Source organism: Doryrhamphus excisus, linkage group LG16 (assembly GCF_037039965.1).
Source record: "Doryrhamphus excisus strain RoL-2023G ecotype Guam linkage group LG16, RoL_Dexc_Guam_v1.1, whole genome shotgun sequence".
In the NCBI taxonomy this organism is placed as follows: domain Eukaryota; kingdom Metazoa; phylum Chordata; class Actinopteri; order Syngnathiformes; family Syngnathidae; genus Doryrhamphus; species Doryrhamphus excisus.
Window position 1 is genome coordinate 12501135 of NC_136372.1, and position 270635 is coordinate 12771769.

Below are 270635 nucleotides of genomic sequence, written 5' to 3' on the forward strand. Positions count from 1 at the left end.
CCACCTCAAGCTGAAACCAGCTCAGGTCCACCTCAAGCCGAAACCATCTTGGGTCCACCTCAAGCCAAAACCAACTCGGGTCCACCTCAAGCTGAAACCAACTCGGGTCCGAAACCAACTCGGGTCCACCTCAGGCCGAAACCAACTCGGGTCCGAAACCAACTCGGGTGCACCTCAAGTCGAAACCAAGTCAGTTCCACATCAAGTCGAAACCAACTCAGGTCCACCTCAAGCCGAAACGAACTCGGGTCCACCTCAAGCTGAAACCATCTCGGGTCCACATCAAGCCGAAACCAACTCAGGTCCACCTCAAGCGAAACCAGCTCAGGTCCACCTCAAGACGAAACCAGCTCGGGTCCACCTCAAGCCATAACCATCTCGGGTCCACATCAAGCCGAAACCATCTCGGGTCCACCTCAAGCCAAAACCAGCTTGGGTCCACCTCAAGCTGAAACCAATTTGGGTCCACCTCAAGCCGAAACCAACTCGGTTCCACCTCAAGCCGAAACCAGCTCGGGTCCACATCAAGCTGAAACCAGCTCAGGTCCACCTCAAGCCAAAACCAAGTCGGGTCCACCTCAAGCCAAAAACAGCTCGGGTCAACCTCAAGCCAAAAACAGCTCGGGTCCACCTCAAGCCAAAAACAGCTCGGGTCCACCTCAAGCCGAAACCATCTCGGGTCCACATCAAGCCGAAACCAGCTCAGGTCCACCTCAAGCTGAAACCAACTTGGGTCCACCTCTGAATGGCTGAAGAAACACCAAATGAAGACTTTAGAGGGGCATGGTCAAAGTCCTGACCTGAATCCTTTTGAGATGCTGTGGCTGAATGACAACAAGAGACTCATTGCAAGTTATCACAAATGCTTGATTGCAGTTGTTGCTGCTAAAGGAGGCCCAACCAGTTATTAGGTTTAGGGGGCAATTACTTGTACGGTAGGTATGATGGAAAATAACCTATAAGCTGGATCATGTTAGTACTGATGTAAATAAAGTTATGGCCTATGACTGCCTTGACCTTGTTGACGTGTTTATGAAAGGTTCTATGCTTCTAAGTTCTATTTCACAGACTGTACCCAAGCCAACAGAGTTCAACGTGTGGACATTTATGTTGACATTTCCCATTTAGTGGTTTTACCAAGAAGTATTGACTTAAGAGCACAAAGACCCTTCTTTCATGACTGCAGTCCATCATTCCTGGGTGATAGACAGACAGCAAAGGCACATATTGGCGTGATGCAGCTGTTTGCCGTTTGCGTTCGCAAGGTGTTTGCACAACCTATCTGCAGCTGCAGCAGCATGGTGCCACTGTTCTTCTCTTATTGGAGTCCAAGCCAAACATCCAACTATGAAGGACTTAGAACAGGGGTCTCAAACTTGCGGCCCGCAGGCCAAATGTGGCCCGCGAGATGCTAGTTTGAGGCCCCCACCTTGATACCAAAGTTTAATGTTGAAATGACAGCTTAAAGCTGTGTGCACACTGGACACAATTAACATGATTTTGCCCCGCCCATACTGTTACCCTACCCTGTTACCCTACCCTGTTGCTTTGGATTAGCAATGAAGCTAAAGGCTTATGACACTGGGTACAAATAAATGCAGGAAATTGAATAAAAAACAGAAAATACACGTCAAGATAAAGCATCTCATCAAACATGTTGTTAAAGTTACGACGCTGCTCCCAGATGGAACAGAGTATGATGCTAACTTGCTAATTGGGTAAAATGATTAAGTTTCATTAATGTTCATGTTAAAGGTTAAATAACTGTTAATACTGTACATTTGAATCTGAAAAAAATTATTTCTCTACCAACTGTATGTGGTTTCTTACGTTTTTCTTATTTGCTGTTTTATTATTATTTTACTTATTTATTACTGATTGATTGATTTATTGTCTTTATTCTTAATTTGTTTATTTTTTTAATCTTATTTTGTGTATAGAAAAATAAAAATTAAGATATTTGAGAACAGTGGAATGTTTTATCAGATATTTTGGTGTGGAAAACCGGAACCAAAGTACTGAAAAAGTGTAGGGTATAGCAGAAGCAAAAGCATTGAAGATAGTTTTTTATTAATTTTTTTTCCAGTTTTTAATAAATGCGTTTTTTTTTGAAAACCTGATGCGGCCCGGCTTCACCCAGAACCTAGCTCCGGTGGCCCCCAGGTAAATTGAGTTTGAGACCCGTGACTTAGAACAACCAAACCATCAAACATCCATTATGTTTTTTTTTTTGCATGTTCAAGCAGGGCTGTCACATTTGTAACAGTTCAATGCCGTAGTGGGGAAATAAATGAACTAAATCCACCCAAACATCACATCTTGAAAGAAACATGATATGATTACAGTGTGTGTTGCAAAGATTGTATAAACACTGAAGAAGTGGCGAGAGAATTCATCCAAATATTGATAGTGTCCATACTTGAGTGATGATTTTTCAGTTCTCAGCCATTTTTTTGTCATGTTGTTCATATTATTACATGTACTACAGTTAGAAAGTCCACAATTTTTACTGATGCCAAACTTGTTTTCTGGCAGTCCTTGAACGCACCATGGTTGTGTACTGTGACTTTAATTCCGTGTGTTCTTCCACCAGCTTTCGCATTTTGTTCAGTGGTCCTTGAACACACCAGAGTTGCTGATTAAGTGAACAACTCGGCCTGAATAAACTGAATTGTGCGTTTTGCTTTCAACTTGTTAGCGTCTGTTGCTAGTGAACGATGCCAACTGAAGTTCTGATACCACCTTTATTGCAAATGTTGATCCGAAATCGAGGGAGAACATCAACATCAAGCGAGTATGAGGGTTTGGAGTGTCAACAATAGAACTGTTTATCGGCGTATCAATTACTTGTGCACATTTGCCATTCGCTTGTGACCCCGGATATAACCCCTGTGAAAAGCGGGCATCTACTGTTTTATTGATATGATATTGTGGTAAACAAATATCATTTTTGCTGCGAAATCATTCATTAGTGGTGAGTATATATCAATTGTGAGGGCTTAAACCTGGATTGTGAACAATGGCAATTGAAGAGAGATGGGAAGGGTTCTGGAGCTTTATTACAAATACTGATCCAAAATCGGGCCAGTACCATTCAGTACTGGTAATCTACACACAAACACAATAATCCCGAATAAAAATCCCTTATAACCCGTAACCCAGATGAAGCAGAAACTCAACTCTGAACACTCAATGTCACTTCCTGTCTGCCATTCTGCTCCGTTATTGAATACATAGGGGTGTTATTTCATATCTAGAGGGCTCAAATAATATTAAAAAACATATTCATAAGGTTGTAAAATGGTTGATTGTGCTCTAGCTACAAAAATGTCAAAATAAGGAGTACTGTGTGTTTGCGGAAATTCGCTTCTCACGGTCGGATCTGGAACTAATTAAACAAGGGATCACTGTGATCTAGGGTTGTCATTGCAACTACAATATAACTTTGTCTTTATTATAACTCTGTGTATAATTACATAATGATTACTTTCAAGTTTAAGTCACTGAACTCCACTGGATGAGTTGCCACGCCTCTTCAGAGCACTTGTGAACTGCTTGCACGGGTCAGTGGGAGGGATGAATGTCCAAGCAAAACAACATGGACAAGCAATTACGGGGGGGGGGGGGGGGGGGGGGGGGGGGGGGGGGGTGGCACGGTTATTTACATTAACTCAACCACCCGTCAAAGGTGTTTTGACGGGAATGAATCATTTTACTAGATGCAATAAATCAATAAAGCCCTGGAGATTTACATGCTTTTAGATGTTTAAGCAGGGCAGGGATGGATCCTATCGCTGAGAAGTAATCAGCTTCCATCATTGACAAGAAACTAATTGCTTTTATGGTAGGTTCCGGGTCAATAAGAATTAAAAAAAAGGTTTGTTTGTCTTTTCAATATGCTCTTCATGAGTAAAAGCCCTTTTCAAAAGATGCCTTAAAAACAGAAATCCATATGCTTTGTGATTGCAGTGCATTGCATGACCGTGTCCCCTTACGTCTAATGACATTTTCATGTCTTTCAACTAATTTAATAGACAACAATCCATTGCATTAGAAGGTAATTTAAGCATTTTGTGTTTGTTTTTTTTATCTGTATTTTTAAACAGGGGTTTTCGAACTCTATAAAATTTGGCGCAGAACAAATTTTGGTCATATGTGGGAGGTGGACATCGATGAAAATTCACATATTTAGATATTATTAATAAACCTATAGATTCAGCCTAATAGCTTTTCCTTGACACACAGACTCAGCACACAGCATAGTCAGAGTTGCACAACACTTACATACCACTCATGGGAAAATACTGGGAAAAGCAAACAGAAGTGAAATCCATTAGTGGAGTGTTGCATCATCACCTCTTTTTGCCTCTGTGCAAAAAAAATTGTAAAAAACGTATAAATACGGTACTGGGATTGGACGTTCGGGATTACGTATATAGATCTTTGGTATTGAATGAATTAACATGGTTTCTCAGTGCAGTGGAATACAATGCATTCATTGCCACTTCATTTGTTTAGATCTCGAAAGCGTTTGTCCTGGTTTTGTAGCTCAGAATCAGGATGTTTACCTCATGATTGGCACGAATATCACTAGTTATCATAAATTTATGACCTTTTTACCTCGTAATTATGACCTTTTATCTCATAAATTCAACTTTTATGTCAGATATAGAAATATGATCTCAGGGAAGAACTACATTTGAAACACTTATATGCTAGGACTACGTTAAAAAGCCATAGCATTTCAGTATGTGGAATCAAACTATGGAATGGATTGAGTAAGACCCTCAAACAATGCACAACGATGAGCCAATTCAAGAAACAATACAAGCAGTTGATGTTTGCTAAATACAAGGATGAAGAGTCTTGAACCAGTCATGATGTGCTATATATATCACTATATTGACACTTACTATGGTACACATTATGTCATTGGATGGCCATATCACCTCGTGTTTCGGTATATGATAAAAAAAATGTAACTTAAATTATATTAGGAAAGCAGGAAGTGAACAAATGTAACAGTTACTGATTGTAAAAGTACCAGATGGAGGGGTAGGATTTAATAAGCTTTACTTCTTCCTACTCCTTTTGGACATGTGGAACTGTGAACTGATTATGTGATGCATTCAATTGTAATCTGATGCATGTTCAAATGAAATAAAACCATTACCATTAATATGATTTACGGTTGCATTCCCTCCAAACAACATATTGATTGTAACCACACAGGATGCTCTTAAACATTCATAGCAAACCTAAAAGTGAATTGTCGAATGGCGACCTCTGTTGGAGAGTATAAGGAATGACAAGACATAGGACACCTTCTTAACCCCTTGAGGACCCCAGTCTGTGTGGTGATGTCCACATTGCCAGAAACCAAATGATGCCACGGCACAACTTGGTCCAGGCTCCAAAGGTATCCAGTAAGACCAATCATCATGCAAAAGTTCACACATTCAAGGTGGAGAAATAACTTTGTCTTTGATGCAGACTTAGTGGCGGAGCTAAGTCATGGTCAGGGGTGGCTGTGGCCAACCTTGTTCACTCTCCGGCCGCCCCCACAGCTGGGGGACAATTTTGACAAACGAGGCTCTGTGGTGCAAAACATGAATTAGTTCAGCCTAACCACCGTTTCACTGCAGCACACAACTTTCCGTCGCCAATAAAATCAGATTTTAGGTTTTCCGTGATTCCAGTTCCGGTTAAATTTGACTTCAAGGCCTATGTAGCATGGGTAGCCACTTCCATATTATGCCCTGCGTGGGTTTGGCCGCCATGATGGGGAACAAGAACCATTGAATACATGTCCTCGGAACACTTCTCAGCTATTAATTGTTCTAATAGACGCAACTAGCAGCATGATGGCTACAACTCAAGTATATCAGAGTCATCTCAACCTTGGCCACTCCAATGAAAAATGTCCGTCCGTCTCCGCCATTGTTTTTCTCAGTAGCATCGCACACCTCTAGTACAAAGACGAGTGTGTTCAGGAATAAGTAAGGCAACAATTCCGATTCTGAAACGGAAGTCACATTTATTGTTTTGTTCTGGAGTTGTTTCACCTAAAACTCTGTATACAGTACATTTTTTTCTCTCACACATCTCTATTCTTCCATTGACACCATCATTTCTTTTGTCTCACACACACACACACACACAACAGTCACCTTTTTTTTATCATTGATCCCAGGACGCCACATTTAAACGGAAAATAAAGTTTTCCTCACATTGCAACCACCTGACCAGCATCACCGTTTCCACCCGGAGAGACTAAGAAATAAAACATGTTCTAAGATTCACTTTGCATGACTGCAAGTACAGAAAATGCACAGAATAAAAACACATCAGAATCAAAAGGAATTAAGATCACTTCTTTTTTCAACTACCTTGCTAATAGAACTGCTAATAGCTCTACTAGCTTCTTAAGTACATGGAGTTATATGGTATGTATCTATATTCCATACATGGAGAGGACCAAACAGTCATGTTTGAACACGGGGGGGCAACACTTGAACTTTAACTTTATTGCTTCACCGACACGCTGAAGCAACTCAGAAAAAACGGCATCCCGCTTTCCGCGCTTTGGACTGCGAACCGACAGCCCTCCATCGCCCCCGTCTTGGAATGAAGTTTGGTTTCTGTTCGTGGTTTAACAGGAACCATCTCCCGTTGGAGTCCTAGGAAGTCACATTTCCCCCAAAAGCAGTCCAATGCCCCGTGACACTGCAGGGCTTGGTTCGTCCGTGATGGGGTCCAATGTAAACAGCTTTTACTGTACATAGGCGAGACGAGGGACTAAAAAAAGTGACTCTTTGGCACACCCTAACTTTATGACAAACGCATACAATCAGGAGGCCATATTTTGAAGTCACAAAGACGTCCTATCAAGCGGTTTGTACTTCTTTTTTTTTTTTTCTTTGAAAACAAAAGACCACCTGTGCGTTCTAATAAGCTCCGATATAAAAGCAGCATCAAAACTAGTTTTTCCCGTCCCTAAAAGACAGCAATGCTGAAATATGAGTGTAATATTCTGGGTTATATATATAAAAAAAATTATATGAAAGTATTAGACACAGCTCTCACTGGGAGTAAAACCACAATAATAAACAGGAGCTATAAAGGCAGAATGACTTTGATCTCCTTAGACCAGTGCTTCTCAAATAGTGTTGGAGGGGGGGTACTGTCGAGACTCTCCATTATGTTGCATTTTCCTGGTCTCAGTTTCAAGTTAAGTCTGTACAGTATAGGCAAATTAATAAATATTATCACTTCCAATCCTGGGGGGGGTGTTTGTGTTGTTTTTGCGGGGTGGGGGGGTGACAGAAAATAATTGAGAAGCACTGCCTTAGACGGTGCAGGTGTCCCTTATGTTGTACAGCATACCTGTCAACATTTGCATGTTAAAGTAAATATTATTTTCATGGGAAAAATAAATGGAATTTCTACCAATTTGTATCACATTGATTATTTTCTAAGTGAATTCTTGAATTTTAAAAACTGAAAATACAGGAAACTATCAAAAAGTGGGATGAAATCCAATAGGGTTGACAGGTATGGTATACAGCATACATACTACGTCACCTTTCATGAATGATCTAGCTTATTAACACATTCAGGTGCAAAGTAAATAAATAATAATTTGGGTTACAGATATATATATATATATATATTTTTTAAAGGCAGGAATATGATGGCAACACGTGAATTTAGTGTTAAATTAAAAAATCCATCCCACATATCTAAAATAAGGGAGGTTAAGAAGCATCTTTAGCAGAGAAGCAGTGAAACATCAGTGGTGTATTCATAACACGGGGCATATTTTTGATTGTAGAAATGTATGCATATAAAAACAAAAAGTATCAATAGGTGCTGTATGCTACATTCAAGCAAAATTCATATTTGGGGTCAATTTGACGTGGAGTTCATTTCCCTTTTTGTGATGTGCTTCCACTTCTTGCTCCTTTACAACAAGGTAGAGTTGTCCCAATTTCACCCAATCCAATCATTTTAGTAAGTGCTCAGTGTCGATGTCAAAACAAAAAGTGCCAAGTTAGTTTTAACACTCTGTGTTAAAATATGTTTAAAGTGGCTTGAGACTTAGAAGTCTTATATTTCGGGGTCAGGACATTGGGTCATTGAACTAGTTCTGCCAGCATTCTCTTACGGGAGGGGTGTCCAAAGATTCTAACAATGTAATGAATGCACTATTAATGATATGTAGTGTAGTGTTACATAATACACACGTTTTGTCACAAATAAGATGCGGATGTTTTGTTCAGATAGCTTAGCATATATGATAGATCCACTGGGATAACCAGTTAATAGTGAAAAACAGGCGGCCAGAATAAATGTACAATGGAACCTTGGTTAGCGTCCATGTTTTTCTGTTACAGGTTGAGCGGTTGACTCAAAAAAATAATGACAACATGACTTAAAGCTAGCGCTTTCGTAGCCATTGCCGTAACATTGGCGTCTCAAAGTCACAGCACGCAAATATGGTGAGTTCAAGGACCGCAGAACATAGAAAAGCATCATTAGTGAAGTGTAGACATTCATTCATTCATTCATTTTCTAACGCATATCCTCACAAGGTTCGCTGGAGCCTATCCCAGCTGTCTTCGGGCAAGAGGCGGGGTACACCCTGGGCTGGTCGCCAGCCAATCACAGGGCACATATAGACAAACAACCATTCACACTCACATTCATACCTATGGACAATTTGGAGATCGCAACTGGACTGTTCGGATTGTCTTAGCATTGTTCATGCTCAAAAACTATATGTAGATTGAGAGCTTGGTGCAAGATGCAATCTATGTATCCTCTAAAAGGAGAAGACTGGAATGAGACAGACAGGAATGGTTTGGCTCTTCAGTGTTGTCAAATGAGGATTTTTTAGGATAGAATGGATGGAATTGCCTTGTCAGATGTAATGATGGTTATGAACTCACCTGAAACTAAGGTGGCTGTGCTTTGTTTATTTGTTAGAGGCTAACTCGGATGAGAGGCGAAATCCTGGACAGTCCCGTTGCGATCGATTCAATGTTCTGAGAAGTGAATGAGATGTGAGTATTTCCTGAAAATTATAATTTTTTGCACTAAAATTCCAAGAATTTGCAGGGGCGTGAAGGGCGAATCTACATTGAATTGATTTAAGCACCATTAATGCACAAAATGTCATTTTTCCCTATGCAGTTATGCAGTTCGGACACCCGTCTTATAGAGAAATGCTGCTAGAAATGGTTCAGATGTTCCTGCCGGCATACAACAGGAGACAAAAGAGGGGAAAGGGTGACATTTAAACCCTTAAGCCACCCAGGTGGCGGGGGTACAGCAATGGTCCTTGTCAACTCCTGGACATTCAGCATAAACAAGGCATAAGAATAGCTCATCTCTCCATGAAATATCGGCTGTAATCACCCTTAAACCAGGAGAGCTTGGTTCCCACGGTAACAGGACTTAGTAACAGTCTAAAAAGTAGCTTCAAAAAGGTGCATGGGGCTCAGAAGGCTCTTCGGCCTTCATTAAGTGTTGAAGAGGAGCATTGCCCTCAAAAAAACAAACAAAAATCAAAGTAAAAGAAAATGAAAAGGAACCATGATAGTTACTGATGAGCTTACACCACCTGGGCAGGAAGTGGAATGGGGGCCGGGGTGGGCTTGACTATCTCCCGAGCAAGTTCCGCCGCGGGAGCGAGGGAGTGGTTGTTCGGAGCTGTGGAGGCGGTGACGGTGGATGTGCTGGGGGCGGAGCATGGGGCAGAGGCGTGGTGGATCTCGTCAGATTGATCAGACACTGCTTTGGGTTCAGCAGGGTTGTTGTAGTTCATCTTGCGGATGTGTTGCTGGAGGTGTCGGATCCAGTCTTCCTGCACTGAAAGTGGACCGTGGAACTCCACCTCGCAGAACCTAAGTAGAAGATATTTTGTAACTTGGGAAATAACTTTGGTGACACAAATTAGGGAGTAGGGTTGTCCGATCTGGATCACAGTACCATTTATTTAATTGTTACATAAGGCTAAAAATAGCCAATTACCTAAAAATGTCATCCAATACTTCTCTACAAGAGAGGAGAAATTTATGACTTTAATTTATGAAATTTATGACTTTTTTACCTCATAATTATGACCTTTTATCTCATAAATTCAACGTTTATGTCATAAATATAGAAATATGATCTCAGGGAAGAACTAAATCTGAAACACTTATATGCTAGGACTACGTTAAAAAGCCATAGCATTTCAGTATGTGGAATCAAACTATGGAATGGATTGAGTAAGACCCTCAAACAATGCACAACGATGAGCCAATTCAAGAAACAATACAAGCAGTTGATGTTTGCTAAATACAAGGATGAAGAGTCTTGAACCAGTCATGATGTGCTATATATATCACTATATTGACACTTACTATGGTACACATTATGTCATTGGATGGCCATATCATCTCGTACTTCGGTATGTGACAAAAATAAAACAAATTAAAAATAAAAATAAAAAAACAAAAACAAACTTAAAACTATATTAGGAAAGCAGGAAGTGAACAAATGTAACAGTTATTGATTGTAAAAGTACCAGACAGAGGGGTAGGATTTAATAAGCTTTGCTTCTTCCTACTCCTTTTGGACATGTGGAACTGTGAACTGATTATGTGATGCATTCAATTGTAATTTGATGCATGTTCAAATGAAATTAAACCATTACCATTACATTGTTTTAACAAATTTAGACCTTTTTGACTGATATTTCAAGGCACACAGAATATTGTCTTCTATGGCTATTTAAACATGGAACCTACCAAAAGAAAGATTAGACTCTGATCCAGGGGTGGGCAAATATTTTGACTCGTTTTGAGTAAAAAAAAAAATTCTTATGCTTAGAATTTTTCCTTGAATTATTTTTGTAATTTTATCTGATGTTCTCATGTTTTTCAGGAGCACTTTAAACATCAGACCACATCAAACTATGCAATTTAATTTTACAGGGTTTTTTTTGTTGTTTTTTTTTTTTTACAAAATAAGACATCCGACTTGCAAGTCATGTTGCCAGTTTGTATGTTTAAAAGTTGAAATACTTAGAAATCAACTGGCAAGCCGAATTCAAACGCTTGGTGGGCCGCATGTGGCCCCCGGGCCGTAGTTTGCCCACCCCTGCTCTGGTCTTTCATCACAAAAAAAAAAATAAATTCCGTTCTTTAGTAATCAGCAGTAGAACATAGCTAAGTTTCAGGAAAATATCAGTTCCCGACTAAAAAAAAGGGAGAAAAACTGCTTTTTGTGAAAAGATTCATCACTTTCACTTTGACACGTTATTTTTTAAATTAGTGAAAACTCAAATATCTAAACAACTACAACACGATATAAATACAAAAAAAATGGTTATTCCATTCCCAATCCGGGTTGTGGTGGCAGCAGTCTCAGTAGTTTTACATCAAAATAACAATTTATTTGCAAATATAACACCATAAACTCTTTACAATTTTCCCATTTGGAGCTAAAGTGTGTTTGCGAATGCCCTTTGCCACCTTGTGGTCGTTTTTATGGCTTAAAACTGCTCGAAAAGTGACATTTGAAGTGGCATTGAAAGAGTTAAAAGGCAAAAATCCTCAAATAATTCAATGCTCTTGAAAAACTATTGGTATTGGGAATACTGTCCCTGCATTTACTTGGTATTGTATGGATAACATTTGCTGTACCCCCCTCCCCTAGTGTCCAAGCACCCCAGGAATCTTTCCCCATGCAAATAAGGGCTTTCTTGCACTCACCGGCACTTTAGGGTGTAGAACTTGCCCACCAGCCTGACTAGTGGGTAGGTGGGTGGCTTTGGCACTAAAGCAGGGACGGTGCTTGTGCGGGGGGGCTTCGGAGGGCCGCTGTCCCTCTCTGTTCCCTCGGAGCAAGACGGGTGCTTCAAGGGGCGACGCTCAAAACCTTCAAAAGTGAGAATGCACCAGAGTCACATTCCTTCCATTCAACTCGGCTGGTCACAGTTTCTAATCTTGTCCTGATCTAATCTTACTATGACTGTTGGTCAGAAAATATTGAAAGACAAATGTAGCATTCTTGCCACTAGGCGTCAGTAATGTTCCATTATTGAGACATGACAATAGGTTATCGTCACACTGCATGGAGTCAGCCATAGAAAGTTCTCCTCCAATTCAGTGTGGAAGTGGTCCCTTTTTAGTTTCTCTGTCCGACCCACTCTGTTTCAATTTCTTTCTCGTGTTTTAGAATACAGAAAATAAATTGGAAGCTAACTAGTTAGCTCGCCAGCTTGCTAATTTTTAAAGCCATGGCCGTCTTGTGTCCCTGCAGTGATTCCGTAGCCTCCACATGACAGTTGAGCAATGTATTGCAAATAATAACAACAATAGTAGGAATGTAAAGGTGACTATAGGGGTGTTATTTCATGTCTACAGGGCTCTAATTGTATTTTCTATGCTCTAAATATGAAAATATTCCATTAATATTGAATCCTATTTCACGGAAATTCACTTATCTCGATCTTACCACTTTAAAATGACGTATTTTTCGTATTTTCAACTGTATGCTACTAAAAAGGACAGTTTTTTCTGTAGGTTTTTTTTCCTTTTTCATCTTGTAATAATTCACTTTTACGCTTTACAATTTTCCAAAAATTACACATTCATTTTTAATTATTTTTCACAATGACTTAAAAATAAAATGTCTTTAACATTTCAACTTTATGCTACCAAAATTATTTTTACTTATTATTTTATTCATGTAAAATTGACTCTCCTTTTCTAATTCTTTTTCTAATTCTAATTCATTTTCACAGTCTTTGTTGGGAAAAAAAAGCCAGCATTATAGCACTTTTAATACTTTTAATACTGACACATACCAGCACAACTTTCCAGAAGAACTGAATTCAGTATTTTAAAACAACACCAGCTTGTACTGATATAAACTATATCCTCCTTGATGTTGTTATAAAATAACACCAACAGAGAGGTGTATTGTAAAAACCTGATATCTACCTGATATATACCTGGCCCTAAGTCCCATACACATTCCAATGTTGGTCCAACATACATACGTATTGTATGCTGAACACAAACCTTCACATACCTCTAGGCAGACGAACATTGAGCTCACTGCGAGCCACCTGTGCTTGAAGTGGGAGGCCGCCACCGGTGAGCCGCGAGGGGCTGAGACTGCTACTGGCGGGTCTGCCGTGAGGGGCCGCGTGGTCGGGGCCTGCTTCCTCTTCTGTCGTTTTAGAAGAACCCTGGCCGAGCTCACGGCTCAGCGGCCGCACCAGGTTCACCGCTAAAGCGGAAGACCACTGGGAGGAGGACGTGGACGTGGAGGAGGAGGAGGCCTTCTGTGGTGAGATGGGGGAACGATGATCTGAATCCGTCGATCCTGGGAGAGGTGAGCTGCTCTTCTGCAACATCAGAGGGAGCAGTAAGTGAACACTGAATACATTGAAATGTACTGGTGCCATCTTTCCTCAATGTAGTGTACAGTTCCGTTACCAAAGACTTGTGTTTGGACTACAAACATGGAGCAGGAGGTGATAGCTGTGTCAGCTATGTAAATAGTGTGCCATCATACCATTCATTCATTCATTTTCTACCGCTTATCCTCACAAGGGTCGCAGGGGGTGCTGGAGGCTATCCCAGCTGTCTTCGGACGAGAGGCGGGGTACACCCTGGACTGGTGGCCAGCCAATCACAGGGCACATATAGACAAACAACCATTCACACTCTCATTCATACCTATGAACAATGTGGGAGGAAACCGGAGTACCCGGAGAAAACTCATGCATGCACGGGGAGAACATGCAAACTCCATACAGAGATGGCCGAGGGTGGAATCGAACTCCAGTTTCTAGCCGTGTGGCCTGCATGCTAACCACTCTTCTGCCATGCAACCCTAGCTTATTGTTCATTCATTCATTATGTTCTACCGCTTATCCTCACGAGGATGGCGGGGGTGCTGGAGCCTATCCCAGTCGTCTTCGGGCGAGAGGCGGGTACACCCTGGGCTGGTCGCCAGCCAACCACAGGGCACATATAGACAAACAACCATTCACACTCACATTGCCTTCATACCATTCATTCATTCATTTTCTACCGCATATCCACATGAGGGTCGCGGGGGTGCTGGAGCCTATCCCAGCTGTCTTCAGCCGAGAGGAGGGGTACACCCTGGACTGGTCGCCAGCCAATCACAGGGCACATATAGACAAACAACCATTCACACTCACATTGCCTTCATACCATTCATTCATTTTCTACCGCTTATCCACATGAGGGTCGCGGGGGTGCTGGAGCCTATCCCAGCTGTCTTGGGGCGAGAGGCGGGGTACACCCTGGACTGGACAAACAACCATTCACACTCACATTGCCTTCATACCAGCCTGATAAAATGTTACCTGAACTCAACAAATGCTAGGAATGCAACAAAGTAAACAAAGGAGCATATCTCGAATTTTCTGTTTTTCCTACTTGGAATGTGTCGGTTTTTTACTAGTAGAAGACAAAACAGTTTGTATGGAATCCTTCATACATTTCGACAATGAGCATGCAAAAAGCGAACTGTAACTGAATGCCTTTTAATAATTATCTGTACATGTTTTACACTGTGTGACTCTTGAGTCTATTTCAAACACAAAGTGTCCCATTCTGTATGTGTGTCACATCACAGTTCAGACAATAGGTGTGACAGTGACGCAAATGCGCCAGAAACTAATTCAGGAGGGAAAGGAGAAAAAAAAAACATTTCTTCAATCAACAGCACACATCATTTATGTGAAGATGAAACATAAGCTGCAAGACACCCTGGTTGCCATGGCAACTGTTAAGTCAATAGCTCACTTGTTCTGGCGTCTGATGTTTGTGGGATGTAAAGACACTGATTCTACATCAAGCCCTTAAAGCGCCATCTGACTTGTTTCCAGGATACGCGATGTCACGATTATCAATTATCGAATCAATTATCGATAAAATGACAGGTGTATCTATGCATGTGTTTCATCTGCTCATCTCTGTGTGTCACACAGCCTTCGTGAGGCGGCATATGCTAACATGACTGAATGGTTTCACAGCCGACATGTATTATTATTTTCTAAATCTACAAATAGAGGTGCCTACTTGGGTCGACAAACATAAACAAAACAGTCTAAGATGTTGAACGCTCACAGACGAGGTCGCTGGCCACATTGTAAAAACATACGTACAGGCAACCATACTTGGCTGCCACCAATAGTCCACAATTCGTACACCAATGTAATGAGTTGGTCGACTAATCAACAAAATAATCTGTGATTAATTGATGAGACGGCTGCACGGCTGACGAGTGGTTAGCGCGCAGACCTCACAGCTAGGAGACCTGAGTTCAATCCCACCCTAGGGTATCTCTGTGTGGAGTTTGCATGTTCTCCCTGTGCATGCGTGCGTTTTCTGCGGTTTCCTCCCACATTCCAAAAACATGCTAGGTTAATTGGCGACTCCAAATTGTCCATAGGTATGAATGTGAGTGTGAATGGTTGTTTGTCTATACTATGTGCCCTGTGATTGGCTGGCGACCAGTCCAGGGTGTACCCCGCCTCTCACTTGAAGACAGCTGGGATAGGCTCCAGCACCCCCGCGACCCTCGTGAGGATAAGCGGTAGAAAATGAATGAATGATTAATCGATGAGAGCTGCCACAATTATTTTGATAGTGGACTAATACTCATTAGACACTACGGAGCAAGTCGTGGCAGCCCTACCATCTAGTGGTTCAAATGTGAATTACATCTCGCATGACAATGGAAAAAATTGTCTCAGAAACGGTGAACAGTGGTTAGCAAGCAGGCCGCTCGGGTTCGATTCCCTACTCTGGCATCTCTGTGTGGAGTTTGTATGTTCTCCCCATGTGTGCGTGGGTTTTCTCCGGGTACTCCGGTTTCCTCCCACATTCCAAAAACATTCATTCATTTTCTACTGCTTTTCCTCACGAGGGTCGCGGGGGTGCTGGAGCCTATCCCAGCTCTCTTTGGGCGAGAGGCCTACATCCTGGACTGGTGGTCAGCCAATCACAGGGCACATATAGACAAACAACCATTCACACTCACATTCATACCTATGGACAATTTGGAGTCGCTAATTAACCTAGCATGTTTTTGGAATGTGGGAGGAAACCCACACATGCACGGGGAGAACATGCAAACTCCACACAGAGATGGCCGAGGGTGGAATTAAACCCTGGTCTCCTAGCTGTGAGGTCTGCGCACTAACCACTTGTCCGCCGTGCAGCCCCATTCCAAAAACACACTGCATACAATTCACCAAGAAACACTGCAAATATGGAGTGAAGTGAAGATGAGCCAGTGCGTTGTCATGTTCTGCATGACAGGTTGTGACAACGAGACTTAAAAGGCACAATTTGGAAATACTGAGCTCTTTGGAGCACATCCTCCCTCGTGTGACGATATCATCATCATCCGCAGGGAAAAAAACCAAAAACACAGATATCATTGATCAGATACCCTTTTATGCCAATATTGGCGTCCCTACTGTCAAACCAGCTTGTTAGAGCTGCAAGCATGTGGTGTCTCTTCAGAGATACAGAGATCAAATTGAGTTTGTTGGTAGTTTAGTGGGTTATGATCTTAGCAGCGTAGCCCCCCCCCCCTTTCCAAAGATAAATGGAATGAAGCTTGTAGATTAAAGCACTTGGCTGGGTAGCGCTAACTCCATGAACAAAAATCAAGCAGACTGCCCGTGCTCACCCTCTTGGAGGTGGGGCGGTTACTGTGAATGTAGCTGCGGTGCATCTCCAACACCTTCTGTGGCCTGCTGCGAATCCATGCGCTCAGCGTCTCAATAGGGGACCCGTTTACGCACCACTCGGTCACCCCGAACTGCCTGAGGTGGGCTCGTGCGTGGCTCGCCAGGGCCTTGCGGTTCTCAAAGTAGAAGCCACACAGCTCACAGCTGGGATCTGAAACATAGGACAGTTATTTTATTTTATTTTTAGAGAATAAAGAGCATCACAATATTATGATATTTATCTCTTACCCTTACGGACGTGCTTGTCAGAGGAGGGTTTTTTTTTCATTGAGAAGTCATGTGGTAGCGGTGAGAAAGTCTTGCGCTGATGCGGCACTGTGTGGGCACTTTCCACAGACTGGGCTTCATCTGACTGTTTGCCGAGTGGGGATATCCTGACAATCTTGGGTGAGGTCGGGGTAGTGGATGGACCCAGGGAGCCTAGACCGTGCTTCTGAAACCTGGACCCTGATGACAGCATACTGAGAGGGGATTTACGAAACTTGGATGACTGACAGACGGGGAGACACAACCCCTCTGAAGTTTTGGTGGTCTTCCCCCACGAGGGACTTTTGGTAGATTCCTTCTTCACGCCCTTGTCGGGCAGAGAGGGGACACTTAAGCCTCTCTTGTGGATGACCTCCCGTAGGGTGTCGATGGGCGAGCCGTTGACAGTCCACTCTGTAATGCCCATCTGGCGGAGGTGGGACCGGGCGTGGCTGGAGAGGCCTTTACGGTTTTCAAAGTACTCTCCGCAGAATTCACAGCGGATATCTCGTGTGGGCTCAACTTCCCGAGACATGGCTAGGGAGGAAGCAGAAAGAAATCAGGTCATAACGCAGCAGCATTTCGGAGGACAACATTAGGACAACGTCCCCCAAAGATTGTCTCACTCCACAGGAAGAGTGGCCATTGCTGTGTTGTTTTGCTACCAGACGGGCGAACAAACGATTTGCATGACACACCTGACACCCCAGGGGAAACACAAAGGGGGCATTCACAAACACACTTTAGTTCCAAATGGGAAAAGTGTAAATAATTTATGGTGTTATATTTGCAAATAAATTGTTATTTTGATGTAAAACTTCCCAACTGAGACTTCTCTGCCCCACAACCCGGATTGGGAATGGAATAACCATTTTTTTGTATTTATGCTGTGGTGTAGTTGTTTATACATTTGAGTTTTCACAAATTAAAAAAATTACATGTCAAAGTGAAAGTGATTTTTAGTTGGGAACTGATATTTTCCTGAAACTTAGCTACGTTCTACTGCTGATTACTAAAGAACGGAATTTTTTTTGTGATGAAAGACCATACTATGGTCTACTACTGCCCGGGGGCCACATGCAGCCCACCAAGCGTTTGAATCCGGCCCGCCAGTTGATTTCTAAGTATTTCAACTTTTAAACATACAAACTGGCAACATGACTTGCAAACTGTAAAATTAAATTCCATAGTTCCATGTGGTCTGATGTTTAAAGTGCTCCTGAAAAAAGGGACATGAGAACATACAGCTGATAGCATAACACTTTTACAGATAAAATTAGACAAATTATTCAAGGAAAATTACAAGCGTACAATATTGTCCTTGCTCACAGTGCAACAAAATTAAAAAACACAGCATAAACACAATTAACATATCAATAACAACATCAAATAAATTAACAATGTAACTTAAAACAGTTATTTCCAAATGCCCGCAAGGTATGCTGGGTAGTAACCAAGAATATGTTAACTAATCCACAAAGTCATACATTGCACAAATAGAAGCAGATCCCCGGTCAGGCATATGTGTGTGTGTGTTAAATATATGTTCTGCCCCCCCGGACAATTTTGTTAACTCAATGCGGCCCACCAGTCAAAAAATTTGCCCACCCCTGCACGAGAGACATAAATAGGGAGACTCCATGATGATTCAATTAAAGCTGAAACGTCTTTAGCAATTCAATGTTTGAGTCTATAAAGCAGTTATTAGAGCCCATCAGGTGAGCCGAGGGAAATTCTTCAATTTCCCTTAATTGATCTGACAATGATTATTTAGTCCAGGTGGAACAATTTAATGTTCTACCACTGGACAGCAGAAGATAGACATAATTAACCTGTTACATTTAATCTCGTACATTTAAAATAAGCGCCTTGGCTCAATAAAGGTTGGGTTACGCAGGTATAGAGGATGAATACAAGCTTAGAAGATCAAACGTAGTTACCCAAGTTGAGGGGGAACCCGCTGTCAGAGCTGCTCCAACCAGAACTGAGAGGATCAGTGGGGAAACTGTGGCGACCACTGCCCACGGCTTCAGGAGCCGTGACCTCCAGCTGCACCGGCTCAGGCTTCAGCTTGAGGATGAGCCCGCCGGAGGACGTCGGCGGTGTGGAGCCCGACTTAGAAGCTGCGGATTGAGGAGAACTAGAGGAGCAGGAGAAGGGTAGGCGGCTGAGGAGGGCCGATGGCGAGGAGGACGTCGAGAGAGGGGAACGGGAGGGTCCGGGAGAAGACGGAGGGGGTGTTTTTAGAGGTTTTAGTGGAAGGGCGCAGGGTAAACCACGTCTTGTGATGAGTTCCCTTAGGGTGTCGATTGGGGAACCGTTGACCGACCACTCGGTGATTCCCATTTGACGTAAGTGGGAACGAGCATGGCTGGACAGTCCTTTACGGTTCTCAAAATACTCCCCACAGAATTCGCAGCCGATTTCCTTTGAAGGCTCTCCTGGTGGTAAGAAAAGCAAACGGTTATCTTGTGTGATGTCGCACAACAGACTGAATCATTCTTCAGGAAATACTCACTTTGAGGCAGGGCCATGATCTCACCACTACTGAGGCGGAAGACCTGCATGGAAGATGATTTGAGACGCTTGGCGGGCGGGCCAAAGGATGAGGAAGAGGTAGCTTTGGAGGTGGACCCGCCTCCGGCTGTTGTCGTCTTAAATAGTACGGATGGAGAAGTGGAAGTCAGGCTCAGCGGAGGCTTCTTTGGGGGGGAGAGAGTGGCCGTGATGTTCTGCGTTTCGGTGGCGAGGTTGAATTCACTGGCTTTGTGCTTGAATTCATCCGTGTCCATGAGCTGGTTCAGGAGCGCGATAGGAGAACCTTTAGATTCGGAGTACTCCACCCCAAAGTGACGCAGGTGAGCCCGTGCATGGCTGGACAAGCCTTTCCGGGTTTCAAACCAGGCACCACATAGCTGACAGACGATGTCTTTGTTGGCGTCCATGTCAAGGGCTGCAAACAGAGATGAAAACAATGAAAGCCAATCAAGAACAAGGTCATGTGATTAAACGTGCAATCAATCAGACACTCACTGAGGTTGAGAGGAGCATCATTCTCCTGCGGGGCCCAGATGGGTTTGGATTGTGGGATCGTCGTGGAGAGGTTAGGGACTGAGCTTTTCATCCCGGCAGCCTTGTGCTCAGTCGAACGTAAGGGAGACGACACGGGCAGTAAAGAGGAAATGGGGGCTTTCCTCACGAGTGGCAACGGGGAGCTGGAATGAGCCAGAATTGGAGAGGCACAAGGAGATGGAGAAGAGGAACAGGAGGGGGGCACCGCTTTTACTGCTTTGGTCAAGATGGAAAGGGATATGGATTTCACGTCTAAGTCTCCTCCCAAGTCCTCACGTTTCTGGGAGTCAAAAAGAGAGGAGCTCCTGGGTGACTGGGGCTCCCGGTGAGGTGAGCTTATTTGGCTGTGTACATTACACTCCTTGGCAGTCTGGCAGGGGGGGTCGATGGGTGCACCGCCGCTTTCTAAAACACAGAGTTCCCTCTGCAGATGGTGAGAGCGGGCGTGGCTGGACATGGCACATCTGGTCTCAAACTGAGCTCCACACAATTCACACTTCAAGTCATGAACTGGAAGAAAGGCCAGAGAAGCTCATTTAGTATCTTCATAGAATGAGAAACAAGTTTGCAAATAAAAATACCAGGATCTTATTATTGTGGCTCGCTTTGGTTCAGGTCGCTATAGTATTTAACATTAAAACATTAAATTTAACATTAATTTTTAACCATGTCACAAAACAATGCAGGTGCATTTTAAAATGGCTTGAGACCAAATAAATCCCCGTCATAATAAATCCGTCCATCCATTTTCTGTACCGCTTATTGTCACCAGGGTCGTCGGTATGCTGGAGCCTATCCCAGCTGTCTTCGGGCAAGAGGCGGGGTACACCCTGGTCTCGTCGCCAGCCAATCACAGGGCACATATAGACAAACAACCATTCACACTCACATTCATACCTATGGACAATTTGGAGTCGCCAATTAACCTAGCATGTTTTTGGAATGTGGGAGGAAACCGGAGTACCCGGAAAAAACCCACTCATGCACAGGGAGAACATGCAAAGTCCACACAAAAATGAGAGAGCAGGAATCAAACCCGGGTCTCCTAGCTGTGTGGCCTCCTATGGCTAACCACACGACCACCATGCAGCCCACAGTCCTATTAATATGTCATCTTTCCCTCTGTAAAAGCGCAGAATTGCCATTTGTGATATTTTGGCTAATGCTGTCATATGATTAAAACATTTAATCAAATTAATCTGTTTTCAGATAATCACGATTAAACACAATTTGTAACCATGTGCGAAATATGGCAATTTTTACTGCATTTTATGAACAAAAAGATAAATGTCAACACAATTTCATATGTAATTAATTATATATCAATTCCATAGTTAATTTAATTTCATATACATTTCATACAATTTCACATATTCATATTTGTATGTATTGACCACATATATATGCATAATAAACATATTATTGTGATTTTCAGAGTGTTCATGAATGCATCTCCCTGTCTCTAGTGACAATAAGGAGGGTCACGATGCTCGCGGACATGCTGGAGCCTATCACAGCTGTCTTCGGGCGAGAGGCGGGGTACACCCTGGACTGGTGGCCAGCCAATCACAGGGCACATATAGACAAACAACCATTCACACTCACATTCATACCTATGGACAATTTGGAGTCGCCAATTAACCTAGCATGTTTTTGGAATGTGGGAGGAAACTGGATTACCTGGAGAAAATTCATGCACACCCGAGCAGGGAATCAAACCCGTGTCTCCTCGCTGTGTGGCCAGCATGCTAACCACGCTACCATGCAGCCCACCGCCATTACACAGAATCATAAATGCGGAATTGGCATTAGTGACATTTTGTCTTGGGCTGTCAAATGATTAAAACATTTAATCAAATTAATCTGTTTTCAAATAATCACGATTAATCAAATTTGCAACTATGTGCGAAATATGGCAATTTTTACCATATTTAATGAACAATTTCATATATAATTGAATATATCAATTCCATACAGTTACATGTATATACTATTGTACTACATATGCATTTGATACAATTTCACAGATTCATATTTGTATGTAATGACCACACATATATGTATAATAAACATATTATTGATATTTTCTGAATGTTCATGAATGCATCGCTCGTCCAAACATAGAAGTGTGGCATGATGCACATGAATTAATTAATTTTCCGATTAATTAAATAAGTTAATAACACACCCATTGTTGACAGCCCTATTTTTTTTAACATGCAAGTCGTACTGTGTGGTCTAAGTATGCAATACATAATCCATACGGACATACACTTTCAGGAAAAACTAAATAATTTCCTCCATAGCGGCACCATTACTTGCAACAGGGGTATTACTGAGGGAAAAAAATGCTGCTTTTGATCTCTTGATACCTTTACAGCACAGCAACGTACCTTCATGTGCCAAGAAAAGAAACAGAGTCCATTAAATGGACCTATGGGGGCCATTTATCTAAATTTTACCTTAAGGAACAAAAATGGTCTCCTGCTGTACTCCCATATGTAACACAGTAAAGTACCATTTATTTCCACAACAAGCATTACCATTCGGGTTGTGGGTAGCAAATACGTCTCTTCCTCACCTTTGGTGTCTGCATCCTCCCCTGGTGAGAGGCTATCCTCCTCCATGCTGTGCAGACGCGTTTTCTTTGGGCTGGAGCTCAGACCATCTTTAGCCAGGTGCTGTTGCTCATCCTCTTCTTCTTCTGTTGCTACGGTAGAAGAAAGTTCATTTGTAGTCCTCATTAATCATATTTCTGTGTGTGAACCTAATAGTTCTTCAGAAAAAAAACATCTTCCAGCAGCAAAAGCAATAAATATACTATACAGTAGCATCACTGGGAGGGTTTCCAGCTTCCTAGCATGCTTTGCGGCAATTGTTTTGTAAAATTGCGTGTTTACAGGTAACATACTTGTTTATTATTCCCTACAGTTACCTGCTACATGTTGTGTTGTCATTGTTCTCTCCACACTAACACCAAAGTTTGTCAGGGAGAGGACCACGAAATATGGTTGTGCAGGCCGTTTTCATGTTTTATGTATCAGGATGGTGTAAAAAAAAACAAAAAAAAAACATATCAATAAGCCTTTACCAGATTTGAAATGGAGGCAATCCAATCTCAGATGAATAACACAAGGCGTATGATACAATGCTATTACTTATTTAACAGCTACTAAGCCAAAACGGAGAGGCGGTGTGTAAAACAACTAAGACTTTCCATAGAAAAATGTATGTAGCAACCAGTTTCTCCACTTTATTTGATTAATTGGTGTCAGCAAGTACGATCAATAATAGCTGTACTATTTTCTGGTGTGCGTTCACAGTTCAAAGCAAGAATTAGCCTTTCGTATCTAAAGCGAGTACTGCATCAGCGGTTATGAGCATAGTACAACACGCATACAAGCGCAAACTATCAATCAATATGGTGGGTGGATCATGATCAAGCTGGATCCATTGCAACTACTGAATCATCCATGAAGTCATCACAATATTAAAGCAATCTGTTGTCTAATGATCAGCGGTTACAACCTGACTGAAACTGGGTCATGTCGGTGTAACATGGAACAGGTGAAGAACCGAGATGTCGCAATAGCTCGGTTAAAGTCTTTTTAAGGCAGGTGGTGGTCTGAAACTCGGTTTGTGTCATTAATCCATTCCAAAAGCTCAGACCAAAACCGGAACCGTATGAAAACGATGTACTGTAAATCCAGTTGATCTGCTTTTATAGTTTTAAATGCGGGAACCAAATGAGCATTAAGCATTTACTGAACACTCTTGTTGGTGAACACAGTGGAGGGAGGGTGGAGGACGATGGAAGAGCCACAAACTTTCAGGAGTAGACTAACTCAAACTAACTCTCAATGCCATTTCTCACCTTTTAATCAACGTTCTGCCACTATCTACTTTTTTTAAACATTTTTACTTAATTTCAAAAACACAGGTTATTACGCAGTGCCCTTGAACGTCTCACCAGCGTAGTGCACAATGCTTACTTGAGGAAGAGGAAGTTTTGTGTACATTCTATTAAAAATTTAAACCACACACACAAAGGGTGTTGAAGGGATTCCCTGGCAGGGCATACTTGCTCACGGTGCAACAAAATAAAAACACAGCATTAACACAATTAACACATCAAATAAATCATAACAACTTAACTAAAAACAGTTATTTCCAAATGCCCGCAAGGTATGCTGGGTAGTAATCAAGAGCACATTAACTAATCCTTGTTACTTCGCTGACAACCTACTTTAAAATGCTTATTCATTCATTCATTCATTCATTCATTCATTCATTTTCTACCGGTTTTCCTCACGAGGGTCGCGGGGTGCTGGAGCCTATCCCAGTTGTCTTGGGGCAAGAGGCGGGGTACACCCTGGACTGGTGGCCAGCCAATCACAGGGCACATATACGTAGACAAACAACCATTCACACTCACATTCATACCTATGGACAATTTGGAGTCGCCAATTAAGCGAGCATGTTTTTGGAATGTGGGAGGAAACTGGATTACCTGGAGAAAATTAATGCACACCCGAGCGGGGAATCAAACCCGGGTCTCCGAGCTGTGTGGCCAGCACGCTAACCACACTAGTACAATGCAGCCCACCGTCGTTATACAGAAATCAGAAATGCGGAATTGGCATTAGTGACATTTTGTCTGGGGCTGTCAAATGATTAAAACACAAATTAATCTGTTTTCAAATAATCACGATTAATCAAATTTGAAACAATGTGAGAAATCTGGCAATTTTTACCGTATTTTATGAACAAAGAGATACATTTCATGTATAATTGAATATATCAATTCCATACAGTTAATTTTATTTCATATACATTTCATACAATTTCACAGATTCATATTTGTATGTAATGACCACACATATACGCATTATAAACATATTGATATTTTCTGAGTGTTCATGAATGCAACGCCTGTCAAAACAGAAAGGTGTGGCTTGACATGATACACATGCATTAATTAATTTTCCGATTAATTAAATAAGTTAATAACACACCCATTGTTAACAGCCCTATTTTTTTTAACATGCAAGTCGTACTGTGTGGTCTAAGTATGCAATACATAATCCATACGGACATACACTTTCAGGAAAAACTAAATAATTTCCTCCATAGCGGCACCATTACTTGCAACAGGGGTATTACTGAGGGAAAAAAAGCGAAATATGGCACTTTTTACCGTATTTTATGAACATAGAGGTACATTTCATATATAATTGAATATATCAATACCATACAGTTAATTTAATTTTTTTTATATTCCTATGAACAATTTGGAGTCGCCAATTAACCTAGCATGTTTTTGGAATGTGGGAGGAAATATTACTTATTAGTTTTACTAATTTACATATTACTTATTACTTACTTATTACTTTAAGTTGTGACACCTTTCAAAACTGTTTATTTATTGTAAAGAGAAGGAAAATAAGGATGATGAAGCATTGAAGATGAGAGTGCAAGGTGCAATAATAACATATGAAAGAAAGAACAATCACGTGACCTGACCTATTCTATGCAAGTTCTGCGATTTATAACAAAGTAATACATTGCACAAATTGAAGCAGATCCCCGGTCAGGCATGATGATGAGGAACAACGTGCCATATTGCGGGACAAAAATGGATGAAAGACACACACAAAAAAAGACATGGAGACAGACAAAGCTTTCGTCTGGTGGGCGGGCCCCTCAGCTCCTCACTGTCATGGAGCGACGATGTGACACCTCGGGGTGCAGACTAACAACATCATGTTCATCATTCGGCCAAAACACGGAAAGCAAAGTCAACCTCTCTCGCTCCACTTTGCATCCTCTCCACCGAGTTCAACTTCGGCGGTGGCCAACGTGCAAGTTGGATCCCGGAGGCTCCGAAGTTAACACATTCCCAACCACAGCGCGGCATCTTAAGACAAAATCAAAGCCAAGTAAAATGGCGAAGATTGGGCAATTTTAGGGAAGACGCTCACATCAAAAACAACAAAGAACGGGGCCACGTCAGCGACAAAGAAGGTCATCTCATATGAGTAAAGACATTCTTCACACGTCACCTGTGCGAAGACGCATGTATTATCTTGACACTTTTTTTTTTAATGCCCCACCATGGCACTCAAGATGCGGCTTGAGTCCAGCACCGTGCATTCGCCGCGGTGGCCACCGAGAGCACGCTGATCCCACACACCGGCAGTTACTCACCGGTCCGCAACCGCAGTGCATCGGACTCCCCCCGGCAGCCGACGGCAGACGGCTTTTCCGCTATTGTTTGGGTCTGCGGGGAGGTGGAAGCAGCCATTTTGCCCCCATATGCACCGCTGAGCTAAGGCGTGACCAATCGAGTGGAGGCGGAGGTTGGGATGAACGCACCGAGTGCCACCACATCAACCGGCAGCAGGAGACTTTCTCGCCGCGCTCACCCCCCCCCCCCTCTCTCTCTCACACACACACACACACAGAGAGAGAAGCAGATGACACTCCCCAGCATTCAAACTGACAGGTGAACTTGAAGCATTCATACTGTGTGTACCACAGCATCATACATCTGTCATCATCCATCCTGCCTTGCTGCAATGCTAAAAACACCATCATCCAATCACTTACCAACTAGGGGTGGAAGAAACTATCGTTTCGGCGATATATCGCGATACTTCGTTCCACGATATTCGATATTAAAAAGTATGATATGGATATTTTTAGGCATTTATTTTTGAGACCAGGGGTCTCAAACTCGCGGCCCACAGGCCAAATGCGGCCCGCGAGACGCTAGTTTGAGGCCCCCACCTTGATACCAAAGTTTATGTTGAAATGACAGCTTAAAACTGTGTGTGCACACTGGACACAATTAACATGATTTTGCCCCGCCCATACTGTTACCCTACCCTGTTACCCCGCCTTGTTTTGCTTTGGATTAGCAATGAAGCTAAAGGCTAATGACGCTGGGTACAAATAAATGCAGGAAATAATTTGGTACAAAACGTAAAATAGCATCTCATCAAACATGTTAAAGTTACGACGCTGCTCCCAGATGGAACTGAGTACGATGCTAACTTGCTAATTGGGTAAAATGATTAAGTTTCATTAATGTTCATGTTAAAGGTTAAATAACTGTTAATACTGTACATTTGAATCTGAAAAAAATTATTTCTCTACCAACTGTATGTGGTTTCTTACGTTTTTCTTATTTGCTGTTTTATTATTATTTTACTTATTTATTACTGATTTATTGTCTTTATTCTTAATTTGTTTTGTTTTTTTTATTTCTGATTTTAATTGAAACCTCCGATCGCTAGGTGGCAGCACTTACGTAGTCAATTAGGCAAGGACGTTGAGTTGAACGAGATTGACGAGTGAAACGTCCAGTTCAACATGGCAGAATACAAGCACATAACAGCGACCCCTGCGGCGTACAAGGCTGAAGTGTGGACACATTTTGGATTTCTACACAAAGTAGGATGTGCAGAAATTGACAACACCCATGCCGTTTGTAAAATGTGTCGTACCCGAATAAAGTATTCGGGAAACACGACAAATCTGCAAGACACCATGAGGGACCTGCTGCTAGCAAGCAATGCAAAGGTCCTTTTGTATACTACAAAAGTAGTACTGTGATATTGAAAGTATTTTGTTTTTCAAATTGATATCACTATTTTGTTAAATAATGGTTATTTCAAGCATCCTAAAAAGACTTTTTATTGATGTTAGTTACTTTGATCCACAAAAATACTGTTCTGATGGTGGATAAGTCAGGGACTGTATACTCTGCATTTTTTCACAGCTTATAGAATGTGAACATTTGAGCAGGATCTTGAGACATAATTTAATTTATTTGTTTTTTATGGTTTTTTTTTTTTTGTAAATTTAAAGCTGGATGTTAAAGCTTTATTTATCCAAATGCTACACTTTTAAGTTTTTACAGAGGAAAGTTTGTGATACATCATAACATACTGTTCTAATTGAATAAAAATGTGTTTAGTAAGAGCATATTGCTGGTGGAATTCAGTTTTTCCAGGAAATAATCTTTAACTACAAGAAAAACAAAAAAAAAATATCACCTTGTTAACAGTATCGTGATACGTATCATATCACCAGATTCTTGCCAATACACACCCCAACTACCAAGACTGTTTTTAGTGGGGGATAAAACCCCTAATATAATATAACCCTGCCATTCAACCACTTGGAGTAGCTAAAACACTGACTTTTTGCCTCCTCAGTAGTCAGAATCTAAGTACTACGACTGACACTGACAAATAGCAGTTTCGATACACTGAAAATAAGGATTTTTGGGGGGTTGACTGATATGTTTGCCTTGAAAATAACTCATTAAAAACACAATAGGGCCATAGCTTGAGTCCTTACTGAATCCTATTTTAAATGTAACAATGGTGCTCCATTTGGAGATCCTTGGTCACACGTGTGTAAACAAACAGCACATGCCTCCGTTTATAACTGCTTTATACTGTACACGGTCTGTGGCAATGTTTACTGTAGCAGACGGTTTAGCAATATGGTATGTGCCAGTATGCTACTGGTGCAATCATTTGTGTGGAGGCACAATCCACATCTCATAGCGTTCCTGACAAAAGTCTACCTATCAACCAGCACCTGTGTGTAAACAATTTCATTGGCTATTTAATGCGTCAGTCGTCATTAAGCTTGGCTGTAACTGACTTGAGCTTGGTAGGGTTTAAATATGATCCAGGCCCGGAAAACCAATCTATCGATGCTGCTTTCACATCATATCAGTATATCCAAACTGCACCACATGTGAGAAAGAACATTGGAATTGGGTGACTTGAACCCTGCACTGTAAATCCAGCTACATTGACACCTTTGGGCTATTTGCAATTTCCACAAGATTTTGTGTCTGTTTTTATTGACCAATTCCAAGATTCCCAACTATGATTCCGTTAACACATAGGGCGCTACTAACAGTACGCCAAACAGACAAAAGCATGCTGACACACTTGGAGTTGGACCATCGTTCCCCATTGAGTCATTCATTGCTAGAGCCTATCCCAGCTGTCTTCATGCGAGAGGCGGGTACTGGACTGATTGCCAGCCAATCACAGGGCACATATAGACAAACAACCATTCACACTCACATTCATACCTATGGACAATTTGGAGTCGCCAATTAACCTAGCATGTTTTTGGAATGTGGGAGGAAACCGGAGTACCCGGAGAAAACCCACGCATGCACGGGGAGAACATGCAATCTCCACACAGACATGGCCGAGGGTGGAATTGAACTCGGGTCTGTGTGGCCTGCGCTAACCACTCGACTGCTGTGCAGCCCACAAAATAAAATACAGAAATAATTAATTAATCATTAAATTAGAGAATTAATCTCAGTTTCATTATGAGTCACCCTCCTGGCTGAGACGCCCAGCCACCTAGCCAAGGGCTGCTTGAAACCAAATCAGACCAAAACACCAACAAACAGCTAACAGGAATTTAACATGGATGGAAGAACATGCAAACCTCATACAGAGATGCCTGAGGGTGGAATTGAACTCGGGTCTCCTAGCTGTGAGGCCTGCACACTAACCACTAGTGCACCGTGCAGCCTCCCCATGGAGTCTTTATTAGTAATTTGTTATTGTTATGTTTCCAACATTTTGGGAACAGTTTCGGAAAGGGTCTACTGCACAAAATCAACGTCCCATGAAGGCATGCTTGGATTGCACAGAACCCTGACCTCAAGCCCATCTAGGGTAGCGATGGTGAGCCAGCAGGGGGTCTGTCTGGTCCAATACACACATGGAGTGTATTTCACACCCTTTTAGATTTACATCTTTGACTTGTATTACACTATCAGGGCTACAAAGAAACCAGATCTTAATCCTGCCGGGTTTGGACAAGGAACAAAAAACAGCCTGGATTTTTGCACCAATCAGAAAGGCATTCACACTCACACACTATTTCCAGCTTCCTTTAACATGCAGAAAGACTTGTGAGGAGAAACATCTACTGTTCCGCAACTAATCCACACAGTAAAACTTACCTTCTGTGACACCATCCTCCTCATTCACAGGTTCAGGTGATGCAGAAGCATTTATGCTCATCTCACTTGTCTCCCTTTCCAGTTTGACTTCAATAATCCCATTCTCCTCATCATCATCATCCTCATCCTCCTCTTCCTGACCGGATATCGGGCTCCGAGGGGGAGCTGTAGGGATTACAAGGTCAGGTCTGCTGGAGAACAGCTTTCTCAGGATGTGGATCGGGGAGATGGTAACGTCCCAGTTGGTGATGCCAAAGTCCCGTAGATGCGCCCGGGCGTGGCTGGACAAGCCGGCGCGGGTGTCAAAGCCGGCGCTACAGAACTCGCAGTGCATCACACTGTATGTGGCTGGATCAAAGTTGGCCACTGCGGAATGTAAAAAAAAAAATAAATAAATATTAATCTGCTCAAAATCTGCATTATTTTGCACATTTACGGCATGAAATGACATCACCGTTGCGATACGGCCTGAAGCCCACTCCATGAACTAAATGTTTGGCTCACTCGGTTGGGATGAGTCCAAACACTTTGCAGTTCCAAAACATTGTACTTGAGAAAAGCAATAATGCAGCAATGATGTTGTGGCATCAGTGCTCATAAGACCAATCATATCGTGCTTGGGGGGCCCACTTCCAAGATTTCCAATACATTCACTTATTATTGGCAGCCTGCCACAATAAAATTTGGACCACCACAGAAGGATTGGGCAATACATTTCCCTGTTGTTCAAAATCATAATCGGATTTTCTGATTTTATTGTCGTTACAACTCGGTCCAGTAGATGAAAACGTAACTCTGTAAAGTCAGAAGCACACATAACACAAAAATAAATTACCACGTATGTATAACAAGTGCCCGCAAAGCATGCTGGGTACTTCAGCGGCAACTCCTCCCAATGCTACAACATAGTGAGATATTAGATGTACAACATTTTAGTCATGAGGTTTAAAAACATCGCACATTTCTTATAACACAAGCCAAAAAAGGTCAGTAAGGATAATTCATAATGCCGCCGACAGAGAACATACTAACTCCTTATTTCTAAAATCAGAAATACTTAAACTTGCTGATATAGTTCATCTTCAAACAGCTAAAATAATGCATAAGGCTAAAAATAACCAATTACCTAAAAATGTCATCTAATACTTCTCTACAAGAGAGGAGAAATATGATATCAGAGAAGAAGTACATTTGAAACACTTATATGCTAGGACTACGTTAAAAAGCCATAGCATTTCAGTATGTGGAATCAAACTATGGAATGGATTGAGCAAGACCCTCAAACAATGCACAACGATGAGCCAATTCAAGAAACAATACAAGCAGTTGATGTTTGCTAAATACAAGGATGAAGAGTCTTGAACCAGTCATGATGTGCTATATACAGTGAAGAAAATAAGTATTTGAACACCCTGCTATTTTGCTATTTCTCCCACTTAGAAATCATGGAGGGGTCTGAAATTTTCATCGTAGGTGCATGTCCACTGTGAGAGAGATAAACTAAAAAGAAAAATCCAGAAATCACAATGCATGATTTTTTAACAATTTATTTGTGTGATACAGCTGCAAATAAGTATTTGAACACCTGTGTATCATCTAGAATTCTGACCCTGAAAGACCTGTTAGTCTGCCCATTAGAAGTCCACCTGCACTCCATGTATCATCCTGAATCAGATGCACCTGTTTGAGGTCGTTAGCTGCATAAAGACACCTGTCCACCCCATACAATCAGTAAGACTTTAACTTGTAACATGGCGAAGACCAAAGAGCTGTCCAAAGACACCAGAGACAAAATTGTACACCTCCACAAGGCTGGAAAGGGCTACGGAGCAATTACCAAGCAGCTTGGTGAAAAAAGGTCCACTGTTGGAGCTATCATTAGAAAATGGAAGAAGCTAAACATGACGGTCAATCTCAATCGGAGTGGAGCCCCATGCAAGATATCACCTCGTGGGGTCTCAATGATTCTAAGAAAGGTGAGGAATCAGCCCAGAACTACACGACAGGACTTGGTCAATGACCTGAAAAGAGCTGGGACCACCGTTTCCAAGGTTACTGTAGGTAATACACTAAGACGTCATGATGTGAAATCATGCATGGCACGAAAGGTTCCCCTGCTTAAACCAGCACATGTCAAGGCCCGTCTTAAGTTTGCATATGACCATTTGGATGATACAGAGGAGTCATGGGAGAAAGTTTTATGGTCAGATGAGACCAAAATAGAACTTTTTGGTCATAATTCCAATAAGCGTGTTTGGAGGAAGAAGAATGAAGAGTACAATCCGAAGAACACCATCCCTACTGTGAAGCATGGGGGTGGTAGCATCATGCTTTGGGGGTGTTTTTCTGCACATGGGACAGGACGAGTGCACTGCATTAAAGAGAGGATGACTGGGGCCGTGTATTGTGAGATTTTGGGGAACAACCTCCTTCCCTCTGTCAGAGCATTGAAGATGGGTCGTGGCTGGGTCTTCCAACACGACAACGACCCGAAGCACACAGCCAGGAAAACCAAGGAGTGGCTCCGTAAGAAGCATATCAAGGTTCTAGCATGGCCCAGCCAGTCTCCAGACCTGAACCCAATCGAAAATCTTTGGAGGGAGCTCAAACTCCGTGTTTCTCAGCGACAGCCCAGAAACCTGACTGATCTAGAGAAGATCTGTGTGGAGGAGTGGGCCAAGATCCCTCCTGCAGTGTGTGCAAACCTGGTGAAAAACTACAGGAAACGTTTGACCTCTGTAATAGCAAACAAAGGCTACTGTACCAAATATTAACATTCATTTTCTCAGGTGTTCAAATACTTATTAGCAGCTGTATCACACAAATAAATTGTTAAAAAATCATGCATTGTGATTTCTGGATTTTTCTTTTTAGTTTATCTCTCTCACAGTGGACATGCACCTACGATGAAAATTTCAGACCCCTCCATGATTTCTAAGTGGGAGAAATAGCAAAATAGCAGGGTGTTCAAATACTTATTTTCTTCACTGTATATCACTATATTGACACTTACTATGGTACACATTATGTCATTGGATGGTCATATCACCTCGTACTTCTGTATGTGACAAAAAATAAAATAAAATAAAATAAAATAAAATAAAATAAAATAAAATAAAATAAAACAAAATAAAATTAAATTAAATTAAACTGTATTAGGAAAGCAGGGAGTGAACAAATGTAACAGTTACTGATTGTAAGTACCAGATGGAGGGGTATGATTTAATAAGCTTTGCTTCTTCCTACTCCTTTTGGGCATGTGGAACTGTGAACTGATTAGGTGATGCACTCAATTGTAATCGGATGCATTTTCAAATGAAATAGAACCATTACTATTACCAAAAAGCTAATTTTTACCCATCGACACACACCAACACTGAGTTTTACATCATGCTAAATTATCCAAATAAGATACAAAGGGTACTATCAGTATTGGATCGATACTAATGTGATACGATTGATATTTTTCAGTTCTTAATTTTGAGACAAAACCAGAAAAAAATTCAGAAAAACCTTCAAAAAGTGTTGGAATAAGTACTGTAAATTAATTGTTATTGGTGGTATACATGGCCTAGAGCAGTGATCCCAAACAGGGGTAAGCATACCCCTAGTGGTAGATGGAGAAATTGCAGGGGGTACATGTAAATATAATATAATACAAGTAAAAATATAATACAAGTAAATATGCAGTTTTATCGCTATACTGCTCACATCCCCTAGTGGGCACTGTGGGGATTGCTGTGACATGCTATATGATCCATTACCGACATACTTATATGTTGTTTTTCTTTTTAAATTTAAATTCCTTCATGTGTTGTTGGTTTCAAAGATACCGGTGCTGCATTGAAGACTGCTGGGATGTACGAAACTTGCATGGACCCGCCCTCAAAGTCTTCAAGGTGAACATAGACAGATGTAAACAGCAAAATGACTGATGAGCGTAATAAGCTGGTATTTGTTTTCTTTGTCTGTCGGCAGTCTAGACAACAAGAAACTTCATGTTGTGTTCAATGGTCTCCTTTGGTACACAGTGAGTCAGGTTTTTCCAACTCTAATTATTTGTTTGACTCAGTTGTTTGTTTGTTTTTTTTATGCCGGATGCCGTTCTATTTATCCTTGCTAGGAACCAGTATTGGAGCGATCCAGTGTCGGGGTGTTGAGGCACTGGGCGGGATCTAAAATGACCACAAGGGAATTTCAATAATGAATTGATTGCTACATATCTGTAATGTATATTTCTTAGCTACCTTTTGAGTGTTAAGCTGCTGTGTGATGAGTTTAGCTTTCTTCGTAAAATGACACAATAAGTCGGACTGTTGTATTGTCCGGAAATTATGCGGGATTGTCCAAGAAGGTGAAGTTATTCCTCTGGAAGAATTTTTTTTTGCCTTTGCCATTGACATTGAATAATAATTTTTGCCAACATTTTGGCTTTTAATGATCATTGTATCCTTGAACATGTCAAAGCATCTTCTCCTATGACATGGATAACTAAGCAGCATAGCGGCGTCAATATTAGACCTCTTCCTAATAAGCCTGTCTCTCCCTCCCTTGCAACGCCCCTTCCAGTTGCAATTGTAAATTAAAAATGAGAGAAGAAGTCTTACCTTTCTTCTTCTTCTTCTGGTAGGAAAACCTCTTCTCAATTGCGTTGACCTCCTCGGGGGATATGAAGTGGCGCACATTGTAGCTGACGCCCACCCGGTTCAGGTGACCCCTCACGTGATTGGCCAGCCCGATGCCGTTATGAAATCGATCGGGGCAGTAGGGGCATTTCCTCTCCACATTCTTCAGGCCCTCCAAGACCTCATCTTCAACGTCATCCAAGATGCCCCCAGCAGACAGGAAACGTCGCATGCGCTCATCGTAAATGCAGTCTTCATCGTCATCCTCGTCACCGCCGTCGCTGTCAATTTCCGCGAAGGCAGAAGTAATCCTGTTGCTCCTCCGCAACACCTTTTGATTGCTTTCTTCCTGCTTGTCGTTCTCCTTCAGACTTTTCCTTGTGGGTGACAATGTGGCGCTCGGCCGCTCTGCACACAAAAATATCATCAGACTTTAATACGACGTGTGGTTACTAGGTGGAATAATAAGCAATAGTGTGAGCTAAACTCTACTACTGGCAGTGCATAAAAGGAAAGTGAAAGTGAAATTGGAAACAAATCCACAGCTGCTAAAATGCCACAAAAGTCATCAAAAATAAAGATGGCATCCTTGAACATGTGAAAGGATCTGCTCTCTTCGGACCTGCACACTTAGCAGGGTGAAGTCCACCTACGTTCTTTTCTTCTACCAGTTCTTAAACAATGCCAAGAGTCTCAAGAAAGGTTTAAGATTTAATATTATACAAGCAATTGCAATGCCAGCACTGGAGAGAAAGGTCAGCCCATCAGCCAAGGCCTAGCAAGGTCCAAGCGGTCTCTAAAGTGACATAGAGTTGCTCTTCCTCCTGTGAGGGCGGTTCCAGTGATCAGGAAACTTCCTGTTAACTGTTTGTTGGTGTTTTGGTCTGATTTGGTTTCAAGCGGTCCTTGGCTAGGTGGCTGGGCATCTCAGCCAGGAGGGTGACTCATAATGAAACTGAGATTAATTCTTTAATTTAATGATGAATTAATTATTTCTGTATTTTATTTTCATGTGTTCTGTGTACAGACTTTTGAACCTCACCCAAAGGTCAGCCCACCAGCCAAGGCCTAGCAAGGTCCAAGCGGTCTCTAAAGTGACATAGAGTTGCTCTTCCTCCTGTGGGGGCGGTTCTAGTGATCAGGAAACTTCCTGTTAACTGTTTGTTGGTGTTTTGGTCTGATTTGGTTTCAAGCAGCCCTTGGCTAGGTGGCTGGGCATCTCAGCCAGGAGGGTGATTGATGATGAAAGTGAGATTAATTCTTTAATTTAATGATTAATTAATTATTTCTGTATTTTATTTTTTGAACCTCACCTGTGTCAGATCCAGCCGTGGTGTGCCATTTCCCTCCGACCCCCTCAGAGTCTAGCTCCGCCATCCTCTCCTCCTGCTCCGCTTCACTCCCCGGAAGGTCCTCTTCATTGAGTCTGGCTCTTCTACTGAACCTCCTGTTTCGGTTACGTCTGAGAACTTCTGTCTCACCATCCTCAGAGCCATGGCGGGCTTTAGCTTGAGATGCGTTGGACGGGGAAGCAGAGTCAGACTCGCAATTGGAATCCAGGACGGAGTTTAAAAGATCATAAGATGAACGGCTGGTCTCGGCATCAACCTGTGTCCTCATGATGGAGTTCTTTTCCGAGTGGAGCCGTTTTCCTTGCGCTCTTACACTCACTTGACTTAAGCCCGGAGAAGATGAAGCCACGCATGATTGGGAATCAGAAGATGAGGACTTCATCATGGATTTTTTCCTCGTATGCGTCTTGGTGTGATTAGCAAGCGCCTGGGAGGTTCTTGTGCTGAAGTTACATTGGGTACAGACAAAGCGGCGGCGGTACAAAACCGCTTGGGGCTGGAATGTGGTTCCAGAAGAACCAGGAGGGTTTTGAGGTGCATTTGATTCAAGAGCAGCTTCATCTCCATCACATGGGGGCTGATACAATGGTGGGAAAGTGCCTGGCACCTTGTCAGGAGTCGCCACCGGACTAAAATGTTCATGCTTAGCATCGAGTATTTCTTTTGTTTTGTCATCTTCATTAAGCTTCTGGATTTCCAACATGATCTTCAAACGAGACTCCTGGTGCCTTTTTTGGTGGTCCTCCAGTGAAACACAAGTGGGCAGGTCCCATCCACACTCACTACATAGAAAACCACCCGCTTCACCCGTTTGGGGGTGCTCGATCATGTGCTCCTTTAGGTGGACCTGCTTTTTAAAGTAAATGCTACATTCCACACAGGTGAAAATGTCATGTTCCAAATTACAGTCTCCATCTCCGATCATGATCGGATTGTCCGCCAATCCCTCCCCAAAGACATCTCCACCTTGACTCGGAGGTGATGTGTGAGGACTCCCGCTTTCCTGCGTACCAGTCTCAGTCAAAGTGTGCGTTAAGGTTCCAAGGCCGGTGAACGGCCTGAGGAGGAGCTTATTCTTTCTGGACCTCTGAATGAGTGTGCAGTGAGGCCACGGTGCAGGAGGGGAACTCTCAGGGTCGGAGTCTCCAGTGAAGGTGTACACATCCTTCTCGTGCTCCTTGATGTCGTTTCCCTTGGGGCTTTTCTCCACCTCCCTTATGTCTGCATCCTCCTCCCTCTGGCAAGCATCCTTTGGTTTTGCTTTGCAGTGGAAGAGCTCGTCTCCCTCAGATATGTTCCAGTCATGGCTGCCTCCTACTGTGATGCGAAACCAGAGGAATTATGAATGAAAAAGCGTCTGTAAAAAAAAAAAGCTGTAAAAAGCATATTTTGCTCTACCTACAGTCTGTTGTCGGGCCAAGCTGAGATGCATTTGGTTCTTCTTTTTTTGTGCTTTCTTTATTCTCATTGCACACCTCTTCAGGGACAGACGGATCACTCTTCTGCTCCGACTGCTTTCCAGCTTCTTTGTCATCTTCACTACCAGCTCTGGAGAGCATCCAATGAGGGAAGAAAAATACATGACATTACACTTACAGCTTGTGAATAAGTGCATATTTCTCATTGAACAAATAACATTTGGAGTCATCATAAGCCAGTTAGCATAGGGAAAGACATGAGATGGGTGGGTGACAAAAACAGGAAAACGAGATGTCGAATCCTTTCTTTGGTGCTGTAGATCTAAATCTAAAAAAGTAATTCCGCAATAAATACAATAAAAAAAATTTTAATATATATAAATAAAATCAAATGTAAAAAAATAAATATATAGGTATTTTTATATATAGGCATTTTATTTTATTTATAAATATATAAATATATAAATATATAAATATATAAATATATAAATATATAAATATATACAGTGAAGAAAATAAGTATTTGAACACCCTGCTATTTTGCTATTTCTCCCACTTAGAAATCATGGAGGGGTCTGAAATTTTCATCGTAGGTGCATGTCCACTGTGAGAGAGATAAACTAAAAAGAAAAATCCAGAAATCACAATGCATGATTTTTTAACAATTTATTTGTGTGATACAGCTGCAAATAAGTATTTGAACACCTGTGTATCATCTAGAATTCTGACCCTGAAAGACCTGTTAGTCTGCCCATTAGAAGTCCACCTGCACTCCATGTATCATCCTGAATCAGATGCACCTGTTTGAGGTCGTTAGCTGCATAAAGACACCTGTCCACCCCATACAATCAGTAAGACTTTAACTTGTAACATGGCGAAGACCAAAGAGCTGTCCAAAGACACCAGAGACAAAATTGTACACCTCCACAAGGCTGGAAAGGGCTACGGAGCAATTACCAAGCAGCTTGGTGAAAAAAGGTCCACTGTTGGAGCTATCATTAGAAAATGGAAGAAGCTAAACATGACGGTCAATCTCAATCGGAGTGGAGCCCCATGCAAGATATCACCTCGTGGGGTCTCAATGATTCTAAGAAAGGTGAGGAATCAGCCCAGAACTACACGACAGGACTTGGTCAATGACCTGAAAAGAGCTGGGACCACCGTTTCCAAGGTTACTGTAGGTAATACACTAAGACGTCATGATGTGAAATCATGCATGGCACGAAAGGTTCCCCTGCTTAAACCAGCACATGTCAAGGCCCGTCTTAAGTTTGCATATGACCATTTGGATGATACAGAGGAGTCATGGGAGAAAGTTTTATGGTCAGATGAGACCAAAATAGAACTTTTTGGTCATAATTCCAATAAGCGTGTTTGGAGGAAGAAGAATGAAGAGTACAATCCGAAGAACACCATCCCTACTGTGAAGCATGGGGGTGGTAGCATCATGCTTTGGGGGTGTTTTTCTGCACATGGGACAGGACGAGTGCACTGCATTAAAGAGAGGATGACTGGGGCCGTGTATTGTGAGATTTTGGGGAACAACCTCCTTCCCTCTGTCAGAGCATTGAAGATGGGTCGTGGCTGGGTCTTCCAACACGACAACGACCCGAAGCACACAGCCAGGAAAACCAAGGAGTGGCTCCGTAAGAAGCATATCAAGGTTCTAGCATGGCCCAGCCAGTCTCCAGACCTGAACCCAATCGAAAATCTTTGGAGGGAGCTCAAACTCCGTGTTTCTCAGCGACAGCCCAGAAACCTGACTGATCTAGAGAAGATCTGTGTGGAGGAGTGGGCCAAGATCCCTCCTGCAGTGTGTGCAAACCTGGTGAAAAACTACAGGAAACGTTTGACCTCTGTAATAGCAAACAAAGGCTACTGTACCAAATATTAACATTCATTTTCTCAGGTGTTCAAATACTTATTTGCAGCTGTATCACACAAATAAATTGTTAAAAAATCATGCATTGTGATTTCTGGATTTTTCTTTTTAGTTTATCTCTCTCACAGTGGGCATGCACCTACGATGAAAATTTCAGACCCCTCCATGATTTCTAAGTGGGAGAAATAGCAAAATAGCAGGGTGTTCAAATACTTATTTTCTTCACTGTAAATATATAAATATATAAATATATAAATATATAAATATATAAATATATAAATATATAAATATATAAATATATAAATATATAAATATATAAATATATAAATATATAAATATATAAATATATAAATATATAAATTTTTTTATAAAATAAAAAGTAAAAAAAATATATATAGGTATTTTTTTACATTTTATTTTATTTGTATATTTAAAAAAATTGAATATGAAAATGTAAGACTCCCCATACGCATACAGGCGGTCCTCATGTTGCAACGTTCCGTGTTGCAGCGTTTCATGTTATGGCTTTTTGTGTTTATGTGTCGTGGTTTTACGTCATTGCATGGTTAGCGGCAAGGACAACGTTTATTATTTCTCCCAAGAATGAGGCAGATTCCAAATTGCGGTGCATAAAATTATCAGAAAGTAGAGAAACGGCGAACACCACTGTCTGCTGGCCTGATCCTTGAACATGTTAAAGGATCTGCTCCTAGGGAATGCACAGTGATAACTAAACAGTCAAGTAATGTCATTGAGTCTTCTTCTTACCAGTGTATTTAAATGTATTACTTGTATTTTATTCTACCTTCATGTGGTGTGTACAGTGTGAGTGACTTAGGTGTTAATTCAGTTATAAATTTCGATTTACACTAAAATTGGACTCACAACACCCTCACACTGGAGAAACAGAACAAGGATCTCTTTGAGAAAACAGAAAAAAACTGAGAAAACAACCACTACACTAAGGCTCTCTGTGACCAAAAATAGAAAAAAGACTAAATACAAAATAGAAAACAGACTAAATATATAAAATGATCTGTTTTTTTTTCCCCAAAATAACTTTGAATTTCACAGTTTTGCTTTGAATAATCTCATAATAGGCAAAATAATCCCAAACAGGGGCGACTGTTGCAGCTGTAAAAATCCACTGTCCACTGGATTGGGTAATGCGAGTGTAAATGTAACTATAGGGTTGTTATTTCATATCTAGAGGGCTCTAATAATGTTAAAATATTTAGTAAGTCAGGTTTACTAGAGCTGTGGTTGAGTGGTTAGTGCGCAGACCTCACAGCTAGGAGACCCGAGTTCAATTCCACCCTCGGCTATCTCTGTGTGGAGTTTGCATGTTCTCCCTATGCGTGGGGTACTCCGGTTTCCTCCCACATTCCAAAAACATGCTAGGTTAATTGGCGACTCCAAATTGTCCATAGGTATGAATGTGAGTGTGAATGGTTGTTTGTCTATATGTGCCCTGTGATTGGCTGGCGACCAGTCCAGGGTCTCTGGGATGGGCTCCGGCACCCCTGCGACCCTCATGAGCGGTAGAAAGTGGTAGAAAATGAATGAAACAGGTTTACTATGCTCTAACTATGAATACAATAAATTTATAAATAAGGAATCCTACTTAATTCGCTGATCACAGTTGGGTCTGGAACCAATTTACCATGAAAAATGGCATATTACTGTACTAGTACTATATTAAGATGGAAACCGTGCATGATTTATAGGATACAAATAGTGAAAGAGAACATTAGTCATTCGTTTAATTCATGGATACATCTTGCATGAAACTGAATTTTCATTTTTAACTTACATTGGTGCATATTTCTATATTTTGGAGGTGTAGCATTTGAGTGTGTGATGAGTTTAATGTTTGAAAAAAACGTGAGTAATGACCTCCTGCAGTTCATGTTGATTTTTTTTTTTTTTTTTTTTAGCTCAAGAGCTGCCTGGTATGGAAAATGATAACTGTGTTGGTAACACCGTCCCAACAGTGGTCTTGATAGCTTTCATACATGCATTGTTATGGTAGAATCCAGGTTAATACGTCCATGTTTTTACTTTGAAGTTATTTTGTACTGAACAGGAAGTCACTGTGTGCATGTTTGTAATACTGTATGATTCCGCTTAGCAATAATAAAGAAGTTTACAATACTACTACACATAAGTTGACCAATTTTTCAGTCGACCATGTATGTTGATGTCAACTTAAGTAGACTTTTTTTGTAAAAAGAAGAACATGGTGTACCAGGACTTTGACATAGACAGGTTGTCAACATGAGGAGGCTCCACTGTTCTTATTTCTTTGATATTTTTTTTGACAAAAAATATATATAAATGTATTTGTCATGTCTTGGTCCATCTTAAGCCCCTTTTACACAGCCAGGATGTTCTGTATAAAATGGGAGGTCCACGTTGTAACATGTGTAAAGCAAATTCAGCCTTCAGTTCCGAGTTCATCCCCGATGCGGCTATTTTGCAGGATCTCTGTGTAAAGGAGGCTTTAGTTTATGCTACAGTACACCACAGTACCGCCTTCCTCACCTGGGTCCAGAGGAAGGAGATCCTGGGCTGTGAGCAGCCAGACCGTGAGGGTTAGAAAAATGCTGCAGCTCCTCCTCTGACATATAACAACAGCACACACAAACCACAGAAATCACTTCACAGCCCAACAGTGAAATTCCACAGTAGAAGCTACATTGTCTCATAAACGCGCTTTACACAGGGACTACTGACTGCAAGCAGACTGAATGACATTTCAAACAAAATCGAGAGACGACAATGATAACACTTCTATTTGCTACGCCTAACTAAATTCAACGGGCTTCAACGACAAGTTTAAGATATGCAAAGCCGTGTGTTACCGTCTTGTGTTTCTTTCTCGGAGTCAGAGTCCCAGCTGAGGGAGGAAGGAAAGGCTGAGGACCTGAATCTCCTCTGTGCACTCCCCTCTGGCTCTGTGCCGTGCTGGGATCCCTCGGTCTGCTCCGGGTCCTGGTCTCCATCGTGGCCCGGTGAGCCTTTGGCAGGCGTCAGGATGTCACTCACATTGGAAGAACATGAGGACTAGCGGCAAGAATAAAAATATAGCATATTTTAAAGCTGGGACTATGCCATTGAACTTTCTTTATATCATTGGTCTCAAACACGCGGCCTGCGGGACGGACACTAGTTTGAGGCCCCCACCTTGATATGAAAGTTTAATGTTAGTGCGGCCCGCGCAAGTTTGATATGGATGCTGTATGGTATCATGTACCCAGAAAAAATTATTAGGTTTGATTAATGTTCATGTTAAAGGTTAAATAACTGTTAATAGTTATCCTCTCTATCCGTGTGGAAGTGGTAAGTTTTTGGATATTTAAGTTTAAAGGAAATAACTTGAAGGCTACCGTTTAGGTCGCTAGCTCTCTAGTTTGCGAGTTAGCATGTGTCTCAAGACCCTGCAGTTGCGCAATATGTTGTAAATAAAAAGAGTATAAATGTGACTATAGTCGTGTTTTGTCATGTCTACAGGGCTCTAATAATGCTTTGTTCATTTTAATCTGAAAAAAATAATTTGTTACCAACTATATGTGTTTTTTTAAGTTTTTATTATTTGCCGTTTTATTATTATTATTATATTTATTTATTTATTACTGATTGATTGATTTTCTTTATTCTTGATTTGTTTATTTATTTTTCATCTTATTTTGACATTTGAGAACAGTGGAATGTTTTATCAAAGCTTATCTTGTAGAAAATTGGAACCAAAGCAAAGTTTTTTTAATTTTTTTGTTTTTAATAAATGCGTTTTTGTTTTTTTTGAAAACCTGATGCGGCCCAGTCTCACCCAGATCCTAGCTCCAATGGCCCCCAAGTAAATTGAGTTTGAGACCCCTGCTTTATATTGAATACAGAGCTGTATGTTGTCACATTCATGATAGTGTTCCATGTAGTTTGCCATTCAAATAGGCTAGTGGCTGTGGCTGGCTTTTTTCCCTCCGTTTTGCCTAGCAACAAATGGCAGGGCAAAAAAAACAAACATCCAGCCCGTTCTGTTGCTCTACAGTAGTGGAGCCTGGGGGCCATTTACATCTGACAGTTCATTTACGATTAGCCTGTGACATATTCTAAAATTAAAATGACAATTTGGCTTACATAATATTCCTATAGTATTTGTATAATCAACAAAACATATCAATTATTGACTATGTCCTATTATTAGTCACCACAAAGTCACAGCTAACTAGTTAGCTTAGTAGCTTGATATATATGATGAGTAGCAGCCGTCTCTGCAGTGATTCCGTAGCCTGTGCCTTTGTGTTGCATAATGTGGCACAAACAAAGAATAATAGCAGTCTAAAGGTGACTATAGGGGTGTTATTTCATGTCTACATGACTCTAAACAGGTTTAAACGGGTTTTCTATGCTCCAACTACAAAAATATTCCGTAGCCTGTGCCTTTGTGTTGCATAATGTGGCACAAACAAATAATAGTAGTAGTCTAAATGTGACTATAGGGGTGTTATTTCATGTCTACAGGACTCTAAACAGGTTTAAAAAGGTTTTTTATGCTCCAAATGTTCCATAGCCTGTGCCTTTGTGTTACATAATGTGGCACAAACAAATAATAATAGCAGTCTAAATGTGACTATAGGGGTGTTATTCCATGTCTACAGGACTAACAGATTTAAACAGATTTTCTATGCTTCAACTACAAAAATATTCCGTAGCCTGTGCCTTTGTGTTGCATAATGTGGCACAAACAAATAATAATAGCAGTCTAAATTTGACTATAGGGGTGTTATTCCATGTCTACAGGACTCTAAACAGATTTATACAGGTTTTCTATGCTCCAACTACAAAAATATTCCGTAGCCTGTGCCTTTGTGTTGCATAATGTGGCACAAACAAATAATAATAGCAGTCTAAATGTGACTATAGGGGTGTTATTCCATGTCTACAGGACTAACAGATTTAAACAGGTTTTCTATGCTCCAACTACAAAAATATTCGGTTTATTAATATTGAATACTACTTTGTTGGAATTCATGTATTAACCACAATAAACAAGGGATGACTGTGTTGTGCAAAAGTCTTGGGACATCACTGAGTTTGCTCTAAGAAGATTCCTTGCGGCCATTATGGAAAAAACTAAAATTTTGAATCCTATGAGACTTTACTTTGAACTGACTATAAGCCCATTATAATGGGACTACCTGTGCAGCTTGTCATTACAACTACAGTACAGTGGATAGCATTGTAATTCTGTGTCTTACCACACCTCATACAATCCACATAAAAGCACATTTTGGCCAATGAGAAGCCTGAAGAAGCCACAGTTGACTTGGCTATGCATGACTATTGTGAGATATAAGCTGTATCCATCTTTTAGGTGAGTATAATGACATTTACCTGTAAGGTGCTGTTAAGGAAAGTCGGGGTGACGGGATTTTGTGCAGAGTTCAAAGGTGGGGGCACATAGCTGGTCCCTGGGGTCAGGGGTCGCCCTTCTGGCTCCATTGTCCCCCAGAGAGCAGTATGGAGTCCCACTTGGTGACCAGCCCGCCTACATGGTGCACTCTTCCACTTCTGTAGAGAACCAAACAAGAAGGCGTCAATGATGTTTGTTCTTTATAACCCTCCCAAGTTTGCATCGGAAGTATTTCAACTGCCGGTGCCATAAAAATCAGACAATGCAAAAGATTGCTGAGTTGCAGAATGTCCACGTTTTAGCTGTCCTCAGTAGATTCGTCCCCCCACCGGCTGCAGCTGCAAGGCCTGTCTTGTCTGACCCATTTTCACAATACGTCTGCTCTTCAATATGAAACAGGGCCGAATGGTTACATAAAGATGTGGCCTTTATTTCCAGGCCCCTGTCCTGTCTGTCCCCTCTTAAAGCAGGAAGAAAACACCCACGTCAAAAGGTGATGCAGCTTGTTAGCCTGCAGTAAGTTAAGTACATAGCTGGCGTTGTCAGGTGAAAGGATGAACCATGCATGCACGGTGCCTTTTTTTAAAAGCACCATCCGCTACTGTTTATTAAATACTCACTGATATCGGCCTGGTTCGCTTATGGAGGGGAAGGCGTCGCAGTCTAAGCGGAGCTAGTCATAGCTGGAGACCGAGCAGGAAGCCTTGACGCCCCGAAGAAGATGCCCGCTGCAAGCCCCTCGGTTGTTCACACGCACAAGTCCGCTCTTTTACCGTCGCTGTCTGGGATCTTTTTAGGTGTTTTGCATGGATCCCTTGCAAGGGGCAAGGCACCGGACTCCATGTTATTGGGTTTGCAGGCACGCCACGGCGGCGTACGTAACGTCAACTGGGAGGTGACGAGAAGTTGGAGTCGCCCTTCAAGCACCAACTTTTCATCCATTTTACTTTTTAGTGTTTGTATATGCACCAAATGCATATTGACTGTTTGCACAACCTTTAAATAATAACAACCGTATTGTAAAAAATGTCTGAATTGTTATTGTGGTTTATTTAATTACGTTTGTGAACACTTCTCGTGTTTAAAGTTGTGCATCCCTGGCTGTGTTGCACTCAAATATGTATACTATGTACACTCCGCACTTAGTTCCCGACGGTGCGAATCTTGACAGTGTAGTGCCGTTCCAAACCTTTTAATGTCGTTGCACACTTACCGGAAATGACGGTGGCAATATTTATTTTCTTCCTCTGCATTTCTAATTTTTATTTTTTTCATTTGCTTCAAGTTTTTTTGTCACCACTTGACCTAGTCCCTCCTCTTCCGATTCGTAGCCAAGATGGCGATGATTGCGAGTGGTTGGTGTCCATCGCTGCACACTCACCGTTTTGGGGGCGTGTTGAGTGCAACATCCGGGTACTGGCGACCTCTGTATTTGCCACTGATGTGGTCAAAATGCTCTGTTAAGTACACAAGTGCGCGAAGTGGAACACAGCCCCTGTTGTAACTAGCGGTGGTTTTGTTCAATAAACCGTTAGGCATATGATTATATAACTAATTCGCTATTTCAAAAAACAGGTTTATCAAGTTTTCAAAGCTGTCTTCCTTTTTTAATGTGTTAATTGCTGGAAGGCAATGCTTTGACCGAGGTATTAGATTGTCCTTTAGCGACATCTAACGGTTATCAATTAAAATTACTACTTAAAATACAGTAGCTGAATCCCTTATTATCTGCTGTTGGCCAGGTAATTGTAGTTTTCTGGTATTTCACTTTCAATTTGGATATATGTTTGTTTAGGGCCTGTTTAAAATGTATCGTGCTAAGATACTTGATTTGTATTTGTTTTAGAGGTGCTACCACATTCCGATACAGTAGGTGGCGGTATTGAACTATCAAAACGCAACAAGGCGACGACGAAGAAACGGAAGCTCAGCATTAAGCCCCAGTACGGTTGGTTTATATTGTCAAAATATTCCTTACTTATATAGACATGTTGTATTTATTTACAGGGGCCATAAGAGTTTAAAAACAACTAAGATTCCACTCATAAAGAGTTATTGTATAGTTAACTCTATAGGAGTCGAAAGCCAGCAACAAAGCTAACAGCTAGTCGGTAGCATTGAGGCTAATGTTATAGCAATACAAAAATGGCAGAAAAAAACAGTTTACATTACAGACTGGGAAAGGCAGTCGTTTATTATAATCAGCCATATAATATGCTTCCAAACATTTTGTTATGACTGTAGTCTGCAACATTATTATACAGATAATATTGTTTTCAAAAGTGCTTAATGTGTATACTGTATGTATGTTTACGTTATATCAGGTAATGTTCACCTGACTCACAGCAATGGCCTTCTTATTGGCTTTGTTAATCTAGTTGCTCCCAGCAGACCACAGCAAAGTAAGTGATCCTTGATGAAATTAAAACACATTTTTGTCACTTTTCTCAGATAATGGACACACGGTTCACTCGAGGGAAATCCAACATCTTGGAGCGCCCCTTGACGAGACCCAAGACCGAAGTCAGTGTGAGTGCCTTTGCATTGCTGTTCTCAGAGATGGTCCAGTACTGTCAGAGCCGAGTGTACTCGGTTTCTGAGCTGCAGACACGCCTGGCTGACATGGGCCAAAGTGTGGGAGCCGGCATGCTGGATGTGCTGGTGTTAAGGGAGAAGAACGGCAAAAGGGAAACAAAAGTGCTGAATATGCTGCTCTTCATCAAGGTTTGTACCGTTAATGCTTTCAAGCATTTATGAACTTATCACAGTGAGTGGTTAGAGATGTAAAATTGTATGTGGTGGCTGCAAAATATATTGAAGTGATACTTTTGGCCTTTTTAGGTGAATGTATGGAAGTCTTTGTTCGGGAAGGAGGCTGACAAACTGGAGCAGGCCAATGATGATGACAAGACGTACTACATTATAGAAAAGGAGCCGCTCATCAATGCTTACATCTCTGTGCCCAAAGAGAACAGCAGCTTAAACTGCGCTGCCTTTACCGCAGGCATTGTGGAGGCCATCCTCACCCACAGCGGCTTCCCTGCCAAGGTCACTGCCCACTGGCACAAAGGCACCACACTCATGATCAAGTTTAACGAGTCCGTCATAGTCAGAGACAAGGCTTTGGATGGTAGATAAGGACAACAGGAGATACCAGGGACATTTTTTTTGTTCTTCAATGCAGGTGAAACACCAAAAACTATTCTGATTTTATGTTGGAGTATGATTTGTTCCTGAGGTTTACTTTGTTTTGATAAAAGACTGTGATATTCTGTCTGATGTGGCATCCCCAGTTTCCTGCAGAAAACACACCATACATCCTTAGTCAGTAATCATTTCTTAATAATAATACATGTTATAAAGCCCACAGTTTTTCAGGTTGTGTCTTTATGCTTCAGTGATAATGTTTTTTCATCAAGCGTCAAGATGTCCTTACTGTGTTCGGTCGTCCTTGAAGGCACCATAATTGTGAGACTAGTACACCATGACTCAGATTCGATCTGTTCATTGATCATCTTACATCATCATTCATTGTGATGAATGATACTCACAGTGGTGAGTACCTGGACATTTTATACTTTAAATTAGGACCTGAATCTAATTACAGTGTCAATAATAGACATTTTTATTGTCATCTCAATTACGTGTGTTTTTTGTTTTGTGTTTATTATCTGATTTCCAAATTTTTGCAGATCATGTCCTGTTGTCCCTTCTGAATTTGCACAAGAAAATATCTTATCATTCCTGTTACAGTTTTTTTCAAAAGCTTACTACTGTTGTAGCTTGGTCTCGGCCATCACTACATTACGATTAGTTCAGTGTCTGTATTGGTAATCATTGATTTCATCATCATTAGCCACACTGTTTGGAAGATGTAATTTATGACTTATTCAATTTTTGCACAGTAAAGTATAATTGATATTTGAAATGTTAATCAGCCTGGATAAATACACACTGACGCGGTGTAGATTCTGTCGGCATGGTTCTTGCCTAACACTTTTATCTATATATGTTTAATAAAAATTAAACACAACAGCCTTGTACTCTGATGAGTTATTAATGACAAATTCATGACAATTTACATACCAACATAAAATTATACAACAACATTTAAGAAAAACTCGAAATAGTCAATGGAAAGAAAATAAATACAATAATAGTAATTCCAATCTTGTAAATAGTGCTATGAGTGATTCAATGATTCAACGTTTCCGTGATGTCATTGGTCGGAGCTGTTGACAGCGGTCACATGACGGCGTCACGTGCCATCCCGGAAGCAGCTATGGCTTTTGTAATGTATGATGTATTGTTCGTTCACCGCGACGCCGAGTCGCACTTAATGTATGCGGAAGAGACTCGACAAATATGAATGCGTTAAAACATGCTCACCGTCCTGCGGTGGCTATCGAGGTAATTTCCTGCCTTTGGTCGCCATTGTGAGCGTCCGAAAACATCACCATGGCATCTTCGAGGTGCGTTCAGGACCTTGCTACAGGTTTGTCAAAACAACCTCCTCTGTTGTCTTTCAGGGATGGACTTGTCTGCGTTTTGTCTTAATTTCCCTTTTAATTTTTTAATGACAAGACAAAAGAAAAATAAATTAACGAATGCAATTGCTTCTCACGCAAGGTGATGAATGATAGCCAGGGCAGTGGTGTTAAATCACCCGCCTTGGACGATAGGGGCACATTTTTTGTGGAAGCAGGTGAACCTAAATGCTAAACTACAAACAAAATGGCAAGCAGACGAGCATGTTTGGTTAAGTTGTTTGCTGGAAACGCTCAGGAAGTGTACAAAAAAGATTAGAAACCGCACTGACAACTTTTAAAGCTGATATGACAGGCCAGGCTAAGACAGATATGGTAGGAGGCTAAGCACAAAACTCAAATGAAATATCCTCTCTTTTGAGCATCAAAATGACATAATTGTTGATGTTTTCACAATAGGAAAAAAGTAAATACTGATTAATACATGGCAGCATATTATACAAATCCATAGGGGTGGCATGGTGTAGCTTCTTTGCCTGTTCCTTTTTTTCATTAGTTTGTTCCTATTTTTAATTCCTATATTTGTGTCCTCCTGCTTCCACTATTTTACACAAAAAAATGTGACACTACAAACAGAGACCTGTGTTTTCACATCTTTCCACAATTAGGAAGCAACCCGTGGGCCTTTGTTCAGTAGCAAAAAACCTTTTAATTTGTTTTGACATGCATTAAAAATGTAATTTTTTGAATTATAATTTGAAACTGTAAGACCTGTGTACATATGAGTCAGTCACAAGTGTGTCAATGAGTGAGATAGTTGAGTTGTTGCAGCCTGGCGCCAAAGTCAAATGGAATGCAACCTATTAGTACCTTTTATTGATCTGATCCTTGCTTGTACAGATTAGATTATCTGAGGTTTAAAAGTCCATTTTAGCTGATGATGTCACCAGACAACTGTCTTGGTCACGTTCCATTTACCATTAGGCATAACATACAATTGCCACGCTTACAACAACTGATTATTTGATGAATTCATAAAACTATATGCGTAATCTATCATGAGCATTTCAACCGCTCCCCTTCCCTTCGCATGCAACGGACTGTTCCATGTTACTGCACATGTGCAAATAGATTCCGGAAGACAGGAGCAAAACAAACTAGTCATCACAACACAGTAGACGCACAAGGAGCAGCAAGGATGCAGTAGTTTTAAAGATGAAGCTGACAGTTTTCATCACAAAGATGTGAGTATATTGAGGCTTTATATACATATTTCCATTTGTTAGTCGATGATAAATATTCATATTTTTAAATATAAACATAGCTATGTAACCAGCAGGGTGGAATGGTGGCCTAAATTACATACTTGTTCTATGCCGCTTATCCTCACTTTGGTCGCAGGGTTATGCTGGAGCCTATCCCAGCTGACTAAATACTTAAGTCATTAATATGGACTGAGTGGACAGAGTAACTTCCTTTTGTCAATGCAGTGAAGAAGTGGACAGAAAAAGCATCACCGGAAGATTAAAGCACTTAGTAAGCAATCAATCAGATTGTTCCATATCCTGCCTACAGACCCTAGCGAGGGCTTGGGTGTCCATGTCTGTTGTTGGGAACGGGCGCTCCGGTTTATAAAAACATATAACTATGTTTTTGGTATTGAATGACTTCATGTTGATGAACAGTAAGAATGTCACGGACATCTCGTCTTCTGTCACAGAGAAAGACAGGCTCCTCTCCTCCATGGCCAGCTATGGCTCCCAGGACCTTCTTGGGGCCGAACTTGTGGTCCCTGACCTTCATCGGCAACAGGAGGAAGAAGAGGAAGAATCCCTACGGAGGAAGCTGAAATATTTCTTTATGAGCCCCTGCGACAAGTATCACGCTAAGGGACGTAAGCCATTCAAGCTGGGCTTGCAGCTACTCAAAATCGTCATTGTTACAGTGCAGGTAAGGTGGCTTCGACAGGTCCTGACTCAAAATCTATCCTTTATATTCAGGTAGTTTTAAAATCCGTGCCAACCCATAACACTCCATAGTGTCACAGTCACAGTCTAGCCTTTAGCCTGGTCATCAGGGTTTTCCTGTTGTAATCCCATTAACAACTTATAATCATGTATTAATTCGTGTTTACCTTGCTGCAAGCCTTGAAGCCAGATCGTAACAAAGTTGACCATGGAAGCTAGTGTTTGCGAAACTACTCAAGGAGCTTCCATCTGGCACGGATGTCATACACTTAAGCTAAACTATTATGCTGTCCATTTTATGCTTTATTTTCACAACATTATAAATGATTACCCACTTAGGTTGAATGAGACGTGTGTTATTTCAAAGGGAAAAAATAATGGCATCCACCTGTTAGCATGGTGGTTAACATCGAAAATGTATTTCAGATTTTGCCTCAGTTTGTGTACATTTTCCTTTTAGCCTGTAATATGGCTTGTATCTTGTCGTGTTATTAATATACTGCATGAGTACAGCTGTGTTCTTAATGTATTTTTGTTTGAAAACATACTTGTTAGCATTCTGGTAGCTTGCTAACAAAATCAGAATGCTTTAGATCATCAAACTCATTTAAATATGAGTAAATGACAACACAACTGAACAAAAAATGCAGTTTTCAATTGAAACATTTTAATCATTCAGGGAAAAAAAAAACAAACCTACATGGTTTTGTATGATAAACTGACAGAGAACCGCCCATACCAACAGTAAAATATGGTGGTGGTAGTGTGATGGTCTGCGACTGTTTTGACTTGCTGTGATAAATTGAATCATGAATTCTGCTGTCTACCAAAAAAAAAAATCCTGAATTAGAATGTCCGGCCATCTTTTGGTGACCTCAAGCTGCAACCAACTTGGGTTCTGTATCAGGACAATGATCCAAAACACACCAGCAAGTCCACCTCTGATTGGCTGAAGAAAAACAAAAATGATGACTTTGGAGTGGCCAAGTAGTCCAAGTCCATACTGGAAAAGCCTCCAATGTGGCTGAATGGCAACAATTCTGCAAAGATGAATGGACCAAAATTCCTCCATAGTGCTTTAAGAGACTCATTGCAAGTTATCACAAACGTTTGATTGCAGTTGTTGCTACTAAAGGTGGCCTAACCAGTTATTTCACACAGTGCAATGTAGGTTTGGATTTTTTTCTCCCTTAATAATAAAACGGGCGGCACAGCGGACGAGTGGTTAGCGCGCAGACCTCACAGCAAGGAGACCAGGGTTCAATTCCACCCTCGTCCATCTCTGTGTGGAGTTTGCATGTTCTCCCTGTGCATGCGTGGGTTTTCTCCGGGTACTCCGGTTTCCTCCCACATTCCAAAAACATGCTAGGTTAATTGGCGACTCCAAATTGTCCATAGGTATGAATGTGAGTGTGAATGGTTGTTTGTCTATATGTGCCCTGTGGGGGTGTACCCCGCCTCTCGCCCAAATACAGGTGGGATAGGCTCCAGCACCCCCACGACCCTCGTGAGGAAAAGCGGTAGAAAATGAATGAATGAATAATAAAACGTTTAATTTAAAAACTGCATTTTGTGTTCTAACCAATATTCCTTAAATATGCATCACTATATCAAATTCAGTATATCTGTGTTTATGACTTAGTATGTTCTCTTTGTATTTTAGTTGGTGCTGTTTGGGCTGAGCAACCAAATGGTTGTGACCTTTAAAGAGGAAAACACGGCGGCGTTCAAACACCTTTTTTTGAAGGGTTACCAAGACAACACTCCTCAAGCGGTCCACACGCAACAAGAACTGTACAGCCACATCAACTTTGCCATTGAGCAGGTAGGAAAAAAAGGGAATTAGTCACTCCACTGCTTTGTTGTCACCATCCAAATGCAGATGAACTCACAGTGCAGTTATGGATAATATCATCATCCATGTGGTTTCACTTTCGTCCTATCAGTACCTAGCACTCCCCCAGATCTCGCTGGGACAATACGCGTATGTACAAGGGATCGGCATCAATGGAAGTACGCTCTCTCTGTGCCAGAGGTACTACAGGAGCGCCACTATCATCCCTGCCAATGACACCTTTGACATTGATCCGCATATTGTCACTGGTAGGATGACCTTTCTCACTTTTGGCATACCCAGACAGAAATAGACTTCCAACAGTGCGTTTATTGTATTTGATTACTTATTCAACAAATATGAATGTTCAAATATTTGCTGATTTAACATTGGTAGCAATCCAATGAGCGTTTCTAACCATTGTCGTTTTATAATGGCTTTAAATGAGGATAAAAACACTGTTTGCCTTTTTCATTCATGTGATAAACATTAGTGCCATGCACCACTTCTCATGCACCTTCATTTGAATATAATGTCTCTGCCTCATATTTACCTCTGCTGTGTACTTTGGATCATTTAGGTTAGCAGTACCCACACTAAAGAATAAACGTTTAGCCTCAACAAAAAAAATCAACACAACAGTTTCCATTAGTCTTTCTTAGTTATGACAACTTAATTTCAAAATTGCTTTGAACCAACAAACAATATTGCATTGCACAAATTAGCTTTTCCTCTTCACTCAAAGCTTATTTTAAGTAATGCTTACTGAATAATTGTTGTCATAGGGACAAGTTTTTAAGTTCGTAACTCAAAGAAATGTGTTAAGTCAACTGACTTAATCATTTTATTCAAAGTAGTTTAATTTGTTGTCTACTTAATTATAATAACAATGCCCAATTTTTAAGTAGCAGTAACTTAATATATATATACTATATATATATGTGTGTGTGTGTGTGTGTATATATATTATGTTACCAAGCTAATTTTATTAAGTCATGGCAACTTGAATTTTGTTTTAAGCTTACCAACAATAACATTTGAGTGTATATGACATTCTAAATTAAGTTCATGTAATAGCCAACATTATTATTTAACTTTACATCACTTGAAAAATAAAGTTAGCAACTTAGAAAGTTTATCTAAATCAATTAATTACATTTTTTACATTGCATTCATGTATAAAATCAAGTGGTGTCAACAGATACTCTGAATTACTTTTTAGAGTGCACGGTTTATCCACATACTGCAAAAAAATGTGCTTAAACTAAAACAATCCATGTAAACATGCATAGAGAGTAACAGCTTGCATGTAAGCTTTGTGTTCTAGGTACATTTTTGCCTCTTTTGTTTAAAGAAAATGGGCCCCCCGGCCACACTTTGCACACCACAGCACAATATTGTCCTCGGCCCCTTGTAGCCATTCATTTGAATTGCACTCAAAATGCTGATTCAGTATGTTATGTTGCTTATGTTGTAAAGGAAGTATGCTTTGTGCTTCACATGATATGGAAAATGATATGTGTGGTTTTTGACACTTCCACATGTTCTTTGGTTCCTCCTCCTTCTTCCTCCAGACTGCATCGGACTCAACCCAAAGGCTTACAGTTCCACTCGTGACTACAGGAACTTCACTCTCAACTTTTACAAGTGAGAGGCTTTGTTCAGTACATGTTTATCACATTTAATTAGAAGTCGGAAGTCATTTTGTGAACTGACTTGTGTCCTGTCTTCATTCACGTCCAGGCTGATCAATGTAACGGTTGAATTCCACCTGAAGGCCATCAACGTTCAGACCATCATCAACAATGAGATCCCTGACTGCTACACCTTTGCTATCACGGTCTGCTGTGCTTCTTCTTGTATCCTCAGTGTTTTGATAATGTGAAGGCAGGTAGGAGTTTAATGAGGTTCTGGTTTGTCTTACTTAGATCCTCATGGACAACAGAGCTCACAGCGGTAAAATTAAGGTCACTTTAGAAAACGAGGCCTCCATAAAGGAATGTACGGACCCCAATGTGTCTGGACATGGTGAGTAACGGAAAGCAATTTGATAGAAACTGTATATATTCATCGTTATTCTTGTTTATTCTTGTTCTCTGCCAGCGGAGACCTATGCCCGGGAGTTCTTCGACGTGTTGGTCGCACTCGTTTGTCTGCTTTCTTTGCTGCTGTGTGGACGCTCCATCCTCAGAGGTGTCCTCCTGCAACATGTAAGAAACACATGTAACATTTTTGAAGCTTTTAATGTTTGGAAATTTTGCTGCCCTAACATGCAATTGTTATTATGGCCAATAGATGGCAATGTCAGTCAGTACTGTGAATTGGGCTTTCCATAAATACAAGCTTTAGGAAAAATAAATTAAATAACCATTTATGAATAACATTCTTGTATTTATCTGTATTGTGCATTTTATGTTTGGGTCACATTTCTTTACTTAATCAGTCTTACATTCCCGTGGTGCCTGTAGCTCTTTTTTAAAATTAAATTTATTTTTAAATGAAATTAATTATATATTTTAAATATATATCTATATTTTAATTTAGAATATTTTATAATTTTTTTGACACAATATTATATATTTACATATATAATTATATATTTTTTAAATGAATTAAATGTTTTATTGTATCTTTTTTTTTTTTTACATTTACATCACTGGCAGCCGGACAGCCCTGATGTAAATAGACAAAATAGACAAGAAAAAAACAGACAATGACATGACAATGATATTTCTTAGCGTCAATTTGTAGGACAATAAATATTTCAAAACGCACCCGATAGAGTTGGTTTGTCAAATCATGTTCCTTCATTGTACTTTTTTTAAAATTGTACATATATATATATATATATATTATATTTTTTATTCTAAAAATGCAATTTATTTATTATTAATTACAGAAATTTGCTTTGTCACCTGTGGCACTCTGTTTTGTTCAGATAGTTCAGCATATATTGACCTACCTGTACATTGAATTAGTTTAAGCATCATTAATGTACAACATGTACCAATGTGGCGTCCCCATCCTTTCATTTTTCTATATGCAGCCCTTTGCACGCCGTTGCTATAATGCTGTTAAAAGAAGTTATGAAGGAAGCCATTGTCTTGATGGAAATATGACCCAGCCACACTGCAGAAAATTCTGTAGCATTTGTAAAAATGAATAATAGCACTCAAAAAGATATGAGAAGAACATGTAAGACCACTCCAGTGGGTGGCGAAGGAAGAAAAAAACAAAAACTGACGATATTTAAATAGGTCAAGGACACTCTAGGCAGGAAGTGGGTGTATCTTTGTCAGAGTCTTCACTCAAGACGCCTTCATGGACGTTAATACAGAGAGAAAGATTGATTGCAGACTTCTCGATTTTATACTTTGTACTGAACCCGTCAGGGGGTGTATTAATATATTTCGTAGCTGACAAAACATTGCATAGTCAAGCCAGCTGAATATTACATAGTAGGATTTTCCAAATCACCCAACCATCTTGTATGCTGCTTATCTTCTCTGGGGTTGCGAGTATGCTGGAGCCTATCCCCGCTGTCTTCAGGGGGGGAGACATGGGGTTCACCCTGGACTGGTCGCCAGGGCACATATAGACAAACAACCATTCACGTTCCCATTCATACCTATGGACAAGTTAGAGTCGTCAATTAACCTAGCAGGTCTTTAATATGTTATATAACATGTTTTCATGTATTTTCTATATACAGGAATATGCACAATTTTTCCAGCGCAGACTGGGCCGTGGCGTGACTTGGGGCGACAGGTTGGAATTCATCAACGGCTGGTACATTCTGCTCATTGTAAGCGACATGTTTACCATCATTGGCAGCTTCATCAAGATTGGGATTGAGTCTAAGGTAATGTGACTGTTATTATTATTATTATTATGTATAGTAAAAACTGCCACTTTTAAGATGGAATCTGTGTTTTGATGCAGAATTTATCATCATATGATGTATGTGGAATCCTGCTGGGAACGTCCACCCTGTTGGTGTGGGTAGGAGTCATCCGTTATTTCAGCTTCTTTCAGAAATACAACGTAAGTCATATTGACACTCGCAATGAAGAACGTTACTCCCGTCTCATTTATCTGAAGGAAATGTATCATTTTATGGTTTCCTCCCTCACTCTTCACGACCCAGATCTTGATTGTGACACTCAGAGCTGCATTTCCCAATGTCATCCGCTTCTGCTGCTGTGCGGCTGCCATATATTTGGGATACTGCTTCTGTGGATGGATTGTACTGGGGCCGTATCATACCAAGGTAAGGCGTTAGACACAAATTTGTTTTAAACTTTTAATTAAATAAATGCTTTTAATGCCAAAAATGACTTGTGCAGAACAGTGAGTGTAATATGACTATGTAATATAAACAGTAGTCGCACAGTGGCCTGGTCGTTAGCACGTTGGCCACACAGTCAGGAGATCTGTAAGATCAAATCTCCGTTGGACGTCTCATGTTCTCCGGGTACTCCGGTTTCCTCTCACATTCCAAAAACATGCATGTGTTAGGTTAATTGGCGACTCTAAATTATCCACAGGTATGAAGTGTGAGTGTGAATGGTTGTTTGTCTGTATCCTGGCAACCAGTCCTGAGTGTACTTTGCCTCTCGTTCAAAGTCAACTGGGATAGACTCCAGCATTGACAGCATAAACAGTAGACTACTCGGAAAGTCATTCATCGCTGTCCTCATCCCTCTGGGAGCTAAAAACACCCAAGTTGTTTTGATTTAAATTTCTTCATCACACACTTTGTCAGCCTCTCTTTCTTTTGTCCTTGCTCTTTGTTACCTCCAGGCAAATTACTGTAGCTGTATTGACACACTTGTGACTGACTCATATGTACACAAGTCTTACAGTTTCATCTTATAATTCAAAAATTACATTTTTAATGTATGTCAACACAAATTAAAAGGTTTTTTGCTACTGAACAAAGGCCCACGGGTACTGTAGTCCGGCGCTTTAAAGTGGTCCGAGTAGTCCAACGAGTAGTCGTAATTGTACACCTTACTTACCAAACTTGCTTAAAATGTGTCAAAGATTGCTGCATAAGACTTCAAAACAGGATTTCACTTGTCTACGTCACTACTTTCTGAAGCTGCACTCGAAGCATCATGGGAAATGTAGCAATTAATTAGACTACGAAATCAAAGTACAAGCAGGGTTAAACAGTGGAGTTTTATGGAGCAATATTATTTAAAAAGCTCCATAAATGAGCAGGATAGGCCCCTTTTAACCAACGCTTCAACCCTTCATCAACTTCTCTCCACATGTGCAGTTTCGGTCCCTGTCCAAGGTGTCAGAGTGCCTCTTTTCTCTGATCAACGGAGACGACATGTTCGTGACGTTCGCTGAAATGGAGCAGAGCGGCACGCTGGTTTGGATCTTCAGCCAGGTCTACCTTTACACCTTCATCTCCCTCTTCATCTACATGGTGCTGTCACTCTTCATCGCACTCATCACCGGAGCCTACGACACCATTATGGTACAGTCTGTCCTTCTTGAGATGTGACCTCTCACTCCAGCACATTTTTTTAGAGATCTTACAATGTCTCGCTGTCTTCGTCAGGCCCAAACGCAGGAGCAGGTACGCGTCTCAGACCTTCACGCATTTATTGCAGAGTGCACAGACACGCCCAGCTCTGGGAAGTTCCGCAGTCCTGATGGGTCTTCGTGCTCCTTCCTTTGCTGTTGTGAGTGGTGAGGGAGAGTGTTCCAGTGGACGTCGGATTGGGTATGTAATGGGGGTGTAAGTCAGAAATTAATTCATTCATTCATTTTCTACCGCTTATCCTCACGAGGGTCGCGGGGGTGCTGGAGCCTATCCCAGCTGTCTTCAGGCGAGAGGCGGGGTACACCCTGGACTGGTGGCCAGCCAATCACAGGGCACATATATAGACAAACAACCATTCACACTCACATTCATACCTATGGACAATTTGGAGTCGCCAATTAACCTAGCATGTTTTTGGAATGTGGGAGGAAACCGGAGTACCCGGAGAAAACCCACGCATGCACGGGGAGAACATGCAAACTCCACACAGAGATGGCCAAGGGCGGAATTGAACTCAGCTCTTTTAGCTGTGAGGTCTGTGCGCTAACCATTCGGCCGCCGTGCAGCCTGTAAGTCAGAAATGATACCTAAATTAACTCCAAAGTCGCCTACACTGTACACAGAATACATGAAGAACATATATATACCTTATATACATATACATACATATATATATATATATATATATATATATATATACCTTTTGAAATATTATCCAAGGCTAGTCTGGAAGGATAACCGCCTCTTGTAAAAGCGCACAGAATCCATGACCTCTCTAGCATTCATACGCATTCAATAGTCTTTATCCTCAATGAATGGGGTTGTGTCTATTAATACTCCTATAGGTGGCGACAATGCTATATGAAACCATACAAAAATAATTACGTTGGTTAGTAGTCTACTGATATTAAATGTGTCAGTCCTGTCTCTGGTTGAGCCATAGACAGCGTTATATATCATATTTGGAGGTGCTAATGCTAATTGTAGGGCAGCACGGTGGTCAAGTGGTTAGCGCGCAGACCTCACAGCTAGGAGACCAGGGTTCAATTCCACCCTCGGCCATCTCTGTGTGGAGTTTACATGTTCTCCCTGTGCATGCGTGGGTTTTCTCCGGGTACTCCGGTTTCCTCCCACATTCCAAAAACATGCTAGGTTAATTAGCGACTCCAAATTGTCCATAGGTATGAATGTGAGTGTGAATGGTTGTTTGTCTATATGTGCCCTGTGATTGGCTGGCGACCAGTCCAGGGTGTACCCCGCCTCTCGCCAGAAGACAGCTGGGATAGGCTCCAGCACCCCCTCACGACCCTCATGAGGAAAAGCGGTAGAAAATGAATGAATGAATGAATGCTAATTATTATTGCATCTACAGGATTTGCAATGTAATTTAGCATCAAGCTTGTTTATGTTGAATGTCCTTGAGAAATTATTTAGTGTCTTTATGTAAAATTCAAAAGTCCTCAAATGTCTTTCCATGAAGTATTGATATAATTTGAGACATTTCTGTGGAAAATTTTCCGCATTTTTTTTTTGTGGGTCCCGCAGCCAAGCCAATTGAGAACAACTGCATGAAATGAAATCATTTTTCTAGCACTGATTTTTCCACCTGACTGCAGCACCGCCCCCCCCCTCTTTTTTTTTTGTAGAGTCCCAGCAGGGAGGAGAAGGGAGGAGAAGGGAGGATGCGTGTGCAGAGAACCGACTGACCTTGAACCACTCTGTCCTCTGTCTCTCTCTTGTGTTTGAATGTTGCATTCCTAATCATGCTGTTACAGTAGCGTGTTCTGCACAAGCCAAATGACCTGCGTTGGCTTTTATTGTACTGAATGAATCATGAACATGTGTGAAATTTGCTATATCTGGACATGTAATGCCAGTAATTACATTTCTTGCTGTACAGGTCACAGCAACAGGTAGACGCCAACTAACCGTAATGTAAATATTTTTTTTTAGCATTTAAGTGTACTGTAGATGTCAGGGATTGATGACGCCAGTGTTTTCTATATGTTCCTTGCAAAGTAGAATAGACTCCAAAAGAGGTACCTCTAACTGGTATATATAGTATATGTATGCATGCATTACCTTCTGCTACATTTACAGTCAAGTCTGTTCCTTCATTCGCTCTTTGACGCTTCCTCCCTTTGTTCCCGTCCTCCCTCGGTTGAAAGGATTTGACGGTTGGACGCGGAAGGACGAGTCCCGCAGCCAACCTGTTCGTCATCAATATGTATGAACTCTAAGAATGGCGCACACCAATGCACTGAGCGATGAAGCATTTCTTGCTGTGAAATTTCCTGCAGGAAATGTTTGTTCACCGTTTTCTTTTAATTATGTCAAGTAGGTCGATTAATGTCATATTCTAAGTGTGAGAGTTGGACAATGTCAGTAGAGTGACATTGAGGCCCTTTGAGAAAGGGTAATTGCTCATTTATTTTATCTGATGTACTGCAAATGCACAAATCAAAGCGTTTTTAAAAGGAACAATTGGTCAGAAGGTGACTTAATGAAATGCTAATGTCATTCCAGTTTGCTGCGTGAAGGGCGCTTTTCAGTGGATAAAATTGGTCTCCACTTAAAAGGTAAAAAGGGAATTTAATTATTACTACTTCTTTTCTTTGTGTATATAATTATTTTTAAAATCACGTCGCCCGTGAGCTTTTAGTATTTATGTTCACCCATTTGCACTTTCAGGAGACTGCTTTACAGCCTCACTTGATTGAAACGCCTCACATTAGTGTTAAATAGCACACTGGGGTGTATGGTTGTTCAGTAAGTAATGCATGGGTTCTGACATGTCTGGGTACTTGAACTTACTGATAAATGTGTTGCTGTATTAACTGCTCTTTTTACTTGCGCGTTTTTTACTTATGATGTGAAATATTCTTGACTATACTCCTGAAACGATGCTGCCTCGTACGGCGTGGCAAAATAAACTCGGAAGACACTAAAAGGGTCCATTTTGTGGAAAAAAAAATGCCTGTGTTTTGCATTATTTTGAGTGGGACAGTAACTGTACCCTTATAGAAGCTGTACGCTGACTACTTTACATTGTATGAAAGTGCTGCTTGCATATGGTGCGGTGAGTGGCACTACTAACAAAGTCAAAGAAAAAGCAAAACAAGCTTGTGGAGTTAATGTTTTGCTGATGTGATGCATGATAATAGACTTTTTATGATTTTCTTTTACAGAAAATGTAGGCTGAACTCCAAATTGTGCGACTTTTGGGGCGTTTAATAATAATAATAATAATAATAATTGAATGCATTATTCATGTATTTACTTTATCTTTATATCAACTTTATGTCAACTTTTGAGGCTCTGTGCACAGTCCTAGACCCAAGACCAGCCACCTCAATGGACTTTAGGGGTGTTTAATAATAATAATAATAATTGAAAGCATTATTCATGTATTTACTTTATCTTTATATCAACTTTATGTCAACATTTGAGGCTCTGTGCACAGTCCCAGACCCAAGACCAGCCACCTCAATGGACTTTAGGATGGATTGGTCTGTCTCCAGACAATTATAAGAGATTCAATTTAAAGACAGTAAGGAAGTGCTGTGAAACTAAAGGGAGGAGACATAAAGAGGAAGTTCAATAAATACAAAAAACAATGCGCGTCTATACATAAACATTGCGACTCCATTAAGTTTAAAAGATGCAAATCACTAAGGCATGTGCTGTAGGCAATGTGTGCACACTCAGTGCGGCAGGGTGGTATGGCTGTCCAATATCCTTAGTACATGCATGCATTATTTAGTCAAGGATGCTCCCAGGGAAAAGATGATGCACTTAGAAAATCAGACAGACAGGAACTGGCCAACCTGCTCTGGACATCATCAATGTCACCTTTTTTTGTGCCTTGACTCCCTTTCCCTCAAAGTTGACTACTAACATGTCAACTGCAAATGCAAATAATCATATACTTTATAATGATATGACGATACGGTTCATACAGAAGAAGAATGCATAATGGTCATAAATTCTGCCTCAGCAAAGACAATGCCTTGCTTTTGTGCCGTGGTACTTAATGTTGTGGCCTGTGAGTGTATGTGCATATACCTCATGCATCCTTCTTCACATGTTGCCTGTCAGCACGTTGAAGTATCTGCTGTGCTGGCAGGTTGGGCTCTTTGGGGAGTCGGTGCTATGTGCAAAAAAGAGCTGCAGCTGGTGTACACTCATCTGCCCGGCTTTCTATCCCACACACCATTTGGAGCGTCATGATAAGCACGTCGTGATGGTGCCATCTTTTGTGGTCATTTCTAGGTTTCAGAGGGCCTCCTCATTTTGAAATTGATCGATCCAGTATCAAGTAGAGTTGAGCAACGACCCCACAAAACACCTGTAAAAATGTCTGTCATTGACACACATCTTAATCTGCCCCTCCAAACCCTACTGCAAGCTTAATGTTCATGTTCTCTACAAATTTTGAATCAACATTTGCAATAAAGGTGACTGTAATGTTGCCAAGGGGCGGCACGGCGGTCTAGTGGTTAGCGCGGAGTGTGGAGTTTGCATGTTCTCCCCGTGCATGCGTGGGTTTTCCCCGGGTACTCCGGTTTCCTCCCCCATTCCAAAAACACGCTAGGTTAATTGGCGACTCCAAATTGTCCATAGGTATGAATGTGAGTGTGAATGGTTGTTTGTCCATATGTGCCTTGTGATTGGCTGGGATAGGCTCCAGCACCCCGCGACCCTCGTGAGGATAAGCGGTAGAAAATGAATGAATGAATGTAATGACTAGATTAGACATTCTCTCTTCAATTGCCATTGTTCGGTTGCAATGCAATGTATGTTTAAATCATAAATATGCCTCACACACTTAAAGTACATTATAAGGTAAGATGATGGATGAACAGATGGAATTGGAGTCGCTGTATAGCCTTAAGCATGGTCGTCAGGCTAGCGCTAGCAGGCTATAGTCTAATAATATTCATTCATTCATTTTCTACCGCTACAAGGGTTGCGGGGGGTGCTGGAGCCTATCCCAGCTGTCTTCGGGGGAGAGGCGGGGTACACCCTGGACTGGTCGCCAGCCAATCACAGGGGACATATAGACAAACAACCATTCACACTCACATTCATACCTATGGACAATTTGGAGTTGCCAATTAACCTAGCATGTTTTTGGAATGTGGGAGGAAACCGGAGTACCCGGAGAAAACCCATGCATGCACGGGGAGAACATGCAAACTCCACACAGAGATGGTCGAGGGTGGAATTGAACCCTGGTCTCCTCGCTGTGAGGATCTAATAATATTCATTCATTCATTTTCTACCGCTTTTTCCTCACGAGGGTTGCGGGGGCGCTGGAGCCTATCCCAGCTGTCTTCGGGGGAGAGGCGGGGTACACCCTGGACTGGTCGCCAGCCAATCACAGGCACATATAGACAAACAACCATTCACACTCACATTCATACCTATGGACAATTTGGAGTCGCCAATTAACCTAGCATGTTTTTGGAATGTGGGAGGAAACCGGAGTACCCGGAGAAAACCCACGCATGCACAGGGAGAACATGCAAACTCCACACAGAGATGGTCAAGGGTGGAATTGAACCCTGGTCTCCTATCTTTAAGGATCTAATAATATATGAATTTATATTCACCTCTGTGTATTTATCTCCCAACGTACAACTATGGTGCTTTCAAGAAAAAAAAAACATTATCAGTGAAGCATAAAGACATAAATGGCACATTTTTGTGCTGTGTCTTTCTGTGTTGTTGTACAGCAGCTGGCCTTAAAAAACAATGAGATAAATAATACGGAAACTGTACAGTGTGGTACACAACCCGCCCCCTTCCTGTCTCCACTGCCACAGCCTGTGTGGAAAAAAAAAAAACACCTTCCTTTCTTTGTTGGGTTCTGATAGACCGTACCAATTTACCTCCCTTTTCATGCTCCTTGACTCCCATACAACTACACCTTCCTGTGTTCAATATGAATCGATGGTGAAATAAACGTGACGTCATTTTAATGGATGCTTTTTAGTGGGGAGTCGTTTATGCTGGCGTTAACGGTAGCTGTAAAGAGCAAGACATTGTTAAGCAGCAGATGCTGAGTAATATAATGGAAATGGGATGGCTAAGATGATGGGCAGGGTAGACGGAGGCCAGTTGGTGGAGGTGGAGGTGTACCGTTTGGAAGCATTTCCAAGGCCTTGGCTCTGGTGTAAATACATGTTATAAGCATAATTTGCATTGGCTATATTCATTATATCTGTCATGGAAGATAAGCTTGTTGCTTTCAACTATTTCATGTCTTTATGCAACACACCAAGCACACTCATTATGGTTAATTTGCCAAACATTGCACCATGATAATGAGTTGGTTTTGGTTATATCAACAACTGCTTATGTTGACGACAGTCACATTTTGGATATTCTACTCTACATTTTTTAACATTACTAGAGCCCTCCAGACATGAACTAACACCCCTACAGTCACATTTACGCTTGTATTACACATTATCGACTTAATATGTGTAAATAAGACCTGTGCTTATACTGTTTATATTCATTCATTCATTTTCTACTGCTGGAGCCTATCCCAGCAGTCTTCGGGGGAGATACTGTTTATATATTGTAGTTAATTTTCCCATTTATATGCTTGAAAATGCTTAATTTTGGCAAACAATACGTTAAATTTGCTTCAATGTGCATATTTTTGATTAATAATAGACAATATTCAACCACAAAATAGCATGATTTAGTAATATATTTTTGAAAAACCATGATAAAGTGAAGCCAGCTAGGAGACCAGGGTTCAATTCCACCCTCGGCCATCTCTGTGTGGAGTTTGCATGTTCTCCCCGTGCATGCGTGGGTTTTCTCCGGGTACTCCGGTTTCCTCTCACATTCCCAAAACATGCTAGGTTAATTGGCGACTCCAAATTGTCCATAGGTATGAATGTGAGTGTGAATGGTTGTTTGTCTATCTGTGCCCTGTGATTGGCTGGCCAAAGACAGCTGGGATAGGCTCCAGCACCCATGCGACCCTTGTAAGGATAAGCGGTAGAAAATGAATGAATGAATGAAAAAATACAAAAAAATAAGAGGACTATAGTAGATATGATACAAGAAAATAAGACATATAAGAGATGAAAAAAAGACATTGAAAATGTGTTTATGACCCAGTAAATAGTGTTTAACATTATTAGAGCCCTCTAGACATGAAATAACACCCCTATAGTCACCTTTACACTAAGACAAAATAAGCCATATAGGACACAGAAAATGTTTCTATGACCTTGTAAATACAATTTTTAACCTTATTAGAGCGCCCTAGATTTGAAATAACACCCCTATAGTCACCTTTACACTTTTATTACCCAATATGGTAGACGTAATAAGAGAAAATAAGACATAAACTGTAAGTCTTAGAGTGCAGAACAAAAAAAAATGAATGAATGCTAACTTACATTTCAAGTTTGTAAGTATGCTAACCATGTCAAAATGTTACGTATGGCAACAAATCGGCAACAATTTGACTCAGATTTTTTCACTTATTATAAAATGGAACGAATTGTTTTGAAATTAGAACCGACTATAAATCAACCAGAGCTACAGGAATGGTCAATTTATAATCCGAACACTGTTTGACTTTGGAGGTTCTTTCTTAGACGGAGAAGAACGCTCCACAGGCTGCACACAAAAGGAATCCCATCCAGAAGAGAGCAGGACACAAAAGCCTGGCTCATGATGCAGACATGCCGGGCGGCTGCTGGGAGCTGAGCGGCAGCTCAGCAGACAGTCAGACAGGCGGCATGCCCCCCAGTTGCCGATGAAAAGCCCCATTCTGAGGCGCAGAAAACAAAAGCTTGTAATCAGTGAAATAACACCCGTCACTGTCCAATTCTACACAAGTTAACCAAAACACCGGTGTGCCTTCTCTTGGTTTCTGTTTTTTTTAACCTCACAATTTCCACTTTGTTAGCTTTGGCTGGATGGACGGACAGGTGTTGCATTAATGTGCCTTTTTGCTAATTGCTAATACGTTACAAATGATCACAACCAACAAGTTTATAGACTACAAACACGTAATAAAGCACAAAGTGTGTGTGTGTGTGTGTGTGTGCGCATTCAGCCATGGAGAAAGAAAGAAAAGGGTTTGAAGAGGAAAGAAAAGAGGTCCAGGGGCCTAGTGGGAGGGCAACAGACAACTAGAGAAACTCTGCTGAGAGATAGGGTGACTTGCAAGAGGTGACATCATCCCTAATTTGAATAATCCCTCACCCAGGGAGGTGATTGGTTGTTCTTAGAGAAAGCGGAGTCCCCCTGCTATTCGCTATTCACTCCTTTCAATTTCTGCATGGCGCGCTTGTCTGTTCAATGATGCCTTCAGGGAATATTAGTAACTTCCACTTCTCAGTGGGTTGCCATTATTTTAGTTGCTATTCACTTTGGTAACCGCTCCCGTGACAGTTTAGAATGTGTATCTCATTTTTTGTTGGGGTGTATACAATGAAAACACAGACCGTTCACTTTCTGTTGCGTTGTGTTCAGGGTCACAGGGGAAGGTGCGATTCCTCAAATACTACATACAGTCGCATTCAAACAACACCCGTTGTAAATTTCCTACATACTATACAGTAGCGTAACGTTGAGTTATTTAAAATGTCGCACAATGTAATATAATTTATCTTATTTTATTGGCATAATACTTTACTAACCTGACTTTTTTTTGGTTTGCTGTACCACACCCCCCTACATGCAATTTTATTTAAACGTTCTACTTCAAATCGGCATGTTTACTCATGGCCAAATCATTAACTCAGTCGCATTGTGGGAAGATCCTTCTATTTTCCCACATTTCTATAGCACGTAAAAGCATCTTTCTCCTCCGCCTGTCCATCCATGGGTTCACCAGTCTGCGCGCGACAGCGCATGTGTGTGTGTGTGTGTGTATGTGTGCGTGCGTGTGGCTAATGAAGCGTCACTCTCTCTCTCTTTCTTCCTCCAAGCGAACAAGCATCACTTGTAAAAAAAAAAAAAGAAAAGAAAAACGACGCTTAAGACGGAGAAGTTGCTCGACTCGAGGTCGTCGTCACAGCTCTCCAATATTACCTCTTTACCGGCTTTATCTTATCTCCACTTTCTCTTTTTTTGAAGAAGATCCAGCCGGCTAACACTGGGCGTAGCTGGGAAGGATTCTTGCTAGCTCGCCGCTGTACTGACTGGTAAGCTCACCCATCGAATTAGCATGCCAGCCTCACTTTTCTTACTATATTGGCTAATTAACTCATTTCAACAATAAAAAACGTTCATTTTGACGTCCTTTCAGCTCAAGATAGGCGGCTAATGTGAGTGTACATACGTGCTTATTAACCAGATACTCAACAGTTTGTCTGAATTGTCATCCTCCTGTGTGCGTGTTAGTGTTTATTTTAATATAGTAAGCTGTCACTGCATTATTTTGTACACATTCACTCAGTTTCACTTTCACATTGAGTGCAAAGGGTTTGATGGGGCGGTGGCAGGCAGCATGTTAGCCTCCAAGAGCACCACACCGATGAAACTAAGCGAAATCACATACAGTAAATTGTTGTTAAAATACAAATTTAAAGAATGTGTTCCCCCCTCCTAGACATAAGTATTATTTATAAGTATTTTTCCCTTTAACCTCATCTCTCTCATCCCTCCCTTCCCCATTTATCGTGGATGCCCATTGTTCTGTGAGTGCTGAGAAATGTTCTTGTCTCATTTGGGGGGGGGGGGGGGTAACCGGCGATTCATTTGTTCTCCACCGCTAATAAAATTAAACTTTTCATATGAACGTAACTGCTAGAAAAATAATTTACCCACACCCTGAAGGGACTGTTTGAAATTAAATCCAAGAAGGTTATATGTGATTGAGACTCACATGAACAAAAACGCACGTCTGGTGTGGGGCTGCATGCACAAAACATGGATTCACACATACAAGGGTTCTCATTTGTAAATGATGCTGCCATTTTACTTCAGTAATCACACTGCATTGTCATTAGCCTGATGACCTCACTATTCCCGTCCAGGGCGTCGGTGCCAACTGCCCTGGCCTATCAATCATTCATTGATTTATCTTGCAATGTGTCATCATGGCGTGCATTAATGTGAAAAAAGGTAGTATCTGTTGTCCATTTGTATCTTCCATTCATTGAATTTTCTACCGCTTATCCTCACGAGGGTTGCAGGGGGTGCTGGAGCCTATCCCAGCTGTCTTCGTACTCCCTGGACTGGTCGCCAGCCAATCACAGGGCACATATAGACAAACAACCATTCACACTCACATTCATACCTATGGACAATTTGGAGTCGCCAATTAACCTAGCATGTTTTTGGATGTGGGAGGAAACCGGAGTACCCGGAGAAAACCCACGCATGCACGGGGACAGCATGCAAACTCCACACAGAGATGGCCGCGGGTGGAATTGAACTTGGGTCTCCTAGCTGTGAGGTCTGTGCGCTAACCACACGACCGCCATGCAGCCCTCCATTTTTTATCTGTGTTTAGATAAACATGTACGTATGTACGGCAGAGTGGTTGTTTCCCAATCAGAAGGTTGCTGGTTCTATCCTCCGTACCTTCTGTGTTCATGAATGTCCATTATCTTATCTGAAGCTGGAGGTATGGCTCAGTTGGCAAAGCGGTGTCTCCTAAACTGATAGTTGCTGGTTCAGTCCTCCATCCTCCCATCACCACCGTGTTTCACTCATTAAATCCCAGCCATTTTTCCAAAGCTGCCCCTCTTGGTTCCGGCCATTTTAAATGATTTTGATTGATTTTTCAAGGCACACAGAATATTGTGTTCTTGAGCTCCAGTATTAAGGCATGGTTGATACCAAAAAAAAAGATTAGACTCTCATCCTTCATCACAAAACAAGTTTGTTGAAACAATGATGCCACAACATAAACAATACAATTAGTTGTTTTACATGAAAATATTTTTTTAACAAATATAACACAATGAACTATTTACAATTTTCACATTTACAACTGAACTGCTTGTGTGTTGAAATTTCCCTTCCATGCGTAACCTCTTTCACTTCCTGGTTGCTGCGCACAGTGGAAAAGATGCAGGCCGAGTTCTTATAAAATGCACTTCTGCCACATTATGGTCCTTTTAACGGTTTAAAACTGCACCAAACATGCTATTTTCTATTGTAGAGTTACATCATCACCTCCTTTGGTAGCAAATGAGTTAAGTATGCTTGGGCAAGATGATGAACCCCGATTCGCTCATGATGCTGCGTCAATGCTTTCAGTACCTTGAAGGTATAGAAGCGCTACACAAGTCAAAGTCCATTTACCCTGGCTGGAGTTTTTGGCCAAAATGCATTGAAAAATATGCGTTTTTAAAATATCCGTGTTGGTGTGGGCAGCCTCACACTGGCATGTTAACACGGCTGATTAATGTCACCCCTAAAAGTGACCCGCACAATAGCTTTAGGAGTTATGGCAGTAGGCACTGAGAGCCGCTCCTTTACACACACTCACTTGGTGAGTGAGTGCAACAAGACATATTACACTCCCCTCACTAGAACAATGCAAAGGAGAGATGGCTGCCAGTTGCCTCACCAAGAGCATTTAACAAAGTGCAATCATGTCATCTGAAAATCTTTATGTCCATCACGTATTGCTGTCCTTCAGCCTCTGAGGTTACGCGGACATATGTATATGTGGCCACGGTGGGCGTGGGTGGGCGTTGACCGACATTGAGTGTATTGGCATCATTCTAAGTAAATGGCATCTTCGCTCAGCTAATAAAAGCTCTTTTAAGGTTCGGCCGCAGAAGGCTTGGAGGCAGTCCAGTGCTCTTAAATCTGAGGCGAGCTGAGACCATCAACTAGTCCGCCCCCACGGTGCACTGATGAGAGAATGGCTAACTCACAGTGTTGGCGGTGGGGCAGGGAAATGGAGGACCGACGAGGCAAGGCAGAATGACCACAGTCTAATGCAATCATGTGAAATTGAATTTAGCTGCCATTAAAAACCACAGTCTGTTTTTATTAGGTCATTTACCTTGGTTTTGAAAAGATTATTTTCTTGAAGAGTGGGGCTGCAGCCAGGAGGCACTTTGTATGTTTCAAATGGTTTGTCGTTAAATGCAATATGTCCCACAAAAATTCAATTTAAGTGGGAAACTTAAATGTTATTTGAAATAATTTTTACATGAATTAGTGTAACTTTGTGGTTTGAATTTTGCGGCTTCACTTTATCATTCATTCATTCATTTTCTACCGCTTTTCCTCACGAGGGTCGCGGGGGGTGCTGGAGCCTATCCCAGCTGTCTTTGGGCGAGAGGCGGGGTACACCCTGGATTGGTGGCCAGCCAATCACAGGGCACATATAGACAAACAACCATTCACACTCACATTCATACCTATGGACAATTTGGAGTCGCCAATTAACCTATTAATCATGCACGGGGAGAACATGCAAACTCCACACAGAGATGGCCGAGGGTGGAATTGAACCCTGGTCTCCTAGCTGGCTTCACTTTATCATGGTTTTTCAAAAATATATTACTAAATCATGCTATTTTGTGGTTGAATATTGTCTATTATTAATAAAAAATATGCACATTGAAGCAAATTCAACGTATTGTTTGCCTAAATTAAGCATTTTCAAGCATATAAATGGGAAAATTAACTACAATATATAAACAGTATCTCCCCTGAAGACAGCTGGGATAGGCTCCAGCACCCCCGCGACCCTTGTGAGGATAAGCGGTAGAAAATGAATGAATGAACATAAACAGTATAAGCACAGGTCTTATTTACATGTATTAAGTCGACTATATTGTGTAATACGAGTGTAAATGTCACCATAGGGGTGTTAGTTCATGTCTGGAGGGCTCTAGTAATATTAAAAACTTAATTCAAATATGTAGAAGGTCATTAACACATTTTTTTATGCTCTAACAAAAACAATATTCTGTACAGAAGGAACAATTGTAACAGATGCCAACAGTATATTTGTAAACCTCACTCCCTGAGCTGTGTTGGATGACGAGTCAGCGGCTAGCACTGCTCAACTTTCATTCAGTGGTGATCGGTGGTTGATTGCGTGGGTGACCACCGGTTACACAATGTTACTTGACATCCTGTTGTTCCTCATTATATCACCAACAAGTTGATATTGTAGCAGTCGTGTCATGATGAATAGAATTGTTTTTGAAGTCATTGCACAAATCTAGTATAAAATCTAGTATAGGCTATGGCTATTTAGTGGCGATTTTTGCAGCGTAATTCTGACTTTTATGAGTTACATTTAAAACCAGGCAAGACACACACCTTTTAATTTGCCTTCTCTGATGAGCTGGGTTAATGAAAAACATGCTTAATGAGCATGAGCAGTCATTATCATATGGAACGGCTTTTGCAAGCATGTGTCTTAGGGCCATTTAGAATTTAATGACCTATTTTCCTCCCAGCTGGCCTCTTCAACCCGAGAGGGGATATGATTGTTGCATTAATAGACTTGTGAGTCAGCTCGCCCTTAGCCTAAGGACTGGTGTTGGGTGAATGTTTGACTCACAATGAAATCCCCCCACAGTTCTCTAAATCTCAATTGTGACAAGGGCGAGCCTGTGCCTCTGGTCATCAGTCTTTTTTCACCCACAGCTCGTGATCCTTGCCTTCTCTGTGTCAATAAAATCACCGCCATTATGCTGAGGTCTTGTTTAAGCCATAGCAACAACAACAACAAGAGAGAAGCTTGATGTTGTGCTTCAGAAGAACTGCTAAAGGCGTGTACTGTTAAAATTATACACTGGTAATAAAGCAGTGATGAACATCGGTATTGTTTTCTGCAGTCCTTCTCTTCATTGCTGTTGTCACAGTTGTGAGGGCAGGCAGTTGGCACTGGGATTTATTTGCCAGCAGCTGCAATAATTTGCTGTGTTTGGATTTTATGAATTCCTTTGATGGGTGGATGTACATAATAGATAGGTTCACAACCCTCTCTTTGTTACAGTTTGGCCCTATATAAAGATGATTATCAATAGTAGGGGTTTCAGAGCGGATAGGACACCGATATTGCAACCTTGAATATTGAATATCGATCCAATACAATATCATCACTAATCATACATACTCTTATTACTTGTTTTCTACTGTGGATTGTTAAAGAAAGGCTTCATCAAGTGATATTGCGGATGTTGATTTTGTTAATACTTGGGTCGTTTATATTGTTTATTTTTCTATATTGTGTATTTTGTACTGCTTAACTGACTCTGTACTCTTGCTGCTGTGCAATACAAATTTCCCCACTGAGGGACGAATAAAGGCTTATATTAATCTTAATCTTACTCAAACAGGGAACAGTAGGTATAGTTTTATCGACAATGTAGTAAGCATAATGGAGTAAAGGTAAAGGTTACCCAAATTTATCATGCTTTGCAAATGTTGCGGAGAGTCTCGATTGTATGAGGGAGCCAGTGGTTTGTCTCTTGTCCTACATGCTGATTTTTTGGGGGATGCTGCCTCAAAAAGTTTGGTCGTACTAAACTTTCCTGGTTCCGTGCCACTACAGGAAACAAGTTTTGCACTCAGCTGCAATGTCTTTGTCAGACTTGTCAGACTAAAAAAATACTGCCACACATCCGGCATCACTCCTACTTCTTGCTACTTTGTTAGCACACGCTAACAAAAACTGTGAATTTACATGTCCAGTCCAGTAGCTAATGCGTAATGTTAATGTTAGAGGTTATTACTCTGTCTGCTTATGCTTATGCCACAATTATTACAATATGTAAGCTGCTTTGACTCTGTCTTGATATATCTTTGGTGATGCAGGTTGACCAGTGTCTGGTTTGTTCTTAGACACTTGTAATTATTAGCTTCATATGTCTGGTCAACCAGCCACGTTATTTGTCTTCCATCTGGACCGTGCCATGCTCCTCCTCAAACAGGTCATAATCCTCTTATGGACACAGTTGTTCCACTTATACTTGCCCAGCCTGTGTCCATGTCCTGTTTGAAATCCAGTGTGCTGAAGCCTCTTGGGTGTGTTTTTGCCGTCCTGTCCAGATGCTTTGGTTTTACCTCTTCCACTGTTTGCTTTATCTTGTGTCACTGATCCAAGCCACCAGCTGGTCCTGGCCTCGGCTGATCTCATTTACCCCCAGAGAGGAGCTTGTTTGTGGACAGACAGCCCATTATGGAGATGATCCAGCGGCTCTTCAAGTTACAAATTAGCCTTAGTTTGCCTGTTGCCGGGTCCGCCCAGTGCGTCGCAAAGACTTAAAAAGAGTCACTGCCATTTTTCTTATCTCCCAGGGGAGAATGTTAAAAGCATCAGAGCAACACCTGCCCACTAATGGACTTCCTCTGTGGAGATGGTAGCCATGCTCCCCACTTTGTCTCCTGGGATCAATATACGCAGTTAAGCTTTGCACTGTCGCTGTCTCAGTAGGTGGTGGGCACCAGCCTTGTTTCTGGTTGGGGTATTTTACAACCCTTCAGTCTTACATCACTATGGTATTGTTTGAATTCTGGGCCATATTGAGGTCTCAACTACTAGTATCTACAGTATCTCTATTCCATCTTTTCTCTGTCACTTGCGGATTTACAGTGTTTGAGGATAGTTGAGGGCAACTGTGCAAGATTAGCGTCTCTCTTTGTCCAGGGTTAACAAGATCTGTCATGTGTTAATCTGTCCATGCCCACATGGGGGTGGGGTGGGGTGGTGATGTCTCTCCGAGTGCGACCACACCATTAGAATAACCTGAGTGTTTGCATCCATATGCTGTCTGCAACAGATTGTTTGAAAAGTGTGGAGTATGACTGACATTTGAGTTCTTTATGTGACACATTTTGTAGATATAATTATCATCTTTTCTATAATCCTGGTAGCTTCCACTGTCAGCTTTCCCCCTTCTTTTTAGTTAAGGATTCATTGAAGGGCATTTAACATCTCAGAGTGAAAGTCTAATGACTGCTCAGGATTAGTACCAGCCTTTCTAATCACGTTTCTGTGATCCAGGTGTCTGTCACGCAACTCGCTGCCACCGGCGAAGTAAACAAGGGGACAGAAAAAGACTTGTTCCTTCCTAACAGCGCCTCCTTTAAGCTTGCTAACATTGACTTATAGAGTGTCTCAGCAGACCATTAAACCACTAGAAATTGATTGATGCGGATAACTGTTTACTGTGTCCAATTGTGGAGTGACAATCAAGGGAGGCACGTGGTGAGCTGGTGACCCCGCTGTCCGCGCCAGGTCTGTATCACCATTGGTTTCGGTTGTTTTCCTCTTCGTATCGTATGTGTGTTTCAAATTTAGACATTCTCAGATGGAACTTCTCTTCCTCAAGCTCCCTGCTCGCTGAGCCCTCCTACAGACTGTGGAGAGCAGCATGCTTTGTTTGGAATTTGTGTGAGGGACATAGGCGGTTTCCTGACCTCAAGTCGGGGGTGTTTGGGGAATGTTTGTGTTCTGATAAGTGTTGCATTGATAGAAGAAGCTCAGTTTTTGTTTTGTTTTTGCTTTGATCCAGCAAATGCAATTTCCCTGAAACTGTGAGCAAGCAAAATGTTTTTACCTTGAGTGTGGTTTAGGTAGTTGAGTGAGACTGCTGTTGTGTTTTAGCCGAGGTTGAATGGGAAACCTCACACCATGTCGTGATTGTGACTTTCATATCCTCTCTGCATGGGGCCGAATCCTACATTGTCAGCCTTGATAAGTGACATGGACACTTTCTTGTTTTCCTATGAATTCAACAATGTTTCTCGCCTTCTTTGTCAAAGTTCTTTGGCCCAATGATGGGCTATTTTGCAAGCGTATAAGCAGGGACTTGTGGTGTAACTGTGTTAGTTAGCAAAGAACTACAGAGTCAACCGGGGATGATGTCACAGACGGTCGACACAGACATGCTATGAACACACTCAAGCTTCCGGCGTGTATTAATAACACAACAAAACTGAGTACTGTTTGCACAGTTTGATCACAGAATTCAGCGGAATGATACACTCAGTCCAAACGGACTAGTTTGTGTAACATTCCAGTGTGCCAAATGTGTACTTACAGGATACTGAAGTATTGTGTAAACTTAAATTTGGTGTGTGATTCAAGATGGCTGAATGAACAAGCAATGTTATTAACGTACCAAAGGGTATAATAAAACAGTATGGTACTACAATAACCGAAATAGACTGTATAATGTGTTGCTGAGACTCAGGTTGCGTGTACAGCATGTGTTTTGCAAATGCAACCCTGGTGTGACAGGAATGAGAATCCTTTATGAACAGGTCAGGAATCAAACAACACAGCTGAGTATCTTGTATTTCTGCTTGCTGAAGACTAAAGCAAATCAATTACAGAGTCAGAGGCCACCAAAATGCCCGTGTCCTCAAAAACAGACCCACTTTTCTCACCGCCTGTGTATTTGCTGACGCCGTCTCTCGCCTCACAGAGACATCGGGTATCTCAGAAATGAATCCACCAAGCTTGTGGAATATCAGTGGCGTGTTACATCGGCCACAAAAGCTCACTTTCTTTCTTTTGCATCTTTTCTGCCGTGTTCTCTACCCCACCCCCACCATTGCTCCTTCCTTCTCCCACAATCCCTCTCTTTGACTACTATTTAGAGTAGGCCCGGGGGATAGAAGAAGGCCCACAGAATGCATTTGTGTGTACACAGTTGTGTACTGTGAAAGCAGGGTTGAATTTCTGCTCGCACAATTCATACTTGCCCACGGATGGTCGGTTGGCTAAAGCAAGGCGATGAGAGGGGGCACTTTGATTTAGGCCTTTGTGTACATGAGCCAAGTCTCTTCATTCCAGCACACATCATTGCTTAAGAGACAATTTCATCACTGACAGAGACTCCGTCCTGATTTTCATCAACATTTGAATATGTGACAATCTGCTGTTTAAGCAGCCCGCTTTATGTAAATAGAGTGAAGGAAATACTTCAGCGTGTGACCTGATTATTCAAGAACAGTGTTTGTGTCTAGACTTCCAGAAAAGCTTAGATCCCTAAGCAGAGCTGGATGTCTTCCAGTTATTGACAGTGTTTATCCGAGCAGTGTACACACACGTTTTGTTTATGGCCCTATGTGGGTATTAGGAAGGGAGGATTTCAAGGAGGATGATCTCACCTTCCAGAGCTGCCTTCCCCATTATTAGCTTATGGTGAGGCCTGATTAAGTGTAATAATAATGACAACATACGTAAACATCATTTACATAGTATAAAACCAGCAAAAATACACGGAAAGAAATTGCATTTAAGTTTTATTTGGATCTCTGAGCTCAACATTTGGTATTTGTGTGGGTTACTGCGTGGCTCATCATTGAGGCTTGCCAGAAATGTATTGTGGGAGACTATTTGGAGGCTCAAGCTGCATGACTAGGCTACAGCCTGAAGGCCGCCAAACACAACACAGACACAATGGCAGCAACACAGAGCCAGAACACAGAAGAGGACCCAATTATTTAGAAATAAGCCAATTTGAGGGAAGGATACTCCTTCATAATTGTTTGTTGTGCTTTCTTTTGTTTGAGGCAAAAAGGGTGAAGATAGCCCCGGCTGGTTGATCACAGGAAATAGTCACTCTACCAGATATCCGTACTTACTCTTTGTGTCCAGATCGTGTGTGTTTGTGTGGTCAGGATAATGTGCAGTTGACATTAGCTGTCCAGCTGCCTGGTAGAGATACCGTGATAGCTTTTTGTTTTCAAGGGAAAGATAGACTTTTAAATAAAAAAAATGTTTTGAAATGGATCTAACAAAGCCGACACGACCATCTGTTTAGAAAGTGCTACGAAATATGCGTGGTACTTTGAAATTAGAACTTTATTTCTCATGTTCTTGAATACACCTTTCTGATAGTATCTTGTTTGCCTTTATTGTAGCCTTGGTCAAACCTTCCCAATGAGTCCATTGATTTAAGTCCCCAAGTTAAAACCACACTTGATTCTGCCATAGAAGTAGTGAGTATCTCCATTTCACATGTCCATGTGAAATGAAACTGCAATGTAAACAGACTCAATAAAACCCATAAATTATTCCACTTGCCGCTCAGGGTGCCGTCACACCTGCAGTTTGATTTCATGATGGGAAACCTGATTCCATTCCATGAGTCACTCACTGAATGCACAGAAACTGGCACATGCGCAACAAGTTTGGCAGCCGAGTACTATCGAGCACCAGTAATATATAATAGGTCCCCTTAAGGACAAGGACCAGATCTGTTGTTTTTATCATGGGGCTAATACATTTATTCAAATGCATGTACAGTATTTTCTGTCAAAATGAATATTTTCACACACTCTCTATTTTAAATATTATTGACACCCGGTATTATCTGTACAAACCACTGTATGAGTTGTCGGCACCAGCGTTGTTCTAGAATTAATATAGACATCAACAAACTTGGTAACCTTAAGGAAACTATGAGGTTAGCACCCCCCACAGAGGGTTGCCTCTAGACACGCCACGAGAATGTGTCGACGAGAGGAGATGAGATTTTTACTTTACCTTTAAGAAAGCACAATGACAAAATATATGACAATATGTTACAATCTTCTAATTTAATTTCTACTACGTTACATTCGACTACACTCTATGTGTATGCTACCGGGCCCCGCCTCCACCCACCAAAACAAACAGCCTTTATGACTGACAAAAAGGCCCACCCTGTTCATGCTGTTCTTCTCTGGACCAAATGGGCCAAGGTGCTGAAGCCTCTTCCTGGTTTCTTACCTGGTCAATATGTCCTACAAAATAGCTGTCAACCGTCTCCTTCCATTGCCCTGTCCACTGAGTAAATAAAGAGAAACAGTGATTTATATGATCATAGACTGTTTGGGGCGTGTCCACCTTAATTTCATTAATTCATTAATTTTCTTCGGTAGGAGGTACATTATTTTAAAAAAAACCTTAAACTGTAGTATGGAAAGCAGGAAGTGAACAAATGTAACAGTTACTGATTGTAAAAGCACCAGATGGAGGGGTAGGATTTAATAAGCTTTGCTTCTTCCTACTCCTTTTGGACATGTGGAACTGTGAACTGATTATGTGATGCACTCAATTGTAATCTGATGCATGTTCAAATGAAATAAAATCATTACCATTACCATTCTACAGCTTATCCTCACAAGGGTGGCGGGTATGCTGGAGCCTATTCCAGCTGTCTTTGGGTGAGAGGCGGCGTACACCCTGGACTGGACTGGTCACCAGCCAATCACAGGGCACATATAGACAAACAACCATTCACATTAGCCTTGCGTACAAACTAACAGCAACAGAATAATGCTTAGTTCATAAACAGCCTTTAATCTTGATTATTTGTGAATAGTTCTGCTTAAATATTTGTAGTCATGAATCAGCATCTGGTGCTTAGAATTTGTTTTTTCCAGTCAACGGTCCAAGTCATGTAGGAAGGGTGTCTACTGTCTACTGTCTGATGTAGATTTTTATATTTGTCCATCTTCGTCACACTAATTAGCTTCCAAGCCGACTGTTAAAATCTTTTGCTTCACTGGCATATTGCCCCTCCTGTGACTGAAGGGTGCGGCCCAAGTGTATACTGCATGTCTCACAGCCACCCGTTAACCTATAAGGTTCTTCTGGGTGGCAGCCTGTGCGACTTGCAGAGTGTATGACTTGTGTATGACTGCATTGGCTGGTTGGGGATTGTGGGATTTTTTTTTTTTTTGTCCTTTGCCTCTCCCCCTCTGGCCTTGCTCAGCTGCTCAAGCCATCTGTGCAAATGCAAACAGAGAACAGAGGGATGGAGTGAGAGAAGTTTTGGTGGTGGGGGTGAATGTTAAAGTGGAGTTTATGGAAGAATGACATGAGATATAGTAAAGAATGACTGAAGGATAGACAGAGTAGGGAGCAAGGATTGTTTCCATAAAGTGTGTAGCACCACAGTGACGTGTATCACCTCGCAGAAATAGGACAGTGACTTTGTGCGTACAGGTTTAGGTCAGTGGAAAGTAGGATGATGAAACATGTCTGGATTTTCGAGTTGGGTTAGCAAATACCACCCCATTTTTTTAAGTTTTGTTTTTTTCCCCCCCTTTCCTGCTACTCTTTCCCACCCGCCTCTTTCCCATGCTCTGCAGGCCAAACATCCTCCTCTGAGCTGGCCCCTGCTTGCTTAGAGGTTGCCTCACGACCAAAAGCCAGCTCCTCATTCTGTTTGCAAATGTTTCCTGCTATCCCTCCCAGCTCACATCATCCTTTCTCCTTAGCCCATTCCAATGGAAAGTAGCTCATGAAACTAAACGAGAAGCAGTTGTTAAATTGATGCTGACAACATATGACGGCTTTTATCACAGATGGTTGCCCTTTATCCTCCCTCATATGCTTGACATCATGCCTCGTGTGTGACTCCTCAGTCATCTGTTTATGTGTAACTCTTTAGTTTTATGCTGCATGTATTGACCCCATTACGGCTATCTAAGATTTTTCTCAACTGTCCAAACTGTTTTTTTGTTACAGTCATATTAACCAAAATTATATTTTTATACATCATTAATTATTGCTGGTAGTACAGTTCTAATTACAACAGTTTAATGTACTCATTTTAGCAGTTATATCCCAGAAATCATATGATCCACACATGTTTACAAGCTACAGAAGCTGCATGTTGAGATAACATATATCTTATAACTTATATTGTCATAGACTACGTGATTGGCTAGTGTTCATTTTTTGTTTTGATTTCTTGCGATAACATTCCTAGGTCTCTGCTGATAGTAGCAAAAGCAAACTGTTCCATGTCTGGGCTTGCTGTTTTCTAATGTTTTTATGCTGTGTCTCTTTCCACACCAGACGTCTCTCCTGATCTGTGGCCATCCACAGACTTAAGTGAACTGGACACACCACTTGTATCGAAGGGGAGATGAAACCAGATGGGGTTATCTCAGCAGCGCTGGATCCAATGGAAACTTTGGAATCCAGTCCAGTGAATGATGCAGCACCAGAGACGGGCCAGGAGCCCAGTCAGGCAGCTAATGCAGCGGAGGAGGAAATGGCAAAACAGCCAGCAGGATTGGTGCAACCTCAGCCAGACAAGGCCAAGGAATCTCCAGCGGCCAAGACCGGCAACAAGATCTCAGGAGACCCCAAAGCCAAAACCACGAACAAGGCCGCAGCGAAAACAAAACCCAGCGCTACCAAGACTACAACTGGCTCACGGCCCAACACAACCCAAAGCCGCCTGTCAAACGGCGTGTCTAAGCCTCAGACCAACGGTGTGACTAAGAAGACAACGCCTGCCCTGGATAAAAAGAGCACTCCAACGTCTACAGCTCCCAAAAAAACAACAACCACCACTGGGGCCCCAGCCTCTAGGAGTACGGTTAAAGTGATTGAGAAGAAAGCAGCGTCCCCTGCCGCTAATGGCGCAAAGTCAGCAACGGGAACCATAGCAACTAAGAAGGCCACATCTTCAACGGTTAATGGTGTCAAAACTAGCACTGCAGCTGTGGCTAAAAAGCCTCCAGGTTGGTTTACAATGTCCCTGAACAAAACCCTCTAATCAATGTGATACACACTTCATACACATCTAAACATACATATGTCAGATGACAGGCTGTTGTCAGGATACTCATTAACAATTTTTTTGCAGTTCACAGCTCTAATTAGAAAATAGGATACATTCACACACATATTAGTGCACTCAGTACACACATTAGACATGCAAGAGTGACTGCTGCATTTGCCCTAGATCCTGATGACATACTGTACCAGAGAAATATGTGCGTAAAAATGTGTCTGACCTATATTTCTTACTATACCATACATTGTTCTTCACCGTCTCTCCTCTGTTGTCCCCACTTTTTACATCCGCTTCAGCCCCCAAACCTGCTTCTGCAGCACCCACAAAGCCCACCACTGCACCCAAGACTGATAAGGCCCCAGTGTCCAAGACAGCAAGGTAGGTGTCATTATTAGACGGAATCTACTCATTCATACTCATTCATTTTCTACCACGGGCGTGCTGGAGCCTATCCCAGGCAGGGTACACCCAGGACTGGTCGCCAGCCAATCACAGGGCACATATACGTACATAGACAAACAACCATTCACACTCACATTCATACCTATGGACAATTTGGAGTCGCCAATTAACCTAGCATGTTTTTGGAATGTGGGAGGAAACCGGAGTACCCGGAGAAAACCCACGCATGCACGGAAGAACATGTAAGCTCCACACAGAGATGACCGAGGGTCGAATTGAACTCGGGTCTAGCTGTGAGGCCTGTGTTCTAACCACTCGTTCGCCCGCCGTGCAGCCCTGCCTAAAACAAACTATAAAAAATACAATTCTCGCTAATGCTACAATCCACATTTTTTCTCCTCCAATCCTACCTCGATATCTGAATTGGATATTTATAGGTTATCACATGGCTTGTCTGGTATCAGGCCAGGTATCATGCCCCCGCGTGCCAGTATCAGCCCGAGACCAAAGGTCCTCTGGGCCTGATACCAGACAAACCATGTGATGATCTTATTATCACATACTATTTAATCATGAGCTTATTATCACATACTATTTAATCAAAAGGCCATTTTGTTTCCAGAAAATGTTCAGTTTATTACATGTATTATATCTAACCAGTGTAAACACAATAATTGCAAAAGTATTTCAACAATAATATTTTATCAACAGTCTTATCTTATCAATGTCTGACAATTAAAGTTCCATTAATCAAGTTTGGGTTTTTTGGTGACTGGAGAAGCACTAGGAATATTTATAGTGTGTGTTCACGCACTGGACATGGTGATACTTTTATCAGTATCACTGCCCTGGGCTTTGACACAGTATCATTTCGGCCTTTTCCCGTCGGAAACCATGGGCGGTTTCTAGGGTACAGGGCCAATTAATACTGTCGATATAATTCAGATACCAGAGCTCTAATAAGCAATCAAGAATATCAGTGAATGTACAAACAGAACTCTTAAATGCCACATAACTTCCGGATTTGCTAGATCTACAGGTGAGTATGATATTGGAACGACACAGATTCCAAAAACGATGTTTTTAATAGTTTCTTGTGCTGCTCACAGTTATTACCTTTGTATACATCTGCCAGTTATTTTCAATTCAGTCTCTTTCCGATCGCCAGCGACTAACCTCATTTTCTCCAGAATAGTAGTCACGATGAATAGATTGCGTTCAAGGTGAGAACAGCAAGGAAGTAGTTTGACTTGACAAAGCTCCTTATTTCCCAGCAAGGAGCCGTTGGCTGGCCTTTTTCAGCCTTCAGTTCATAGGGGTCCCTTTTTGTTCAATAAATACAGTGTCTAGAAATAAAGGACAATGATACCCCACATCGAGGCGAAGACATGCTGCGGCTAAGTAGGCCAGCAACCACCCGATGTCGAAACAAGCCTCAGAGGAATGCCTCGCAGGGTTTCACTAGAGCATTATACGCCATCATCAATAAAAGAAGTTACAGAAAATGCAAGCTGAGAACAAGAGATTTTTTTTTTTTTTGTCTCCTTAGTTTAGAGCCTTAAACGTCCAGCATCTGTTGTTTCTGCTTGTGTGGTATCAGATGTTCCTTGCTCGAATCACGCTACATGTGTTGGTGTGAGAAGCTAAAGCAGACTGAAAGAGACTCTTTGTCTGATGAAAACGTTGGATGCCTGGCTACATTTCGAATAAGGTCTTATCTCTGTGACTCCCCCAGTTTGTTTGTCCATTATGCTGTGCTCTGTAATCCTGCCAGGTGGGCCTGTGTGTATAGTAGATAAATTGTTCAGTCAGAGAAACATGCACCTAAAAAATATGACAGGATTAGTCCCTATTTTCCCTTATTTTCCAGAAACGCCACTCATTTCCAAAGGCATATTTTTTCCCAAATTTGAATATGACATCGTCTAGCCACCACCACCACCGCATATAGATGGCAGTCCTGTGGGAAACCCTGCATTAAATATGACCCTCTAAATAATTCAGTTCCAAACAATCTATTCTATTAAAATACTGCAGGAAGGCAGCCGCACTGAATTAGAAGCCTCTATTTTGAAACAGCATGTGTCCTTTTGGCACCTCCCCCCTCTACCTGCCCTGGGTAGCAGTTGGATTGTGGAGATTACATTCAGATTAAAGCTTTATTCAGTGGTAGATGAGTAAACAGCTCATTAAATGTTGAGCATGTTGGTCATTGCCTCTCTGGCAGAAAACGCTCACTGTGCCATCTTTATCAACCATTTTCTCATTGATTAATCATCATTTTTTGACTATATTTGTATTTTATTTAATTTTTTACACAGCAGAAACATCCCAGAGCATTAACATAGGAAACATTTTATAAAATCTCATCAAGCATGATTATTATCTTCGTATTATCTTCGTAAACAGATTCATCTAATTAAAGATGTAATGCTTGTGTTGTGAATTCCAAACGCTGTAATCATCACACATAACGCCTCTCCGCAGAACCAACCATTCACCCGTTGGGGCATGCGTCGTTGAGTGTGTGCGTGCATGTCAGTATCCGTTCACGTGATCCACTTTGACAAGGACATACATTTCTTCTTTAATTAGAGTTTGCCCTTTCCCTACCTTGCTCAAATCCTTAATTCAAAGCTGCTATCAGTAGAGAAGTAGAACGCTCAACAGTCACATTAATTGCCTCACCAGGCTTCCCATCCTATGCCTTTGCGGTTGTTTCGCATGCATACATTCTCCCTCTTTGCAGCGTGGCCACTTAGTTTGAATCCGTGTACAAGAAGACAAATGTTTCTGTGCAGCTTTTAGAAAATTACATTAAAATTCTTCAGTTGCTGCTATTAGCTCTATACTACCACATCTGGGGGCATTATGCATCTCTTTCAATATCTACTGTAATATGTATGTATATGATGCTCATAGATTAGACAACATATGCGATTTTGTCTGTGCATTAGTCCTTATGAAACGGATGAAACAAGAAGGGATGGGCTAAAACACGTGGTATGCATGCGTGCTATCCCTGCAAATGCAGCACAGTGAAGTGAAAGGAAAATGGTGGCGTTCAGTAGATAAAGTACATGGCTGAATAAATTGTGTCCTCGCTGACTGAGGTGGCCCTTACTGCTGTCGCTTGCTAACGTGTCTTCGTGTCTGTGCGTTGTACAAGCAAAGCCAGAGGAAAGAAGCAGTGACCATATACAGTCATCCATAGTGTAATTCTTGTACTCCTGAAGCACTGTAAAAAGGGAGACAGTTTGTCAAAACACACATCCCTACCCCACAACGTATGGCGCTAGTATTAAACGCCAAATTTGAACAAAGTCAGATTGTGGGAGGACTTTCAGTATTTGTGCAGACCTGCCAACATGTTTGAATCGGTTGTGTTCAGCATACAATTTGACTTTTGAATACGCTTGTATGCTTCGCTGCTCATGCATTTCACTGCTTTCTAGTTCAGTCTGTACAGTACAGATAAATAACAAAACATTATCAGTCAAATCAGGCGCAAAAACAAAATAATTGAGAACCATCCTTCTAAGGCTGGTTCACGTGTTCCCACGTAGGACAACCCTAGCAGCGAGTACGGTTTGTTCAGTCATGTGTGAATGTTGTCTTCCAAACCCAGGACCAGATCAAACCGACCGAGACCCAAGGTGGCTTGAGAATTGGGTCAATTGTGAGCGTTGATCGCACCAGCGCACCCCAAAACATTGCTTATGATGTGACCAAATGCCAGTGAAACGAGGCATGGGTTATACCCTCAGGGGACTGACAAGCAAAAACTTGAGCAGGAATGGTTGAGAAACTAAAAAATGTCTTTTCAGGGCCTAATTACCCATAAGTCATTGACTATTAGTCCAATGATTGGATAATTCTATTACACATACACACATCGTATGTCTTCCAAAGCATTTTGAGCTACCATGGTGTCGCCTTTTGTTTTACATGACATGACTTTTATTAAATCAGAGAATACAATAGGAGTAGACTATTTTTTTTTACTGTTCAAACTCAGATGAGGAAATAGGCCATTTTTTTTTTGTTTGCCTATCAGGTGAAGCTCCCGTCCGGCTTTCATTTTCCTGCCATCCACTCAGCATGCCATGCGTGCACATTAGTCATGCTTTTTTTCATTGATGGTCCCTCTGGGACACTAAATTATTGCAGTGGATTCAATTCAGCCTCCTTGTGATCTAACAAACTGCCGCTGATGTAATGGTCTAACAGTAAATGTGTGCGGTGGTCAGGTTTCTTGCTCCAGACACTGTTGCAGGGGCTGTAAATCATCCTTGTGGGAGTGGCCAATGACTGTGCAATGCAGTCTTCCATTGACTTGATTTTATTGAGGTGCAACCGCAGACCTTATTAGCAAATGGATATACTGTTAATCAGTGGGAGGGGTAAATGGAAAGAGGGACAAAGGGAAGTATTAATGTCTTGTGGATTTTTTTTCGTGTAAGGTTTTGTTTGGGGATATTGGTAATCATGACCAAAATGCTAATACTTTGACCTTTTTGGTTCTCTTTCTTCAACCACTGCAACAGTGCCTAAGAGTGATTAAAGATTAAACATAATCTGTTCCGGGATGCAGGAACTGCTTATTTGTTGAGGGGGCGCAAAAACAGAATTATTGTGCAGTGCAGGTACACAGGTTGACTGTGATGTATGTTTTTCAAAAGTTCATTAATGAATAAGTGTTTGCTGTGCTATGGTTGAATACAGCATGTTTGTTAATTTTAAAAATATACCTATATAAGAAAATAGTATTTATTCTTGGCCTAGCAGTTTAATTTTGAAGAGTAAAAATGGCTGAATAAACGAAAATACAAATATAAGGCATTTAGAAGATGTGCTATGTAGTGTAATATCTGTGTGCCTTTAAGGGGCGGGGCCTGTGTGTGATGTCGGCTAGCTAGAGTTGACAGTGGTGTATAGCTGATTGCTAGCAACAGCGTCTTTGGTTAGCAGTGTGAAGAGAGCAGATCAATATGTGTTCGGTGCCTCTTAATAAAGCGATTGAAGTACATCGTCAATAACAGTATTCTACACTGGTCACTAGGTGTCAGTAATGTTACATTGATGAAACACTGCCCACCGCGGGAAGTACTCTATGTTATAGTTTATTTAGGTCTAAAATTGCATATTTTGTAGGATTATGTCCACAATATGGGTTAAAACTAGTGTAAAAATGACTGTAGGGGTGTTTGTTACACCCGCAAACGTAAAAACTGCCCACAAATGTAATACAAATTTGCAGCTTTGATTGTAATAATCCCGCAAATGTAATAAATTTCCCACCAACGTAATAAAATTTGACTACTGCAAACATAATACTGAATTTCCTGCAAATATAATAGTTATCACATTTTGTTTGTGGACGTACATGTGTGTTTTAGTTACAGTATATTATTGTATGTGTGATTTTGTGTGTATATGGGGATGAAATAATCAAAACAAATAATAAAACATAATAATAATAGTAATAATCATTTTATTAAAGCAATTGCAATTATCACAATTATGTTATCTTTTTTAATTAAAAATAAATTATAATTTAATAATTAAAGATTCCTTTAATGTATTCATCATTATTTTGTCTCATATTACATTTGTGAGAAGTTATCATTTACAGATTTTCACTTTCCCACATATGTAATAATTTCCTGCAAATGTAATAACTATTACATTTGCAGTATTACGTTTGCAGTAGGCAAATTTTATTACGTTTGTGGGAAATTTATTACATTTGTGGGATTATTACATTCAAAGCTGCAGATTTGTATTACGTTTGTGGTTTATTACGTTTGTGGGCAGTTATTACATTTGCGGGTGTAACAGTGTTATTTCATGTTTTGAGGACTCTAATAATGCTAAAAATACATTTAGAAGGTCATGATTAGGTTTTGTATGCTATAAAGGTGGAATCTTACTTTGTTGAAATTCACCTATCGCTGTCAGATCTGGAACCAATTACGGTAAACGAGGGATTACAGGAATTACTAACTTAATGTGAGTGATTGTGTTATGGTAGATGAATATATCTAAATAAGTAGTTGTGACCCTGTATTGAACTCTCTGAACTGAACCTCTTCTTTGTGAGATTGCCTCAGGGCTAATAGCTTTGACAGGGATTAGTTTAGCTTTGCGACTTACTAATGGCTGTTGGACCAACAAGAGGACAACACATATGAACAACAGTTTTCTGCCATCTTGTCGCATCATTCAGTGCTGTTGATCATCCCGATATGCCGGGGTCTTTGCCCCCCCCCCCACACCCCAACTCAATCTGTTGTCTTCACATCTTTTGTTCATGTTTCTGCTCCATCACTTGAATGCGGGCTTGTTTGTGTCTTCCATTTTTCCCCAAACAGGACTCCTGTTGTTTTTCTTTGTCCTCCAAAACTGATAACAGCGCTACATTTGCAATGTTTACCAAAGTAGCACCAGTGTGACCGAGTTTAACCAACAGTTACCATTGTCTTGCGAGGACACCTGCAGAGAAATGGAAGCAGGGGGAAAACAACAGTCATGATCTCATTTGGAGAGCAGGATCATTTAACAATAAAATGTCCAAAGTGCCCTCATTCGCATGAGTGCATCTTTCCCGATGTGACTGAGCTTTGTCCAGTATTAAGATCCAGCTGCTATATTTCTGCATAATTATCACTTATTCTTCTTATAATGCGGTTTGGGCAATATCTGTCCAACTCACTTTGTGTTGCCTTTGCTGCAGGGAGTACGTACGTCCGCATGCATTTATACTGCCTGCTTTTTATTTTGTTGTATGGACAATGTAAGTCATTATTTAAATCCTAGTTGAAGGGGAACAAAGCAGCACCAGCAGGCAGCCATGTTCTCACACATCTATCCTTTCCCACTTCCAATAATCGGGGACATTTGTATTTGCAACAAAGATAGTGTTATTACTCCTCGGGCAAACTTATTACTTTCTTGCTGTGTGCTCAGTGTGCCCGTAGCAACCAACCATCCGAGTCATCTGATTCTGCAGCGCCAGTGTTTTTCTAGGATCCTTCTTTAACATTACTTTAACTCAGGGGTCTCAAACACACGGCCTGCGGGCCACACACTAGTTTGAGGCCCCCGCCTTGATATGAAAGTTTAATGTTAGTGCGGCCCGCGCAAGTTTGATATGGATGCTGTATGGTATCATGTACCCAGAAAAAAATATTATGTTTGATTAATGTTCATGTTAAAGGTTAAATAACTGTTAATAGTTATCCTCCCTATCCGTGTGGAAATAACTTGAAGGCTACCGTTTAGGTCGCTAGCTCTCTAGTTTGCGAGTTAGCATGTGTCTCAAGACCCTGCAGTTGCGCAATATGTTGTAAATAAAAAGAGTATAAATGTGACTATAGTCGTGTTTTGTCATGTCTACAGGGCTCTAATAATGCTTTGTTCATTTTAATCTGAAAAAAATAATTTGTCTACCCACCAACTATATGTGGTTTCTTAAGTTTTTATTATTTGCCGTTTTATTATTATTATTATATTTATTTATTTATTACTGATTGATTGATTTTCTTTATTCTTGATTTGTTTATTTATTTTTCATCTTATTTTGTGTAGAAAAATAAAAAGTAAGATATTTGAGAACAGTGGAATGTTTTATCAGAGCTTTTCTTGTAGAAAATTGGAACCAACGCGAAGTTTTTTAAATTGTTTTGTTTTTAATAAATGCGTTTTTGGGGGGTTTTTTTTGGAAAACCCGATGCGGCCCAGTCGCCCCCAAGTAAATTGAGTTTGAGACCCCTGCTTTAACTGTTCTCGATAAGATCTGTTGTGGAAAAAAATTGTCTTGGACTACAAGCTGTTCTTTGTAATTTATTTTGGTGCCCTTATATTAAGACTACAATACGTCTTACTGTCCTCGGTGTCATTCAGATGACAGCGATCATGATTGCAAAATGAATGGAATCACAACATAATTCAACCATCAATGTAGCAAAACACCCGAGACCCCAACAAGTGGACTGGTCCTGAATACTATAACAGAATTTCAGCTGTGCATATTCCCTTTCATTTGCAGGACAAGGCACAGTGATAAGATAAAGTGTAATCGGATGAATATTTCCCCACCCCTCCCCACCGCATTTCTCAGTGGCCTGGTTCTTTTACAGCGCTCCATAAAGTAGTCTTGCCCTGTCAGATTATCCCTATTACTTTGATGAGAAAGACGACGGCGACCACCGTCTTTGACTATCCCGTATGCAAATGTAATCTCTCATGTAGCGTCCTTCTGGAGAGTGATCATTTACCTTTCCTGTGAATCTTTCTTTATTTTATTTTGTGTCATCAACATATTATTTCAATTTTACATGTTTTGTTACGGCTCAAAATTTATAGTTTTGTGCTGCTCTTTTGCTTCTGTTCTCCAGTTCAGCCAAAGGATCTGGTGTTGCCCTACATTTCACTTGGCTAATAAGCATTTTCTTCCATCCAACTCTTTTAACTACCACATCAAAATATAAAGTCACAGCCTGCTGGAAGAATAATACTCTTCTTTTAATACGTTAAGTAATTGCATGTGTTTTTTTAGTGGTGTTGTCACAACAATGTTTCAAAACATAACTTTGTACTTTAACCACATCCCTGTTCTGTCAAAGCCTGTTGATTCCGACCTTCCATCATAATTCATGTTTCCAGACCATACTCCATGACTTTTTCCAGATTTGTGACGCTGAATTTGCTCATGCACCATAAGCGTGCTTGGAACACGAGCTATGGTTATTTTTGTTCTCTTTTTCACGATTAAAGATTAACGCGTCTTCACTTTCCTCACTGTTCTCTTTCTGTCAGGACTAGCTCATTTCTTTATTTAGAAACTGGCAGTTAGTGTAGCATGTACCCTGAAGACTGCACACCAAATCCTTGTCAGGGCGACTAGATGTAGGTTACTTTACTCAGAACTGACACAGTCAGCTCCAGGGCGAGACAGGCTAGGCTCGCACGCAGGCCGATGCACACTGCCCCGTGTGTCATTCCCTCTTGGGATAAGGATACTGTCCAGAGACCAAGCATTAGGTGAACTTTGGTTGGGATGTTTCTCTGGGGTACATTGTCATTCATTTCCTGTCCCACTTTATTGTTCCTCATAGAGGTTTCCCATGAGACTTGAGTGTTTTGGCTTGTTGACCTGAATACGGCAAACTGGGCATGAAACGAAGATGATGATTTACTTCATAAAATGTGTCAAATTCTAATTACAAGATAGTTGTTGCTATAGTAGGTGTCGTCCTGTCCTTGAGAGAGTAGTTTTCAGGTTCAGATCTTTTCCTTAAACTGCTAATGCAAGGATTTGGGCTGATGCCACATCTGTTTTGGGTAAGGTCAGTTTCCGGTCAACACTAATCTAATCCAAATAATAAAAATAGAATATCCGCCACTTATGAGGTGGAATGTCTTTCCAGGTATTGTTTTCTTTGGCATACGGGCCCACATATCATAAATAGGGCTGTCAAATGATTACCAATTAATAAAATTAATCAGTTTTGGTATTAATTAATCCAAATTAATCACCAATTATGCCCATTTTGCTATATTTTATAAACAGAAAGATAAACGACTGGACATAATTATATTAAGTGTATGTATTAACAACTCCAAATGAACTGAAAATTAAAATCAAGCTAAAAAATTTGAAAAAAATGAACTTTTGAAGTTGAATTCACAAATGTTTTAAAACGTGTTTCTGGGATTTCTGACCACATTTAAATGCAGGAAGAAAAGAAAACTTCCTGTTTATTTCCATCACACATACATGCATAATACAGACGTTTTTGTGATTTTTTTTGGGAGTGTCATTGAATGCACCGTTCATGGCAATGAGGAAGTGTCCTTCTGAGCCTGAACTTAACTTGTACTGTTGTCAGTTTGTTCAGAATAAGAGTTAAAATGGTCCCAGACTGTGTACCACCATGTGGGGTCGCTATTGTGGCTCCGCCTGCCATGATGCTCATGTGTCAATTACATAAAAAATGTATAAATAACCGATACACTAGTCTCAATTCTGTACATATCTTTTGTATCTCCATTCTCAACTTTATCATCTTCTTTCCACAGGCCCACAACTGCCACAACAGCATCCCGTCCTACCACGGGCTCAACTCGACCAATCTCTACCAGCACAACCAAGAGCTCTCCAGCTACACCTAAACCTACCACTCCCAGAGCCTCCAACGCTGCATCCAAATCAACCTCATCTACTCCCTCTGCTGTCAAAACCCCAGCATCACAAACCTCTAGAAACACAACCCCTGCAAAAAAAGGTACAGTCTGTACTTAAAGGTACCTCCAGTCAAACGCAAATGGATGGATGCATGGGAAATAACATTTTTAATATCAAACAATACATATTGTTCTTTACATCGTTAGTGAAATGCTTTCTTTTATTTTGTCTCAATGATTGAATCTGAATTATTTGCGCTACCACAACAGGCTGCTTTTAATATCGACTTACCTGCTTTTGTTTATATTATGTGGCGTATGTTGTATGATGTAATTTTACTAGCTCTTATTTGTGTTTTCTTCCGTAGACGTCAAACCTGCCACCCCAGCAGCTAAAAAGCCTGTGGATTCTCTGCTGAGCAGACCTTCTACAATAAAATCAGCAAAACCAGAGTCACCGAAACCATCGGCAAAATCTGACCTCACGGCCAAAAAGCCACCAAAAGTTGCAGACACAAAGACACCCAAAAGTTCCAAAACACAAGAGAATAAGTCTCTGCCTTCCAAGGATGCCTCTAAGACCCCTGCCTCCAAAACACTGGCAACCAAAAATACTAGTGCCAAGAAGACTGTGGGCAGCAGCACCCCGACTCCCGTGAAACGTGGACCCAAACCAGAAGCGGCTGCTGAAACCGGAAAGGAAATTGCTGCTGCTGTAGCTGCAGCTGCAGCAATTGCTAGTGCAGCAGCTACCATTGCTGGGTCAGATGAGCCGCAACCACCTGCAGAAGCAGCCATGATGGCACCTCTTGATACTGCAGAGCAACTGTCCAGTCAGACCCCATTGAGCTTCGCCGTACAAGAAACGACTCCCGAGCCCACTTCAGGCGTACATGAATTAATACAAGAAACAACAGAACCTATACATGAACCTACACCAGAACCCATGCGAGAACCAACTCCAGAGCCCATTCGACAACCAACACTAGAATCCATGCAAGAACCTACACCAGAACCTGTCCTAGAACCAGCACTTCAAGAACAACCAACAGAACTCATGAGGGAGCTTACACCAGAAATTGTTAGAGAAGCATCACCAGAACCTACACCGTATCTAGTTCAAGAACCAACACCTGAACCTGTGCGTGAATCAACTCCCGAACCTAGATGGAAACCCAATATTGATAGAGAACCAACACCAGAACCTGTGCTAGAATTCACCCCAGAACCTTGTCGGGAACCAACACCGGAACCTGTACGAGAATTCACTCCAGAACGTTGTCGGGAACCAACACCGGAACCTGTACGAGAATTCACTCCAGAACCTTGTCGGGAACCAACACCGGAACCTGTACGAGAATTCACTCCAGAACCTTGTCGGGAACCAACACCGGAACCTGTACGAGAATTCACCCCAGAACCTTGTCGGGAACCAACACCGGAACCTGTACAAGAATTCACTCCAGAACCCTATCAGGAACCAACACACCAACAACTTCTCCGAGAGCCCACACCAGAACCTGTACGAGATTTAAGTCCAGAGCCCCTAAGGGAAGCCACACCAGAACCCCTTCGTGAACCAACACCTGAATCCCTACGAGAGTTCACTCCAGAACCTGTACAAGACCAATTCCCTGAAACAGTACTAGAACCAACCCGGGAATTGACAGATATGGCACTGGATAAAGCACGTGAAATGTCTCCAGAGGTCCATGATGAAGCAGCCTTTGAGGGGCCACAACTCGGAGCTGGACTAGATCAGGAAACTGGCTACAATTTTCAGTTACCAGCACAGCACGACCTTTTCAAATTTGAAGAGTCTGCCAGTGAATCGGTTCCGTGCCTGGGAACTACTGTCCTTTCTCCTCCGTCCTCTCCACCAGGTGTTGTCTCTCATGTCGAAGAGTCTCAGAATCCCTCTGCTCTGCTGAACATGCATATCCAGCCAGATCCCTGGAACAGGAACGTTGGTGACGATGCTCCCCAGGCACCTCACAGTATGATGAATTTTGCGACAGAGGAGTATAATGAAGAGACTGAGGCATGGGATACAAGGAGAGATGAAGAAGAAGAGGAAGAAGAAGAAAAAGAGAATATGTTTACTTCTACTGCTCCTTTCACTATGAAAGAGCCGCAGTTGTTGGGTGCCTTACCCGTGGAGGACTTCACTTCAAGGGACATGATGTCACCTCATGATCAGGAAGTAGCAGTGGAAAAGGCTGACGAGGAAATCAACGAAGACGATGACGAGGATGAAGAAGACGAGGAACAGAGGAGATTAGGCCACCAGCTCTCCTCCATGACGACTGATATGAGTACCTCTCAGCCTTCTGAGGAGTTCCAAATCCGCCCCTCCGGTTTTGGCGGATCTTCTGCCTGGCACTGTGACGACCTGCTGTCAGGAATGGACTCTGAGGACGTGAGCAGCTGCACCAGCAGTCGACAGCAGGGCATCTCCGACCTCAGCAGCACCCAGCACACTGCATTACTAGAAGGCACCCAGAGCTCAGATGCCCTCATCGACTCAAGTCTCCGTGGCTCTGAAGGTGACGGTAACCTTATGGGTTCTCCCAATGTGGAAACGCTGGCCAATGAGGAAGATGAAGATGAAGAGGACGAACGTGTGGATGAAATGGACTTAAGTTCAGAGAGAGCAGAGGAGCATCATAAAGTGTTCCAGCAACAAGAACAAGATGAAGACGAGGAGGACGACGATGTGGAGATGCGCAGTGAAGGAGTGACAGAAAGCTGTGAGAATGTAGAAGATGACTTTAACGAGGACGGACATTTGGACAACCTCAACCACGCTGATCCTCCACCATGCGCCCCACCCACTTCTTCCTGGGGTCAGACAAACCCTTTTTGTGATACCTGGGCTCAGCCGGCCTCACTGCTCCCCGTGTCTTCCCCCAGCCCTATCTCAGACCATGGTGCAGCCGAGTCTGAAACACCCACCCAGTCCCCTGCCCAGTCCGGTTTGGATGGCAGTGCCCCTTTCGCGGCTTCTCTGTCAGGGCAGGACCCCCAGCAGCAACAGTCATTCTATGACATGAAGAGCTCCGTCCTTGAGGATACTCGGGATATGCTTGCTCCTCAGTCCGGTGCGCTGAGCGGTACAGCTCCAGCCGCCCACAGCGGCAGCGAGACAAGCACACCAGAGGAACTCCGGGACTACGACAGCAGCTCAGGGGTGGAATCTCGCTCTGACAAACAGCAGACTCCAGTTCCTGCTTCGGTCCAGCCTGACATGGAGCAGGATCTGGGTATTCACTTAGAGAAAGGTGATGGAGAAGAGGAAGAGGCTGAGACGCTTCCTGCTGACGAGGTCCCGGGAACTGGACCCCCAACTGCTCCAGCATCTGCTCCATCTTCTCCCACGACCTCTGTAGATGAGGCCAGTGACACAGAGGGTGAGATGCAGATAAATGACCCTGATGCACCAGTGATGATGGATGAAAGTGTCGGATTTGAAAGCCCAACTCCGACATGCAGCTTACCTGCTCTTGACGAAGATGAGGAGGCAGTCGGTATGGCAGCTGGAGACGGTGAAGAGGATGGAGGCGGAGCCACTCCTCAGTCGGCCAATTCCGTGGCATCATACGGCTTTGACTGCACCAACTCCAACTCCAACGCCCACTCCATGGCTGAGAGCTGCGGAAAGAGCCCGGGTATATTCTCCTTGGAAAATGAGGAGCAACTCCCCGAGGAGGCCAAGGATCCCTCCCTCATTAAGGAGCTGACCTTGCCATCGGCTGCTGCTGCTGCTGCCCAGGCTGAAGATTTGCTGGGTCCACCTGTAGACCTGATGCCTTTGGGTTTCCAGCAAGATAAACAGCCCAGTCTAGATGAGCACCACTACATGCTCGGAGGAGATATTACTACACACCACTTCGAGGAGGCCGATCCGTTGGAGGCCAGTCACCACCTCGGGCCCCAGGAATCAAACACAGATGACAGCCAGCCGCTCTACTACTCTACCATATGTGATAAGACTGATTTTCTGGAAGGTAATGTATAAGCCCTTCACAATTACCCCCTGGAATGCACCTTTTCCCTGCAACCCTCCCCTTCTACCTAGTGTTGTTTGTCTTCTCTCCAGTTGGGTTAGATGGTTTAGAGGAGCAAAAAAAGGAGAGCAAGATATTATGAGAATAAAAATTAAAAAATAAAAAAAAAGACCAAGGAGATGGAAATGTTGACTGTGGCAATTTTGAAATGAAGCCTCCCTCAGTCATTACTGGTTGTGGTCACAGGTTTGAGTGTACGGCTCGGATGTACAATAGCGAAGACCATTTTCTAGTAGAATGTTGTTTTCAAGTCACACTGCGTATTTCGGTGAAGGGGGTACTGACTGATTCGTCCAATGTGACTGAACTTTTAAACAAAAAAAATGAACAAAAACACGGAACAAAGTGGACTCATCTTGTATTTATCCTACTGTTTTTACCAATCAAATGTCAATTTGATTTTTTTTTATTTGGTTATTTGTTGTTTTATTTTTTTGTTTCCGTCAAAAACCCGGTCCTCCCTATTTTGTGTATCAACACTCCATGTTCAGCAGCACCATAGTGATAGTTACATGCTTTTTTGAAAATGTTTTTGTTGCAAGGTTTTAACAGATGTGTCAAGGTAGGTAAGCGAGTCTTAGATTGCAGTTGGTTAAGGTGAACTTTTTAACGTGTCTTTCAACAGGCTTTCTTCTTTGCATAGATTGCTAAGTTGTATAACATGCAGTTACAAAAACGTGTTTCCGGCTTTTGATTTGAAGTGGCTAAAATACAAACCTCAGTTAAGCACAGAAGTTGTGACTAACTAGCCTATTATTTGTCATTTTGAGGCCATGAATTGTTCTTCATCTCTATCGCAGCTTTTACACTTATAGTGGACGTTTGGTTAAACTCTTTCAACAATATATTGCATGTTTAACTAGCAAAAACTGTGTACTACCTGATAACTTTGAAGGAATTCTGCTCTAGTTCGTAAAGTAATGGTTCACACTAGGTTGTCTTTCAAAATTCCATTAAAACATCATTGCAAGGCATTGTTCCTGTTTCTTATTTGTCCAAAGTCTTCCAGCTGCTCCTAATTACTGCCCTTGTGTTTGTGTCACTTTTATTTGTCAACGCATTTGGTTTCCCATGGCACGTCCCGTTCTGACCCATGGGAATAACTGGTAAACAGGAAGTGATGCAACATTTTCTACAATGGTGTTGTATCTAAAAAAAATGGAATTTTGTCAAATCAAAGAGTTTCTCTTGAACGTATTCCTAGCACCCTCCAGCATGCTCATTGCCTTCATTCATGGTTAGATCAGAATCAACATCACATTCAGACCTCATCGTTTTAATGTGCTGTGTGGAGTTTTCTGGGTTTATATCTACATGTCTGAAAAGTATTCACTGATACTTATAGGTTATCACATGGTTTGTCTGGTATCAGACCAGGTGTCACAAACCATGTGATGATCTTATTATCACATACTATTATGTATTACATGTATTATATCTAAACAGTGTAAACACAATAATTGCAAAAATATTTCAACAATAATATTTTATCAACAGTCTTATCTTATCAATGGCTGACAATTAAAGTTCCATTAATCAAGTTTGGGTTTTTTGGTGACTGGAGAAGCACTAGGCACTAAGCACTCGTGTGCTGTTCTCTGATTGGTTGTTTCACGGGCACGATACCGGAGCAGCGCGCTCTGAGTGGACAGCTACGGGGGCTGATACTGGACATGGTTAAACTCTATATTTTATCAGTATCACTGCCCTGGGCTTTGACACAGTATCATTTCGGCCTTTTCCCGTATCATTCATGGGCGGTTTCTAGAGTACAGGGCCAATTCATACTGTAGTATGTGATAAAATATACTATTGATTAGCTTTGGTATCAATTTGCTACTTGATTCCAGAAGTTACGAGATGGAAAAAAATTACTACTGGACAACTTTGACCAATATAATAGCCTGATACTGTACACCGCACAAGCCAAATATCCACAACACGTTTGCTATGAGATTATTAACAGCTCAGATAATTCCGCACTAACTCACAAAAGTGTATAAATACTGGAATTTTCCTCATAGCACTAGCTTTCTGGATGCATCTGAATGATGACTTTCCAAAAGACCAACACATTTGTAATTTTTGTCATGCGTGTTCCGTGACCGACTCTCCCTTTTCCCAGCACTCCAGAACCTTTGTCATATCACCAACACTGCATGTGCATACTGTCCCTGCATCCTGTCACCTCTGTATGGTACTGGGAATCTGGGGTTTACTTAAGTCTGTTACTGACTTACCTTTGGAAGTGCTCTGGCCTCTTGTGGTTATGGTTTTTACATTAGGTTTCCTGTTTTATTGTCGGATCAGGGCATTTGTCAGGTAAAAAATTTTTGCTTGGTCTAGTCTGAAAGCACCAAACAGCCTGAGAGACCGGTGCTGTCTTTGTTATCCCCTTTTGTGTCCTAATATTGTTTTCATATGTATTTTATGACAGAAAATGGCTGCTCTTCTGCATGATAACAAGATAATAGCAGAATCCACTTGCTGTCCAAGTGTTAGCATGCATATGCAGCAATTTTTGGTTGCTACAATACTACGTTATGTACTTTTATCAGGGATGTTAATTTACTTAAATGAGTCCTCTGATGCCTGTTTTTGGAACAGAAGCCAGTTGCCTTCTTTGTCCTCCAAATGCAATAAAATAAACTTAACTCACTGTAATTCAAATGTAAATACTCTTAAAATGTGGCTGTGATAGACTTTAAAGAACATGTGTTTACTTATATTTTTTACACTGTATTGCTTATTGTGGCAACTGTTTCTATTTCATGGAATTTTTCCATTTGAGTTGCTCCTTCACCTTTTGTGTCAGATCTCTCCTGAACCCATTTCTTCCTCCTCGCCCTTGTCGTTGTGCCACCCGTTCTGTTTCTGCATGCATCTAATGGATGCACCAAGTGATCTAAACTGTCTCACAGGAGACAAGAAGAGAGAGGAAGTGGATGACTCATGGCTGCAAACACGCTCACTGGAAGACAACCAGAACCAGAATCACTCCACCCCGGTTCCCATAGCCAACGGTCACTATCTGGCACTGGTTCCGGGCAACAGGAGGCCCATCGATCCAGCTGTTGCAGCACAGTTTGCCCAAATCGCTCCACCTTTCATTGAAAGCAATGACGATTGTGGCGCACGTGGGGAGCAATTGCGGCGCCTGGTGCAGCACCAAGAGAAGCTTTGTGAAATGCAGCACCGACAAGAACAGGAGCGTCAGAAGAGGCAGTGGCTGGAGGAGGAGCGTCTCCGTCTGGAGCAGCAGAAGCAGCTGGAGAAGCAGCGGAGGGAACTCCTCCAGTTGCAGCTGCAACAGCAGCAGCAGGAGCACAGACACCGCAGGCAGGTCCTGCAGTGGCAGCTGGAGCTGGAGCAGCAGTACCGCATGCAGCAGAAACAGATCCAACAACAGCAACAGCTGAGGAGGAGCCCAACCGGAGTCATGCTCTCACCATCTTCGGGCCTGTGCACTATCTATGAAGCCATGGAAACCAGCGACGAGGATGACGACGCCAGAGGAGAGCAGAACAGGAACAAGCAAGGGAGAAGGCAAGACTTCCATAGGCAGCTGTATCCGTTGCCTCCTCAGGAAGTTGAGTGGAACAAGAAGGTGGACATTGTTCAACAGCTCATTAACCAGACCCTAATGCTGTCTGGGGATGGAGGGTGCCCACCCCTACTTGTACTACCCGTGGGGGCGGGGGGCACCTTGAATCGCCTAGATAGCAGCAGGTGGCCCAACCTGCTGCATCAGTTCAGTCCTCCTGATGCGACAGTCACCTCTGTTAGCAGCTACTCCCCAGACAGCCAGGGGGCCTCCTCTCCTGGAGACTGGACTGTGGTGGAGGTGGAGACCCAGCACTGAGGTGCAATACAGGCGCCTAATATGATATTCTTTTGGTCATTATATAAACCTAATCCAGTTCATATGCACAACATACGTATATCATGCGCTGTCAGCTTGTCATCATCCAATCAAAGCATTAGCAGCAGTTTGGTTGCAAAACGGAAGAAGAGGAATAGTAAGCTGATTTAATTATTTTTTACATTCCACATTAACACAATAATTTAAGATAATTTTATCTTAAAACAGATGAAACAGGAAGTTAGCTTAAAATTAAAGGTCCATCATCGAATTTTGTGCTTTTCATTGATTCTAGGGCAGGGGTCTCAAACTCAATTTACCTGGGGGCCACTGGGACTAGGGTCTGGGCAAGGCTGGGCCGCATCAGGTTTTCCAAAAAAAAAAAAAACGCATTTATTAAAAACAGAAAAATATACAAACTTTTTCAGTGCTTTGGTTCCGATTTTCTACAATAAAAGCTCTGATAAAACATTCCACTGTTCTCAAATAGCTTAATTTTTATTTTTCTGCACAAAATAAGATGAAAAATAAATAAATCAAGAATAAAGAAAATCAATCAATCAGTAATAAATAAATATAATAATAATAATAAAACGGCAAATAATAAAAACTTAAGAAACCACATATAGTTGGTGGGTAGACAAATTATTTTTTTCAGATTAAAATGAACAAAGCATTATTAGAGCCCTGTAGACATGACAAAACACGACTATAGTCACATTTATACTCTTTTTATTTACAACATATTGCGCAACTGCAGGGTCTTGGACACATGCTAACTCGCAAACTAGAGAGCTAGCGACCTAAACAGTAGCCTTCAAGTTATTTCCTTTAAAGTTAAATAGCCAAAAACTTACCACTTCCACATGGAGAGGGAGGATAACTATTAACGGTTATTTAACCATTAACATTTTCTGGGTACATGATACCATACAGCATCCATATCAAACTTGCGCGGGACGCACTAACATTAAACTTTCATATCAAGGCGGGGGCCTCAAACTAGTGTCCTGCGGGCCATATCTGGCACGCGGGCCGCGTGTTTGAGACCCCTGTTCTCGGGTGTCCTCGGTTTACCACATCCACGTTGCGATGGCTCCGGTGGAGAAATACGAACAAATACAGTGTGTGTCTCGTGCTGGGCGGAAGACAACTACCCACTACTTAACTTTTAGGATGTTATTATGCCTCCAAAGCTGTAGTGTGCCAAAGAAGGAAAGCCATCACCGTAAAAGTTATTATGTAAGGATAAAGATTATTTAAGGGGTCATGGTTTCTGTCCGCTGCTACAAGAAGATCTGTAATTGTTATAATTAATCTATTTATTACAGTATTTTATATGTGTTTTGTGTATACTGTGAGTGACTTTGGAGTTCCGACTTTACTCACATAGTCTTGGGAGAGGAACTAGTTTGGACTACCTGTAGTGTAATATTTGATTTTCTATGCCGCTTATCCTCACAAGAGTCGTGGGTATGCTGGAGCCTATCCCAGCTGTCTTTGGGCGAGAGGCAGGGTACACCCTGAATTGGTCACCAGCCAATCACAGGGCACATATAGACAAACAGTATTAATTCCTGTCGATTTACCACAGTTGTTCCAAAGTAACTATTTATTTTTTCATGGTGTTTGGTGTTTACACTGTTATATTTGTCTATGAGACAGTTGTAAGAATCCCTAGGGAAAAACATACCTTAGATCACAAGTGTTGCAGTCATATGACCACAAAGACTTGACTCAATGTAGCATCCTATCATTGTAGACTCTACTGTGTCATTGATTGCTCGCCCCGTAACATGCATATGATGTCTTGTTAGCTTGTTTTAGAGCATGTTCCCTTCCCGTCTTACTCTCAAATGCACTACTTTGCTTGTGGGTACTATGTACTGTACTCTTAATGGATACTTCATGAGGTACATCTGCACAGTACTCCATTTTTTATACAGTTCTTGCAGCTGTGTCTGATGTTGTTGCCAATGAGTTTACAAAGCTATGACAAAATTGCACTTGCTTTAATTATCATGTGTGTGTTTACAGGTAAGTGTTGGTATTTTTTTATAGATGTTCATGATAGTGGACTTCTGAACACCCTCGCAGTGTGGAAAAAAAATGAAACAGACTATTGTGCTGCGTCAAATAGGATTATTTCCAGTCTGAAAAGGCTTTGAGGGCATTCAACGGCTTCCAGTCACTAAATGTTGCTGTGACTTCATCGGACAAGCAGGATTTCATGGAGCCAATAGAAGCATCAGTCATGGAGGACCAAAACGGGGTGTGGGAGAGATGAAGGCCCTCCTTGTTCTGTCATGGGAGGAGGGTGCTGTGGTAGACAGGGCGGGCAAGGGGGGAGTGGATGGGGGGGGTGAAGGGTGGTGTCAGGGGTGCAGTTGTTGTCATCCCTCTCAAATTCCAAAGCTGTCGCCTCATTTCCTGGGTCGGCCAACATTCAGGGAGTCGCCAAGGTTACCAATGATGTCATGGTGAGGGAAGAAGAGGATATTTGGGATGAGACAATGCAACACTCTGGGGAGGCAGCTGGTGGTGGTGTGGGGGGGGGTTGTAGGGTGGGGGAATCTTTATTCTTAATCTCTAGTCACTATCTGTTTAGGCTTTTTATACTCTGTGTTCCATAGACTATTTGTGTAGGCGGAATTTTAATGAAGGATGTGCAATAATGTAACACAACAAATACCGACACACTTTAAACACAAAAATATATTATCACTGTGGTATAAAGCCGTAATTGTGTAAAAACTGTGGACATTCCAGCAGTGGTACATGTATGCTGTACATTTAACTGCTATTATCATGTTTTTACAATGCTTACCAACTTTCTGTGAACAAAATATGTTGCCTTTTGCAAAATACAGCCTATTTCATGAGAAGAAAAACACAAAAATGTTTTAATTTGCAGGGCTGTGAATGTGGAAGAATTGCAAAAGTGTGGGTATTTTTTTAAAGGTCTTGCGACAAATTGCGGCAACCTTTTCTCATATAGACCTCTTATATAGACTTTTGGTGACTTAAGTTGGATTATGTGCCTGCGTGACCACTGTGACATCCTCTCCGGCGCCATATTTTTATAGCTCGCCCTACGTCATGTGCAGTTATCCACTCGAACACTAGGGGCAGTGTTTTTCGGAGAAAACCTTTCACCTATCAGCTTGTTTAGCTTTCTTTATTGTGAGAAACCAATAGCAATTAGAGAGCAAAGAGAGATTGAGAGTGTTCTCGGATGTGGAACTAAGAAATGTTATAATTAGTCACTTTCATACATAATTAATTAGTCGCTGGACGCTGTCTGATCTCGTCATAAACAAAGGAAAGATCAATTATTATACCTAATTTAGCCACGATTATGACAGCCAATAGCAACATTTCTCACTGAGGTGTTGGCAACACTGCAGTCACGTGACTGCTCCAGGCGATGGCGTCCCCAAAACGGCAATGTGTCAGGTAAGCTAGCTAATTTCCAAAAGCTTATTTCTCTGTCTTTACAGTTTAATTTAAAGAATTTAACAATTAATTGATTTAACAATTCTAACGCTTTAACAAGGTGTTCACTATCATAATACAACTCTTCCTACCATATTTCTTGAATGAATTCATATGAAATACGCTAGGAAAAACGTCACGTATTGCATCTCATTAGCATTAGTGATTAGTGATGTCATTTAGTCGTTTGCATAAGTTATTTTCAAATACGGACTACATGGAAGTAATGTACTATGAAACATATTTGACATTTAGTAGTACTTTAGGGGGAAGAAAACACCAGAAATATGCTACATCGCACATAATTTTACTTGAAGCAGAATTATATTTGACTTTATGGAGTAAATCTATTAATGTACTGTGCAGAAGTCACAAATAGCACACCGCAATTGTTGTTCCTGTTTTTTGAAATTGTGTAAACAATTCGGCTTCAACAAATTATAGATATATAATAAAATAGCTTATGTAGCGAAAAAAAGGCCACCTGTGAGATGTGAAGCTGTGTCATAAAAACGACAGCAGCGCCCCCTAACGGCTGCTTTGGATGTGCAATAGTTTTGTGTTTTGTATTGACGTTTAACAATTTCAAACTCTACTTAAATATGATGCTTTTTATGACGTGCTGCTATTAGAAATTGTTTTATATGTAAGACGTTTATAATTCTGACATAACATTTGAAAGCAGTATGCATACTGTTCTAATATTTTTAATTGCATAACAATTTCTACTTGATAATACCAAAGTGTGATTTAAATATGGGTAAATACTGCTGCTATATTTTAGTAAAAGATAATATATTTAAGTAATGCATTGAGTAGGTTTATACTGGATTTATAAATCATTCATTGTATATACAATGCCTACTTGGAAATTTGATATAACAACAGGATATATAGTAGTTCAAATGCAATCTGTAAAGAGCAATGAAGCACACCCAGCACTTGCAAAGCATGCTTATATGAGATATAGCTATAGAAAATAATTGTACAATAATTGTATTCCGCCCCTTTAGAGTTGATGTATTCGTGTAAAATGTGTTTACGTTCAAAGTGATGTTTTGTGGAAGTTTCACACCGACATCTTTTGTATTACGCATTTTTAGTGTTTTGTCATTTTGCCAAATCACTTTCCATATAAAATGCATACAAAGCAACTGTTTATTGAATAAAGTTGTATGAAGGCTGTTTAGCTGTCTTATTTTGTCATGCACGACCAGGTATATTTTATTTGTAGATACTAGTCTCACACGTATAGTCAAGTTGTGACAATGAAAAAAAATTGGATGTCATGAATTGTATCCCTAATGATGTAAAGCTATATATTTTATATAATACATAAACTATATGAACATTTTATATTTTAATACTGATGACATATCATAGAGCTGAGTGGTTAACGTGCAGGCCACACAGCTAGGAGACCGGAGTTCGATTCCACCCTCAGCCATCTCTGTGTGGAGTTTGCATGTTCTCCCTGTGCATGTGTGAGTTTTCTCCGGTTACTCCGGTTTCTTCCCACATTCCCATACATGCTAGGTTAATTGGCGACTCCAAATTGTCAATAGGTATGAATGTGAGTGTGAATGGTTGTTTGTCTATATGTGCCCTGTGATTGGCTGGCGACCAGTCCAGGGTGTACCCCGCCTCTCGCCCAGCTGGGATAGGCTCCAGCACCCCCACGACCCTTGTGAGGATAAGCGGTAGAAAATGAATGAATAACATATCATATTAAAATATATCCCTAATATAAATGTGCTGTTCAGCTACTAAAGACACCCTGTTGTAATTTCCTCATGTCAACAGGTCCACTGCTCTACTGCATGAAGCTACCACCATTAAACACGGTTAAAACACAGGAAATAATGCTAGATTTTCAAAATAATGCACCATTTCGCCTATTGTGGAAAGGTGTTTGGAAGGACAACATATTTTGTTATTTCTGTCAATAATAATTCACTAAAGTCAGTCTACCTATATTTGTCTTTAGTATTTGTTTATTTGGGTTTCTATTAGTGTCCACTTCAGCAGTTACTATGCATATTCACATATTCAGTATATAGGAAATGTCGTAAAATGTTGTGTTTTATTCACAACAAATGTAAGACAAAAGCCCTTGTTAGTCCTGTAATTCATTTGCAATGTACCCCCCTCCTCCCCCCATATACTTTACCTGCGCATTACTTTGAAAGTGTGAAACGGAAGCATTGTCGCCTTCGCACTTGAGGTGACTTGACGTTTGTTCCGCCCTCCCTGGCGGCGTCACTCAGCGCCTGTCAGCGTTCAACGGATCCCGTCCGGGAGTGCTGTGAAGCCGACAACATGGGCTCAGGTGCCCGTGGGGAGTGGACGACAGCGCGGCGGTGACTCCCGGTGGATCCTTGAAGTGTGTCCCCTCCGTAGGATGAGCAGACAGGCGGGACAGGCTGCACTGTGTGATGCAGCTCAGGGTCCACCAGGAGCTGACGTCCTGCTGCCAGGAGGCGAAGGTCCACTCTCCCTCTCTCCATCTTCTGTCAGGGTTTGTGCTGGTACTTCCTCCAACTAGTTTCCGTGGAGTGTACTTTTGACTGCTGCACATCCAACGTTTGCCCGTTTTTATTCACTTGTTGGGCACTGCAACGAGGACTTGTACCATGATCTGAGCTTTAAAGTGAAGCAAGCAGTAATAGAAGTCAGCTGGCAGCACATGATGGCCAATAACAACGAGATACAAGTAAGTTCATCACTTTTGATGTTAAGTGTTTGATTCCCACATTACTTTATGATGATGGAAATTCCCCTTTATTACATTCATAAGGGTTAGTTTTACCCTACTGATGATGTGTTGTTGCAACACTAATTCATGTAGAGTGAGATAACATTATTTCTTTGTAAATGTATCAAAGCGATACATCACAGAACACAAGGGAGGATACCAGTCAAAAGTCTTGGGATTTCCTAGTCTATCAGTGAATTATCCCTCTTGCATAGTAGCTTTTGGGTGTTGGGTGTTATAGCTGCTAAATGAACACCCACTCCATATTTTTGTCTACTGTTCTGTCCCATATAGACAGAACCAGTTTAAAGCTGAGATGCAACTGGTTTAAATGACTGACATGTTTTGGTTTGTGATAGGATGGACACTTTGACTGACCAACTGTCAGACAGCAGATGCCAAGTATCTCTATAGCTTTAGGAAATTAGACAGTTGTCCATCGGTATTCGCCACCTTGCACTTTGAATTTTATGGTTTTTCAAAAAAATTTAAGTAATCATGCTGTTTTGTGGTTTAATATGACCTAATGGTTAGTAGGTGACATATTTGTTGTGCCTAAATGACGCATTTTCAAGCAGAAAAATGAATAAATGAACTAAAATACAAATATTTGGCATTCAAAGACTGATGTACTATTTGTACACTGGTCACTCGGTATCGGTGGTGCTATTGGCACGTTTGGAGAGACATACAAGGATCAGACTTGATCGCCAGAACAATAGGCATTTATTGCAGGTTTGAATGATCTCAAAACAGGGTCAATAATCCCTAATAAAAACAAGTTACTTTTGCGGCTGTAATCCACGACAAGCTGAAACTCAACTATGCTGTCACTTCCTTTCTGCCTGTCTTTCAGGTCTGCCAGGAAACACATTTAAGCTTATTTATGTCTTAAATGCCTTATTTGTTCTTATTTTGTCTACTTTATTGGGTATTATAAGTATGAAGGTGAATATAGGGGTGTTATTTTACTGCTAGAAAGCTCTAATAATGACACTACTTCGGTCATACAGGTTTGTCTTCTATGCTCTAACCACAGAAATTGGCTCATGAATGGCATCTAGCATACAAACAATCTATGTGACTGAAGCCGGAAGCTAACCACGGTTGTTGAAAGCCTATGTACCGTATAATACAGTTCAGTGTTTACTCAGAAGTTTGCTTTCCATGACAGCGACACTGTGCGGTCCACTCCCACACAGTCGTTGGCCTCAGGTAGAGGCGGGTGTGAGTCACTGTAAGGGGTTGTGGTGTCATAGGAGGTCAGGTTGCAGTTGTCCTGGTGTCTGTCCAATTCAATGTGCAGTGGAGGGAAACATTAAAAATGAATAGCTCAGGATTAGTTGCCCATGATATAGTTAATAATCACTGCTGTACTGGAACCTATTAGTCTTACAATAGACAATTATGAGCGTGTTGTGGGTGAAATTGTAAGCACAAACTCTTTTGTGTAATGTGTGAACCGCTGAGGACGTTTGACGGGGTTCACCCACCTCGCCTCCAGCGCCCACACTGGTGTGTAAATGCGTGGCGGCGAATTGGCAGCTACATGTCCGTGAGTCAAGCCCAGGGCAGCTGCGGCTACAGATGTGGTTACAGATCCTCATATCCACATAAACACTCTAAATATCATTCTGTTGCAAGTGTCCTAATTATTGAAACCGGCATTGTTGAGCATTCCTGTGCTGCAGTGGATGCTTTTCTGCCCACTCTAATGTATTCAGCGATACTGTCATCATGGTGACTGCAGACCAGCAGGCATGCAGTGAGCGATGGCAGATGGAGATCAAGGGGGCACAGTGGTAACGGTGATGGGTTGAACTTGCTGTGTGAGTGGATCGTGACTCTACCGCTGTGCTGATTGAGGTCGCTTGATCCCACTTGCGTGAGGTCTCATTCAGCTTGACACCCATCATATACAGTATATATTTGTGACGTGCAACATTAGATGACATCCCATTCAATAGTTGATAACACCATGGGGATGAGATCGTTGAAGGCACCGTTTTTTGTCGGCATGTAAACCCCTTTGAACCAAGGTTTATACTTTTGAGCTGCCGCCATTAGTAGTAGTGATATCATATTGGATAAGCACATATTTACAGATATAGTTTGTCAAATCCAACTTTGTGTGACTTATTACCTTGAAGTGTGCACAAAGTACAGTAGTATACAGTAGCAGTATACAGATGTTTTTAATTGGGGAGAGGTTAGATATTTGTAAGATGTTGATGTGTTTATTTGGTTCTATACATTAGAAATGACATAATAAACCATGAATTAAGACCTAACCTGCTGTCTATGAAAATGAGGATTATGCAGATGTGTAGGTGCAGGCGAACCAAATAAAGTTCAGGTCACAATAACATATTTCTTCAGTTAAAAACACGTATTTCATACTCATAGTGCGCCTTAACTATTTCCCCCCGTTTAGTTTGCTTGTAGCCTGTTTATCTTTTTGGCCGTCCTGCTTCGGATGACTTGAGGGGTGTAAATCAAGCTTCCTGGTGAGGACACGAGCGCTGTGCTGAGCTGATAACGTAACATTCACTTTGGGGAAGCTCCACAGTCTGCAGCCTCGCTCATGAATTGTTTATTTCTTTTGGGTTTTAAACCGTAAAAGCTCTGCATGGGAGAGGAGCTGTCGCTGCTTCTTTTCCTGGGTGGAGAAGAGCAGCCAAATTACTTTTGTATTGATCATATGGCATGATGGAGGCGGCCTCTTCCATTTTCTTTAATGGCCTCGAAAGACTTCTGAGAGGGTTCCTCATCAAACCCAGCTGATTGTCTCCCATGTGTTATAATACAGTACACTGTGATGACTTGGCTCACACTCATAGTCCAATGTCTCCGGCTGCGACAGCAACATTCAGAGGGTGTATACTTGATCGGGTCACTAGTATGTACCCCAAAAGTATCTTTGTTTTGTAAGCACTGATCACAAGCATACAGTATGTACTTTGTGTTATAGCATATATGCATTTAGGCATGCATTAATTAAAAAGGAAGTGTGCTTTTGGCATGAAGTGCAGTCGAGGTTATTGGAGAGGAGAGAGATCTAAACTGGTATGCTGGAGCCTATCCCAGATGTCTTTGAGTGAAAGGCAGGGTACACCTATAAATGCTAAAAAAAAATTTAACCATTAGAGCCCTGTACATATGAAATAACATCCCTATATTAAACTTTGTAATTTTATTATCTAATATAGTAGACATGGTAAGCAATAATAAGACATAATAACTCACCATTACCGCTTTGACAATCCTGCTAGTTGTGTTTACGACACAAATTGCGCACACTTATGAGCATAGTACACAATCGTCAGCTGCTGCTTCAACAATAGCTAACTCATTAGCCTCTAATTTGTTTATTCTAAACTTCATTCATTCATTCATTCATTTTAAACCTCACGAGGTTTGCGGATGTGCTGGAGCCTATCTCAGCTGTCTTTGGCCGAGAGGTGAGGTACACCCTGGACTGGTCGCCAGCCAATCACAGTGCACATACGTATAGACAAACAACCATTCACACTCACATTCATACCTATGGACAATTTGGAGTCGCCAGTTAACCTAGCATGTTTTTGGAATGTGGGAGGAAACCGGAGTACCCGGAGAAAACCCACGCATGCACAGGGAGAACATGCAAACGCCACACAGAGATGGCCAAAGGTGGAATTGAACCCTGGTCTTCTAACTGTGAGGTCTACGCGCTAACCACTCGTCCACCGTGCAGCCCTATTCTAAACTTAAGAATGTCAAACGACAAAATAAGAAGCCAAAAATGTACCACTGCCACACGGAATGGGAGGAGGTTTTTTTCATGATATGATGTCGGACTGGCTTCAGGTTAAGGTAATGTGATGGAAAGCAATGTCTCATCAATGTAACATTACTAACGCGTCGTACACTGCAATAACAAACACACAAGCAAACATAAACAGGCTCTGAAAAGCTTTTGACACGGAGGTGGTGGCTCACAGTAAACATCGACTTTGACATGCAAGTGTGTGCAGTTGAAGCCAGCGGACATCTATATCCAGTAGTATGTGTGTCATGACACTACCGTGAGCATCATATAGTAAGTATGACCCAGCCGGGAGAGAAACCATGGATGGGTGACCTGGTTGTGGTTACACCTGATGCATGTGAAATGAGTTCTCCCGCCGCTGTGCCGAGGTCATGTGATAGCCTGGTTGTTTTGCTGCAACAGTGGTGTTGGGTTTAAAGACAGCACAGACCTGAGGGTCCATCATCCACTAACCTGTCTGTCCTGCTTGGGGCCCAGAGGCCAAAACACAGACTGGAATGAGCTAAAAAGCTATTATTACCTGTTGGCAAGGACCAGCTTGAGTTTGTAGTAGGAATACAGCACAATAACAACACAGCAGTCTTTGAAAATGTAACCCAAACTTCTACTATTGTTGTCCTGTACTTGTTTTTGGAGACAGCAGGGGTTCTGAAGCACAAATAGCAGCCTGGTGCCATTGTCATTTTTTTTAATCTACTACCAAACAATGTGTAGGAAACTATGAGAGTGGTAACTGAAGGAGGATAAATGGCCTTCTATGAATAGGATACAGTGTCTGCACAGGGAAAGTCCAGACAGGAGGAAGTTCTACAAAGATGTGGCTGTTAGTTTCTACTGACTTAATAATGTCTTTGTGGCTACCTGGTGATTTATCTAGCTCGTGGAGCCCTCCGAAATGACTTTCACATGAGCACTAAAAACAGTATTTCTTTAACTAAATGGCCCCAAACTCAAACGTACATGTTTTCCTGTTACGTCTTGAATTCAATAGCGTTTCTCTTTTTTTTCTATCATTGTGCTGACACTAGGAACTGTGTTTGTGTCCATCGTGCGCTATTTTGGAGCCGTGATCACTAAGAAAAGCAGAGACTTGTAGTGTAAACGGTTAGTTAGCAAAGCATTACAGAGTCAACTATTGATGACGTTATTGATGAGTGACTGGGGCGGACAATTGATTGACAGTCTATATGTGCCCTGCGATTGCCTTGCGACCAGTCTACGGTGTACCCCGCCTCTCGCTGGAAGTCAGCTGGGGTAGGCTCTGGCATACCCGCGACCCACTTGAGGATAAGCAGTGTAGAAAATGGATGGATAGAAAGACTCTAATCTTTCTTTTGGTAGGTTCATGTTTACATAGCTAGCGCACAGACCTCACAGCTAGGAGACCAGGGTTCAATTCCACCCCCGGCCATCTCTGTGTGGAGTTTGCATGTTCTCCCCGTGCATGCGTGGGTTTTCTCCAGGTACTCCGGTTTCCTCCCACATTCCAAAAACATGCTAGGTTAATTGGCGACTCCAAATTGTCCATAGGTATGAATGTGAGTGTGAATGGTTGTTTGTCTCTATGTGCCCTGTGATTGGCTGGCGACCAGTCCAGGGTGTACCCTGCCTCTCGCCCAAAGACAGCTGGGATAGGCTCCAGCACCCTCCGCGACCCTCGTGAGGAAAAATGAATGAATGTTTACATAGCCATAAAACACAATACATTATTCTGTGTGCCTTGAAAGATCAGTCTGAATCCTCTAAAATGGCTGCTAAAAGAGATTTTATTATATGTGTTCACAAACCAAAAAATGTCTTAATATTAATTATCTGTTAATATTGGGCAACTGTAGCATAAACCTTACATTGGGTGGTGGTCCAATAAGTTTCTTAAGCACTGTTAACAAATTAATATTGCATGACTGATGCACCAAAAAGTGCACGCTCTCTCTCTCTCCTTAACTTCTTACTTAACTTAACAGTGCATATGATGGTACAGTAATGCATGTGCAGAGTTTGACACCAAGGAGACTGTTTTCACACTCATCTGCCTAAAGTGGTAAAGTCTCTGAATAGAAAATCCAATATGCATCTTAATGCAAGTGTGCCCTATTGTGGAAACTTGAAGCAATGGTTATTTTTTTTTTACTTACCACATTGCTTTAATATGCCATATTATTTTCACATTCTGTCATTTGTTTGCACTTTCAAACTCTTTTATGGCACGCCCACGTTTGATTGATCACTGGTGCATCACCTCTATCGCACACTTTGGTTGGCACATTCTGCCTGGTGCTGGCAGCGGGTGATAGAAAGTCACCCTTTTGATTAACTTTTAATGGCCCAATAGCTCTTCTAGGCTGGTTCTGGTCTGTAAATAGAGATTAAGTCCTATACTATTGGGTAAGACATTTGTGGCACTTTGTGGAAAACAAATTAAAAAAAAAAATGGACAAAATAGAGCAAAAGGGCAGAATGGGAAAGGGACTTGTAAGTGAGAAGTGCTGGATATGCTAATCTAAATGCTAAATGCTCAACTGTTTTGTTTTGTGCCATGTTATGAATAAAAGCTTGCCTGAAGCAAGACGAAAACCTTCCTGAAGACACCGGGCGGTCCTCGACACAAATTAAGACCTTTACTGGTGACGACTGCAGTGCAATAATCATCAGACAGATTTTGCGTGAAAAGGGTCTTCTTTTTGGATTAAAAAATAATGCTCACCCTCATTTTGTGACATCTTCACAAGACAAAACTTGCTGAATAAATCGGAGTAAGCAGTTCAAATAATGTGGGCATTTATCAGGCAGTGGGAGTGTAACAAAAATGGATGTTGGGAAGCGGAGCAGCGATCAATAAAGCTGAAATGTGATTATCTCTTATCTCAGCCACGGTTGCATCAACTTTTGATTTCCTTCTAAAACGGAGTCACCAATCAAAAGGAATACACTGCCAACCGTGCAGGCTTGGAAGAGAAATGTCACAATAAGTTAGTGTGCAGCAGCAACACTCCATGCAGTGCACTCAGACCCTCTATGAATGAGTTAACCGCTTACAGAACGTACCTTGGACTGTATGTGTTCCCCCCCAGTAATCCCTAAAATCCTTCATATTCCAGAGAAAATGATGTTGCTCAATCTGCTCTTGCTGATTTTCCTTGTGTAACATGGTGATATGCATATGTGTCATACTGCCCAGTACATCACATGCATAGTGTAAGATGATTGCCTGTCTGGGTCAACAGGGAAACGACTGTCTTATATTATATGGTGACAGAGTGTGAATGCGCATCTGTCTGTGGGTCTTGCGCGAGCATGTGTGTGTGTTCCTGCAGACTGGGGTTCCACACCTGGCGAGGAGCACAGCAGCATGAATGGCATCTTTGTGCAGAGGTCGATCTTCTCAAGAGACTTCAGTAAACGCTTATGTGTTTGTGTTCCCGGCTTTGTCCTTTGTCCACTTGGCGGTAACAAACAGTAGCTCTGTTCAGGCTCCTGAGGAATAAGGCCGCTAAAACCCTTGATGGGAAAAGCTCTGCAGAACACATACTTAACCTGTTTCCATCATGCACGGGAAAGAAGCTTGAGAAATAATGTGCAAAAGGAGCAAGAATTTTGCGTTTTTTCAAAAAGTCAGAAGCATTAGAAACTGGAGCATATCCCAGCTGTCTTCGGACGAGAGGCGGGGTACACCCTGGACTGGTGGCCAGCCAATCACAGGGCACATATAGACAAACAACCATTCACACTCACATTCATACCTATGGACAATTTGGAGTCGCCAATTAACCTAGCATGTTTTTGGAATGTGCGAGGAAGCCGTAGTCCCCGGAGAAAACCCACGCATGCACGGGGAGAACATGCAAACTTCACACAGAGATGGCCGCTGGTGGAATTGAACTCGGGTGTCCTAGCTGTGTGGCCATTTTCAAGTACAAAAATGGCTAAATGAAGTAAAATACCAATAGAAGGCATTCTGAGATGTAGTGGGATTCTACACTGGTCATATCCAATGTTTTATTATTCATAGCTCAAATTGTTGTTTCCGCTGGACCACCCAGCATGCCTTGCGGGCGCTTGTAAATAACATTTTATGTTACGTGTTATGTTTACCGCTTAGTTGTTGCCACCCACATATTAGTAGCTGTTTATATATTTGATTGGTTAACTTGCTGTCGATGTGTTGTTTTCGGTTTGTTGCACCGTGAGTAAGTAAGTCTCTTTGATGACCACCCGTATATGTACATATTTCACAAACCACAGAACGATATCCATGGGAGATTTCAGCTTGTCTGGAAGGAGTGACCGTCGTGAGGAAAAAGCGGTAGAAAATGAATGAATGGTTCCCAAGTCACCTAATGTATGGGGGCCACAGTCCGCCTATAACGTGAGGGCGTCCAGTAGAAGACATGATTCTAATGGACATGGAAATCAGATTAAAAATGATGAGTGCAAAGGAGCTGAAGGGGATAAGAGGTCCATTTTATGATGCAGACGATTATCCCTCTTAACTGATGCCGTCGCTTACGATAGCGCTGCAGACGAGATGGAGCAAAACACACCCCAAAAAACTGTTGGAAGACTTCAGTTGCGGTAATTACAGCATAATGGCTGAATGAAAAGCAGACCTTATTAGTGGAGGCAGTTAGCTTTAGTCCCAACTAGGAGTCTACCTTGCCCCAGCTGCACACTGCATGTTGCGTTCACAGTCAGGAGTTTGAGGGTCCGAATCTCTGTTTTTCAAGTCCGAAGTTAGGCTTGAAACATAATAGCGGTCAATTGATTATATTAGACAAATACAATGAATGCCTTATGACCTGTTTTTGACCGGTTTGACTAGACTTGGTCACGAAAAAGAGCAGTCTGGATTTAATCCACACATTTGTTGTTTGTTCTTAAACCTGATTGGACGTTAATAGATGCATCAATGAGGCAGATTCAAAGGGAAAATATGTCGTCTTTCTGGAAATTAATTGACGATCGTCATTCTTGAATGCTTTGAAGAGAGACAATTACTACACACTCACACTCACTGAAAATCTCAAGTCATCATGCTGAAGTTCGAGTCAAGTCTATGTCAAGTTGTCAAGTTTTTCATGATTATTGTTGAGTCCAAAGTCATCAAAATAATTGTTTTGTTGAATGCTTTGAGGCTGTACAGTGGTCGAGTGGTTAGCGCACAGACCTCACAGCTAGGAGACCAGGGTTCAATTCCACCCATCTTTGTGTGTTTGCATGTTCTCCCCGTGCATGCGTGGGTTTTCTCCGGTACTCTGGTTTCCTCCCACATTCCAAAAACATGCTAGGTTAATTGGCGACTCCAAATTGTCCATAGGTATGAATGTGAGTGTGAATGGTTGTTTGTCTATATGTGCCCTGTGATTGGCTGGCGACCAGTCCAGGGTCTACCCCGCCTCTCGCCCAAAAGACAGCCGTGGATAGGCTCCAGCACCCCCCGCGACCCTTGTGAGGATAAGTGGTAGAAAATGAATTAATTAATGTTTTGAATAGACACAATTACTACGATTACTCAGCACACTCACTGAAAATCTCAAGTCATCATGCTAAAGTCCGAGTCAAGTCTATGTCGAGTTGCAAGTTTTTCATGATTATTGTTGAGTCCAAAGTCATCAAAACAATTGTTCTTTTGAATGAATTCTATTCAGCACATTCACTCAAGTCAAGTCAAGTTTATTTATATCGCCCTTAATCACAAAAGGGCCTCAAAGGACTTTACAATAGACGACAATAGATGGCATCCCCTGAACTGAACTCCCATCCGGCAAGGAAATACTCAAAACCCATTTGGGGAAAAAAGAAACCTTGAGAAGGGACCGCAGAAGGGGGTAATCTACGTGGAGTTGCAAGTTTTTGATGGTTATTGTTGAGTCTAAAGTCATCAAAACTGTGACTCGATTCCACAACTTTGCTTAGAACTGATAGAGAACACTGCATTAGAAGCTTTTTCATAGAAATTCTCTTCATCTGTTGCCGTTGAAAGGGATTTTGGCGGTGCTTTGGGCCAGTGAGCCTTCAGACCTTAGCCTGACTATCTGAGTCTTACGATCACATGACACAGTGTCCCTGGCTATAGGAAGTGGACCTAGGTTAAGTAACGTGAATTGTAAGTAATGTTACTGTAATGTTTGGTGACTTAATTGCTGCAACAACAGGCCTTTATTGCAGGCTACTTTTGCAGCTGGCTTCACTTTCTGATCCCGTCGAGAACATTTATCGCAAAACACACAATCACGATTCTTATTTATGTCCTAAATGGCACATAAATTACATGTCTGTATTGGTGCTGTATCGTGTAAAGGTGGCTATAGGGGTGTTATATAATGTCCAGAGGGCTCTAATAATATTACTTTCTGATCCCGTCGAGAACATTTAGCGTAAAACACACAATCACGATTCTTATTTATGTCCTAAATGGCACATAAATTACATGTCTGTATTTTTGTTGTATCGTGTAAAGGTGGCTATAGGGGTGTTATATAATGTCCAGAGGGCTCTAATAATATTACTTTCTGATCCCGTCGAGAACATTTAGCGTAAAACACACAATCACGATTCTTATTTATGTCCTAAATGGCACATAAATTACATGTCTGTATTTTTGTTGTATCGTGTAAAGGTGGCTATAGGGGTGTTATATAATGTCCAGAGGGCTCTAATAATATTAAAATCCAGATTTAGAATGTTGTTAGGTTTTTTTCTTGCTGTAATAATGAAAATGTAAAATGCATAAATAACGAATGCTGTTTCACTTGGGTCTGGAACCTATTAACGGCGATAAACGATAGATTACTGTATAACAAATATAAATATACTTCATTTATAATTGTTAGAATATGTTAGAACAATAAATATTACAACATGTGACTGGCTTCCACAGTCCTTAACCCGGAACTGAAAGATAAATCCTCATAACACCATCACCGGAGAAGTTGGACACAACTTGACTTTTGTTTTTATTATTATTATTGATGCCTACAATACAAAATGAACTAAAATGCCAAGTCCTTTTTAGTAGAAGGTCAGCGGAAGGCTTTGCCCTTTTTACCCTTTGTTGGGTTTCTCAGTGCAATGCATGACCACAATGTATCAGAGTATTTCTCCTCTATGCTTTGGATAGTAACAGGAAGCTCTCTCGCTTACACAACTGTGTGTTTGTGTGGATATATGTGTGTGTGTGTGTGTGAGTGTGTTGCATGACGCCTCAGTTTCTATCTGGCAAAAGAGCAGAACAGGAAGTAGCGAGGTCTACACTGTTCTCTCTCCACCCGTTCACTTGCTTTGGATTTAGGCAGGCTTTTCAGTGTAAATCCATCCTGGATTTTAGGAGGCTTGTATTAGTTGTGTATGCTGCTGCTGAGTGAGTGCTGAGGGGAGGGAGGGGGCCAAAGCCGGAGGCCAAAAAACATGGCCAGTGAGGATGCACTAGAGGACTATTTGGGGGATCAACCCGTGGATGACCTTTCACACACTGAACAGAAGGACACAGAACCTTCGGTAGGCAACTTTTCACCTTTCAACATGGCCGCCTTCTCGTTGTGTGTCTGACATTGACAACATGGCCTAATCGCCCTTACCGCTTCCTCATTCACTTCAAAAAACATCTGAATCACGTGTGACTCTTGGTTCTTTTCTGCCACTGACTGCTGTTTTGGCTTCCATGCCGCTTCTGAGTGTCTTTGTTGGAAAACTCCAGCGAACTCCATTACTCTTTTTTTATTGTGTTGAAGGGGCGTGCTTCACAGCACAAACTCTCCCTTCCTGTCTTTTATTGTGTCACCGCTGGGGTTGGCAGCACGGTGTCTACTGTACACTCATCGGTTACAACAGTAGGCACCATTTCATGATATCCTACACAAGTACCTTCATTCTGTATTTGCAAAGACAGCAATGCTGAGAGAAATCTTTATTTGGTACGTTCCGTGTTACTGTTGGCCTTGTAGTACAGTAAACCTCGGATATATCGGACTCGGATATATCGGAAATTCGCTCACAACCAATTGTTCAAAAAAGAACCAATTTTTCTGTAATGCATTTCCAATAAAAAAATTTTTATAACGGATTTCGCCTATTTCGGACAAAATCTCCAGTCCCGTTCCAATTTCCCTCGCATATATCGATCGGATGGTCGCATCGTGGCCTTTGATCCATCTTTGATCCATGTTCACAGCCAAAGCTGAAGATTATAACATCTTTGTATCATCTTTGTAAAAAGATGTTATAATATTCAGCTTTGGCTGTGAACATGGATCAAAGAAAGTTCCCCCATGGCGTTGCGCGTCCGTGTAATGAATGTGGCAGGAAGGGTAGGCCCTAGGTCTACATGAGGCCAAATCCCAAAACAGTAGTGAGGTTAAGATCACGTAGGCCTACGTTATGCTAATCTTGTTGACGTCACTGGCTATTGTCTTTCTCCTGGCTCCAGATTTAGGACAAATATAAAAGTGAGTGACGTCAATAATACTAGCACAGCAGTGAATGAGATCTTGGAAATAACGTAGGCCTGACGGGCGTAACAGGGCCTAGCTTCATTAACAATTTGTTATGCTCAGAGTCCAATAAAGTTAAATTCTCATTACCTTACGTCTCTTTTCATTTCCCAGTCCAGGTACATTGGAAACATAGTCAAGGAAGTGCCTTTTTATAATGGATAAAATCCGATTTACGCATATACCGGATATAAATCCGATATATGCGTAAAACGGACATTTTCCGGTATACGCATATAACGGATTTCGCTTATATCGGACAAAACCAGTGGGAACAATTGAATCCAATATATATCCGAGGTTTACTGTAGTACAGTGGAGCCTCAAAGGCCAAACTGGGGAGTTGGTCAAAATCCGAACCAATTTTTACCAGAGGAAAAATATAAAAGGAACTTATCAGTTCAAAACTTTATTACACTAGAGAAAATATAGAATAAACACTTTAACATTCGTAGTGCTTGTCAATTATATAACCTTTCCATATGACTGTAAGGGTTGCTCTGCTCCCGAAGAGTTGAACTGTGCTGCATGTTTGAGTGTGACTGCTGGATTATGCTTTTAATGATGCAAGGCCTGCAAACTCAAGCCGTTTTGTATCTGGATGCACACAGAGACGTAAGAGGTTGTAATAAGACCTGCTAAGCTGGTGTGGTGTGTGGCTCTGTGCCCCCCCCCCCAACAATAGAATAGTATTTGATTGTCGCAGCACAAATTGCACAATGAAATAAAAGGCACTGTACTGCTTAGAAATCGATAGATGATAGGTGTAGATGTCATGTACACAGAGTATGGAGTGGTGTAAATATGATTTTACATATTTGAGCATGGTATGGAGTGGTGCAAATATGATTTTACATATTTCAGCATGGTATGGAGTGGTGTAAATATGATTTTACATATTTGAGCATGGTATGGAGTGGTGCAAATATGATTTTACATATTTCAGCATGGTATGGAGTGGTGTAAATATGATTTTACATATTTCAGCATGGTATGGAGTGGTGCAAATATGATTTTACATAATTGAGCATGGTATGGAGTGGTGCAAATATGATTATACCTATTTGAGCATGGTATGGGGTGGTGCAAATATGATGATACCTATTTGAACATGATATGGAGTGGTCCAAATATGATAATACCTATTTGAGCATGATATGGAGTGGTGCAAATATAATGATTAGATGACATGAGAATGATATGGAGTGGTGCAAATATGATGATACCTATTTGAGCATGATATGGAGTGGTCCAAATATGATGATACATGACGTGAGCATGATATGGAGTGGTCCAAATATGATGATACATGACGTGAGCATGATATGGAGTGGTGCAAATATGATGATACCAATTTGAGCATGGTGTGGAGTGGTGCAAATATGATGATACATTACATGAGCATGGTAGGGTGTGGTCCAAATATGATACCTATTTGAGCATGATATAAAGTGGTCCAAATATGATGATACCTATTTGAGCTGGAGCTCTGACAGAGTGACCATCGGGGCCTTGGTCACCTCCCTGACTAAGGCCCTTCTTCCCCGATCGCTCAGTTTAGAAGGCCGGCCAGCTCTAGGAAGAGTCCTGGTGGTTCCAAACGAATAATGGAGGCCACTGTGCTCATTGGGACCTTCAAAGCAGCAGACATTTTTCTGTATCCTTCCCCAGATTTGTGCCTCAAGACAATCCTGTCTCGCAGGTCTACAGACAGTTCTTTTGACTTCATGCTTGGTGTTTGTGCTCTGACATGCACAGTCAACTGTGGGACCTTATATAGACAGTTATTATATTTCCAAATCATGTCCAATCAACTGAATTTACTGCAGGTGGACTCCAATTAAGCTGTAGAAAGATCTCAAGAATGATCAGTGGAAAAAAGATGCACCTGAGCTCAATTTTGAGCTTCATGGCAAAGGCTGTGAATACTTATGTAAATGTGATTTTTTTGTTTTCTATTTTTAATAAATTCAAAACATGTCAAAAAAACCTTTTTTCACATTGTCATAATGGAGTATTTTGTGTAGAATTTTGAGGTAAGAGATTAATGTAATACAGTTTGGAATGAGGCTGTAACATGACAAAATGTAGAAAAAGTGAAGCGCTGTGAATACTTTCCGGATGCACTGTATTTGAGCATAGTATAGAGTGGTGCAAATATTCATTCATTCATTCATTTTCTACCACTTATATGATGATCCCTATTTGATCATGGTATGTAGTGGTGCAAATATGATCACAAACTTTTGACACAACTCATCAACAACGAAGTGCAAGTGTTATACATTTGTCCTCATCGAAGCAGACGAGACCCTGCCTGATTAAAATCTCCATTCCTACTGTTCTAATCTGCTGTAAATCATGTTAGTGTTGATCATAGGAGCGCTGATGTTGGCACTCAGCTGTTTACGCTCTTAAAGTAAATGGTAAATGGGCTGCATTTATATAGCACCCTACGACCTTCAAGGTACTCAAAGGGCTTTTAACAATGCTGCCTCATTAGCACTGAGGTGGTGGATCCATCCTCTCACAGAACTTTGGAGCATGGGCAGCTTTGATCGACAAAATGCTAACTGTAGTGCCTTACTGTACATGGACGCTATTATTCATCCCTTATATGTCTGCCACTTTTTCTGCCACTTCAGGGAGATCCAGGCGGGCTGTCAGTGCTGCAGCAACTCGGCTTGGACCAGAACGCCGACCTGTCAGACTCCAGCGTGCAGCAACGGCTGGATGAGCACCGCGAGAGGATCCGCAGGGAGATCCGCAAGGAGCTGAAGATCAAGGAAGGTGCGGAGAATTTACGCAGGGCCACCACCGACAAGAGAAACGCCCAACAGGTGGACTCGCAGCTCCGCAGCTCCAAACGCAAGCTGGAATATCTCCACGCTCAGCTGCAGGAGCTGGACGCACACATTGTTGTCAAGGGTCACAATGAGAATGAAGGTAGCAGTCTTCTGGGGACATATTTGATGGTTTCAGTTCTTGACCTACTGATATCTTCTGTCCAAAGATGCTCCAAAGTCTCCGGGCTCGGTCAGTCGCCCGTCTGCCAACCAACACCGCATCGCAGCGCTGGAACGCCAGCTAAACATTGAGTTGAAGGTCAAACAGGGGGCAGAGAACATGATTCCCATTTACGCCAACGGAGCTACGAAGGTAGCCATCTTTTAACTACAGCACATCTCCATGGTTCCTCTCTGATCTCTTTTTATTGCCTTTCCAGGACAAGAAGCTTCTCCAGACGGCTCAGCAGATGCTGCAGGACAGCAAGACCAAGATCGACATCATCCGCATGCAGATCCGGAAGGCCATGCAGGCTACAGAGCACTCTGACGACAGCCAATGTACCCATCGTGCCTTTTTTTTTTCTTCTTTTTTTCATCCTCACCTTTTATCTTTCACCCACCTGTCGCACTGCATATTTTATGAGTGATGGATCAATTTTTGCTTCAGAACCTCATCGTGCCCAGTTAAACACACACACAGCGGCGTACACGTTGTCCATTATAGCTCTCTAGCTCTCCATGGTTATTGATGTTCCTGCATCCCCTTGATGTTGGCCAACAACTAAGAGCTATGCCTCATTTAGAAGAGGTTAGAGACAAGGCAGGGTGGGTTGGGGGGGAACACAGGGAGACATGATTGAAGGGAGAGATACACCGAAGGAAGTAAAAATGTCCAAAATAGACACAGGAAGAGTCCATTCTGCCTCTTAAGTTGCAATATCTGAAATCTGGAATGTGTACTACTACACAAAAATATGAACGCCCATCTTTCATGAGCTGAACTTCTACATTCCTAAAATGCCCTCTCTCAAATAGTCCTCACCAATCTGTCTAAATCTGTGTTCCTTTGCCGGGATGATCCATCCACCTTAAAGGTGTGGTATATCAATATGCACAGCTGTGCCTTAGGCTGGCCACAACAAAAGGCCACTTTAAAATTGGAAGGATCAGCAAACCAGAGCAACACATCTCCTTCGCATGAAGTTGATAAGGTTGTACTTGGACACACTTACACAGTCAAAATGCATAGTGGAAGTGGAAGTGCACACATTGAGACACAGCCAACGCTTTGTTGATGGGAATGTTTTGTTAAATTAAATTCCACATTCTTTACAACCATTCATTCAATCATTTTCTACTGCTTATCCTCACAAGGGTCGCGGGGGCGACTGACTTCGGGCGAGAGGCGGGGTACACCCTGGACTGGTCACCAGCCAATCACAGGGCACATATAGACAAACAACCATTCACACTCACATTCATACCTATGGACAATTTGGAGTCGGCAATTAACCTAGCATGTTTTTGGTATGTGGGAGGAAACCGGAGAACCCTGAGAAAACCGAGGGTGGAATCGAACTCGGGTTTCCTAGCTGTGTGGCCACTAATCACTTGGTTGCCATGCAGCCTGATTTACAACCAAAAATGGAAAAATAAATTTCATAAAATTTATGGTCGTTCGTTTTTTTTTGTTTTTTTTTTTTACTCCAAAGCTCTAGGGCAGGGGTCGGCAACCTTTACTATGAAAAGAGCCATTTTACCCAATGCCCACTGAAGAAAAATAGCGTGGAGCCGCAAAACATATAGTATGTTTAAAACAACATTGGAGGGAATTTGGGGGTATCAAAGTAGTTCAGATAAGAAAAGACGAGTTGGAGTACTCTTGCTAGTTTTGGAGATAAACTTACATAAATGTATGTGTAAACTACTGTAAACGTAAAAACAAGTTCCCATGCCGCTGTTTTTAAATTATCTAAAATTTATTTTTGAGATTTGTAGGTAAGTATTACTTGTTTTTCTTCATGTACTGAACTGGATAGCAGTCAGAACTCACTCAGGATGCATTCATGGTCTCAGACAAAGTTGGATTTTTTAAAACTCATTACAAAAGACGTGCATTTTCCCCACTCGGGTGTTAAAAATATTCAAGCATCGCAAAGGGAGCCACAATAAAGAGGCTGAAGAGCCACATGCGGCTCTGGAGCCGCAGGTTGCTGACCCCTGCTCTAGGGAAAATACGTTCTATGTATCAGAATACTGCTTGCAGAAAAACATTTTCCGATTATATTATGGACTGAACCACCATTTGTGTTTGGTTCATATTGATGCCTTAGTCTGCCTTAGGGCCGAACCGATGACTTGATTAATCGGAACAACAAACTTCTGATTAATCGTGGCACATGCAACGATATTGTGTGATTACCTGTCTGTTACCACTGAGGGTCGCATCCCTGATTCCATCTCTTTAAACCTCATTTAATGTCTTATTTATGGTTTGTTGTTGCATATAATGCTAAAGCACACTCTGTGTCCCAGGTAAACCTGATTTGTGTGGGGTGGAGCTACGTGTGGAGGAGCTGTGGCATCACTACCGTGTGGAGCACGCCATGGCCGAGGGAGCCAAGAACATGCTTCGGCTGCTCGGTGCAGGAAAGGTCCAAGACAAAAAGGCCATGGCGGAGGTCAGAGAAGCAATCTAATGACATTGAATTTGACCTCTAGTAAGATAGAGGTTAGTATGTCGTGTATGATCTGCAGGCGCAATGTGGCCTGAGCGAGTCGTCCCAACGCTTGGACCTGCTCAGGTGCTCTCTGGAGCAGCGGCTACTAGAACTCCCGGAGGACCATCCCAAAGCCTGTCTGATCAAGGAGGAGCTGGTGCTAGCTTCTTCCTCGGCCTTCAGCTCTCGCCACAGCACCACCTATGTTCACAACCAGTATAGCACCCTCAGCAAACCGTCGCCCCTCACAGGTAGACACCAAGTATCTACAGCACGGCATTCTCCTAAGTGTTGACAGTTCTTCTCCTTTCAGGTACTCTTCAAGTGCATCTTTTGGGATGTGTCGGCCTGCCCGAGGTTGTCCCAGGCAGGAGCAGAGGGACTCCTGTGGTTCTTCCCTCTTACTCCCCTGGAGATGGCCGCTCCTCCTTTAAACTGAGTGGCCTCTATAGCCGCAGCACCAGCAGCATGAGCCTCAAGATGCCCGGCAAAAACGACGAGCTGTCTTGTAAGTCTTTGCTATCTAAAATCACAAATAAAATCTCCAAACTGTCTATATGTGCCCTGTGATTGGCTGGCGACCAGTCCAGGGTGTACCCCGACTCTCGCCCGAAGACAGCTGGGATAGGCTCCAGCACCCCCCGCGACCCCAGTGAGGATAAGCGGTAGAAAATGAATGAACGAATGAAAATGTCCAAACTTTTAGCTTTATGTAGGTGACAAAAACGTGTATTATTATTAGGGCTATCAAAAGAATACATTATTTAAAATCTGATTAATCACAGTTTACCATTGAATTAATCATGATTAATCACCATTTGCAACTATATTTGAAATATACACATTTTCACTGTATGAGGATCACGTGAGGGAGCTTTAGTTGTTGTTGTTACTCGCTGATTCGCCTTTGTCGTGTTGACGTTCGGAGTGACCGTGAATGCACCTTGTTGTAGTGTGGTGGGGAATGAGGAAATGTTGTTTCGCGTGTTTGGGAGTTAACAATACATAGTATACGGGGTTGGAATTGAACACCGCTGCTGTGTACTTGTTGATGGCATCGTTTAATTCAAGTTTTGCTGCATTGTGTGTGAATTATAGCGGAAGTGAGTGTGGTGCTGAAGCTAGAGAACACAGTGGTGGGGCAGACCGCTTGGAGAACAGTTGGAGAGCAGGCCTGGGACCAGAGCTTCACCGTGGAGCTGGAGAGGGTGAGTCATACCACATGTGGTGTGGCCTTTTTAATGCTTGTGAACATTGAATTTACACGCAATGAAACTATGGTAATGGTTTTATTTCATTTGAACATGCATCAGATTACAATTGAATGCATCACATAATCAGTTCACAGTTCCACATGTCCAAAAGGAGTAGGAAGAAACAAAGCTTATTAAATCCTACCCCTCCATCTGGTACTTTTACAATCAGTAACTGTTACATTTGTTCACTTCCTGCTTTCCAAATATTTTTTTTCCGTTTCTTTGTTTTTTATTTTTTGTCACGTACCGAAGTACGAGGTGATATGACCATCCAATGACATAATGGGTACCATAGTAAGTGTCAATATAGTGATATATATAGCACATCATGACTGGTTCAAGACTTTTCATCCTTGTATTTAGCAAACATCAACTGCTTGTATTGTTTCTTGAATTGGCTCATCGTTGTGCATTGTTTGAGGGTCTTACTCAATCCATTCCATAGTTTGATTCCACATACTGAAATGCTATGGCTTTTTAACGTAGTCCTAGCATATACGTGTTTCAAATGTAGTTTTTCCCTGAGATCATATTTCTCCTCTTTTGTAGAGGTGGCATTTTTAGGTAATTGGTTATTTTTAGCCATGCAAACTATGATGATAAGCTGCGACCGCTTGTTGTGTAAGTACCGTTGGTTGTGTTTTCTTGAAAATGGCAGCCAGTAAGTGTTTATTCAGATGTCTCTAACCCAGATTAAGGCAGCTATGTTTTTCGGGGAGCTAAAAACCTCCCTCGCTGTCACTTGGGGGTTCAGTGAGCCCCCTCTGTACCAATACAAACTTAGCAGCACAGATTTGTTAGCATAAAGTCTCTAATCGCAAACCCTAATGTAATTATTCCTAAGCGCTAATTAATAATTGTAAGTCTGTCATATTCCGGTGGGAACTTGTGTGAACATTCCGTTGTTGTGTTTTGGAGTAGTCCCGGGAGATGGAGATTGCCGTGTACTGGAGAGATTATCGCTCCCTGTGTGCTCTGAAGTACCTGAAGCTGGAGGAGTTCTTGGATAACCAGAGACACAGAGTCAAGCTAGAACTGGAACCCCAAGGGCTGATGCTGGCTGAGGTATGGAGTCCATTGAAGGACCATACTGTGTCAGACAAAACCAATACTGTTTGTATTATTCCTTCACATTAAGTTTATTGACATGCAGTTTTTATCACAGGTCACCTTTTTTAACCCGGTAATAGAAAGAGGGCGGAGACTTCAGAGACAGAAGAATGTCTTTTCTAAACAGCAAGGTAATGAAAATGGATTGGCATTAGGTTTGGCTTAATGCCCCGCTCGTTAAAACAGACTCCACATTATTTGTCCCAGGTAAAGCGTTCCTGCGTGCCCGTCAGATGAACGTGGACATCGGTACGTGGGTCCGCCTGCTGAGGAACGCCATCCCAAGCGGAAGCAACCCACCTGCATACACCCCTGGTTTCTCCAGCAACGCACTCACGCACAACAGCGGGTACGTAAACCAGTCTGCCCGTCGCGATGGAATGCTTTGGAACTGAATTGTTTGTGCGTGTGAATGCGTGTGCAGAGAAATCTCCGTGGAGAAGCTGGCTCTGGAGGCAGATTGTCCCCTCAAAACCGAGACTCGAGACTCTAGCGCTGCGGTGAGTGATCACTGCTGAGGAAGCGGTCATTTTGCAGTTGTGCTTGTAGCATGTCGCTTAAAAAAGGACATGAAATGACACAAAGCCTCAGCTTCCCAGCATGCTCTGCGGCACTTGTTTTGTAGAAAAGATGCTTGTCACTTATTAGCCTCCACTAGTTTTACTAGTAATTTCCCTGTGTATATATTATCTGTTGCCTCTTTTTTTAAATTTTCATTCTTCCTTGTATTTTCTTCTGAAATAATTGCAATTTTTCCTCCAAAAAATCGCTTTATTCACATTTATTATTGAGGTTTCTTCCCAACCTAATTTTTCAAAAATTAAAATTGTATTGATGTATTTATTTATTTTGTTTCTCATAATGGTTACCACTTAAAAAAAACAACTTCCAACTCTATGCTACTAAAATGAACTAATTTTTTTCTCATAATATTCTGAGTTTATTATCCTAAAATTGTGCCTTTTTTTCTCCTTAGAGTACGAATTCTGTTCTCCTCATCTTTTGATTATTCTTTAATATTTCAACTCTATGCTGCTAAAATGACCTATTTTTTTCTCATAATATTCTGAGTTTATTGTCCTAAAATTGCGCCTTTTTTTCTCCTTAGAGTACGAATTTTGTTCTCCTCATCTTTTGATTATTTGATTATTTATTATTAGATTTTGTTATTTTTTCCCACAATCTAATTAATTTTGTTTTATTATTTTATTCTTTAATTGTTGATTGTTCTAATGTTTCCTACTATTTCTGTTTTTTTAATATTTTTACTTTATGCTAATAAAACATTATTTTTCCTCATAATAGTACAACATTATTATTTTAAAAAAAAATTATTAAATAGAAAAAAATGTAAAAATAAATTAAAAATTTCTTTCATTTCATTTAATTTTCTTTTCATGTTGTACTTATAAAATCACTGATGGTTTTTTTTTTCTTTTTTCCCTTTTTTATTTAGTTTTCTTGTGAAAATGTTATATCATCGGTGTCCAAAGTGCATCCTGAGGGCCATGTTTGCCCCACAGCCTGTTTTCATTGGCCCTCAGCACATAGTCAACATTCCAATCCTAAATCACAGATTTAGATGAGCTCATGTAGGAAGAGTTGGCGGGGGAGAAAGCCTTTGGCAGATGGTGTGTTCATGAGGGGTTGGACTATTAGGGATTAATTACAGTGTTTTTTAGAGAACTAATTAGGGATGAGGAAGGAGGGGAGCGGACAGAGCGAGGGGAGGATCCAGCCTGTGGCTTGTCAGCCTGTAGTGATGCTTGTTACAGATATCCTAAGTCTCCCTCTTGCCGTGTATTCTTTTGTTGTTATTTTCCATCTAATTAGTCCCGTGTTTTCATTTTGCTGCCATTGTTTCCTCCACTCCTCCTCCTTTCTTCCATAGCAGCAGACGGCGGTCATTGAGCCCCCTACGCCGGATGTTCCCATTCCTGACCGGCCAACCAGATCACACTCCCAGAACTCTTTGCGCAGGTGCCAAAAACACACACCAACACACACACACACACAAACTCCTCCTGAGTGTATCTTGTTGCAATATGGCCAACGCAGCACGACACCAGAAACTCACCCCTTCATACAATATGTTGCTTTTTTGTCATTATTGCTTGGAATTACTGGAAGCAAACACTTTTTAAACACTATCTTCAAAATGATCATTGTCGCTTGCCTCCCAGCTTATCATTTCATAAAGTATGGCAGCAAAATCACTCTATGCTACTAAAATGAACCAAATTTTTTCTCATAATATTCTGAGTTTATTGTCCTAAAATTGTGCCTTTTTTTCTCCTTAGAGTACGAATTTTGTTCTCCTCATCTTTTGATTATTCTTTAATATTTCAACTCTATGCTGCTAAAATGACCTAATTTTTTCTCATAATAATCTGAGTTTATTGTCCTAAAATTGCGTCTTTTTTCTCCTTTGAGTATGAATTTTGTTCTCCTCATCTTTTGATTATTTGATTATTTATTATTTGATTTATTTTTTCTCACAATCTAATTTTTTTATTATTATTATTTTATTCTTTAATTGTTGATTGTTCTAATGTTTCCTGCTATTTGTTTTTTAAATATTTTAACTTTATGCTATGCTAATAAAACGTTATTTTTCCTCATAATAGTACAACATTATTATTTTAAAATTACAACTTATTTTCTTGTTGCAATATGGCCAACGCAGCACGACACCCCTTCATACAATATGTTGCTGGATTGGATCTTCTCCTTTTTTTGTCATTATTGCTTGGAATTACTGGAAACAAACACTTTTTAAACACTATCTTCAAAATGATCATTGTTGCCTGCCTCCCAGCTTATCATTTCATAAAATATTGAAGCAAAATCAAGTTATATGACATATATAAGTATGTCGCATGCACTGCGTGTAATCTGTGCGTAATCTCCCTCAGACCGAGCGGAGGCCCCGTTTGCCTGCAGGATTTCAAGCTGATAGCAGTGCTCGGCAGGGGGCACTTTGGCAAGGTATTAACACACTTTTTCTTTTTTAAATACCAATGGCAGATGTTAATGAGGATTTAAGGTGATTAGTAGCCCTCTATTGCTGATAGTTGATCCAAAAAGGAAAGTAAATATTGGGCTCGGATTGAAATAAAAAGGAAAACATCTACTTAATGCAGGGTTTTGTTGGTCTCTTCAGGTGTTATTGTCCGAGTACAAGGATACAGGCAGCTTGTACGCCATCAAAGCCCTCAAAAAAGGAGACATCGTCACACGCGATGAGGTGGAAAGGTAGTGACGCAGTAACACTTGGTTGTCATCTCATAAATTCACCCTCATCATCATCTTCCATCCATCTGTCTGCTTGTCTTTCCTCAGCCTGATGTGCGAGAAGCGGATCTTTGAGACCGTCAACAGCTCCCACCACCCATTCCTGGTCAACCTGTTTGCGTGTTTCCAAACGCCCGAGCACGTATGCTTTGTCATGGAGTACACAGCAGGAGGGGACCTCATGATGCACATACATGCTGACGTCTTTTCGGAGCCACGTGCCGTGTGAGTGGAATTACTAAATCAGTAGATTTGAATTGCATGCAGTAAATTACCAGACATATTCCATTCATTCATTCCTATACTCACAGGGGTTGCGGGGGTGCTTGAGCCTATCCCAGACCTATTCCATTCATTCATTCCTATACTCAAAAGGGTTGCGGGGGTGCTGGAGCCTATCCCAGACCTATTCCATTCATTCCTATACTCACAAGGGGGTGCTGGAGCCTATCCCGGACGTATTCCATTCATTCATTTCTATCCTCACAAGGGTTGCGGGGGTGCTGGAGCCTATCACAGACCTATTCCTTTCATCCATTCCTATACCCACGAGGGTCGCAAGGGCCGGAGCTTATTCCAGACCTATTCCATTTATTCATTCTTATACTCACAAGGGTCGCGGGGGTGCTGGAGCCTATCCCAGACTCATTCCATTGATTCATTCCTATCCTCACGAGGGTCACGGGGATGCTGGAGCCTATCCCAGACCTATTCCATTCATTCATTCCTATCCTCACGAGGGTCGTGGGGGTGCTGGAGCCTATCCCAGACTTATTCCATTCATTCATTCCTATACTCACAAGGGTTGTGGGGGTGCTGGAGCCTATCCCGGACGTATTCCATTCATTCATTTCTATCCTCACGATAGTTGCGGGGGTGCTCGAGCCTATCCCAGACCTATTCCATTCATTAATTCCTATACTCACAAGTGTTGCGGGGGTGCTGGAGCCTATCACAGACCTATTCCATTCATCCATTCCTATACCCACGAGGGTCACGGGGGTGCTGGAGCCTATCCCAGACCTATTCCATTCATTCATTCCTATCCTCACGAGGGCCGTGGGGGTGCTGGAGCCTATCCCAGACTTATTCAATTCATTCATTCCTATACTCACAAGGGTTGTGGGGGTGCTGGAGCCTATCCCGGACGTATTCCATTCATTCATTTCTATCCTCACAAGGGTTGCGGGGGTGCTCGAGCCTATCCCGGACCTATTCCATTCATTCATTCCTATACTCACAAGAGTTGCGGGGGTGCTGGAGCCTATCACAGACCTATTCCATTCATCCATTCCTATACCCACGAGGGTCGCAAGGGCCGGAGCTTATTCCAGACCTATTCCATTTATTCATTCTTATACTCACAAGGGTCGCGGGGGTGCTGGAGCCTATCCCAGACTCATTCCATTGATTCATTCCTATCACGAGGGTCGCGGGGATGCTGGAGCCTATCCCAGACCTATTCCATTCATTCATTCCTATCCTCACGAGGGTTGTGGGGGTGCTGGAGCCTATCCCAGACTTATTCCATTCATTCATTCCTATACTCACAAGGGTTGTGGGGGTGCTGGAGCCTATCCCGGACATATTACATTCATTCATTTTTATCCTCACGAGGGTTGCGGGGGTGCTCGAGCCTATCCCAGACCTATTCCATTCATTAATTCCTATACTCACAAGAGTTGCGGGGGTGCTGGAGCCTATCACAGACCTATTCCATTCATCCATTCCTATACCCACGAGGGTCACGGGGGTGCTGGAGCCTATCCCAGACCTATTCCATTCATTCATTCCTATCCTCACGAGGGCCGTGGGGGTGCTGGAGCCTATCCCAGCTGTCTTCGGGTGAGAGGCGGACTGGACTGGTGGCCAGCCAATCACAGGGCACATATAGACAAACAACCATTCACACTCACATTCATACCTATGGACAATTTGGAGTCGCCAATTAACCTAGCATGTTTTTGGAATGTGGGAGGAAACCGGAGTACCCGGAGAAAACCCACGCATGCACGGGGAGAACATGCAAACTCCACGCAGAGATGGCCGAGGGTCGAATTGAACTCGAGTCTCCTAGCTGTGAGGCCTGCATGCTAACCACTCACCCGCCATGCAGCCAGGTTGTGGAAAAAGTGAAAAACGAGGCAGGAGGTGGTGACAAACGGTCTTTATTGGGAAGAGACCCCCCCAATAGAAAAGACAGGTGTAACTTTACAATGATGGCGTTATCAAACATAAACAATCCGCCCATGGATAACACTATGCAGTGTTCCCCACAGGACTGATATCTACTTGCTACCCACTCAGCTGATGTTACACAAGCGGCCCCATTATGATGTCTTCATTTGTGGCACTTTTTCATAATCCTGTTCGTAAAGCAGCAAACTCTTCTCATGGGAATCTTCTTGCCGTTATCTGATAGGTTCTACTCCGCTTGTGTGGTCATGGGTCTACAATTCCTTCATGAGCATAAGATTGTGTATCGGTGAGTCTTCAGAATCAAAACAACTCCACTTTTTATTCTTCCATATTTAATCTACTTTCTTTTCCCTCTTAGAGATCTGAAGTTGGACAACTTGCTGCTTGATAAAGATGGTTTTGTAAAGATAGCAGACTTTGGTCTGTGTAAAGAAGGTGAATCCATGATTGCAGGATGTGATGTATACATCTGTCCTTCAGACCAACCCATACCAGTTCTTCTTTCCGCCTGCTAAGGGATGGGCTATGGAGACAGGACCAGTACATTTTGCGGAACCCCTGAGTTTCTGGCCCCGGAGGTACTTACAGACACGTCGTACACCCGAGCAGTGGACTGGTGGGGCCTCGGGGTGCTCGTCTATGAGATGCTGGTTGGCGAGGTGAGAGGCGAACACTGGTCTTTTCCTTTCATGAATTGTTGGGCTCATTCATAGCCATATTTTGCCCATTCTCATGCTACAGGCTATAGGTCCATGTCATAAAATGGCATATTGTGGCGCGGTCAGTGAGGACCTGACATCTTATTATTTGGCAGGAGCCAGTCATGAGCTATGGAAAAAATTCATTTGTCAACCCAATGAAAATTGCAGCACATTATTACTCAATGTAACAGTGTGACTAAATTCATCACACAGCAACTTAACACTCAAAAGGCATAAATATACGCATATATAGGCATAAGGCGAATAAATATACAAACATATACCAATACACATTTACCATGGCATTGGTGGCCCTGTCCACCACAGGGAGCTAAAGGAGCCCAGAGGGAGGCTGACATCATCGCAGCGCCCCAATGAATGTGTTGCTTGGACACAATGCATTATGGCAAAATTTAAAGAGAGTTTGGTACTTAAAACTTGTATTGGTACATGTTCGTACATTGGTCAGATATACCTTTTGAGTGTTAAGTTGCTGTGTGATGAGTTTAGTGTTCACAGTAAGATGACACTGTGAGTCAGACTTATATTGTAATACTGTTGCATTGTTATACTGCATTAAAGTCAACATAATGTTGTGATTTTTATAAGTGCTCATGAACGCATCATTCATAATTACATCCACAGGGAAATAATATGCACTCTTTGTCAGTCTCCCTTCCCAGGTGATGATGAGGAGGAGGTTTTTGACAGTATTGTGAATGATGAAGTACGCTACCCGCGCTTCCTCTCCACTGAAGCCATTGGTATTATGAGACGGGTGAGCGTATTCATAGTACTCCCATTAATGGTGGCTCCGTCTTGTCGGTGGCGGTAAAAACAACAACAGAAGAAGCAGCAGATGAAAGTTATTTATAGTTTTCCACATTGGGTATCGAGATTAATGATTAATTAACGATATCAAGACAATGTAACACATGTGTTCATATACTGCACCGCTCCTATGAAGTTGACTTATTTTTCCTCTATTAAAAGTTGTTGAGGAGAAATCCTGAGAGGCGTTTGGGCTCCGGAGAAAAGGATGCTGAGGATGTCAAGAAGCAACCTTTCTTCAGAGTGAGTTTCAAAGGAAGGAATTGTCTTTGTAGATGTTTCTGGGATTCCAAACACAATTTCTGCTTCAGGGTATGGACTGGGACGCGCTTCTTCAAAGAAAAGTCTCACCCCCTTTTGTCCCGACCATCGCGGGAAAAGAGGACGTCAGCAACTTCGACGTGGAGTTCACCGCCGAGGCGCCGACCCTCACGCCGCCCCGCGAGCACCGCACCCTCTCTCGCAAGGAACAGGACTATTTTAAGGATTTTGACTATGTGTCTGACCTCTGCTAGGATCGAAGGGGGTCAAAGGATTAGGAGATGTTTACTGCCAGAGGAGACGAGGACAGACTGGGACTCAATGGGATGAACAGCTGGCATGGACCAGTGTGTGTGTGTGCGTGCGTGTGTGTGTGATGGGTCCGTGTTGCGGATCAGCGGAATGTGATTGCGTGTCTCGCACATCTGCGGTGTCAATGACCTGCTGATCTATTGGACAATCTGGAGGGTCTTTTAGAGGAAGTTGTGATGATAAATGACGATAATCCAGATTATGTAGCAACTGAGTGGATGGATCCTGCTGTGTGTGTGTGTTTGTGTGTGTGTTTGTGTCCTGCGGAGAGACAACAAAGCAGCCATTGCCGCTGAAATGCTCAACGAGCCTTAAAGCACCAGTCAGAGGCTGATCATTGTCTCGTTTTTGTCTCGCATCCCTTTGTGTCTTCTGCGTGCTGCTGCTAGGTGTCTCCAATGAATGTACAGTACGACGTCAGCCTCAATCGTGCGCCACCTCACAATCAACACTTGGGGGCGCCAAAGACAAACCGCTAATGTCAATACAAAGCTGCTTTCTGTTGATTTCGTCAAAGAGACACACCAAGATGCTCTTGAATGAAAGATGGCGGTAAGACATAAAGAACTGTCTGTGGCGGGAACAGACGGCACACAAAGTAATTCTACTCCTGATGAGTGTGGCTTTTGAAAATGTGGTCCAACAGTTAGGGGTGGATAATCTTAACAGCAATACCTGCTGACAGTAACTGCAGTCATTTTTCGCTGATAAAAAGGCTTTTACAGATGATTTCGTTTCCCTCATTGTTCATTTTCGCTTGTATCATTTGCTGGTTAAATGTATCAGACTGTGATTTAGTAGACGTGAACCCAACACGATGCCTTGATTCCATTTAGATCTGGATGGAGAGTCGCATCAAGTAGTACTAAAGCTTGGGAATGATTAATGTTTTTAATCAGTCACTATCATTCGCAACTTTGTCTGAAACAGGCCCATTTTTACTGTATTTAATGAACAGAAAGATAACTGGATATGATTATATATACAGGTGTATGTTTTAACAGCTCCAAATGAACTGAATATGTCAATGAACCTAAAAAGATAAGTCTAAAAATATGTCCAGCAGAACATTTGAATCATACTTTAAACCGTGTTATGGGCAATGAGGGGTTGCGTTCAAATGCATTACGTGATATAACTTAAATTCCTGATTTCAGTGTATTTTCCAGCATGTTTAAATGTAGCGAAATGTACATGCGAATACAAAGTGGGCGGTAAGAATGTCATGTTTTTCTTTCTCTTCCTGTTTGTTTACACATACGCGCGTGTTATAAAGCTATTTTGTGATGCTCGGAGTGTCCCTGAATGCCTCTCGCGATATTGTAAGGAATGCGGAAGTATCGTTCCCCTCGAGACGCGCGCGAGTTGGAGATACTCAGGTGTTGGAATTGCACTGCTGTTGATGTGTTTAGGGCAGAATTAAGTTCGTGTGCTCTGTCTCGATATATTTTCGATTAGGGTTGGGCGATATTATATATATTCTTCAATTATACGAAAATGACTTATACCGGTACAAATTATAAAGCCCGAGTTTATAGAGTATTAACTCGGCGGACCTCCCGAACTAAACAGGTTGAAATGGTGATCAAGCTAGCAGAGGTTAGCTTAATTTCGGACGCCAAGTCGTCGTTGTTTTTGTGCGTGCGCGACTCTAGCTCGATTAGTATCTTTTTACCAAGTTGTGTTTTAATTCTTTAGGGTTCTTAAAGGTTTTATAATGTCGAAAAATACAAGAAGTACGTTTTTTTAACGCAGCTCGTCTTGTAACTGGACTTTCGCCACACACGGAACACACTCCCGTGACCATCCTTCAAATTAAGAGCGCCGTCTGCCCCATGTTGTGTAAACAAAGTAAGAGTAATTAAAAATATCTTCCGTATGCAGTTGGAATTTCATGGGTGACTACATCTTAATGACAAGCACAGACATTACAGTTTTTTTAAGATTTATAGCAATGTGTGCAGAGGCTGTCATCCCATTAGAAAAGTTACCTAGTTTCTTGCATATAAATACATGTGCTTTGCAATTTGTATTTCATTATATAGCTTAAGGTTTGTAGCTTTTTATGCAAGACTCGGCTGAATAAAAAATTTATATCGTCATATCGTGATACATGTTAAGGTCCATATCACCCAACCCTATTACCGATATAATATTGATATTGATAGCAGCAAAAACAAGTATATAGCCCTAAACTCTGATATAAGCACTATATGGCTGTCTATTCTAGCACATTTCTGTCTAGCAGCGTCTGGACCCGCCATAATGGAAACAACAATCTTCGTTGGGCAGCAGAACCAGGGAAGTATAATCCAACTAACCCCACCCCAAAGCAGCACCACAAAAAACAACTCCTGCAGTCAGAAACATCCGCTAAAGGTAATTTCCCACAACTTGCACACCATCACAAACATTATGCACTGAGAAATATGTTCTTTTTGGATCGTCGGTAGCAGAGAGCTGAGGTGAAGCACATACTGTATCTGTTCCTGTAATTGGTCCAAGGGTCACTGTGACTCCAGGATGCGCAGTTAGCCATCGCTTGTAATTGGTTGTCTGAGTTTCTCAGAAACACGCCAATGCATTACTCAGACACCAAATTAACTGTAAAAATCTACTTCTACGTCTGGAGAGGAATTTTCTATCATTGGTTCCACATGAGTGCTTATCATCCAAAACATTCTTCTGGGAATTAAAACACACGTCAGCCACAACTTGACCGTTGCTTGCATTGGTGACACTTTATTTCCAAGACCAACCTTAAAGCAGCATCGACTCAAGGTTGCCATGACGACGACAGCTACTGAAATAATTTTGTTATTAGTCTTTTTTCATATTTCGCAAATTAGTTTTCCTCCCACTGAACATCATTCGTCTGACATGTGACATCCTTGCAAAGCAGTTTGTTAGTGCCTGCCAAGGGGCTGCAATGACGTCAGCCTCCCTATGGGCTCCTCTGGTGGACACGGGAAGCATTGCAGCACCTCGGTAGCCATCCATTAATTTTCTATGCCGCTTGTACTCCATTGAAATGCTTTTCTCGGACGCAAAGCATTAAAATAGTTTGTTATTTTAAACTCATGTTGGTACTTTCCTAGTTACCTCTTCAGTGTTAAGTTGCTGTGTGATGACTTTAGCATTCTTTGTATGATGACACCGTGAAACGGTTACATTGAGTAATGACCTCCTGCCCTGTGTCTTTTTATTTTGGTACTAAAATCTGCTTCTGCTATTTTTTTCTTGGCCACAAATTCACAATGATTGTGTGTGTACTGCCGATGAAGCTCCCGTCCAGCCCTCCTTCCTGTTGCCATCCCAACTTGATGACACGATCAGAGCCTTTTATTTTTTTTCTCCGCTCCATCTCGCTTTCTCTCTCTCTCGCTCACCATCCCATTCCCCTTTATCAGTTATCTTTGGAACAACTTTGCCTCCGCCTGTAGCTCCCAAAGTGTGCCGCATCAAATTCCCCTCACAAATAGTTCCCACAAGTTGCACCTCCGCTGCAAAGCTGCATTGAAGCGGCCCGCAGGTGAGTGTTGTCGCTGGTGCAGGATTTGGAGGGTGTGTGTGAGTGCGTGGTTGTGTGTTTAGGAAGTGAGTGGGGTGGGTGGGGATGTTGAGCTGTGGATACAATCTTTGCAAAGACCGTCTGAAGCAGCAGCTGGATCAGCTCCGTCCCAGGTGAGTTCAGCTTTTGGGTCATTAGTGCTAATATTAAACATGAATATGTTTATTATTATGTTTATAGTTTGTTTCCTTTCAACATTTGAGCATGACGGTTCTTTTAAAAGGATGCTGCAGGGAGGTCCATCACATTAAGTCAGCTCCACAACAGTTCAAGATGCCTTCATTGTCAGAGATTGGATGGATTATTTTTTATCTGCTTCTCCTCTGGAAAAAACAGGCAGGTATGACACTCCTTATCTGCTCATCTTGACTTAAAAAAAATGTACTGTTGACTATCTGTCGCCCCCACAGCTCGCAGTAAAGAGACGCAATGCCCCGTGGCTCCAGTGGGGGCGCTCCACCCAGTTGAGGCTCTACTGGAGAGGTTTGAAGCTGGTCCAGGCTGCGCTGCCAGGGAGAGCGGAGACAAGGAGACTCATGTCATTGCAGTGGGGAGAGGAACAAGCGCACCTGACAACACGGTAATCAGTTGTCATTGTGACACATGACCCCCTTTTGTAGGGCCAGCAGGGCCAACTGATTGTCGAGGGACTGGGATCCGCCCATTCCCTCAGAACCATAATGAGTGCATTTATACCTCATGCAGTTTTCTCTACAGGTCACAGTACTGCTGAAGCCCTTGTCTGTGACCCAAACTGATCTAAGAACAGTTCACTTGCTACTAAGCTCCAAGCAGCCAATGAGCTGGCAGCTAGAAGTTGAGAGACTCCCCCCTGACCTTCATGTTCTAGTGGAGGTCAGTGCATCCCATCTATCAACCTCACGTTGTTTTTATGTCCAAACACGGACACCGTGCATGCTTTTTATTGGATACAATCTCATTGGTGGAAGGCGTCCATGACCACTTCCCCACTACACATCTCCTCCAGGTGTCCTCCAACTCCAGCGTACAGTCCCACACGCTACGTTTGCACGTCCGGTCGTTGCGTTGGCTCCCTTTCCACCCACGTGCGCTTTACCGCTGGGCTCTTAAACACCACGGCAACCTGTCGTCCCTGACACACGTCACCCATGGAAATCGAGTCTATGTCCGACTCGGAGAGGGTGAGCCACAGTGCAAAAGTGGACCTAAAATCGTACCGGTGGTCGTATGCTAAAATTAAAAAGCTCTATTTTATCCATTCCTGCAGATCTGACTCAGCCTCCTGTATGCCAGCTTCAGTCCATGTTTCTCTCCAAAAACTACATGACCTCTGACTTGCAGCTACAGGAAGTACAAGGCTGTGGTCACGCAGCAGCAGGTGGAAGCAACCCGGAGGTCCATGTGATAAAACTCCATTCAGCAGGCTCGGGGCTCTGCGGGTGAGAGGCTAGTTTTTTGATATCATTTCTTGTTTTGTTTGACGTCAGCGGTTCTGCTTCAGTTCTCTGCAGGTGGAGGTGATCGTCTCTCTTGTGCCGCCGCCAAACAACTCTTTGAGACAAAAGGTTGTGCTGATTCTTAGCAGCTCGGTGCCAGTCAACTGGGCCGTTGTTGCTCACGGAGTCCAGGGTCATATCTCTATTCACGTATGGGTGCATGCTTTAGATGTTCTAATTGCTACAGAAAATGTTACAAGGTGCTATTAGAATGCTAGATTCCAGCTTTTTCAACTGACTGAACTGGAGTTCAAAAGTTTCAAGGGGCCCCTATCTTGCTCGTTTCATGATATTCGATTCCACAATTAAATAAATCTGCGTTCTTCAACATGTTCATGCTATTGCAACATGCTCATGACTTTGTGCATGTGTGTATCTTTCATGTAGTCCTCCAACAGTGTTTCTCCTCCCTACCCTCCTGAGCCTGACCTAACCCTGACCACTACACTCATCGCTGATCTGTCCACCATACCGGACCTTCTTTTGTGGGCCAATGTGAGTGGCTACAACAACGTGACCTCATACACGGAGGCTGATCAGGCTAATCGCTTTGTGATCCAGCTGTCTGGAACTGGAACTGGAACTGGAACAGGTCAGAGCCCATGTGTTTGTCGTCTGTTCCTGTTTGTATTATTTGTTATCGGAGGGCCTCTGAGATGCAAGTTGAGTTTTAGTGTAAGTCGGTGTCTGAGCAAAGCATTTCATTGGAGGACATGCATCAAAAATGGATAGATGGATGGATGGTGCTGCAGTGCTGCCTCAGTCCACCAGAGGGAGGCTGATGTCATTGCAGCCCCTTGGCAGGCACCAACAAACTGCTTTGTGAGGATGTGGCATGTCAGATGAAAGATGTTCAGTGGGAAGAAAACATTTTCACATCGGCCACAGGGAGGCTGGCATCATTGCAGCTCCAGGCATGAACCAATGAGGGTTTTGCTCAGATGCAATGCATTATGGGAATACTTTAAAATAGTTTTTTTAAAACTTGTATTTGTACTTGTTTGTATATTTTTTGAGGCACACCTTTTGACTGTCAAGTTGCTGTGTGATGAGTTTAGTGGTCTTTGTCAGATGATATTGTGAGTCAGTGTTATATTGAGTGGACGAGTATTTAAACGGTTCGTAGTAGTTCTGATGTCAAGGAGGTTAGAACTTAGCCATGAATGAGCCACACTGCTGAATAAGCTGCAGGGTTCAAAGTTTAAGAACACTGGAAATTACGGTAGGTCTTCTTTTTCTTTTTGTGCAAAATTGTGAATTTTGGGGAGCGCATACATAACCACGAAACATGTAACATGACATCACTGTCCTAGTCCTTAGTTCTCATACATGGTTCATGCAGAGTTTGAGTTCATTTAAATAAGTGATCTTTCAAAATGTCTCCCAAAACGAAGATGGCCGACCACAAGTCTTCCACCAATCCCCAGACGAGAAATGATCTTTGTTAAATGCCTTACACACTTGATGGTTGCAGCGGTAAAACCTGTCTCCAAGAGGCCTAAATGGGCTGAAGAGCGGCGCCTGAGAGAATGGCTCAATGGTGGAGCCCGAGCAGGAGGAGGCAGAGAGAGTTTCACAGTGCAGTGCGAGGACGGACGCCTCAGCGTGACACTGGACCGACACACCCTGCAGGTCTTTATATCTCACAGCCTCATGCATTGCTGAAGACGTAGTAGCCTATATGATTACATTTGCTCATGCCAGCTATACTCAGTGCTTACATATGTCCTTTTATTCAGAGTTTGTCTGTGCCAGTTTCTGCTGTGACTCTGCGGGACCCAAAGTGCCAGGCTCAGTCCAACGGGAGTCATTTCCTCTTAGTGTTCCCAGTCATTTCCTGTGGGACCGAGGGTCAGCTCCTGGGACACACTAAAGGAGTGCAGTACAAAAACATGGTGAGGTACACACAACTTGACATACTTGTAGAAAGATGATTTAATACTTAATAATAATAATAACACACTGTAAACTTCACTTGGCAGAATTTATCTGTGGACTGAAAGCATTTGTGTTTGACATCAGAAATGAATATCAGACCAGAGAGCAACATTTAAGCTTTTATTTGCAGGTATTAAGAGCATAAACAGTATTTTTATGACCTTCTAAATACAGTTTCTTAGCATTAGTAGAGCCCTCTAAACATGAAATAACACCCAATAGTCACCAATCAATACAAAGGTTTACATCTTAGCTAGAAATAAAACAGACTCGTACATTAGCATTGACAGCGTACTTCCTGCGGTGGCTGTTGTTTCATCAATGTAACATTGCTGACACTGATTGGCCAGTGAATACTGTTTGGTTAAGGAGAGACTGATGATACACTTCAATCGCCTTACGAACAATCAGCGAACACATAAGCTGTGAACATTCACACTGGAGCTACTGTCGGCCACAACTCAGGCCTCGCGCTCGCCATATGTCTTATGAATGCCGTATATTTGTATGCTTGAAATGTTTTATTTTTTAATTTTTTCAAAGTCCCTCAGCACTAATTGTAACAAGTGCAATAATATTTACCTGACCTAGGCCATTTCGACCACACAAACACATAGAAGTGTAAAACAGGAAAGAAGGTTGCTCCAAACTGAAGACATATGTAACATTTGTGTCTGTTCCCTTATAGGATAAATTGTGACATATGTTGTTCTCCCTTATCTCTATGTAGGTGCTGTTATGGAGAGAGCAGCCTCCTTCAACGCTGGCACACAATGACACTGATTGGACCTCCAAAAGTTCCCTTGGCATACAAGTGAGACAACAGTTTGTACATTTTTTTCACATTTTGGATGGGCCTTTTATTGTCGCCAGGCTAAGTCACACTAGTGCAATCTGCTACTGGAATACTCAACTAAATACTCTTTCAACACCCCTACAATACATAACACATGTTAATTAACACCCTCTTTATTATGATTGCTCATGTGATGTCTGTTCCTGCTCCCAGTTCAGTTGTTTGGCTGACCTCCCCGGCGGCGCTCAAGCGGCTCCAGATGATGACCTCCACACATCTCCGGCACCGTGGGACTTCCTGCCAGATCCTGGACCTATGTACTTCCAAACACCCAGACTCAAACCCGGGCCTTTGCTTCTTTTGAAGCTTTTTGTCACCGAGAGCTACAAGCAGCGGCGCATCGGACCGTGTGTCATCGCTGCAGACCAGCGTGTCTACGTGGAGGTGGGGATAGCCTCTCATGTCGTACGCCTCTTCCTGCGGGATTCTGAATAGAAAAGAGACAATCCCAGATTAGTGTTTTATTTTTAATTTTTTTTCAACTGTAGATTTCTGCCGAGGGGCCCTTCATTGACGCCGCTGAGGTGAGGTCATGCATCGTCTCTCCTCTGTCGGACCCCAAAGGTTCCCCCTTCTGGAATGTCATAAGCGACAGCTGCCCCACGGAGCCTTCATTCGCTTTTGTGGATTTAAAAGATGAGGAGGATGCTAAAGATGCTGATGAAGAGGATGATGAGACGGAAGATAGACATGAAGATGAGGAAGATTCTAAGGAGCTCAAAGAAAAAGTTGTCTCCCGTCGCTCCAAAAGCAGAGAAAGAGAGAGAAAAGCACCATCAAGGAAGGAAACAGGCAGCACGCCGATACAACCATTAAGATTTAGTTTCATCCTCCGACCAGTTTACAATGTTTCCATGCAGTTTCTCCACTGCAGCCTTCGCCTTTGCATCTCTGACACCACATCAGGGGAACGTATGAAGAACACAGCCAAGAAAGAATGTCAGGATGGCAAACGTATCCCTGCGCTCATTTCAAGGACATCAGGACATCAGGTATTCATTCTATTGTTGGTGTCAAACATTCTCCTGTGACCCGATGAAACCTTCGTCCTTTTGTCCCAATGTGTAGTGTGACATCAGAAACCTGTCCAGACCGATGGTGGTGACTCAACCCGTTAGCTCACCGCCGCACAAAGCGGTAAAGCCCACCACAGGTCAGAGAATAAAGAGACTGAGTGTCTCCCCCCTGGCCAGTCCCGACCCACCACAGCCAAGAAGTGAGTATGTGGTCGTTTTAGCGTGTTACAAGTACTTCTTTGATACCTAAACTTGAGTATTTGTAGGTGCTTTGGTGCACACTGGACCAGTGATGGGGATCGCGTTTGCAGCCTTTGCTGTGGGTATCAGCCTGATGGGGGGGCTGTGGTGCATCTACAGCTATACAGGTAATACAAGCATCATGTTTTCTATTTGCAGCTGTAAGTGATACTGTATGTAGTATTCTGGTCATTAAGCGGCAGTAATGACACAAAACATTGAGACTTTACCTTAACACTGCACCAAGTCATCCTGTTTATTTCTAGTATCTTCTTGCACATTTTCCATACGTGAGACTAATCCATGTCACATGCAGCAGTGTATAGTATAGATTATATCAATTGTACACAGCACAGAGAATATGTGCATTTTTATCCCTGTCCTGGATCATTTAATACAATCAAACAACAGCTATTTGTTTAAAGCAAACATAATTGTGTGCTTCTACATTATTGTAATATGAAAAGTATCATTGTCCAGCGAATGCATATTTTGTGTACGTTTGCAAAGGCACACGGCAGACACCATTTGAAGGAGAAGGTTATTTAACGGACCAGACTACAGGAGGCCACAGCATCTGGAATCCACCTTCACCGTCGGATCAGCTCACCACTTCAGTGTAAAGGTGAGCGTGAACTGTTGCTGTGTGTGTGTGTGTATATGTATGTGTGTGTGTGTATATGTGTGTGTATATATGCACGCACATACATGCGTGTACGCGCGCACGTACATACATGCGCGCGTGCATGCATGCGCGTGCTTGCGCGTGCCTGTATGTGTGTATGTACGCGTGTATGTGCATGCACATACACGCGCATACATATGCGCACGCGCGTACATACACGCACGCACGCGCAAGCACGCACGCACGCACGCGCAAGCACGCGCGTACATGCACACGCGTACATACACGCGCACATGCACGCGTAAGCACGCGTAAGCACGCGCGTACATACACGCGCGCACGCGTAAGCACGCGCGTACGCGCGTACATACACGCGCGCACGCGTAAGCACGCGCGTACATACACGCGCGCACGCGTAAGCACGCGCGTACATACACGTGTATGTACACGCGCGCACGCGCGTACATACACGCGCGCACGCGTAAGCACGCGCGTACATGCACGCGCGCACGCGTAAGCACGCGCGCACGCGCACACGCACGCGCGCACGCGCGCACATGCACGCGCGCACACGTAAGCACGCGCGCACACGTAAGCACGCGCGCACATACACGCGCGTACATACACGCGTAAGCACGCGCGCACGCGCGTACATACACGCGTAAGCACGCGTAAGCACGCGTGCATGTGCGTGTGTATGTACGCGCGTGCTTACGCGTACATACACGCGTAAGCACGCGTAAGCACGCGTGCATGTGCGTGTGTATGTACGCGTGTGCTTACGCGTGCTTACGCGTGCTTACGCGTGCTTACGCGTGCTTACGCGTGCTTACGCGTGCTTACGCGTGCTTACGCGTGCTTACGCGTGCTTACGCGTGCTTACGCGTGCTTACGCGTGCTTACGCGTGCTTACGCGTGCTTACGCGTGCTTACGCGTGCTTACGCGTGCTTACGCGTGCTTACGCGTGCTTACGCGTGCTTACGCGTGCTTACGCGTGCTTACGCGTGCTTACGCGTGCTTACGCGTGCTTACGCGTGCTTACGCGTGCTTACGCGTGCTTACGCGTGCATGTACGCGTGCGCGCGTGCATGTACGCGTGCGCGCGTGCATGTGCGCGTGCGCGCGTGCATGTGCGCGCGCGCGCGTGCATGTGCGCGCGTGCTTACGCGTGCGTGCGTGCATGTACGCACGTGCGCGCGTGTACATACACGTGTATGTACGCGCGCACGTGCGCGCGTGTACATACACGTGTATGTACGCGCGCACATACACGCGCGTAAGCACGCGTAAGCACGCGTAAGCACGCGTAAGCACGCGTAAGCACGCGTAAGCACGCGTAAGCACGCGTAAGCACGCGTAAGCACGCGTAAGCACGCGTAAGCACGCGTAAGCACGCGTAAGCACGCGTAAGCACGCGTAAGCACGCGTAAGCACGCGTAAGCACGCGTAAGCACGCGTAAGCACGCGTAAGCACGCGTAAGCACGCGTAAGCACGCGTAAGCACGCGTACATGCACGCGTAAGCACGCGTACATGCACGCGCGTACATGCACGCGCGTACATGCACGCGCGCACGCGCGTACATACACGCGCGCGCGCACATACACGCGCGCACGCGCGTACATACACGCGCGCACGCGTAAGCACGCGCGTACATACACGCGCGCACGCGCGTACATACACGCGCGCACGCGCGTACATACACGCGCGCACGCGCGTACATACACGCGCGCACGCGCGTACATACACGCGCGCACGCGCGTACATACACGCGCGCACGCGTAAGCACGCGCGTACATACACGCACGCACACACGCGTAAGCACGCGCATACATACACGCACGCACACACGCGTAAGCACGCGCGTACATGTACCTACAACCCTTTATGCTATCCATGTGGGGCATGCTGTCTCATTTACACAGGTGTACACATGCAGGATCTGGATCTATGTATGTATACATATGCATGTACGTGCACATGTGCATATATGCACATACATACATAGATCCAGATCCTGCATGTGTACACCTGTGTAAATGAGACAGCATGCCCCACATGGATAGCATAAAGGGTTGTGGGTTGAAACCCATCGGCAGTTAGAGTAAATGTGTCAGCGTTTGGTGAGCACCTGCCTATCACTGAAACACACGTCTATTTTTCAGGCTTTCCGCCATCAAAGAGAAGCAAGGCTGTTGTCGTTATTACCCATTTGTGAACCCCCCCCACCCCAGTATTCATCGAGAATGTAATTACAATATCTTGTGCTCATCACGGAATTGTGTAAAGATAAGTAACACATTCACGCACAACAATTTAACATATTTTGCAATTAAGCAAAAATGTGACAAACATGGCATACCCATACCCAACATACCTTGCGGCAGGCAGAACAATTACATGTTCTCCCACTAGATGGCAGAAGGTCTGCAATTAACCGGCGTGCACGGTGTCTCTTGGTGGCGCTGAAGGTCAAGCCTGCGCTGGAAGCTGTGGTGACATCGGGGGCAGGTGAACGGTCGCTGGCTGTTGTGCTTCCGACTGTGAGTGATGAGGTTGGAGCTTTGACTGAATCCTCGACCGCACACCTTGCACACGTGCGGTTTCTCACCTGCGCGCAAAAGACAAGAGAAAACACGCATTCATGGTATTTTCACAGCACAGTTAAACCGTGTTTCTCATACACCCCAGCTGTTGTATGATTCTACTTTTGGAGGATTTTACATATTCATTTCACATTAATATTTATTTCTATTGTATTTATTGTGGTATTTCAGTTGTCATACAATATTGCACATAATAAAAGGAGTCTATTTGCCTGTACCCTTCCTTCCATTCCGCATAATCCCTAAACAAAGCACCTGCTTGAGATAATAGAGCCAGAGACAGTAACGACTATTGAATTCAATCTCGCATTGTCTTGCATTTGTCTTTTATACTTATTTCGCATTATTTTCTGCATGTAAACTATAATTTTATTCAAAAAATTTTTCAAATCATTTTGGCTGTCTGGAACAAATTACAGTGGCACAGGTCATTAATCCGTTCCACAATGTCTGACTCAAACCACAACTGACTCTTAACCAAAGCAAATTTTGCCATAGAATGTCAATCCGTCCCAGACACCATTTTACAGACAATAGAGTTTTACATGCAAAAAATGATGCAAAATAATTACGTATCATAATGTACGTACATATCTCTCTACAACATCTCAACTCTATGCAAACATCCTAAAATAGCTCCAACAGTCTAGAATGCATTGCGCAATCACCTGCAAGTATTGTAACATTTCGTTTTGGATGCTAAACAAGCAGTCAAACGCTACATTTTTAGCAAAGCAATTGGTTGTTAACTGAAAAACGTGACCAAGGCAGATGTTATCTGAGCTACTGCTATAAATGGATTAGTATTTCCTATAGGACCTTTTGGAACTAATGAAACTGCATAATATCAAACATAAGACACCATCATCACCACTCACCCGTGTGTATGAAGGTGTGTTTCTTCATGTCCGACTTCTGATGGAACCTCTTACCGCAGTACTGGCACGGGTAGGGCCTGGTGTCCGAGTGAATGAGGAGATGTGTGGACAGTGTGGACGAGCGCTTGAACATTTTCCCACACACCTTGCAGGCAAAGTTCCGTTCCTGCATGTGGAAGAAAACGTGTACTATATCATTCTGAAAGCCATCACATCATTTGCGTGGAACGTTACCTTGGCTCTGCTGTAACTTCCCATGGATCTGAATGTCAAAGGGAACGTTTCGGTAACTGCGGGTGACCTCATCAACGAGAGAGGAAGGGTACTTCCAGGATGAGCCTGCATTCCAACTCTGGATGCCAAGACTTGTGGAGGAGACTGTGGGGGGGGGGGGGGGGGGGGGGGGAAGACAGGCTATTGCAAATTCTCAGTCAAAAGTAGACATTAAACGTGTACAGAAGAAATGTAACATGTTTTTACTAAAGGTCATGAACATTACCGCTGTCAACCATGAGAGGGAACTCTAGCCTAGCAATGCTGGCCAAAGAATTGAATAGATTCAGTGATATGGAATGAGATCAGGAGCTTGGTGAACTTGCCTACTGGTATTTTGCTTGTTAGTTTAGCCTATTCAGCCTCCCAGGTATGTTATTTATGCTGATGTGTAGTTCATTAATTTACCTTTCCAAATAAAATGTTTGCTCTTGGTTTTGAATTTTATGAAGTACGTTTATAAATAAATGTGACTTACCTAACGAGTCTGCTTAATTTTGTGGTTAGTTAATGGCAAACAATTGTAACAGACATGATTGCATAATTCAGTTCAGTGGATACACATTTGTGATAAATGTTACCAATTTTTTTTCTGCAGAAAAACACATCTCATTTTTCTCATCCATACTGTGCATACTGTTTATAATCTGTATAATCTGCAATAGCCATATTATAGTCATTTATATCCCTGTATATATCCTCACTGTATTATAGTCACAGCCTGTTATAGTTTGCACATAGATCTGTCCATTTACTATTCAATTCTATTTCTACATTTACTTACTTAAGGTACTTATAAAATTGCACTTCTGGTTGGATGCTAACTGCATTTTGTTGCCCTGTACAAGTGACATGAGGAATAACAAAGTTGAATCTAATCTAATCTAATCTAATAATCCAAGTCAAATGTACAGCATGCAAAAGCAGTCAAGTAAAAGCCTACAGTTTTTAGTTTTGTCCCAATAAGGGTTTTTTTTTTAATTTTAAAACACACCTACCAAAGCAGTATCTTTGCTGTAAAAAATTCCAACATTTGCAATAAATTAATTCTTGTAATTATTAGATTCAGTTCCAGACCCTCCCCTTCTTTTTCCATTGATATTCTTCACTTGCAACACAATCTTGGTTTAAGCTCTAAATGTGCCTCCCACACCTCTAATGAATGATACTTCACCTTACTGTAAACTTTGAGGACAGAATTTATTGCAAATGTAGGAAAATTTTTACAGCACCCCGAGGGTCAGTACGAAAATGGCCCAAGGGTCAGACTTTGGACACCCCGGTCTCCCTTTAATGTCTGTTTCCTTGGCTTTAACAACATTAAGTATGAAGTACTTATGCACCAATTGTTCTCACTCGGCTGTAAACACACAAAAGTGAAGACACAATACCTTCTCACAGAGAGGACACTGACTGAAGGGAGATTTGATGTCCATGTGTGACGTGTGGTGGAGGAGCATGAAGACCAGTTTCTCCAGTTCTCGCTCTCTGTCGGACATCGGATGTGTGTCTGCTGAGCAAGTCGAGGCCAGCACTCCAACATCAGGACTATTCACAGTCAAGGTGGCTGGAAGATGAAACAATACTTTTTATTTTACGGTGATGTCTTAGACCTATTTTATTCATAAGTCATCTTATGAAGAAATTAAATGAAAAGAAAGTGTTGCTTACCAGAGGAAGGGTTGCAACCATCCTGCATTGAGGTTCCCCCCCAAGGGGAATGGAATTCAGGCAGAGGGGCCTTATGGAGGATTGGCTGCACATCATCTTCAGGGTCTCCTCCAACTCGGGCCACAGGCAGACCTTCACCACTATGGCATTGATCCTGCTGTCTAAAGAAGTCCTTGGATGGACCAGTCGGAGGAGCCTTTTTACTCCTGACAAGGAACGACCGTGGCATGGCGGATGAGTGACTGAGACTTTACAGCTTCAACACCTGCTAGCGTATGTTCGGTTACAATGCCAAAGCTTGAGGTTTCCAACACAGCCCACCACCTGCAAAACATGTTCTTGGAGGAGAAACACCCCCCCCCCCCCATGTGTGGTGTTCCCAGACTGCAACTGTTTAACTGCTGCTCATCTTCAGTGACACAAAAAAACATGATAGCCACAGCCGCCTGGCCCATGAGACAATATCGATGCTGATGGCGAAATATCAAAATCTGAATTGAGCGGAATATACGTATATTCAAGCTTGTCAATCAAGCTAGTCATGTGTTTATAACTGGGGTTGTATTGGATAGTGTTGAACCACTGCACTGTATAGTACTAAGTGTTTGTATTAGGATTCTATAATGATTACACAAACTAAAACTACAATATGATGCATATTTTATATATATGCATATTGTTACATGATTTTCCTATATGAAAGCATTAGTGATGCATATTTTGTATTGAATCTCATTAAATGTGGACTGTTTTTTAATACATAAAATAAAAACTTAAGAAACCACATATAGTTGGTGGGTAGACAAATTATTTTTTTCAGATTAAAATGAACAAAGCATTATTAGAGCCCTGTAGACATGACAAAACACCACTATAGTCACATTTATACTTTTTTTATTTACAACATATTGCGCAACTCCAGGGTCTTGAGACACATGCTAACTCGCAAACTAGAGAGCTAGCCACCTAAACGGTAGCCTTCAAGTTATTTCCTTTAAACTTAAATAGCCAAAAACTTACCACTTCCACACGGATAGGGAGGATAACTATTAACAGTTATTTAACCTTTAACATGAACATTAATCAAACGTAATATTTTTTTCTGGGTACATGATACCATACAGCATCCATATCAAACATTAAACATTAAACTTTCATATCAAGGCGGGGGCCTCAAACTAGTGTCCTGCAGCCCACATTTGGCCCGCGGGCCACGTGTTTGAGACCCCTGCATAAGATGGTTTGCTTTTTAAATTTTGCATGAGCCATAGAATCTTGATGTGGATTACATATGTGTCGTTTTAAACTTTAAATCAGATCGAAACCCTCAAAACCCTTTCAAGGAGATTAACAATCGGACTGTTTTCAATAAAAACTGTGTTAAATAATGCAAAAGTGAAATTAAAAGGCTGTCCTTACCTCTGAAATACATTGCTGAAAGTTCAATGCAGCATCAGTGTCAGTCACGCCTCTCTTTTCTACTGCCCGCTCCCGTCTGCTGATGATATGGTGCCATTTTTGAAACGATGTTGAAGATTATAGCAGCAGAGGCTTCACAGAGAAATTCAGCCCGTTGTTGAAATGGTCCTAAAAAAAGACCAAATATTCACATTTTTCACACATTGTTTCAGTGTTGCCTTGTTTTATTTTTTTTAATGAAATATCTACTCATACTCTACTCTACTCGCAAATGATGAATCACTGGCTTACATCATTTTCCATTGTGGGCAAAGCAACAAATGTTCTTCATGAAATCACGGAAAATTGCTTTGCCTTTCCAACATTACTTGGTCGAGTAGAAGTGTCAGAAGAGCAAGTAGTAAGTAACAGTTTCAATGTCCTAACTGTGTTTATTTTGTTGAGTCATGGATAAAAAGCACTTGTCCGTGTAGCATAATAGCCAAGAGAATAGAGGAAGCGGGGTTGCTAATAGCTCTACCCGGGTTTCCACATTGATAGCCCCGCAAAACCCATTAGATGTCACCGATGCTGTAGAAACGCTAAAATGCTAAAGCTACTTACCATTGAGAGACATCTTGAAGTAACCTCTTTTTTGAGAAACTTCAGTCTCCACTTCCAGATGGGATTGAGGATCCAACACATGGCTGTATGTGTGACCATCCACAGCAGGGTGGGTGTGCCTGGAACACATTTGCGGGAACCACAAAATCCAAAGAAATACAGCTGAATAGGTGCAGATTCTGGAAGAACTAGAAAGCTTTGTGTGCTGTTTTTTTCCACTTGTGTGTCTCTCCGAATATTACAGTACTGACACCGAGTGAGCTAGAATACTACATATCATATGGTAGATAAAGAAACAATCGATATAGTTACTAATATACTGCAGTGTCATGGTATTGTTTCATCAAATGTAGAAAATCACAAACACATATTTCTAAAATATCCAAATCTTGACAAGTTAAAGGTTCTGCTATCTCAGATTGAAATCAAATGAGGGCCGAGAATGTCGAGAAACCAAAGCCTTTTCCGAGCTTGACTGTGTTTTTCGTCACTCGAGAGAGGCACATCTAGCCCTGCGGTGGCTGCGGTGGGGGGCTCGTCAGCCTCTCTGAGGGGCTGTCGGGGGGGGAGCAGACATGGCTGTGCAGGGAAGTGAGACGGGTTGGTGGGTTTCGTGGGTTTGTGTCTCACTAGGGGGGTTCGGGTGTCTTATTCCCCTCAAGGTGTTGGCAAGCTGTCTTTCTAAGAACTTGGAGAGGAACATGCCTATTGTTATTGAATGTAGGGTTTTTTGTAGTATACTGGAAGTTAACTGGCTGTATGTTGATGAAATAGATGCTATCTATGATGCTAGTGATGTCCCATCACTTCTATTACAATTTTTTAATCGCAATTTCTCTGGCTGTGTAGATTATTTCCAGTCTAATGTGAAGTTGTTTGAATTATTTATTAGTATTTGTATGAGCTATTTTTGCTTCACCAGTTGTTTTACGTCCTGGCTTTGTTTCGTCACAGTTTTTGTAAGGATTGTTTTTTGTTATCTTGGAAATAAATACTTGATTTTTCTTTGACCTACCAGTGTGCTATATTTCCCTTGCCCAGTATTTTCTTTTTACACTTTTGTTAAGTCCCATCTTACCCTGGACACCTTTGGGACGTAAACCCTAACCCTCTAACGCGAACCTCTAAACCTTTTACTTTGCTTTTTAAACCTTCACAGTGTGCCAAACGCCTGAAGAAAGTTCTATTTTGGACCAAACTGTCACAATGGCACTTTTTTGCTCCTTTATTGCTTTTTTGAAAAAGCCAAGACAACGTTTTTTTCCCCAAAACCAAACCTAATCGTTTTTGTATTGTTTATTAAGCACAAATTGCTGTGTACTTTCATTTGAAGGCTGTACAACAGTGGTTTCAAGTTCTTAGTGTGTGGTGACATCTAGTGGTGTCTTTACTTCATGACAACAAAATAAGGGGTGACTGGACCGTCTTCTGGTGGCTTCCGGCCAGCACAAGACTATGGCAAGGGCTTCCATCCGAAAGAATAGTCTGGTAAATCCTGCCAAGTTCAATCTCCTACCACAGCACCAGTGGTTTGCGCTACTCCTTCTGAACAGGGCCATCAACACTGTAAATGCCAATGTCTGACAATTCCATGGACTTGGCAGCACTGCTGAACATGGACCACAGCGTCTCCTGCTATGTGCACGATGCCTGTGCCGACACAGAGCAATTTGGACGTGATGTTGTCCAGGCAAGACTTAGAAAACATCATTGGGGGCAGGGGGTCACTCTACTCGCCTGGAACATAAGCTATCCATGCTTGCCCAGAAAAAGTTCTTCAGTGGCCAGTGCCTCAAAGACCTCTGAAGGAGGAGCCCATGCTTGTCCCGTTTGTTGACTCTCCGGACCGTGATCCTGGAGACACTGATTTATTTGACCGACGTGCTTCACGCCGCCTACACCACAGCTTACTGGGCAGAACTAGCTCTGGAGGATAAGGGCGTTAATGTAATAGTTTCATACTTGTATCCAGCAAAAATGTATTACCTGTAACGGATACTCGTTTATATCTGGCTCATCCCTGGTTAGGGATGAGCGAGTCTCTGAATGCAGCAGATTCCATCGTTGGATAGGAATGCTCGATGATGCTAATGGAGGACATGTTCCAGAAGCCCGCAGAAGACATTCCTTTGATCAAACTTGCTTTTCCAACAAGCAAGGCATGGCTGGAGAAGCGCATGACCAGGCTCTCTGCTACCCATGACACCGGGGATCAACTCAAAATTCTCACTTTCATGTCCTCCACTGTCTTTTTAGAAACAATGACTTCATCTCCTGTAAGGAGTTGGAAACTCTCCTGAGGTCTATGCTGATCACGAAGCCAAAAGATGCAGGAACTCTTGCTTCTTCACAAATTGATTCTGCCAAAGGGGACACCTTTTAAATTGTGGCGTCTCCATGAGGCAAAACCCACGCGGCTGCCAACCAAGGTCACTACAGCCCGGGCTATCGTCCAGGCCAAAAAGCCTCAAACAGAAGACAAAGAAAAAGGGGTTTGAATTTGTTCTTCCAGCCAGGTTTCTTTTATACTTTAGGCTCCCATTAGACATTTGGCAGTTGTTGTTGCTTGTCGGGTCTAGAAGGGAAATGTGAATTACCTCGTGATCATCAGTCACTTGAAGGTGTCAGAGGCTGATCAATCTCGACCGACCTTTGGTCTGAGTATGGACTCAAACAACTCGTCCTCTTCTGAGAACACTCTGGACACACAAACACAAGATACACACACTGTAAATACAGCAGTATCTAGGTTTTGATAATTAATTAAAAGTCAGACAAAAATTAGCAACATGTAAACCCATAGAATCCGTTCTAGACACATGAAAATATAAACATTTTAGTCTAATTTATATGTGAATATAAAAAAACGTTTATATATAAAAAATATAAATAAATAAAATAAAATATAAATATATAAATATATAAAAAAGTTTTAGTGTTAAAAGACGTAAGGTGACTTATTTGAGCTTCTTACCATCTGCAGTCAATCATGATGAAAAACCATAAAACACATTCTGTAACACTTCAGTATCACTTATTGCAAGATGAGGATAATAAAATGAGTGATATGATAAAAAGGGCTCAAAATGTAATTGAAGATCCACAAAGGTGACATTAAAGTCGGTGACGAGTGACTGCAAAGCGGAAATACTGAAAGACGTGCACCACACCTGTTAGACAGAGCACTAATTAACACGTTTTGATCATCAAAAAGCCAACCAATTGAGTGAAATGGTTCAAAGCCTAACGAGGCTTCATTTCGCCATCACTAATTGCTACATATTGTTTTAACAAAACGCCACTATGTATGCTTCAGTGCGACTTGCCTTTACAGTGGCTTACAACACAATTAGAACTATGCGCCATGTTTAAAAGGAAAGTAAACAGGAAGCTACGACAACAGGCAGCGACTCTGAAGTCCCTTATATTTCGAAATAAACTACTTTTAGCCACAAACTACTACTACTACTACTACGTCACAATTATGTCAAACATGACATTAGCGTCTTACACCAACTTTACAGCGACGTCTCACTTTGGACAGCAAAAGATTTTAAAAGGGCCCTTCGATTAGCGTTGACAAACAGGAAGTGTCGTCACCAGAACTCGACCCGAATGTGGCCTGACGAGCTGAGCCTCTCGCGCCCTCTTGCGGCAAGTTCTGAAATATACTGACGTCCCTTTTGTTTGTCTTTACTTACAACTGTTTACTTACAACTTTTATTCCCGTCCAGGCTGAACAGGCATACGATGCAGTTTTGTTGCGCAAACTTTGTTGGCCTTCAAACAAGCAAAGCGTTGATATTGTGTTCCCACACCCAAGATGCAAGATAGAGCCCTCGTGCAAAACCACAGAACTCCCACAATGCAATTCTTCTTAAAGCGCCAGGCTCGGCGAGTAAAAACAATATTCCAGTAATGGAAAATAGAACATCAAACAACAAAGAACATCGCCAGAAGTTGCATTAAGTAAAGACGTTTCAAGCAGAACAAATAGTTTTGAGAGCCATAATTCTGTGCAAGATTCCTGACCTGAATCTTGACTCCAATGTGGCTGAATGACAGCAACTCCTCCACACGTTGTAAGAGACTCATTGCAAGTTGTCACAAAGGCTTGATTGCACTTGTTGCTGGTAAAGGTGGCTCAACAACTTATTAGCTTTAGGTGGCAAACACATGAAGCTTTGCATTTTTTCCCTCCCTTCATAATACAAAAAATGTCATACAAGAACTGCTTAAAGTGTCTCGTTGTGTTGTCTTTGACGAATATTTCCATTTGAAGTTTGACAAACATGCAAACAAATGAAGGGGTCAAACACTTTCACACCACTCTAAGTATGAATTTGAGAGACGAACACACGAGACACTAAAGCAAGATGTTATTTAACAGTAAAAGTAGAATAGTAAACAGTAGAACCACATAAAATTGTAATATTAATAAGATGCAAACGGTACTTGTCACTTGTGTTAACCATCTGTTATCCTTATCTACTTGTCGGGACTGGCAGCAAGGGACTAAGCTTCTGGTGACGATGCATGTTAAGACAAACAGAGCAGCATAAGTATTACTGTACAGAAATATACAAGGAATGTATAAAGTGTGTTCTTGTACATTTCAGCATGTACCAGCTACTCATTTATCCCTTTTGTTTGCAACTTCATAGTAATCAAGACAACGCTGTATATATGCTGTAAGAAAGTGAAGTGCTCAGACCAAAGAAAAACTAAAGGTTCTTGAATACTGAATGTGTCAAACAAGATGAGCTTGATTGTCAGTATAAATATAACACCATGTTTACAAATGTCATCTTCAGACATTAATATTCCTGCTTGGCTTTATGCTGCTACTGACGATAGACTAGTTAACGCGAATGTGAAATATTACTCGGGGTATCACATGCCACACAGCCCACTCCAAATACAATCTCATTTCTATTGAAATACAATGCATTTGAGCGCAAGGTGCAAAATGACATTTTATTCAGTTAAGCTAAACTACTTTGCATTAACTTCAAGTGTGCTTTGTTTTTCTTTTGACTTGCTAATGTTTGTGTGCAAGATAAGAGTGACACCCTACCAAGTAGAAAAGATGGCTGACAATGGTCATACATCCTTGAATTTATTGCGACATGAGGGTTAGCATAGCAACGGAATTGGTAAACATGTCTCTGTTGTGGCTGCTTGGCACAATATGATTAGCCCATGTTGACATCAATAATAAAAGGAAAGTGGAATGTATTAAAAAAACAAAACTAAAACATTGTACAGGTAATAGAAGGTGTCTCGTGATTGGCAGAGCTCGACTAAGGATATATTTCCATCTTCCTTTTCCAGTGAGAAACATTGTTTTGAAAGAGATTGTACTCAACCTTGGAATGAGTTTTTGTCAAATGGAGATATAGAATTACTTTCATTGTTCGTCATAGATCTACATTTGTCCAGTACAGACACCCCAGGCAAAGGACTGTTATGTCCAAACCTGCACTGTCCATCATGGTTCCTACTTGCACGTGCAATGTAGATGATATGAATTCATCCAGAATTCACACATAAGGACGTTGGTGATTACGCAGGGATGGAAGCTGACAACGGATTCATGAGAATGCAAGATATGGGGCTAGCTTCAAATCACAACGAAGGTGAGCTACAGCAAATGGCGTCAAGTTTTACAAGTTTGCATAAAACTGAATTAAGTCCTACAGTAGTTACGAATCCAAGTGTCAATCACTTAACATTAACGCAGCATGCAAAGCTACGTATATCATATTAGAAAGACAAACTAAATGATTAGAATTCCATTTGCCATATTTTCCAAAGAATACAGTAAGTCACATTTTTCATAATTTGGTGGTTCCTGCGAACCTATATATAATTTAACACGTTTCTAAATGTTCATTCAAACTGACTGACATGAAGCAAGGAATGAACATTACCTTGCCAAAATACACATGGAGAGGATGTGCTTTTGAAAAGGCGGGACCTGGGGACAGTTCCGACACCACACCAAGATGAAACGAGTCTCCCATTTGACTCCCTTGATGGCCATTGCGACACCCCAAACGTGTGGTCAGAGGTCATTCCAGTGGTTGGAAGGGTACATGTTGGGCAGTGTCACAGTGTATATGCTCAGTAAGGCAGATAGAAAGCAATGGGGATTGTTGCTAGTAGTGGTGGCTTCCATTTAGAATTCAAAGTCCTTAAGAAGACACGATGGTCACTGTCAGGGAGGGAGTTGTGGATGGGTGAAGGAAGGTGACCTGTTCCCCTCGCAGGCTTGCTGGTGGACAGGACCAAGACATCCTACCACCAAAGTCTGTCCATCTCCACACATCCATCATCATCCTCCCCCTTTTCCCACACGACCTTCCTCTCACTGCAACATCAGCTGCTTGAGGTTGTCATGCAGGATTGTGTCCTTGACATCACGGAACACCAGGCGGATGTTCTCAGTATTGATCGCTGTGGTGAAATGGTGGTAAAGTGGCTTCTGCTGCTGCTCCCGTCGCTTTTTACGAAAGCATTCCACCAAGAAGTTTTGGACGTCCGACAGGCTGGTAGGGTCGCCTGAGAATTCTGGAAAATAGTCTTTGATGGACACCTGCCTCACCTTACCCTCCAGCAGGTCAGTCTTGTTCAGGAACAAGATGATGGAAACGTTGGTGAACACTCGGTTGTTGACGATGGTCTCAAAGATGTTGAGGGACTCACTAAGTCGATTGGTTTGCCGATCTTCCATTAGAACCTGGAGTTATGGATGCATACATGGTTACTGTGATGATAAAGGCTATATTATATTATTATTATACTGCGCATATAATCAATCTGCAGTTCCAGCCATTGGCCAAGCTTTTCACATAGGGGAAATAAGTATATGATCCCCAGCTGGTTTTCTAAGCTTAACACTCACAAAGACCGACAAACACAAAGGAAGCATTTGAACGGTAGCTGCACTCAGCTGCTTTCTCATGAGGCTTTGTACTAAGTTCTTGTGGTCCAGTGCAGTCTTGTGCAGGTCTACAATCTTGGGAAACCTGAGGTCCTTTGACAGCTCTTTGGTCTTGCCCATGGTAGTGGAGAGGTGACAGGTGTATTTTATAGACATCATTAATTGATATTACGAGTACTTTCTTAAAAGGACAAGACTATTTGGACTGGATTTGCAGTAGTTCTTTTGGGTAAAATGTATTTCTGTTAAGGATACATTTTGGTTTGAGTCTTCTGAGAGGCTAACCTTTTTAATTCATAAAACTGTAGATGGATGAGTACACAGTTGGATATACCATTTGGATGTTGAGCGTCTTTTATTGCTTTAATCTACCTGCTCTGGGTACTGCAGATGGAAAGTAAGAAACTAAACTAGTGATGGTCTCCATCAGAGTGTCAGGTACTCACCTGGTCATATTCGGAGGAGGAGACAAGAAAAAGGATGGACGTGACAGAGTCGAAGCATTCAAACCATCGTCGCCTCTCAGAACGCTGACCGCCAACATCCACCATTTTAAAAGGCACATTCTTGATCTCAAAGTCGTACTCGTGGATACCCTTGGTGGGCTTTCGGGCCAAGAGAATGTCCTGTTGGCCGGGGAGGTAGTCCTGGATTGAGAAGATCAAATTCACATTTTTAAAATCAGTGAACCTCATTGGTAATAATAAGCAAATGATTATCGAGATAAATGTGGGATTAACTGGAATTTTCTTGGCTGGTTCTGATGTGTTTCCAATTATATTTTTGGTCAATGCTGTTATTATTTATATTATTATTTTTTGTTGCCCTGTGATTGAAGTCAGCTGGGATGGGCTCCAGACTACCCGTGACCCTTGTGAGGGTAAGAGACATAAAAATGGATGCATGGATGTTTTTTTTTCCTTTTTTGTGAATGTTGATGAAACCACATATGACATGTTCCTGGGGTGGAGGGCAATGGGTCATAGTGTTTGGTATGATCCTGACTTGGAATAAAAAGGGCAAGTTCAACCTTGTTTACACCAAGCGGCACTTGGAGCTAATATAAATATGGTATTATATCGCATTATTTACACAGCAGACACAACACGCCTGTCAATACTGTGGCCACACCTACACGTTAAGTGAGTTAGATTGATGTAAGTGATTGTGCTCCATTATACTAGTTAGGAGGGGAAAAAAAGAACTTTAAACATCACCATTTATGGCTTATAACAAGCCGAATGGTGAGGAGCACAGCTTGATCAAGGAAGACAATATCATACGTTTGAGAGTGCTTCTATGAAGATAAAGTGTTAGACTAGCAGTTATGTGGTGAGGCATCAAATACGAGTTGGGTGTTGGGTGTATGGCTGCACCGGAAGCAACATGGCAATAGTGCAGTGTGTGGAAGCAAACCGCTTCAACACAACAGACTGAAGACCATCACAACTAGCATGATGGGGGACAGCGAGTGTCCGAGGGACTTACCGACTGTCCGAGCTTTTCCAAATTGTCCAGGAAATATCTCACCGACTCCCCCTGAGAAAGAGTGGAAAAGAGACACATTGTTTTTCTTTGCTGAAAATGTGGAAATGTCTCGACTGGTGTCAATTTAACAATGCTCAAAATCCTGAGTGTAGCTGGAGAACTAGTTACAGCGGAAGATTTCGGTGCCTGGTAAAAATCTTGTCGCTTATCCAGGTTGTAGGAACGAGAAATAACAACAGAGGAACTTACTAATTGAAATTCTCTGCGACGGTCATAGGCTGTCTGGATTCCCTGGTCAGTCCACAGGGCCCGGATGGATGGCAGGTAGTGCTGAAAAACCTTGGGCTGGACCAGACCATGGCCATGGGCCATCATAGCCCTGGTGTCGAAGGCCATCAACATATCTCCATGTCGCTGATTAGACAAGTTGCCCCATGGGATGTGCAGCTTCTCTCGAGCATCCACTAACACTCTAATACCTGAAACAGGTGTAAGAACATAGTTTCCAATCCAATATAGGGTGCAATAGCGCATGTATTCGTAGATGGATATTTCACCTATTGAACCTTTAGTTCACAGACCTGCCAACCTTGAAGACAACTAGGGTTGGGCGATATGGATCTTAGCATATATCACGATATTTTGGGGATGTATCACGATATGACGATTTAAAACGATGTAAAATTTTGATTCCACAGTCTGAGCTACAAACCACAAGTCATATAATGAAGTACGCTTCCGTCATCAAATTTCACTTCCATTTCCGGGCCATGTGATTGTTGTTATGTGGCTGTTTCTTTATGACATTCATATTAACATATGTAAAATGTACTTAAATATCTTACACACTAGTTGGACAGATGTAAAGCCATATGAATTACACACTAAATATACAAGCTTCGGGATGCAGCCCTAATATATATATATTAGGCGAGTAATTACACATTTTCATCAAATGAATCATTTTTTAAATGTATTAATCATGATTACCATTTAAAAACAAGTTAACATGAGCTAGCTAACAATGCAAGTCATTAAGACACACATATTTCGACTACAAAACCCTATTAACTAACAAAGTTTTGTCATTTCATATACTTGCTGTGTGATCATGCATGAACAAGTACATTGACGATAACATGTAATACTTACAGTATTTTGATTATTTAAAACATCAGAACATCATTGATTTCTCACAGCCATCGATCGGAACGAACGCTAATTCCGTCAACAAAAACTAAAATTTTTACATTTTTTTGTTTTGACAAAGTAGCTGTTAGCGCCAAAGTAGCCATGTCCCAATGGTGTGCATTTTAGCTAGCTGGTATTCACTCGTTTTCTCACGTCATAATGCACAGAAAAGGGGAAGAAATGTCTTCGCGTTTCACAAAAAGATTGTGAATAATGGGCTTTTTTTTTTAAAGTGCAGTTCCCCTTTAAATCAAGCTAAAAGATACACACGTCTAAAAATGTACTTTGCCTAAGCTAGTCTCTTTTAATAGTAGCTGAATCACACTTCAATTACGTTATTATGAGCCATTGTGTGTGTTCACAGGCACCATGCAACTTAAACTGAATTCTAGTATAGATATATTTTCTGAAATTATTGTATTATATTATATACACAGATTGTACTTCCGCAATATTGTTTTTTGACAATATGTTGACAGAAAGTAGAGAGGTTACTGTGATATTTGATATATTGTAGCAATGTATTTTAGCGATGAAAATCTGACAGTGTGCATATATTTAGGAGAGTCCGAGCGGACGTACTTAAATGTATTATTATGTATATATTTTTGTAGTACGGCCAAGGTCAGATTTTGTCTTGACTAAATGTTAAAGCAGTAGAGAAGTGAATGAGATATCAAATAAAAATGGTTTATCAGATAGAATATATCACAGACTTGATTTTACAAATCTGTTCATTTGGTAACATTGCTACATATTGTAATGTTAAAATTGTAATGTTTGTGCACTGACAGACACGAGAGCAAAAGTTAACCATGCCATGTATGACTTACATAGCAATAAAGCACACAATTGTTTATTTTGTGGAGTTGAAGGTTTCAGGCCACGTCTGGAAAGCCCGAACACAAACAACATGGGCGTTTCTTGCTAGTCAACGTGCAGCTAGCATAGCTACCCAAGTTTCTTACACTCCAAAGTCACATAACCAACAGTCACAGCAGAGCAGCAACAACACGGGACAAATCAAACGTGTTCACCGTCGACTTACCTTTAATAACATTGCTATAAATTGTAGCTCTGAATTCTTCTTTGGCCCTTTGATCGAAGTCCTGCCCATGGATGATACGCATCTGCTTGAGGAAAGTAGACTTGCCGCTCTCCCCTGCTCCAAGCAAGAGGATTTTAACTAGCCTTTTAACGTATGTCTTATCTCTAACAAGGCACTTGTCTATCTCCTTAGATTTCCGTAACTGCTCTGCCTCGCCGCTTGTGAGGAGACAGTTAGGGAAACAGACAGATAAAACGGAGCGGGACGGCAGGAAGTCCGCCATCTTTGAGAGAACTTCATCGATGCTCACGAGGAAGACTGATGGCAGCTGCTGCGTTCACAGTCGTCGGAATCTCAGAACTCAAGTTTTTTTTCTGACGGCGGCTGAAGGCGTACACCGCTCCGTTCAAAGTCAACGGAATCCCCGAACTCAACTCGGTTCTTTCTGATGGTAGTTGGAAACTCTGCCACTGCGTTCAAAGACGTCGGAATCCAAAATCTCACTCAGTTCTTTTTGATGGCAGCTGAAGCGCGATCACTGCGGTGTTCGAAGTTGTCGGAATCCCCAGTGTCACTCAAGTTTTTTTTCAGACTACTGCCAAGCCTCAATGCAACAAAGTTAGAGCTAAAAGTACAACCTGATACAATCGGGTACTGCAGTTGATACATTGGCGTTCTAAAACAGTGTATCCTTCCTGTATTCCTGCTCAGAGCATGCTAGTGACGAGCTACTGTTGAGACTGCTTGAACGTGCATGTGCGCGCACACTACGGGCATGTGCTTGAGCTCCAGCCTTGGGTTGGGGGGGGGGGGGGGTGATATCCACAAACACCACGCCCCCAAAACTCATTAAAATTTGTACTATATGTAATACCAAATAATTGCCGCTCTTGTCTAAATTCATTAGTCGTGGAATCAAGCAGTACTGACTCTAGTGCTGTTGTATTACAACATATTTTCCCAGTACTTGCAAGATTAAATAAAAAGGAGTAGTCATTATCCTGAACATATCAGAGTTATTTTTTTTATTATTATTGGTTTTGATATAGCATATTAAATAAATAATTCACAGTGACCCAGACAATTCCACACTTTCACTTGACTCAATATCGTGAGTTGATGGTTTGTCGTCCTCTGCGTAACCAAAACTCAACAGCTTTGACATGTTGACTGGGGAGGTTTTCATGGTAGAATTTCTGCGGGAAACATTTCTTACATCAGCTAGTACAGTTTAGGACTTTTACAGAGATTAATTTAACGATTAATCCACAAGTTCTATGGCACTTGTATTCATTAGGGCTACTTGTGAGCTGGAGGCTACCACAGCTTAACATTGCACACACTGAACAGCAGTCAATGATAGGGAACATACATACACAAGCACCTACACTATGTACAAGCTCTTTTTTGGAACGTGGGAGGAAACCCACACAAGCACTGGTTATCAATAATAATAATAATAATAATCATTCTGATTATAATCAGTGACCCAAGTACATCCTGTTACAATAATGTAGTGCAATTTCCAGTCCAAAAACTTACGTCCTCCTGTATTTGACGGCGTCCTTACTTAGACCAGATGTCTGCCATTGGACCAATTGTTTGTCAGGAACCTTCTTTTTCTGCACAACACAAAGTCACATGGTCCAGTTGTTCACATGAGGACTATTTGTCCGCTTCTTTCTGGAATGTCCGCAGGTTCTTTTCATTTTATTCTATAATTCACTACACACACTGAACTATTTTGATAATTCTACAGTGTATATACAATGTGTATTTTAACACAAAAAACATTGACGATACGATACATTTGATGGTTGATATCAGTAGTGAAGTGATGGACAATTATTGTATTGGTAAGAAAGCCAGCTTTGGTGTACAATCTCAGTGGACTGACAAGAGCAGGATGGGTGAAAAAACATGCAAAACATCTTTGCGGAAAATGTTACAATCTCATCCTTCATCTTTTCCCCCTGCTTTGTATATTCACCTTGTCTTTGCTGCCGTCATCTCGCTCCCATGCTGACATGTTGTCTGTCCAAAAAGGAGGTTGGGGCCTTTGTGAAGAAGATTCCGGGTTTTTCCTTTCTTTGGTGCAAATGACACTGGTGTAAAAGTGCAAGACAAGAACATGAAGTATAAACACAAGTAAGAAAAAAAAATCTTTTCCTCTAAGCCCAGACTTCCTGGTCCCAGGTGGTCCCAATTCTACTGTGAGGACAGCAAGGCACTCCCATGCCAGCTGCAAGACATAATCGCTCTTAGGCGTCCTTGGTGTACCTTGGGGCATCTTCTCAGCTGGGCATACCCAGAACATTGCACCATGGAGGGATCCGGACCAGATCCCAGAGACACTAAGGACTATGGAGCAGTGAGCCTTCTGTCTTTGGAACACACCCTGCTGGCACCCTTCCTGAAATGGGGGACCACCACCACCACAATCTGCTTGTCCATAGGTGCTGTTCCAAGCTTCCACACAATGTTGGAAGACATTCCCGGGACATCCACCCTGCAGCCAGCGTTCCACCTCTCAACTGGTGCAATTCCATAGTAGAACAAGGTCCAGCTCTTCTATAGGAGTTTGGTTCCAGAACCCAACTATGGGCTGAAGTGAGTGAACATCTCAATCTCTCGCACAAACATGGGACATTCAATGTCCCAAAAGGCAAATTGGACAAAAGACCAGGCCTCCCCCAGATGCCAGCCCTCGACTGCCACCCAACACTGTCCGTACTGGATCCTTATGTTTAGGTGGCGGGGTCTACCACAATATCAAATATAACCATAATAAAATATCACATGTAAACAGCATAAGTTGTTATAAGAAGTATTTCCATGCACCTGAGGTTGCCACGGGCGTCTATTGGAGTATCCAGCAGCATGTCTGCAGATAATGACTTGTTCTTAGTGGTGTCATCAAAGTACAGAAGTCCTGTGAATAAAGAACAAAACATAGTAATATTCTCTAACAAGAGCGATGATACTGTCTTAATAATACCATTACTCTTAGTACTGAATTATTCATTTACTTTTCTTCCTGGAGTTTTATATTATATATTATGTTTAGTTATTAATTCACTTTCTACGCTGCTTATCCTCACTTGGGTCATGTGCTGGAGCCTATCCCAGCAGGTCCTGTCCAAATGCAGAGACAAACCTAGTACTTCCGAGTCTCATTTCTGGGTGGACAACATACTAATCATGAGGCCAACATTAAATATACTACAATATTGTAATATCCTGTCTTACAACTGAATAAATATAATGCTATAGTATATGTAGCAGATATTATACTAGAATATAGTAATATCCGGTCATAACTGTAGATAAAGTATACTGATATGGTAATATATCAGTAATAATAGTAGTAATTTGGATAGAATAGAATGAACAGAATGAAGATGTAGCTTGTGTACCTTTGCGGCCTCCTTGTTTTGCCAATCTGGTGTATTCCGAATCGCTGTCAAGGACTCCAACTCTTTTCCCAATGCTCTTCTCTGGACCGACAGCGCCGACGACTGGGGAAAGTCCTGGGATTTGGGATATCTGGCCTTTAATTCCTTGGTATGCTTTTTTTGTACCTGGGACATAGCAAGAAATTCACCATTGAGAGCAACCTAACAAGCTTTCCCCACCGGGTTCAAGAAGGTAAACAAGGTTCCTGAAGGCAACGCACTCACTATTACATCATGTGGTTCTAAAACCATGCTCTTGTAAACGCTTATACTTGCCAGACTTGGTCGTTTGAAGGTCGTTACTCGTAACATCTTTAGGATTTCTAGTCGACATGGAAAGAAAAGTAGTATATTATCAACTTCTCCGACGTTAGCTAACATCTCATAAAGCGTCACTTTCGGACATGACGTTCAATCTTTTTTGGCAAAATAAAAAATCGATGAAACGAGCACAATTCCATCCATAGTAACTTATGCACTAAATTAAAGACATATTTCTTACTTGGAGCTCATTTTGGCCAGAGAGCAATGACTTCGTTCTGATGACTTTGTTGGCTTCCCGTTGTCTTGGAAACGCCTTAGCGGTTCAGTCCTGTCAGCATTGACTCACAAAGTAATGTCTGTAAAACTTATCAAATAATGCTTGTCAAAGACTGGCGCTCGTAGGGGACTCAAATAAATGTTTGCATTGTTTGCTTCATGGCGCCCCAGCAGACCGTAGAACGATGGTTGACTTTAATTGTTTCTCATACACAGCACACAAATAACAACTAAAGCAAACATAAAAGATTCATGCTTCAATTCACTGCCTTTATTCTCACGGCGTGTCCATACGCGTCCTCACATGTACGCGCATACGTGCACGAGGCAAAGCGACGTATTTTGTGTCCTAATTAGTTGATTTAAGGGTACGTTTTTTTTGGAAGCGGGTTAGTGGGGGTGTTGAGTTGAAAGCCGGGCCGTGGTAACTTAGACTAAACTCCATGTATTAATATTGTTATGTCATGGCATTTTACACATTAAGGTCACAAACGAAAACAACTGAACTGAAACCCCACATGAGCAAGTCATTTAGGAAAAACAATCAGACTGCACTTCCGGAATAACAACAAAAAACAGACTGTGTACATATATTTATACTGTTATTCTGTATATTTTGTATTTTTCATTCTTTTTTTAATAGATGTGTCTGCACCTACTATACCAAAACAAATTCCTAGTATGTGTTTGATCATACCTGGCAATAAACCTTTTCTGATTCTGATTCTAATTGGTGACGGAGGCAAAGAAAAACTCAGTTGGGAATAAACATTGGACAGAACCCAGGCTCTGTGGGGCGGCTGTTTGTCTCAACCGGTTGGGTTGAGATAGAAAAATAAAAACTAAAAATGGAATATAAAAGTGCGTCTGTTTCACTGCCTGACTAATTGGGTGTCACCATTTATTGGGAACAAGACTAATTTGGGCAGTACTCTTGTTTTTCTACGTTTGCCATTAAATGTGTCATACAGTATGTCAGTTGGCAGCCATATTCATGGAATAAACTCAACTCTGGCAGCCCTTTTTGTGGATTAAGCTCATCCTGTGTCCTGCTAGTGGGTTACCAAGGAACTGCTTCAGGTTCAGCAGGAGGGATAAGAAGATGAAAAAAGGTTTGCAAATTTAACAGTCCTCTTTTTGGAATGGAAACCCCAGTTTCCCTCATCTGAGTAGTTTCCTGGAATACCCTCCCGACTTGTGGGACTTGGAATATTCTCGAATGATTTCAGGCGTTGGCCTTCTGCTCATCATTTTCCATGTTTTTTTTTTCATCTGAGCAATGACAAGACACAACGATGAGTCCTTAAACTAGTTGTTCATAAGCTGACAGGTTTATGAAGATACATCAAAGTCCTTAAACTAGTTGTTCATAAGATGACAGGTTTATGAAGATACATCAAAGTCCTTAAACTAGTTGTTCATAAGATGACAGGTTTATGAAGATACATCAAAGTCCTTAAACTAGTTATTCATAAGCTGACAGGTTTATGAAGATACATCAAAGTCCTTAAACTAGTTGTTCATAAGCTGACAGGTTTATGAAGATACATCACAGTCCTTAAACTAGTTGTTCATAAGCTGACAGGTTTATGAAGATACATCAAAGTTCTCCATTTGTGGCAACTTTTATTGAAAACACACAATGACATCAATACACCACTTAGGAATGTTGGAAAACTGCCATGAAAAAGGAATAAAAATAGTTGAAATAAAGGTAAACAGTGACTTTTGGGGGTGGGTGGGAACCTACTAGAGTCTTGCGTCAGTCTCTCCTTAACAACATGGCATCCCATGACTGTAAACCATGTGTCAATAATCAATATTTCAGTGGAAAGTAGAGCTCTTTCCAAATAGAAAGTAGCGCTCTTTCCACTGAACGCTATTGATCCATGAGTGTAAACCTTCACGTGTATCAATAGTCTTGGGTGGAAAGGAGTGCTATTGATCCCAAACCAAGAATAAGGAAATAAAAGCCATGTTTATGTAACATAATCACATTTTTAAGGCTTGTACAAAATGTTGCCAAGTGTCACAGCCTTCAGGGTCACGTGACACGATTCAAAACAAGGACTGGTGGTAAACTTTACAGTAAATACAGAGTAGGCTGGCTGTGTGCATAGATAGGCTAGATATTTTGTCATTGCATCACATGCATGGAGCTATCTCTAGTTGCATCACATGCATGGAGCTATCTCCAGACCTCTGCAAGCCATGAGGTGTTTTGACTTTTCTCTTGCAAACATTTAAGGCTAGCTTGTCATTGCCATCCAGCAGTGATGTCGAAGATCGTATGCCTTTTCCTGAGATAGATCTACTGTTGTCCTAGCTTAGCTCAGTTCTAGCTTAGTGATGTCACGCTGATGTGGAGGTGTGTGACAATAGGGCCGAGGTGTCCTCATCATGGTTGTCTTTGGTCTCCATGAGGAACTTCAAGCTTGTCAGCGTGAGACCTGAGATAGGAACGCAGCAGCAGTGGTGGTGCTCTTGCAGTGTGGCTGACGATCTTCTGGGGTGGTGTTAGGTTTGGCTCATAATACACAGGTGCTGTCGTGATTCAAAGCCTGCCTAATGGGGCTGTCCTCCACTGCCATGTCCACCTCCAAAAAATCTGTCTGGTCAATGTCCTGGGCCTGGATCTCCTGTTCCAGCACAACCCCACCGTTCCATCTTTGGCACATGCCAGACTTGGCAGGACCTACTAGAGCAAGACAGATGGCAGCGAGACCCATCCCAACAGCGCAGGAGTAGAAGGCGGCGCCATAGTTGTCTGTCATGTCTACTAGCACACCTACAGAAAAAAAAAAACATTTTAACATTCAATATTTTAACATTTAACATTCAATAAACAAAAATTCTACCTCCTAACGGGGGTCCGGCGAGCCCAGCGATGCTCTGAATAAATACATATACTCCCACAGATGATGCCATCTTTTGGATGCCCACCACATCCTCCTCTGCCAGCATGGGAATGTGTGTGGAGCACACCGTGCCCAGGAAGTAGCCATAAAGGGCAGAGCAAAGCACCAGGCCCCAGAAGTCCCATACGACTGTGAAAGCCACCAGTACCAGGCACAAAAAGACAACACACCACAACATGACTAGTGTCTTTCTGCAGCTGACTTTGTTCAGGATCACCCCGATGGAGAGACGACCGAAGATCTCAGCCACCGCCATCACAGAGAGCATGTATGAGGCCATGCTGGGCTCCACGCCACGGCTTTTACTCAGCTGGATAATGTAGAGCTGTGGGGCAAAGAAGCCCAGTGTGGCGAACAAGCCAAACAGGGAATAGCAGATGAATGCACCATCTTTCAGGACGGAGAAGTCCAGAAGTTTGGCTACGTGGGGTCCAGGAGGATCGGCCGCGTGTTCGGGCCCGTCCTCATCCTTGAGCGGAGAGACGGGTGTGGCCAATGACGACTCCTGGCCCTCTTTATCTTGCATCTCCCATTCTGCCTTGATTTCAGCACCTGCAATCCTCAAGTCCACATTTGAGGCAGAGAGGGACGTAACACCCGAGTCCTCTGAGCCTCGGGATACTCCTGAACTGATGGAGGTTCTGGTTTGTTCGTTTTCCAGCTCATAAACAGCCTCCAATTCTTTCAAAGAGAGTGTCTCTCCCAGTGGACTGCCTTCCTTTATGGGCTCGATGACGATTGGACGAAGGACGAGGCCACAGAAAATGACAGATGCCTGAAAAATCCCAAGAACGATGAAACAGTAGCGCCAGCCAATGTGCTCCTTCAGCATGGTGAAGGCTGCGGACAAGAAGACAAAGCCACTTCACTGACTTGTATACTGTAATTGACATAGTATCACATAGATGATGGATAAGCTAGGAGCAACAACAATACATGTTTACATTCCACTTGATCAATGGATGTATCTGGCTGTGGATTGATGTTTAAAACTTTAAGCTCATCGTTCTCCAAAGACGTAGCTAGGTGTGGAACATTGTGTGTTCACTGTCTGAACATTCACCTGGAGCAAACGCAAACACTGCGAAAGATTCTCCAGAGGACGCGACGGAGGTGACGAGGGCTCGCCGCCTGGAGAAGTACTGTGCCAGAATTGTGAGGGTGGGGAGGAAGGTGAGGCAGTAGCCCAGGCCTGTAAACAAAGAGGAGACAAGAAAAAGGGGGCATGACAGCCACTGGTCCGCATGGTAGGGAACACTGCATGGCTAGGCTGAAAGATCAAGGTGTCACTCCTGTCAGAGCGGGCAGGTCGCTTGGTGGAGATCTGCTACAGCAGCTGCAAGACAAAGGCATGTAAAGACAAAAAAAAAAAAGAGACGGGGAGAGAAGAGAAGGATGGTGGAGTTAGCTGGGCTGGCTTCATAGGCAGACATGGCTGTCAGGGTGGGAGAGCTAGCAGTGCTTTCTGTCCAAGAAAAAAAAAAGCGTTATCACCAATTCAATTTTTAACTTCGATACAGTCCGAGTTCTTCCTCTGCTGCTTCTTTGATGCGGAAAAACACGATTTTCATCACAATGTACAACAGCAGTTCTGGCCGCCCTTCCTAGACATCGAATTAGGGCATGATAGAAAGTTCTGGAGGGAACAGATTTGGCTGCTGACACTGCTAGAAGTCCCTTTGTTTGAAAGCAGACAAGGTGTCAGACAAAAGGTGTCTGCTTGGGTGCATACAGTCGTCATGTAAAGACCACGCAGCACGGCAGACGACAAAGAGCTGCACAAACAGATGGCTGCGATGTGCTTATTAATTACCTGAGACCATGCCAATGGTGATGTACATCTCCTTGATGGAGTTGCTGAAGGCGGAGCTGATGGTTCCCAGACTTATGAGGAAGCCCCCAATCATTACAACAGGACGATGGCCAAAGCGGTTGCTTAACATGGTGGACAGGGGGGCTGTGGGTCAGAAACAGCATGATAATGCCAACGATCACTCGTGTGGATTCTGTGCTTGTGTTATTTGCCCGTGCTAAAGCAAGCAAGCAGGGCGTGACCAGCTCATGCAATGACTCACCAGTAAAGGTGAAGATGAAGACACAAATGGAGATGACCCATGACACCCGGCTGTTACTCTCCCCAAATTCGTCCATCAAATCCTGGAGAAACACGCCAAGGCTCTTCAGGGTCCCATAAGTGCAGATCTCCACCAGAAAGAAGGCGACAGCGACAGCCCAGCCCCAGCCACCATCGGGTACCGCTGGGTAAACGTTTGGACCCAGGAAACCACAGGAATCGGACCCCCTCATGGCTGCAAGGAGAACAACTGCCATCAATTAAGGTCTTAAAAAGCTGCTATGCCTTTCCATTTACAACTAAAAATGACCAGCAGCTAGCGTAACCAGTAGTGCTTTTAGCTCTGCCTCTCGCCTCAAGACACCTGGGATAGGCTCCAGCATACCCACAACCCTAGTGAGGATAAGTGGTATAGAAAATGGATTGATGATGATGTCATTTAGTAATTATTAAAATGGAAGATGTAAGAATTTATGTTCCTTCCTGCTACTTTGATTTGAGTTTAATGTCACGCCTCCATCATTAACCACCTAACCTGACTGGATTTTGAACCAGCAACTTCCTTGTGGCCAGATAGCGAGTGTTCCTCCCTGCGTGCGTTATGCGGCTTGAGATTCATGATGTAACATCTGCAGACAGCGTCAGAGAATGCAGGTGAATAATTAATGTTTACTATGGTACTTTGGCTTCAGGAGTGAAAGTAATCACTGCCTTGCGTAATAATAATAGTATATGAGTTTTAGGAGTGTGGGACAAGTACACTTTTAATTCTTACCATTACCATTTGACACTTTGACAAAGTTAGTTGATGAAAAATAAAGATGGACTTGACGTGGTCTAAGTGCTTCATTGTTGAAGCTGATGAAAGCACTGATGAAAGGATGGGATCTCCATGGCGATTGTCTGTACTAGAATTCATTCCATATTTAGCATGTTACATGTTCCATTTGTCTCTTCTAAAAGCAAGCGTGTGTTGCAAATATCCGCAGTGCAGGGTAAGGATGGGGATGCCAGGCTTTCTGAGGCAACAAGGTGGCTAACAATTAATCTCCTTGCTGTTTCCACTAACAAAGCAGCCATACATATTAACAGTGTTTTCCACCATTATTATGACTAACCTTAACAAAAGGGACTGCTGGTGAAACATATTAGATTTAAAAGATTATTTTTTAAAGATGCTGTTGGTATATATACTATTTATAAAAAGACTGCTGCTTTAATATATAGTATTTTTAAAAGAGTGTTTTTTAAAAAAACTCCTGAATACTATTTAAAATGTAGTTCACTTAGTAAATTAGCGATGATGACGTAGTATATATTAGTAGCATATATTCGACATCGACAACTTACCTTTAAAACATGACATTCTAGCAACGTGGCTAAGAAATGCACATTTGCCGAGAGTCGGTGGACCTTTCCTGGGAAGAGAAACGCTCCAAATGCGGCGGCGGCAGCATCTTAGGATCACCTTAAACCATCGCTACGTCCCCGGCCTGTTCTGGCAGCTACATACCGGCTTCAGCCGGTATTCAAACGAGGCCGCGCAAATCTCTGTCATGAACGCGCATCGCTTCCGCGTGCGGCTCAGAGCAACACAGCTCGTGCTACGTGCTAACAGCTGTGACAACATGACGTCACGTGTCCGCCATTGAGTCGAAAGCTAAATGAAAACAAACCTGATATTTCAAGTTGTGGTGCGTTCATAATATAATGCTAATGTTAAAATGGTGGCAAATATAAATATAACATATGTGATATAGGACACATCAGTTTTTGGAGTAAATTGGCCCTAGGACTATTTCTATGTATGTTATAGTTCAATAGGCTATATATATATATATATATATAGCTTATTGCATTGGAGCTAGTGTTAGAAGCAAAAGAGGTGTTCAAGGACCTTCCGCAAGTGTTATTGGCTTTTCCAATGTTCTACTTGGTCAATATTAGCAGAGCGGATACTGTGTGTGCATTAAGTAAACAGCACATCAATAAAGACTTAATAATTTTACAGGATACAATTAGTTAATATGGTTGCCACCACAAATGCTTGACACCAAATTTATCTTGGTCTCATCAGAGCACAGTCTTCAGCAGACTCTTTCCAGGCTTTCTCGAACATGGTCATTCGTAAAGAAGAGGCTTTAGAAGAGAAGAGACAGTCATGCAGAACAATGCTGCTAACACTTTTGTTTATTTTATAAACACAATGAATGAACCTCTGGATATGACAGTGAGCATGTGCACTCACCTTCTTTGGTGGAAGAAGCCGTCCTGTCTCGGTTGCCGTGCTGCAGCTCCCCGGCAATCATCTTGTAGTCTACCATATCTTTATGTAGACTAATACTTCTTCTACATCTTCACAGTTGCGCCATTTTCACCGATATCAGCAAATTTCACACCTGCTCTCAATTCACACCTCTTAGTCACATGACCTTAGGGGAAACGGCTATTTGGCTCCAATTTGTACAGCGGGACTCACTTTTGTTGTCATACTTCGAACTCATGGCACGGAGGGCCGAGACACTGCAGCTTTTCTTTCCAGGAGAAAGTGGATGGAGAGAAAACCTGCATTGTTTTGACCTTCACTGACACATTGCCAATAAATTCATGGTGGGGTTGATTTATTTTGAAGGTACAGTGAATTTACACTGTACACAGTACTTTAAATGGGAACAACATGGAATTTCTCAGACAATATTTGCACAAATGAAAAGTCGTGAAAAAAACTAAGCCGTTCACTAATGCCTCGATTTATGTCATACCTTGATCTCATATAGCAATATATATACATATACGTACTACCTCTGTGTATATGACATCATAACAAGGGCATGCTAAGCACTATATGACATAGTTCTATGTATTATCTCTATGTTTATGACATCATAACAAGTGCACAAAAGATAGGATGGAAGCAGTGGACTATTAGACTTGATTATGTAGTACATCCTATAAAGTAATATTTATCCCTTTAGCTTAATATTTAACATTCTAATGAGTTTTCTTTAGTATGGAATACATCATAATATGAAACAAATCCCAAGGTGTTGAACAGCACACACTTGCATACGTGCCGAGTTGAAATATTTGAAAAGAAGAATGAAATTTGGGATCAAAGCCGACGAAGGAGATTTTTCAGCAAAGAGTGAATGTGAAATGACGGAAATGGCTTTAGCATGCTGGACTTTGGTTGCTAAACGCTCTTATGCAACACAACTATGCTTCAAATCTTCTACAAGCTGGGAAACACAAAAGTATTCTTGGATGAAATGCCACTGTCTTTGTTTATTTCCTCTTTTCTTTCATTAGTTTTGGTCGTGTGCAAACTTTGTTATACAAATGATAATAGTTACAAACAATACAGTACATAAAACCTGTAGAAATTCAACATAAACCTGTTATCATGAATAATAATTTGAATAATAATCATATTTTGCTACAATAATGCACATAAATACAATATCTGTCACGTAAAAGAGAACATTATGGTTCTATTGCTGTACTGGCATGCACCTCAAATATTCATGAAATACTTCCGAAACAGAAACTCTGATTTCCTTTCAAGTTGCCAAGAAATTCTGAAATGTTCTCTTAACGGTTCTCTAACGTATTATTCTGGAACACAATGACCAGAGTACCACAGAGTACTTTAGGAAAGTACCATTTCAAATGTACTTCTTCATGATTGTGATTCCCTAAGTCTGCTGGCTGGGCTCTCTACGCGTCCCTTTCCCCGCTCAGGAGCGCCTCCCCTGGCCGACTCCACTTCCGTCACGGCACCCGTTAATCTACCAAAACACAGCCACACGCTGACGGTTAGTTTCCACAACACACACGCATGCACACGCACACAGCATGCATACATGCACACACATGCACCTTATGGAATAGTCTTACAGAGTAGAATAATCTTATAATAATAGAAGAATAGTTTTTGGTGGGTGGGTGTTTGGTTTAGTGCTTTTTTGGTTTTATATGTTTCGCTTTTGTGTTTGTTCTGGTTCAGTGTTTTTTTTTTTGGTTTTATATTTGTTGTTTTTTGTTGTTTTTTGTTTTTGTGTTTTTTTTGCTTTAGTATTTTTTGGTTCAGTGTTTTTTTGCTTTAGTGTTTTTTTTTGTTTTGTATTTTTTTGGTTTAGTGTTGTTTTTTTGGTTTACCATGTCCAAGAGGATGAAGGCCCTGTCACCATGTTCAACAGGATGAAGTCCGTCCCTGTCACCATGCCCAGGAGGATGAAGGCATTGTCACCATGCCCAAGAGAAAGAAGGCATTGTTACCATGCCCAAGAGAAAGAAGGCATTGTTACCATGCCCAAGAGGATGAAGGTCTGTCATCATGTCCAAGAGGATGAAGGCAATGTCACCATGTTCAAGAGGATGAAGGCCCTGTCGCCAAGCCCAAGAGGATGAAGCCCGTCCCTGTCACCATGTCCAAGAGGACGAAGGCATTGTCACCATACCCAAGAGGATGAAGGCATTGTTACCATGCCCAAGAGAAAGAAGGCAGTTACCATGCCCAAGAGGAAGAAGGCATTGTTACCATGCCCAAGAGGATGAAGGTCTGCCATCATGTCCAAGAGGATGAAGCCCGTCCCTGTCACCATGTCCAAGAGGACGAAGCCCGTCCCTGTCACCATGTCCAAGAGGACGAAGGCATTGTTACCATGCCCAAGAGGAAGAAGGCATTGTTACCATGCCCAAGAGGATGGTCTGTCATCCTGTCCAAGAGGATGAAAGCCCTGTCACCATGCCCAAGAGGATGAAGGCCCTGTCACCATGCCCAAGAGGATGAAGCCCCTGTCACCATGCCCAAGAGGATGAAGCCCCTGTCACCATGCCCAAGAAGATGAAGGCATTGTTACCAAGCCCAAGAGGATGAAGGTCTGTCATCATGTCCAAGAGGATGAAGGCCCTGTCACCATGCCAAAGAGGATGAAGGCCCTGTCACCATGCCAAAGAGGATGAAGGCCCTGTCACCATGCCCAAGAGGATGAAGCCCCTGTCACCATGCCCAAGAAGGTGAAGGCATTGTTACCAAGCCCAAGCGGATGAAGGCATTGTTACCAAGCCCAAGAGGATGAAGGCATTGTTAGTGCTCACACTACATAGAGTATATGCATCAAGCAGATGATTTGGACATGTTTAGTGTAGGACGCTGTAGATAGTGATCCAATCGTGGCTGTGTGTTGACAACAAAGCTATACAAGTCGGATGTGAGGGCTGTACTTGTGTAAAAGTTCATATTAAAATATTCCAGCACATTCTGTACTTTGAATGCAAGTACATTGGAACAAACAGAAAATACACAAAATACCACATCATATCAATGTAATTCATCTGGTGCAGAAAGCTAAAAATGTTAGCACAAAACACATTTTCATCATTTGACTTTCCATGCAGAAAACTATGTGAAATGCATATAAACAACGAAGAACATTCAAGATGTGATGGCTGACATGAGCGACAACAGGAAGGTGGTGGAGGTTGATCTCGCTGCCACACAGTGTCTTTGGGAGCAATCACATCTTGCGTTCTCCTTTTTATTCATATGCCTTTCCCTTTGTAAATGCATTCAAAACGATACTAACGTGATCATCATAGACGGCTGAATAATAAGGTTATAAATAACATCATAGCATGTCTGACTGCTCATTGAGGTAACGTCTTTACTTGGTGGATTATTTTCAATGCTTTCTATGATCAAGTTTGTGAAAGCCAAATACGGAGGAGCAATCGTGTCAGCTATGCTGCATGCACGCACGTGTGCATGTGTTTGTATTAGTATACCACAAACGCACACGTGCTGCTTTGTCGAAGAGATATGCCGCTACAGTTGGACACGCACACATGCACGCTTTTACTGCTGTGGTAGCTTGCTTAATTAGCACTTCGGAATGCTCACAGGAGGAAACTCGTTCTCATCGTCCAGACGTACAGGTCCATCAGCAAGCTCGTGTTCTGGGATCACATCTCCGTTCTTTGCTCCTCCATCTTCAGAGTAGCCTGATTGGAGGAAACATCAAGGAGTGAAATATTAGGCCCGTCAATGTAAACACTTCACGGAAATGACCTTTACGCCACAATTTGAACCATCCTCTGCAAGTCATTTTATTAGTAATGACCTATTGTTGGCTCCCTGGCAGACAAGGGACCTTGGAATTCCACCAACTCCATTTTGGATGAAGACTTCCTTGCATCACTGCGGTATTCAATTCTCTCAGCAAATCGGATTCAGAGAAGCGTGTGTGACAACTAACCAGTCAGCGTTGGAGCGACGGGACCAGCAGCCGGTAAGGCAGCAGTTGCAGCATAGGATGGACACGCCTGCATTGTGCTCTCTGCATCTATTTCTTTATCAGCATCATCCTGGTCTTCATCAGCACCAAACAGCCTGAAAGAGGATGAGATAGATATGCTTTATGTAAACGTATTGGTGTAAAAATAGATTTAGATTTGCTTTGTAGCCAGAAAGGACATCATGTGAGCCTGACCTGTGTTTGTACGCCAGCACACATTCACCTCCGTCCTGTGGGTCCACATTGTAGATGAAGAGCTGTCCATCAGCGGTGGCCACCAGCAAACGCGGAAGCTTCTGGATGCTGAAACGATCGATGGTCTTTTCAAACTATTCTACAGCTTGCAGGGAGGAGCTAAGAAGAAAACATGAACAAGTGAGGCTCACACGGTCAGGGCACAAACGTTCCTCTGGCTGGAGGTGATGAGGTGAACTGTGGCAAAGGCGCGGTCCTGGATCATCATACCGGATACCTGAGCAGGAAGGTAGCTGCTGGCTGCTGTGAACATCTTCCCCACGTAGGCTGACCAGCTGGCATCGCCACTAGAGCAGAATCAAAGCCATGAATCATTCACTCCACAGTCACATGCTGGTGATGGTTACCTACACCCGTATCCACAGATGCAAATGTGGCTGCCAAGCATTCATTCACATTTCTACACCAGCGTGGGCTGTCCTGCTCTAACCTGGAATTGTAGCAAGCTGGTAGGGTCCCATCTAAGGGCAAACAGGGCAGCAGGTGGGGGTGGACAGCCGGGCATCTGATTCACTTATTCACACACGTTTGACCAAAAACAACCTTTGTCCACAAAGATGTGGAGGGCCACGATGGCAAGGTTTTCCTTGGGCCCCCAAAATATTTTTCCACACCACTTATATACTGAAACTACTATAAAAGCGGACTACAAACTCCATGATAAGGGTAACACAGGCTACAAACAAGAAAAATAAATCACACATGTTGAATTGTGTAAATATAAAAGTGCGATGTACTTCAATGTCATTTTATGCGTACTGAAAATACACTCAATCATGACCACTATTTTTTCTGTTCTACATATATGACTTTGACAGTACAGTATGTGTGTGTACCTTGGTCCCATCTCTTCCAGTTTAAAGATATGCACCGTTTCTGTGTTGCTGGAAGCACTAAGGAAGTGTCCATCAGGGCTGAAGGACAAAGAGCTGATGTTCACATACCTGCAGGAAAACACAACACACACTTACATAATTTCTATTTACACGTACAGTACGTACTGTATGGTATGATGTATATACACATGTACAGGATGTCCAATATGATGTATACACTTATGTAGAGTATGTACAGTGAATGCAGCATGTGTCTGACCTCTTCATGCCACGCCGGAACTCAAAGAGACGTAGGCCTTCAGGGATGGAAAACACTCGTATTACGGTACCCTATAGACATACGAGAAGATGTTGAAGATGTTTCGTTGCAAGAACAATACACTTTATGGTTGTATGAAACGTTCTTCAGAAGTAGATTTTGCCAAGAACTAACGCACATCTTAGATTTATGCAAATATTCCATCTTTTCATGGACCAATGCTGGACAAATAGTATAGCATGATATCATGTAAAGTAGTCCGTGTTCAGCCTGGATAAATAACAGTAACATTGTACGTAACACTCAACCATACATGAAAAATATTTTTAGCAAACACTAAAGTTCATCAATCCATACATTTTCCATGTTGCTTATCCTCACTAAGGTCAGGGAGATATGCTGGAGCCTATCCCAGCTGACTTGAGGCAGGGTACACCCTGGATTGGTTTGCGGCTATTCTTCTCAGCATTTAAATATGCTCATAAAATCCACTTAAAAGATGAATTCAACTTAAATGATATGGTGTCTTTGAACGCAACCACCCCCCTGTCATTCTAATGTTCTACTAAATTTTGCATCGATCCCTCTCTAAATGTAAACTATCAAACATGTGAGTGTACATTGTTAAGTCATCAACCGATGTGCTAACATGAACTCCATACAAGTCAGACCTGACTTGGAAATGAGGTCCATGCTGGTGTGGATTACCCGCTCAGAGGCGCTGGCAAGTTTGGTGGCTGAAGCATTGAAGCAAAGAGCTGCCAGAGGACTGTCATGGGCCGGAATCATTGTCACTGTGCTCTGAAACCAGCAACACACATGAGAAATACCATTTCACACTGGCACAACTACTCTTCCCATGACTCTAAGATATCTATTTGGACTTGAAAATGTTCTTACCATATTGTTGGCATCATAAAGGACAATCTCTCCCACGGTGGCGCTGCCGGGGTAGGCCAAGTAGGAGTTGGAATGGTTGGTAGACAAAGCACACAGGCCTGGACAGACACAGGAGTTCACCACCACCACTACTACTACTACTACTACTACTATTAGTAGTAATAATAATAATAATAATAATCAGAGCAAAACCAACAACCAGATAAAATGTGCAAAGAACCACCAACTTGTGTTGTAATGCTGATTATCATTATTATTATAATCATCAGACAATGTTGCTGTTCATGAATGCAGCATGCTTTCTGTGAATGTGATTGGTGGATAAAGAGGACGTGTACTGTCCTAAAACCCTGGCATACATGAACAAGTACTATCCTAAAACGTTAGGATACGCTACCAAAATAAGTTTTGGTAGTGTTTTAGAATACTTAATACTTGGTTGGACCTCCTTTTGCATGAATTACTGCATCAATGCAGTGTGGCGCGTTGTTTTCACTGCACCGTGTCTGACCTGAAGGGTTGGATGGAATGTTGAGAAGAGTCTTCAGCAGCTTCATATCTTTGATGTTGTGGATATAAATGGACTCCTCAAGGCACACAACAAGCCTCTGCAAAACAAAGCATTTCATTGATGATTATTTCTATGACTAGCATACCGTGATGGAAATAGTGCAGGAAGTAAAATGCTTTCTATGTATTTTGGACCGCCTTAAAAATGTAAACTGCTCATATTCACATTCATATTCACAGGTGCTCAATTTGCATGATATTTTGTTTTGGCACCAGAAAGAAAGTACTATGTAGGAAGTACTACATGTCATTGTTGATGCAGGCACAGGGTGCGATGCTAAAGCATCATTCCTGCTTAACTGAATTGCAATGATGGGTAGAAACATGGCTTGATGTGTGATAATAGACATAACATATAAATAATAATCGATATTCCAGCAAGCAGCACATGTACATTGGGGTTGTCTCACATGTCTGTTGAGCTTGACAGCCAGGATGTTGTTAGGGTAGCTGTAGTTGCAGATCTCTGTGCCCTTCTTAAAGTGGTAGATGTTCATACTCTGCGGTACGCTGGTGCTCACCACAACCACCAGACTGCTGGAGAAGAGACGCTCCACGATGTAGACATCACAAATCTCTGCTAGGAGAAAACAGACACATGAGGACACACCCTACATGTCCATAGTTACAAAGTCTTGAATTGAAGACAAGACATAGTGCCCTTCATTCTAATATGAACAAAGCTATGGAACACATGGGTTTAAAAAGCCTTGCTGTCATGGAGCTCCTGAAGAGAACGAACGTAAGGACACACGCTATCATGCTATGGACCCACTGATCTGGAAAAACTTCCCACATGCGGTTGAAGACCCATACGAACCACTCTCATGAATGCAGTCCAGCTTATCCACCATGGTCAGAGAAAACAGCTTATACCCAGTCTTGGTTCCCAAAGCCAGTGACCTGCAAAACACACATAATATCATTCATTCATTCATTTTCTACCGCTTTTTCCTCACGAGGGTCGCGGGGGGTGCTGGAGCCTATCCCAGCTGTCTTCGGGCGAGAGGCGGGGTACACCCTGGACTGGTCGCCAGCCAATCACAGGGCACATATAGACAAACAACCATTCACACTCACATTCATACCTATGGACAATTTGGAGTCACCAATTAACCTAGCATGTTTTTGGAATGTGGGAGGAAACCGGAGTACTCGGAGAAAACCCACGCATGCACGGGGAGAACATGCAAACTCCACACAGAGATGGCCGAGGGTGGAATTGAACCACATAATATCAGTGGACCTAAAAACTTCAATGCTGTAGCAAGAATATGTTTGGACACATTTTACACAAATCTAGTGTAAAGCATCTCTTCTTTTTTTACAAGATTAATGTGTTTGGACATTGTCCGTGTTAACTAAAACTAAAGTCAAACCAGGCCAGCAGAGAAGGCTTTGCTGGCCCTGATGGCACACCACCCATCATTGTGCTGCAAAGGAGCATGATGCAATGTGTAATTATGTTGTAGCAGCTGTGCTGTGCCACCATTGACTTGAAGTGAGTATGCATTTCAGAATGAGTCATTCATGTTAAAGTTAAGAAACTTGAAGATCATCTCACAGCAAACATCCGTCTTGTGTTTTGGAAGTTACTGTAACTGTGCTGTTATTTTATAATGTACATAACATACACATATACAAGCTGTTTTGGGTGGGCCTGCTCCAGCATGATGTATGTGTGCTGGAATGCACCACTACCCATTTAGCAGGGGGAAAAAACACCGTCTCCTAATTAGCTGCAATTGTTTTCATGAAAATATGAAGAATGCGTTCTTCTTACGTGGAGTCTTGGTTGAAGGAGGCGCATCCAAACCGGACTCCCGGTCTTCCCGGTCCTCCCGGTCCAGCAGGCCCGCCGGCACCCTCTCCTGCCTCCATTCCGATTCCCAGCGACCTCCTTCCCTCCCTCCGCCGTGGACTGGAGGCCTGGGATCGGCTGAACCTCTTCGCTCGATGTCGGCGGAAGACGACGCCAATTTGTCAGAAAAGTGGAGCACTCGACGTGCGAGTGAGTTGTAAAAGCCTTGGCGGAGGTTTTACTCCTTGGAAAAAGGATCTAATTCACACTGCAGTCCAGCCGTTTCGTCGAGAAGGTACACCGCCGTCAGGCGAAAAAAGGAAGCAAAACAAAAACAGCTGACGACTGACGTCACAAGACACACTCTTCCGATTGGTCTGTAGTGGACGATATATTCACTGTCTTAGATTGTGATTGGTCTGACGTGTGGACGTGTGTTTTTATTGGTTAGCTAGAATAAAACAGGGCTTTTGTTTGTGTCAGCCCATTTTAGTGACAGTAAACTCGATTTCTTTTACTGAGTGGAATTCTACAACTCACTCACTGATGTCAGTCGGGTAGTCGATTTCCTTGACTCACTCGTCACCAAACTCTCACACAAGTCCCACCTACTTCCTCAACTTAAACCGGCGCTTCTCAAATAGTGGGGGGAATGCAGTGAGCTGTCAGGAGGGGTCGCGAGTCGTTCATTTGGCCAACATGGACATTTTTATAGTACTCAGTGGGTAATTTGACTCTTGAATACAATGGGAATTTCGGCTTTTATGGGAAACAGACGTTTCTTTTGTCCTGTCTCCCTTGAAAGAGTTGTTATGGCTCTTCAGATTTGTTTGTTAATTGATTTATTGGAATCAGTAAACATGCATGCCGGGCTTAACCAGTACCCGTGAGTCATTGACTCCCTGCTATTTGAGAAGCAAAGAGTTAGAGTAACAGTACCGCAATCAATGACACCTTACCCGGTTTCCTTCTTTAATTGCACACAACTACCGTGAATCACGATTCAGTCTTGTTTTCTTACAAATTTTGAACGACTCTTTCATGACTCCAAAAACTACAATATGCAATAAGCAAGAAGGGAGAGTATGACAAAAAACATTTTATTGACAAATACATGACAAGACTTCTAATCTAATATCCAATTGTAATCCACAGCACAGAAGTCTTGCAGTAGTATTCCTGGTGTGACCACAGCTGTCTTTGCCTCAGTTCTGCAAATCAAGCACAAACATTAGACTCCATCAAAATATCATGCATCACCTCGATGCTAAACATTCCAATACACAATAAATATCAATCAACATTGAATTGCCAAATAAGCCTCAGACATGACAACATGAAATCATGACTGTGTGATGGCACGTTCCATCATGTGATGGCACATTCCATGTCTAGCATACTGTATCTATTGTACCTTAAAATCCCAGATGACCATGGCTCCATCCAGACCCACACTGCTGTACTTGTCCACTTGGTCTGTTCCCTTTACCACACACAGCTGCCTACAAAGGACGAAGGTTTGAAGGTTAAGTGTCTCCAGGGAAGTTGATGGACTCCACACTTCGTTAACAGTCTTGAAATTCTGGTTATCTTTACAATGATGTCAGTTGTTGTATTATTCATCCCAAGCTTTATTGTTTATTGTGATACTGTATCACAGCAAATTATGAAAAACCTATTTTTGATACTACAGATGACCAACACATGAATAAAGGTGGATGAAGACTGACATGAAAATGGACTCAATAGATAACGAAGTAGAAGAAACAGTCTTACGTGATACTGTTCTGGTGCAGGGTGTCCAACTCGTTGCTGTTGTCATCAGTGGCCTTCTTATCCAGGTTACGGAAGTGCTGCATGGCCGAAATGCCGCCTTTGGAAGATTGCTTGGGAATGTCCAGTTTCTTTACAAATTCTAGAGCACCTGCTCCTTTGTAGGTGAACTGGTAGGGACAACAGTCGTGTCCCTGAAAGACACAAATGCACCTTGTCGGTTGATATTTTCAATGCTTTCAACAGCTGACTTGTTGTGTTTTGTCAGTTGTACAGTCTCTTTGTCTGGGTGGGTGGAGGCGGGGCCGCAAGCATACACCAGAATCCAGAAGAATGTAATGTAGTAGTAATTCAATTAGTAAATAGTAATAATAGTAATAGTAATTAGTAATTAAAAAAAAATTAAAAAAGGGATTATTCATTCATTCATTCATTCATTCATTCACCGCTTTTCCTCACAAGGGTTAGAGCCTATCCCAGCTGTCTTGGGCGAGAGGCAGTTGTACACCCTGGACTGGTTACTAGCCAATCACAGGGCACATATAGACAAACAACCATTCACACTCACATTCATACCTATGGACAATTTGGAGTCACCTATTAACCCATCATGTTTTTGGAAGGAGGGGGAAATGTGGGAGGAAACTGAAGTACCCGGAGAAAACCCACGCATGCACGGGGAGAACATGCAAACTCCACACAAAGATGGCCAAGGATGGAATTGAACCCAGGTCTCCTACATGTGAGGTCTGCGCGCTAACCACATGATCGCCATGCAGCCCTAAAAATAGAATTATTTTTGGATAAAATGTGTACGTTTTCCTTTGGTAAGTACTGGTTCATCCACCATTTAAGCACCGCCATGTTTTCAAAAGCAGTGATCTGCCACCGGTGTTGCTTAATATAAAACACGTATGTTTCCCCAAGTGGCAGTGTGGAAAAGAAAAGGAAAGTCATCACCATGGAAGTAAAAATGAACATCATTAAAAGAGGATAAAGATGAGAGAAAGCTAATGAATGCTGGAGGGCTTACAGATTCCATGTACAAAAAGGTGGGAACTTGATACTTACGGCAGCAACGATGTGAGTGGGGCTGACGTAGAGGACACTTAGCAGTGGAAGACTCTCCAAGGTCAGCTGGGTTGTCCTGGATAGGAAGGACATCAGCAAAAGATCGAGAAAGCATCAGTGAACGAGTCGGTGTAATGCATATCATGAACTAGTTCATCCTATAGGTCCCCTTTAAGAACTGCTGGATTGTTACACTCGGGTACCTCAACAGTGACACTGATTCTAGCGCTAAACGCCTTTTTAACACTGTAACTAATATACACTATTCCATTCCAACTTTTATTCATATTTAAGATGATTTTTTTCACCCTCTGTACCACATGAATCTGTATATGGCTTTCTACACGGCTGTCAATCATGTGTCAGGTAGCACTTACTGCTTCCCGCTGCTGGCGTCGGCCACACTGATGCTGCTGTTGTGGGCCACCCAGGCCAGCTGGTCTCCACTGGGGGAGAAGGAGACACTATGCACCCAGCCTCCACAGTCCTTCTTCTCTAACATCACCTCCCCAAAAGGCATTTTGGCCCCCCAGGCAGTGGGCCCGGGCTTGTCCTCAATGTCCTTGATGTAGGCGGAGAAAATCCTACAGAGTTCAAATTTCACCCTTTTGAGCATGTGACAGGACTGTTTCATAAACACACGTTTGCAAACACACTTGATCTACACAATATACACTGCACACAGTATATACGTAGCATACAAGTCCACAGTTTTACATATTATCACAGTCTTACATATTATCATCTATACAATATACGCTATGCTACACTATACTGTAAATCTATACTATTTTTAAATGAGCAGAAATCTCCTGTGATGGAAGTCATGCTTTCCAGTGATAGAAAACACAATAGGACGATACCAGGGGTCGACAATCTTTCCTATCAAAAGAGCCATTTTACCCCCTCGCTCACTAAAGGAAAATAGACTGGAGTCGTAAAACATAATTCAAAAACAATATCTTATAAACTTTCAAAAGTTTATACCTGATGCCTGAAGAAATGTGCAAAAATTCCCATGATTTAGTGGGGCATCAAAGTAGCTCAGAGGCAAAAAAGTGCAGTTGATAGAGTACTCTTGCTAGTATCGGATATTGCTAATTCATTCATTCATTCATTCATTCATTCATTCATTCATTCATTCATTCATTCATTCATTCATTCATTCATTCATTCATTCATTCATTTTCTACCGCTTATCCTCACAAGGTTCGCGCAGGGTGCTGGAGCCTATCCCAGCTGTCTTTGGGTGAGAGGCGTGGTACACCCTGGACTGGTCGCCAGCCAATCACAGGGCACATATAGACAAACAACCATTCACACTCACATTCATACCTATGGACAATTTGGAGTCGCCGATTAACCTAGCATGTTTTTGGAATGTGGGAGGAAACCGGAGTACCCGGAGAAAACCCACGCCTGCACGGGGAGAACATGCAAACTCCACACAGAGATGGCCGAGGGTGGAATTGAACCCAGGTCTCCTAGCTGTGAGGTCTGCGCTAACCACTCGACCACTGTGCAGCCCGGATCTTGCGGAATGTGGAAGATAAATGTACATAAATATGTGTGAATAAAAATGTTAAATCTGTTTACATTTGTTGACAAACATGTTTACTCTGGCCCCAACAAGTTTGGGCGTTAAATACTTTGCATTGCAAAGGGAGCCACAACAAAGAGGCTGAAAAGCCACATGCGGCTCTGGAGCTGTGGTTTGCTGACCCTTGCCTATACAATAATAACATGTATATAAACCATATAATAAACTGTACATTATATACAATAATACTTCAAAAAGTCAAGGTACCTGCAGTGAAGGTCTGCAGAGCCGGCTGCCAAAAGGATGTTGTTGGGATGCCAATCCAAGCTCAGAACCGTGGAGCGAATGGGCTTCTTGATGTGCTTACTCAACCACCTGAAGAGGAAGAGCCTTTCAAGCACGCATTCACCTCGGACATTTACACTTAGAGCACTTTTTCAAATACTTGCACATTGAAAATCCTTGTAGTACTTCAATTTCATGTATCATTCGGCCATAGCAACATAATTGCCCTACTTCTGCATGGAATAGAATGCTTTGTCTATTAGATATATATCTATGCAGTTATTACTAGGCTTTTATTCCCCTTTTCCAATGCTTTATAATGTCTTGGCCTTTTACCAGTCATTCTCCTTCTCAAAGTAGCAGACGGAGATGAGACGAGCTCCACTGCCCAGGGCAAACTTATTTTCCAAAGGTGACCACTTGACACAGGTGGCTGCACGGTTGATGCGCACCAGGACCAGGGTGGGCTTCCACGAGCCGTCCTTCAGGGTCCACACATAGGCATTGCGGTCAGATGCGCAGGTCACAATACGATTGGACACGGGTGCCCAGTCAATTCCTGGAAAGGTGATTATGAAATGAAAGTAAAAAGAATAAATATTTGGTCTGCCCTGCAGTCATATTGCTGGAATTGGTCACTACCCTAAAGATTGTACCTGTGATTCGGCCACTGTGTTCATTCAGCTCATGGATCTTCACCCATTCCTTTCCTTTCTTCTCATAAATGTTCACCACATTGTTGTTGGGGCTCACTGCGATCTCTGCACGGAAGCAAACATGCACAATTTTTGCGTATTGCATTTGACAGCTTCCAGTCATTTCAGCACTTCCACACGCTGAGTGAGGCTAAACAACATATTGCTCTACGACTATGGTCAAGTGGGTATGCTGGAGCCTATCCCAGATGACCTGGGGCGAGAGGCAAGGTACACCCTGGAGTGGTTCACACTCACATTCATACCTATGGACAATTTAGTGTTTCCAGTTAAGCTACCATGTTTATGGAACGTGGGAGTACCCGTGGAAAACCCATGCATGCATAGGATCGGGATGTTCTCCCAGTCATTATAGCCTCCATTTCTGGCCATGCTTTTTTTTCTCCTTTTGCGTGTGCACACAGGTTGACTTTGCTACCTACGTGTTCTGTCTTTATTCCAGGTGTGGCAGGAGAGAGGCTCCAGACCAAAAGTGTAGCGTGACATGTCTGAACAAAAGCTGCAGGAATGCGGCTGCGGGCTCACAAGGTCTGCTGATGTGCTGCTGCAGGTGAGATTGGGAGGAGCAGAGACAACACACTTCTTGCTTTAGATGTTATATTCATTCTAAAGAAGCAATAATAATAATAATAATAATAATAATAATAATAATAATAGAGTAACACTGTGACAACACAAAGTAGTAGAATTTAGAAAAGACTAAAGTAGTAGTGGTGCTACTATCTACTTACTTCTCTACTTACATTGATTCCATGATATATACATATATATACGTACATATCAGACACAGATACATTGTTTCAGGTATGTATAGCATATAGAAAGACTTACGTACTGGTAAGTGGTGCTGCAAGTGTGAAGGTGCTTTATTCGTGGACTCTGGTCCGTCAACACGAATGCTGCAAGGAGGAAGGGAGTGTGTTTTCTTACTGAAGGGTGTGTGTATGGTGGGTGTGTCTCACTGCCGAGTGTTTACTTACACCTAAAGCCTATTGCATAAAACTAGGATAAGGGATTAAACCAGGATATCTTGGCTATCCTGGATCAATTTATCCATCATCCAGTTACACAAAAGTGGGATAGTGGAAAGTGGAACATGTAATGGACGTATACAGTATTTACACATGCTGTATATAAAATATACACAACGTTGTAACACAATACTGTAACACAATGCTGTAATACAATACTGTCAGTGAGTGTTCAGCATGGATTGATGATACTCTGCTGATGTATTGCTAGAGGTTTGGATGGTATATAGCACATGTTCCAAGTGTCTTTGGAAGAGGAGTGCGATATCATCCTCCATCTTGGTTGGCATTGCACACAAACATACACGATTTGTTGCATCTTCGTCCTCTTATAAATGTAAAAAGTTATTTGTAATTTTATCTCGGCCAGCGCCTTTCAAAGTTATTTTTAAAATGAGCACAACTGAAGAGCGAATAACATATGATGCTGTTTATTCTGTTAACATGAGTCAATGCGGTTGGCGAGTAGCGCCCTCCTCTGGTGGGTATGTGTAACAGCAACTGAGAACACCGCAATATAGTAAACTTATCAATGACTTACATTTACCCTAAGAATTGTAGGATAATCCACTTCATTTTACCAATTTGATCTGATTGCATATTTGATCAAAACAATTTTTGATTTGACAAGATTTACTCTGTATATATTTTTTATTTGATGTTCTGTTGTTGTGCTAATTTGGAGCAGGAGGGGATAGAAAATATTCGTCACCAGCATTTCTTTCTGTTGACTTTACCAACACTGCATGCTGTCAGCTGTCCATTCTTGTGTGCGTCTTCCACAATGTCTACACAAGTGAATACAGACTGCTGTGACTAAGTCACACACAACTACGGATAGATGACAGCATGCAACGGGGGTGAATGAATAAATATTGAAATCTCATTTGTTTACATCAAGCTCAGGCGGAATCTTCCTGGTCCGACAGAAGGATGCAGGAGATGGAGGATGTCATACAACTTCCTGTCAAACAATCCCAACTAGCCCTTTAAAGCGGCGCAGCAAGAGAGCATTATGTTTCCTGGACACTAAAGAGGTCACACAGCAGCCTGCTCTCCTCTCTCAATCAACCACAGCCCAACACACACTGCGTGAGTATCCCCCTACACTTTCTTACTGCTATACCACACACTGGTATGTGTTTTCTTACTGGTACACCAGTCAGTGGGAGAAATGCATGTTAGTTGGTATATTTTTATGATATTTAGCTCAATGATCTGAGCCTTGTGGTTGATTGTAGTCCCGATGCTGTCAACTGTCAACCAACATATTCATCCCTGACTTCACCGCCTGTCTAAAAGGAGAAAAGCTCATTATTGACCAGTTGCCAACATTTACTGGGAATTATCCAGGTGCTGGTAAGATGGCAGCCATGCACTGGGAAGCCAGACGGCGTCAGAGTTTATTGGATCGTAGGATGGCGAGAGACAAACAGCAGGTAATAGTTTATTAAAATACACATTTTATACAGTATTGCATGTGTCATTAGGTCATGAACGAGTCGTTCAAAGGGTGTGAATTTTTTTACTGACTCTGGAATCATGAGTACACATCTCCATGAACTCACTGACTCTCATCCACTCTGGCTACTGCTAGGTTAATGAAACAAGGAAAGCAGCTAACATGTCAATCACAGTGCACCTCTTACTATACAGTAAGGGCATGTATTTCTATCAGTGTAGTATTTCTATCAATACAGCAAAGCATAATTGTAATTGCATCTTGAGTACCACAAATTCCTCCATGTTGGCAGGTCCCCCCTCATAATCCAATTCCTATGGCTCCTGCCCTACTTTTTGAGATGCACTGCCTTAAATCAATTATTTTCCTCTTCCTCACATGAGCTTGACAAACACGCCATTTTCACGGACTCATTGACTCACTGACTTACTGACCTATTGAACCCTGAATCATGGGTGCTCAAAGAAGACTGAAGATTCACTCATTTACTGTATAGAGTAGAATATATGGATGCTATGTGGTGGTACTGTATGGAGTAGAATGGTACAGTATATGATATGGTAGTCAGGGATGCTGTGTAGTTTGTCATAAGAGTTATCCAAGTCATTGTGAAGAAGATGTGTCCTTCATCAGCACTCTGCTTGGTCTACTTGATTATTAAAACAAGGACATGTGACACTCCTGCATGAGGTCAAGCGTACTTCCTGTCAGACATATAAAGTACATGTATCACGTTGCTCAACCCCAGCCTTCCGTTCTAACCACTACACCACTAAACTTTTATAGGTATACTTTTACAAAGTCAACATCTACTGTAAACTCAACGCCAATTCCTACTTTTATATTCCTATGAAGTGCAATTCATTCATGCAGTGGTGTGAAAAAGGGATGGCACTCAAGCTAATAAGTGATTGGCCAACCTTAGCAGCAACAAGTGCAATCAAACATTTGTGATAAATTGCAATGAGTCTCTTCCAGCACTGTGGAGGAATTATTGTGACGGCCGCATTGGAGGCTTTTCCTGCATGAAGCGCCTTTTGAAGGCAGCATCTCAATAGGACTGAGCTCAGGATGTTGTTGTGGGGTCTTTTGTGACCTCTCAGATGAGGCGTGGTTGCGCTCTTGGGGTGATTTTGGTCGGCTGGCCGCTCCTGGGAAGGTTCACCACTGTTCTATGTTTTGGTCATTTGGGGTTAATGGCTCTCACTGAGGTTGGCTGGAGTCTCGAAGCTTTAGAAACTTTTACACATTCATCTCACTTACTATAAGTTATGTTTGAACAATGACTTTTTCCATACAGGGCCATGTAGCTTTCTAATCTAAGCTGCATTTGATGTTGAGTTGTATTGTCAGTGATTAATATTTACATTTTTTTGATGATCCGAAACATTGAAGTGTGACAAACTTGCAAAAAAAAAGAAATCAGGAAGGGGCAAAGACTTTTTCACCCCACTGTATGTACTGTGTTCATTTTCCTATGTTTCTTTCATAATTCATATTATTATTACTTCTCTTTCTTTGTAGATGTTGCAAGAAAATGAGACGAGCTGCCATGCAATTGAATCCAGTGCAGCGAAGGAACAACCAGGTAGTATTATAGTATCAGTATATACCGTGTATATATACAGTGAAGAAAATAAGTATTTGAACACCCTGCTATTTTGCTATTTCTCCCACTTACAAATCATGGAGGGGTCTGAAATTTTCATCGTAGGTGCATGTCCACTGTGAGAGAGATAAACTAAAAAGAAAAATCCAGAAATCACAATGCATGATTTTTTAACAATTTATTTGTGTGATACAGCTGCTAATAAGTATTTGAACACCTGAGAAAATGAATGTTAATATTTGGTACAGTAGCCTTTGTTTGCTATTACAGAGGTCAAACGTTTCCTGTAGTTTTTCACCAGGTTTGCACACACTGCAGGAGGGATCTTGGCCCACTCCTCCACACAGATCTTCTCTAGATCAGTCAGGTTTCTGGGCTGTCGCTGAGAAACACGGAGTTTGAGCTCCCTCCAAAGATTTTCGATTGGGTTCAGGTCTGGAGACTGGCTGGGCCATGCTAGAACCTTGATATGCTTCTTACGGAGCCACTCCTTGGTTTTCCTGGCTGTGTGCTTCGGGTCGTTGTCGTGTTGGAAGACCCAGCCACGACCCATCTTCAATGCTCTGACAGAGGGAAGGAGGTTGTTCCCCAAAATCTCACAATACACGGCCCCAGTCATCCTCTCTTTAATGCAGTGCACTCGTCCTGTCCCATGTGCAGAAAAACACCCCCAAAGCATGATGCTACCACCCCCATGCTTCACAGTAGGGATGGTGTTCTTCGGATTGTACTCTTCATTCTTCTTCCTCCAAACACGCTTATTGGAATTATGACCAAAAAGTTCTATTTTGGTCTCATCTGACCATAAAACTTTCTCCCATGACTCCTCTGTATCATCCAAATGGTCATATGCAAACTTAAGACGGGCCTTGACATGTGCTGGTTTAAGCAGGGGAACCTTTCGTGCCATGCATGATTTCACATCATGACGTCTTAGTGTATTACCTACAGTAACCTTGGAAACGGTGGTCCCAGCTCTTTTCAGGTCATTGACCAAGTCCTGTCGTGTAGTTCTGGGCTGATTCCTCACCTTTCTTAGAATCATTGAGACCCCACGAGGTGATATCTTGCATGGGGCTCCACTCCGATTGAGATTGACCGTCATGTTTAGCTTCTTCCATTTTCTAATGATAGCTCCAACAGTGGACCTTTTTTCACCAAGCTGCTTGGTAATTGCTCCGTAGCCCTTTCCAGCCTTGTGGAGGTGTACAATTTTGTCTCTGGTGTCTTTGGACAGCTCTTTGGTCTTCGCCATGTTACAAGTTAAAGTCTTACTGATTGTATGGGGTGGACAGGTGTCTTTATGCAGCTAACGACCTCAAACAGGTGCATCTGATTCAGGATGATACATGGAGTGCAGGTGGACTTCTAATGGGCAGACTAACAGGTCTTTCAGGGTCAGAATTCTAGATGATACACAGGTGTTCAAATACTTATTTGCAGCTGTATCACACAAATAAATTGTTAAAAAATCATGCATTGTGATTTCTGGATTTTTCTTTTTAGTTTATCTCTCTCACAGTGGACATGCACCTACGATGAAAATTTCAGACCCCTCCATGATTTCTAAGTGGGAGAAATAGCAAAATAGCAGGGTGTTCAAATACTTATTTTCTTCACTGTACTGTATTCTGTAAACAACTCCTATACCTACACAATGACAAAGTGGGGTTCAGCAGTACTTCGCAAGTCCTCGTGAGTGCTTAGAGTGGGCATGCCCGGAGGCTAATCAGGAGAAATCCAGCTTGAATAGGTGCAGATTCTGCAAGATCTAGAAAGCTTTGTGTGTGGGCTATGGTGTGCAGCTGCGCTACGGGAGTCCACAACTCATAGCAAAACGAGCATAATAGGTCCCCTTTAATGTTGCTTTTGGATGCCAAAAACGACAGAGGACCAAATCTGCCTTTTGAAAAAGTGCAGGGGACATGACGTCCATGCTTAGCTAATATGCTAATTTGGTTAGGTAGTCCACTCTTGGAATTGAATGATTCATCTAAGGACTCAGGATTCTAACCAACCAAACCCAGGAACATGAAAGAAAAACACAAAAGTATGTGAAGCCATCTATCTGGAATGATTGCTAATGCAGCCGATGCTAAACGTCTTATCTCATCTTTACTTTCACGTGGAACGCTTTGACACGAGCTGGGAATCTCATTTCATCAGTATCAACACTTTTGACTTCTAGCTGGACAGCAGAGTCCTCATCGCAACGTGCAGACACAGGTCGGCCATGCTGCACACATCCCCAACAGATACTCAGTAGGTATCAGCAGTAAAGCCACTTCCAACATGTACATGCAGTGCAAGAGCAAATACATCTGACATATAAATACTTAAAGTACAACATGTATATGTAGTACAAGAGCAGATACTGTACATCTGACATAGAAATGTGTATGTGTCTTTCAGTCTTTGCAGTACAAACAGCAGTGGTGAGGGAAAGATGATGGAAGGTGATTGTGTACGTCTGCACTTTGAAATGGAAGCTAACCTTTTTTTCAGGGTTTGTTAAAGTGGGGGGGTGTTTGTTTTGGCTTGATGCACAAATACAATTTATTTCTCGTGGAAATCAATCATCTATCAATAAATAATCATCTATTTATAGACGACGACATTAAGGATTTTACTTTTTACACCATCGTCTGTCATGAAGGGTAGAAGCCTGTATGTTACACCAGTATACTGTATGATATCCCATATCTACATACACGAGATCTCATACATGCACGAGATCTCATCCATACATGATATCTAATATACACATATCTCATACAGTATATACATGAGATCTCATATATGCAGGATCTCAGTCATACATAAAGTCTCACACATACATGAGCTCTCATACATACATGATATCTCCTACATACTTGAGATCTCATATGGCAACAATTAATTTCATTTAACATGATATCTCATATATACATACAATGCAGGTATCTCATATATATATGATATATCAAGCATATGTCAAGAATTCCTTTCATTTTTACAGTAAGCCGAGAGCCAATGACAAAGCAGCTGTGGGCTGCAAATGGCCCCTGGCTGACACACACACACACACACACACACACACACATATACATATATATATATATATATATATATATACACACATATACATATATACATATACATTCATTTTCTATACCACGGGCATGCTGGAGCCTATCCCAGCTGTCTTTGGGCGAGAGGTGGGGTACATTCCCGGTCTAAGAAGAAGCAGAGTGAGTGAAAGGAAAGCAGTTTCCCACAAGTAGCATGTAGTGGCCGTGGTCTGTGTCAATTTAAGGCAGCCAATAAGAAAACAGGATCGGCGTATAGTAGCGCCTAGTAGAGGTGGTGGTCTGTGTCAAGTTAAAAGAGGAACAGTGTATAACTTGGGTGCCTTTAAAGGTATAATGAAAACAACGGACAGCAGTGAGGAACATTTGGATCATGGGGAGTTCTATTGTCAGTGGTCTGAAGAGATATGTGTGGAACTTCAAGCTTCTGTGTAGCATCAGCTGGGATGGACAAGAAGGTGGGGAGAACTGTAAGTTGTGCCATTCCTGATGCAGAAGCTGTAAACCAGTCCGGAACCAGCAGACATCCTGGTTATTTGACTTGGTGGGAACAGTTTTGGTTTTGACGACCAGAACACATTTGAACTGCAGCTGAGGGTGAAGATGGAGCTGACTTCCATCATGAACTTGAATGGAGAAATCAAGGAAGAGAATCAATGCCGCCATAGGTGGGTTCTTGAATCACTTGAACCCATGTGAGAAATTTTCTGAAATACTAGATAGGACATAGGAGTATTGCTGAAACACTAACTTAAACCCACAGTTTGCTAGTACTAGCTGTATAAATGTATTTATTGAAATACACTCTTATGTTGTTGTAAGTATGATTTTATTGTCTTGGATTACTTTTGTCCCAACTTAATGAGGATTTGAACAAATCACAGAGGAAATACTAACACACACAATGAAAAGACATCCACATCGTCAAATACAGAAAAAGTCTTTCCAGTCCCTCACAGCGCGGATATGAATATTGAAAGATAGAAATATAGATATAGCGTATGCTTGCATTGTGTGTGCCATGTGATTCTACGTGATAGAACAAGCTTTATTATCATTCATCCATCAAAGACATGAATGTTTTTCAATGGAATGTCTTTCAAAATAAACATCTTGGTCTTGTCAATCATCCACAAATATGCATATTTATATCATACAATAATCATAGTGACACAATCTTTCTATTATATACATAGAAAAAGTCCCAACTATATACATGTTGAAGTCAAAGCATGGCATTGTACACAATGCTTGTGCATGCCCGTGTTATAGTAGTTGTAGTAGTAGTAGTATTCAAGCATATTTTCAAAGTGCACCTCAGCACAATTTAATCCCTCGATATTTGACTTGTACTATTGACAGTAGTGTACTATTGATTGTACTAACATTGACAATAAACATAGGGTACAGGGCAAGATGGCGTTCTTCCTTTACGTGAGAACAAAGTAGAAATATTCATTCCCCTTTCAGCATGACGTGTACAAACACATACAGTAGCACCTAGCAAGCTAACCAAGAAAGACAAAATCACTTACAGCGTGTATGTTTCCTCACCAAAAGCACCCAATTTCAATCACTCCACTTTTTTATTTTTATGTTTACACACAGAAAGCAAGCAGTGGGACACAATATGGTGGCCATGAGCTACAGTAGCAATGGCCATAATAACACAGCAGCATGTGTATCTACAAAACTATATCACCATCAGCTTCATCTTTCATGCTGCCAAAAGCCCACACTAACATCTACACCATATTAACTAAGGCGTGGTCTACCGCCTCCATATAAACTAAGGTGTGGTCTACCATTTAGTCTACCGCTTCCATATGAACTAAAGTATGGTCTCCCACCTCCATATAAGTAAAATGTGGTCTACCGTGTCCATATAAACTAAGGTGCATTTTTATCACATCGTCTCCTGCTTATTCAAGGTCAGGTCGTGGGGGCAGCAGCATAAGCAGGTAAGCCTAGACTTCTTGTCTATTGCGTCTAGCTCCTCCTAGTGGATCCCGAGGAGATCCCCAGGACAGTTGAGAGACATAGGCTGTGTTTGAATTCGGGGTCTGCATCCTAAAAGTGCACATTTGTAGGCTGCATGACATCATTTTGCTGCCCGAAGGCTGTCTGAATTAGAACGTCCACAAAGGCTCCTCAAAATGTGTCCTCCTTCTCCATTGAGAAGAAGTCTGCATTCAAACCAACCTGCACATGTCCCAACATTCTTTGCGTGCTCCCATTCGGCCGTTAAAAAGTCAACATTATGGTGCAAAGATCAAAGAATCAAGCTTAAATATTGATTAAATATTAATTTCTTTAGGCTACTGGCACAGTAGGATGCAGACCCCGAATTCAAACACAGCCATAGTCTCTCCAACGTGTCCTGGGTTTTTCCTGAGACCTACCGGTTGGACATGCCCTCAACGCCTCCGTGTTGGGACGGGACGTGTCCTGGAGGCACCCTGACAGCATCTGGCTCCTCTCAATGGGGAGGAGCAGCGCTTCTACTCCAGGTTTCTCCTGGATGCCAATATTTCTCACCTCTTCTCGAAGGGGCAGCCCAGCCACCCCAGTTTGTAGTGTTTTGTGTTTTTTTGTGATTTTTTTAATTTAAATACAGATGGTAGTATTTAATGAGTACTAAGTGTTACGTTACGCTGCCAGTAAATCAACAGACTTCAGATCATTGATGATGTGACATTTTTTACGGAGCAGCAAAACCCAATCCTTTTGTTGTGGACTATTAAAGCAAGAAAATAGTACTTATTGTCAGTGTATTTTTAGATGTATTTTGTTGTTGTCTACGGGGTGTTTTATTGTGAAGAGTGATAAGATCTTGCCACTTGTGCCGCTCTCTCACGCTCATCTCTGTCCAACTGTTTGAGTTAAAGAAGCTCAAAAAAAGGAGGGGGAAGGCAAAGATGAGTGGGGCCAAATAAAGCAGCTGTATATATAAAGGTCATGTGACGACATGAGCTTCTCTAGCCATGAGCCGCTGAAAAGTGCTTGGACACCCTGCTGACATCACACCATTTCAATACAAGCCGACTTGTACTCATTGTGTGTATTTTTTACTTAGTACTTGTACCTGTCTGTGTATTTTCTGTTTAGGACTTGATGTGTGTTTTCTACTTGGGGCGTGTACTAAACTAATGTATTTTTTTGCCTAGGACTTGTATTAGTGTGTATTTTTCTACTTGGGGCATGTACTAATTGTATGTATTTTCTGCTTCTGACTTCTATTGGTGCGTATGATCTACTTGAAAGGTACCAGCGTGTACTTGTCAGTAGCGTGTGGAGTACCAGTCGTTGTCAGTGAGCTGGACGAGTTCGTTGACAACGTCTAGCAGGTTGTAGTTGTGCTTCTTCAGCAAGCGCTGGTTGAGGGGCCGGTCCCCAAAGCCCATCTCCAGGAGCACGGCCATCATGGTGTCCTGCGTGCACGCGTCCACTGGGTGCTTGGTACTTGGTTGACATTGCTGAAATATATTTTTGGGTACATTCACTAAAGCGGCAGGGCAATTATTTGACAAAAACATCAAACAGGACAAACATGTGAAGTTGACTTCGTAAAATCATGTGCAAAGTATAAAATACCTGCGTGGGCCCTTGTCCAGTGAACAGCGCTTTGTAGGCGGAGGCGGCCACTGACAGAGCTCCTTTAACCAGATCACTGGTGACACCTGCATGCCTGACACAGGTCACAGCAAGGTCAAACATCGTTTCCTTGGATACCATGCTGTTCATTTTACAATCATGGTTATACAAAACCCGTTATACAATAAAAGGTAACACTGCTCCTGTATGACCTGCTGTGAGGCATTCAGGTTCAGACAAGACAATGCTGGACACCAGGGATGTTGGTGTTGGATCAGTCCACTTCATGCATGCCAACACCTTGTGTGAGCCTCGTGTGGGTCATTCAGGTGTTTTCATGTCAAAGGTTCCCACGGGTGTGTACATGTGTCTTTTTGATCTTGCTAGCACTGCAGGGTCTCAATGCATGACGGCAAAATGTCTTACTAATGCTGTTCCTGCTCCCAACTCCCTTGACATCATTAAGCAGCTCCTCCCTTGCCACGTTTCTCTGAAACATCTTTACGGAAATCCAAAAAAATCTATTTGGAATACGTGCAGATTGTTGAAGATCTAGAAAGCTTTCTGTTGTTGTTATGATGTGTAGATGCTATATATGCGTCCACAACTCAATACATGTTTTAAAACGTGTTTTCAGATTGTCAGGCAACACATTGGGGACAATTCCCAATGGTCCTATTTAAGTTTCTTCTACCACGTTTGTGCACGTTTCTTACCTGGGCTCCTCAGCGGTGTCTTCATCTGGGGCTGCAGTAGCATGTGAAACATCAGACTCTTTCTTTTCAGCAGAAGAGGCTGGAAGAAGCATATGATTGACTGCAAGAACATTTCAGTGATGCAAACATCAGGATATTACCATCATGAGTTTGATAATGTTCAGAGTGTTCCACATCCTCCACAGCTGCAGCACCTTCTTCCACTCCTTTTCCAATGCACTCTGGACTATGGACGTGAAAATACATCCACTTTAGGCCACATGCATGTCAGGCAGCACATGTTCATCCACACCATGGAGCATGACATCCATCCTGACCTTGTTACAAGAGTGGCTGGAGGTGGCATCAGGACCTCAGGTGTCAGGGGCTCATCGTCCAGCGTCTGAGATGTGCAAAGCATGTCGTTTGCGCTACTGTTGCTCAACATCTCTGTTCCTGCAGCTGTGGCCTCCAGCGCTTTGCCCTGTTCCTCTCCATGAGAGTTACTGGCACCAAGTTGAGAGGTCAGGGTTTCTGGGTCTGTGTGGGTACTAGCTGGGGTGTCACCAGGTTGTGACAGAGCAGAGCTGGAACATTTAGTCCAAAACAAAGTGGATGTTACATATTGTAATGTACACAGTATTACATTCTAACTACATTTATAGGACAGAAAAGTGGAAAAAGCATAATAGGTCTCCGTTAAAAGCCACAGAGGCATGCAGCGTGAACATGTTTGTATAGAATACATATACATACAATATATAGTGTAAATATTGTCCAAAGGTAAATAGTGTACCTGTACATGGACTCTCCCAGTGGCCGGCTGGTGTCAAAGCAGTCAGGAAGGATGATGATGTAATCCTCTGAGGAGGTGGAGGATGAGCGACTCCTCATTCTTTCTTTCTTTTTGCCTCCCTTGTTGACATCTGCTTCTTTCTCACATTCCCTTGCGGTGGGCTGCACACTGTGCGGGCCCCCAGCTTCGGCTGGGATCAAAAGGGGACAACTGGTATAATTTGCAATAATTCGGAACACCCCTAGTAAATATACATAGAATTATAAACATCCCTGTGGGTCCCCATAATGTGTCATATATATACTGTATATCATGTCTTTGTACTGACCTATGGTGGTGCACTCCAGAGGTGTGGAGTGGGTGGGTGCAGTGTGAAGTGCTATCGGTACTGAGCTGGGGCCAGCCACTTGGGCTGGGATCACAGACAGAGGAGCAGGTAGGGAGGCTTTAAGAGGGGATGGAAGGCATGACTTCAGCACAGCGGGAGGTTTCGTGGGGTTGTGGGTGCTGGCAGCGGTGTTACTGTCCGGGATTTCATCACTTTTCACACTGGAGCCAACCTCAACAGCCGGACGTACCACTGTGAGCAAGCAAAATGTATACAATGCAATACAATACATAATGTAATACATGAACAATATGTAATTAATGAACTTAAGATAATACAAAAGTTAATGCAGAATGTAAGGTTGTTTTATGATATTATAAGGAGAATTAGAACAGGTTCCCGCATGTTTACCTGCACCAGAGCAGGATCCCCGCATCAAGGTGTGATCAGGAGCTTCCTCCAAAGTCATTGAGCGAATGAGCGTCTCACAAACAAACTGAGTTCCACTGATGTCCTCTCCTCCCTCTTCTTGTGCCGGGACTCCACTGTCCTCCGCAGCACAAACCACCTCACGAGGAACATCTGATGCCACACAGTATCATAGTAAAACATCTTTCATCTGACAACAAGCACACATCATCCTCATAAAGAACTTTTCTTCATTCACAAAACAAGACGCCAACATTCATAGACCAGGGTCTCAATATAAATATCATTAACAGTAATCAATGCTTACCCATGATGCTATTGATCATTTCAGTCTCTTCTTGGATCAGCCCCAAAGAGGGGCTGACTTTGTCCTGCAGGTAGCCATCTTGTGGAAGAGGAGAGATGCAGGGAGTCCTGTCTGAAAGACACAAATACAAATAAGACCGCATGAGTACATATACAGACTGTATATTACACATTCATATACACACATACTGTATATTACACATACATTCATAAACATCATACATAGTCTATACATAAATTCATATGTATTACACATACAGTCATATATACTACACAGTGTATACACATACATACATCCTTATTTATTGCATACATAAATCATATACACAGTCTATATTTTCTTTCCTGCTACCCAGGATTTGAAAAAGTATTAAGAAAGTGATCATATCTACATATATACAGTATTTCTTTACAGTATTTGTACAGTACAGAGTGAACTTGATACTGAAAGCATGAAAATGCAAGGATATGGAGAGCTGTGAGGCAACTAAGCATATTCAAGTGTCAAAGTGCATGCTTAGTAAGAACAATGTGTACATGTTGGCAGGTCTGCACTAACACTGCAAGTACTCCCTGCCTCTCTCACCCCCCCAAACGTTCCCGCACATACACAAAATGTTAGTATAGATTATACACAAATATTACACATATACATCTTCTTACCTGTTGGGGTGTTATTCGGGGCACTCTCCAACTCTTGAACAATGTTGATGTCCAACAACTCGAAAGAGAGAAGATCCTGAGAGAAGAAAAGAAAAGGAGAAAAAGGGAAGGGGAGTATTTAACAGCAGGATCAATACCACTGCAATACTCACATACTTGACAGTTAGATGGTTTGCTGTTGCCGCACATGTGATGGTGAATATACACACATCACAATGTTAACAGCAGTTGACTGCAAAAATTGATGCTAGAATTGTATTTGTTGACCAAAAGAGTGAGCTCATTCCTCTGTAAGCCAGTCATTAGTACACCTTCAGTCATGATGGATGACCCCTGCAACATCCCCACCGTTTGACGCCCCTGTACAATCGGAAGCTCCATTGTTTCACTGAAGGATGGTGATGGTGCCCCTTCACTGTGCTGTGTGGAAAACATCTCAGGTGGGATCTCCTTGCCATGCCAGTAAGGTTGGAAGCATCAAGGCCGTCAACAGAGAAGAAAACATTCTTCCAGTCATTTTATAATGTCCGTGTTTGCTAATTTCAAACAGCCGTCTGTTGGTGGCTTTGAAGGAAACGAGGCCTTTGAAGAGCTTTTATTGATGGTCATTGGACTGCACCATTAAAATATATATATTATACTTTATATACTTTTTTAATGAATTAATTATGAATTAAATGAACCTGCACAATGTGGGATACCTTGTACAGTACATCTTCTACATGTGGTGTATCTGTTATGGGTTCTCCATGATTACTGCTCTTACTCAATCTCTCCATTCTCATTAGCTGCGAGGAGGCTGTCAGTACACTCTAACAATGCAGATAAATACCTGTGCAGTCAGCAGGTCCACAGAGGGGATGAAGTACTCTTCTCCGCTGTCTACCGCCAATGGAGGCTGTTTTCTAGATGCTGTACCGCCCTTTGGCAGTGGGTTTTTACCCTGTTGGTGCAGTATTACTTCAATAGTGATAGACAGTGTCTGTGTCGCACACCGTACTTTTCAAGTCATTTTGCATGCTTTCTTACCTGCGGCGTGACACAGGGAGATACAAGTATCCCATCTGCCAACATAGGGGCAGGTGCCAGGGGGTCAACCAAAATGCTGCACCAGACCCTGGGTCCAAACTGCTCTCCAGCATGAGCCAGGCGCCAGTGAGAGGTGTAGGAACCGTCCATTGAGGGAGCACATAGTGCTACACTCACTATACCGACCTGGCAAAGGATCATGCACAAGACACGTCATTCCAAGCCAATAACACAGATCATGCTAACGTTGCCAGTGAAAGCACCACTGCCTTGTGAAGAAACATGCAAATGGCTTCAATGTGTTTAATAAGCAACAGGCAAACAATATCAGAGTATGAGGTGGGAAGGGTAACTCCATGATGACACCACATTGTGTTGGCAAAAAGAGCAGCCAAAGCTCCATTTGGAAGCACAATGACCCTGATGATGATGTTCTACCAGGAGCATCTGTAGGAGGAAGTGACTAACTCGTTAGCATCTCACCTGTCCTGGCTGGAGAAAGGGAACGGATACTTCTCTCCAACGATCTCCAGATCCCACTGCCAGGTTTCCCCACATGAACTTCAGCTGCAGGAAGCAAATATCGGAGTAGGTACAACGTCATCACTGTCATCACTTCAAAAACTACTAGAAACTAGCCACAATGCTGTTATTAATGGGGGGGGGGGGCTCCAACCAGTTAGTCATGGTTTTCTACTACCCATCTTCATGCTAAAGTAGTACAAATCGACTTTGGTTTGTAGTAAAGCTTGAAATCATCCTATTAGCATTTGTTCTACTGGCTTTCAAAGCAATGTGAAGGCTGCCTTGCTTTCTATGACTTCATTGAAGAAACGTAGTTTAGAATTTGGGGGGAAAATCACGATTCCTGGGATAGTCACATGACAACCTCTCCTAAATGCTTCCATTAAGAGACTTGATGAGTTGTACCCTTATTTACCACAAGCAGTGTGGGAACTGTCAAGCACTTTGTTTATACTAAAGCCAATCCATTCTTCTCCTTCCAAGTGTTACGATGTCTTATGGATTAATATATTATCTTTCAAGCAAATCTTCTGTCCAACCACCTCAGATGTGAAAAGAAAGTGAAGCTGCAGATGAAAATCATATACTAATGTTTACCTTGACGCTTAATAAAGTATCTATTTACCTTGGTGTCAGCGCTCCAACTCATTGTTCCGGTGTTCCTCATCTTCCAGTACTTGATGAACTTGGTCCCAGGACGCAGGCGGGTCCCATCAGGAAGGTTCTCATCCAGAAATGTAGCAGTCATGGTGGGAACCATCAGGGGACAGGGACGCTTTGGTCGCCTGGTTGAAAATGAAAGGAGATGTGTACTTACTGCATATTTCTCTGTTTTTTATTTGGATGAATTATTATTATTATTATGATGTACGTATGCACTCTCTATGTACCCTGCTGAGTTACTTTACCATTTTGGAAGAGGACCTCTTTGTCCCTTCATGGTTAAAGCCCAAAAAGTAATTGTATGGTATTCATTGTATTAGTCATTGTATATATGAAGTGTACCCCAGTGTGAGCGATGAAATGGCTTCTGTGAATAATAATACATGTGGCAGTATTTTATGCACGCTATAAACCTTGCAATCCAACCCGCCTTGCTGTTCCCAACGTTACTCGCTCGTGACGAGGCTTTTTTCCATGGAAGTTGAACATCTACTGCTGTGTTAATGTCTCAGCAGACGCTGTAGTATTTGATCAAAGTTACTTAAGAGTTGTCAGATCAAAACACTCCATAGGACTTATGGCAGCAGCATCTACGGTATTTCACTACTTCCTGGTACTACACTATGCATCATGGCAGGTGCCATTCTCTCAGTGTAAACATAAAGCTTATCTGTTTTCATCGATAATCAGTAGCCGCAGCTACAACTGCCCTCATTATTTCAACTTTGATCATTTTGACTTTTTGTTTCACTTTGTGGACAGTTGAAGAGTCCAAGGCATCATGTTCTGCATTGTTTTGTGACTCAGATGAATACAAAAGTCTGGTTCTCCACTCCTGTATGTGTTTTCTTCCAAGTCATGTTCAAATATGGTGTCATCTAACGATGCCAATGCTATTTATGGACTGGTCTTTGGTCACCTACTCAGGGCTGCTGTGCTGTGATGCTCGAGGCTGAAGAAGGACAGGAGAAGAGCTTCCATCGCGATGGGAGGAGCTCCACTGTATGCCACGTCTCTCCATCCTCAGCTGTTTACGGATCTCTTTGACTTCGGCCTTCAGCAGGCGCTTTTCTGCTTTTAGACGTTGCTTCTCCGCCTTACGGAAGCTGCGGTCTCCTCGCCTGTAGAACCTGAACGCAACACCGTCATATCAAGAAAAGGACAAAGTACATTGTACTGCTTTCAATGAGGTATATATTAACTCAGGTTTAAGCTACTTCACATGTAATGTACAGCATTTGTAATGTAGAGAGAACTGGGTACACATGCTCCCTATTAAGTCATTTCACACCAACATTATGATAATGTATCTATATAATATGCTGATATTGGAAGCTTTATCACATAATGACTACCACTTTATAGTCAAGAGACTAAAATAATATTTTGGATAACAAATTAGCAGGTTTGTGTGAATGTCAAAGGAATATGCAGGGATCTACTGCAACGCCATGAGTATAGAACACTCGCCCCATCATGGGGGTGCCTTACCTGCTGTGATCAGGGGCAGGTGATCCATGCTCGGGGATAGACAGGGGAGTTCTGGCTCTCACCAAATTGTGACTTGGGTCATGAGAGAAACTGCAAGGCTCGCATAGAGTACACGATGTACACACACTGTGACGGAATATTGAAAGGAAAAAGCAATTATTCATGCAGTGCACATGACTTACTCTGCAATGCATACTTTACAACCAATGGCAATATTATGTAATATTACTATTAGTATTTCACTGACTGAAATAAGTACTTTGTTGATCCTGGATTTATTAACATACTATTAATTCATAAAATGCCTAGTGTCTGATATCATTGATCCTCAACTACCTGCACTGGTAGCCTCCACCTGTGGTCTGTCCTCTGCAGGAGGAGCAAGGAGGAGTGGAAGAGGATGGAGCCCCAGGCAGGGTCGAGGAAGAAATCTCAGGTACCACCTCCGCTCCAGCTATTGCTTCCCCTCTACTCCCCCCTGCTCCCTCAGCCCCTCCCCCCAGGGGCTTGTGGATACAGCACTGTCCAGAAAACTCTCTGCAGATTTTCTCCACAGCCTCGCGGACCACCTGGTCTTTAAACTGAGGAGATGGTGGGGGGGAGACGCCATCAGACACACAGCCAAACTTGTGCTTGGAATAAGTGATTATTCTACCTTCTCCATGTAAGATGTGAACCAGGCTGGAGGAGTCTTGTCTTCCTCTCTAGTCCCTTTCACTTCTTTCATCATCACCTGATTGGAAAGACATGCAGATCAATAAGCATATGTTCTACAGGAGATTGGAGGTTGGATTGCATGATCTTCCTCTTTCAGCGTTTTGTGTTGTTTCTTGCAACATATGAAGCAGAAATGTAAGCCATTGAAGACAAAGGACTCTGTCTGTGCAGAATTTCAATCTCCCATGTTTCTTTTTGGCTGATACATTGAAGGTTAGCTTACCATGTTGGGGAAGCCAACCAAACACCACCTTCCCCTCCATTCCTCACACTCATCCAATCACCAGCCAGAACGCATTCACGGTCTCACAAAAAGTCTGATTTTTTTAACTCATGACAAAAATGTGCATTTTCCCAATTCGGGTGTATTCTGGCTGAAGAGCCGTGGGTTGCCGACCTCTGTCCAAGGTCCATCACCAAAGTCCATCTAAGGTGAAATACTGCTGCTTACAAGCCATTCAAAGAAATATAGTGGATGCCTACCATGCCTTGTTCTGGCACTGCAGCCTGAACCTTGCGACTGACCACCTGGGCAAGAGTAGGACAGTGCTGAGGGGGTCTGAAGCCCCTCTTTGGCTCTGTAACACTGGCCTTGGAGCTGGAGACCCTCGCAGGATGGCCACGCGTTTCGTACACGTTCATGTGCAGTCGATTTCCCTGCCTGGCTGCACTCTGGAAGAAAAAGCAGTTAGTTGAACATGACATACTAAAAATAAACGATTGTGTACACTAACGCATGCGTGCTTTTGTAAGTGATAAAGTGACATCAGTCCATGAAGAGATTTAAAAACAAATGATAAGGTCTGAAAGAAAGAACAGCCATAGGAGATAAAGTCCTGTGTGAGTAAAAAATCTCTTTAGCATGAAGCAATGAAACATACCTTCAGTGCCTCTTCATATTCCACTGAAAGAAAAGCAGAAACACGAATTTGATGATGAAATCTACATGCATTCTTTCAACACGAGTCAGTGAGCCACAACACTGACAGTAAACACTGATATTGCAAATGCTGTATTGAAAAATAATATAAACCATAAAATTTGTTTTCACTTTGGATTTACTGTATATATGATGAGCTAGCAAAGAGCATCTAAAAACAGCTGCTGGAGACTTACCTTGACTGTTGATGGACACCTAGCAGAACAACAAGAACAACAAGGTGTTATCTTACTGGACAGCTTCTACCAACACATACACTTCCAATGGATGCAACAATAATACAGTACTAAGCAATACTTCATTATTTCACTGCACTAAAAGATAACATTCAACGAATCATTTACAGTTTTACTGTACGGAAAGGTAATATTCATGGTATAATTCATGCAAGGGTAACATTTATGTAATTCATGTAAGGGTAGCATTTATGTCATACATGTACAGTAAATGTGATGAGTGTTATTGTTAGAGACGTTGTCACCTCTTCGTTCTCCTCGTCAAAGTAGGTCAACTGAAGGCTGCTCAAACTAAAGGAGCGCTTCACCTGCACACACGACAGAGTGGTCAAGTCATATTTGTGTGTATGACAGATGCTGACAGTGACGTGACTTTATTTCGAGAAGACCAAGACCAGTCTGTCCATTTGAGAGGAAAGTTCCCTTTTGCAAATGGTACAGACAGCCATGTTAAAAGGATCAATTCAACTACTTCATGTGTATTAGTCATGCTAATATGTCTCTAGCTGCTAAAGCACAATGTATGAATCACTATCAGCAGTGATAGGTGTGTTTAACTGTTCGTTTTGTGATAGGTGTGTTTAGCTGTTAGCTTCGTGATATGTGTGTTTAACTGTTAGCTTAGTGATAGATGTGTTTAACTGTTAGCTTAGCGATAGGTGTGTTTAGCTGTTAGCTTAGTGATAGGTGTGTTTTTATCTATTAGCTTACCATGGCCTCCATCGAGTCCCAGCTCTTGGTCTCGGATCCCGACAGGAGGAAATTCTTGGAATTTCCCCTGAAATTGACCTTGACGTTAATATATAGATCCATGATGTGTCCACATTAAAACATATTCTTCACAAAACGACCAAGATTCGGTATAATCTCGTCAGTGCGTTGTGTTTACGTCGGCATCATGGACACGCCCACTCTGCACCTTTTGCCGGAACAACAAGCACCACTTCCGCTCAATTCCTTTCAAAATAAACGTCTGTCTTATTCAGCCTTTTTTCTTTTCTTTTTTTTGCATTTTTTTTGCAAAGCAGAATGTAACAATCTAGCGTAACAATGTACAGTGTAGCCTACATTTGTTTTTCACAACAAGTTGTGTTCTTTTAGCTGACTATTAAGCAAATGTAATAAATGTAAAAAAATCAAACGTTGTCCTTGTTTTGTCTCTTCTTATATGACGTCAGCATTGAACTAGAACCAGGTTTCATAAAAGTTTGTTTCTTCCACTAAATAACTAGAATGCAGGCGTGGAAAGGACAAACAAACAACTTAATTCTGTGTACAGCCATTTACAAAGCTTGGTTTCAAACACAAGTCCATCTGTGTGTGTGTGTGTGCTGTGCTGTTGGGTGTATTGTTGGCTTCCATTAGTGTAGATAAACATCTCCAAATACTTCTGTGTGTGTGTGTGTACCCTCTTTAGGGTGTATGGTTTTACTTTTTTACACAAGTGCTTGTGTGTGTGTGTGTGTTGGGGGGTTGTTTGGGGTGCACATCTGGCCATGTGTGGAGGGGGCCTGATAGTGGGATGCTCCCACATGCTCCCACATGCTCCCACATGTACAAGAACCAGAAGTCTGGGAGAGAATTCTTCTAATGGTCAGCCTTTCTGTGGTGTTGTGCAACCATTCTTGACGTAGTTAGCATTTTTAGGCTGATTCATCAGGGAGTAAGAGTCCACTGAGATGTGGGTCTGGTTCTGGCAATCCTTTCCAAGCCAGGAGGAAGTGTGTGTGGGGGGTGGCGGGTGGGGCATCCCAGAACACTTACATTCTTCGCATCTTCCCACCATTAGACGCTGACTGCGCATGAGGACAGAAGTACAAGATGAACTCGCTGGTGAAATGGACGCTTCTTGTCTTGGTCCTGGTCTCGGTTTTGGTCAACATGATTTTGATTGGCATGATCTCCAGCAGGGTGCCTGCGTGTTCCACTCAGCGTGTTCATCCTCTCAAAGGCAAACATGATGAGCGCAGCCGCGTGTTTGCTGATTTGACTAGTGAGGAGTACCTACAGGTCCAGCAGTACATGGTCCAGCAGAAGGACTTGGGCATCAGGACCAGGCAGCTCACCAAGCCGTCTGACAACTTCCTGTTCTTAATCGAGCTGTCTATGCCCAGGAAAGCCGATGTGTTGGCCTACTTGGACGGGTTGGGTCCTGAGCCGGTGCGTGAAGCCACCGTAGTGGTTTTCTACGGATCCAAGGGCCACATTAAGGAGTATGTGGTGGGGCCTCTGCCTAAGCCCACGTACCACAAGGACGTTACCAAGATGAAGTACAAGACTGAGCTCCCCATCACCGCGCGTACTGTAACCGTTGGGGAATATCACTTTCTGACAAAGTTTTTGAAAGATCAGCTCTCAAAGATGGGGGACATCATTAAGGAGAGCTTCGGCAACAAAACACTCAACCCCTTCGAGCAAATGCCCCGCGGAATCCAATCCGGAGACAGAAAAACATGGGTGTCTTTGTTCAGGAACTTCAGCGGCATGTACATCCACCCGGTTGGTTTGGAGATGCTCATCAATCACGAGAGCTTAAATGCCTCCTACTGGACGGTAGAGAAGCTTCTGTACAACGGCCAGTACTTTGACACCGTGGAAGAACTCAAGCAGAAATACGCGGCAGGTTCTGTGAAAAGAATCGTTTACAAGGAAGCTACCGAGTATGACTCTCTGATACCCAAGAACAAACCTCTGCAGCTCAGCCCCATGCAGTTTTACGCAGAAGGGAAACGCTTCAGCGTCAGCGGCAACCACGTCCTCTACCTGGACTGGAGCTTTGCTTTCGGACTGAGTACCCTCACTGGTATGAGGGTCTTTGACGTGCGCTTTAAGGGAGAGAGAATTGTGTACGAGCTGAGCGTGCAAGAAGCCATGTCCGTGTACGGGTCAGTGACACCTGGGATGATCCTCACCAAGTTTTTGGACTCCAGTATCGGAATCGGGCGCTTTGCACATGAACTGGTCCGTGGCATAGATTGCCCTCACCAAGCCACTTATGTGACCATGTACCGCTACATCGATGTCCCCAAACCCGTGAGGTTTAAGAATTCCATCTGCATCTTTGAGCACAACTTTGGTCAGCCGCTACGCAGGCACTTCTCCGACTTTTTCAGTAACGGTTATGGCGGCATGGTCAACAGCGCCCTGGTGTTGAGGACCATCACGGCAATCGGGAACTACGACTACATGTGGGATTTCATCTTCTACCAAAGTGGATCAGTAGAAGCAAAGGTGCACGCCACAGGATACATCTCGTCTTCCTATTTGGTGGATGGAAGTCTGAAACACGGCCACCAGGTGGCGGAAAAGGTACTGGGGAACATCCACACCCACTTCATCAACTTCAAGGTGGATCTGGACGTGTTGGGTGAGGAGAACATTCCTTTTGTTCTTCCCAAAAGGCAGGTCATGTACAAACACAGACTTGCTGGTGCTTTCAAAATGAAAAAGGTCAGGTCAGAAGATTTGTCCAAGATAAGATATAGTCCGACAAGGGGAAATTCCAGGTTTCCAGCAGCAAAAGCAGAGTAGAAAAACACTCAAGAGCATAAAAAGTACTCATAGCATCGTCTTTTTACTGCTTCATCGCCTATACTAAACTTGGTTAGAAACATGAATTGACATCATGGTCATTTTGTATTGAGTTGTGGACTTCTGTAGAGGAGCTACACACCATAACTTGCACAGAAAGCTTTCTACATCTTCCAGAATCTGCACCTATTCCATTTGGATTTCTTTGGATTTCCAAAACTGTTGTTTCTTTTATCTTTTTCCTGATTCCGGAGTCGCCACAGCGGATCTTTTTGATCCCCATACTGATTTTGGCTTGAGCCCTTAATATGGTTGAGCCCTTTTTATATTGGTCGGAGACTTACAGTGTATGAAGTCAAAGAGTGCTTTTATTGCGTGCAGACAATCTTCACACAACATCAGGAGTGGAAATTTTTGCAGGACAAGCCATGTTAAAAAAAAAAAGCTAGCGATTGTGGTGGAAAAGGCTATTAGCAACTCCAGACATGGGTGAGCTTGTCATTTGCATGCAGGCAAGACGTTCCATGCACACTCTATAATGCTACACTTATGAAGCCTCATAGTCACCAAGGGGCCCGAAACTTCTTCTTCTGCTCTTCATGAGGCCATCACAGTCACCGTGGCTTGTGACAGCTTCTCACATTCATATTCATACCTACGTCTACAGACAACACCACTCCTGCAAATTCTACTACAAACAGTGGTACCATCACATAGTGGCTCTGTACCACAAATACTACTCCATACTATAGAAATTGTGGTACTATCAGAAGTAGTGGATTTGTTTCAGTGTTTATTCATCTTATGCTTTCAATGTCTCTGGAGTGCAAACTATCCATGTATTATACAGCATGTATATGTATTTGCTGTTATTTGACTGCAGGAGTGAAAAACGTGTTCCAGACCAAAGACATGGAGTTTGTGAACGTGACGGTACCATGGCTGCCAGGGCGCTACGCCATGGTTCCTCAACTGGTGGAGAAGCAATTGAAATCAGAACAGGTAAGCTTGATCTTCAAGCACTTGAAATTGAAGGCATGGCTCAGGTCGTAGAGTGTTTGCCTCCCAACCTGACGGTTGTGGGTTCGATCCTCATGTTCTAACGAAGCGCTTTTAGTGCCTTGGAGGTGGAAACATGAAAACAAGGTGACGTTAATGAAGTTATCCTGTCATCCCTACAGGAGGCAGCTCTGCGTCATGATGCCAAAACTCCTCGCTACCTCCACATAGCCAGTAACAAAACCAATGCCTGGGGCCATCAGCGTTCTTACAGACTCCAAGTACTCAGCTTCACTGGAGACCACCTCCCTGAGAGCCAAACAGAAGAAAGAGCCATGTCCTGGGCCAGGTAGGGCCAAAGTAAAGCCTACCTACGAAACCACCTATGTTACACACAACCATGGTGGACATTCCTTTTGCCTTGTTCTGCATCAGCTAGGTGGATTTTTACCACTATAGTAGATCACTGTACTGTACCACGATATTACACCACTGTACTGTACCACTATATTACACTAGTGTACTGTACCGCCATCCTACACCACTGTACTGTACCACTATAGTACTGTACCACTGTAGTAGACCACTGTATTGTACCACTATAGTAGACCACTGTACAATACCACTATAGTAGACCACTGCACTGTACCGCCATACTACACCACTGTACTGTACCGCTATACTACATCACTGTACTGTACCACCATACTACACCACTGTACTGTACCACTATAGTAGACCACTGCACTGTACAGCCATACTACACCACTGTACTGTACCGCTATACTACACCACTGTACTGTACCGCTATACTACACCACTGTACTGTGCCGCTATACTACACCACTGTACTATACCACTATAGTAGACCACTGTACCACTATAGTAGACCACTGTACTGTACCGCTATACTACACCACTTTACTGTACCACTATAGTAGATCACTGTACTGTACCACTATAGTAGATCACTGTACTGTACCAATATATTACACCACTGTACTGTACCACCATACTACACCACTGTACTGTACTGCCATACTACACCACTGTACTGTACCACTACAGTACACCACTGTACTGTACCACTATAGTAGACCACTGTTATGTGACACTATACTACACCACTGTACTGCACCACTATAGTACACCACTTTACTGTACCACTATAGTACACCACTTTACTGTACCACTATAGTACACCACTTTACTGTACCGCCATACTACACCACTGTACAGTACCGCTATAGTACACCCCTGTACTGTACCACAATAGTTGACCACTGTTATGTACCACTATACTACACCACTGTACTGTACCACTATATTACACCACTTTACTGTACCACTATAGTAGACCACTGTTATGTACCACTATACTACACCGCTGTACATTACCACTATAGTAGACCACTGTTATGTACTACTATAGTATACCACTTTTTCATTGTGTTTGGTGTTCAGGTATAAGGTCGCCATCACTAAGCACAAGGATTTGGAGCAGACCAGCAGCAGTTTGTATAATCAGAACAACATGTGGAAGGCAGCGGTTGACTTCAGCTCGTACATCCAAGACAACGAGAGCATTGAGAATGAGGTGAATGTGAAAAGTACACCTGGCAACACCAAAATCAAGGTTTTGGAGGTGACCGTTTGTGTATTTCCAGGATCTGGTTGCTTGGGTCACCACCGGATTCCTCCACATTCCTCATGCCGAGGACATCCCCAATACCGTGACTGTAGGGAACGGGGGCGGGGTTCTGCTGCGCCCCCATAACTACTTTGACCAGGATCCTTCAATTCACTCGGCGGACGGGGTGTACATCAAGTCAGGTGCTGAGGAAAGCTGTGAGAACAACAGGATGGCTTGCGTGGCCAAAGAGTCCTGCAGTCCTCTCCTGGAACCTTTCACCTACAACGGCTTTGAAGGAGTCATTAAGTTCCACGACTAGACTTCATTCCTCCAATCCTCATGCCTCTTTCTCTCTCTCTTTCTCTCTCTCCTCCTCTCTCTTGCTTTCCTTCACTCTGTGTCAAGATTTGTATTACATAATAAAAGCTGTATGGTGGGGACACAGCCTGGGGTTATGATAAAATAATAAATAAATGAATCCTACAATCAGTGAGAGTGAAGTGGAGCATCAATGTATTGCCATGTGCATATGTGTCGGGCAGGAAGACGGTTCACTCTGTGCATTGCCTTCAGCACCTTGGATCCATAGAACAAGGGCATGAACGGGGTGAGCCATTTTGTCAGTCATACAGTCCCTTTGTCTGGGTGAGTGGAGGCGGGGCTGGTGGCATACACACAGCATGTAGAAGAGTGTAACCTAGTGGAAATGATATTTGTACTTTTCATAAAGGTTGTGTTAAAATCTGGTGTCTCATCTTGTCTCTTCTGTGTCTTGTGACATGCTTAGTATGTACATATACGTATATACAGTATATACGTGATACGAGATCTGCGTGCTAACCACTAGATCGCCGTGCAGCCCAGCAATGATTACTTCTTGCTATTTTTTTGTATGTTAGATTTCAGTTTGCTGATGTATACATAAATACAATAGTTTTGCCCTGGTTTTTCACTGGTATACAAATATGATGGATGTACTGCATAGAGTCATATTGAAGTGTTCAGGATGGTGAGTTGTGAATTGGTCATAGTATATATTAGAATATTAGAATATTACACAGAGTGTATTTGAAAAGTCATGTGATGCCGACACAAGTCAGCAAGCATCTTAGCAGAGAAGACATCTTTGTTTGATTTTTAACGTAGCGTAAAAGGTCTGCTAGAAACATAGCCTGAGGTACCAGTGGAGTAGCGAGCAGTAAATGAATACTGCTTGTACTTGCTAATGTGATTATCAGCGGCTAAACAAGTCCTTGTGTGTCCGCTTTGTCACACCGTCATTGGGGACAGGTCATGAGTTGCTGGGTAATTATATCCTTAGCCGGTGCCCAAGTCCTCCCTACATAACGGACCGCCGTCCATCACCTACTGTCCTTTACTCAGCTGGTCCAGGCTGGACGATGTGGTGGTGGCTGCTTGCTGTGGTGTTTGTCGGCCTGATGCTGGCCTTCCTGACCTTCGGGCGGCGCTACAAGGTGTTCAGTGAGAGGACCGTCAAGCCTCCGGGAGCCCTGGAGAACAACGACAAAAAGAGGGATGACAGACTAAAGAGAGGTGAGATCACCTTTACCTGCACTCAGTACACATGGCCCGCCCCCAAACCTCATTGGATAATTCATTCCAACAACCTTACATTAGAAGCACAATGCTTTTACTTTGAAGGTTTTTTTACATACTGTATGCACCTGCGCCTCGTTGAATGCGCATAGGAAGTGTTTATGGCAGGATGAGCAGACCTTGAAAAGCCTTCTCTGTTGTTCGACAACAGTTCCCCTTCCCTTCCTTGCTTCCTTCCTTCCTTCCTTCCTGCTCAAATAAAAAAAACTAAATAAGAAAAATAGGATGGCGTTTTACCCTAATGTGTGTCGTGTGGATATACCTTTGTTTACTATTTACTCTCAACCAAAGATGATGCTGTGTAGTGTAGACATGTGTATAGTATGATGGTGGTGTGTACTGTAGACATGTGTATAGTATGATGATGGTGTGTAGTAATAATAATAATAATACATTTTATTTATAGGCACCTTTCAGGACACTCAAGGTCACTGTACAGAATTGTTAAGATAAATAAAACACAGTTAAAATGACACACATAAAAAAAACAACTAAAAAACAGCAGTTTTCTTGTCATATACAGTAGAGGACCCTTGACTAGTGTTTTACAGGGCATCACTAAAAACAGCACAGTGTTTCCGTCTTATAGGTGATCTTTGGTTAACATTTTATTGTTGTTTTTAGGAATCTACTTCCAAAGTAACAACAGCACCACACGTTTGTCTTATGAAGGCTCTTTGACTAGAACTAGAGTCCAAAAAACAGAAGAGTACTCCTGTCAAATATATATGAACTGATGTTCTTCAAGGACTCCCTTCGGAGATGCTGGTGTTCAACTATTTGTTCTAATAAATGCATGAGGTAGCAAGAAAAAAAAAAATCACACACATACATGTATTGATGGAGAACCAAGTTCTGATTTCCTGTAGGCAGTCAGAGAGACATGCGGCTGGGAGGGTGGAATTGGGTTTGGTGGATTTGGCAGTAGTGATCATGACCTTGTAGTGGAGAATGAGTGGTCCTATGAACAGTGAGTCCAGATTTCCTGTAGATGCGTTTGAGTTGACATCGATTAGCCTTGAGTTCAGGTGTAAACCAGGGTGCGGAGTGGTTGAGGGTGACAGTCTGTGTCCAGAATATTATGAAATCCAGTGTTATAACGGGTAAGCAGTTCATCAGGAGTGGATGTGTAGTTGATTAGCAATACTGGTATTCAGAGCAGTTAGGTCAGTGTCCTTTGTATTAATGATATGGAACGAGGCAGTTTGGATTTCAATAGTGCAAGGTTGACGTTAAATGATACAAGTTTATGGTCAGAGATGGGAGCCCAATGGCAGAACAATTAAACGGAGTAACACCAGAACAGCAGGTCCAGAATATGACCTTTAGAGTGGGTGGGAAAGTCAATGAACTGCTATATTCCAAAACTGTCCAGGCAGGATGTGAAGCTTCTTGGGAGAGGATTATTCATATTGTATGCTGATGTGGCACGGCGATCGAGTGGTTAGCGCACAGACCTCACAGCTAGGAGACCAGGGTTCAATTCCACCCTTCACCCTCGGCCATCTCTGTGTGGAGTTTGCATGTTCTCCCTGTGCATGCGTGGGTTTATCAATATCAGGTATTTTGATTACTATGATTGACACATGACTTTCTCTCATCCATTTCTCTGATATGTGGATTCTTTCCAGTCTGAGTTGGAGAATTTCTTTTGTGGAAGATGATTGAGAAGAACGATGGCATGAATGAAATGAATCTGTGTACTCCAATCCTCCAAATAACATGATACGTATATATATGTTATGTATACGTAGGATTCCGCATGGATCGTGTTCCTCAGGGTTTGGATGCTGTGGTTATTGGCAGCGGGATGGGAGGACTGTCAGCGGCGGCGTTGTTGTCCAAAGCTGGAAAGAAGGTTCTGGTTCTGGAGCAGCACGATCAGGCTGGAGGATGCACGCACACCTTTCAAAATAAAGGATTTGAGTTTGATGTGGGTATGTCACTTCCTCAAGTCTTTTTCACAAAAAACATGTCCATGGTTTGATCCAGGTCTTTAGCATAGAAATACGTATCTGAAAGACATGAAATACCAAGTACCAGTCAGTATCAGTAGCACACGGTCCTCAGATCAATACACATAGGAATATATGAATATAATATATAGGAATAATATTGCTGACTGTTGATGCCAGGCATTCATTACCTGGGCCAGCTTCATGACAACAGCATGCTGAGGATTGCGTTGGATCAGATCACAGAAGGCCAGTTGCAGTTTACTCGACTGGAGCAACACTTTGATACTCTGCTTTTGGGCCAGCCAGGACAACAAAGGTTAGAGGATGAAGTATTTTTATACTTCCAGTTGTTTATTTGATCTTAAAACCCTAAGTGTTTGTTCCCTTTTCCCAGGGAGTATCACATCCATGCTGGGAAGACGGAAATGGCAGCCAGCCTGAAGAAGCAGTTCCCTGGGGAGGAGGACGCCATTGACGAGTTTTTCCGCTTGATGAAGGTTCACTAAAAGAAGGAAGCTGTCACTAGACTTGGCTCAGCTGCCCTGACATATACAGTACACTCTCTTGTATATACACAGTGTATAGCGTCTACATATATTGTACACACTCTGCATATACACTCATAGTGTATATACAGTGTAGAGTGTATATAGCATGTACACAGAGTGTATAGAGTGTACATAGAGTGCATGGAGTGTACATATAGTGCATGGAGTGTGTATATAGTGTATTGAGTGTACATATAGTGTTTATAGAGTGTATGGAGGGTACATAGTGTGTTCATAGAGTGTATGGGGTGTACATAGAGTGCACATTGAGTATACATAGAGTGTACATTGAGTGTACATTGAGTGTTTATAGAGTGTATGGAGGGTACATAGTGTGTTCATAGAGTGTGTGGGGTGCACATAGAGTGTACATAGAGTGTACATAGAGTGTACATAGAGTGCACATAGAGTGTACATAGAGTTTACATAGAGTGTACATAGAGTGTACATATAGTGTACATAAAGTGTACATCAAGTGTACATTGAGTGTTTATAGAGTGTATTGAGGGTACAGTGTGTGTTCATAGAGTGTATGGGTGTATAGTGTGTTCATAGAGTGTATGGGGTGCACATAGTGTGTTCATAGAGTGTATGGGGTGCACATAGAGTGCACATAGAGTGCACATATAGCGTACATAGAGTGTTTGTAGAGAGTTTCAAGTGTACACAGAGTGCACATCAAGTGTACATAGAGTGCACATAGAGTACACATAGAGTGCACATGGAGTGTACATAGTGCACATAGAGTGTCCATAAAGTGTACATAGAGTGTACATAGAGTGTACATAGAGTGCACATTGAGTGTTTGTAGAGTGTACATGGAATGTACATAGAGTGTACATAGAGTGTACATAAAGTGTAGAGAGTGTGCATTGAGTGTTTATAGAGTGTATGGAGGGTACAGTGTGTGTTCATACAGTGTATGGGGTGTACATATGGGGTGTACCATTCATACATAGAATGTATGAATGGTACATATCCATGTGTACACAGACTGTATAGAGTTTATGGAGTGTATAGCATACGTACTTGATGTGTTCTCTTGCAGTTAGCCTCACAACGGACACCACTGATTGCCGGTTTGAAGATGATTCCTTATTGGCTGGTCAACTTCCTGATTTGGACGGGCCTATTGGATCGCATATCAACCGTCTTCCGCCTAGCGACAACAAACCACTCCGAAATCATGTCCAGTCTCACAGACAACAAGGACCTTCAGGCTCTCTCTGCCTACCTTTTCTATGGTGCTGGACAATGACAAATACTAAACATACTAATGTAGTTCATATTTCACACATCATGTAAAAACCTCTATGCTTGTTTTCTTCAAGGTGTGCCTCCTAAACAGTCCAGCTTTCTCATCAATGCACTTCTTGTCCATCATTACAAACGCGGTGCTTACTACCCACGAGGGGGCGCCAGTGAGTTTGCCTTCCATATCATCCCTGTCATCCAACAGTCAGGGGGCGCTGTCTTGGTCAGGGCTCCCGTGCAGCGTGTTCTACTAAACCAGCAAGGGAGAGCTTGTGGTGAGAAAAGAATGCTATTTTATATTTTAGCTTTTTATCCTAGCTTTGTCATTATTATATGGGAGCCAGGCAACGACATTTCGTTGGCAATTTCACTACTGTGTTTTTGTGCAATGACAATAAAGGGAGTCTATCTATCTATCTATCTATCTATCTATCTATCTATCTATCTATCTATCTATCTATCTATCTATCTATCTATCTATCTATCTATCTATCTATCTATCTATCTATCTATCTATCTATCTATCTATCTATCTATCTATCTATCTATCTATCTATCTATCTATCTATCTATCTATCTATCTATCTATCTATCTATCTATCTATCTATCTATCTATCTATCTAACATGTCCATCTTATCGTGGTCATGTAGTCATCACATATTTATCATGTCTCGGTGATATATTCATCACATATTTATCATATCTTGGTCATGTATTCATCACATATTTATCATATCTTGGTCATGTATTCATCACATATTTATCATATCTCGACTCATGTATTCATCACATATTCATCATATCTCGGTCATGTAGTCATCACATATTCATCATATCTTGGTCATGTGTTCATCACATATTTATCATATCTTGGTCATGTATTCATCACTTATTTATCATATCTTGGTCATGTATTCATCACTTATTTATCATATCTTGGTCATGTATTCATCACATATTCATCATATCTTGGTCATGTATTCATCATATATTTATCATATCTCGGCCATGTATTCATCACTTATTTATCATATCTTGGTCATGTAGTCATCACATATTCATCATATCTTGGTCATGTATTCATCACATATTCATCATATCTTGGTCATGTAGTCATCACATATTCATCATATCTTGGTCATGTATTCATCACATGCTCATCATATCTTGGCTATGTATACATCACATCTAATCTGTGTATTTTGAACTGTCATGGTTGTTTTTGTTTGCAGGTGTGACGGTGCTGAAGGGCCAGGAGGAGATTGAGATCTTTGCTCCCGCCGTCATCTCCAATGCAGGAATCTTCAACACCTTCCAGAAGTTTTTGCCGCAGCACATCCAAGAAAAAGCAGGTGAAATCTCTGAGTGTACTTCCTCTTTGTTTCCTTTTCCTGACTGTTGGACTCTTGGCTAGAGATCCGGTCCTTGTTGAGTATGGTACGTCACGGCATGGGTTCCTTCTTGGTCTTTGTTGGTCTGGATGGAACCAAAGAAGAACTGGGAATCGTTTCCACCAATTTCTGGATGTATAAAGACAACAACCTGGACTCACTGTAAGTTCTGTGTCTTTGGAGCCTTTTCACACTTTATGATTTCCATATGTGATATTATCAAATGAATAACCATGTAGACTTGCAAGTAAAAAGCTCATCCTGGTTCTCCCACTTCGGGCTGGGTGTAAATCTGCACTGCCTCAGGTTGACAAGTGTTTTGGTAAGCCGGTGAGCGAGTGTAAATATTAGACTTAAGCGTCACTACCAAGTGCTGCTCTCCATCACTGGAAAGGACACAAAGAATATTTCTAATAACTCAAGCATTGCTATACTCATGTGTCAGGTCATGGGATGTATGTATCATGTATACATACATGTATACAATAAGTTGTGTGTATGAAGGATGGAAGAGTATTCCTCACGGAGCAGAGAGCAGGTATTGGGGAACATTCCCATGATGTTCATCACCTTTCCATCCGCCAAAGATCCCACAGCCAGCATTCGACACCCAGGTAACACACACACAAACACACACACACGGCTCTTGCTCCTCCATAAAAGACCCATTTGTCAAGAAACTGTTGAAATGTTTGGGATGTGTTTATGTTCTTCAGGCAAGTCCTGCATGACTTTGCTCACCATGGCTCGCTATGAGTGGTTTGAGGAGTGGGAGGGGACAAAGCTGGGCAAGAGGGGACAAGACTACCTGGATATGAAACACGCCATGTCTCAAGAACTGCTGGATTGGGCCCTGACCATCTTCCCCCAACTGAAAGACAAGGTGTGTTCATTGGTTCAAGGTCTTTCTGTCTTCCTTATGTCTTTAGCTTTTTACATGGCGTCACCCCCCTCCCCCCAATATATATATATATATGTATATATATCATATCATGTATCCAGTTAGCAACCGGTTGCTATCCAGACAGGCAGTGTAAAAGTACATTGGTTAGGTACTACATGGGGGTGCTGGACATCACAAAAACAACTTTCATATGTTGGATTACGTTCTTCTAATCTGCCTCAGGAGGTACATGTACAGGTACAGGTACAGGTACTGGTCTGCACCCTCAGCTTCTCATCGTCACCTTCAGGGATTTCAGCCAGTGCACTTACGACTCTGCTCACGTTCAAAAACCAATACCAACACAACCACTAACACAACCAATAATGCATTCATCGTCTCATGCATCACTGATCACTTGTCAGACAATTCCCAGTCGGACTGCTTGGGATTGGTGCTGTTGGAGCCATCAGTACAGTTGAAGCCATCAGTACTGTTGTTGTCATCAGTACCATTGTTGCCTTCAGTACCATTGTTGCCATCAGTATCGTTGTTGTGATCAATATCGTTGTGGCCATCAGTACCGTTGTTGTGATCAATATCGTTGTGGCCATCAGTACTGTTGTTGTGATCAATACCGTTGTGGCCATCAGTACCATTGTTGTGATCAATACCGTTGTAGCCATCAGTACTGTTGTTGCCATCAGTACCATTGTTGCCTTCAGTACCAATGTTGCCATCAGTACCATTGTTATGATCAATACCATTGTTGCCATTAGCACCATTGTTGCCATCATTACCATTGTTGCCATCATTACCATTGTTGCCATCATTACCGTTGTTGCCATCAGTACCGTTGTTGCCATCAGTACCATCGTTGTGGTCAGTACAGTTGTAGCCATCTGTACCATTGTTGCCATCAGTACCGTTGTTGTGATCAATACCATTGTTGCCATCAGTACCATTGTTGTGACCAGTACAGTTGTAGCCATCAGTACCGTTGTTGACATCAGTACCATTGTTGACATCAGTACCATTATGGCCATCAGTACTGTTGTTGCCATCAATACTGTTGTTGCCATCAGTACCGTTGTTGCCATCAGTACCATCGTTGTGATCAGTACAGTTATAGCCATCTGTACCATTGTTGTCATCAGTACCATTGTTGTGATCAGTACAGTTGTAGCCATCAGTATTGTTGACATCAGTACCATTGTTGACATGAGTACCATTGTGGCCGTCAGTACCGTTGTTGCCTTCAATACTGTTGTTGCCATCAGTACTGTTGTTCCCATCAATACTGTTGTTGCCATCAGTACTGTTGTTGTGATCAGTATCAGTACCGTTGTTGCAAACAGTAACATTTGCAATCACAAATGATGCGGCCCGTGTGCCACCCCCTGTGGACCCTGTCCGATGAAAAGGTAGGTATGCACAGTATGAGCTCTAAATGGTGTTGTTGGGAAAGTGAGAAACTCTTCTGTGTGCCGTATGCAACTGCTGGCCATTTTTAGTCTTCCAATGGTGTTTCTGTCTTCGTTTGAGTGTGTTTGTTTGCTGTTTAGGTGGTTATGGTGGACGCCGCCACCCCGCTGACGAACGTCCACTATTTGGGTGCCCCAAGAGGGGAAATGTACGGTGCGGAACACAACCTGGAGCGCTTCACCCCACAAACGGTTGCAAGGACCAGACCCCAAACACCAGTTGGTGGTCTCTACTTAACAGGTAGTCCGGACATACAGTACGTAGCTCTATGAAGTACTATATCCTGCTAATGCTAACAGTACAGTATATGTCTTTATTGTGTACGCAGGTCAGGATGTGTTCTGTAACGGCATGGCTGGAGCTCTGCACGGTGGAATTCTTTGTGCATCGGCCGTCCTCAATCAGATTCTCTACATCGACCTTCTAGCCCTCAAGACCCGCATTAAAAGAAAACAGGCCAATCGTAAACTCGCTTGAATTGGATTTGCCTCACAACAGTAAATACACCATATAAATATCAAGATCAAATATATGGAGCAAATATCTTCAGCCTTTCATTTTATTCATTCATGACTCCCTAAGTCGTGTCCATAGCAAACATTTGTCCGGTGACAAGTCATGTGACTAGCCAAAATGGCAGCATGTCATTTGAAATGAAAGCTAATTTTCAATCCATTGAACAATAAGCAACACTTTAATTAGCAAATGCAACAAAATAATATAAGAAATAATAATACTTATACAAAAATAAAAAGCATTCATTCATAAATTCATAATAAAAAGGTTTTTGTTTTGCAATGAAACAAAAAAAAAGCCAAGAAATAAATGTTAAAAAGACTTTCTGGCCTTTTCCTCATTCTTTTTCATTCAACGAGTGAAACAGAAACACTTCCATTGTGTGCTTTAGTCTTCACACTCCTGCTTGGGATCCACTTGCACGTTGGCATTTTCATCTTCACAGCAGAAGTCATCCTTCACGGTCCAACCGCTCCTTCTAGAACACCCAGGTGACGGGAACCCACTGGTGGGTTTTAGAGACCATGTCCAGGGCAGCTTTGACTTCCCGGTAGCTTTCATCCAGGTTGTTGTTTTGGATGCTGAAGTCAAAGTAATGACCGTAAGCAGCTTGGATTTTAGAACTCTCCTCACACGTTCTCTGCAGCTCCTCATCCTGCCATCGACAACACCACATTCCAATCACTACACAACATCCATCCATCCGCACACAACTCAACACTTTTTGCTTCCATCTTTCATTAGCACAACTTTTCCTTTCTGCAAAATAGTCCTACCTCTCTCTCCCATCTTCATCACAAACGCATCCCAGTGCTAAATGTCTGCTAATTGCTAAATATCTATTAACTGGAAATGTCTGTTATTTGCTAAAGGTCTGCTAAATGCCAAATGTCTGCTGAATGCTATAGGTGTGCTAAATGTCTACTAAATGCTAAAAGTCTGCTAAATGCTAAATGTGTGATAAATGCTAAAGGTGTGCTAAGTGCTTGCTAAATGCTTGCTAAATGCTAAAGGTCTGTTAAATGTGTGCTCAATGCTAAACCTGTGCTAAATGCTAAAAGTCCGCTAAATGCAAAAAATCTGCTAAATGCTAAAAGTCTGCTAAATGCCTACTAAATGCTAAAGGTCTGCTAAATGTGTACTCAATGCTAAACCTGTGCTAAACGCTAAAGGTCCGCTAAATGCCTGTTAAATGCCTGTTAAATGTCTGCTAAATGTCCACTCAATGTCCGCTAAATGGCTGCTAAATGCTAAAGGTCTGCTAAATGTGTGCAAAATGTTAAATGTGTACTAAACGCTAAAAGTGTGCTAAAGGTGTTTTAAATGCTAAAGGTCGGCTAAATGCTAAAGGTGTGCTAAATGCGAAGGTGCGCTTAATGTCTGCTAAATGCCTGCTAAATGCTAAAGGTCTGCTAAATGTGTGCTAAATGCCAAACATGTGCTAAATGCTAAATGTGTGTTAAATGCTAAAGATCTGTTAAATGCTAAAGGTCTGCTAAATGTTAAAGGTCTGCTAAATGTGTGCTAAATCGTAAATATGTGCTAAATACTAAATGTAGAGGTGTGCTAAATGCTAAGTGTCTGCTAAAGGGTGAGGACGAGGTGTGGCATATCAAAATGCTGATTAGCCAGCTGTGCCTTCCGCTGGCCACAATAAAAGGCCAGTCCAATTCATGTCATACAAAATGTTCGTAAAGAGAAAGTGCGACTTACTGAGAGCACTTTAGTGGAAACATCAGCCTCCACGCTGGACTGATGTTTTGCCTTCAGGGCCTCAAAGTCTGGCGATTGAAGGAAAACCACGAAGGGCAAAAACTCTGACGTCCTCAGCACTTTCAGAGACTAAAATACACACACACAACATTCATTCTACACCATGGGATACATAACAAACTCTATCTATATGACTTTTAATGTAGGTGTATTTATCAATGTATGTATGTATGTGTACTGATGTATGTATGTACATGAATGTATGCATATGTATTTGTGTGTACCTGAGGGTGTGCATCCAGAATGCAAACGCGGCCTGCCTCCACAACCTCGTGTATGGAATCAGTCTTGATTCCATACAAACTGCCGTCACATTCTCCGTACTCCAGATAGCAGCCATTCTTGATGTCAGCCTCCATCTTGCTGCGGCTTGTAAACGCATACATCCGACTTTCACGCTCCCCTTTTTTGGGCTTTCTGGAGGTGTCTGGACACACACAGTTCCAATGAGTTCCAATGATGCTGGCTATGAAATATACACATATATCTATATACAGTAGATATATTCCATAGTCCATATATGTACAGTATATAGTGTAGATATACAGTATTGGTGTATTCCATGAGATGTGAAGATCAGGCTTTACATGGAATGGTGGTTCCAAAAAGGTGGGGATCCCTCAGGAGGAGCATGTTCTTCAGGCGTCGTCGTCCTACACCTTGGGCACCAACCAGAATGAGAGTCTTGCGCTTGAAAGGAGGCATCTTGGCCACCTCCTCGTACAGCAGGATCTCATGTCTGTCAAAGTCTGACCAAGAAAAGAAACATTCCACAGCAACGTCATCAACAGCATGTCATCTCTCATCGTTAAGATTTATCATCTGCATGTGGAGGAGCGATCGCATTCATCAAAAGACACGGCTTTATTTCAGCTTTGTGGATGTTTTTCTATTGCTTTATAGTAGCTAAGCTAATGCAATAGACCGACAGAGGAGCAATCACACTACAGGTGGCTGTGGTTGCATGCATGTTGTTTACGTGTGTGTGTCGTGTATGTGTGCATGCATGCACGTGTGTGTGATGCACGTATGTTTGCATGCGTGCATGTTGTGTATGTGTGTCATGTATGTGTGTATTTGTAGTATATGTGTGCATGGTGCATATGTGTGTGTGTGTGTGTCGTGTTGTGGAATAATAAATAAGAGTGAGGAATGAGTTGCAAAGCAAGAAATTGCAAGAATTGACAAAATAAGAACAGTACCTGCATTTTTCGTGGTCACATACATCATTTTTTTCTTCCTTTTCACGCCGACACCTGAGCACAAATTACCTGTGACAATAAGCAAGCAGGAAAATGTGTCAGAATAGATGTGTTCAAATGGCCGCCGGCATTATACATTCAAACACTATCACTGTACTTACACATCGAATTGTTGACTACAAAGAGATTTCACCTACTTGTTATAAAAACGTATCTCTGTCTGCGATTAATTAGTAATTAACTATGGACCAAATTCGATTAATCTCGATTAAATATTTGCCTTGATATATATCCAAATACTATTTGCTTACCTGCGGGAATGAGTTCTATATCTCTCTTGACAAACGCTTTTCTTTTCTCCTCCAACATTTGACTGGGAATCAATCCTGCAGGCCCACCCTCCACATGACGTGCCTGCATAACACACACACACACACATAAGATAAAAATAATGTTATTAGTCCAAAAAATGCATATTTAAGCAGCCTCTTGGCATTCAAAATGTACGGTGTGGTATTCACTCAGTAACGTTCCACCACAGGAAGTACAATAACTTGATGTTATGTCTTATGTTCTCTTATGATGTCTACTGTACTGTGTAATAGGAGTGTAAAGGTATCTATAGGGGTGTTATTTCATGTCTGGAGGGCTCTAATCACGTTAAAATGTGTTTTTCGAAGGTGGTAAACAGGTTTTCTATATCTTATTTTCTCCTATGATGCCTACTACATTGGGTAAAAGAATTGTAAAGGTGACTATAGGGGTGTTATTTCATGTCTGGAGGGCTCTAATCATGTCAAAATGTGTTTTTCGAAGGTGGTAAACAGGTTTTCTATATCTTATTTTCTCTTATGATGTCTACTACATTGGGTAAAAGAATTCTAAAGGTGACTATAGGGGTGTTATTTCATGTCAGGGGTCTCTCATGTAAAAAAGTGTACTTAGAAAGTGGAAAATAGGTTTCTATGCTTTAATATTGAAAATGTTCCTACTTGGAGAACGTTCACGAATGACGGTGGAATGTGGAACCAATGAATGAGGATCTACTGTAATATACTGGATGTAAAAGTACAACAACAGCTGCTGTTGGTACGTCACCTGCCACCAGTTGACATCGTCCTGGTTGACGATGTGTAAGATGTCGCCTGCACTGAAGCTCAATCCAGCCTCCTTGCAGGGAATCAGATTATCTGTGGCTGGATGGTAGTCGTAGTGACACTTAAAGAACATCTAAGACAAACACATGTTCACCTGCATTATTATTATTAGTAGTAGTAGTATTAATACACAAACAGGTGATTTTGTCAGTAAAAGAGAGAACAAGATTGGATATGTTTCATAGCTTTCCATTTCTACTAAGAAGACAAAGATGGCAGATGGCAGGGAATGCTGACTTCTGACTTCTTTTCCAAGGATTTAGTCGTGATCGGGTCTTTACCTGTCTTGGGGGGTTAGTTTCATGGTAGCTGGGTAGTATCTTCAGCACCACACTTCCACTGGCTGCTTGGAGCTCCTCCTGCAGAACCCTCGGATCCTGTCCCACATCTCGCCCATTCACCTTCACAACACAACATCCAGCAACAAATTTACTGTACAAGCACTCCTTCCACAACCCTGCCTCACGCAGTCTCTGGGAACAAGGCATCTCGCTTCAAGGACACTACAGACAGATTCCCAACAGGGATCCTATCACCATCTTTATTATGTGTCAGTGTGGTTTATTTTTTCTTAGAACACACTCACACACAACAGCCAGCACCTCTTATCTGTCTCTTTCTTTTATGGTTGGGACACTACAGATAGATCCCCAACAACAATCCTATCACCACCTTAATTATGTGTGTGTCACTGTGGTTTATTTGTTCTTAGAACACACACACAACTGTCATCACCTCATATGTCTCCTTTTAAGGTTATGACACTACGGATAGATTCCCACCGGGGATCCTATCATCATCTTTATGATGTGTGTGTCAGTGTGGTTTATTTTTCCTTAGAACACACACACAACTGTCAGCAGTTCATATATTTGTCCTTCTTATAAAATTAAGACACTACAGACAGATTCCCAACAGGGATCCTTTCACCATCATTATTATGTATGTGTCAGCGTGGTTTATTTTTTTAGAACACACTCACACACAACTGTCAGCACCTCTTATCTTTCTTATCTATCTGTCTCTTTCTTTTAAGGTTGGGACACTACAGATAGATCCCCAATGACAATCCTATCACCACCTTTATTATGTGTGTGTTAGTGTGGTTTATTTGTTCTTAGAACACACACACACAACTGTCATCCCCTCATATGTCTCCTTTTAAGGTTATGACACTACGGATAGATTCCCACCAGGGATCCTATCATCATCTTTATGATGTGTGTGTCGGTGTGGTTTATTTTTCCTTAGAACACACACACAACTGTCAGCACCTCATATATTTCTCCTTCTTATAAAATTAAGACACTACAGACAGATTCCCAATAGGGATCCTATCATTATCTTTATTATGTGTGTGGTTTATTTTTTGGAGAACACACACACAACTGCCAGCACCTCATATCTGTCTCCTTCTTTTAAGGTTGGGACACTACGGAAAGTTTCCTAACAGGGCCGTGTGTGAATGGGCTGAAATGCTGTAGAATGAATACAATGATATGTCCAGAATGAAGATGAATGTAAGGAAGGGAACGGAGAAAAAGATCATTCACCTCTTTGATGATATCGCCGATACGCAGCAATCCTTGCTGGTCTATCATCCCTCCATGGAGGATACGTGCTATCACCAGCTCACCTCCCTCCACCTTGAACGTCACACCCTGAAAACACACCTTTTTTCCTCAGCATTCTTCTCTCAACTGCGTTCCTTCCATTCCATGCAGCATGAAGGTACTTACCAGATGTTCTCCTGCTACTTTGCGGATGCCCACCATACGCACTGCATCAGGCGGCGGCTGGAATTTGTAAAGGTGTCCGTCCTGATCTTGGCGGTCATGAGTGATGAAGTCACACGGGCTGGGAGGAGGGCTTCCATCCCCGTTGGATGCAACTGAATCATGAGTCTCTAGTAAAGACTGACATCATATGATGATTATGTTATGATATACGGTAGGTATACATACATAAGTACTGTAACATTTATTTGGGATGATTCCACACCTGAAAGTGGGGTTGTGTGAGGAGGTGGCACAGCTCAGCAGCAGCATCGGAAGAGGGCGTGAAAGGGTCAAGATCACTGAGAATCTCCTGGAGAAGTTCCACGTTGTTCTTCCTCACTGGGGACAGATGCACATGCTCCACGTTCTCCTCTTCGTCCTAACACACAGTCACAAATTGCATCAATGACTATAATATCAGTCATAATTCAGTATTTTGGCCTGCACGGCGGACGAGTGGTTAGCGTGCAGACCTCACAGCTAGGAGACCCAGGTTCAATCCCACCCTCGGCCATCTCTGTGTGGAGTTTGCATGTTCTCCCTGTGCATACATGGGTTTTCTCCGGGTACTCAGGTTTCCTCCCACAGTCCAAAAACATGCTAGGTTAATTGGCGACTCCAAATTGTCCATAGGTATGAATGAGAGTGTGAATGGTTGTTTGTCTATAAGTGCCCTGTGATTGGCTGGCAGTCCAGGGTGTACCCTGCCTCTCACCCGAAGACAGCTGGGATAGCCTCCAGCATCCCCAGCGACCCTCGTGAGAATAAGCGGTAGAAAATAAATGAATGAATTCAGTATTTTCATTCATATTATAGGAATTCATGACTCTGTATGATCCTATTCATGATATATGACAAATGTTTCATTATCATCCAAAATAAGTGGGTCTCAATTACTTTCTGTCATGCCCCCGCTGGGAGACAAAAACATTTTCAGGTAGAAGTGAATGAATCGGTGTATATATATGCGTGTACCCCACCAGAGGACTCTCCATGATGCCCTTCAGATAGATGAGGTCAAGGTCATTGGCGGTGGTCGAGCTGGCGGTATTATCAGTCATTGCTTCCAACAGCCAAGGAAGTGCTAAAAACAAAGTGAAATATTACTTATTTCATTAAAATTCACACCAAATAGGAAAAGCATTGATGTAAATAACAATGTATATATAAATGTATAAAATATGCCCAGATTTTAGGCTGAATTTTATTTATGCATACAAATTAAATTCAATATGATTCTGATCTATTGTGCTCCAATACCAAATGAAAAAGGAATTGAATTGAATTGAATAAGAAATGACTGCACGTATTAAAATTAGCAGCGTTGGTGTTGTGCTCTAAATGTGTATAATATTTGATATGATACTTCATTTTTATCATATTTATTGGATGTGGTTTTGTCCATCATGCTGCCTCCACAGCAGACGGACACCCAAACAAAGAGCAGCCAAACATCGTGCATTATAATGTACTATGTGCTAACGTCACGTTACTCCTTTCTCCATCCGACAAGCAAGCAAGAAATAAACATATTTAGCCGATACCTGCTATTGACGATATTGATGATATTGTCTTATTGATGATATCGACGCAGGTGATGCTCTGAGACGAGATCAACACAATCTGAAATCTCGTGAGATTTCACCCACTCACCCCCCTTCGTCTTCTTCTACTACCGGTCTTCTTCTTCGCGTTTTTTTGGAGTGGCGTGTTTAGCGAAGTAACACTCTAGTCACATTAGCGACATTGTCTGGAGTGGAGTTCTAATCAACGTGTATTGTATGCAGTGTTTGAACAATCTATTTATACTGCTATACTGCTGCTATACTTTGGTCGTTTTTAAATTTTGTTTTTAATTTCGGTTACAATGGAGAAAAAAAAGCTTGAACACCAATTAAGTTGCAGACTGTAAGCCAATGCAGTAACCACCAAAGACCACATGAGAGCGCTTTAAGACGAAGGGGGAAAAAAAGAAGACGAAGAAGAAAAAAGAAAAACTGAAGCGCAGTAGCACATTGATCACACTGCATCGGGGAGAACAAAGGCCTGAGTACGTTATATTCATTTTTGTTGGAAAATCTTGCATTAAACGGATCTGTCTGTTTAATTTGTAAAATACGAAAAGCGGGGAATATTTGATCTGATATGTTTGTGGAGACTAATGGATTTACTTTTGTAGTTTCGTCGTAGCATTCCGTATTGTAGAGCAGGCCTCATCACCACAAACTTAATATTCCTGCTTGTGGATGAAACAATATTCTGCTCATTGTGGATGTCGTTTATCTTTTTATTTCATTCAGGTTGACTGGAAAAGATCGTCAGAGTTCCAACCACCATGTCTAGTAAGTAAAAACAAAAAAAAAACACAAGTTGATTTATTTCATGAATAACGTGATATGGTGATATGATTAGGTTTTATTTGGGACGTGTACAAATATACTGGCTATACTGTATAAAATCTAGCTTTTTATAGTCCACTTTTACGACAGGAACACCAAGTGTTATGTTATTCAGCACCACAATTAAGTGTTTTGTTTGCTCGGAAGTACTAGATATTCTATGTATATATACTTATCCACACATTACATTTACATCACATTCACTTTAAATAAAACACAATTTATCTTGACATTTCTATACTTCCCAACTGAGTCACATACATCATTTTATTACAGTTATATTTATGCAAATGACATCGATTTTCTTTGTATTTCTCTTGCAGAACGGCCGTCATATACTCCAGCCCCCCCTCCTGTCCCAACTACTGTAAGTGGTTTATTTTTCTGCCTTATAGTCAATAAATAGATCAATAAAGTATCAATCTTCTGTCTTTCTGTACTGTAGCTGGATATGTTATACTTGGAACATCAGCCGCTGACATTTTCCCCATTTCAAATGATTTAATCCCACAGGATTGTAATCTATCTGTGGTGGCGGGGTCACAGTCTAATTAATAAAATCAGATATGACGTATGGGCATTTCATTTTTCAACATTTGCATTTGAAATTTTTTCCGGAAACCTCCATGAGAAGAGTCCCATCAGGTGCAGTTGAGAATGATTGATAATCGGTGTGCCGGTCCGAGAACACACTCATCCACTTGGATGCTATATTACTCCACTTTATATACTATTCTATTTGCATCTGCCTGTGTACTCTGTACTCAGCGAGTAGGTGGTTAGTTTTTCCATCATGGCTAATAGTTTGGTGCCATGGTGCACGGCCAATTGCAGTGTTGAAGATGTTGGTTGAATGATCCCAGCCGAGAAGTAAAAGCATGCATGAATCACTGATATGACATTCATTCCCATGATGTGTATGGAAACATGTGATTTTTGTTTTTTTTTAGAAGGTGTGTAGTCTTGTGAGTTAGTGTATCCATAGTGTGTGTCTGTTATTAATTGTATTTCTAAGCTAATGCTGAGTTTTCATTGACTTTGGAAGAGAGGTGGATGATAGTTGGGGTTTTTCCCTAATTCTTCTTCCATGTGTGTTATTTTCCTCCCCCCTCTTCAGTTTGTATTGCTTTCTCCTTGTATGTGAGCCATTTTTCATGTGTTATGTCTCATTTGTCTTCCATCAGCAAATGCCTTCCACCCCAGGCTTTGTGGGCTACAACCCTTACAGCCATCTGGCCTACAACAACCTCAGACTGGGAGGGAGCTCCGCAGGCTCCAGCAGGGTAAATTAGTTCCAGTAAGCTTGCAGACATAAAGGAAAATGAACACAATCATTTTGCCGGCTTCAGAATATTCCCATGGATTTTTGGATTTAGGACATTGACTATGAATGTGTCATAGAAGCTGAGTGTTTTGAATACGGGATTGCAAGTTTCAGCTAGCGCTGGAACACGTTTGAGGCATTTCTTAAGCTGTAAGTGGCCCCCTAGTTGACAACCACTGATGGAATGATCACTCCTGCACGGGGGGTGCTCCTAATAGAATGCTAGGGGAGACAATGAGCGAGAGTGCCCTGGAATGCACGCCGCTACTTCCTTTGCCTTCTCCGCAAAAGCGTATCACTGTCAAAACAATGCGTTCAATGATGACTTCATCTGTGAGCCAATAGAAATGGACACTGACCATGCCTCCTCAGGTTGATGCCAAGCAGCTGTGGAGCATCTCCAATGTACTTGTACTCTGTCCAATATCTTTATGCTCATGTTGTTTTTTGTCTTCCTTTGCAGAACCTCTCGGGCATCACGGTCCCAAAGCCCCCCAAACCTCCAGACAAACCTCTGATGCCTTACATGCGTTACAGCCGGAAGGTAAGCAGGAAGGTAAGACACCCATCCCAGGTGTCTGCTTTTACTGCTTGTCCTTTCACCACAGCGTGGAACGTGCCGGCCAGTGACATCTTCACCACCGCACAGACACCCCGGAGGAGGCCGTGTTTGTGCTCGTAGCGTAGAACCTTGCTTACCTCATTACTATCATCTCCCTAAAGAATAATGTATCTTTGTCAAGTCATAATGTTATAACATAAGAGGCCATTGGCCACCTGCGACCTCTAGTGAGGATCAACAGCATAGAAGATTGATGGGTGGGTGGGTCATTGGCCAGTCAGGGTTTATGCAACAAGGGTACTTGCTGTGATGAATGCGGTCATCTGTGACCATGCAGTCCTCATTTCAGTGGCATTACAACAAAGTAGATGCATGTTTGAAAGCTAGAATAAGATATGCCTTCTGAAATGTGAGCGGGGTACTGAACCTTAGACTGACTCTAGCAGACTCTACTATGCCTATAGCGTATGGAAAGACATCTAGATCTATGTATATGATGACGGCCTGGGCATACAGTACTCCTCTAGGCTTACAAGTGATGCTCCCACAATGGCACTGACATATGATCACGTCATTGACCGCTGACCTCACACGCAAGCAGAACTTCAACTCTCTGAGGAGAGAATGTATCATTACGTCATCTGCTCAACATATTCTCTTCTTCAAGGTCATTGGCTCTTTCTTTCTTCAAATCAGCACCGTGGCTACTATATAGAAACACTGGCATGTCATGTAGTGGGGAAAAACACTTGGTTTAGAAGGATGTTAAGTATGTAGAGGTCAATGACTAAGTAGTGTATGGGACCATGGGTCATGTAGTGTAGAAAAAAACTTAGTTTAGAAAGAAATCAAGTATGTTGAGGACAGTGACTAAGTAGTGTATGGGACCATTGATAATGTAGTTTAGAAAGAAATCAAGTATGTCGAGGACATTGACCAAGTAGTGTAGTAGTAGTAGGGACCATGGATCATATAGTGTAGAAAAACTTAGTTTAAAAAGAAATAATGTAGAGGACAATGACTAAGTCGTGTATGGGTTCATGTAGTTTCGAAAGAGATCAAGAATGTAGAGAACATCGACTTAGTAGTGTATGGGACCATGGATCATATAGTGTAGAAAAACCTGGTTTAAAAATAATGTAGAGGACAATGACTAAGTAGTGTATGGGTTCATGTAGTTTCGAAAGAGATCAAGTATGTAGAGGACAATGACTAAGTAGTGTATGGGTCCATGGATCATATAGTGTAGAAAAACTGTTTACAAAGATCTTCCCTTTGGGGTATTTCAATATTTGAACCTTTGAAAAGATGTTTATGGTTGGCATCTGGCTTGTAATGACATTTAGGTGTGTGTGTGTTTGTGTGCGTGTGTGTGTGTGTGCACCCTGACAAGGTCTGGGACCAGGTGAAGGCGTCCAACCCAGACTTGAAGCTGTGGGAGATTGGCAAGATCATTGGCGGGATGTGGAGAGACCTGACTGATGAAGAGAAACAAGATTACCTGAATGAATACGAGGCTGAGAAGGTAGGACGCGTTCTTCCGATCAGGTCTTGAAATAGTTGGGAGAGTATTTGCTTGTTCCATTCCAAATCTGTTCGCTTCCTAGTACCATCTCTGATGTCTACGTGTGTGTGAGGAAGATGAACCCAGTATGTGTAGGTCACCGTTCATTGCTCTTGCTGCTTTGTAGATCGAGTATAACGACTCCTTGAAGGCGTACCACAACTCTCCAGCCTACCTGGCGTACGTGAACGCCAAGAACCGCGCTGAGGCGGCGATGGAGGAGGAGAGCAGGCAGAGGCAGAGTCGCATCGACAAGGGAGAGCCGTACATGAGCATTCAACCTGCCGAGGACCCTGATGGCAAGTTTGCTAAGGAATTGCAGGCAATAGAATGCTGTGTCATGCACACGTTAGCTCAGCTAGCTACAGAAATGGCATTCTTCTACCGCCATATGTCTTTGTGTTCTTGTGTACGTGATGAAGTAATGGATAGTAGTATTTGTGTAAATGTCGGAGATGGAGTTAAAGGTCATCATTGCCGCTTCATCTGTTTGTCCAGATTACGATGACGGCTTTTCAGTGAAGCACACTGCAGCGGCTCGCTTCCAGAGGAACCACCGGCTCATCAGCGATATCCTCAGTGAGATCGTGCTGCCTGATGTACGCTCAGTGGTGACCACGGCACGCATGCAAGTCCTGAAGAGGCAGGTTCAGTCTCTCATGGTGCACCAGGTACGTGCCACCACCAGTAAACATTATCACGCTCGTTGGTAGCTGCTTTTTAACCTTCTGGCCTTTGGATGAGAAACATGGACTTCCAAACATGATCATGCTTTCTATACTTCAACCTGTTCTGTAATGCAACACTTTATACACCCCACCCCTCCAGCACCTCATTGATCATGTGACTACTACCTTCATATTCAGGAACATCTCCACTCAGCCAAAGCACTGAGCGTGCTTCTTTGCTTGTTTCAGAGAAAACTCGAGGCCGAACTTTTGCAAATTGAGGATCGTCATCAAGACAAGAAAAGACGCTTCTTGGAGACCACGGACTCATTCAACACTGAACTCAAGCGGGTACGCAAAGAAACAGTCTTCACCTCGTAACCTTGCTCTCACCACTTCCTGTCATACGCTTTGTCCAACACGCATCGGCTGCTCCTATTTTTACTCTCTGCATACACACACTGACACTATATAAATACACTTGGCTACATACACATACATAGTGTACATAGTTATATGTACATATTAATACTGCATATATGTACACATCCACATTAATAGTGCATATAAGTACATATACATATTACACTTACACATACTTGGTACATATACGCACACATACGTACATACACATTGTACACTACACTTGACTACATGCATAGTGTACATAGTACACATGCATAGTGTACATATTAATAGTGCATATATGTACATATACATATTACACTTACTTGGTACATATGTACACATACATTGTACACATAGAGAGCTCCCCAAATATAAGGCTAGAGGACAGTATAGGGTGTAGTCAAATCAAATCAACTTTACTTTGTATAGCACTTTTCCTGCAAAGACATGCAACACAAAGTGCTTTACACAATTAAAAACAATTACCACAGTTAAAAGGAGAAACAAAAGAAAGCCCCTCCCTCCAACCATCCATACTAGACACACGCACACCCACACACATACAGAATCACACAATCATTGCAAGGTAGTATAATATACATATACAATATACATGGCCCTATACAGCATTGCTATGTTTGTTTGGGTTTGTGCTGCTCCACTCTGCACCAAGTCCTTTCCTGCACCCAACATGCTTCCCTTTGCGCCTTGCAGCTGTGCAGTCAGAAGGTGGAGGTGGACATGGACAAGCTGGCGGCTGAGATGGCAGCAGCGGACGAGGCTGCCCGGCGGCGGGTGGAGGAGAAGGAACGCGAGGCGGCTCAGGAGGCGCAGAAAGCCGTGAAGCAAGCGCAACAAGCTCAAGAGGGAGCTGCAAACCAAAACGCCGCCGCCGCTAACCCTGCCTCTGACACCCACCACCAAGACAAGTTCACACCCATGGAGACAGGTCACTTTTCTCATATACTACTACTACTATACACCCTCCCGTTCTCTACTACATCATATACATCGTTTCACTCCAACCTTCCTACTACATCACATATTGCTGTAATATAGTATGTACTATATATTTCATGGTGGATACTTTCCTAGCTTGTTCCTCATCTCGTGTCCCAGATGGAGGAGCACCTGGTGAGTCTTCTTCAGACCCCCACTGTCCTCCAGCTCCATCATGTGATGCCTCTGTAAAGTCCGATCCTCTCCTGGAAGCCAGCAACAAGAGTCTGAATCCCAACTGCAGCAGCAACAGCGCCGATAGTATGGATAGCGTAGCCACCTTCCCAGAAGCTCCAGCAGACCAGGACAGCGCTTCCAGCACACCTCCACCGGCTCTGCAGCTCACTTAATGTCTCCTCCTGTGGACACAGCTGGAGTACTCATGGACTTGACTTAACTACTGTATACTTGCTCATCACAAATACCTGCTAACATCGCATTCCATTAGGCCTTCCACTTAGTTGAACTCCTCAACCTTTTAGTTGGAATAAAATTAGCCTCGCACCACATGACCAATCTGGTTCTTTAATTACTTTCACAGTCACTTCTCTTACAAATAGTATTACTCAGAAGTACTACTCGCACCGCTCTTTATTTGCAAATAGTACCACTCCCACTGCTCATTGATTTTACAAATGGTACTACTTGCACCGCTCATCTTTTATGAAGAGTACTACTCAAAAGTACTACTTGCACACCTTACATCTTTTACAAATAGTACTACTTCAAAGTACAACTTGCACCACTCATCTTTTCCAAAAGTACTACTCACACCGCTCATTGCTTTTACAAATGGTACTACACGCACCGCCCATATATTTTACAAATATTAGCTAAAAGTGGTACTCACAGCTCATATCTTTTACAAATAGTACTACTTCAAAGTACTACTTGCACCGCTCATCTTTTACAAAGAGTACTAAGAAGTACTAGCACACCTTACATCTTTTACAAATAGTACTACTTGCACCGCTCATCTTTTACAAAGAGTACTAAAAAGTACTAGCACACCTTACATCTTTTACAAATAGTACTACTTGCACCGCTCATATCTTTTACAAATGGTACTACTCGCATTGCTCATTTTTCTTGTAAATAGTAATACTCCCACCTCTCATTGCTTTTACAAATGGTACTTCTCACACCGCTCATTTCTCTTGCAAATACTACTCTTACTGCTCATTTATTTTACAAATGGTACTATTCACACTGCTTGAAAGTACTACTTGCGTCACTCATATTTTACAAATGGTACTACACAAAAGTACTGCTCGCACCGCTCATTGCTTTTACAAATAGTACTACCAAATAGTATTACTCCCACCAGTCATTTATTTTACAAATAGTACTACTATATATGTACATATCCATAGCCAAGGAAGTACCCAAGAAGGCCGTCAATGCAGCCCAAATGAAGGTTGGTGTCATGTGCGATAATAACGTCGTCCAGCAGATGGCGGGAGAGGAAGTTGTTTCATTTGTCTTCCGCTACAGAACGCAGAGGACGCGGAACTGCTTTTCTTTCAGTTTTCACTGACTTGTGTGTTTGAAACAGTTCTGTTTTCAGCAGTAGCAAAGTGGCCTGTGAAATATATTCCATTTTCTCCCAATTTTTGCGTTTGTGAGTTCCAAGTAAAGGACGCCTGTGTTCTTGTAGAAAAGGATGTCGTGCCAAGAAAATGCCGTGTCAGGTAAGTTTATATTAAATGTTCATTTAGTTTCACTTGGATCATGTGAGCAAAGTGGCATAGTTCTATCGTTTTGGATCAGTGTACACATTCAACGCCTTTGCAGTTCATGAACTTTATTTCATTCCTTCACAGATGAGAGGATCGGAGAAGCTCTGATAAAGGAGTAAGTTTGCCTCTTTTTATTGCTTTTTCTTCAACTTCTCGCGGTCGAACAACCTTCATCAAAAAAACAGGAGCGTCGGTGGGCACCAGAGGGCGCTGATGAGCTTAGTTTTGTTGGCTAAGATCACAACTTTGTAAAAGTGCAGCAAAGAACCGTGTAGCTAAAAAACATGGGATCACATCAGCGATTGACGCATGATTTACGCATGCTTGTCACCTTCTGAACCTTCTCCAGGGTGATTGAGGAAGAGCTACGGGGCGTGCCGTCAGAAGACATCCCCCCTCTCACTCCACTGATAGTAAAAGTGTCAAATATTGAGGAACAGAAGATGGTGACTCAGTTGGGTAAAATGATTCGCATCATTGGCGACAGGGTCAAAGGCGACAAGGAGTTCCAGGAGTAAGTTACTTTTTCGCGGTAATCTCTCATGAAGCCACACCCCCCCTCCTCCAAAAGCGCGGTTTGACTTGTGTGTTGCAGTGTCATCGATGGCATGGCGTGTGGAGACGGATCCGTGTGGGTTAAATTCCGGCAAGTGGCTGACAAAGTATTTCAACATGGCATCACCTGGGAGAGGATCGCAGTGCTTTTCTACGTGGCGGGAAAGCTGGCACTCAAGGTGGGCTGGCTCGTGTTCCCCTCCCCACACATGCCACCCTCAACAAGATCAAATCAAATTCATTTGCTTGATATCATAGAAGGAATGACTGCATAATACAAGATAATACACTTAATAATACACTTGAGACTTCATTCATTCTCACTCACACCCTGGTGATGGTAAACTATACCCGTAGACGCAGCTGATGGACACCTGACTGCCAATGTCGTCATGCTTTTAAAACGCATGATGGCGTATTATGCAAACGAGTGTTCAATGGTTGATGTTGTGTCCAGCAGATGGTGGAGGCTCATCTCCCTCAATCGGTCAGGGAGATCCTGAGGTGGACGGTGGACTTTTATCGGAATAACTTACTGAGCTGGATTAGAGCGCACGGAGGATGGGTACGTCCCACAAACGCACACACACACACCCTACATCCTGAACCTTCTTCAAGTGGCTTCAGGCGTCCTATAGCAAGGTGTCTAGGTATAGTTTCAATACATGACTTCCTGTGTGTGTATACCTTCACTAACATTTTAACTATTTTGGATCACCATTTGCAATAAAAGTGTAACACATTCAGTTCCAGCTCCAACAACACAGTGCTCTGTAATAAGTGAACAATGGTAATTAAAGAGAGAAGGGGAGTGTTATTGCAGCTGGGAATAATCCAGGTGTTCAAAGACTGCTTTTTATTGCAAATGTTGATCCCGAATCAGAGGGCAAACTCATCTAACCACAACCAGATATTCTTTCTAAGCATATTCAGTACTTGATTATTTCTCTCTCTGTGTGTGCTGTGAGAACAGATCAGCAGTTTTTCAGAGCTGGCGGCGGCGTCGGTGCAGAGGGTGGCGTTGGAGCGGCCCGGCTTCGGCCTGGTGGTGGTCTTCTGCGTGGGCGTGCTCGTTGGAAGTTGGGTCTCGTGGCGGCTGAGCAGACATTAGTAGACATTCTACTAACGGAAGCTTATAGGATATTTTCCTTGTAAACCTGATTTGAATGAACACACAATTCAATAATGCCGATATGAATTATGTCTCCATTTCATGTACAGTACACCATAGTATCTTATCACATGATAATACTACAGTCAAGTACGGTCATCCCTTGTTTATGGTGCCTCATTTGTTCCACACCCGACTATGATCAGTCACTTTTCATGATTTAGTAATCATAAATTCCATTTTTTGGTTGTCTGCTGGGATAGGCTCCAGCATACCCCCCGTGACCCAATGGATGGAAGTATTTTTGGTAGTTACAGCATAGAAAACCTGCTTATGACCTTCTGAATACACATTGTAACATTATTAGAGCCCTCTGGACATGAAATAACACCCCTATAGTAACATTTACAGTCTTATTACGTCATTTTATAGACATGATAAGCAATAATAAGTCTAACACTGCCAGCTTTATTTACATCACATTGCATAACTCTTGGGCTGCACGGCAGTTGAGTGATTAGAGCGCAGGCCTCACAGCTAGGAGACCCGAGTTCAGTTCCACCCTCGGCCATCTCTGTGTGGAGTTTGCATGTTTTCTCCGGGTACTCCGGTTTCCTCCCACATTCCAAAAACATGCTAGGTTAATTGGCGACTCCAAATTGTCCATAGGTATGAATGTGAGTGTGAATGGTTGTTTGTCTATATGTGTCCTGTGATTGGCTGGCCACCAGTCCAGGGTGTACCCCGCCTCTCGCCTGAAGACAGCTGGGATAGGCTCCAGCACCCCCCGCGACCCTCGTGAGGAAAAAGCGGTAGAAAATGAATGACTGAATGAATGCATAACTCTTGGGCTGCACGGCGGGCGAGTGGTTAGTGCGCAGACCTCACAGCTAGGAGACCCGAGTTCAGGTCCACCCTCGGCCATCTCTGTGTGGAGTTTGCATGTTCTCCCTGTGCATGCGTGAGTTTCCTCCCACATTCCAAAAACATGCTAGGTTAATTGGCGACTCGAAATTGTCCATAGGAATGAATGTGAGTGTGAATGGTTGTTTGTCTATATGTGCCCTGTGATTGGCTGGCGACCAGCCCAGGGTGTACCCCGCCTCTCGCCTGAAGACAGCTGGGATAGGCTCCAGCATCCCACTGTGATCAGTGTGAGTATGACCCCCTATAGTGAGTATGAAAGTTATTTTTTGCCAAAACACGAGGGAGCGATGTAGGATGCTAGTGTTATACTGTACATGAGTCCAATATAGACAATTCCCTAACCCGAATGTCCGATTGCCCACAAATAAATTGTCCCTTTTTGTCTTCATCTAATGTCTTCTCATTCATCTCCTGATTGTTGGGAGCCACCAGCAGCTCCTCCAGTTCGGCGACAGAAGTTCTGTTGTTATGAAGAGTTGGACAGCTTCCATCCTCCAACACGGACAAACGTGCTGCAACAGCATCCATTTCCATCTGTTCCTTCTGTCAGCTTCCAACCTGTGCCTTTGCTCCCCTTAATCCTCCAACTCGCCTGTTATCTGAAGAGGAGCCGTCTTTGCCAACAACGTAGCTCCATCTGCAGCACCTTTCTGTGAAAACTTTTTTTTTTTCCATCTTATATACCCGACGGTCCAGCTAGCTTTATCGTTGTCGATATCGTGTGAATCGGCCATCATGGATATGTTTTGTCTGCCTTTACGCAAGCAGTGCCATTAATACAACCTATTCACTTACATAGCTGATGAATGTCCACTTCAACCACGAATGGTGGATATATTTCTCCAAGGACTAGCCGTCTGGCAAGCTAGCAAATTCTCCCGGAAGACGGCGGAAGTCCATAGCATCCATCTCACGTCAGACACGGAAGTGATTAAGTTCAGGTGTGGCGCAGCTCGTCCAACTTTCCAGGTGAATCCAAAGGTTTTTCAAATGATCCCTCGCTGCTTTATCTATGAGGTCGGGTTTTTACTCCAGACGCCTTCACGTTGGGATTAATATTGTGCTTATTGTAGCACAAAAGACATAAATTCTATGTCCAATATGGTTGAACGTGGGAAAGTGGTGCAATGGTGGCCATCAGTAACATTGACCTCCCATTACCCTAATTCAATTCACGATCACTTCCGCACATACTGTACGTAGCAACACCTCCATACCGCCACCAGTGGGCAGCCAATCACAGCAGTCCAAAACACAGCAGGTGGACTAAAGCCAAAAGCAGCAGAAATTGGCTTGGACCGTAGACCTACACAAGACTGGAATGGACCACAGGAGCATGAAGAGGACCGTAGACCTACACAAGACTGGAATGGATGAGGTTAGGATGTTAGTAAAGGAGGCTAGTCAAGGATGAAGTTATGTTGCTACTTAAGGATGCTAGTAAAGGAGGCTAGTCAATGATGATGTCAGGAAGCTAGTTAAGGATGCTAGTAAAGGAGGCTAGTCATCTATGAGGTTAGGATGCTAATAAAGGATGCAAGTATGCAAGAATGAAAGATGGTGTGTATCAAGCAAGGACATGCCGTAGAGATGAAAAAGGAGAATAGAAGAAGGAGAGAAGTAATGATGTGAAGGTCTGCAGTCTTTGCCCCCATTTTGTGGAGCTCAGCAAGAACTGCTCTGCTTCTGTCCTTTCTCTCTCTCTCTCTCTCTCTACCCCCCCCCCCCCCCCCTCTGCTGTTGGATGGGCTTGGAAGGAAGGAGAGACTGAGAGAATGGAGGTGGGCGTCAAACACTCCATCATACCCCCCCCACCCCAGCTCGCAGCTAATTGAGCCAAGTGTTTTAGTAGATTGAAAGACGGTGCAGGGAGGGAGGAAGGAAGGAAGTGAGGGAGGAAGGGAGGAAGGAAAGATGGATGCTGCAGTCCAAAAGGACAAACACCACACTTTCCAAATCCTAAATAGAGTACAGTACCGTACAGCATGTACATACACATGTATGAATATCTCGTGTCGTGACGTCATCATCAGGCTCCATAGGAGTCACGTGTGAATGTGACGATCCTGAAATGAAAGTTTGGCTGATGGATGGTGAAGTTCTAAGAGTTTGCCAAAGTCCATTTGACTTTTAGGATCTATATATTTCTTTTCTACATGACTGCACTCACTAGGAATTGAGCTTCATGACTTTTTAGTTGCCTTTCAATTTGCTACGAACACAATATTCAAATCATAACTTTTATCATAACCTCATCACTCTACCTGGACGCTACACTATGCTACAATGCTATCACCTATCTATGTACTCTACATCTACACCTATACGCTGTACTCTGTCCTGCTCCTCCCTCACCTCCTCTTCTCTCTCTCTCTGTCCTGCTCCTCCCTCGCCTCCTCTTCTCTCTCTCTCTGTCCTGCGCCTCCCTCACCTCCTCTTCTCTCTCTCTCTCTCTCTCTCTCTGTCCTGCTCCTGCCTCACCTCCTCTTCTCTCTCTTTTTCTCTCTCTCTCTGTCCTGCTCCTCCCTCACCTCCTCTTCTCTCTTTCTCTCTCTGTCCTGCTCCTCCCTCACCTCCTCTTCTCTCTTTCTCTCTCTGTCCTGCGCCTCCCTCACCTCCTCTTCTCTCTCTCTCTCTCTCTCTCTCTCTGTCCTGCTCCTGCCTCACCTCCTCTTCTCTCTCTCTCTGTCCTGCTCCTCCCTCACCTCCTCTTCTCTCTCACTCTCTCTCTGTCTCTCTCTCTCTGTCCTGCTCCTCCCTCACCTCCTATTCTTTCTCTCCCTCTCTCTGTCCTGTGCCTCCCTCACCTCCTCTTCTCTCTCTCTCTCTCTGTCCTGCTCCTGCCTCACCTCCTCTTCTCTCTCTCTCTCTCTGTCCTGCTCCTCCCTCACCTCCTCTTCTCTCTCACTGTCTCTCTGTCTCTCTCTCTCTGTCCTGCTCCTCCCACACCTCTTCTTCTCTCTCTCTGCCCTGCTCCTCCCTCACCTCCTCTTCTCTCTCTCTCTCTCTCTCTCTGTCCTGCTCCTCCCTCACCTCCTCTTCTCTCTCTGTCCTGCTCCTCCCTCACCTCCTCTTCTCTCTTTGTCCTGCTCCTTCCTCACCTCCTCTTCTCTCTCTGTCCTGCACCTCCCTCACCTCCTCTTCTCTCTCTCTCTCTGTCCTGCTCCTCCCTCGCCTTCTCACCCTCTCTCTTTCTCTCTTACCCCTGCTCCTCCCTCGCGTCCTCTCTCTCTCTCTCTCTCTCTCTCTGTTTCTCTCACCTGCTCCTCTCTCATCTCGTCTCAGTCTCTCTCTCTCTCCTGCTCCTCTCATGTCCCCCCTCTCTCTGTCTCTCTCTCCTGCTTCTTTCTCACCCCCTCTCCTGCTCCTCCCTCACGTCCTCTTTCTCCCTCTCTCTCTCTGTCTGTCTATCCTGCTCCTCCCTCCCTCATCTTCTCTCTCTCTCTCTCTCTCTCTCTCACCTATTCTTCCCTTACCTCCTCTCGGTCTCTCTCTCTCTTCTGCTCCTCTCTCGTGTCCCCTCTCTGTGTCTCTCTCCTGCTTCTTCCTCACCTCCCTCTCTCCCGCTCTTCCTTTCTCTCTCTCTCTCTCTCTCTCTCTCTCTCTCTCTCTCTCTCTCTCTCTCTTTCTCTCTCTCTCTCTCTCTGTCCTGCTCCTCCCTCACCCCCCCCTCCTGGTCGCTCTCACAGAAACACAAGAAGCCCTGCGGCGGAGGGGAGAAGCAGGAGAAGCAGTACCCAAACGAGCGAGAAGCAGCAGAAGTCCCACCTGAGAAGAAGCATCATCACCTGACCTTCCGGACGAGCGCCCAAAGCATGCCCCATCGCAGCCATGACTTGCTCGGCGTCAGATAGTGAGAAGATCGTCATCAACTGCGGAGGAATCCGACATGAGACCTACCGGAGCACCCTGAAGACGCTGCCGGGGACGCGGTTGTCCTGGCTGACGGAGCCCGACGCCTTCAGCAACTTCGACTACGACCCCAAGTCCGACGAGTTCTTCTTCGACCGCCATCCCGCCACCTTCGCCTTCATCCTCAACTACTACCGCACCGGGAAGCTGCACTGCCCCAACGACGTGTGCGGTCCTCTCTTCGAGGAGGAGCTCGCCTTCTGGGGCATCGATGAGACGGACGTGGAGGCGTGCTGCTGGATGAACTACCGGCAGCACCGCGACGCCGAGGAAGCCCTGGACAGCTTCGAGACTCCCGAGCCGGACGCGCCGGAGGAAGACCCGGCGCTCACCGGCGGGGCCGACGGGGACCTCAAGCGGCTCTGCGTGCAGGAGGATGGACGCCGGGCCACCTGGTGGGAGGTGTGGCAGCCCAAGATGTGGGCTCTCTTTGAGGACCCCTACTCGTCCAAATACGCCCGGGTGAGTGTCCTCTGCTTGTCCGCTGTCCTTCCGGGGACGTTGCTTACTGCGTTGGATTATTTGAAAATGGTCCACTGGGGTGGGGGTCATTCCTATTCCACTAAAGCCATGCTGGAACTTTCATCATCGATTCCACTTTCTCTGTTTCCAACTCCAACTCTAAAAACAACTTCAAGGTAGAAAAGCTCCCAACAAGTATACACAATCTACTCATATGAATATCATAATACACATCATAATACACGTGTACCGTATCTCACTAAAATAGTTTCCTAAAAGAACATATCTCCTTCAAATAAGATTAATTCATCTTGAACATGAAATATAAACACGTGCATGCTATTTATGCTGATGGAAAATACATGAAGTATACAGACTATTTACGCTACTGTAAGTTACAGTAATTGAAATGAATCAATGCATAGCATGAAGAAAGGAAGTAGGCGCTGAGATTTGCAATCAAAGGACACTTGGCTTGTATTTTGATGATACATTTACGAGATAAGTTATTTCCTGTGCAGGAGAGTGGATTTTTGATCAAATGCTTCTTTCCAAGGTGAAAAGTTCTAGAGTGACGTGTACTCACGTACTGATGATGTATTTTTATACTGCTCTATTTGTGTCAACAAGCATCCTGATCAAATGCAACGTGGCACAGGTGTCCAAAGTGAAAACATTTTTATTGCCTGATATTGATACAGTACGCAACAGGCTGTATACTGTATTCATATATATCCTATTCATACGAAATAGGTATGGAAGATTAGGAAGGAGGATTAATTCCACGTGGAAAAGAGAAAAAGTATATTGCATATATTTTAATAACCCTAATAATTAGTGAAAAATACATTGAACATCTTTAATAACTCTTAAAACAGACTCAAAACCCCTCTTCTGGAGACCGCATCCTTCTTTTGACTCGTTCATCTTTTTTCTTTTATCTCTGTCTGCGATGCCCTTGGCTTTTTACTTAGAGATGAAATTTATTATTAGTCATCGTTCCAAAATGGCCCACATCCTTTCCTTTCTGTCTCCCTGGCTTGAACGCACACATGGAATACATGCCGGTATACACACATGGGGATACATCCAGGGTATACACACATGGGGATACATACAGGATATAGACACAGGGAACACACACATGGAATGCACATGTGGTATACACACAGGGTACACACAGATTATATACACATGGAATATACACATGGTATACACACATGGTATACACACACGGAATATACACATGTTATACACATAGGGAATGCACACATGGGAATACACACATGGTATACACACAGGGTATTCAAACATGGGATACACACATGGTATACACACGGGGAATATACACATGGTATACACACAGGGTATTCAAACATGGGATACACACATGGGATACACACGGGGAATATACACATGTAATGCACACAGGGTATACACATATGGAATGCACACATGGTATACACACATGGGATACACACACGGACTGCACATATGGTATACACACAGGGAGTACACACAGATTATACACATGGACTATACACATGGTATACACAGAGGGCATACGCACATGGTATACACACAGGGAATACACACAGGGCTTAGACTCAGGGTATACACACATGAAATATACATAGGAAGTACACACAGATTATACACACATGGAATATACACATGGTATACACGGAGGGTATACACACATGGTATACACACATGGTATACACACATGGAAAACACACATAGAATAGACTATATAGAGTACACATACATATTATGTGTGTATGTATCTATGTACAGTATATGTATACACAGTACATGTTTTAAAATCATAATAAAAAGGTGCACACGTGAATTGATTTGACGCATATGCACGCTGTAATGTGTGTGCTGTTGTTTTGCAATAGTGTTGGTGTGTTGCATGTTGGCGGTGATGTGAGACAAAGATTGTTTATTAGTGTGATGCATCCAGTAAAAGGGGATGTGTTTATGGATACTGTATCGTCCTTGGTAAGGAAGTGCTGGATGCTTTCAGTTAAAAACAAAATGTCGCATTGTAAGAAAGAAACGTGTGGCTGAGTGGCGAAATGCTACCAAGGTGATGTGGTGAATAATCTACCAACCTCCTGGTCTGGTATATCCACACCCGTATCACCACAATAAAAACTTTACTGCAGTCAGTTCTTTGGTGATATGAATTGTGAATCGTGCCAATTTGATATCATTGTTTTATTTCTGGACGTCAACAGCCGGGCTCCTCCCCCTCATGCTGTTCATGCACGCTCACATGCGCTGGTGAACTTGTCTGCCAACTGCAAGCATCCTTCATCTTTTCCCAACATAAAACATCAATCATTTTTCATCTTTTCAATGTACGCTTTACTCTCCTTTACTCCCATCTCTGCTAATCATTAACTATAACCATAAAACCCTCAAATACACGCACACGCACACGCACACACACGCTGCTTATCACAGTGGACTCTTGTCATCAGGATGGAGACAAGCAATGTTTAATACGCGTAAATCATCAGCTTGTATGATCTTTTATACACACGAACCTTCTATGTCATACTCATCATACTCAGCATCATGATATCATCACCATACTCATCATGATGGTCTCATGCGTTGATCTTTGCATGAGAATGATGGCTGAGGTTGTCATTTGTGAATGAGAATGAAGTGATGGTAGAAGATGGTCGAATGTTCCCAGGGTTTTAGTTGCCAAGTGCTGGATTGCAGATGATTGCTATTGGCCCCCACCCCCACCTAGTCTCCAGCAGCCCCCCAGCTGATTGGTGGGTGTTATCCAGCTGAGTGAATGTGTGTGTGTGTGTGTGTGATAGCGGAATACTGCAGTGCTGGTAGTAGCTGACGGTGCTGTACTGCGCAGGACAGAGCGACACGCTGAGAGGAGCTTTTTGCAGGATGGAGTAAAAGACGCAGGAGTAGAAGAAGAGGGGCAGGATGGGGGGGTCATTTTCCACCACCCCCTCAATTCTCTATTGCTGAGCTCGGCACGCGTGTGGCCGGTAGCCTTCTATTGATCCGCTGCATTTCGCGGCAATTTTTTTGTCTGCAAAACCATTCTACTTTCTTCTACTCACTCGGCTGCCAATGAATGAATGAATGAATGAATGAATGAATGAATGAATGAATGAATGAATGAATGAATGAATGAATGAAACAAACCCAATAAGAACAAAACGCACACATGCTTATACTGTACTGTAAACACAGGCAACGTCACTTTGTAAGCTTTTATACCCTACAGCACCCAGTAGAGTGGTACAGTACTGGTACAGCCCCCGGGGGGGGGGGGGGGGGGGGGGGGGGTCCATATGATGACAGTGCAGAGAGGTGATGTCTGCACCTGCAGCAAAAACAACGTCATGCTCTCCACTTTATCTTCTACTTCTGACATTTAAATGACTTCCCGTGTTGAACCCGCTTCAAAGCCCCCCCCCTCCCACAACGGGTTTTGTTGCGCTATAGGCAATCTATCTGCCAGGGTTCCCCCCCTCCCACCATCGTGCTTTTCAGGATCCTGCTGCGACAGAGCTTTCTTTTTCTCTGCGTGTTTGCATCACAGCAAAGACAGAGAGAATACTACGCTATATGTAGTGACAGAAGTAGTATTTAACCTGTACTAGATCATTGTACTTGTGCAGAATGGTATACATACTGTATGATGCTACATGATGTACTGCGTGGGAAAGACCATTTATTGATATTTTCATTTACAATACACACTTTACATAGTAGGCAGCTCTCAAGTGCACCATTTCAAAATAATATTGCGGAGAATCATAGGAGACACTGATGGAACATCATTGGAGACACTATTGGAAGATCATGGAAGTTCATTGAAGAAACTGATGAGACACCGATGGAAGATCATCAGAGACTCTGATGGAAGGTCATAAGAGACACTGATGGAAGCTCATAGGAGACACTGATGGAATATCATAGGAGACCCTGATGGAAGCTCATTGGAGATACCGATGGAAGATAATTGGAGACACCGATGGAAGCTCATTGGAGATACCGATGGAAGATCATAGGAGACACCGATGGAAGGTCATAAGAGACACCGAAGGAAGATCATAGAAGACACCGATGGAAGATCATAGGAGACACCGATGGAAGGTCATAGGAGACACCGATGGAAGGTCATAGGAGACACTGATGGAAGGTAATAGGAGACACTGATGGAAGATCATGGGAGACACTCATGGAAGATCATAGGAGACACTGATGGAAGCTCATTGGAGATACCGATGGAAGCTCATTGGAGATACCGATGGAAGATAATTGGAGACACCGATGGAAGCTCATTGGAGATACAGATGGAAGATCATAGGAGACACCAATGGAAGGTCATAAGAGACACCGATGGAAGATTATAGAAGACACCGATGGAAGATCATAGGAGACACCGATGGAAGGTCATAGGAGACACCGATGGAAGATCATAGGAGACACCGATGGAAGATCATAGGAGACACCGATGGAAGATCGTAGCAGACACCGATGGAAGATCGTAGGAGACACCGATGGAAGATCGTAGGAGACACCGATGGAAGATCGTAGGAGACACTGATGGAAGATCATGGGAGACACTCATGGAAGATCATAGGAGACACTGATGGAAGCTCATTGGAGATACCGATGGAAGATAATTGGAGACACCGATGGAAGCTCAGTGGAGATACCGATGGAAGATCATAGGAGACACCGATGGAAGGTCATAAGAGACACCGATGGAAGATCATAGAAGACACCGATGGAAGATCATAGGAGACACCGATGGAAGGTCATAGGAGACACCGATGGAAGATCATAGGAGACTCTGATGGAAGGTCATAAGAGACACTGATGGAAGCTCATAGGAGACACTGATGGAATATCATAGAAGACACTGATGGAAGCTCATTGGAGATACCGATGGAAGATAATTGGAGACACCGATGGAAGCTCATTGGAGATACCGATGGAAGATCATAGGAGACACCGATGGAAGGTCATAAGAGACACCGATGGAAGGTCATAGGAGACACTGATGGAAGATCATGGGAGACACTCATGGAAGATCATAGGAGACACTGATGGAAGCTCATTGGAGATACCGATGGAAGATAATTGGAGACACCGATGGAAGCTCATTGGAGATACCGATGGAAGATCATAGGAGACACCGATGGAAGGTCATAAGAGACACCGATGGAAGGTCATAGGAGACACTGATGGAAGATCATGGGAGACACTCATGGAAGATCATAGGAGACACTGATGGAAGCTCATTGGAGATACCGATGGAAGATAATTGGAGACACCGATGGAAGCTCATTGGAGATACCGATGGAAGATCATAGGAGACACCGATGGAAGGTCATAAGAGACACCGATGGAAGATCATAGAAGACACCGATGGAAGATCATAGGAGACACCGATGGAAGATCATAGGAGACACTGATGGAAGATCATAGGAGACACCGATGGAAGATCATAAGAGACACCGATGGAAGGTCATAAGAGACACCGATGGAAGATCATAGAAGACACCGATGGAAGATCATAGGAGACACCGATGGAAGGTCATAGGAGACACCGATGGAAGATCATAGGAGACACCGATGGAAGATCATAGGAGACACCGATGGAAGATCGTAGGAGACACCGATGGAAGATCGTAGGAGACACCGATGGAAGATCGTAGGAGACACCGATGGAAGATCATGGGAGACACTCATGGAAGATCATAGGAGACACTGAAGGAAGCTCATTGGAGATACCGATGGAAGATAATTGGAGACACCGATGGAAGCTCATTGGAGATACCGATGGAAGATCATAGGAGACACCGATGGAAGGTCATAAGAGACACCGATGGAAGATCATAGAAGACACCGATGGAAGGTCATAGGAGACACCGATGGAAGGTCATAGGAGACACCGATGGAAGATCATAGGAGACACCGATGGAAGATCATAGGAGACACCGATGGAAGATCATAGGAGACACCGATGGAAGATCATAAGAGACACCGATGGAAGATCATAAGAGACACCGATGGAAGATCATAGGAGACACCGATGGAAGATCATAGGAGACACCGATGGAAGATCATAGGAGACACCGATGGAAGATCATAGGAGACACCGATGGAAGATCGTAGCACACACCGATGGAAGATCGTAGGAGACACCGATGGAAGCTCGTAGGAGATACCGATGGAAGCTCGTAGGAGATACCGATGGAAGCTCGTAGGAGATACCGATGGAAGCTCGTTGGAGATACCGATGGAAGCTCGTTGGAGATACCGATGGAAGCTCGTTGGAGATACCGATGGAAGATCATAGGAGACACTTATGGAAGTTCATAGGAGACACCGATGGAAGCTCATTGGAGACACCGATGGAAGCTCATTGGAGACACCGATGGAAGCTCATTGGAGACACCAATGGAAGCTCATTGGAGACACCGATGGAAGGTCATGGGAGACACCGATGGAAGGTCATGGGAGACACCGATGGAAGGTCATGGGAGACACCGATGGAAGGTCATAGGAGACACCGATGGAAGATCATAGGAGACACCGATGGAAGATCATAGGAGACACCGATGGAAGATCATAGGAGACACCAATGGATGATGATATAAATATTATTCTAGTAGATAGTGAGTATTATGGTGGACGACCTTCAACTTGATAAACAACAATGATAATTGACAGCAAGTGTTAGTAAGATACTACTGCATGTGTACTTGGTAATGAAATAGAAATAAATACACAGATATCACATTAGTTTGATAAAATATCAGGTAGCGGTAAAAAGCTATTGGTTCCACGTATCAGCTGCGTGTTTCAGAGAAAGAAGGTACAACATATTTCTCACTAAAGCAGCCTCGTTTGTAAAGCAGCAGAGAAACAAGGTCACTTTTACTCCTTTCTTTTACCACTTTTGCACTGTCGGCTTTTTCCCCCTGCATACACACACGCACACACACACACACACACCTCACATGCTATACAGCTTGTTAGTCCTAACGCTGTCCATAGCTTCTTTGGGCTCCATCACAGTTGTTTGTGTGTATTTTTCTATATATAGACGATAATATAGACAAACGTACTATAGAGTCTATATATGCTCTGCCATTGGCTGGTTGTTTGTCTGTATTTTCCCTGCCATTGGTTGGTTTGTCTATAATATAGACAAACATATAGAGTCTATATGTGCCCTGCCATTGGCTGGTTCTTTGTCTCTATGTTCCTGTGCCCCTCGCCCAAAGTCAGCTGGGATAGGCTCCAGCATCCCCTGTGACCCAAGTAAGAATATACAGTATACATACTGTATATGTTTGTGTGCACATGTGTGTTGTGCATGTGTATAATGAGATGATGGCATCCTGCTCTTTTTTTGTCATCCCCAAGGTCTTGTTCTCTTCTTAAAACTACCAAGGGACTAACCCCCCCCCCCCCCTCCCACTCACCCACTCTCAGGCACACACACATACACCAGCACACGTATACAAGCACACTAGTGTGCTGGTCAGTGGTAGAATGGGGTTGTTGAAGCCAATTTGTCCTTGTAGGGGGTGGGGTGGGGGGGGGGTATGCTGGCTGTCATTTACACTTAGTTTGCTTTCTGCTTAAGTGAAGTAGAAATGAAATGAATGCTTGTGAATGCAAATCACGGTGGTGTGCTTTTGTGTTTGGGAGTGCAACGCTAGCAGCAAAGTTCCTGCAGTGGAAATGTGTGATCTTCACTTCCTGGCACTGGCGACTTCTGGCACAACTTTCATTGCCCATTTGGCAAAGCTCTGCCTACTTACTGTAGTAGTGTCATTCTGCATTACTGTAATACTGCACGACTGTATTAGTGTATTGCTATATTACTGCATTACTGCAAATCTGTGCTGCCAGCAATGCAGCAATCCAACACCTGCAGTGCTGCAGCACAGGAAGATGCAGAACGTTCTCCTTTTCTCCTTTTTATTTCCTGCACATTTCTTTCTCATTCATCTTCATATCATATCCACATACTTATTATTCCTGTTCATGTAATATTCACATACATAGCTATGATTCATCTTCATATCATATCCACATTGCTATGATTCCTGTTCATACGTTGTTAGGTTAGCTTCCGCTGCTTTCTTGGCTTTGTGCTTGCTGACGGGATGGAGCTGATTGTGTAGTTGATGAGTGAGTATATGATAAGAAATAGAAAGGATAAGTAAATGGACTCTCCAGAAAGACGTCCCATCTGCACTGCCAGACCCGAGTCAACATAGTTCAACACTTCTAGCCGCCATTAGAACCTAGCATTTCAGCCTTAGTCGGCACGTATATATGAATATGACATATGTAGAACGCAGTGTAATATGCAAGACAGAAATCTACTTGTGCTAAGTACTAAATACTTCTACTTCCTACTCGTACCTCATTCAACAATCTGCTGTGTCCTGGGGGGGATTTAGTAAACACCCCAGCCATGCACAATGTCTTATCAAGTCACCTTTGCACAGGACATTGTGTGTGTGTGTGTGTGTGTGCGTGTGTGTTCTGCAGTGTAAGAAAGGACATTCCCGGCTGCTGCGTCACTGCTGCAAAAGAGAAGGTGATGTCATAAGAAAAAGAAAATATTGTTTTCATCTGCTGTCGTATTTGATGAATTAATGAGGGGTTGCCAGGTGGCTTCTATTTTCCTTTGCCAAGATTAAAAGATGTAACTAGATATTGTTTTTTATTATACTACTTGATGGTCATGTCTCAAGGTCAGCGGCTACTCATCCTCTCTCATTGTCTGGGCCATTGAAGATATAAACTCTACTTTACACTACTCTACACTTGACTCTACTTATACTCTACTTACACTCTACTTTACACTCTACACACAACTTTACCCTCTACACTCGACTCTACTTACACTTTACACTCTGCACTGACTCTGGTACTTACACTCTACTTTACACTCTACACACAACTCTACTTTACACTCTACACACAACTCTACTTTACACTCTACACTCACTCTACTTACACTCTACACACAACTCTACTTTACACTCTACACCTTCTCTACTTACGCTCTACACACAACTCTACTTTACACTCTACACTGACTCTACTTACACTCTAAACATAACTCTACGCTCTACACTGACTCTACCTACAATCTACTTTACACTCTACACACAACTCTACACTCTAGACTGACTCTACTTACACTCTAAACATAACTCTACTTTACGCTCTACACTGACTCTACCTACACTCTACTTTACACTCTACACTGACGCTACTTACACTCTAACTATAACTCTACTTTACGCTCTACACTGACTCTACTTCACACTCTAAACATAACTCTACTTTACACTTTACACTGACTCTACCTACACTCTACTTTACACTCTACACTGACACTACTTCCACTCTAACTATAACTCTACTTTACGCTCTACACTGACACTACTTCCACTCTAACTATAACTCTACTTTACGCTCTACACTGACTCTACTTCACACTCTAAACATAACTCTACTTTACACTTTACACTGACTCTACCTACACTCTACTTTACACTCTACACTGACGCTACTTCCACTCTAACTATAACTCTACTTTACGCTCTACACTGACTCTACTTCACACTCTAAACATAACTCTACTTTACACTCTACTTTACAGTCTACACATAACTCTGCTTCACACTCTAAACTGACTCTAGTTACACTGTGAACATAACTCTACTTCACACTCTACACTGACTCTACTTACACTCTACTTTACACTCTACACACAGCTTTTCTTTACACTCTATTGTACTTCCCATTGTACTTTCTTTCCATTAAACTGTTGTTTGCATTATACCATACTTAAGACTATGGAGTGGGATGATCCACTTGCATTCATGCTCTGTCGTTGCCAAACTGGTTCTATGGTTCCCAAGCGGCAGAGAACATGGTATGATTCCCAAGCAGCATACAAGATGGTTCTCAAGCGCCATAAAAGATGGTATGATTCCCAAGCAGCATAAAAAAATGGTATGGTTCCCAAGCGGCATAGAAGATGGTATGGCTCCCCATGAATTGACTTTCTTATCGTCTCATCCTGGTGTTGCTTTCTTGTCTCATCTTGTCATCGCTTTAATGATCTGTCTCTTGCTGACGTGCAGGTTCTGTCTTTCACATGCACTTAGGTAATTAGTATTTTCTGACTAGATGTTTTCTGGTTTTTCTGCCACTAGACAAGCACATCAATGCTTTTAACAAGCTGCTCTTTTGTGCTTTTCTTTGCTCAGAGCTCAAAGCCCTCGGCAGACTTATTTCACGTTTAGCCAATAGAGGAATGATTGCTTTTAAACACCTTTTCCAAATCGGATGATACTGATTGGTAGCCGATTGGAGCATCCCTAATATGGATAGATGGATGGATGGATGGATGGATGGATGGATGGTTTCTAACGTATGCTCTGCAGGGTTAAAAAGTGTCATCACAAGAAGTGATAGCACCTTTAACTAGATACCCAGAAATGTTACTATTTTACTAGCATGCTAGCAGTTACCATAGCAACGCAGCTGCCTGCACTGGGGGCTGTACTGTTAAACAGGTTAATATGCTTCAGTATCCTACCTAGTAGTACATAGTACGTACTAGTACCTATACTAGTACATAGGAGATATGGTAATACATAGTAGTACATAGCAGTGAATATACTAGTACATAGATATAGTAATGCATAGTAGAACATACTGCAGTAGTACATATACTAGTACATAATACATAGTAATACATATTGGTACATACTGTAGTAGTGCATATAATAGTAGTAGTAGTAGTACATAGTACAAAGTAATACAGTACTACATGCAAACATGCAAACTCCACACAAGTAGAGATTCGAACCCACGTCTTCCCAATTTCCTGACTGTGTGGCCAACAAGCTAACCACTCTTCCACCTTGCGGCCCTAGTACATAGTAGTACATAGTATTACATATAGTAGTAATATAGTTGTAGTATAGTATAGTCTATAGTAGATATATGTAGTAATACATACTAGTAAGACATCGTAGATATAGTAGTACATATTAGTACATAGTAAGTATGTAGTAGTAGATATAGTAGTACATAGTACATACTATATAGATAGTAGAGGTGCAAAGCCAATTGTTGAGTGTTGGTGTGGGGGATTTATACGACCCAATTTAGATGCCGTGCATCCGTCTCTAGATGCCTTTTTCCATTCTTCAGCCCTACTGATGTGTGTGTGTGTGTGTGTGTGTGTGTGTGTGTGAGAAGAGAGAGAGAGAGAAATAGTTTGTGTAACCAGGACAGCTCTAGATAGCAGTGTTAAATTAGAGCATGGTTAATAAGCTGTGGGATTTCATGCAATCTCTTTGGATTAGAGGATGACTTCATCTGACCTGACACACACACACACGTGTACAGGATATGTACTGTATATCATTATGTCTTCATGCCTCCAAAGCCATGACAAAACGCCAAAGCTTCATGACCAAGAACATAGGAAATTTGTTTTTCAGGATATGTATTTTTTTTAAAAAGTGTTTAGCATGTTGGCCACACAGTCAGGAGATGGAGAAGACCTGGGTTGGAATCTCCGCTTGGGCATCTGTGTGTGGAGTTTGTGTGTTCTCCCCGTGCATGGCTTTTCTCCCAGTACTGCGGTTTCCTCCCACATTACAAAAACATGCATGTCAGGTTAATTGTCCACTCCAAATTGTCCGTAGTCCTCGTGGGCCTCTGTGCTGTCTATCGGTCCCACCTTTTCCAGCCACTACTGGGTTGTTTGATCTGTGGGTGGTACATGCCATGTAGCAGCTTGTCTTTGGCTTAGTGTAAAGTCTCAGGACTCCATGCATTGTAATGATCTTTCCAGTCTTGATACCAGTGGCCACCGCCAATGTAAATACATGAATGTACAGTATGCAGCATATTACATGTTGGCTGTGTAAACACACTAAGTATTGATCAGGCATGATGATATACTGCACATACAGTACGTGTATACCTTTGAGGAATATAGATTATACTGTATACATTACAAATACTCCCTGGTGCCAGGTATTCTATTATTTAAATGCACCCCCCCCCCCCACCCCCATCAGCACCATCTGTCGTAGTAGTAGTCGGGCTGCAATAAGACAAGAAAGTACACAAATATGAGTGCAGTCATGTACGCAAAGACTATCAGTTCTTTGTCTTCTCTGCAGTATGTGGCGTTTGCCTCGCTCTTCTTCATCCTCCTCTCCATCTCCACCTTCTGTCTGGAGACCCACGAAGTCTTCAACACTATCTACAACAAGACCGAGAACATCACTGTTGGCAACGTCACACACGAGGAGGTACTACTTCACTTCTACATTACTTTGCTTCTTTACTTCCTTACTTTTTTACTTCCTTTTTTTAACGTCCTTACTCGGGGGTATGCTGTAGCCTATCCAGGATGACGTTGGGCGAGAGTTGCGGTCCACTCTGGATTGGTGGCCAGCCAATGGCAGGGGAATATTGTATTTATTTGATATTTTATCTGTAAAATGCTGATGATACGAGATGTCAGGTGGCTGAGAGAAGAAAATGCTACCCAAGTCCAACATGGCATGATTGTCTTAGTCTGGGTTCGAAGAAATGTTGGCCATCTTGTTCATATGTATGTATCCATATTTACACAGAGTATTTTTTTCCAGGGAAGGTTTATTTGTCGGCGTGTTTGCATGTTTATGTTGCCGTCTGACATACAATCATGTTTTTCTTCAGATCGTATACGAAGTGGTGACAGACGGCTGGCTGACATACGTGGAGGGTGTGTGCGTCATCTGGTTCACCATCGAGGTTCTGCTGCGCGTCATCTTCTGCCCCGACAAAGCTGAGTTCTTCCGCAGCGCCCTGAACATCATCGACTTTGTGGCCATCGTCCCCTTCTACCTGGAGGTGGCGCTGAGCGGACTGTCTTCCAAAACGGCCAAAGATGTGCTGAGCTTCCTGCGCGTGGTGCGCTTCGTTCGAATCCTGCGTATCTTCAAGCTCACCCGCCACTTTGTGGGTTTGCGTGTGCTGGGGCATACCCTGAGAGCCAGCACCAACGAGTTCCTGCTGCTCATCATCTTCCTGGCACTGGGCGTCCTCATCTTCGCAACCATGATTTACTATGCCGAACGCATCGGTGCTGACCCGGATGACCCCACTGCCGCTGCCCACACAAACTTCAAGAACATCCCCATTGGGTTCTGGTGGGCCGTGGTGACCATGACCACGCTGGGGTACGGGGACATGTACCCGGAGACTTGGTCGGGAATGTTAGTGGGCGCCCTCTGCGCCTTGGCCGGCGTATTGACCATCGCCATGCCCGTTCCCGTCATCGTAAACAACTTTGGCATGTACTACTCGCTGGCCATGGCCAAGCAAAAGCTCCCCAAGAAGAGGAACAAACATATACCTCGAGCACCCCAACCTGGAAGTCCCAACTACTGCAAACCGGATGCTCTCGCCATGGCCACCGCCTCACCGCACAGGCTCATGGGAAATGTGCTGGGGCCTGGCATGGTGACATCCGGTAGCTTGATCGCTGCTGGAGATTGTCCGCTGGCACAGGAGGAGATTATCGACATCAACAGAGCAGGTATGTCATCCATGGGCCATGCCCAAAATACACCACATGCAACTCATCATACAAATGTTCCACTATAGTAAAGGGTTCACACGCTTAAACAAGGATGCGGATGATCCATGGCTAAAAGAAGTACACATTTAGACAGTAGTGAAGTGGAGGCTAATATCAGCAGTTGGAGTCTTATGCAGGGATGGTGATTTGATGTCAAAAATGCTAGAAGTCCATCTTCGGCTTGGACTACTTGGAAAACATTCATTCATTCATTTTCTCGGGGGGTGCTGGAGCCTATCCCAGCTGTGTTCGGGCGATAGGCAGGGTACACCCTGGTCGCCAGCCAATCACAGGGCACATATAGACAAACAACCATTCACACTCACATTCATACCTATGGACAATTTGGAGTGGCCAATTAACCTAGCATGTTTTTGGAATGTGGGAGGAAACCGGAGTACCCGGAGAAAACCCACACATGCACGGGGAGAACATGCAAACTCCACACAGAGATGGCCAAGGGCGGAATTGAACCCTAGTCTCCTAGCTGTGAGGTCTGTGCGCTAACCACTCAACCGTCGTTGGAAAACAAAGTATCTCAGAGCCAAACAGTGATGCTGGGAACACCAAGCAAAGGAAGGCTTGCAAGGTTTATAGCGTGTAAATAGCTAAGTTCTACTTATCTATTCTCCACATTCCAGAAGTTCAGAATTCCACATTGTACAGCCCCAAAATCCTCTAAGAAATTAATGTCATTTTCCGACATTGCTCAACCATCAACCACACAATCTCCACACCAAGTGTCTTCTCAGGTTCTCGCTGTTGTGTCCATCCTGTCATCATCCACCATGTGGCCATCTCCGCTCTTATCCTACTTGCATTGTTACTTTCTTTTATTGTCTCAATCAGCTCTCCCTTTGCTTCTTGTCCTCAGACTCAAAACGAAATGGCGATGCAGCCAATGCGGCAGCACTGGCCAATGAGGACTGTCCCACCATTGACCAGGTTCTGGGGGACGAGCGCAGTCCGGCCACCGGGGGCCTCGGTTCGACCACCAGCCGTGAGCGCTACCCGCATGATCGGGCCTGCTTCCTGCTGAACGCTGGGGAATTCCAGCGCACGACAGATGGCAACGTTCGAAAAGGTAGGAGATGAGACGAGGGATTTATTGCAAATTTATTATTAATAATAACATGCCCACCAAACACATATAACATCTGGTTTTTGTTAGTAATACATTCTAAGAATCCTTACTATAACCAAAACATACAATAACGCATGCAGACAACGCTTTCTATCTATCCATCCATCCCATCCATCCCATCCATCCCATCCATCCATATTAGGGATCCTCCAATCGGCAATCGATCAGTATTGCTCGATTTACCTTTCAAAGCTGATAACCTGTGGCTAGTACCAGGGGGCCTTGGAATTGTCCTAACTTTCCCCCAGGCCCTCATCAGCGCTCATCATAAATAAATGGAAACTTTTGCACTTCATTCATATGATTGGTATCGGACGTTTTCACTCATTGATGATTAATATCGGAATTGGCAACATAAAACCCTAATGGAGCATCCCTAATACAGTGCATATATAGAAATCAAATATTTGTCCTAATAATGAGTGTTTCCTATGATTGATATGCCCCAGTTCCACCAGAAGAATCATTCATATACATTCAAATAACACTTTATCCAATAATCTTTCATGTGGGTTATTGACATATGACATCATCACCTTGACAAGTTATCATCTCTCTCTACCGCATGTGGAGGAGCGATCGCGTTCATTCAATGGCACATCCTTATTTTGACTCAGTGGAGTCTTTCTGTGATTTTACCATGTTTGTGTCCATAAGTGTGGAGGAGTGCTTGCAATATGATTGGTTAGGGTGCATGTATTCATGTAGTCAATTATCACAAACACACACACACTGTGCACAAGCACAGCCTTAATATAAGCGTAGAGGAGTGATTGTATTACAGTAACCTGGACTATGTTGCATGCATGCACGTGTTTGTTTGGGGAAACACTGATATGTTGCACACACTCCATGGTGACCACAATAAACACACACACACACACATACTATGCGATGTAATGTGACACATTTCCTGGATGCATCCATCATGCAGAGATTGCTGCACAATGATCCCATTTTCAGTATGCTGACTATTTCCTTTAGAGCGTTTCCTATAGTACTATTACATAGCTTTACATGGGATATGAGTATTACTGTATTTTCTGCACTATAAGGCGCTTTAATTTTCTCAAAAGTTCCAAAATCTATACTGAAGAAGCACAATATTCCCAGCTGAAACGGGGACGTAATTCGACGCTGGCAGGGATAAACCAATCAAACAACAATAGTAGTAGTATCACATAGCTTTTCTGGAGCTAGTAGTATTACGTAGCTTTAGAGTGAATAAATGATTGTGTTCTATCCTTGCTGTACATAAATATATGCATAGATGAAGTAGTCTTTAGATCCTTTTTAAAGGTACCCACTTGCATCGGTTGACTCAGGAGGCCAGTTTGTGGTCCTCAGAAGGTTTAAATGAGCAGTACAACTGAAGGTCATGTGCAAAAAGATGATAGGAAACATTGTTGAACTGCTTTATTATCTGACCAAGAGGAAGGACATACAATAAAAACAGAATGGGGGGCCCAGGATTGAGCCTTGGGGGACACCACACAGTGCATTTCCGAGCTGTGACATTATATGGTTGGCTGACACACTAAAACATAAACGAGCAAAGGACTGGACCTGACATCCCAACCAGGTTTTGCAGTCCGTTTGTTAGAATGTTGTGGTCAACCGAAGGTCAAAGGTCGAAGACAGGTCCAGCAGGACTAATGCTGTACATCTCTCTACGTCAGTAGACATCATGATGTCACTGGATACTTTCAGTAGGGCAGTTTTGGTATTTCCAAAAATACCAATAGTGGTGTTTCCAAAAACACACTATGTCTTATGAATATTCCAGGAAAAGTGTATGGAACCATAGAAGGTGTGCCAGAGTACACGTGGTCAATTTACAATGCTTGGCGTGTTGTTGTGCCGGGCCAGTGAGAGCTGCTCGTTGATTGGTTGGCCTTCTCTTGTCTGTCTTCTCCTCTGGAAGTCAGCCCAGAACAGTTTTTACATCACGGTCCTCCAAGAGCACTGCTGATTTTACTGAGGACTCCCAAAATTGCATTACAGGCTCTGACTGGACCCCACTGGGAAGCATTTTGATTTCTAGTAAAAAAATAAATCGACAAACATTTACTGCTGATTGATGTCAGATGGACGTTTGCTGCCCTCAAACACTCATTTCTGATTGCGTGGGTGATTCAGCCATCTATAGTTGGCATTGAAGTGGAAGGCGTATTTCAAAAGCAACATGAAGGAAGATTTAGTGGCTCAGCGAGCAGCTGAGAGAAGAAACAAACATTTACCAAGTAGTCATCACTAATTACAGCACACTCTAGTGGCTAGCGGAGCAGCCTTGCTGCATTGATGCAGCAGCACTGCAGATGCTGCCTGAGCCATGGAACACCATTGTCCCGCATTGGAATATTCTTCCTTTACATTTTTTTTTAAACACTATAGGCAGATTCCAGCCAGAGAAGTCTTGTGTGTGTGTGTGTGTGTATATATATGTTTTCCTGGTGGGAAAGAATGAAGATTGTCTTTGCTTTGACTCTATTAAGGTCTAACTGGTACTTTGCAGGCACTGTTCATAGAATGATGCCTTCAAGCGCACTACGCAATGTTTTCCTGCTCAGAAAAACAGGAAATACAATTGAAGTTGAATGGCGTGGTGTCTTTGAACGCATCATGACAGGGTTAGCGCGTAGTTAAAAACTTCTTTAAGGAGACGAGTGTGATGGTAACAGACAGGAAGTTGATCCAGCACATGTAAGACATGTGTGGAAAACTACTTCCTCCATGGAGGGAATGCATGAATGAATGAATGAAAGAATGAATGAATGAATGAATGAGTGGAGGGAATGAACGAATGAAAGTGAGCTCCCCTGGCGCGGGGCGGGTGTGGGTGCGTCGAGTGGATATTTTTGTAACCATGTTCCTGTTTTGTCCCGTGTCTGTCTGTCCATGTGTTTGTCCCTCTACCTTGTCTACCTGTCTGTCTTTTCCAACTTCCTCCTTTTTGTTGTGGCTGGTTTTGTTTCGAACGGACAAATGCTTGATGGTATTGTCTAACCTAACGTGTGCTGCTTGCCATGACATCGCTTACATCACATACTGTCATGAAAACATGACACCTTTACGACGCCGCACACTCATGTTTGCCCTTTGACCTGTGCACGTCATGTGATGTAGCCACAGCTTATGAGAAATCCCGCAGCCTAAATAACATCTCTGGCATGATGGGCGCCCCCCTGCGCCTCACCCCGATCACCAACGCTACCTTTGAGCCCTTCCAGCCTCCTGGCCTCAGGCGATGCCACTCCCCCATCCCCTCCATCTTGTAGCCGCTCTAAAGGAAGAATCATTCACAATCATAAACAAATAATCATCATTTCCTAGCTAAACACGGTATCCACGTTAACAAGGAATTGGAGTGGTCTGTAGACATAAGAAGAATTGTCATCATAAACTAAGAAGATTCAAGCTTACTGATTGCAGTCATCACCTAACACGCCTGCCAGAGGATTTAGCATTTAGCTTCTTTGCAGGGTGTAACAGTACAGCATCATCACGCCTGCCAGAGGATTTAGCATTTAGCTACTTTGCAGGGTGTAACGGTACAGCATCATCACGCTGCATAGCTTCAATTGGCTCCAAAAAGCTAAACATTCAAACAGCAAATAAAACAAACGTCCAAAATGCTGGCAGGTCATTCATCCCATAAATAAAATCATAGTTTACTTTTCTTATTATACTCTGACCTTAATCTGTCCCTCCTAAATGTGTACTTAGTAAATGAGTATTCTTAGGTGCCGTACTGTAAAAGCAGACAGAGCCCATGTACCATGTACCATAATGTACCATTACACACCGAGCTTATACGTTAGCCAAGTTCACCTCCTTGTACTACCTGCAGCTTTTACTTTACATTTGGCAGGTAGAGCAGTTGAGGAGGGTAAAGTGGTTGAAGTGTAGAGCGGTTGAGGAGGGTAGAGCGGTTGAGGGAGGAGGATAGAGCGGTTGAGGAAGGAGGGTAGAGCAGTTGAAGAAGGAGGGTAGAGCAGTTGAGGAAGGAGGGTAGAGCGGTTGACTAAGGTAAAGCAATTGAGGAAGGAGGGTAGAGCGGTTCAGGAGGGTAAAGAGATTGAGGAAGGAGGATAGAGCTGTTGAGGAGGGTGGAGCGGTTGAGGAGGGTAGAGTGATTGCGGAGGGAAGGTAGAGCGTCTGAGGAGAGAGCGTACAACGGTTGAGGAGGGTTAAGTGGTTGAGGAGGGAGGGTAGAGCAGTTGAGTAGGGTAGAGCGGTTGAGGAAGGAGGGTAGAGTAGTTGAGGAGGGTGGAGCGGTTGAGGAGGGTAGAGTGATTGCGGAGGGAAGGGAGAGCGTAGAGCGGTTGAGGAGGGTTAAGTGGTTGAGGAGGGAGGGTAGAGCAGTTGAGTAGGGTAGAGCGGTTGAGGAAGGAGGGTAGAGTGGTTGAGGAAGGAGGGTAGAGTAGTTGAGGAGGGTAAAGGAATTGAGGAGGGTAGAGTGATTGCAGAGGGAGGGTAGAGCGTTTGAGGAGAGATCGTAGAGCGTTTGAGGAGGGTAGAGTGGTTGAGAAGGGTAGAGTGGTTGAGGAAGGAGGGTAGAGTGGTTGAGGAGGGTAGAGTGGTTGAGGAAGGAGGGTAGAGTGGTTGAGGAGGGTAAAGCAATTGAGGAGGGTAGAGCGATTGCGGAGGGAGGGTAGAGCGGTTGAGGAGGGAGGGTAGATCAGTTGAGGAGAGAGGGTAGAGCGGTTGAGGAAAGAGGGTGGAGCAGTTTAGCAGGGTAAAGTGGTTGAGAAGGGTAAAGTGGTTGAGGAGGGAGGGTAGAGCGGTTGAGGAAGGAGGGTAGAGCGGTTGAAGAGGGGGGTAGAGCGGTTGAGGAGGGGAGGGTAGAGCGGTTTAGGAAGGAGGGTAGAGCGGTTGAGGAGGGAGGGTAGAGCGGTTGAGGAGGGTAGAGCGGTGGAGGGGGGTAGAGCGGTTGAGGAGGGGAGGGTAGAGCGGTTTAGGAAGGAGGGTAGAGCGGTTGAGGAGGGAGGGTAGAGCGGTTGAGGAGGGAGGGTAGAGCGGTTGAGGAGGGTAGAGCGGTGGAGGGGGGTAGAGCGGTTGAGGAGAGAGGGTAGAGCGGTTGAGGAGGATAGAGCGGTGGAGGGGGGTAGAGCGGTTGAGGAGGGTAGAGCGGTGGAGGGGGGTAGAGCGGTTGAGGAGAGAGGGTAGAGCGGTTGAGGAGGGTAGAGCGGTGGAGGGGGGTAGAGCGGTTGAGGAGAGAGGGTAGAGCGGTTGAGGAGGATAGAGCGGTGGAGGGGGGTAGAGCGGTTGAGGAGGGTAGAGCGGTGGAGGGGGGTAGAGCGGTTGAGGAGAGAGGGTAGAGCGGTTGAGGAGGGTAGAGCGGTGGAGGGGGGTAGAGCGGTTGAGGAGAGAGGGTAGAGCGGTTGAGGAGGATAGAGCGGTGGAGGGGGGTAGAGCGGTTGAGGAGGGTAGAGCGGTGGAGGGGGGTAGAGCGGTTGAGGAGAGAGGGTAGAGCGGTTGAGGAGGGTGTAACTGTAGCTAACTGTAGATGTTGACTAAGGCAGGCAGGGGTGTCCAAAACTCTTCCTGTATGGACCACATAGTGAAAAATGAAAACAGGCACTTTCAATGTGGAAAGCAGGTGAAAAACAGTCTAATGTAGATGTTCTATTTATTTACAAATTTAACTCTCTCAGCTTTTTCTTTTACCATTATGCATTTTTGCTCTTGTTTCCCCTTTTATGTTGTTTTTCTTGTACTTTTTTGCCACACCTCGGACACCCCTAGCCTAGCCTAGTGTAGCCTAGCTTAGCCTAGCTAGTAGCCTGGCCTAAGGTATTTACAATAAACACAGAGATGAAAAAAGACACACTGGCAACTGTAGCATGTGTTTTTACTCCAGATGTCAGAAATAAAAGTCAATAGTTAAAGTAGTTGATGAAAAAACATTTTTGTAGTTCAAAGGAATAAACTTGTCTGCGAGCACGTAAGATTGTGCAGCGTGTCCTTAGCCCAAGGAAAAGTGCAATGAATTGTATATCGTGCATCCACAACATGCAAAAAACCCACAATAAAAGACGTTAGCTTGTCCTGCCTGTGCTAAACCTAATTTTATTGACGTCATGTCATGGCTTGCTATTCTTTTAGCCTGGCAGACACGCCTTACACCGGGAGTGGGCGAGGGACGGCCCGCCTGGCAATAAGGTGAAAGCCTTTAATAAAGATGCAACTTTGGCGCCATCTGGTGCTTTAAATCTCATGCTAGCTTGGTAGCGACCAGCAGAAAAATACTTGAACAGGTCGGTTATTGTGATTGTGATGATAATGATGATGTTATTACTGTATGCTAATCCCATCCTTAGACGGGTCACGTGACAGCATGATCAACACACCTGTGACACGTGGGACACATGGAATGATGAATATGGAAATGAAATGGGTATTCGACAGAAAAAAACATTTGAGATAATACTTTTAATACAATTGTTAAAATGATATTCATTTGATATTTAATTTATTATGAATCATTACATTTCAACACTGATATTAGAGTTATTAGTTATTATTTTATATTACATGTGTATTATATGTCTCTTAGATATTAATATTAGATTAGAATATGGATTACATCTATTCATCATTTTTAATAGACATGTTAATACTTCATGAATTAATTAAAAATAAATAATAGATCAAATAAAATACAGTACTATATATATTAATACCTGAATTACAAATAATACAAGATGTATTGATATTATCATTTGTATATTAAAGCAAACATTATAAGTCTATAGTACAGTATGTAATAGTATAATATATGCATTTGTGTGTCCAGGTGTGTACTCTGTAGTACATAGTGTGATGTTTACTTCTACTTTCCCTTTAAGACACAGACGAGGTAGCAGATTGCAGTACAGTATAGCAGTGGAAGCAAGTATTTGTGTAGTGTAGTACGTGTAGTACGTGTGCAGCTCATCCCAAATGTGAGCCGTTCATGTCATTTCCATCACAAGCACCAGCGTTACAACTTTGCACCGAGTCCAGTGGCAGGATTTTGAGTTTTTTGGCTTCTCTTTCTTTCCCCCCCCCATCAACCCCTCCCTCACCCATACTCCCCCACCCCACCCCCTTCCTGTCTTGGCTGCGGCCGTCCAGTAGGAGGCACTGTCAACGGCTACTGGAGCGACAGCCCGTGGTAGAGCAGCCGTGGACTCATGGAGCAGAACTTGACAAGACCCCTCCCCAACATCCAAATATGCAACACAAAGCGGACGACGGCGCTGTTGGACCCGTACGCCGCCAGTGTGTACGTGTGTGTGTACGTGTGTGTACGTGTGTGTGCACATGCAGCTACCTCTGTACTCTACTCAGACGCACAAAAGACTTTCGAGATGAAAGGAAGAAATGCTTTTGTTCAATGGAAGACACATATTTCATTCATTATGGATTTATGAATATTTTTTATGATTATTAGGCTCTTGCATTCAGTCAGGGGTGTCCAATTGTTTTCCACCTGGAGGATGTGGCTTATTTCATACATTTCAATAATTCAAACATTCAACTTTATTAATATGACCCTATCTGCTTGCATCGGCCGTGGGCCAATAAAAATCCACCTGCGGGCAGGAAATGGCCCCCCAGCCAAACTTTGGACACCCTAGGACTAAACTCTCCAAAATTCTGCTCCCAGAGTTTGAGATGCGTGACTGATTGGACTTATAAAATTTGATCTTGCTATGTTGGATGTGTTTAAAAAGGAATCATGCTTATTTTCATTGTGGGCGAGATGGATTCATATTCATCTGCAGAATTTGGAAGAGTTTTCATTTTGCACCAATGAGACAAAAGAAGTGGAACATTTTGTCTTTCCTTGCGAACAAAGATGGCTTTTTGCTGATGGATTGGTCATCAGCAAGCAAGACTAAAGAGCTTCTGCCATGTCCACACCAACACTCCTCTGTTCAAAAACGCACATTTCATCATCAGTGATGCTTAACTAGTTTCGTGTATGTCCGTGAAGGCGGCGTCAGCATCTGCTGTCTGGTATTACTCCATCTCATGATAGTACTTTTAAGTATTTAAAGTGTGCTCATCCTGGTAGTCCACGACTCCGGTCTGGACCAAAACATTTTCAAAAGATACTTGGTCACATGCTGGCGTTTCACAACCCTCACAACAAAACACTTTCACACGCGCCCTAATCCCCTAAAGCTAATTCATTAATTAATGAATGCTAATTAAAGCTAATTAAGTGCTTGAGCCACCCTTAGCAGCAACAACCACAGCCTTTGTGATAGCTTCCAGCATTGTGGAGTCACATTGGAGGCTTTCCCAGCCCTGACCTTAATCGAGGCATGTCAAGCCTGCGGTTCTTTGATGTCGTTGTGGGGTCTTTTGTGACCTTTCAGATGAGGTGTGGTGTCATGGGAAGGTTCACCACTGTTCCATATTTGTGGCCATTTGTGGATAATGGCTCTCACTGTGGTTTGCTGGAGTCCCAAAACTTTCCAGACTGATAGAGCTCCATTCATGTCACTTAGGTTATGTTTAAACACTCCACTGTATGTACTGTGATATACTGTACATCATTAGAAGTGGTTGACAAACTGACAAACAAATGTTGCCCCTGCTAGAAACATCTTTTGAAGACAAATGTGAGTTTTTTAAGGTGTGTGTTGGTGTGGACCAAGGGTCCAAGTGGGACCGGCCTGGAGTGATCTTTGGTCAGGTCATCCTTTTTGGGTTCATTGCACATCACAGCATGAGTTTGTGTTTTTCGGGGGACGGAGTCGTGATGTATCGTTTCACACACATCAGTTATGCAACATGACACTGTGCGCACACACACTCACACACACGTCTACCCTAGTGTCCTCACCTGCCCTGTGTCCACTGGTAGTCTGCGCCCCCCCACACGCAGCAAAGAGCAGGTGATGTTTGCGATGTATATAACATGTCAGACGTGCATGGTAGGTGAATGTGCATGGGTTTCCATTGCAAGCAATAAGGAACGTGGTATGAAAGCTGGAGTAGAAGTAGAACAAGTAGAGCGTGAAGGTGTGATTGTGCACATGCATCTGCACTAACTCCGCATGCAGCACATCAAATACGAATGTAGGATGCGGACCTTGACTTTATGCATGCCAAATGCTATGATGCTCCTGGTCCCAAGAGACCAGCTTAGGTACTGTAACGGGGCCGGGCAGGGGTGGGAAAGTTTATTTTTACAGGATGGGGAGGGGTTCTATTTCTTATAAGTCTTGTATAGCTGCTTTCTTATTGATCTGGAGAGACTTGATTGATAACATGGCTAGTGTATTTTCTTTCTTTTCTACAAAAAAAGTCCTTCTGAAAGCCACATGTGCTTATCAGATGTATGCAAAAAAAACATGCAGTAAATATGTATGAATGCTAAGATGTGAAAAAAAAAACAATCCAGCTTCTTCCATGAATGTTTCCGCTGCTCTTCTGCAAGACAGAAGATCTTCTTCATTCAAGAGACTGAGCCACCAAAGCTTCCTTCTTCTCCATTTCCTGTCTTCCAGCATGTAAGCTTTCTTTCTGCCATCTTCTAGTCCTTTCTTCCAACATGTGACGTCTGTGACCTGATGGCAAAGCTTGGACCCCCCCAATGCAAATGTCCTTCATCGGCACTCACTTGGAACGACACAGAACCACAAAGTCCAAGTAGCAACAAAAAAAAAAACGCAAAAGAAAAACCGGCCTATCCGCTGGTAGTAGCCGGGACGGAGCAGCAAGGCACTCAGGAGTACGAGGCAAGGGAGAACAAACAATGGAACAAAACAAAGAATTGGACTGCTGGGATCATCAGGAATAGTACACAACCCAAAGGTACTACAGTCAGTACTAAGAAGTAGTTCAGGTACAAAGAAGTACCATCTTGTGTCCTGCATCTTGTTGCTCCGTCCCACACCAGAAGTCAGGTGATGTGTGGAGGAAACACATAAAAGAAAATGTGCAAGGAATGAGTACACAATAAAGGACAGGCACAGAAAGAAATGCTGTTACTTTCTTCATGCCCAAATGGAGCATGTCCATGAGTTTGGATGAAGTGTACTTCCAGTACTAAGTAGTACCAGGTACTACCAAGAAAGAGGTTGCATTGAGCCATGTGTTATTTGTTATTGATTCCAGCAGAAACACCAAATCAAGCATTACTCCAGTTGCGTAATCTGGAAAGTGAAAGTACTGTAGGTTCCATCCGTCAACTGTGCATCACGTACTTGAGTACATCCCACAAGACTGCGGGTATTTTTACTCCACACGACAGTCGTGTATGTTGTACAAAAAAAAATACTCAAGGCTACTGCAAAGGGAGGACTAAAGAGAATAAAAGCACATAATTATAATAATCATAAATAAAAGTGGGCTGCACGGTGGACAAATGGTTAGTACGCAGGCCTCACAGATAGGAGAGTTCAATTCCACCCTCGGCCATCTCTGTGTGGAGTTTGCATGTTCTCCCTGTGCATTTCCTCCCACATTCCAAAAACATGCTAGGTTAATTAACAACTCCAAATTGTCCATAGGTATGAATATGAGTGTGAATGGTTGTTTGTCTATATGTGCCCTGTGATTGGCTGGCGACCAGTCCAGGGTGTACCCCGCCTCTTGCCCGAAGACAGCTGGGATAGGCTCCAGCATCCCTCGCGACCCTCGGTAGAAAATGAATGAATGAATGAAGATGAATATTGAAGTATGAATATTGTACTGGTCCCAGTTGGAGGCGTCACTCACCAGCTGTGGACCAGCTGCACAGAGGGCGTGGAAAAGATCTTGAACAGGTTCTTGGCGGAGGATGACAAAGGATGTAGGTGGAGCATGATGATGTACATACATATACTGTAACCCTATCTAGACACACACCACAGTTTCATTTCAGCCATAATAAATCATGTCACTACAAAATATGCCAAGCTATAGCTATACATACGTATGATATACATTACATTACATTACATTAGATTATCAGCTTGTAAGGCCCTTTGAGGCTCTTGTGATTCAGGGCTACATCAATAACCTTGA

The 270635-nt window shown here is 42.6% G+C and overlaps 19 protein-coding genes and 1 long non-coding RNA gene across 42 annotated transcripts; 11 read left to right on the plus strand and 9 right to left on the minus strand.

Annotated features, from left to right (window-relative positions):
• Positions 1–9187: 9187 nt before the first annotated feature.
• On the minus strand, positions 9188–46259 carry wizb (WIZ zinc finger b). Of its 5 annotated transcripts, none has more exons than XM_058050477.2 (17): positions 46035–46259; positions 44803–44979; positions 42273–42474; positions 41953–42028; positions 37511–37656; positions 36070–37425; positions 34739–35164; positions 30132–30497; positions 22698–22826; positions 20078–20626; positions 19563–19997; positions 18985–19485; positions 17027–17581; positions 16738–16949; positions 13087–13405; positions 11763–11928; positions 9188–9908 (listed from the first exon to the last, which is right to left on the minus strand). In XM_058050477.2, exons 2-17 carry the CDS (start codon positions 44908–44910, stop codon positions 9617–9619), a joined length of 5838 nt encoding a protein of 1945 aa, XP_057906460.2. In that variant the 5' UTR covers positions 44911–44979; positions 46035–46259; the 3' UTR covers positions 9188–9616. The 5 variants fall into 5 exon arrangements, with proteins under 5 accessions (XP_057906460.2, XP_057906459.2, XP_057906461.2 ...); XM_058050476.2 differs by lacking the exon at positions 46035–46259 and adding an exon at positions 45442–45718; XM_058050478.2 differs by lacking the exons at positions 41953–42028; positions 46035–46259 and adding an exon at positions 45442–45718 and having other exon boundaries at positions 37507–37656.
• A 382-nt stretch (positions 46260–46641) lies between these two features.
• Positions 46642–48916, plus strand: trappc5 (trafficking protein particle complex subunit 5). 2 transcript variants are annotated; one of them, XM_058050488.2, is made up of 3 exons: positions 46642–46764; positions 47273–47545; positions 47663–48916. In XM_058050488.2, exons 2-3 carry the CDS (start codon positions 47276–47278, stop codon positions 47957–47959), a joined length of 567 nt encoding a protein of 188 aa, XP_057906471.1. In that variant the 5' UTR covers positions 46642–46764; positions 47273–47275; the 3' UTR covers positions 47960–48916. The 2 variants fall into 2 exon arrangements, with proteins under 2 accessions (XP_057906471.1, XP_057906472.1); XM_058050489.2 differs by having other exon boundaries at positions 46709–46769.
• Positions 48917–49083: 167 nt separating this feature from the next.
• LOC131103857 (mucolipin-1) lies at positions 49084–61855 on the plus strand. The gene is made up of 14 exons (XM_058050485.2): positions 49084–49316; positions 51029–51258; positions 52939–53100; positions 53222–53378; positions 54684–54756; positions 54853–54949; positions 55038–55137; positions 55213–55319; positions 56822–56971; positions 57052–57153; positions 57257–57379; positions 58394–58600; positions 58685–58849; positions 60316–61855. Exons 1-13 carry the CDS (start codon positions 49280–49282, stop codon positions 58817–58819), a joined length of 1680 nt encoding a protein of 559 aa, XP_057906468.2. The 5' UTR covers positions 49084–49279; the 3' UTR covers positions 58820–58849; positions 60316–61855.
• A 5701-nt stretch (positions 61856–67556) lies between these two features.
• On the plus strand, positions 67557–102032 carry prr36b (proline rich 36b). Of its 3 annotated transcripts, none has more exons than XM_058050392.2 (7): positions 67557–67714; positions 67790–67854; positions 80442–81115; positions 81468–81549; positions 91657–91862; positions 92130–95768; positions 98750–102032. In XM_058050392.2, exons 3-7 carry the CDS (start codon positions 80512–80514, stop codon positions 99688–99690), a joined length of 5472 nt encoding a protein of 1823 aa, XP_057906375.2. In that variant the 5' UTR covers positions 67557–67714; positions 67790–67854; positions 80442–80511; the 3' UTR covers positions 99691–102032. The 3 variants fall into 3 exon arrangements, with proteins under 3 accessions (XP_057906375.2, XP_057906374.2, XP_078653525.1); XM_058050391.2 differs by having other exon boundaries at positions 67559–67714; positions 67787–67854; XM_078797399.1 differs by having other exon boundaries at positions 67568–67854.
• A 3400-nt stretch (positions 102033–105432) lies between these two features.
• Positions 105433–134439, plus strand: LOC131103823 (serine/threonine-protein kinase N2-like). Of its 4 annotated transcripts, none has more exons than XM_058050415.2 (22): positions 105433–105898; positions 120883–121183; positions 121251–121396; positions 121464–121584; positions 123562–123707; positions 123784–123997; positions 124060–124254; positions 124845–124954; positions 125924–126067; positions 126168–126243; positions 126320–126461; positions 126537–126612; positions 128004–128092; positions 129028–129100; positions 129276–129367; positions 129455–129631; positions 131829–131891; positions 131964–132040; positions 132122–132264; positions 132977–133084; positions 133300–133380; positions 133449–134439. In XM_058050415.2, exons 1-22 carry the CDS (start codon positions 105872–105874, stop codon positions 133650–133652), a joined length of 2805 nt encoding a protein of 934 aa, XP_057906398.2. In that variant the 5' UTR covers positions 105433–105871; the 3' UTR covers positions 133653–134439. The 4 variants fall into 4 exon arrangements, with proteins under 4 accessions (XP_057906398.2, XP_057906397.2, XP_057906395.2 ...); XM_058050414.2 differs by lacking the exon at positions 105433–105898 and adding an exon at positions 116998–117245 and having other exon boundaries at positions 128010–128092; XM_058050412.2 differs by lacking the exon at positions 105433–105898 and adding an exon at positions 116999–117245.
• Positions 134440–135723: 1284 nt separating this feature from the next.
• Positions 135724–146259, plus strand: engl (endoglin, like). 3 transcript variants are annotated; one of them, XM_078797400.1, is made up of 16 exons: positions 135724–136089; positions 137692–137861; positions 137999–138136; positions 138270–138444; positions 138531–138702; positions 138765–138909; positions 139147–139351; positions 140234–140391; positions 140499–140654; positions 141428–141511; positions 141707–141937; positions 142042–142545; positions 142622–142769; positions 142836–142937; positions 143320–143434; positions 145600–146259. In XM_078797400.1, exons 1-15 carry the CDS (start codon positions 135924–135926, stop codon positions 143430–143432), a joined length of 2667 nt encoding a protein of 888 aa, XP_078653526.1. In that variant the 5' UTR covers positions 135724–135923; the 3' UTR covers positions 143433–143434; positions 145600–146259. The 3 variants fall into 3 exon arrangements, with proteins under 3 accessions (XP_078653526.1, XP_078653528.1, XP_078653527.1); XM_078797402.1 differs by having other exon boundaries at positions 145850–146259; XM_078797401.1 differs by having other exon boundaries at positions 135725–136089; positions 145906–146259.
• On the minus strand, positions 140834–153583 carry LOC131103825 (uncharacterized). 2 transcript variants are annotated; one of them, XM_078797403.1, is made up of 7 exons: positions 153482–153583; positions 148863–149068; positions 148583–148758; positions 147153–147296; positions 146919–147084; positions 145812–146045; positions 140834–141980 (listed from the first exon to the last, which is right to left on the minus strand). In XM_078797403.1, exons 1-6 carry the CDS (start codon positions 153490–153492, stop codon positions 145846–145848), a joined length of 903 nt encoding a protein of 300 aa, XP_078653529.1. In that variant the 5' UTR covers positions 153493–153583; the 3' UTR covers positions 140834–141980; positions 145812–145845. The 2 variants fall into 2 exon arrangements, with proteins under 2 accessions (XP_078653529.1, XP_057906400.2); XM_058050417.2 differs by lacking the exon at positions 153482–153583 and having other exon boundaries at positions 148863–149300.
• A 2407-nt stretch (positions 153584–155990) lies between these two features.
• Positions 155991–162136, minus strand: LOC131103498 (guanine nucleotide-binding protein subunit alpha-13). The gene is made up of 5 exons (XM_058049818.2): positions 161558–162136; positions 159568–159797; positions 159319–159369; positions 158277–158477; positions 155991–157626 (listed from the first exon to the last, which is right to left on the minus strand). Exons 1-5 carry the CDS (start codon positions 161838–161840, stop codon positions 157255–157257), a joined length of 1137 nt encoding a protein of 378 aa, XP_057905801.2. The 5' UTR covers positions 161841–162136; the 3' UTR covers positions 155991–157254.
• Positions 162137–162582: 446 nt separating this feature from the next.
• Positions 162583–165836, minus strand: LOC131103499 (uncharacterized protein C7orf57 homolog). Its single transcript, XM_058049819.2, has 7 exons — positions 165515–165836; positions 165289–165335; positions 164974–165138; positions 164399–164489; positions 163548–163662; positions 163100–163179; positions 162583–162753 (listed from the first exon to the last, which is right to left on the minus strand). Exons 1-7 carry the CDS (start codon positions 165523–165525, stop codon positions 162624–162626), a joined length of 639 nt encoding a protein of 212 aa, XP_057905802.2. The 5' UTR covers positions 165526–165836; the 3' UTR covers positions 162583–162623.
• Positions 165837–167158: 1322 nt separating this feature from the next.
• slc16a6b (solute carrier family 16 member 6b) lies at positions 167159–172991 on the minus strand. 2 transcript variants are annotated; one of them, XM_058049627.2, is made up of 6 exons: positions 172793–172991; positions 170546–170779; positions 170284–170427; positions 169534–169662; positions 168411–169310; positions 167159–168340 (listed from the first exon to the last, which is right to left on the minus strand). In XM_058049627.2, exons 1-6 carry the CDS (start codon positions 172866–172868, stop codon positions 168081–168083), a joined length of 1743 nt encoding a protein of 580 aa, XP_057905610.2. In that variant the 5' UTR covers positions 172869–172991; the 3' UTR covers positions 167159–168080. The 2 variants fall into 2 exon arrangements, with proteins under 2 accessions (XP_057905610.2, XP_057905611.2); XM_058049628.2 differs by lacking the exon at positions 172793–172991 and adding an exon at positions 171895–172079.
• A 118-nt stretch (positions 172992–173109) lies between these two features.
• Positions 173110–181813, minus strand: LOC131103381 (WD repeat domain phosphoinositide-interacting protein 1). Of its 2 annotated transcripts, none has more exons than XM_058049629.2 (13): positions 181444–181813; positions 180481–180563; positions 180071–180240; positions 179602–179698; positions 179091–179188; positions 178899–178991; positions 178191–178261; positions 177932–178039; positions 177227–177382; positions 177036–177143; positions 176802–176935; positions 176447–176547; positions 173110–174332 (listed from the first exon to the last, which is right to left on the minus strand). In XM_058049629.2, exons 1-13 carry the CDS (start codon positions 181539–181541, stop codon positions 174282–174284), a joined length of 1368 nt encoding a protein of 455 aa, XP_057905612.2. In that variant the 5' UTR covers positions 181542–181813; the 3' UTR covers positions 173110–174281. The 2 variants fall into 2 exon arrangements, with proteins under 2 accessions (XP_057905612.2, XP_057905613.2); XM_058049630.2 differs by having other exon boundaries at positions 173195–174332; positions 180071–180237.
• A 732-nt stretch (positions 181814–182545) lies between these two features.
• LOC131103226 (actin-related protein 2/3 complex subunit 1A-A) lies at positions 182546–187784 on the minus strand. Of its 2 annotated transcripts, none has more exons than XM_058049332.2 (10): positions 187682–187784; positions 187269–187390; positions 186787–186891; positions 186467–186689; positions 186113–186220; positions 184683–184889; positions 184306–184381; positions 183238–183428; positions 182876–182963; positions 182546–182672 (listed from the first exon to the last, which is right to left on the minus strand). In XM_058049332.2, exons 2-10 carry the CDS (start codon positions 187330–187332, stop codon positions 182667–182669), a joined length of 1068 nt encoding a protein of 355 aa, XP_057905315.2. In that variant the 5' UTR covers positions 187333–187390; positions 187682–187784; the 3' UTR covers positions 182546–182666. The 2 variants fall into 2 exon arrangements, with proteins under 2 accessions (XP_057905315.2, XP_078653245.1); XM_078797119.1 differs by having other exon boundaries at positions 187678–187736.
• Positions 187785–188796: 1012 nt separating this feature from the next.
• Positions 188797–193550, plus strand: LOC144901904 (uncharacterized). The gene is made up of 5 exons (XR_013630064.1): positions 188797–188969; positions 189231–189316; positions 190864–190927; positions 193137–193210; positions 193361–193550. It is a non-coding gene; the product is annotated as an uncharacterized LOC144901904 (long non-coding RNA).
• Positions 193551–194803: 1253 nt separating this feature from the next.
• Positions 194804–207349, minus strand: nbr1b (NBR1 autophagy cargo receptor b). The gene is made up of 23 exons (XM_058049921.2): positions 207140–207349; positions 206674–206736; positions 206369–206387; positions 206134–206156; positions 205736–205924; positions 205191–205268; positions 204872–205116; positions 204536–204661; positions 203968–204174; positions 203007–203166; positions 202340–202423; positions 201857–202042; positions 201660–201770; positions 200828–200903; positions 200166–200276; positions 199841–200011; positions 199430–199681; positions 199102–199291; positions 198644–198892; positions 198467–198552; positions 198327–198405; positions 197611–197704; positions 194804–197492 (listed from the first exon to the last, which is right to left on the minus strand). Exons 1-23 carry the CDS (start codon positions 207239–207241, stop codon positions 197298–197300), a joined length of 3096 nt encoding a protein of 1031 aa, XP_057905904.2. The 5' UTR covers positions 207242–207349; the 3' UTR covers positions 194804–197297.
• An 843-nt stretch (positions 207350–208192) lies between these two features.
• aoc2 (amine oxidase copper containing 2) lies at positions 208193–213279 on the plus strand. Its single transcript, XM_058049422.2, has 5 exons — positions 208193–209795; positions 210843–210961; positions 211141–211307; positions 212423–212555; positions 212626–213279. The coding sequence occupies exons 1-5, from the start codon at positions 208250–208252 to the stop codon at positions 212908–212910; spliced, it is 2250 nt and encodes a 749-aa protein (XP_057905405.2). The 5' UTR covers positions 208193–208249; the 3' UTR covers positions 212911–213279.
• A 683-nt stretch (positions 213280–213962) lies between these two features.
• On the plus strand, positions 213963–223067 carry LOC131103680 (all-trans-retinol 13,14-reductase-like). The gene is made up of 12 exons (XM_058050140.2): positions 213963–214145; positions 215963–216145; positions 216344–216482; positions 216561–216663; positions 217763–217958; positions 218046–218243; positions 219203–219322; positions 219385–219523; positions 219866–219975; positions 220078–220244; positions 221810–221969; positions 222058–223067. Exons 1-12 carry the CDS (start codon positions 213992–213994, stop codon positions 222204–222206), a joined length of 1818 nt encoding a protein of 605 aa, XP_057906123.2. The 5' UTR covers positions 213963–213991; the 3' UTR covers positions 222207–223067.
• Positions 222281–229817, minus strand: LOC131103681 (MAGUK p55 subfamily member 2-like). Of its 3 annotated transcripts, none has more exons than XM_058050142.2 (13): positions 229700–229817; positions 229136–229239; positions 228379–228534; positions 228117–228293; positions 227931–228038; positions 226659–226778; positions 226319–226450; positions 225532–225634; positions 225221–225289; positions 224606–224767; positions 224243–224445; positions 223959–224087; positions 222281–222900 (listed from the first exon to the last, which is right to left on the minus strand). In XM_058050142.2, the coding sequence occupies exons 2-13, from the start codon at positions 229214–229216 to the stop codon at positions 222724–222726; spliced, it is 1617 nt and encodes a 538-aa protein (XP_057906125.2). In that variant the 5' UTR covers positions 229217–229239; positions 229700–229817; the 3' UTR covers positions 222281–222723. The 3 variants fall into 3 exon arrangements, with proteins under 3 accessions (XP_057906125.2, XP_057906126.2, XP_057906124.2); XM_058050143.2 differs by having other exon boundaries at positions 222281–222826; positions 227931–228050; XM_058050141.2 differs by having other exon boundaries at positions 227931–228050.
• A 247-nt stretch (positions 229818–230064) lies between these two features.
• smarce1 (SWI/SNF related BAF chromatin remodeling complex subunit E1) lies at positions 230065–236582 on the plus strand. Of its 4 annotated transcripts, none has more exons than XM_058049221.2 (11): positions 230067–230205; positions 230456–230497; positions 230878–230921; positions 231739–231837; positions 232342–232434; positions 233834–233965; positions 234132–234303; positions 234503–234675; positions 234922–235023; positions 235795–236029; positions 236200–236582. In XM_058049221.2, exons 2-11 carry the CDS (start codon positions 230491–230493, stop codon positions 236427–236429), a joined length of 1287 nt encoding a protein of 428 aa, XP_057905204.2. In that variant the 5' UTR covers positions 230067–230205; positions 230456–230490; the 3' UTR covers positions 236430–236582. The 4 variants fall into 4 exon arrangements, with proteins under 4 accessions (XP_078653460.1, XP_078653461.1, XP_057905204.2 ...); XM_058049222.2 differs by having other exon boundaries at positions 230068–230205; positions 232342–232422; XM_078797334.1 differs by lacking the exon at positions 231739–231837 and having other exon boundaries at positions 230065–230205.
• A 1014-nt stretch (positions 236583–237596) lies between these two features.
• Positions 237597–241019, plus strand: LOC131103301 (apoptosis regulator BAX-like). The gene is made up of 6 exons (XM_058049444.2): positions 237597–237770; positions 237903–237933; positions 238168–238332; positions 238414–238552; positions 238834–238938; positions 239347–241019. The coding sequence occupies exons 1-6, from the start codon at positions 237743–237745 to the stop codon at positions 239482–239484; spliced, it is 606 nt and encodes a 201-aa protein (XP_057905427.2). The 5' UTR covers positions 237597–237742; the 3' UTR covers positions 239485–241019.
• A 1132-nt stretch (positions 241020–242151) lies between these two features.
• LOC131103064 (voltage-gated potassium channel KCNC1-like) lies at positions 242152–268177 on the plus strand. 2 transcript variants are annotated; one of them, XM_058048949.2, is made up of 6 exons: positions 242152–242192; positions 244101–244785; positions 257034–257165; positions 257578–258439; positions 259356–259565; positions 266748–268177. In XM_058048949.2, exons 2-6 carry the CDS (start codon positions 244243–244245, stop codon positions 266786–266788), a joined length of 1788 nt encoding a protein of 595 aa, XP_057904932.1. In that variant the 5' UTR covers positions 242152–242192; positions 244101–244242; the 3' UTR covers positions 266789–268177. The 2 variants fall into 2 exon arrangements, with proteins under 2 accessions (XP_057904932.1, XP_057904930.1); XM_058048947.2 differs by lacking the exon at positions 266748–268177 and adding an exon at positions 262752–263142.
• Positions 268178–270635: the final 2458 nt, after the last annotated feature.

Coding starts and splice junctions, on each gene's coding strand:
- slc16a6b (XM_058049627.2), bottom strand. CDS start 172,868: ATGGTAGACTACAAGATGATTGCCGGGGAGCTGCAGCACGGCAACCGA. Junction 170,780..172,792: donor GGCTTCTTCCACCAAAGAAG/GTGAGTGCACAT, acceptor TTCTCCTTGCAG/CCATGAGGGGGTCCGATTCC. Junction 170,428..170,545: donor CTTCATCTTCACCTTTACTG/GTGAGTCATTGC, acceptor TCTGACCCACAG/CCCCCCTGTCCACCATGTTA.
- LOC131103680 (XM_058050140.2), top strand. CDS start 213,992: ATGTGGTGGTGGCTGCTTGCTGTGGTGTTTGTCGGCCTGATGCTGGCC. Junction 216,483..216,560: donor GGCCAGCCAGGACAACAAAG/GTTAGAGGATGA, acceptor CCCTTTTCCCAG/GGAGTATCACATCCATGCTG. Junction 221,970..222,057: donor TGGTGGTCTCTACTTAACAG/GTAGTCCGGACA, acceptor TTGTGTACGCAG/GTCAGGATGTGTTCTGTAAC.
- prr36b (XM_058050392.2), top strand. CDS start 80,512: ATGAAACCAGATGGGGTTATCTCAGCAGCGCTGGATCCAATGGAAACT. Junction 81,550..91,656: donor CCAGTGTCCAAGACAGCAAG/GTAGGTGTCATT, acceptor TTCTTTCCACAG/GCCCACAACTGCCACAACAG. Junction 95,769..98,749: donor TAAGACTGATTTTCTGGAAG/GTAATGTATAAG, acceptor ACTGTCTCACAG/GAGACAAGAAGAGAGAGGAA.
- nbr1b (XM_058049921.2), bottom strand. CDS start 207,241: ATGGATCTATATATTAACGTCAAGGTCAATTTCAGGGGAAATTCCAAG. Junction 202,043..202,339: donor CCTTTCTCCAGCCAGGACAG/GTGAGATGCTAA, acceptor ATCCTTTGCCAG/GTCGGTATAGTGAGTGTAGC. Junction 197,493..197,610: donor CTGGACAAGGGCCCACGCAG/GTATTTTATACT, acceptor AATATATTTCAG/CAATGTCAACCAAGTACCAA.
- wizb (XM_058050477.2), bottom strand. CDS start 44,910: ATGGAGCCAGAAGGGCGACCCCTGACCCCAGGGACCAGCTATGTGCCC. Junction 42,029..42,272: donor CGAGAAAGAAACACAAGACG/GTAACACACGGC, acceptor GTTATATGTCAG/AGGAGGAGCTGCAGCATTTT. Junction 35,165..36,069: donor CACGGCTGGATCTGACACAG/GTGAGGTTCAAA, acceptor TTTTGTGTGCAG/AGCGGCCGAGCGCCACATTG.
- LOC131103857 (XM_058050485.2), top strand. CDS start 49,280: ATGGCATCTTCGAGGTGCGTTCAGGACCTTGCTACAG. Junction 55,138..55,212: donor CCCCAATGTGTCTGGACATG/GTGAGTAACGGA, acceptor GTTCTCTGCCAG/CGGAGACCTATGCCCGGGAG. Junction 55,320..56,821: donor GAGGTGTCCTCCTGCAACAT/GTAAGAAACACA, acceptor TTCTATATACAG/GAATATGCACAATTTTTCCA.
- LOC131103301 (XM_058049444.2), top strand. CDS start 237,743: ATGTCGTGCCAAGAAAATGCCGTGTCAG. Junction 237,771..237,902: donor CCAAGAAAATGCCGTGTCAG/GTAAGTTTATAT, acceptor ATTCCTTCACAG/ATGAGAGGATCGGAGAAGCT. Junction 238,939..239,346: donor TTAGAGCGCACGGAGGATGG/GTACGTCCCACA, acceptor CTGTGAGAACAG/ATCAGCAGTTTTTCAGAGCT.
- trappc5 (XM_058050488.2), top strand. CDS start 47,276: ATGGACACACGGTTCACTCGAGGGAAATCCAACATCTTGGAGCGCCCC. Junction 47,546..47,662: donor ATATGCTGCTCTTCATCAAG/GTTTGTACCGTT, acceptor TGGCCTTTTTAG/GTGAATGTATGGAAGTCTTT.
- LOC131103823 (XM_058050412.2), top strand. CDS start 117,156: ATGGCCAGTGAGGATGCACTAGAGGACTATTTGGGGGATCAACCCGTG. Junction 123,708..123,783: donor ACAAAAAGGCCATGGCGGAG/GTCAGAGAAGCA, acceptor TATGATCTGCAG/GCGCAATGTGGCCTGAGCGA. Junction 131,892..131,963: donor GAGCATAAGATTGTGTATCG/GTGAGTCTTCAG, acceptor TTTCCCTCTTAG/AGATCTGAAGTTGGACAACT.
- LOC131103226 (XM_058049332.2), bottom strand. CDS start 187,332: ATGTCACGCTACACTTTTGGTCTGGAGCCTCTCTCCTGCCACACCTGG. Junction 186,221..186,466: donor TTTGAGAAGGAGAATGACTG/GTAAAAGGCCAA, acceptor CTTCCTCTTCAG/GTGGTTGAGTAAGCACATCA. Junction 184,890..186,112: donor TCTGCAGACCTTCACTGCAG/GTACCTTGACTT, acceptor TGAACTCTGTAG/GATTTTCTCCGCCTACATCA.
- smarce1 (XM_058049221.2), top strand. Junction 231,838..232,341: donor GCTCCGCAGGCTCCAGCAGG/GTAAATTAGTTC, acceptor CTTCCTTTGCAG/AACCTCTCGGGCATCACGGT. Junction 235,024..235,794: donor TCAACACTGAACTCAAGCGG/GTACGCAAAGAA, acceptor TGCGCCTTGCAG/CTGTGCAGTCAGAAGGTGGA.
- LOC131103381 (XM_058049629.2), bottom strand. CDS start 181,541: ATGGAGGCAGGAGAGGGTGCCGGCGGGCCTGCTGGACCGGGAGGACCG. Junction 180,564..181,443: donor TCCTTCAACCAAGACTCCAC/GTAAGAAGAACG, acceptor TGTGTTTTGCAG/GTCACTGGCTTTGGGAACCA. Junction 178,992..179,090: donor TTTATGATGCCAACAATATG/GTAAGAACATTT, acceptor TGCTGGTTTCAG/AGCACAGTGACAATGATTCC.
- LOC131103681 (XM_058050141.2), bottom strand. CDS start 229,216: ATGACTGATAATACCGCCAGCTCGACCACCGCCAATGACCTTGACCTC. Junction 228,535..229,135: donor GCATCATGGAGAGTCCTCTG/GTGGGGTACACG, acceptor ACTGTGTGTTAG/GACGAAGAGGAGAACGTGGA. Junction 224,446..224,605: donor TTTTGGAACCACCATTCCAT/GTAAAGCCTGAT, acceptor GTGTGTGTCCAG/ACACCTCCAGAAAGCCCAAA.
- engl (XM_078797400.1), top strand. CDS start 135,924: ATGGCTGTCTATTCTAGCACATTTCTGTCTAGCAGCGTCTGGACCCGC. Junction 136,090..137,691: donor GTCAGAAACATCCGCTAAAG/GTAATTTCCCAC, acceptor TCGCCCCCACAG/CTCGCAGTAAAGAGACGCAA. Junction 138,703..138,764: donor GCAGGCTCGGGGCTCTGCGG/GTGAGAGGCTAG, acceptor GTTCTGCTTCAG/TTCTCTGCAGGTGGAGGTGA.
- LOC131103499 (XM_058049819.2), bottom strand. Junction 163,663..164,398: donor GACGCCCGTGGCAACCTCAG/GTGCATGGAAAT, acceptor CTTTTACACCAG/TGTCATTTGCACCAAAGAAA. Junction 162,754..163,099: donor GCCGTCAAATACAGGAGGAC/GTAAGTTTTTGG, acceptor TGTTTCCCGCAG/AAATTCTACCATGAAAACCT.
- aoc2 (XM_058049422.2), top strand. CDS start 208,250: ATGAACTCGCTGGTGAAATGGACGCTTCTTGTCTTGGTCCTGGTCTCG. Junction 209,796..210,842: donor GGTGGATCTGGACGTGTTGG/GTGAGGAGAACA, acceptor ATTTGACTGCAG/GAGTGAAAAACGTGTTCCAG. Junction 212,556..212,625: donor ACGAGAGCATTGAGAATGAG/GTGAATGTGAAA, acceptor GTGTATTTCCAG/GATCTGGTTGCTTGGGTCAC.
- LOC131103825 (XM_058050417.2), bottom strand. CDS start 149,091: ATGCCACGGTCGTTCCTTGTCAGGAGTAAAAAGGCTCCTCCGACTGGT. Junction 147,085..147,152: donor GAAGTTACAGCAGAGCCAAG/GTAACGTTCCAC, acceptor TTCCACATGCAG/GAACGGAACTTTGCCTGCAA. Junction 146,046..146,918: donor ACACACCTTCATACACACGG/GTGAGTGGTGAT, acceptor TTTTGCGCGCAG/GTGAGAAACCGCACGTGTGC.
- LOC131103064 (XM_058048947.2), top strand. CDS start 244,243: ATGACTTGCTCGGCGTCAGATAGTGAGAAGATCGTCATCAACTGCGGA. Junction 258,440..259,355: donor TATCGACATCAACAGAGCAG/GTATGTCATCCA, acceptor TCTTGTCCTCAG/ACTCAAAACGAAATGGCGAT. Junction 259,566..262,751: donor AGATGGCAACGTTCGAAAAG/GTAGGAGATGAG, acceptor CATGTGATGTAG/CCACAGCTTATGAGAAATCC.
- LOC131103498 (XM_058049818.2), bottom strand. CDS start 161,840: ATGGCGGACTTCCTGCCGTCCCGCTCCGTTTTATCTGTCTGTTTCCCT. Junction 159,370..159,567: donor GTCGCAGAGAATTTCAATTA/GTAAGTTCCTCT, acceptor ACTCTTTCTCAG/GGGGAGTCGGTGAGATATTT. Junction 157,627..158,276: donor CCTCCTCCGAATATGACCAG/GTGAGTACCTGA, acceptor CCATAACTCCAG/GTTCTAATGGAAGATCGGCA.